Source organism: Dryobates pubescens, chromosome 19 (assembly GCF_014839835.1).
Source record: "Dryobates pubescens isolate bDryPub1 chromosome 19, bDryPub1.pri, whole genome shotgun sequence".
NCBI classification, from domain to species: Eukaryota; Metazoa; Chordata; class Aves; order Piciformes; family Picidae; genus Dryobates; species Dryobates pubescens.
This window is the reverse complement of record NC_071630.1, coordinates 17317565-17580269: the sequence shown is the minus strand read 5'-3', so window position 1 is coordinate 17580269 and position 262705 is coordinate 17317565. Positions and strand designations below refer to the sequence as shown.

Sequence of the window (262705 nt, the reverse complement as noted above, 5' to 3'; positions counted from 1 at the left end):
TATCTTCCCCCATTTTATATGCAGGACTCTAGTTCTACTGCCTGCTTTTACGTAGTTCTTTGTTATGGTAGTACTCTGCAAAATGTCACTGCCAATGAATAGAACTCAGCAATACTTTTTTGCTTGTTAACAGAAGTGGAGCTAAGCTTCCTAAATTTGTTGAAATAGTCTGAAATTTGTATTCTGACTCAAGGGAGAGGGGATGCTTCAGTTCGGTTGTAGTGTAATCCTTTCTCTTACAGCCGTCATCCTCTGGCATAACAAGCATAGGAAAATCAGGTGGTTTCTAAGAGTACTGAGTGGGTGGTAAGGATGCTGGAATTAAATTAAGACTTAAGTATTAGAAGCTGTAGACCAAGTCTTGTTTTGTCTTGCTCTAAAGCACTCTCACTTTTCAAAATCCTTGATAAGACAGCTTGGAAGTTTGTCTGTATCATTGTGTTCCTCCCTTTCCCTCTTCCAGCTAGGGTAAATTGAGCCTGGAATTCCTCTCACCAGGAATACATAAAGCAGCATATAAATTGCTAGTTTTATTGCATGTATGCTTCAACCTACTTAATTTTTTTCCCATAACTTGTTGAAATTGTGAGGAAATGAGAATTAAAAGTTTCTGTCTTTAGGTGAAGTAATTAATGAAAAAGACCGCTGTAAAAAATGCGAAGGGAAGAAGGTGATCAAAGAGGTGAAAATACTTGAAGTCCATGTAGACAAAGGCATGAAAAATGGGCAAAGAATTACATTCAGTGGAGAAGCAGATCAGGCTCCAGGTGTGGAACCAGGCGATATTGTCCTCTTACTCCAAGAAAAGGAGAATGAGGTAATGCTTTGAGTTTCTTTTTAAATGCCTTTTATCCTAGTCATTAATATTTAAGTTGTATAGATGGTTGTTCATTTTTAAGTAATTCATATAATTGCAGCTCTGGGAGAGATGGTGAATAGCTTTTAATATATTTATACCAAATAAAAGAGTCTTCACGGTGAGCCAGGAGAAACTTGCACATCTAGCCAGAGCACATGCAGGTTCTGGTGCTTCCTAATGCTAATAAAAGGTAGCTTTCTCAGGTAAGCTCAGGCTGACTTGGGTACAGTGGACACACATTGAAAAGCTCTTCAGGGTGTTAGGTTTAATTTGCTTTGCTTGTGCCACTAAGGAGATGTCAGGTGTTTGGTTTGTTGGTTTGGTGTGGTGGTTTGTTTTGTTTTTAATGTCTTGTGACATGGCAGGGAATTTCTATTGAAGTCCCCAGATGATGCTTTCTATCTTTGGTGCTGTGGTTGTAGGTATATATCATAGAATGTTGATGTTACTGCTTCATTTAACAAAACAAAGAAACATGATTGTGTTATACTAGTTATAGATTATGCTCCCAGCATTATGCAGTGTATGCATTGCATTTTTTAATTAAACATTGCAATTTATGTTTTTCTGTGCTCATAAAAAGTATTACAGTTTAGGGCCGAGTTGAGGTGACTGTTTCCTTTTTCAATGCTTTTGTTAGGCCAGGTGTTACTATGATGAAATAAGAATGTTTGTGTTATGCTCTGGAAAAAAAATGTTGAATGCAGTGGGTGGGGAGAGGGATTTCTGTTGCAACACGAATTGCACTTATATATTAAGGATAAACAGCATTGCTGCTCTCTAGGCTGTTTTATTGGATATGAACTTTGCACCATAGTGTGATTTGCCTCCTCTTAGATGACACTTCATCAGGCACAAAACTTTTCAAGCACGTTAACTTGATTCTGTTAATTCAAATAGCTTAACTTTGTGTGAAAGCTGTTGCTCTGATATTAAATAATAATTCTATATAATGAGCCTTGTGGAGATAGGATTATAGGACTAGAAAAGATACCTCCTGGTTTTGTTCTTTAGATGTTCCATCGTGATGGGAATGACTTGCATATGACGCACAAGATTGGTCTTGTTGAAGCACTGTGTGGGTTTCAGTTCACATTTAAGCACCTTGATGGACGTCAAATTGTGGTTAAATATCCTCCTGGAAAAGTAATTGAACCAGGTAAGCTTGATCTGAGAAGGATTTCTTTGACACTTATTCCCATTCTTCTTGTCCAGTTAACTGAACCTAGGCTAGCAAAAATGAAGTGAGTTGTGTAGTGAAAGATCTGTTCTGAAGTAGCACTCTCCGTCTTTATTCTCTTTGAATTACAGATTGTGTTCGTGTAGTCAGAGGTGAAGGAATGCCACAGTATCGCAATCCTTTTGAGAAGGGGGATCTTTACATTAGATTTAATGTGCAGTTTCCTGAAAATAACTGGATTAGCCCAGAAAAGCTTTCAGTAAGTAGTTTTTCAAGCATAAATGTGGTGGTGGTATGTATTTGACAGTGTGTGCGGTACCTCGTGTGTTTGCTTTTAGTGCTTAAATGTAGGTGCTAGCACAAGTGCTGGTTTAATGCTATTTATAAGCAACGTGTTACTTGACAATACCCATCAGGATGTGAATTTACAAAACCCATATTTAAGGGCTGTGCAGTTACTGGGCAGAGGAGGGCAGGAGGTAGAATCTTCCTGGTGCTACGTGATAAGTTTTCAGAGTGCAACTGTATTTACTGATTGCAATTTTGGTGGATGATATGCAGGGCTGTTAGTATTCTTGAAGCGTGTCTTCTAGTTGATAAATAGACTTCAGATACTTTTAAATGAGCATGTACATCAGGGTTTACATCAGCTCAGACTTGTAAACCAAAGTTCTGCTTTAAGGTCTTGAAGTTGTGGGAAGTTGCTCACTTCATTTAGCAGTTGTAGATGCAGTACTGAATACCCTTCTTTTTCTTGGGGCAGGAACTTGAAGATCTTCTGCCAGCTAGACCAGAATTTCCCAATGTAATTGGTGATGCAGAAGAGGTAGATCTTCAGGAATTTGATACCACTCGTGGTTCAGGTGGTGGCCAGAGACGTGAAGCTTATAATGATAGTTCTGATGAAGAAAGCAGCCATCATGGACCTGGGGTACAGTGTGCCCATCAGTAAACACTTGTCTAAAAAGTTGCACAAGGATTTTGTTTCAAATTTTGCCTGACTTGTTTTGAACAATCCAACTGGATTGTATAAGTAATCCAGATGAACCAATGGACATCTATTGCTGTATGTGTAACTTTTAAATTGGTCTATAGTATCTACAGAGTGTAATTTAAACTAACCACAAGCTTACATCTTCATTTTTGACTGTGTAGCAGAATAAAGCACTTGAAAGGAAGATGAGACTCCTTTTCACATGGGTTTTAAGTTTGTCCTCATACCTGTGCTTTATTTTTACCAGTTTTGTGTAGATTTTAAGTTCCATATTTTAAAATCAAATTCAACATTGTAAAGTTCGTGTACAATTTGTCCTGAGGCTTGGTATTTGGCTGCACCTGCATAAGCTGCTACAAGTAGAATAAAGAATTTCGTAGCCTGTATCTATCATCTAGATGCATGGTAAATGGGCTTTGCACATAATGGGTTTAAAGCTGACTGGGAACAATGGAAGAGGAAATTAGAAGTGGTTGTAAGTTTTTTCTACCATCTTGTGAACGGTTTCTGAAATTAAATAAAAGCAGTTGGTGTATAAGAGATCATTATTATTTTTTTGCCTTAACTCTCACTTTTCCAGTGGCTTAAACTATTCGGCGTACAAAGAAACTGTGTAGATGGTAGACGTTTTATAAACACAGGGAGGCTGAAGCTGCTTTAAGACTAAGGTTGTAGTTAACTAACAATTGTATCCCGCATGTAAAAGTCATCTCGAAATGAGAGATGACTAAATGGGCATGGGGAAGTCTACAGCCATGTCCCTTTTGTATGAAGAGACCACAGGGATATGTGAGTTCTGTTGGAAGATCAAAACTTTCGAATGGAGATGATTAAATTGCAGAATGGCACCTTTCTGTAAGCCCTTTAAATCCAATTCAAAGCCTAACTTCCCAGAGAAACGTTTCCAGTTTGTAAAGAGTTTAAGGTTAGTACTGTGCTTGACAAAATTTTTTTGATCTGGAAACATACTAAATGGAGATGATTTTGTTACTTTTCCAGTAGTTGGCACTTTAGCTATTAAGGCATTCGGTTTTCCCAGCTTCAGTTCTGGTCCTTTCTGTATGATTTGAATTGGTTAAAAATACCGTAACAAAATGAAAATGTGACCTTACATAACTATCAGGTACAGTTAGCTAAATGTTTTGCTACACCATCAAGGAACTGTGCATGAACTTGGGTTGGTAAGCTGCTTCTTTATAGTAAGGTTTCTTTCCCCTTTGAAGTGAAGTTGTTAAAAGATGCCTCTACTTTTCTTTACAAATCCAAAGTGTGATGTGTTTAATTATTGCTCAGATAGCTGTTGATACTCTACCAATGGGGTTGAAGGGACAAACTCCAAGGGTTTCCATGTGCTTGGGTAGGCATTGGCATTTAAGTGTTGCTGAACATCCTTGCTGTAGATTATAAAACTGAAGCAAGAATAAATACTGTTTGACGTGTATTCCACTATTGATGTCTTATGCTGTGGCATTCTCTAGTGAATCTTTATTTTCACTTATTAAAACAGCAGGTTGCTTTTGGTGAAGCCATGGTTACATACTGATCCTTTTTCCTGATCATTTCTCCAAGCAGTCATTGTAAACCTGTAATGCTTGAACAACTGAAACACCTGTATTCTCCTTTTAGGTAGCAGCTTTAGGATTTTTATGTCCTTGGAAAGTAGAGTATGTTCTCTGAACTTCTCTTTCAAATTGTTCTCTTTGGACAGAGGAAGGGATTCATGATAGCTATAGCATGCTGAAGCAGAGGTCAGGGGAGGTGGGGGAAAGTTAATCACTGCATACAGCATGAGTTGGTCTAGTGACACTTCAGTGTTGAGGTGGCATAAAGTCAGGCTCATGACAGCAGTGCCTTTCAATGAGAGGTGACTTGTTCAGCATTGCCCTTTATGTATATTCTGCTCTACTAGGAGGGTATTCCTTTACAAAGTTGTAGTGTAGAAAGACTTCACATAAGTGTAGACTGAATTTAAGTTTCAATTTTAAGTTGCAAGTAATACACTGCTTTAGTAGTTTACTGATGAAGTTTAATGCTTGAGATATATTGAGGCTTTAATTGGGCCCATGTGACTGTCCTATGAATAATCAAACATTTGTTGAGTGTTCTCAGCAATAAACAGCTGCAACTTAAGTACTTAAGTTAGAGGTGGAACTATGAACAAATGACTATTCAGTCTGTTGGGGTGAGGAAAAAAATGTGACTACTGGAACTGTATTAGAATCATAGAATTATTTTGGTTGGAAAAGACCTTTAAGACCAAGTCCAGCCATTATTTAATACTCTACCACATTTGGTGCTAAACCATGGCCCTTAGCACCACATCTTAGCATCCTTTTAATACCTCTAGGGATTTTTAATGTTTTTTTTTTTTTTAGGTGATGCTTTTTCTGCATCTTTAATAGTGGCCTGAAGAAGCTGAAAGGAAGAAAACTCAGGAAGCTTTGTGCAGCCTATTTTGTGAGATTTATTGCTGCATAGGCTGTGACAAAGTGACCTAAACTTGACTCTTCAGAAAATGTTACCTTACTGCTTAATTCTGTTTAATTTACCAAGGTGGAGAGCAGGCTCTGAAGAGAGTACCTGCAGAGCAGGATAAGGGAATTCTAGTCCATAAACCAGCTTCCATGAACCCCCTACACTAATCAATGGAGCGGGGGGAACAAGCTAGAGCCTTGCTTGTGTCTGCAGGGATATGGTGTCTTTGGCATTACTGAAACATGATGGCATGGCTCCTATGACTGGAATGTGGCAGTAGATGGGTACAAGCTATTCAGGAAAGACAGGCAGGGAAGGAGGGGAAGGGGTGTGGCCCTCCCCATCCAAGATCAAGTGGAGTAGCACAGAGCTCCACTTTAGGGGAGATGAGGTGACAGAGAGCTAAGGGGAAAGGATTAAAGGGAAAGCAATGGACAGTGACACCTTAGCAGGACTCTACTACAGGCCACTGGCCCAAGACAGCCACGTGGATGAGGCCCTTTACAGACTGGAGCAGCTTCACCTCCACAAGCCTGTAATAATGAAAAGCAGATACTTCTTTGATGTGATAATCTAAAGGAAAATATATGTTAATTCAAGTTGAAGTACTGATTAACAGAACTAACTCTTCAATGTTCTGTACACTTCATGTATAATCTCAGTGAGGTTTATTCCTGTAGTTTTTGGTTTCCAAATGAGAGAATGTAGGTTTGATAGTGTTTTAACTGTTCTTTCCCAGGCATGGGAGACAAAACATGTGAAGCTTTTTTCCTTTTTGAAATCTGTCACCTTAGTTTTTGTAAGCCCATGGTGGAAGCAAAACAGAAGGAGAACTAATCTAGACTTCAGTCTTAAACTAAGGTCTTGGTTTGAAGAGTAATAACACCACCCATTAAATATAATTCTGGATTACTGTCTCGTCTCTTGCACCGTAACTCATATCAAAGCACAAGAGTAGAAATGTTTCATTCTTCTCTGATTCACATTTCCCCACCACAAAACGTAAGTTACATGCCTTAAAATGCTATTCACAAATTTAAAAACTAACCCTCCAGCTTACTTCCAGAGTTTGATCCCAGGATACTAGGAAGAATAAATGTGAGTGGTAAACCAGTAATCTGTTCAATTTGTGGCATGCACAGAAGAATGACGGTGAAGAACTTTCTGCATATGAATAGTTAGGTAAAAATATCCAAAGGGTCCTGTTTTGAATGCCAGAGTTAAAGCCTATTTCCTACATACTACCTATTACTATCTTATTTTACTGTGAACTGAAGTTAGATGTTAACAAAGCCTTTCATAAACAAGCTGGAAAAGGAATTTTTGTCTGCTTTTGTATCCTTCACAAATGTAGCATAATACACATCACACTACAAAATATATATAAAAATATACTGAGCAGTATACACCTTTATTAAGACACTACAGACATTCTCTAAACACTTCAAAAGCAGCAAGAGTTGTAGACACAAGACAGTTCCATTAACTTGATTTAGCTGTTGCCTTTCCACACAGTACAGTCAGCTCACTCTAAGGGAGGAAAAAAAGGTTCATTTTAGTTCAAGCTATGCAGTGGAACTTAGAAGAGTTGCTATTGCTGAAGCGAGTACTCCTCTATTCTCTATGTACTACCTCCAGAGGCAGGTCCCTGCTATGAGACATGAACCAGCTTACAGACCTTTAGTTTAACTCATATAGCTACATCAAAATACCTGCAAGACTGTCAGCTGATTTATATCTAGATGAATTTCTAGTGCTTCACCTGAGTTCATTCAGAAGCCCAAGTACCCTTATCTTCAGATTGAGTCAGGCATGATGTGCTACAGCGCTGTTTCTCTGTTCTGCCCTTGGTGAGGCTGTATCTGGAATATTGTGTCCAGGTCTAGGGCCCTTGGTTCAAGGACAGGGAACTGCTTGCAAGAGTCCAGCATAGAGCCACAAAGATGAGTAGGGGAGTGGAACATCTCCCATATGAGGAAAGGCTGAGGGAGCTAGGGCTCTTAAGCTTGGAGAGGAGGAGACTCAGATGTCACCTCCATGTCTATAAATGTGTGAAGCGCAAATACCAGGAGGATGGAGCCAGGCTCTTCTCAGAAATGCTTCATGATAGATAAGGCAATGGGTGCAAGCTGGCACATAGAAGGTTCCATGTGAACATAAAGACAACTTTTTGGTGTGAGGGTGACAGGACACTGGCACAGGCTGCTGCCCAGAGAAGTCATGGTTTCCTCTGGCACCATTCAAAACCCACGTGGATGCATTCCTGTGTCACCTACTCTAGGTGATCCTGCCCTGGCAGGGGTATTGGACTAGATCATTTGAGGTCCCTTCTAATCCCTGCTGTTCATTCTGCTTCAAAATAATTTACTTCCCTGAACCAAAGGTAAGACAGTCAATATTCAGTTGCAGCAGAGAATTAACAGGAGTATAGTTCTTACTCAGCAAGGGACATGGAATAATAGAGAGATTTTAACAATAACTGAAACCTAGTTGAGCTTTGTAAGCCTTTCTGAACATGAGAGAGAACAGCAGTTTGCTCACATGGCAGGAGACCCCAGAGCAATCTAGAAGGAAGAGTTATGCTTCTGTTGTCCCCCCAGGCAATAAGCAAACGTGCCTAAAGTGCATTTACTTTTACATATGTGTGCAGCAGCTCTCCCCTCCCTGTTCCTCCCCTGCCCTATTCCCCCCTCCATTTTATGCCAAGTAGTTTAGACTCTTAACCTCCGAAGAGTCGAAGCATAGAGAATTTACATTCATGACAGTATCTAACATGAGAACCCAAAATCAGGTTCTGAATACTAGCCTGCTAGTTGAAGCTTACCACCAAGTTATGAATATGCTGTACTGTATCTTGATTCAGTAGTTGCACATCAATATAACGGAGGTCTCCACCAGCTGTACAGAGTGTCTAAATGTGAAAAAAGGAAAAGGAAAACACAAAATCCAGTTTCCAGAGTAAATTTTAACTTGCATGACCAGCCTTTCTGAAAATCCTGTGCTTCCCTGCTACACTGCAGAAATTCAGTAACCATTTGCCCTTTTGTGTAGCAGCAAGTAATTAAAGAATATGTAAAAGCTAACACTCTCAGACTATTCACAGTTTAACAGCTAAATTGAAGTAGGGTAGCGTTGTTTTTTAATAGAGAAGATTTGATACCTGTCCATCAGCCAGGGGAATGTTTACAAATGGAACAGTTTTATCTTGGGGTACTGATTTACTTCTTTGTAACAGGCCTTGAACTCTTCCACGGGTAGGTACACTTCTTGAGACAGTCTGTTGTAGTCTAGCGCTACAACATGAAGAAAAAGTTACTCTAAGGTTAACTTCCTGTGCTCTGAAAGAAATTTTCAAGCATGAAGCAAAGACAAGAATTACAAAATATACCTAACAGAAAGGCAGTCATGCCAGAATACAGGAAATAAAACCATCAGCAGCATTTACCCACACCACTAGGTGACATTTTTTTCACCCCAGAACACTGCAGAAACCTCCTAAGCTTGTGTTACAGGCCAGCAAGCAAGCTGACATTTGGACCACTTGGTAACAAGTGTACTTGGGGTCTTTGAGGGTTTGGCTTATTTTATTTTTTAAACACTACAGTATTGGTGACCTTTTAATCAAGCTTGGGCTCCCATAATAAGTTTAAGCAGCAAACTATACCTTTAAACAATAGTAGGTGGGAGTAGAATTTAAATCTCTTTTGCTTGTTTTTAAATCAGCTGAATTATGACTTCACGTTCTTGTGGAGGTACAGGATTTATGTTAATGCCCACAATCAAAGCAAGAGGTGTTGACTGGTTCACATCCCCACTACCAACTTTAGTGACAAATGATGATTTAATCCATCCAGATGGCTGACAATTGATTCATATCTATATTGATATCCATCTGGTCATACAGTGTCCTGTTGTTGTGGGTTTGGGTGGGTTTTTTTAAGAACAAGACAAAAAGCCCTTACCTTTTAGATACCTTTGGCGTGGCTTTTAAATTTGTGGCACTGCAGTCAGAAGCAAGGAACTTAATGGCATCAGTCACACATGCAGAAGAGTGAACAGACCTAAACAAAACCACCAACCAAAACAATAAAAAAGTGGTTATTTGGTTTCTCTCTATTTAATAATTTCCTCATCTACCATAGAATTTTATCTAGGATGAAGATAGACAAATGGTAGATTGGAGAACGTTGAAGTGTTCCATGACAGAGATCCAGTGTGTATATATATGTGAGGAAGCACTCCTGAGGTAGACACCATAGGGGGGGAAAAAAAAGAAGGGTAATTTATGTTAGTAGAAGAGAGGCTGTAATACCAAAATTTGGTATAACTAAGGGTGCATCCATATCTTCCTACTTGAGTCTGCAAAAAGTTGCTTGGGAATTTTCTTTTTCAGCTGGAATTGATTTTTCTAGATTACTTCCCACAGTATTTGTCTTGGGAGGTTGATCTGAATGCAAAGAACAATTTTTTTTCCCCTGGTTTTGAATTTTAACTCAGTTGATAGAAATCCTTCCCCATGTCTCTTTTCCCACACGCATTTTTGAGATACTCCAAGGGCATGTGTTTCTGGATCAGCATTAGTATACTTGAATAAAAGCAAAGTTCAAGGACAAGAAAGTGCGACTTATCCAGGCTAAACAGCCTTTTCTAGTGTGATTTTGTCGAGCCAAAAATTCTACAATCACAATTCAAGAAAGTAATTGAAAAGATTGTTCTAGGCACATTAAACACATCATTTAAATTGCATTTCTCTGAGGACAATTTGAATGTATCAAGTGCTTGTGGATACAAGTCTGCACACTGGAGCTGCAGAATACAGACACCCACAATTTTTTGTTAAATCATAGTTAGACTTGCATTTGGCCCATCATGACTGTAAGTAGCTCTAAGGTTTTACAGTTATGCATTTTTCTATTAGTGACACCTCCCTTTCAGCTATGTATGAGGGCTAAATTTTGACAGAACTCCTGCCTGCAAGCAGAGCAGCAAAGAGATTTCCCTTACACACTTCCATTAAATAGTTTGAAAATCTATATTGATCACAGATTGCACCATTCTGTTGAGTGAGAGCTCCAACTACATCCCTTCATTAGCTAGAGGTGCTTTTGTCTTCAGGGTTCACAATGCATTTGTTTCAGGTTCTAGAAAACACCTTTATCAGATGTATTCCTATAGGCCTAAAATCTCAGCTACTTTATCTGGAAAAGCATTTCATTCAGCATTCACAAATTCAAGTGAGTTAAATAAGCTATCAAAGGTCAGTCTTACCTAGAAAGAGGGTTCAGTTTGCTATTTAAGCCAGAAGCCAATGAAACCAATGACTTAGTTTTGGTAACCTAAAAATGTATATGTAAGAATGCAGTTAAAGCATCATTTTAAGGAAAAAAAAAAATAGCTATTTTCAAGAAACGACACTCTTAAGAATCCCCTGTTGAAAAAGAACAGTTAAACCCCATAGTGGTGCCTTTTCTAGTTCTACATATAAATTGGCAAACATGCATTCCAAAACAAGAGTCTTGTAACACCAAGAAAGTATCTTTTCATGCTCAAGTTCTATATAAACAACCACCTTTCCAATACACACCTATCCAACTTCTAAGCCCACGTATTACCAATACCTGTAACTCTGCATATCATCTTGTTGTCTTTGTTATCTTGCTACATCATTGTGTAAGGCACTGCATTGCACAGATGGACTGAGCTGATAAAATTCATACAACTGTGCTATTTAGAGATGAAGTTGGACAAGCTTCTCTGTATTTGAATGACGTGTGCATTAAAACAGGAAGCTGAGGTTTTTAAAAATGTCTCAACAAAACAGTTTCTCAAGGCACCAAGACTTACTGGCAAGTAAGGAGAGAGAATTAGTCTGCCAGTATTTGCAAGTCTGTGTGGATGAGTTAACATAAGTGCAGATACTATATTTCATTATGAATTTAATTTACTATACACTTCAGCCTTACTTAACTTAAAATATGTTGAATTTAAAAGAATGCTATTTTATTTTCAAATAAGCAGCAGGCCACTGGCCTGCTGAGTCATGAAACTAGCAGGGTTCACAGCAGGTCAGAATTGATCAAACTCCTGCATCGGTTGTTCAGACTGAACACTTACTTTTTTAGATACTTTCTTCGCAGAAATATGCTTGGCATCTTCATATTCAACAATTGTAGTTACCTTAACTACAAATGTACCACAAAGACAAGGAAAACAAAAATCTCATGAAGAGCACAAAACACCACTTCAAACTCATTCATTTAAAGCCCATTTACCCTCCCACAGCCACGTGCAAGTTCTGCTACCCCATGGTCATTGGCCTGGGACACAGTTCAAAACTATGCATGTTCGTCAGAGATGCTGCAATACACAGGACAGTTAATCACCAGATAACCTCCAAGCCCCTAACAAGACAGAATTCCATTTCCAGTGGTAGTGTCCTTTTTATTGCACATTTTGTACTATGGAAAGATACAGTATTTTCCTTACAAACCTTGATGGGCAGGAGGTCAAAGTGGAACAGAGGACAACAGGGGTGACTTTCCTAGCTGTTCTGCTATACTGTAAAGCACAGACAAGTCACTTCAACCTGTCTCTTGCCACTTTCAGTAATAAATTCCAAGGGCAGGAATTCTTATCTTGTGGTTTAAAGTACCTCAACAGTAGCGTAGCGCATGATCCTCCACACTGAATGCCGGAGAAACACGTATATTATACCTTTAGTTACACAATTTGCCCTCTTTGTGTTCTGCAAGCTTAAAAGTCACTTTACAAATGATCAAACAAACAAACAAACAAATCACTCTATTTTCTTGTTGTTTTTAAGAGCCAAACTATATACTAATAGATTGACTTGCCTTTTTTGCTGTTGGTCCTCACCAGTTTGGGATGTGGTATGTCTTCTAGAGAGCAGTCAGTCTGATTTAAAAAAAGAGGGAAAAACAGTTTATGCAAAAAGGGAGTCAGATTTTATCCAGTAAATGCATATTAACCTAAAAAGGCAGTGAACTAAGAGGGCATAAAAGAAAGTGACATAAGTGGGATTGGTAAAACATCTAGATTTCTCCCTGCAGCTGACCCTAAAAGCTTTAGATAATGTTCAAAACTGCATCATAGCTGGCTGTCTAGCCTTTTCATATCATCTTCTGTTTAAACAGGCAGCCAAACAAAATAATTTGTCTGAAATGCTTACAGTGAGAAGAATTCTATTGTGCCTGTTGTGATAAAATTTGAAAACACAGACTTACCACTGCAGCAGCAAGAGCCACTTCCTCCCCTCCTTGCAAATCTGTAACTCAAGAGAAGTGTAACTTGTTTATTTACCATTTCTTGCATATTATTATCTTCAGATTCTTATGGGCTATGAAGCTGAACAAGTAATTCAGGATTACAGTTGCTTAAATACCTGAACTAGCATATATATATATTTTATTTGAACAAGACTGAAGTCTTGTAGGACAGTCACATCTACAAAACAGTGAAAATCTTAGGCCATTTCAGTGTTTAATCTTTGAAAAGATACTAAGTATAGTCATGCAATATGTAACCTAAACTTCACAAAAAAAACCCCTTACATTATGCTGGTGAAAGCTAATTCTTTCAGGCAGAAGTTTTCAAGGACACAAATACATAGCAAAGGCTTACAGTAAACTCAAGCTCTTCAAGAGTTAAGAGTCTTAGGTTTGATCTTTGTGCAGCCCCCGCAATCTCCAGCTGCAAGGCAGACTGCAAAAAATCCCAGTTCTCACCAGAATATACAGCTGATACTGACTGTACACCACAGCTTGAACTGCTGCCTAATGGTGAGGTTAAAATGAAAACTTTCTTGCTCACAATCACAGCTAAACAACTATGTGATAAATGCTATGTAGTACAGGGCTTCCAATTATCACAAAGATAAAATAATCTCTCTGGCTAGGATGAACAGATTGAGATGAGAAGTGCCCAATTTTTACACACAGAAAATACTAGACTTGCAATTATTCCTTGTCCCTTCAGGGTTTAAATCAGATGACTTAAGAGCACACACAAAAGGCGGCTCCAGCTTCTATGCTGTTACCTACTAATTCTGTACCGTGTGACCGTGTGTTACACAGGTCAATACTTGTTGCAGAGCTCTTGTTGGTCATCTGCAGTGTAATACCACTACCATTAACTTAAAATATACAGCAGACAAAGCAAACTTTCATAAAAGTCATCCAGTTTACAGGTTTTCTCATAGTAGCCAAGGGTGCATCACGCTGTAATAACGTCTGCACCCCTCGCAAATGTAAGGCCATGCACACTTACTAAGCAAGTCTTTTCTTTTCATTTTCCTGATGGCATCTGGCATCTTCAGCAGCTCTACTGTAAACGCCTTCTCAGCTGTTTGCAAAAGTGAATCAAGCTCTTTCTTCATTTCTCGGATATTTTCCTTGGCTTTAAAACAAGACAGGCTTTTATTACTATACACATTTCCACGCATAAACACTGGTAGGCAGCATTAAACAACTAAGTCAAACCAGTGTTTTTTCTGGGGTAGTCTGACTTGGGAGTCCAAGCGCCCTAAAGTCACCATCAGGCACTCCTTAAAGTGACAAGAAACGGTGCAGGCAGGTGACTGGATCACAGGACATTAGGAGTTGCAAGGGACCTCCTTATATCATCGGGTTCAACCCGCCTGCCAGAGCAGGGCCCTAGAAGCTAGCACAGGTCACACAGCAACGCATCCATACGGGTCTTGAAAGTTTCCAGAGGAGACGACTCCACAGCCTCTCTGGGCAGCCTGTTCCTGTGCTCTGTGACCCTCACAGTCAAGAAGTTCGTCCTCAGGTGGAAACACCTGTGCTGTAGTTTATATCCATTACTCCTCGTCCTGTCACAGGGTGCAGCTGAGAACAGCCTGTCCCCTCCCTCTTGACACCCAGCCCTGAAGTGGAGAAGATGGGACGGGGCCTGTGGACCCGAGGCGGGCCCGCGATTGAGGGGTGCCCGCGGCTGTCCTGCCGGCGGCTCTGGCGCACTTTCCGCAAGCCGTGCAGGCCCCAGCCCGTCCCGTCCAGGAACAGGCACCTCATGAGAGAAAGTAAACCGTTCCCTTCACCAAGATGCACCCCGGCTCTGGCCCGCCGGCTCTTCTCGCCAAGCAGCCACTGGCCTCCTCCCTACAGTCGAGCAGAAGAGCGCTGGCGGGCGGGCACTATCCGTACTGCCACGGTGCCCGCCGCTAGCGTCCGGCCTCGGCGCCATCCTAGGCAGCTGCCGCACACCGACCCTCGCTGGGAGCCGCCTCAGCACCTGCGAGGTAGCCCTAAGGCCCTCGCTGCACCCCCCGGGCCCTACCCTGCTGGTCGAAGTCGCTGAGAAAGAGGGTGATGCGCTGATCCTTCTTCTCCTGGGAAAGAGCCCCGCGGTCAGACTCCACACCCGAGTCGGTGCTGCGACGCTTGCCTGCGGGCTTCCTCAGGGGCATGCCTGCGAACGCGCCGCTCCTCGCCCGCGAAGCCTTTTTAAGAGAGAAGGCTTCTCTCTCCCCTTCTCCTCCTCCTGGCCTTGCGGACACACCCTCCGGGGCTGTGGGAGTGGGCGGCCCGGGACCCTGTGAGTGACTGCCCGGGAGATTCCTGCCTGAGGGGCTGAGGCGGGAAGGAAAGGTAATCCAGAGGTCGCCGGCGTCTCAGAAAGGGGGTGCGGGGAAGCAACGAGGGTGAGAATCTTGGCGTCCCCCGTGACCAGTGGCGCCTCAGAGGTGGGAGTGGGCACGGCCTGACAGGAACGAAGCCAGGACCCTCGCGTCCTGACAGGGGTTGGGCACCGTGTAGCCACTCGCCCGCGCGATTTGTTTTGGTAGAAAATAAATTAATTGTGCTTTTTAAAAATTACTTTCAAGAGGCTGCTAATCTCGGCACACGAGGAGCTGCGGTAGAGCAATGACCACTTCCATCCCCGGGGTGAGTAGCAGCCCCCTCCCCGTAGAGCGCTGACCCCAGGGCCGGGAGCAGGCTGTGGTTGTGCTGCCAGGGGCGGGACACGGCCTAGGAAACATTTTTGCTGTAGGGGAATGATCTTATTTGACAGCTGAGGTATGGTTTTAGCTATTTTAGTGCTGTACAATGTGCAGAACATGCAGTGCTTTAAAGCTAGCGAAGTGAATAACCCATTCCATCTGATGCAAATGGTTGCAGGCTCTAATCAGATGAAGAGAGTACTTAATAAACATGTAATAATGTGGAACATTATCTCCCTCTCTGGAGAGAGTCAAAACCCACCTAGACATGAGCCTGTGCAGCCAGTTCCAGGTGAACCTGCTTTAGCAGGGAGTTTGGACTAGATGAACTCCAAAGGTCCCTTCCCTACCAAGCTGTGATTAGAAAAGCAGGACTACATGTAGTATTGAATGTATTAAAATAGATCTTTAAACGTAGAATTCCATAAAGAAACTTATTTTCTTACATGCATCCAAATAAAAAATCACACCAGAGGTATGAGTACCTTAGGTTTTGTAGAAATGATCAGACCTCTATTCTTTATTGACCAAGGAACTGTATAAAAAGGAATTTAGTTAATGATTTAAAACACTACTTAAGTTAGTAGCTTTTTATGTATTTTATGTGTCTGGCACAGTATCTTTATCTACTGATCCAGATTGGACAGTTTACATCTCTCAAAAAAAGCTGTAAAAAATCTAATTGATAATTCCTAGTATAACCATTTAATATCAGACCATGTTCTTGTTTGTAAACCATCCGACCTACTCACCCCCCCAAAAAAAACCCAGGTAAATGGTCCAGTTCCAGAGAACACTCAAATAACTGATACAAAGAAAAGAACCGCCTGCTTTTCCTTTCTTTTTCTGTTTTGTTGAAAAATTGTATGTATGTTTAGGAAAGTAGGACTAGTTTCCCTTCTCCTCAACTTCATTTTCTACTGAATTACCAAACATCACTAGTAATCATTCTGAGGTGTCACTGCAAGAAGACATGATTGTGTTGCTCTGCAAATGTAACCTCCTACATGGTTTCAAGGTAATTTTTTTAAACCAACAATACCAAACAAACGTCTCACCAAAGCTTTCAGGCCAGAGTTGGTCAGCTTTAACTAATTGTGATTGATCCTTTCTATGAAGAACGAACTCTGGCTTGCTTAACTCCTGGTTACATGTCTTTACTAATGTAAAAATACATGATTAGTTGTAAGCTAAAATATGTAATTAATTGTGACCTAAGACCATCTTCATGTAGAACTCTGTGATGGTCGGGGATACCTTGGTGGTAATAAGTCTGACAAATTTCATGTCCACAGATTAGACTGGTGCAGAACTTGATGATCTTGTACATGGATTTGAAGTAAACAATAGTTTGAACATGAGGTTAAATGTCTCATGCTGCAGTCTAGCAGTGTTGCTTCAATAGGAAATGGAGAACTACTGCCCTTTTTTTTAACATGTGCTTTATTATTTGGAAGTCTTATACATCTGAAGTATCATTGTAAGGAGCACCTGTAGGAAAATCAAACCTAGAAGCATGCATTTGAAAGTAATGATTGTCTGTTATTGGAATATTTCAAAGAGTTCAAGGATTGTTCAAAAAAAAATGCACATTAACCTTATCACAGTACATACAAATATTGTGGATGTGGAATAGAAATCTCCACCCTTCCATATGAGATGCATCAAGAAAAAATCATTATCCCTTATGTCAGAAACATAAAAGGCACCATAATAGAATGTCTAGAAAAACCTCAGTTTATGCCATTGTATTTTGATTTAAAATTGTAAGAATTGCTGTCCCAACTTCAAACAAAAAGCATTTCACACCTGTAAATTATCACTAGAAACTTGTAAACCTTTACATTATTGTTTTTTTTCAGAAGTATCAGGTGCAAATGCAAGGCAAATATAAAATCTATTGACTTATTAGATTACAAATACTACCCCATGAAAAAGCTGTAATTACAAAAATATAAAAAAATATTCTAACACCCTTTGTTAGATCCCAGCTTCAATCTACACTGCATTACGAGTCCAAAGCCAGATCTGATTTGGACACATTCCCAGAATAGGAAAGTGCTGTTTTGTCTTATTTTTACATCAATATTCTGACCTATGATTTTGCTTCCTGGATTTGTTTTATTAGTGCATATTAAGGACGCCAATGGGGGGTGCTAACAGATAAAAGGTTGTGTTTATCAATGGATAGTAGCAACGTAAGTGTTCTTGGGCTGCTGTCCTCTAGAAAGTCTGCTTCTCCAGGGATGAAAGTTGGGGTTTGGGTTTGGTTTTTTGTTGTTTGTTTGTCTGTTTTTCTCCAAGCCTCCACAGCAACTTCGTGAGGGAGGCAGGGTGGCCTTTTCATTTATGAACCTGTAACCACTGGCAGGTGATTGAGAAGTATTAAATTCTTACAGACTTCAGTAAAGAACTGTGAGAAGTACACCAACTGCTAACGCTATGTCATACACTACTACTGTTGCAAGGACAATATTGGCAACACGCGTAACATGTGTGTTCCATAGTATGTCTTCCACACATAATAGATTGGCACATATTTTATCCCTATGGTGATTCTCTAGCCCTTGGCATTAGTAAACTGTATCACCATATGATGTTGAACCACTTACAAAGGCAGACTAAGAAAGTGCTAGTGTATGTTAAGATGAGGTTACTTCTAAATAACTTTTTTACTAGATGAAATGAGATATTAATGATTAAACTTTGTAAACACTGAGCCTAAGCCTGACAAATGCTAATGCTTTCATGGCTGAATACTGAAAGCTGTTTCTTCAGTCCTTTATCAGTGCCAGCAGAAGGTGTCCAGCTTCCAACTCTAGAGAAGCAGTAGCCTTCTTTCCTTGTGCAAGAAAAGTGACATAGATTAGTAGAGTAATACATCTGCACTTCTAGATAGCAACCTAGGTACCACTCAGGATCATTCAGCCAGCACTATGACTATGGAAGATTTAAGAGAAAGCTGTATTACCATTATCTTTATATTTGGTGCAAGACATTCTCCTTTAAATACTTTTTCTTTGTGTGGCAACTACCCCCGGCATTTTTTCTGGTAGCAACATTTGTCCTTGCCAGTTGAAGCTGGATTTTGTCCAGCTAAGGGGTCTCTCCAAACAACTGTTCTCCATAGATAAAATGACTGGAGTAGTGTAGCATTTTGCACTACTTGAAAAGACTCGCATCTCCTTTGAAACAGTAACTTACTAAGCTCCATGTATACAAAAGATGTGAGTTAACAAGGGTCTGGTGGAGTTGTGAAGAGAGAAATGTTCCAGGCTCTTATGCTGGGATAGCATGTTGAATAGCTTATGAAGAAGAAGCTAATATTCCCCACTATCTTTCAGTTTCATAAAAACAGGCTTCACACAGACACCGTGTTCACTCTTGATCAAAACTGTATATTCCACTCAGATTATGCTGTGATGGCAGGATTTCTTTTTAAAAGAAGTTCAAAGGTATCTGCACCCTTCTGCCAAAGATAACTGTTTTGAGTAAGTAGGGTGTACCTGCATGCTTAGTCCTATTTGGAGAACAATTCATACTTAACGACAACAAATTAAACCGAACAAGACTTGTGATGGAGGCTTTTGCAAATCCTTTTCTCAGTAGATTTTTAAGATGGGAAACATACTTCTAGCTAAACAATTGCTCCTGGCATTTCTGTTTTGTGAAAAAACAAAATCCACACAACAGTAGTAATTCTAATGAGCAACTCTCTTCCCCAACCTGCTGAGTCAAATGTTCACAAATGCAACTTACAATCAAGGCACAAAATCATTTACTTTCTTCTGTTTTCTTCACTTTCCCCCTTAACCTTAAAGAAAATGGTTTAACAATGTCTTCTGTATCAGACATTAAATTTAATAGTCCAGTAAGCTGTAGTAGTATCTGAGATTGGTTCTATCTATTTGGAAATTAGTTAAATTAGATGAATAGCACATTCTGAGCACATCTTTGTTCATTTCCTGGATTCACCTTGAAGAGGTGGGGATGAGGGGGAAATGCCACAGTAGTTTCATGCATATTTTTCAAGAAACTTCATGTGGAAATCTTTCACTTTCTCCAGTAGGATCTTCAGCTTCTCTGCTGGAGGAAGAATGGTCATTCTGGAATACAATATTTAAAGGAAGAAAAACAACCTGTATTATCTTCAAAATAAACTGTGACCTTTGCACAGATCTTGATTAATCTTAGGGTACAGCTAGTAATGTGTTTAATAGTTGTTTTGACATGATTCTATTCTGCATTTATACAATAACTGAACTATACTATGAAACTAGAACCATTTGTTTCAATTGGTTAATATACAGGACTGCAAGAATTGTTATTTTCTGTTGAGTGATCAGTAAGAAATAACAGCAACTCAGTTTTCATTTTTGGGGCAGTTCCTCCAAGTTATACCAATTTTTTGAGCTTTAGAGGTGGGCAGCTACAAGTAAATGTACATTTCTTTTTGAGTTGAAAACTTAATTCATAAGCATTAAAACAATGCAGGATCCCACATCACAGGTTTTAGTGCCTTTTTTTTTTCCCTTCTGCATAATCTGAAAATCAGGTTGAGTCTGTATGCAAGACCTACAGAACAACATGTTTTTCCCATACTGCTGCAGAAATGGGCTCACACTAGCTTTTTTTACTGGAGCTGCATGCACCCAGCTATCAGTGTTGCAGAACCGTCATGGCTAAAGGTACCTTTTGTTATGTTGATGCAGACAGAATGAGACTATATTCCATGATAAATTCTAGCTATTGGTGGCTCAGGGGGAGTAAACTTCTGTTTATTGGAAGCAAAAGCAACAAAGTGTATGTTCACAGTTTTGGGATTAGAAGATTTAGTCCAACATCTTGTTTTGGTAAAGTGAAGAGTTATTCAGGATCCTCAAGGAGTAGATTTATAGGGGAGATAATGCATCTTTCACATAGTTTCTCCATATGGAAACTGCTTAATCACTCCATCCCCCAGAAGCAAGCAGGACAATTTTTGTAATGCCTTAGTCCACTTTAGGATTAGAGTATAGGCTATTATTATTGTTTGTATTTGTGGAGAAGGCATTTCAAATGTATAAAAATAGAATAAAACTATGTAAGCAAGCAGTGAAAACACTGCAAAAACCCAAATAGCTCATCTAGCAGACCAGGTTTTTGACCTAGCTTACAGTCCACAGAAAATATCCAGGAGAAAGCAAGGCAATATAATCTACAATAAAAAGCCTTATGTTTAATCAGAAGAGAAAGTACTGGGTTGGTACAGAACTGTAACACAGCTAGAGTTACAGTTCATTTGATTTTAAGCAAACAGAAATTGTACCTGAAATGGTAGGTTCCTTCTTTTTGGCCAAATCCACTTCCAGGTACAACACATAGTCCAGTCTCTTCCAGAAGTTTCATGCAATAGAACATATCCGGTGCCATTTTATGAGCCTAAAGGAAGAGATGATTTGGAATTATTGAAGTCAAAATGTTCCAAGTACTTAGAATTTCATGACTGCTCCTCTTCCTGAAACCTTATCTTACATTATTAGTTTCTTTTTCTGTTTACTAAAGAAGATGAAGGACAATTCACACTGTGAATTAAGTAACAGTACTTTATGGAGGAACAAGGCTGAAGAACACACAAAAACACTTGCTTCAAATGAACTTTCAGATATTTTTGCTTTTCTCCTTGACTCGCTCTTAACTTTTTTGTCAGAAGTCTCAAAACTACACAAAAATCTAAGCCATTCAACAAGACAAAATTAATTTGAGAGCTGTATGTTCCAATTCCATTGCCAGTTACTATTTTTTTCCCCTGAATTATCTGTGATTAGAAAGTCCCTTGATACAGAAGTTATTAAATACATGCAGGTTATATACCTAATCAAATAATTAGCTAAAAAAGCAGCCCTATTTCTGTCCTTGGGTAATATTCTCAACCTGGAAGCTTTACCACTGTGATGAAATGGTGGAGTCACTGTCTTTAGTTAGTCACGAGATGTTGGGTGATAGGTTGGACTTTATGAACTCTTGAGGTCTTTCAACCTTATTGATTCTATGATTCTATGAAATGCCCTGTTTCATTTTCCCCTCTTAAAATAAAGGTTGTGTTATATTTAAGATACATTGTCAATGAAGTACTGCTTTTGTAACTTCATGAGCTTATTCTATCTGTGAAATAAAAAAAATCAATCTTTAGAAGTGACAGGGACATGTGTATGAAGATTAAAATGGATTGAGGTAAAAGTGACTGACTGACCTTTGCTTCCTCAATGGCTTTGGAAGGGATAAAGATCCGTGGGAAAGCATACATAGCTCCTTGAAGTGGATTGCAGTGAAATCCTGGAACCTCGTTAATCATGTCTTCTGCTATTTTGGCTTTTTTGGCAAGATTGTTCAAAACAGACTCCTTCTCCTGTTAAAAAGGAAGTTCAGTTTGACATATCTGAAGTGGCAATAAAAGTGCCAGAGAAAAACTATGATGCTTCAAGAAGCCCTCCCTGAAGGACTTTGAGGGATGTGCTGAGCTGTTAGAGCAAACAATTTTCTTAATTCCAGTCGTACTCTTAATGACAGCAATGGAAAAGCTCATTAGCAGGGTGAAACTACAAGGTGTTGTAGGTAGGCAGTAACCAGAAGAAGTCTCTATCTGTGTGCCCTCTTCTTACACTCCTCCTTCTGAGCATCCGTGTTTGCCTATCTTTAGAGACTATGTTAGCTGAACCTTTGATCTGACTCAAAACTGTAATTCCTTAAGTCAGACTGAGTTTCATTTTAACAAGTGAGAAACTGTGAGTATACTTTAATAGAGAATACTATGTTGTTCACTATATAGAGGCACTGGATACCTAAGAACAAGGCAGATTTGATAACTGTATTTGAACTTACATTCCTGTTTAGATTGTAGTAAAAGCAATTTAGTATTTAGTAATTATTTTGTCATGATAGGCACAAGAGAAAACTTGAATTTATCAGCAAGAAAGCTGATTTGATAATGCTGCCTTGGGTAGTTTGTTGGGGGTTTTTTTGACTCCTAAACAAAGGAACCGTACAGCAAAAAAATCCAACTTCTAAAAGTTGTAGTAGTGAGTTAATTTAAAATACCCTTCATGGTTCTGTAGATGGGTGCTTTTACAGGATTGTCCAAGAAGAAAGGAAAGAAGTGTGGTCTCTGTGCATATTTTATGTTCACAGGATAGCTTTAGGAAATGCATAAAAGAACAAGCACATTATTGCAAACCTTTATGAACTGTGCATAAGATTCTTCTCCAGGTACTGGAGGATTCACTACAACATCCAGTGCTGCTTGTCCTGAGACTGGAGGACAAAGGCGAACAGAAAGCAGCTTAACAAGCTGTCCTTTAATGTCTGGGTGCAAGTTTAAGACCTCCATGTAGCCTCCTCTGTAGCCACATCTGTGATTAAAGTGAACAGAAAAGATCAGTTAAAAAGTGTATAAATACAGGAAAAGCAATGAAAGTAACTGCAGAAGTGGAAAGGCAATTAAGGAGGATCTTAATATATAGCATACAGGTTGTTGAAGCAGCTGCTATACTGATAATGTTTTCAGATGGAACTAAATGATACGTCATTAAGCCCTAGTATCCCATACTGAGAAAATCATGTCCATGCAGATTCTCTGTTAGACAAGTTAACAATTAACTTGGATTATTTGCTCTTTCAGAACAAGAGCATATGACTGTACCAGCATTCATTTAATCAGAAAATTCTTTTTCCTTCCATCTATTCATCTCCAAACTGATCAAACACCCTAGTGATTCTTGAGCTCTTCCCTTGAATATTGGAGACTGTATTTTTATCACAGGTCTGGCTTAGGACTGTAAGTTTTCATCTTTGTGGAACTGAGGTGTTAGGTGTCTGAAATAAATACACTCAGTACTTTGAAAACCACTGAGCTAATCCATTACTCTGTGCTTTAAATACTTCTTTTTCTTTTCTTAATAGCTTTTAATTGAAATTAATAGAAGAGAGTGGATTACCTTCAGGTCTCTAACATGAAATGGTTGTCTCACCAGATTAATAAGGAAGAAGAAACAAAACAAAAAAACTAAAGCAGACTTACTCGCCCATGTATCCCTTAGAGGTGGAGTGAAAAGAGGCCAGCTCAACATTGTTATAGTACTCGGGTCCCATCTCATACAGAATCTTTTTGAAGGAATGAAACTGGCATCCTTCAGAGTACACATTGTCCTGGTAAACCTGAACAGTCAGAAGACATTAATGTGCTCTGTTCCCCCAACTAAGGATAAAAGATGGCCTTTCAGAGAGCCAGATCTGAACTGAAGGAACAGTGGTAATACTCAAAAGCCGTTAGAAGACACAAGGTTCTTTGTTAAGTAGTAGTTACTGTTTTGATGCATTTTATCTCATGTGCCCATACTTAGTAGTTTAGCCTTTGGAAGGAGAGTGAGCTTATTTGTATAATTTAATCTTTACTTGTATGTTTAAACTGATTTTCTTTCTGTTTCTTTTATTTGAAGTGGACTGAGTATCACATAGGGTTTTAGATCAGTTCCAGCAAGGTTCCTCCTTGTGTCTCCTTGCTTGTGCCCCCTACACTTTCCCTCTTGTTCAAATCCCGATCAAGCCACATCCCATATTAATCTTCTGCTAGTAAGAATCTTCCATGTTTCCTCATATGATAATAAAGAATCTGTTCCCTGTGCTTAAAAAACACCAATACCACACGTGGAACAGAATTACACCTCACGTGTGCTCTCAGCTGTGCTTTTGAGAGAACATAATATTCCATTACCTCATCAGCCAGAAGAAAAAGTTTCTCTTCCCAAGCAAAGTGTATCACATCTTCAATGCACTTTCTGCTTTGCACCTGTCCTATAGTTTGAGTTTTAAAACAAGAAAGAAGTTAGTGGAGCATGTATTTACAAATCTTTTTGCCCAGACCTAGATTACTAGCTTTTCAGTAAGACATCCTTCTTTCTCAGAAAAGTGCTACTGAAATTTAGAATTCAGGTCATTAAATGTGAAATTAAGGAACATTTTGGAAGGAATTGTGGTTCAAGGTAATTTAGTCCAACTTAAGCAAAAAAAGTGTAGTTACAATAATCAGTCAATAACTTACTAATAGTACTCTGTATATAACTGACCATTTGAAATACTCTAATGCTTGATGGTTAAGTGGGAGCTGGTTTGTCACTGATCAAGCTGAACTGCTCAAAATATAAATTGTTCTGAGGGAGACGGTGGTTGCCACTGAACTCAGTGTGTCTGTAGCCATTGCCTCTCAGAGGCCATGTCAGGACAAGATCTTTGATAAAGACCCAGAGTGACTGGAGGTCATTCTACAAGTCTGTGAAAGCTCAGTGGAAGCAGTGGCTTCAAAGGGGATCCAGTGAAATGAACCTGCTCCATCTTCTTCCCAAATCCCTGGAGTTCCATGATACTGGAAATGTTTCTAAAAGTATGACATACTGTCCTACTTAGAGTACTGATCTTCAGACTTCAGCATACAAATATATAATTGAGATGTATTTAGGATTTGCCTACAATGTCAAAGGAATAAAAGGGTGGGGGGGGGGAATAAAAGTAGTCATAGACCACAACCATTAAACAAATTTGGTATAGACCTGTGGGATTTCCAGGGTTGATGATGCAGAGGACTTTTGGATTGCAGTATGACTTAGCTTCATATAAGGAACGGCGAAGTTCATTCACATTTAGAGCCCAGCAATTTTCTTCATCCAAATAGTAGTTCACCTGGATTGCATCTAGATCAGATATGGCTGCTGAATATAAAGGATATTGTGGTATAGGGATCATCACTCCTGTTCTGGACTTTCCACCTCCTGAGACTAAGATCTTTAAGATTGACTGGGGAAGAAGTAGGAATAAGGAGAAAAAAAAAAAGGGAAAAAGGTCATACATCAGAACTAATAATATACTCTAGAATAAATTACTGAGCATCCTTCTTAAAAATATACTCTAGAATAAATTACTGAGCATCCTTCTTAAAAAAAAATCTAGAAGCACACAGAAATTTTCTCATATCAAAGGGCATTTATTTTTTGGAGTTAAGTTACTGGCAGAGCTAGGATGGTCTGCCTCAGCTTAATGGAATTCCTCTGTATGTCATGGTTTCTAAAGATGATGTCTGATCAACTGCAAAACTTAGGAAAGGCATTCTGAGCACAAGGCTAGAGGAAAAGCAGGAGTATCAAGGCTATTCTTTTTCTTCTGTGCCCAGTTGAAGCCTCAGCAAGTTGTTGCTTGTTGCCTCATTTTATCTCATTAAACATAAATGACCACTATATAAACTCAAATTTTAGAACCTGGGTCTCCTTTGCAACAGAGAGACCTATATTAGGTTACAAGCAAATATGGCCAGCTGGAAACAAATCTAGGGACTCACATTATAGTTTCATTTTCAAGTAACAGAAGAGACCAAAAGTGTGCATGTCTTGGGATGGAAATCTAATGCATGTTGTTTGTGCCCAGAAGATACAGACAGAAATGTTATGTTTGTGCTAAGGTCAGTGCAGAGCCTGTACCCAGAGGCTATGTGTTTGTGTATAGGATTTTCCCATGTGAATTAATAAAAGAGTGCACTTGGTGCAGGAAGTGAAGATTCCTTGCCTTTATAATCAAGTACAGGTGCAGAACTCTGAAGTACAAGTGCAATCAAAGCAGGCATCCTGATCAACATGTATTAATAGTGTAAAAACAAAATTAGCTCTTCAGATATGACAGTGCTATCCTTGAAGTTTCTTGTTGGTTTTAGAACAAAATCTGCCTTTCTGTGTCTCTCATCACATACTAACTCAGCTGCCAAGCTAATGATTTGCAATGAACATAATTTTGTACCCACCACTAGTTTAAAAATACTAAACACCCAAAATGTATAATCAGGATCAAATGCAAATTAAACAATCTCTTTTAACATCTTCTGCCCCCCCAAGTTATGAAAGAATAGTAGTTTTATTTTTGGGAGTGCCAAATAATGAGAATCATTGTACTGCTCACTTTTCATTGCTGGTGAAATCAAATGAGCATGATGCAGATTTGATATGCTACACTGCTATTCCTGACAAGATGCCAGTATAATGCTGGGCTTCAGAAACTCTGGAAAGCCAATTCAGTAAAGAGATCTGGAAAAGTGCTCATGTCAGAACATTATCATTCTGAACTCTGCCACTAGATGTCATTTTTAAAGGGAGTTTTACAAAGCAGCTGTATAAGCTCAATGAAAGCAAAGAAGTGCTGGTTGTTGTAGTGTCTGTAAATATGTTTGCATAAAGGAAAAATCTGATTGAGGCAGTTATCATAGAATTATAGAATCAATAAGGTTGGAAAAGACCTCAGAGACCATCAAGTCCAACTTAACACCTGGCACCTCGTGACTAACTAAGCCATGGCTTCAAGTGCCACATCCAATCCTTTTTTGAACACCTCCATGGACGGTGACTCCACCACCACCCTGGGCAGCCCATTCCAATGGCCAATCACTCTTTCTGGGAAGAACTTTCTCCTCACCTCCAGCCTAAACTTCCCCTGGCGCAGCTTGAGACTGTGTCCTCTTGTTTTGGTGCTGGTTGCCTCAGAGAAGAGACCAACCCCCACCTGCCTATAACCTCCTTTCAGGTAGTTGTAGAGAGCAATAAGGTCTCCCCTGAGTCTCCTCTTCTCCTGGCTAAACACCCCCAGCTCCCTCAGCCTCTCCTCGTAGGTCTTGTGCTCGAGGCCTCTCCCCAGCCTCATTGCCCTTCTCTGGACACGTTGGAAGTGTCTCAACATCCTTCTTAAACTGAGGGACCCAGAACTAGACATAGTACTCAAGGTGTGGCCTGACCAGTGCTGCATACAAGGGCAGAATGACTTCCCTGCTCCTGCTGGCCACACTATTTCTGATGCAGGCCAGGATGCCATTGGCCTTCTTGGCCACCTGGGCACACTGCTGGCTCATGTTCAGCCGGCTGTCAACCAGTACCCCCACTTCCCTTTCTGCCTGGCTGCTCTCCAGCCACTCCAACTCCAGCCTGTAGCACTGCATGGGGTTGTTGTGATGAAAGTGCAGCAGGCAGCACTTGGACTTGTTGAACACCACCATGTTGGACTCTGCCCATCTATCCAGCCTGTCAAGGTCCCTCTGGAGAGCCCTTCTACCCTCTAACAGATCAACACCTGCTCCCAACTTGGTGTCGTCTGCAAACTTACTAATGGTGGACTCAATCCCCTCATCTAGATCATCAATAAAGATATTGAACAGGATGGGGCCCAGCACTGATCCCTGGGGGACACCACTAGTGACTGGCTGCCAGCTGGATGTGGCACCATTCACCACCACTCTCTGGGCTCAGCCCTCCAGCCAGTTCCTAACCCAGCACAGAGTGCTGCTGTCCAAGCCATGGGCTGACAGCTTGGCCAGGAGTTTGCTGTGGGGGATGGTGTCAAAGGCCTTGCTGAAGCCCAGATAGAATATATCCACAGCCTTCCCCACATCCACCAGGCAGTCACCTGATCATAGAAGGAGATCAGGCTGGTCAGGCAGGACCTGCCCTTCCTAAATCCATGCTGGCTAGGCCTGATCCCTTGGCTGTCCTGCAGGTGCACTGTGATTGCCCCCAAGATGATCTGTTCCATAATCTTTCCTGGCACTGAGGTGAGATCAGATGTTCAACAGAGAACTGTATTTCCAAAGGTCACTGATAACTATACATATATATAGTTTATACAGGTTTAATTTTAATACTTACAGTAATACCATCACTTGCCCCAGTGGTAAGATATATGTTATCTGGATCTGCAGGAACCCCTCCGTCTCTTCTTTCAATATATGAAGCAACATCTTCACGGATGCAATTTATACCTTGACTGGCAGTGTAAGATCCTGTGAAAAGTAAAGCCTGAGATGAAAATTCAGTACAATGAATATCAGATTTTCTGGTATTTTCCCCAGGACTGTTGGGGGGCTTTCACGTTTCTTTGTTTCTGTTGGGTTTTGTTGTGGGGTTTGGGTGGGTTTTTTTGGGAGATGCTTTGTTCAGGGAGCAAAAGAATCTATTTGGCATTAGAGAAATACACTGAATTGTCACCAAAATAAAAAATAATATACTGGATTGTTAAAAAGTTGGATCTAAAGGCTACTTTGAAAATTGAAATAGCAATCTGGGCAATCTTTTACGATCTCCCAGTTGTTTTCTTTATGTTGAAAACCACTCAGAATGTCAACTGACACCTATTTAATGGGAACAAGGAAAAGAGGTAGCGTGTGCAATAGAAAGGAAAATAACTCCTTCAAATCCATGACAAAAGTAAGATTTCTATTTCACAATGTGAAATCTTAAACTGCACCTCTTTCCTCCCACAGCATCTCCCATAACTGCTTTTCAGTTACTTGTAGCAGAAACATCTAGGATCACGCCAATCTATAAGCCTCGTGCAGTTTACAGAGCACAACTAATAATCTTAAGTAAGATGTTAGATGCCTTTGTGCCTCACTGCTGAGCACGTGCCACAAATAAAGAGTAAAACTAAGCCTAAGCCAAGGTGAGGAGTGGATTCAAGCTATGAAGCCTAGGACTGATGGACAATAAAGTGACAAGTGTACATCTAATTTAGAACACTGTCATGAAGCTGCAGAATCTTTTTGGCTTGTTGGCTGAAGTGGAATAATTGTGCCTGACTTAACTGTCTTCACTCAGTTCTATGCTAGTAGTCTGACTGATAATACTTCTGCAAAAGCATAATTCATAAAGACAAAGAGCCTTTGCAAGAACTGCACAATAACATAGAACAAAATGGTAATTCAGGGCACAAAGTTCCCTCATGTCCTAAACATTTACTTTTGCAGGACTAGAAGTTACATTGGGTCTATACATGGGTCTTGGACCACATTAGGAAACTGCTATTAATTTGAAGAACAAATCTAAGGTGTCATTCTGTCTTGTGCTTCATTGAGAACTAAGCCTCATGGCTCAGTGAGGAGATACAGAAGACCTGAATTCAGTTTTCTGCACTTAATTATGCTCAATTGATAGTTTTGACTAGAACCCATGCCTTTGTACTATGGGATACAAATAAATAACCCCAACCCAAAAAACTTTGTGTGCATACATTAGATATATTTTTATAGAGGAGAGGGGTAAATTTCTCAAATGCCTGGAAAGATATGACAATTATCCCACATGCAAAGTAAGTGATGTCAAAGGAATCCCACAGGTATTTGAACACAACAGAAGTTGAGGACGTATCTGATCCTTCATACATGGTCTGTGAGTAGAAAGGCTCAACACTATGAGTACAGTTTTGCCAGATGAACGTTAATTGAAGTTTGATTATTTTAGTTCATATGCAGAGGTCAAGACATTCATATTGACTTTGCAATTAATACATTTAAATAGACCAGTAGAGATGTGGGTGCAACACTTCAAGTAGCTTGACCATACATAGTGAAGCCACTTCTGTGTTGGACTGACATGTTGTTTGAAAATAAAGTTTTATTAGAACACAACACAACACATAGAGCTACATGGAGGGATCAGGTTTTGACCTTTGCTTTCTCCCAAGAAAGCAGATTTCTCCTTCTTAGCCATGAAAAGACTACCCACAAAGTGATTGCAGTAACTTCTGTTCAGCTGCTTGCCTCTGATGTGTGTTTTTATGGAGTGCTATACAGAGACTGATGAGTAACCAAGGCCAAGAAATATGTCTATGATACATGATGCTGGAGATGGGGAGGGTGAAGAGAAGGCAGAAACCACTAGAGCAGATCAGTAAGGTCTGCAGTGGTTATAGTTTGCAGTGGTTAGTTTTTCTTAGTACATATCACATCAGGAAAAGAAATCATTTAAGACCCCATTAACTTACAGAACTTCAGTTTTCCCACTGAAATGAAAAGGGTGTATTTAGAATTGTCATCGTATTTGAATATTGCAATTGTTTCAGGCCTACTTCCTCAGCATCTACTGAGCTAACACAAATTACTTGAAATATGTGATCTTCTGCTGAGAAGGGACTTTTGTACAGAGTTAACACATTTCTGAAATATTATGTATGCCAGGCTGAATTCATTTCATGCCAGCATGGGGGCAAGACCCAGCATTCTGAGAACTCCTACCATGTCGCTGTATTTGAAAATCGCTACAGAGAAAGGCTGAGGCAAAACTGAAATGTATGCCCAGTGAGTCTTACATGACAGTTAGGACTATGTGGAATCATTGTTCCAAAGTAAGCCAGGAGAGGAATTCACAGAGCTAGAAGAACTTCCCCGTTTTGATAAATGTATTTTTAATGTTCTACATATGGAAACAAAACTAATGCAAAAAAAAAAAGGCTCAAATAAAATACATCCTGTATTAGGCTGTGCTGTTAGGCTGAAATGCTGCTAACATATTTAGGTTTTGTTTATTATCTTTCACAGCACTTACTCTCCAAATACACCAGTGCAAATAGGCACTACAATCACAAAGATTTAGCAATATGCCAACTACTCTAATCTCTACTCTGAAATGTTAGCTTACCTGCAAGAAGGTAATTAAATGTGCCAGATTCTCTGACATACCAACAGATGTAACACTAATAGTACAAATTCTACTGGCATTTCCCAGGTATAAATAGGCAGTACAGCTGCCAGACAATAAAGAATTTGTCTCTTCCATTTCCTCTGTACTACATGTGCCAAGTTTGGGCGTATATTATATTATATGAAGAGCTGAAGAGTTCTGTAGTTCTTTCAAGGGTTATTTTACCTTGGAGAAATTGGGCTTTCACATCTTCAGTGAAAACTATCTTGGCTAAGTAAAAATCTATCACCTTTCAGCTGTGCAGCTTTCCCTTTGCACAGCACTCTCACCTTGATACCTGAGTTTCTGATACCACAGGTCATATCCTGACAAACTTGGACCGGTAATTCAAAATTAAGATACAAGAATATGAACTGGTTTGGCTGAGATGGACATAGATGGTTTGTTGATGCCATCGTTACAAGGACAGTGGACTCCTTGACAGAAAAACGTCTAGAGATGATGAAACTGTAAACAGCCCCATCTACACTCAGCAGGAAAACCAGCTGTCAGAGCTCAGGATTAACACGTGATAAGAACAGTAACAAAGCTTCACTGGTACTCTCTGCCACTTACTTTTCTAATACAAAAAGCTCAGCATTATGTTTTGGGTTATGCCCAGATGTTATTGTGGTGAGGGCTCCACAGCTATAATCCTCATCTTGTCCTCTTCTGCAACAAGTCTCATTAAAAATTTGTACTGTTACTTATTTTTTCTCAGTAAGCCACACTGTGAACTCTCTGCCCATCATTTTGCCCTAGGCCACCTCCCATTTGATATGCAATCATGTGAAACAAGATTAAGAAATTTCAGCACTGTAAATATTGAAGCTAAAATTGTTGATTCTGACATCAACATGAGCAACTGAAATAGAGGCTTACCTAAACTGTTTCCTCCACAGCCCTGCAAGATCCGTCTGGCTCGCTTTTTGGCATCTTCTGGAAAACTTGGGCTGTCCAACAGGTTTGGGTATGTACACAGTGCCACTACCTAGAGTGCCAAGAAAATGTAAATTGGCCACTTCTCAATATTTTAAGTTGGTAATATTACTGTTAACTTTCCTTGGAAATGAAGATCACAAACACTAGCTAATATGTAGCAAAGGTTATGATGAAAAGTTTGGAGTTGTTTTTGAAAGGGTATTGCTTATAAAAGTGAACTCTTACTGGGTTCCAGGTTCCACTGATAAAAATAGTTATAGTATTATTAACTATTTGTATTACAGACAGCAAAGATGACAGTCAAAGTGAGTGATGCACAATGCAAGCACAGTAAAACACAGTTCATTAGTCATGTGTAATCTCTAAACAGCTCTATCCTTCACTCTTTGTATATTACTTGCCCACTTTATTGACAAGAAATCATGAGTTTCAATGTGGAGAATGGAGAAATGTGTCCATATTCTGAACTCCCAGTTCCATGTTCTAATAATCCTTCAAAAAAAATAACTTATAGTTATTACTAACTTCAATTTGTGGGGAATTGTTAATTAAAAAAGAAGTGGCAATACAGAAGATCGTATAAGTAGAAACACGACCTAGTAGAATTCAGTCTGTGAAGGAATGTAAGACACACAGAATCTAGAGGGCTTGCTTGAGATCAGCTTAGTTTCTCCCAGTCTTTCTCTCATTTTTATGCTTAAATGGTGTAATATGACCAGTCTGTTGTCATCATGTGGGATGAGTAAAGAATTAATCCATGTGCACACACAGTCATAGGGAGAAAGGATTTCCCATTTATCCAGTATTTTCTTTAATAACATTGGATTTGAATAATTTGTCAGAAGCTTTGGTCTTCCTAGTTTACTGACAGTTTGCTCTGTAGTTCAATTTTATAATCTCATGACCTGGATCCCCAATTTGACAAGCTTCAGCTTGTCCTAGAACTCTCTGGATTGTTATAGACAAGGGCTTACATTTGTGTGTAAGGGATGTTCAGTACAAGGTGAAATACTGATTTTCAACCTTGCCTGTATTTTAGGATTAATGCACAAATATGGATTCTGTTGTAGTCCTTCCTAAAAGTTAATCAATTAGCTTGCCTAGAGGTAAAATGTGCAAGATGAACAACAGTACAATTGCTCCTAGATGTGTGCAGATCTAAAGGCATAGTGTCAGATAAAAAAGACATTTACTTATTCATTGAAGACAGCCACTTTCTTTTTCAAAGATAGTGAATGTGCTGACTGATAACACAGGAGAAGTGGCAGGAGAAAGTATGGATAGGGAATGACCTGAAAGTAAGGAAAGCTAACTGCGCTGAAAGAGGACACTCAGCAAGCGAGGTATAGGACTTCATCTCAGAAACCACCATTTGTGATTCTTCACAAAAGAACTATTTTAAGTCTAGAGCATGTGGGGAAATCATTCATACCACTATACACATCAGAGAGATTTTAAGATATTCTTGGTAATTTAATAAAACATCAAGAACAGTATTTTGTGATAGTCTTACCTGACGGAGGAAGGTGATCGGCCTTTGTCCCATTGCATGCGCATCTCCAATGTTGGCTTTAATTACTTCAGTGAAAGGTTTTTTGATTCCCTAAAAAGAGACAATTCACAATGTGTTGTTAGGGCTGAAGTAGATGATAAATAGTTTTTGTTACCTGTCATATGGCTGTAACTAAACGGTGCCTAATCTGTCTAATGTAAAACTTAATGCATTTCTTATACAATAGTGCCAGTAAATCTTAAATCCCTTCACAGAAATGATGCTGATTGTGACACATTTGTAAACAATAGGCTGGGTGGTTTTGTTTGGGTTTTTTCCCCTGGTAGCTGCAAGTAAGAGATTGACTTGCCTGGAAACCACATGATGAAGTAGAAAAGATGAAAAAAATGACATTTTGAATGGTCATGAACAGAACAACTTGTTTGATACACCTGCGGGAGGGATAGATCAGTCAAGAAGCTAAAAAGATTTGATAACATTTGAGAAATCCACCAACAAATGAAACCTCAAGACCTTTAGTATATTTTAGAGTAAAAAGTGTAAAGATACTGCTGCTTATTTATTTTCTATTTAGATTAAATATTCATGACCCCACTTTTCCATATACAGACACCTACATGCTTTTTGAACACTTCCAGGACAGTGATTCCACCACTTCTCTGGGCAGCCTATTCCAACGCTTAACCACTATTTTAATGAATAAAATTTTCCAGTCTAAACTTCCCCTGGCACAACTTGAGGCCATTTCTTCTCATCCTGCTTCTTGCTTCAATACCCACCTCACTATAACCTCCTTTGAGGTAGTTGTAGAGAGCTAAGGTTATTTCTCCCCACATGCAGGACTCTACACTCGCCCTTGTTGAACTTCATGAGGTTCACCTCTGTCCAACTCTCCAGCCTGTCCAGGTCTTGCTGAATTGCAGCACATCCTGACAGCCTGACTTAACTTTCACTGCAGAAGAAAAAGCAGTTTGACCATGTCAGCAACATACCTCTGCTGAGACAATTTTAGTCACTGGCAAGCCAAGGAACATACAAAAGGAGCAGAAACTAGGACATTGGGATTGTTTTGCTTTCTTCTAGTGATCGAGAGCTGTCCCCTCCCCACCTCTGTTTCTCTCTTGTATTCTCTCTCTCTCATATTCTGTCTTCTGCATATTGTCTTGCTCTTCTGCATAATCACTTTCTCTCTCTCATACTCTCTCTTATTCTTTCTCTCTTGTATTTTGTCTCTTAGTCTCTCTTATTCTCTCTCATACTCTTTCTCTACATGTATTTTAAATATGGTGTCACTCACAGCCGGTCTTTCACACTATTTTTCATTCTCTCTCTTGGTATGGGGAGGCTGTCAAAGTGTGTTCTAAAGTCTGACTGGATTCTAACTGGCCCCTGCCAGCAGGTGTAGATTTGGAAAAGGGAAGCTTGTAGTACAGGAGCTCTACTAACAAACTCAAGAGCCACATCAAGGAGGGAAACCAATCCCCAGCCCTATGGAACAACCACTGCCTTTGGTGGCACTTCACTGTCCAAAAAAACCCATGATTCATCTTCATCTGGGGAGCAAAGCCAATCTTCTGCCGTTCTTTTGAAATGGTCAGCAAAGGGACTAACTACAGTAGCCATATTTAAAGCTGAGGAAGCCATCCTGCACTTTCAAATTCAGATGTCAAGCAGAAAATACAAAAATGGGGGAGGGTTGGTTGGTTGTTTTGGGGTGGGGCTTTTTTGTTGTTGGTTGGTGATTTTGTTTGGTTTTGGTTTGTTTTTGGTTAGTTGGTTGGTTGGGGTTTTTTAAGTTGCTGCCTTCTTGGCAATGAAAGGATTCTAATGAAATAAAGGAATCTTCCCAGATTTGAAATAAGCTCTTTGCAAATTAGCTCCTTCAGCAGTTACTTTTGTCACTCTTCCAAGAGTAAATGCAGTCTTTTAAGAGACAAGATGAAAAGCCTATGAAATCTAAAGCAAGTCAGATAGGATTATTCTAACTATATTGGTGTTCTAAGTGTCATATGAAGTTGGGAAAAGGGATTTTTGTATGTGATTTTTGTATGTGAACCAGAATTCATTGGTGCAGAGCCAATACAAAATACAAAACCAGATTTGGATAAACTTGCTCTTTCCTATGACATCCCCACAGCCTCAAGAAATACAGAAGTCCAGCAGGTTAGGAGTAGATTATGAGATGATGACTCTCTCAAGGAGAGAGTCACCATGCAAGAAGCGTTGGGAGATTTATTTGATCAAAGAAACAATAGGATGCCATAACACACGCTATCCCAAAGAAGAAACATGAAGGCAATGCGCTGCCAGGAGCTGCTTTAGCTCTGTAGAGTTTTAGTATGCCTGGAGGTTCCCTTCATGATGGTGCCATCTAAGAATGCTGTCAAATTGCAAAATAGCACTGTACCCACAAAAAAGTAAAGAAGTGTGCAAATTGACCTGAATCTGTCTTTGCTAAAGTCTTTGGCAAATTCCAAAGGAAAACTTTCAATCTGTAGAGAGATTTGTGTAATTTGGATTTGGTAATGGCAATAGGAAAGAACTGAAGAAGCTTCCCTTCAGGAGGCCATGAAAATGTGAGTGCTTTTAATTCCAGATGAGCAACATGGTATTTCAACTATTTGTGAATTTTAGAATTTGCCTGCTCTTGGCAGCTCCTTATTGTTCCATTTTCATTGCCGTTGTTTGTGCCTTGCTTTCATGGCTGTGAAACATTGTGCTATTTCTTTAACATAAACCAAGTCTGGTTTTGCTGTGACTTGCACAAATAACCTGCATAATAAGACAGCTGGAAAAAACAAACATTTTAGCACAGTTGAGATCTATGCTGTAGTAGCCAAGTTGCTTGCTTGCTTTGCTTTTCTGTTTCCTTCTCTTAAAGGGCCAAGAAAGCACTACCCAGAGGCCCTTAGCTAATAGGGACTTGAAGGCCTGAATTAGCATTCCAATCTTTTTATTAAAACAGCTCACAGCAGAAAAATAAACCTGACCTGCTTACCACAGAGTAAGGCTTTGAGTTTGTGTTATGCATGTGTAATTCAAGCTGATGTGAACTGTTGTAGGAAAGAAGGAGAAGGTAAATTCTGTATTTTGAGTTGAAACAGCAGTGATTACTTGTGTGCCCCCTAATATCGGAAGAGAAAATGGGTGGATTGACCATTAACTGGCAGTTGTGACTCAGGGATTACAGAACAGGAACTGTCCTCAAGTTACTTGTGCCTTGCACACTGTTCAAAGTGTATTTGCATTCAGAAATTTTGCCTATGCAAATAAAGCCCTAGATTTAAATATGATTGTAAAAGGACATAATTAAAATAACACTCATTAGAAGAAGATTAGGCATTGGGATCCCTCTTAACTTGAAGACCTGTAGGAAAAAGGCTATTTTGGAATAGACCGTCTTCAACTGTGTGGACTGTGTGCTTCTGAACACGTGATTTTAGTAACTGTAGTCTTTCTTTCATCTTCATCTGCTCTAGTTTTTGCCCTGTTAGAAAACATGGGGTTTACCACAGATTCACTTCCAGATGTAACATGTACAGGCAACCAAGGAACAATTCCATCTTAATGACATCACATGGTCTTGCCTGGAAGATACTTTCTTAGTGTGCACACAGACAAATATTCAAAATAGAAAATTATAGGATGGTAATTTAAGCTTAACATCTTTCATTACTGAGTGTACCAGTCAATCTTGTATCTTTTTCTTGGCATGTCAAATTGTTTTCTGCATGTCATTGTCTAAACTCTGTTTTATCTTCCCACAACTCCCAGGGATGCAGTCAATTCACATTTACAACTAAGTCTGCATTCTAAGTCAGAATGGTGGGTTTTTTTCAATTTAAAAGCCTGAAGAATTAGCAAACAAAAAAGGGAAAATCTCTACAGTATTTTTAAAAAGTACTTTAGCAGAAGCCACCTGCATAACTGACTACCTAAGCAAAAGGCATTTTGGTAGTGTTATTATCTAAACAGAAATGTAGGGAGTGAGCCAGTCACTTAAAGAATAAACATGTAACAGGAACCTATTTGCAATAGTTATGCAAATGAAAAACACAGGTACAGGAGATGCGTGTACAACCATCTTACTGCAAAATTAAATCAGGCTACCGTGGCTGCTCAGGATAAAATGGTCTTCAGTGTGTAGAGACTGTATACTGCCATTAAAGGCACCTAGTTCCAGACCCAGTGGTGAAGTATGTAAACCACCTGTGCTGATCTGAAGGAATTTTCTACATGCTACCTATATATCTCTGCATTCCACCCCTCAACCCCTTTCTGCCCTCCAGTTCTCTCTCAGTTACTTGGAAGTTTTGCACAGGACCTAATGTTGTGTGGCCCACACTAAACCAAGCAGTCTCCAGTGTTACAAGAATTGACTTGTGGATCCTAAAATGCAGTTTAATATGCACATGCTTTGTGAGTGTGTGTAAGCCAACTTAACCTGACATTATGTAAAACCTAAGCAAGAAATGGGGAAAAAGGAAAATGTAAGTGGAGATAGAGGCCAGAGTGTTACAGATAACAGGTATGAAGGGACTGTCCATAGCATGATCACTCAAAATTAACATGAAAGCAAAGTAACAAATCAGGTGTGTGTGCTGCCTACGTAAAGATAGAGCTTGCTTCTTAAGTAAAGAGGGGGCTGTCCAGAGATTACATTATTCTTGCACCGAATTCTTCTTTAAGATAACGTTTCTAGTCTGAAATGTAATTAATACAGGGGTCATACACTTGATACAGGGGTCATATGTTAACAGTCTAAAACAAGGGGATTAAAAAAAAACTTATTTTTTTTTAGTTCTATTGAGAGTATAATAATTTATTAAAATATGCCTGCTCTAGCTTGCTTTCCAGAAACACCAAGGAAAATGACTGAGGTCACTTCTTTCTCCCAGCATCACCTTAATAAGACACAGAATCACAGAATGGTAGGGGTTAGAAGGGACCTCTAGAGATTGTCCAGTCCAACCCTCATGCCCAGGTGGGTCAGGATAAGATGATTATTATCATTAGCAAAGGGGAAGAGAAATCAAGTTTTCACTTTTGGAGCATAATGGAATTTTTAAATTATAAAAACAATATTCAGAGAAGTGATTCAAGTAAATAATTTTGTATAACTATTTCCATCTGGAGAGACTTAATGTAGATCAAAACCTTCATTTTCCACCTAGATGAAGAAAGACACTGAGGTGCTGGATCATGTCCAGAGAAGGGCTACAAAGCTGGTGAAGGGTCTAGAGAACGTCTTAGGAGGAGTGGCTGAAGGAACTGAGAGTGTTTTGTCTGGGGGAGGCTGAGGGGAGATGTGAAAGGCGGTTGTAGTGAGGTGAGTGTCCACCTCTTCTTTCTAGTAATGAGTGAAAGGACAACAGAAAATGGTCTCAAGTTGCACCAGGGGAGGTAGATAGGCTATTAGAATTTTTTTTTCTCAAACTCTAGAACAGGCTCTCCAAGGAGGTGGCTGAATCACCATCTCTTGAGTTGATTAAAAGACACAGAGATGTGGGGCTTAGGGACACGGTTTAGCATCACACTTAGTAGAATTAGATAATGGTTGGACTCCATGATCCTTAAGGTCTTTTCCAACCATAGTGATTCTAAGAGTCTATGAATACAGGTCACATGCTAACAGAAGTTATGAAGTGCAAGTACAACATGCCCCATTTGTAATCCTGAGTAATTAATCTTACTAAACTTTAAGAGTATTCTAACACTTCCATTGTCTTAATTGTGAACACTTTAGCTGAAACTAATGCCTCATTTTTATTTACTTTTTTAAAGAACTGGCTCTTCAATTGCCTAGTTGGAGAGTTCTCAAGTAGCATTTTAGTCTTTATTTCTATGTGCATTGTGGAGTTACAGCTCCTGTTGTAATCCCTTGCTGTTAATAAACAAAAGCAAGTGCAAGATAGAACAGAGAACCTGCTGTTCAGAATCTGAGACAGCAGAACAAAAGTCAGAGAAAATTCAAGCTTCCACTGTGCAAACAGCTTCAGGTAGCTATTTTATAGTCTGCACATCAAGCTGTGTAAGTTACACAAATATGAAGTCTAACTGAACCGAACCAAGTTTAAAGAGGGAAAGCCTCTATTTCATCTCATTAGACAATGACTGCATTTAAGATGCATTTGTTTAGAAACAAATGACCCAAAGGCATCTGAGCAGAACAGGACAAAGGCAGATTTACTAGCAGGTATATAATTGTTTCACTTCTGCCTGCTCTTGCTACCACCAGCCAATGCAGTGCTTCCCTATCACACTGTGGAATTCACACTTTCATGCCTGCACAAAGCTCCTTCCCCATCATATGTAGTATAGTTGCTACAGGACAACCCTTTTGCTGTCAAAGCATAGTAATAATGAAATCTAGAAATGCTGTATGGCATCACCTTTCTCAGGCAATTGCTTCAGCCTTTCAGGTACTTCCTTCATTTGATTAGTGTTCTCTGTAGACACATTGTCTCAGGTTTTACAGTAATGCTGTCCTCCTTCCCTGCCAACAGGGAGGTTTTTGTTTGCTTTAGTCACCTTAGAGCATAGTCACATGTCTATGAATGTTAGTAGCTATTGATAGTATTCCATGAGAGACTAGTTCAACAAAAAGGGGAAAAAAACCCAACAACTATATAATGGAAACTGCCATTCAAGCTGGCACAAACCTGCCATAACAATAAACTGACTAGAAAATACTTGCTCTTACTTTTAAAAAGTGCACAGAAGATTTTTCTCTCAGCCAGTGACTCAGCTGGTAATTGAAGTAAGCAGGGGAGTTGGGAGGAGTTAGTGAAGATCATATTATATTTGTTTTGTCAAGTAATACCTCCTGCCCCATGATGTTAGCTTGAAAACAAGCGTACTCTGGGAGAACACTGTAAGGTTATACTCTGGAAAACACAGCCACTAGAGAACCTAGTTGCATAAAGTCAGTGACGCCTTTATAAACAAGTTTTGAGGCAAAAAAAAATCAAAACAAATATTCTGACATTACATCTCCATCACCACTCTCCAGGTTTAAGTAGAATTATAAAAGAGAAGCCGCTTTTAATAATTATGGAATTAAACATAAGTAGCTGATAAATATAATAGACAGTGAGCTGAAAACATGCTTCACCTTATAAAACATGGAGAACCACCACAGAGACCAAAGAAATAAAATCATGTGTTCTGGGTAGCATCGTTATGGCAAATCAAATTGGTCTTGCAGTACTTGCTAACATGTGAGCAAGCCTTTCTGTGGCAGAGAACGGTATTTGAAATTACAGAAAAATAAGTATGCCAGATGCTTTATTCAAAACAAAGAGAGAGCCCTCAGACTGAGAGGAGAAGCTGTGATGTGAACAGTACTTACAAAAAGCCATGCCTGAATTGCCAAGGGTTGGGCTTTTTTCAGTGCTGTCTTAATATAAGAAAAGAAATAAGAAAAAGAAAAAAAAAAACAACCAACAAACAAGAACAAAATATAAGCACTGACTGATTTGAATGCCTTCGTTAGTACATTTTAGCCCAGACCTTCAGGAATATCTTGCATCAGGCTTTATTGCCCAATCCTCCCAAAAACTCTAGCCACTCAAAACTTTGGGCAGCATTTCCGAGTGTTTGTGCTCTGAAAGCTTGTCCTCAAACACTTCCACTTGTGCAGCTGAAAAAAAAGAGAAGCACAATATCGGTGGTCGCCCAAGAAAACATTAATCTTCCCGGCTTTGGAAGACCAGAAGGCAGGGGAGCATTGGACGGGCTGCAGAGCAGTGACTGGAAACACCGAATTTATCCCTCACGTCCGGAGACCGCCGGGGCCAAAGGTGCCTTTCTGCCTGGCCGAGGCACTATCTCCGAGACTCTCCTCAAGGCCTTAAACGCCCTATCTGTGTGATGAAAGCTGGTCAGTCACCCTCTTGTATAACATAGAGGGCATGGGATTGCAGCAAACGGTCAAGGTGGATGAAGAGGTGTAAACACGGGATATAACCGACTGGCCTTACGCAATCGGTGGCACACGGTAGCCGGAGATCGGGGGCGAGGGGGGCATCTTTGGAGCCTATCCTGCCTCCCGTGCGGACGAGTGCGAGTGTGAGGGGGATCCCGCCGTAGAGCCAGGGCGAGCTGGGCAGGGCAGGCTCTGGGCAAAGCCACCCAGCCACGGACAGCAGGGCAGCAACAGAGCAGGAGGAAGAGCTGCTCCTCGGCTGTGAGTGTTAAAAACTCAGTACCAGGCACTGCACTACCACTCGCAGCACCGCCGTGACAGACCCTGCTGCCTGCTTTCCCGAGGCTTCGACAGGGTCGCTGACCCGCCCCGCGCGATGTCAGCCACCCTACCGCCTGCCACGTCGGCCCCACAGCCGGCCGCGGCCCTGCCGAGCCCCCCGACGTCCCAATCAGGAGCGGCGGCGGCGAAGGAGTGCCCTGGGGGCAGGGCCAGTAGGGGCGGCGGCAGCGGGCACGCCAAAGGAGCAGACGGCGTGGAGCAGGGTTGAGCGAAGCGGCGTGGAGCCCTCCCTGCCCTGTACCCACGGCCACTCCTGCCTCACCTTCCGCAACTCCTTCTCGATCTCGCCGGCTTTAAGGACAATGGGGCCCCGCACTGCATATTCCAGCGCCTTCACTAGCGGGTTCATGGACTCCAGCGTCAGAATCTTTTCCCTGCTCGCCTTCTCATTCATCTTCACCGCGGAGGCCTTGGCAGCGCTGCTCCAGCGCACCGTCCCCTCCCGCGCCGGCCGCAGGAGCCGGGGACACCGTGGCTGCCGCTCGGCCGCCAGCGAAGCGACGCAGCGCAAAGCCATGTCTCTCCTTCCGCTTCGGAAGACCCCTGATCCCTGGCAGCCCAGGCTTGTCGCAGTTTGCTTGGCAACCAAGGCAAAACGATGCATGCTCCTCCAGGTGGTTCCCAAAGCAAGGTTAAGGATACTAGTGCTGTAGCTTGTAATCACACTGGAAGCAAGTAAGACGCACACGAGCAATAAATACAATCAGAAGTGCCGATAAGCTGTCACAGTTACACGTACATGCTCGATCTTCTCATGTCCAGATCTCGCAAACTTAATTGCAATGGACACAACCGATCTTGCAGCGGTGGGATGCCATCAGAGGAGCAATAGAGTCCACCATTGCATCAGAACAGCGTTGCAGACCACTCTCCCCGGCAGAAGTGTCCGCTCTAGTGCTCTGTCAAGGTCCCGAGCAAACCCATCCTTCCCCAGGCAGCGCCCGCAGCAGCCCTACCACCGCTCACCCCGCCGGAGCGTGCGAAGGTGTGGATTGCACCAGCCCGACTGCTCAGCGCGCTGCCTGCCGGATTTTGTAGTTCCTGCAGCCCTGGGCTGCGCCTGCCCACAGCATCAGTTGATGGGCAGGGAACTACCACACCCACAGGCCTCCCCGTCCGTCCGCCCAACCCCTGGTCCCGCATTGTCTGGCAGGGCGCGCTCCCGGGGCTGGCGATGCGGGGGAACCGGGGAGGGGACGAACACAGGGGCGTTTCCTAAAGTGATGGCGAAGCCAAGCGTTCTTGATGCAATCCTCAGAGTAGGGCTAGGGCAGCGGGGAGCGGAGGCGCAGCCCCAGTGGGCGGGCGGCACGTCGGTGCCGCTCCCGCTGCGCGGGCGGTGGCGGGTTCCACCGTGCCGCCGCATGCCGCCGCCTGCCTTTGTCTGGGTGTGCTGTTCTGCTCTGCGGCGTAGGAAATGCAGTCGTACCCCCAGTCCTCCTCTGTCCGCTGGGCAGAGAAGCCGCCTGCGCTCATTCCCCAGCTGCGCGGCGGCGTTAGAAATGTAGCGTAAGGTACGGTGTGAGCGGTGGGGCTGCAGATGGGTCACCTGTTGCGGGCTGCTGGAGAGCGAGTCCGGCAGAGATCAGGCAGCGAGGCTGAGCGCCAGCAGATTCATCCCTCACGTTGTCACTCTGCCAGTGGAGCATTTTCTTCTGATCCTTCCCTCCTGCGGGAACAAGTCGGGCTTCTTTCACAGTTTCCTCATTGTTTCCAGATGATGAAAATGTTTTTATCTCTCGGGTTTAGTTCAGCTTCCAGAGCAAATAACTGGGGATCTGCCATGAAATACAACAGCAGCAGAATTCTGCAGGGGAGAGAGGTAGATGCTCTCTCCTTTTTGCTGCCCATGAGGAGGAGGAAGCCTTGGGTTCCCAGAAGAGACTCCTTGTTTGTGCTGTGAAAATGAAATAAGGGATTATTCACTCAGGAATATTCCTATGACCTAATGTTACCTCCTTGAGTGAGAGCCCAGGCTGTAAACCAGGATTATTTACGAATTGTTTTTTGTAGAACCTTCTTGTTACTTTCACATCCCCCACTGACTTAGAATATAGTAAAACAGATTCCTATTTTAGACACCTAAATTAGATGGTTTGAGTCTTGGGTTCTGTTCTGTGTTTTGGTATCATGCAAGCTGCTTTTGCTGTGTTTGATTTTATCATGCCCCATACAATTGTATCTTGAGTCTTTTCCCTGTCTTTTTCTACTATTTCTTATTTCTAACGAGCCTCTGCTTGCCATAGCATTCAGTTTCATGAGTAATTTATTCCAGTTCTTTTATTTTTTTTCAAGTGCAGTATTTTAGCTCTTCCTCTGTGCTAATTAAAAAAAAATAAAAAACTGCTACTTGAGAATTTTGGTCAGTTCATATTTAACAAAATAGCAGAAATGGGGTGGGGTTTTGTGCTGACAAGACTGTCTTGAGGTGGTGCAGAAAACTTACTTGTTTTGCCCAGGAATTTTGTACATTTCCAGTCATTGTACAGATTTTACTGAAAGCTATTTCTTGTTTACCGCTCTGAGTGGAGTATGTCTGGCTCTGCTTATCCTTTCTCTCAATGGCCCAAATGGAGCACTGTATGTTAGAAATTCAAAGAAGGACATTTTTGTTTATTTGCAGCTTTGGTAACTATTTAAAGACATTGTTCTCTTTCAAACTGTTGGTTTTTTGGGGGGTTGTTTTTGTTTCTGAGTGGTTTTGGTGTTTTTTTTTCCCCCTCTGCATTTTAAACCTTATTTAAATTTTGAAACTTCAAATTTTGGTCCCTACATATTTTGACACTTTTCCTTTAAAGTTGTCCTTGGTGGAGCACCCGGAAAGCTGTTAGCTAATCTTGCTTTTTGAGTGATGATTAACAAGCAGTGTCATGGTGGGTTTTAACCAGGGTTGATAAGATTTCAAGCTATGGTAAGACTCATCAAGGTCAAAATTACCACAGAAACAAAACCAGAACTGATTTTGCAGTAGCCTTAAATCAGATCATCTGAAATGTTCAACTTATGTTAAAATCTAATCTTTACATTCAGTAGATTCAAGTAGACATTCCAGACATACTGATTTGAGTGTGACCATTTCAGGGTTTATTAGAAGTCAAGGTAGAAATGCAACTCAGCATATTAAAAATTGAAGTTCCAATACTTTTGCCAGAAGAATGACACAAAATAACCTTTGGTCTTGGTCCACACATTACTGTTCCAACCCCAATCTGCCCCCCAGAAACAGCTGGCATAGCAGAAAGTTTCCAGCCAGCACTGCCACAGTATCTCTGAGTGACCCTCCATAAAGGAAAGGAACAGACTAGACTGCCTGACAGCCCCGTTTCTGTTCCTAGCTGACAAGCAAGACCTCAGACCTGGTTTGCAAATTCTGTAATGCTGCTTGGTAGTATGTGGCATAACATGGCAGCACTGGAGTGAGGCTCACAATCTTAAAATGCATGTTGCACAAGCCGAAGCGCATATTTTTAGGAAAACATTTGAACGAATGTATATGCATTTGAGATTCAGTAATCTGATTAATTTTCTAAGCTTAGAAATGCACGCAGGAAATAAATAGGATGAAAAAAAGAAGCCTTTTCATGTTCAGTGCAATACGAAGTAGTGTTTCTGTGTTACAGAAAAAGCATTTGTTGCTTTAATTATGATAAATATATCTCCAAACATTTTAATGCAGCTACCTTCAGGAGCGCAAATAGCGCATGATAAACTTAGGATATTGAGGCAAAATTATGTCTATCATCTTGCTCTTTTAAAATCAGCAGCAAAGCTCCTGGTGGCTTGAGGAGAGTCAGCATTTCACTGCAATGCCAATGTGACTGTGGTTTTGTGCATGCCACGTTGACTTGCTGTGGTTTGGCATATCTACATACCATATGACAAAAACAACACTTACCTCCTGAGCTGTAAAACTAGTTAAAGAGTGTTTGTAAAACTCTTGTGCAATGACCTATTAAGGATAAGATATCTTCTTGTGTTGACTCGCTGAAATCTTCCTTTCTCTTTGCCTCCGTCCCCCTCACTTGAACTACATACAGCACACGATTACAGGCTCCTACTATGCCTTTCAGAGAAGAATGAAGCTTCTGCAGTTTGGCCTGTGGTGATCAACTGGCCTGATCAACAGATAGTTTATGTATCCTATACAAATCATATGAATGCAAGTTTCAGACAAGCCAGACAAATAAGGTGGCAAGTACTGCTTATCAAGGACAGTTCCTTGATCACCATGTTGCATTCCATTTTTAGTCATGAAGACATGGGATAATTTTCTTGGAGTCATAAAAAGCTAAAATAATGAATTTCATGTTGATTGTAAGGAGTTGGAGATACAGAACATCAGCAAATGCATAAATGCATTGAAAAGTAGATAGGCAGTTGAAAAAAACCTTGATTAAACAGCTGATGTCATGTTTCCATTTTGACACAACTTCAGCAAGATTCTTTGTTATGAATAGTTGCATAGTTTAAACCCTGTTGTTACACATGGCACATGGTGACTAAGCATTTTTCTTCTGTTTTATTTAAATAAAGGCATTGGATAGAAAACTACTATTAATAGCTCAGAATGGATAAGTGTTGTTAATGATATTTAGAAATCTTTATGGACACTAAGTAAATGGAAACTACATTATAAAAACTATGGGGCTTTAGGCAAAAAGAGCAAAACTTTTCTGTATTCTGTGTTGTACAAGTATGGAAGATGGTTGTTTCCTATGGAATACTGCTGATGGAAGCAGTTCAGAATATAAGGAGCATCTTGAGGGAAATTACTGTACGTACTGTTCTTTAAGCAGAACATAAACATTTAAGATCTGATCCACAGTTTGTTGCAGTCAGTGCAAAAAGTGTTGGTTGAGTGACGTCCTATCTTAACATTTACTAGCTCTCATCCTCTCATCATAAACAAAAAGAACCCAAACAAGTCCAGGGTGAAATGTGTAAAATAGCCTCCTGAATTCCCTTACTAAGAACTGAAAATGTGGTCTATGAAAATAACATCATTTATAGAAAAGCATTTTTTGTACTCACTCTTGATCTGGGCCATAAGACTCATTTTGTAGGTTATCCTTCAGCTTGATTAGAGCTTCTCATCACATTTTTAGCCCTGAAGGGTTTCAGTGACGTAGAATTCATTGTTATAAAATATATGGACAAGGTCACTGTACTAGACACATTTGTTCTAAGCAGCAAGTAAAATCAAGCAGTTGAAAGGAAATGTTAACGAATTTTTTTCCCCCCCGTTACTAAAATACAGGAGCCACTGTCTGGGAACTGGTGCCCAGCCAGTCTGAGCAGTGGCCCCTGGCCAACTTTCCCCCTGGATGTTGTACAGTATGGAATATCCCTTTGGCTAGTTGGGGTCAGCTGTCCTGGTTGGATTCCTTCCCAGCATCTTGTGCACCCCCAGCCTGTTTGCTGGTGGGGGTGGTGAGACGAGCAGAAGAGGCCTTGACTGCTGAGCAGTAACTAAAACATGCCTGAATTATCAATCTGTTTTCCAGCATAAACCCAAAACACAGCCCCATACTAGCTATTGTGAAGGAAATTAACTCTATCCCAGCCCAAACCAGCACAGCAATGAGGTACTGTACCCTGTAAAAGTTTGGTGGTCATTTTGGTTTTGGTTTGTTTGTTTGTTTTGTCAGTGCTGGATTAAACTTTTGAAATGATGCAAAAGAAATAGTCTTGGACTTTCAGAACTCAAACCTAATGTGTTAATAAAATAACAGAAAACGTATGCCTGTTTGGTAAATCTTAATAAATAGCTGCCTAAATATGAATACTATCTCGTTTGCATTCAATAAGGACAATGCATTTGTTTGTATTAGAATAGTTGAACAGCTGTTACTGCCTAATTTATTTGCTCTATGAAGAAAGGCAGATAATTGTAATAGTTAATTGTAATAGTTGTTAGTTCTCTTGTATACTCATTAACTACTTTACAAGACACTGTTACTAGGCACAGCAGAGCCCTCTGCTGTTACAAATACCCTCTGAAATACCAGGGAGTCTTTTTGTGGTTTACTGTATCTGGACCTTCTCAGCTAAGATGAAAAATAAAAACCCCAAAGTAGTCACAAGGATTGGTTGTGTGGATCTGGTTTTGGTTCAGGAATGAAATCTGGATGTCCTGCCTACATAGAACACATTAGTGCTTTTCACAGCAGTCACAGTTTATATGAAAATAAATCTGTCTTGTCTTTGTGTATCTCTGCAGGAAGACCTCTGCTGGTAATGGATTGGTATAGACTGAAAACAATATACAGAGAGAAAAAGGAAACAAAACCCACTCACTGGGACAACTTAAATACTAAGGAGAAAAGGAAAAGGGCAAATCAGCCAATTCAGTAACTCTGTACTCATGCAGAAACCACAACACACACACTGGGGAGCCCAGGGTGCGCCCAAAAACATAGAAGAGTATGTTCTCATGCCTTGTGTGGGAACTGGGCTCAAGGTAGAGACTCGTGGAGAAGGAAGGATAGATAAAAATCAACAGGTTGTACTGCCACAGAAAAGTATATTGCAAATGATGTTTGACTCTTTATTCATCATACAGTGTTAGCAGTAAGGATGGGAAGGGCTGGCAAGACAAATTTGGAATCTGAAGGATACTATCTAGGGCATAAATGTAATTTACTTCTCAGACATTCAGGCCCTGCTGAGATAGCAGAAATCTGGTACTTTTCCTGTTGCTCTGGTCCCAGGAGTAGCATGGTTAAGGTTAGGCCATTAGGGTTAGGGTTAGGTTTAGGGCTAAGCCATTAGGATTAGGGTTAGGCCATTAGGGTTAGTGTTAGGATTAGGCCAGTGCTCTCTGAAGACATTGCAGTTTTCAGGGATGGAAATTTGTGTGTGTGACTGCAGTAAGGATGGCTTTATACTGGAGGCATTTAGTATATGCTTAAAACATTTCTAATTATATTTTGACCATATATAGTTTATGTTTTAATTGAAAGCATTGCACTTAAAGTCTAATTAAATGTGTTCCGGAATAGTTTAATAGGCATCCATCCTCTTTTGTTTTATGTAATTTATAGTGGAAGTGTTTAGATTATTGTTTTTACTTTTTACTCTGGCAAAAATATAAAGCTATCTGGAGCAATTACCTCCATCGGCATTTGTTTTACCACCCAAAATCAAATTACTTTGTGTTGGAGTAATGGGAAAGCTTCCACTTCAGCCAGTTGTGATACACAGGGTTTCTAATGGAAAACAGGTAGAAAACCCATCTACCAAACAGATCTTTGTGGTCATTTAAATCTCACAAATTTTACATTAAATCTCTTAATTAAGAAGAGGGCAAAACAACAACAAAGACACAGTACAGCTAGTCTATCGCTGGAATAGATTCTTTTCAGTGTCTTCAATTAATTTACATATACTAATAAACACACAAAGTTACAGGTATTTACATGAAAGACTTGTGAAATCAAGTACAGTGATAAGTACAAGAGTACAGTAATTGTACAAATACAAATAATAATCTTCATTTAGGGGGCTGTCTTCAAGGACTCTCAGTTCATTACAAGGTATGCCATGGTCTTCTATGATGTTTTGAGATGGCTTCTTCTTCAGGGTGACTGCTCGAGAAAGGGTGGTAAGATGCCCTTCTGGACTAGATGGGAAACGTGGAGCCTAAGCAGATTCTAAGTGATTAAAACCCTAGCATTTCACAGATTCATAGATTGCATCAGGTTGGAAGTGAGTAGGGACACCTCGAACTAGATCTGGCTGCCCAGGGACGCATCAAGTTTGATCTCAAAATCCAGTTTGTATTTGAAAAATAGCATAGTCCAGAGTTCTGTTATTCTGTTTTATCCAGGCCCTCCCATTGGAGATCAGTCCCTGTTAATCATAGAGATGTCAACAAGGGAAGATATTAAATGACTTCGAATTACTGCGCTTGGAGGCAGAACTGCAACCTCCTACTTCGAAAGGCAAATGCGAGAAACCTACTCTGATATTTGGTTTGAAAACTTAGAAAAGGAAGACTTTCCCCTAAAGTTGTCACCAGTGGACTTTGTCATATGAGAAGATTATAAAAATTACTAAGAGAAACCACATTTCACATTATTAAGGTGAGAATGTACCTCTTTACTGTTGTTTATTGTATCACACAGCTTTCTTGTGTTATCTTCTAACTGTTCAGATTTTCCTGGTTGCTAGTCTATCTCGCCTTTCAGAAGATGTTTCAGTTTTCACACTCTGCATTTTAGTGTGCACAGCAGTCACATCACGTAGACATCTGTAACAAAAACATATTGCTTACTTAGAGAATGTGTAGTCATTTATGAATTTGGAACTACATTTTCAAGTTTCACAGAACCCATAATAAATCAGCCTCAACAATTAAGCAGAATAAATCAAGCACTAGTGAGACTCAGACAAGCTTACTTGGAAACAGGATACCATGAGCTCTCTGATCTGTAGGGAAGGTCAACAAGATGCAGAAAAGTAAGACCTCAGAGCATTCATCTGTAGGGAGAATTTTACTCTATGACAAGTGCTAGTCTTTCTCTGCCTGAAGGAAGAATTGTCTGTTTAATCTAGGAAAAATTATTTGGGCTGTCCTGGCAGATTAATGAATACTCTCTCTAAATTCCTGTCCACGAAGAACTGACCAAATTAATCAAAGTAACTCAGTACTGAGCTAGTAGACAGTGTTAACATCTAAAGAATTGTAAAAGTCAGTTTAAAAAAGTTTATTGCAAACTCTTTTTAGGTGAATTTCCCCAAAAGAGATGTATAGACTAAAATCTTTAAGTCTTAAATCTGCCTCTCCTCTAATGTTTATTCTCTCAGTACTTTGGTGCAGCAAACTGCGTTCATCACTAAGCTACAGACATAAAAATTCTGTTATATCAGGCACAGAGCCAGCCTCCCAGATACACTCATTGCTACTCATGTGAAAGCATTACAGTTCTAGTACCATTCTTTAGCTTTTTCTTTTTTTTTTGGCAGATGTACTTCAGGCTATTTTAAACAGTAATTTTCAAACACAATTTCCTGGTCAGACTTTGCCTCACTTTCCTCCCGCAGGAAAAAAAAAAGAACGACAGAAAGACACGCAAACGTCTGTTAATAGCAGCAGCCTGATTGTCACTTCTTTTTATAAAACTCTGAATGATTCAGATATAAACATTTATTTTATTATTTATTTTTACAAACAGAAAGCTTTTACATGCCGTTTAAAGTTCCAGCTGAAGAGCCACACCTTGAAGGAAGTTTGGAGTTGAAATGAGTATTTCTATCTGCTGTATTTATTTAAAAATGCATTTTATGAGGAACAGAAAAGTGCACTACGTTTACGTTAAACTGTTTTAGGTGAGATAGAGAGAAAAATTAACATAGAAAAATTAAATTTCCTAATGGAAAACCATCAAATCTGCAATCGTAACAACTCTTCGTGACGATGCTAACCGCAGAAACACCAGGCTCCTAAACATAAAGAAGCAGCAGGCAATAAGCGCCCCCTCAGCTTCAGCCCTTTTCTGAATTGAGATGCAGACCGAGCGAGCCGGATTTAACACTTCTGCCTGCTTCTGCCTGCTAGTGTAACCTCGTCCGGCTGCTTGCGGGGCACAAGTAGCAGATAGGCAATGGCGCTGTCCTGTCATCGCCTCAAATTAAACATGACCTTGAAAATATGCGAACCAAGAAGCAATTCAGTTTGTGCCCAGCTTTTAACCACACCGAAAACACCCGAGAGGAGCGATGACGCTCGAGTCCCGGCAACGCTGAGCCGTCTGAGGCGATGACGGCGAGAAGTTAGGCTCGGGACGGGTCCCACAGCCCAGGGACCCCAGCCCAAATTAGGCTCGAGGAGGGTTCCACACGCCGGGGACTCCGCCGCCGACTATCCCCCGATCTTCCCTGGGCACCCAAAGCACAGAGAACAACGGCCTGACCGCCCACGCGCCCGCTCACACAGCCGCGCGCACGCGCCCCACCCCAGCTCTGCCGTGGGCGGAGCCTATACGGCGGCGGCAGCGACTCCTTTGTCGGAGGCCGCGCCGGCGGCGGGTGGCGTTTGCTGAGGTTCTTGCAGGCTCCGAGCCCTGCCCTCTCCTCCCGCCCTTCGCAGCAGCCACGGGGCGGAGCAGAGCGGCGTGGCGCGGCAGGGGCAACAGCAGAAGCAGCAGCAACGAGTATGTCCTCGAGTAGGGCCAAGAAAGTGAAGATGGCCACCAAGTCCTGCCCGGAGTGTGACCAGCAGGTGAGGTGTTTGGCGGGCCCGCGCCTCTCCAGGCCCGTCCTTGTCGGGAAGGGGATTAGTGACAGCGGCGCTTGTTGAGGGGTTGGAGCGCTGGCTTCTCTGCTTCTGCCCATCCCGAAGCAGGGCGCGGAGCCCGCTTCGCCAAGCTGGCTGCTCTTGGCTGGCAGGCGGGGTGGGCGCCCTGGGCCAGAAGGGTTCGACAACTACTTCGTCGAGGACAGGTGCTCGTGCCGTTGGGGCTCTGGTGGAGGGATGAGAACCGTGGGCGGAGCACGGGCAGTAGGCTTCAGCCACCTTGGATAGGGTTCGAACCCCCTCGGCTGCGGCCGGTGGCGGGACTGCGGGACACGCTTCCTCTACGCTGCTCTGCTGCTCCGCGCCCTGAGCCACGGTCTCTCTCTGACAGCATCTCCTGGGGAGCGGCACTGCCGACTCCGCTTTGGCCTGTTCTGCTGGGGCACGGAAGGTGTGCGCTGTGCCTCTCTGCCCTTTCGCCCAGCCGGGTGGAGTTAGGAGACTGCTTGCAGCCGGTGTCGCCGCCGGGCTGTGCCGTGCCGACAGGCTGCCGCGTTAGCACACGTTGCCTCGTTTCCTGTTTTCTTTCTGTCGGCTGTGGTTGCTCCTTGATAGCTACTGCTGCAGATTGTGCGTTTGCAACATCGGTGCGAGAAGCTGTCGACTGAGCTCCCTGCTTTTGAGGGAGAAGGGGCGGGGGGTGGGAATTGAAGTGTCTCCGTGCCGCTGGGAAGCGGTGTTTATGTGGGGTAAATAATGGTTGCCTTTGCAAGTCTCTGCTTGGAATGTGGATTAAATATCCTGCTCCTCTTACAGGGTGGCGTAATAGGTACGTTATGCTGAAGGATTTGTGTGTGCCGTGCAGGATTGTTTTTGTGCTTATTGTTTAGTAACTATGCAATTTATTAAAAATTAACTTTATCAAATGCAGTTTGGCCTTCGGATGACTAATGTGCCTGAGGCAAGCTGAGAGAGCGTTCAGTTGTGTTGTTTTCTCATGGAGTAGTTTAGAAATCGCAAAATTGAGACCTCTGATGCAATTTCTGTCATGCAGTCCAAGTGTATAGGTGAATTGTTTGTCTCGCTGCAGTTTTGTGTACAAAATGGAGTACTTAAACAGTAATAACAGCTGATTTCACTACTGCTGTATCACGAGCCTGTCTTCATTTAGGCTTTTTACTGGTAATGATGTTGCTATTAAAAAATAGGGCGGTTTGTTCCAGCAGTGCTTTTCTGCTGGAACAATAGCACTGCATAAGCAGCTGTGGGGCTCAGGGTAGGGGCAGAGGCTCTTGCATGTAATCATGGGAGACGTGTTTCTGCTGTTCGACCCTGAAGCCTGACTGGTATACACTGTGGTACTTTAAAATACTTTCAAAAGTACTCTCATATAATTTTTCTTTACTTGGAGAGACTTCAAAAAAAGAGTCCTCTTATTTGTTCTGACTTGCTTACTTTTTATGGTGTTTCCACTCATCCTGGAACATTTTGGAACGTTAAGCTGTGGGGGGGCGTCTTTTCGTGTTTTGAGCAATAGCCGAGCCACTGCAAATGCTCACATATTAAACACGTCACTGGAGTACTGTTTCTCAGGAAAGATGTTGCAAGTTCGGGTTATTCAGTTCGCGAAAGGAGAAACTAAAATGAGTGACAAGTTGAATATGAGTGGTTGAGGGGTTTTTTGGGGTTCAGTTGTGTGTTCTGTTTTTTGAGTTGTTAAAATGAATGCAGTCAGTGTTAAACCACCAGCAATAGCGAGAGTGGATAAAAAACCCAGGCTTTTTAAGCTGACGCTGAAACTTTCACTTTGTGTGCTTTAAAACTAAAACACATGATCTGCATATGTGAGTGTAGTTTTTCTGTTAGCAGCTCCCCTGTGGCTAGCGTGGAATTAACATGCGTACGTGCCCTGCCTTGGCGCAAGCATTGCCCGTAGGACCTTGTTTGCCAGTTTCAGATGTTTGGGAGGGCAAGAAACTAAAACCTAGAGTACAAGTCAACCCTTTAGAGAGTGTGGGGAAGCTCTTGTGTGACTCTTAAGTGGTTGTGTCCTGTACTAGCCTTTCTTAAATTCTTCCATAAACAAGAACTTTGCATTTGTTTCTGATTTCTTTACAAGACGTGGCATGCATGGAAATATTTAGACAGCTACAAACATCGGAACATAGCATTAAGTAATTCCTCTTAGGCTTGGTAACACTTCTGTTATTATTTAGATAATCTGTGATTGCTCTTTAGATGTTTTTAGAATTAAAACCGTTTCAATTATGTTTTCGCAAACAAAGCAGGGTCAGATTAAACTAAGGAGCCTGAAGTATTTGCAGTCTATCAGAAGACTTAATTATCAATTCTTAATTTAGCTTCAGCTAAACTTTCTTGTGAGAGAAGCTCAATTTCTTTTTGGTTAGGAAAATGTAAAGCAAAGTAAAATAGTGTTTGTAGGATTATGTTGTTTAATTGTTACAGGATGTTATCAATGTAGGTCTTCAAAGGATAACTGATACGTTTCAATGAATAAGCCCCTTCCAACACACCTACATGCCAATCCTGTAGGACTAGAACAATATTTTTCTCTCAAACACAGTTAAATCAATGAAAAAATGTTGGGTCTGTGCCAAGCCCCTTGGGTGGGTTTTCCCAAAATTGTTTTTTTTTGGACTGAGCCTGGGATAATAATTTCTTTGGAGTGACCCAAATGTTCCAAAATGGCTTTAAATGAAACTTCTGTATCACCTTGACAATACAGGCAAAGTTTCTGCTGGACAGTGGGCTTTGTACTCTTACACTGACATATGAACAGAGAGATAAGTGTGCACACAAGTCTACTAAATTCTGGGATTTAAGGTTCAGTAAACCTCCATTGCAATCGTTCTTTTGATGTCACTCACAGAATTTGAAAGTCTGCGGTTGTGTAAAACTTGCATCAGAAGTCTACCTCTAAGCCATTCGTAGGGTGAAGTATGCGAATTAAGATGTGCTTCAGAAACCAAAATTATTTGTTCCAAGTAGCAGGTAAATCCTGCTTTACAAATTCATGTGCTAATTTGACAGGTTTTTCCTAGTCAGTAGAATGCTGGAACTTGGTTCTCCTGCCTGTGGTAAAGTTGGGCAGCAGTCGTGGTTCTCTACCCCTGTTTGCTTCAATGGGTACTGGTAGACTTGTAGAGACACGTTTTAACTACATTTGAGACATTACCTTCTGCTTTTTTTTTCCCCCCTATGTTATGCTTCAACATGACTTAATTTTAATGTGTTGTGTAAATCTCTTCCAGATCTCTGTTTAAACCTGCTTTGATTTGTGTTTTCAGTTTTAAACCTAGTCAAGTATGGTGTATGTCTTACTACTTTAAAAGATCCTAGAAGATCTTGGCTTTAAATGATGGTAATGAGGTTTATAATCTATCAGCATCACTTTAATTGCTCTGAGAAAGATCTTTTGTTTGGTTGGTTTTCTTCTTAGTTTTTCATGCAAGTGTGGCATTTTTAGATTCTTCTCACCTTAAGCTGTGTTACACTGGGGGAATTTACTGCTCCTGACTGTTCAGCTGATCAGGAGGAGCCCTGTAGTCTCTGACTCCTCAGACGGCAGTCAGCTTTTGACTAGCTGTGGTAGGTTATTTGCATTTTGAATTAACAACGTCTTTCCATAACTACTCGGACTTGTCTGTGGCGTTGTTGCAGTGTGGTACAAATACATCTGTTTTGCTTCGGGTTCTGTTGTGCCTCGTGTTTCAAACTGCTGCTGCTTTCCATAGGAGTCCTTTCAAATGCACCTCGAAGTAAATGTGTTCAGAACTTACTGACAGTTTTAACTCATACTTTTCCTTCTCTTTTGTTGAAGTAAATGCAGGAAGCAAAACTGGGAATGCCTGACTGATTTGACTGGGGATATTTGAGAACTCAGAAGAGCACTTGTATTTCTGTTCTAATTTATCCTTGCTTTGCCACTGTCGATTTTCCCTCACTCCCTTTCTTACAGTCTGGGGATAAGGGTGCAACAACTGTGCATTTCAAGCTTGATTTCTAACAACTGCATAAAGAAAAGTTTTGGTGGGTGATTCACAACACAACGTGGTTTTAGTGCTTTTAAATACAATTGTAAAGAGGTGCAGGCTGTAGTTTGCAACACAGACAGTGTAAAGAGGCATCTCTGAGGACAAAATGTGGGTTACTATTATTTTTTTCCTAAATTTGACAGGAATTTTGTCATAATTTGAAGTTACCTGAAATATCTGTCATTTGTTTTTCCAGGTCCCTGTTGCATGTAAATCGTGTCCCTGTGGCTACATATTTATTAGCCGAAAACTCCTACATGCTAAACGTGCTGAGAGATCACCACCCATCACAGGTAATACTTGGAGATGAAAGAAGGGGACAGCAGTTCTTACCCCTTATCTTTCGGAGGCAAAGCATTGGGTATTTTACTACTTTGTGTACGCTGACTGTTGTAATTGCACTTTACCTTGAATTTGTGGATGGTGGACTTTGAATATGTTACTTTTTGTGGAATTTTGAGGGTGGAAGAAGCTGGTGTTTTCAGTCGTGAACTTGTGATGTTGATGTTTATTCTGTGTATTTTCTTGCTGTGCACATCGGTCGCTATGCGAAATAGCTCAGGACAGAATGCTTTCTGTTAATGCTATTTGAAGCTAAATGTCTGGAGGTGCCAAAGGGATCAGATTTCAGAGTCCATGCTGATGTAAACTATTTTTTCTGAAAAATAAATTGGTCATCTGTTTAATCTAAAAGCAGCTGAGTCTTCTCTCTGCATGTGTTAAATTTAAAAATAGTGTCTTTTTTGTGTGTGGTATCTTCTGTTATTCATGGGCATAGTAAGAAGTTGGTTGAATGTACATTCTGGCATGATTAACATTCTTGTGCTCGTTTTTATCACTCCCTGCAATAGTAGTAGGAGTTACTCAGAACCAGCACTTGTCAGAGAAGACTTAAAAAACAAAAAAAAAGACAGAAAAGTACCTGATCTGTTATGTTTGCTTCTTAAAATTATCCATCAGGCCTATGGAATGGAGGCTTAAGTATTTCAGCTTTTCAATCACTATTTTGAAGGGTGCTCGTAGTTTTACTGTCTGGTAGGAATAATAGGATGTTAAGCTAGATAACTGAACTTCAGAGGTGGGGGGAGGTTGAGCAATGTCTGTGACAGCTTGGAAGTGTTGGTCGATTCTCTTTCTGCTTCCCCAGTTTTTGGTTGGTAATTAAGAAATGAAGCTGGTGGTTATAACCCAGTAGAGCAGAGCTCTTGTATAATTCAGCTTTGTATGCTCGAAATGAAATAGGGGAAGGAGAGCCCCACACAGAAATACATGCTGGGGACCACTGTACTGGAAGGCAGCTTTGCAGGAGAGGAGCTAGGGTCCTTGTGAACAGCAGGTTGTACATGAGACTGTGGTGTGTTCTTACGGCAAAGGAAGCTTATGATGTTCTAAGGGAGGAGATACTCCTCTACTTGATGCCAGTGAGGCCACACTTTGAGTGCGGTCTGGTTCTGGGCTGTCCAGTACAAGGATACTTGGACAAACTGGAGAGAGTCCAGTGAAGGATCACAAAGACGGTGAAGGGACTATAGCATCTTTCTTTTGTGGAAAGTCTGAGAGATCAGCCTGGAGGAGAGAAGGCTCAGGGGAATCCTGTCAGCATGTATAAATACTTGAAGGATGAGTGTAAAGATGGAGCCTGAGTCCAGTGGTGCCCAGTGATGGGATGAGGTAATGGGCATAAACTGAAAACACCACCTGTTCGCACTGAATATCAGGAAACATTTTGTTACTGTGAGGATGATAGAGCACTAGCTCTGTTTTTCCAGAGATTATGTAGATTCTTCATACTTGGCCACCTGGCTATGACTCTGGGCAACTGGCTTTTTGTCCAACCTTTCTGCTCAAGCAGAGCCGCAGGTTGGTCTTCAGAGGTCTTGTGTTGCGAAATGCATTTGAATTAAAGGGTTGATCCTTGTAATTGACAAGTGAATTGTTGTTCTGGATCTGACACCTGAATTTCTGCATGCATGTCATGCAGGTATGATTGTTCTGTCAAGATGTAGACATCTAATCTTTTTTTTTTTTTTTTCCCCCTAAGAATTTTAAAGAAAAAAGCTGATTGGGTTGGATAAGTATTATGAGTAAGTTAAGAGCAAAGATGAGAGCAACCCTAGATCATACCGTCTCTATTCATTTGCACAGAAAACAAGAGTGAGGCCAAAAGGAGACGGACAGAGAGAGTTAAGCGAGAGAAGATAAATTCTGCAGTAAATAAAGACTTAGAAAACCGAAAAAGATCCAGGTCTAACAGCCATTCAGATCATAGCAGACGAGGAAGAGGAAGACCTAAGAGTGCGTCAGCCAAAAAGCACGAGGAAGAAAGAGGTATGAAAACTGGAGAAATATGTTAATTGGGTTTTCTTTCTGTGTAAAGACATTTTTATATCAATAAACCTTTATGCTATCCAAACCGTTTAAGTAACTAGACCAGTTCAGCCAGTACCCAGTATCTTCATATGTGGAAGAGACTGTTTCACAAGTTCAGAGGCCTCTGGTTTTGTTTCAGTGTCTGGAGCGAACTATGAAGAACTAGTCTGCGTTTTAGCTACCATATCAAGTTTCAGTATGTAGGCTGAAAGCCATTGGACTGTGGTGCTTAGTAGTTGTTTGTGGTGGTGTGTTTTTTCTTTTCTTTCTTTCTTGTTTTGTTATTTGTTGTGGTGGTGCTTGGGTTTTTTTGTTGTTTGTTACTGCTGCCCTTCATCGTAAGGACAAACAATATAATGATGCGTGTTGTCAAGAGTGGTTGTAACTGGATGGCTTAAAAGGTACTTGAAACCTTTTGGAGGGTCAAAGTAAAAAAGGGCATCTTGAGTCACTACTAGGACCTGAATTTTTATCCCATGATTCTGGAGAGTACTCCTCTAGAGGAAAGAATTTCTCCCTGACTGTTAAGGTTTCTTGGTGACTTGCTGTTCTTAATCTTTAGACAATAAAGAGACACTGACATGCATTAGAGTAATTTTGGAGCCCTTCAAGTATGTGACTGTCATTTAGGGTTCCTGCTTTTAAGAGTCTGTTGACACTACATTTGCTATCACGGGTTTCTGAGACCCTAATTTTAGGCCTGAATAATCAATACAAAACATACCATGAACTTCAAAAGGCTACAAGGTAGGTAGGAGGGGCAAGAACAAGACTTGATAGAAATATTTACATCATGTTCTTAAAACTACTGAAACCTGCAAGCAAACCTTCTGGCACACCTCAGGAATCTAATTGTTTTTTTCCCCTGCCACCTTATTTGTTAACAACAAATGGGTGTTAATCCATGTTGCAAAGGGAGTTCCTTTACCTTCTAATTTAGCAAACCCAATTTTGTTGTCTCTGCTCTTTAATGTAAATCTTTCTTAAAGTTTCTTTCCTTTAAAATCAAAGTATAAAATGGAATTTATTATTGGTTTGGTGCTTTGCCTATGGAAAGGGAAGATGTAATTTGATTTCTGCATGGCAACTGCTTTACTGTAATAGCAATACTCATATATCTAATCTCTTCACTGCTGCATGTGACCTACTGGTATATGTTGCTAGACAGAACTTCACCATTTGTAATTTATCCAAGCTAAACTCTATTTAGCACCTATGGGATAATTTGTAGGGGTTTTACTGCCAGTCTAGTTCATACACAGTATTGTTTTGAATATTCCTGCAAGCCAATTGGGTTGCCCTCTACAAGTAAATCTTCTTTCCTGCCCCTTAAAAAAAAAACAAAGAGGAAAACCATCTAAGCAATCAAAAGAAAAGATCCATTCTCTTAATGTGTGTTTTATAGTCTCCAAAAAGCAAGAATTTGAAACCATGAGGGGTATTTGAGAATGTTTTCCCATCCCCAGGCTGAACGCTGTTGACCTCCTGCTGCATGCTCCAAAGTGTGACAATATGGCAATGCTCTGAAGCAGAAGCCTAGAAATCTGGATTCAGTGAGATGTTTGTGTAAGCGTGTGTATGATGGCTGTTCTGCCATTCAGTGGGACCTGGACAGGCTGGAGAGTTGGGCAGGGAGAAATTTAATGAAATACAGCAAGGGCAAGTGTAGAATCTTGTATCTGAGAAAGAACCACCCCATGTATTAGTATAGGTTGGGGACTGACCTGTTAGCAGTGCAGAGGAGAGGAACCTGGGGGTCCAGGTGCATCTAAGGGTGATTGTGAGCCAGCAGTGTGCCCTTGTGGCCAAGACGGCCAGAGGAATCCTGGGGTGTATTAGAAGAGGTGTGGTTAGTAGTTTGAAAGAGGTTTTCTTCCCCTTCTACTTTCCCCTGGTGAGGCTGTATCTGGAATATTGTGTCTAGTTCTGGACCCCTCAGTTCAAGGACAGGGAACTGCTTGAAGGAGTCCAGCGGAGAGCCACAAGATTATTAAGGGAGTGAAACACCGTTTTTACAATCAAGGCTGGGTCTCTAGATTGGAGAGGAGGAGACTGAGAAGTGAGCTCATTAGTGTTTATCAGTATGTTAAAGGAGAGTGTCAGGAGGATGGACCCAGGCTCTTCTCAGTGTCCAATGATAGGACACGGGGCAATGCTGGAGGATGGGAGGTTCCACATGAACAAAAGGAAAAGCTTTTTTCATTGTGAGGGTGACAACACTGGAATGGACTGCCTAGAGAGGTTGTTGAGTCTCCTCTCAAGACATTCAAAATTCACCTGGACACATTCATGTGTGACCTCCTCCAGATGATCCTCCTTTGGCATGGAAGTTGGGCTGGATCTTTCAAAGTCCTTTCCAGTCTCTAATGTTCTGTGATTCTGTGTTTTTGTGGTGTTTGGTGGTTTTTTGGTGGTGTTCCCCCCCCCCCTCCCCCAAGCTGAATTTCACTTGAGAAGATTACCTTCATCTTCTTTTCCTGTCCTACCATTGTCTTTACTTAGCATTGTGACTACTGCTGTTTTCTTCCTCAGCCTCTTCTGTGGAGTTGATAGAGAGCTTGGGTTCACACCCATTTGTAATTATCTTTGCTCCTCCCCAGTACAGCACACCTCAAGGTTTAGGATTCAGTGGGTCTAGGATATTTTCTTTCTTCTGACTTATTTCTGATTATGTTGGACTGTAACATTTGGCAATTATTTGTCAGATTTCAAAACAAAGTTGATATATGTGGTTGTCATGACAGTAAAAATTCAGTGGAGAACCCATCATCTTGTAATTACTATAAAAGGGACAATGCTAACTTGTTTTAAAGTAACTTACAAAATTGGCTTATGTGCAGTATAATTAGTGGATATTTCAGAAATATCCCTTTACCAAAGCTGCTGCTTGGTAGTGCTGTTTGCATAAAAGCATGGTAAGCAACTCTAATTCTACAGTCAAGGAGGTTTTTATGTGACTCACTGCTATTCCTTGTATCAATCTGTATAGTGTTCAAAGTCAGCTCTGAGGTGGCTCTTAGTGTTATATTGTAAGTATCTTATTTCATTGCCTGTTCTGTATTTCTGGGATATTTGGGTACATGTGACTTGGTGATAGGCATTGTGCTGTTCCTTCTGCAAAAGACTTGAAAAGAGGCCTGCTGCTTCTAAAACTTAAATATTTGGTGCCTCTTAGACTTCTGCAATGCTTAATTCAATGGTAGAGGAAAACCAGGAAAACAGAAAATACCTGAATGATGATAATGTCATCTGGCCATGTGAGGGCCACTCAGTTGTGAAAATTATCTTCCTGAGAACACCCATGACATCTGTAGCTTTGCTACCTAGCTTGTCATGCTCTTTGCACACCTATCATGCTTGTTGTCAGTTAGGTCTGTGCCTTTGACTAGCTCTTTTGTATCCTCCTTGACTGCATTATGTTAAAGCAATAAGCTGCAGGATTCAGCAACAGTTAAGAAAAATAGGAGAAGCCAAGGGCTGTTTTCCCTGCAGATTTAGTAAGAAGGAATGAGGAGTGAGGAAAGAGGAAGCTTATGTAGGCTAAGGGGGTATGGCAGAATGCTGGGACACACAATGTTTCAGAGCCACAGGGTGACCTTGGAAAATAGGAACTTCCTGCGGGTTTGTGTTGTCAAAATAGCCATTTTATTCTCTGGGAGAAATGCTTGAAGAAATTTTGCTATTAGAAATGTGTGATAATTTGAGATTTTTGTGGTGGTGGTGATGTTTTTTTGTTTTTCTGTGTTGGACTGTGATGCACAGTCAGACTGTTTCCCAGCCTGCCTTGTTACCTAGGTATGCTGGAGGAGATATAAGGATATGTACATTTCAGTATCCTGACAAAACTTAAGCTGATTTAAATGTCTTGACCCAAGTTTTCATTTCCAGCAATTTCCACCTGTATTTCTTGTACATTTGCTTGTCTGATGTGTACATCTGAAGGGACTTTTTATCTTCAGTAGTGCAACTCAGAACTTTGAGTTTAGAACTTGTAGAAAAATTTAGGGGGAAGGATCCATATTTGATTTATATGTAATAACAGTTTTAAGGGCTGTGGGTCTGGTGGGTTGCAGGATATCTGCAGTTGTGAGAGGCATGCACCAGAGACTGAATATTTTTGCCTAAATGGCCTCCTAGTTGTATGTCAAGAGACATAGTATCTTTCATACCTTACCAAAATGGTATTGTGATTTTGTAAGACAGTCTGCTAACAAGTGAGTCAAAACTACTTTCAGGTAAGACTGAAAACAAAGTTTTAGTGTCTGTAGGAACCACAGTATCTTATGAAGAGTGTATGATAAAATGTCATGCACAGGTGTGAGCTCTCTGTTACTGATAACTGTGTCTGGTTTAGGGGTGCATAAAGCTTGAAAGGCTGTCTTAATCCCTGATACTATATTTGCTAACAAGATGTAATTTTTTGCAAGCTGAAATCTCAGAACAAGCCAGTGCTTTGGGAGAATAAGGGGAAGAGGAAATGAGAATTCTTTTTGCTAAGAGCTCTACTGTCTGATAACAGTAACAAGGGGGGGGGAAAAAAGGCATAAATTTTGCTGAGTGCTGACATGCTCAGGTGGTGGCTGTATGTGTTTGGATCAGGAAGTTTGAAATAAAAAGGAGAGGTTTAGATATGGACAATAGAAAAAATTAGATGTGGAATAACCAGTGTGTGTAGTGTGTATGTTCAGAACAACTCCCAGCATTGTTAACTTGTAGATGGTGGAGGGAGGAACTGGAGCAACCTAAGCTGAGCATGCATATAGAAACTGATTGGTTGTAAACTACAGGGTAGGTCTTGCAGTGAAGCTCAGTTCCTTAGATTTCATTTCAGACTCAATACACTAAAGAATATTGTCTTCATGTGGCCAGGGAGCTGGCAGAAATTACTGACATTCCAAGTATCAAACATGCTTTGATTTGTCTTCCTTTGCTAAGCAAGGTGCTTGTGTTTAGATAAGTAACTGATGACATAATTGTGTGTCCAGGCTCCTCACGAAGCAATTTTACTTGCAGGGAAGGGTGAGTTTGTGCATGACAAAGTTGTCTAGAAGTCTTCAATATATCAATAGTAAATCAGAATACAGTGGTAAAGAATTTTTCAGTTTCTCCCCCTTAGTTGTGCAGTGCAAACACTTGACTTCATGTGGAAGGCAGTCTGTTGGAAAATGTCTGTACCTGTAACACAGATGTGAAGCCAAATCTATTAATGTTGTTATGAATGTGAACCCATTGAAGGAGTAACTGTGGGTAGGTGGAGATGCGAGGTACTGGGCTCTTTTTCCACATGGTGCTTTCTGTTTTTCTCCAATGCAATTTTGTCTTTCACTGACTCATTGTTGATTTAGATTTCATGGTGAGCGGCCTACCAGAGTGTGCTGTGGACAAAAATAGGTGCGTGTGTGTTAATGAGACAGAGGGGTCTGTCAGGCAGGCATTGTGTTACAATTGTAAGTTAGTCCAGGCCACTGCAGAACTTTGGTTTAGAAATGGAGTTCCACAGCTGGACGCTGAACTTAAAGCTCTATATGTAGTCCTCTCTTTTTTTGTGTCTACAAGCCGGTCATCTGCTGACAAAGCTGGGGTTTCGTTTGTGTTTTGTTATTTTTCCTTGATTATTTTCTTTTTCTCCTTTTTTTCTTTCTTAATGGGTTGTGTCAGCTACCCATAGGATAGAAATAGTCATCATCTGGAATAAGTGGTATTTCTGAAATTATTCTGACTTTTTTATATGCTACAATGTAATTTGGTACACCAGAGGACTGCAGTGTGCTAGCTTTGTGATGGCTTGCTGTTGTGTGTCTGTAGTGTTGGAAAAGCCAACATTAACAGAAGGAATTCAGAGGCTTTCACTTGCTCATCACGTCTTTAGCATTGTTCTGTATCTGGGATGAGATTGAAAGTCTGCAGTATAGGAACTCCTGTAGTGTTCATGTTGACAAATTTGGATCCTGGATTCTACCATGTACCTGCTCTTCGGATGCTGTAATGTAACTCTTGGATTTCGGTTACTTAAACTAAAATAGGGACACACACACACACAATTATGTTTAATGAGGATATTGAATTTTTTTCTTCCTCACCCCCTGTGAATATCTCTAAGTAAAAACAAAGCAAACCGCCCCCCCCAAACCCCAAAACACCAACACCCAAAACACCACCAACACAACAAAATAACCAACAATGAAAAGACCAAAGCATGTATAAAACCCACAACCCAACCAACTCCACTCCTCCCTACCCCCGTGCCCTAAAAACATATAAGTATAATGCTAATGACTTACTCTTCCTACATCATTAAAGAGAATTCAGTCATAATTTTGGGTGACTAACTTTGTGACTCCTTCAGCATCTTCATTCCTTCCTCCTCTCTTTCAATCCCTCCCTGCGTAGGAGATGATTGTTTAATTTCTTTTCGATTCAGTACTCCATTCCACGTAATTTATTAACTTCTGTGTAATGTGCATTAACTTCAGGTAATGGAAAAAACATCTAATAGTGACTTTTCTTTCTTCTACAGAGAAACAAGAAAAAGAAGTTGACATGTATGCTAACCTTTCAGATGAGAAGGCCTTCGTATTTTCAGTGGCCTTGGCGGAAATAAACAGAAAAATTATCAATCAAAGACTTATTCTGTAACTTGTAAGCACAATCTGCTGCATTTCCATGCAGAATGGCTAGCTTATTTCCAAGGTGTCATGGACTCTCAGAAAGTGTGTTGTCTGCACCAACAAGGACCATAGTATTTCTTGTTAAAATTCTGCTGCTGTTCTTGGAAATGAATTGTTTCTACAAGTCAGAGAAAAAGTGTTCACGAGACTGTGCTATGAAAAAAAAAAATAATCAGAAAGCAGATATGTTTGACGGCTCGAAGACAAATGATAGACAAATGCACAGAGAGACTGCACCCATTCCAGAGCACTTCTTTTAAATTTGCTGCCAGAAATGCAATATTTTAAATATTTTCCAGAAATAAATGATTTTCCTTTCAAAGTATATATTTCAGATTTTTTCAGCTATATTGCAGTTTACATATGTACAGTTCACATAACTTTTTAATAAATTGATATGCCAATATTTTATTGAAGTGGGGTTTAAGTACATTTGTGTTTGCTTTAATCCTCTTAGGAATCTGGTGTTCATCTTAGGGATGACTATGAATTTGTGGGTTTGGGTTGTTTTTGGGTTGGTTTTTTTTTTTAATATGTGGGATAGAATTCTGATAGGAAGAAAATTAAAGCAGTTTCATTTGGGGGTTTATTCTGCTTGACAACTTCCTATCGTTGATGAATTTTTCTCTAGACAATTACTTCCTGCTACATAGTGTTTCAAAACTCATGTATACTTTTCGGGGTCAGACTCCTGAAGTTTGAGAGTTAAGCACTTGTTTTGTAACAGCCATTTGCTGGGTGTTTGCCTTGTCCAGTTGGTAAGTATTTCTCCCATACTCTTTCTTGGCTCATCATTTACTGAAGAAGGACAGTAGCAGGCATCAGAGAGAGATCTGCAGCTCTCATTTTCTTGGTATTTCCAAAAGATGAGGATGTACTAGTTTTTCTTACCAGCCATACATTTTTGCTTGTCTTTTAAAAGTGTAATTCTTAGCAGTATTGTCTTCAGAATGTTGACAATAAACACCAAAGAAAAAGTCTACCTGTGTGCACAAATTAGCTGCTTTGGTGAAAAATAGGTGCAGGGAAGATAATCAGCAAAGGAGTCTTTGTTAAAGCGATACAGTGCAATTCGAGCCAAAACTCTTACTTTAGTAATTATATGGAGGTTTTTTCTTTCCAAGGAAGAAAAAGTTAATGCCCTGTAAAATCCAGAGGAAAGAGGTGTAGGAGGTAATTGCATTCTTAAAACCTGCCATACTAGGTTTTTGCCAACTTCCATTCAATTTTCTAAGAGGAGGAATTGCAACTAAATGTCTTAGCTGTTCTTCAGTATTACTCATGCTTTTCAATGGCACTTGAATAGTGAGAATTACCTAATGAGATTCTGCTACAGAACTGATCTGTGTGGGAGCAGAGATTTTTATTTATAAAGCTATGCTCTGAAACACAGTTTATCAGTTACTGCTTAAAAGAAGGAGATGTGATAATTTTGAGTTCTGCCAAAGGGACTGATCAGATGCCAACTTTGTAAGCAGAAGCAGGAAATACAGAAAGTGATTTTTGATTTTTATCTCCTGAAGAGTGATAGGTGACCTTTTTATCACTGGATGAGAGGGATGGCTGTGGAAATGCACTTAAACTGCTAATACACATTTGTCTTTATTCCAGTAAATGAGGAATTGTGAGCACAAGGCCTACTTCCCTACATGGTGTAGACTTCTGCTTTCCAGAATGTGTAGCCTGTCACAGATACCAGTAGTAAGGACAGATGAGTAACTCTTCAGGATAGAGGATATGTTTGCATGGTAAGTTAAGTCAGAGTGACTAAAGGGAAATTCTGATTTTGAAAGGTGAAGGATAAGATCAGGCTTGTGTTGCTTCTTTTGTTACAATGATTAGGAGGACTAAAGGGGAATACTATTACAGGCTGTCCAGTGTGACAAAATTTAACTTTAGGTGTTTTCTCTGACAAGTATGGAAAATAATGTTCATACCTCTCAAAAGCACAAGACTGTTTTTTTTCTGCTTTCGTGGTACAGAGTGGTTGAGTTCTATTTCTGTACTACTTCCCTTTGTCTTCACCACATCTCTGCTGTCAGTTCTTTTCCACTTGTCATGCTTTTCTTCTTTTGCTGCTGAGAAAGCTGTGATGGAAGTAGATGGCCTTAAAAATATCCTAGGGAGAGAGTGGGGCTTTGTAGCTAGTGAATCTCTCAAAACTTTTTCTTCCCACTAACCAGAAACAAACCTCTGCTGTATAGACAGGACACTTCAACATCTTCCAAAAGCCCTGGTAACTCTGGCTGTGGTGTGTGCTATGACACTGATTTCTTGGAATATATTCAGTGACTGAACTGGAAATTGCCTGCACTGTGCGAAATAGGCATCGACCTCTTGGTGTTTCAAGATCTCTTTGTGCGCTACAAATGATCAGTGGGTGAAACACTGGCAAGTAAGTGTAGATTATAGCTGCAAAATGTATTGGCTTTTGATCTATGAAACCAAAATAAAGCCAGTGACAGCTAAATGATGAGAGAGTAAAATTCTGTGTACTGCAGCGCTCACATACTTGGAAACTGCATAGCTTCCAAGAAGCGAGAATAAATATGGTAACACTTCAGGAAGTTGCTTATGCACATTGGCTTTTTTTGCTGACTCTATAGATCAATGTAAAATTTTGGGCCCTGCATTTGAAGGCCTTTCACTCTGACTTAATAGCTTTCATTGTATTTTGTAGAATGAGGTCTCAAATAGAAAACCAGGTGCTTTGTGGATGGGTGGATGGGTTGGTTGGTTTGTTTTTTTTCCCCTTAAAAAGTGAATTAGGCTGCAGGGTTTTTAACTACCTTGGGGGAAAAAAAAATCAAAAAATATCATCACCACAGATGATTATCACCACTGTACTGCTTCTATGTCTTTGCTTACCTGACTAGGTAAACTGTATGGTTTGAACTGAATGATGTAGGATTGCATTAGAGAACTGCCTATTTATAAACCACCATCTCGCAAGTTGTTTCCTGACACTTTCCCCTTCCCCCGCCAACCCCTTTGTCCTGTAGAAGTGTGCTTCCAGTGTTTATAGCTCTTTGTGATAGAATGTCAGATCATCAAGCAGGTTCACAATTCACTTTGAGATTTCTGTGCATTTACTCTATTGTGCTACTAGGTGGCAGCCTTATTCTAAAGACAGCTACTGTCTATTCAGGGAAGAGCGTAGTATTCTGTTTTAGTGAAAGCACACTGAAAGGTTATTGTTTTTCTTCAGAATATCATTCATTTCGACCTAATGTGATCTTAAAATCCTGCTAATGGGTATTATTTGCTGTCTTCACTGAAAGTAGTGTGGGATATTAGCTCTTGAGTCGTGAAAAATGGTAGAGATTACTAATTTCTCAAGGTTAAGGAACTCTGAAACTTAAATTGGCAATTCAATAAAAAAAAGTTTAAGGCCTCTTTTTCACTTGCCTTGGAAGTCTTGGATATGTTAAGTATTCTTCAGTCAAATTTTACAAACATCTTTCATTTCCCTGTTATTTTCATTCTCATACTCTTACGCTGATTAAAAATTTGAAATGGGACAAGGTATTGGGGAAGACTTCACAGATTATCATTACCCTGTGGCTGAAAAGCAGATTTTACAGAGAGGGAGACTAGAATGGAGATATTTGCCTCAAATATCAGATCCCAAACAAGGGCTTTGGGTTGGTTTTATTTAGTGCTTTTAATTATTTTTTTTTTTTCAACTTCTAATTTATGTTTTTCTAGGTTTTAGAGGTGTTTTTTTTTTTTGGTTGAGTGTTTGGTGGAGTGAAAAAGTAACACATCTCTCTTCTTTAGGACAGACTAATTTTAAAGAAAGAAAAATGCTGCGTTCAGTTGTGAAACACTGAAGGCATTGAGATAATACTGAGCCTTGGCCAAGAATTGATTGAGAATCCAAAGCCTGTAGTTTTGCTGCTTTATTCTGTGGGGAAAAAAGAGATGAAATCTTAGGATTTGGAGATGGGCATTAGAATCATAGAATTGTTAGACCTGATTGAGGATTATTTCTTTTTTTTTTTTTTGGCAAGAACAGGTCTTGCTAGCAAATGAAAGGTTTTCAAGGAGTTGTTGTTAAAACAATGACTGAATGATTAAAAATTTTACATAAGGTCATTCTAAACACTCCTGTAGAGGAGTGTTTTTAAAATAGTACCTCAAAGTGGTGAATATTGGGCTGCATGGGAAATGGAGAAAGAAGCCCAATTTAGATAAATACTAAAAGCTGCATTTTGAAGAATAGCTGAAATGTCTTGATAGGGAACAAAGTGTCTCCCAGTGTGTAGGATTACTCATGAGTCTAGTCACTTCTCAGTGTGTTTTTCTTTCATTGTTGCTCATGTCCATTTTAAGAAGATTGAGAGTCATCTGAAATATTTAGCTTACATTTGTTGGCACTTACTAAATTACAAACCTGGCAACTTGTGTGATGTTGCTTACAACATTCACAGTGCTATCTGCTGGCCCACAGTTACTTAGCAACAGTGCAGCTCACGTTTACTTACAGCTCGTGCGTATGCATCTAAATGTAGTTCTGGGGGAAAAAAAAGGTTAAAGGAGTACAGAGTTTGGAAGAGAAAATGGATAGTGTTCAGCAATTTTGACTTTGAGACAGATGGCAACAGTACATGGGAAGATAGGCCTCAAAATGATTAGTCTTTTAAAAAAAAATTCATTTATGCATTACAAGACCTTGAAAGCAAAATGAAGGGAACCATTCTTCTGTCAACTACAGGAAGACCAAAAATTGAAGTACAGCAAATGGAAAACAGGGGTCACACTCTGTTTGGAGTACCTGTGCTACAAATGCATTCATGGGAAACAAGAAAATTATTTGAACATGGGGAATCTGAGACAGTCACAATATAATATATATATATATTTTTTTTTTCTGTGAGACTAACAGGTGGAGATTAAACATTCCTGTGGTTGGTGTTTGCTGCTTGTCAATTTGTTACTGTTTCTTGCTGATCCAACCTTCATATCTTAAGGGGGTTTTGATAGCTTGCAGTCTTTGAGTGGAATAATACCCAAAAGCACAATAACTTGAAAAGCCACTGGCAGACTGCTATGATTACATCCATCTCAATTTTTGGGATTTCAGGCATGCAGTTCTCCTTATTAGCCAGTGTTGTAGCTGCAGTAGAGTTTCCTTATATAGCAAAGAGAGGAAGATAATTGCAGCTCACTGCGGACATGAGAAAGAGGCAGGGAGCAGTGTGACCAAGCTAGGAATTATGAGTAGAAAAAAAGAAAGTCTAGATGTAATAGATAATGCAGAAGGATATAATAAGGGTAATTAAAGATGAGTATATGAAGGCTACTGAAGAGAGACGTGAGGACCTTATGTAGAATGTCATGGCAGAGAGAGCATTGCATGTGTTTTGGATTTCTGGAGATGCGTGGAGGAGCAGGGCAATTTGGAGAGCAAAGGAGAGATGACTGGAAAGGTGCTTCATTTGTAGGAGGAGTAAGGATATTGTTACTCAAGCTGTCCTCGAATTGAGCTGTTCCCTTTTGCTTAAAAATTCAGTGGTTTGAGAGGCTAATTCTCCAGGGATGGTATTGTTTTCCTCTGCTTGTGCTTCCCCATCTGTATCCTTATTTGAGTTTATTGGGCTTTTCTTGGGGGGAACTAATTCAGACACAGTGTGAACAAGATACTGCACCGTCACTAGGGAGTGGGATTGACAGTGCAATAAGGTTTTTAAGGACTAGAATGAGCCTAGTTACTTGATACTCATAGAAAGAGTGTGTAAGTCAGCAATCCATACAGCCAGAGTGAAAATACATCTGAAAAGACTTACCTCTGAGTTTCGAAGTCAGATATAAAAGATCTTATATATGTGTTTTCCACCCATTTGTTCATTGGACATGCAGTTTTGGTGCTGCATGCATACTTCTGGGGCTTACAGAACTGATGTCCTCTCCAGTTTGTGGACCATTGAAATGAGAGGTAATTACCTGCCATATTTTGTGGCTGCCTCAGAGTGGGCAAGATGGTATGAGTCAGTGGTTTTTATAAAGTACAGAATTGTGTGTGTGAAGTAGAGGCTTGACAGAAATCTACCATCCAATGCAACTAACAGCCTGCTCATCCCAACTCCTGGAAATGTGCTTGGTCTGCTCTTCTCAGACCTTCTTGCTCTCTACAGCTTCCTGAAAGGAGGCTGTAGCCAGGTGGAGGTTGGTATCTTCTCCCAGGCAATCAGCACCAGAACAAGAGGACACAGTCTCAAACTGCATCAGGATAAGTTTAGGCTTGAGGTGAGGAGGAAGCTCTTCAAAGAGACAGTTGTTAGCCATTGGAATGGGCTGCCCAGGGATGTGGTGGAGTCACTGTCCCTGGAGGTGTTCAAAAAGGAATTGGATGTGGCACTTTGAGATCTTTTCCAACCTTATTGATTCTATTATTCTATGATTCTCACTACTGTAGGCTTTTTGGAGGGAAGGTGGAACGATGGTGTCAGATACTTTTGGTTTCGGTTTTTTGTGAACCGTGTTTTGTGTTGAAAAGTAACAGGCTTTCTACCAACAAATCTCTGTTAAAACCAGTTCTTGGCAAGGTAAAACTAGAAAAGTTCATCTTGCTTTTTCCTTTTGCTGTCCCTGTAGTAGTGGAGACAAATAGGGTATGGGTGTTATCTGCATCAGCATCCCAGGCTTCTTGTCTGCTGCCTGTAGTGTTGATCTGTGTGATACAGAAGCAAAAAAATGAGGTGCACATCCTTACAGGGAAGGCTTGAATGTGTTCTCTGTGTTCTCTTTTCCTAGAACCATTGAAAATGGGTTTGCTGTGTAATGTGGTAAGCTTTGAATGCAAAATCATCTACGTGCTTGCCAGGAGACAAAGTAGATACAGAATCAGTTGGGTCCTGTAATTTGCTTTTATGGTGGCTGTAGCTATTTTTGAAGTGTTAGCTAGGCAGGTTGCCTTTCCTGAGTTTATTCAGCTGCAAATGTTATACCCATCTGCTTTGGCAGCTGAAACAAAAGGAGAATAATGAAAGAATGAAGATTTGTTGATAGCTAGGTTTGTGCAATTAGTCTTAGTGTCTTTGTGGGCTAATGAAGTTAAAGCAGGGCTTTAGATTCTATTTTCTTAAACAAGAGCAGCCTGCCTAAAGCTGTCTCTGCTGATGTTTTCCTTCTGAAACAATGAGAGTGAATACTGCAGGTTTAAAAATGGAGCGTAGTTTGAGGCTCCTAGCCTTGGGGATGAGTTCTTGTGTCAATGGGATTTTAAATATAAAATGAATATTAATGAGATGGGGAGGCTTTCAGACCTGGCCTTTAGTACTAAGCCATTGTGAGCGGAGCAGCTCTGGAAATGTGCTGATACTGGCACAGAGACAACCAGGAATTGACTGCTCTTGGAAAATGCCTCATCAGTCAGTCTTCACAGGCTCCTGAATGCTTGTCCTGATCAGATACAGAAGGGGACTTGGATGTTTCTAATATCACTACTCTGCCTGCTGATTTCTGTGTACGTCTCCCTGGGAACGTTCCTGTATGTTGGTATTCACTTCTAGCTTGTTGCATGGATGGAAGCGTAATGAAGGGGTAAGTTGTTGGTACATTTTGGCAGTCCTGTTTGGAAAAGAGCTCTGAACCTTCAATTAGGTGTTTTGGGTATAGTCACAAGAAGTCCAACTGGGTGTTAGTGTTAGTAGCTCCCTGCCTCTGATTATTAATGACAGCAAGCCTCTGAAATACTGAAGTACAAGTCCTCAGTGTGTAAAAGAAATGTGCCAAGGGTCTGAAGCTTCTCCTTACTTATTTTCACGAAGCAAGATACCTGTATTAACTGCCATGATAACAGTTCCAGCTAATGAATGCTGTTTGGATTATAATTTTTCTGTAAGTAGGGTGGTTTTGTGAGACAATGCACTTCCTCCTGGAGGCTGATTATGGGAGATGAAAGGTCACCTCAGAAATGCTAAGCCACTTCATTTTGCTCTGTAGTTAGTGCATCTGGCTGGGGAAGCTTGTAATAGTTGATACCCTCTTGATATTACCTTCTTCCTTTTCTTGGTGTTTGCTCCAAATGCACTGCTTTAGCTGTCAAACATCACGTCTCTGGCTTTGAAAGAGAAGTTCTGGAGACTAAGGTTAGCAGCTGCGAAGAGTTGCTCTAAAAGCTGAAGTACTAACCTTGAGCTTGGTTTAATTTGTTGTGTGCTACTTGTGTGTTTTCTGGAAAAGCTTTGCATTTCTTCTGTTCCCTAGTACTAAAGAATGTGCAGTCCTGTGTCCATTGCCTGTTTTGTCTACCTTTAGGTAAAGTGGACTCTTTTCTTCTTGTGGATTGAATGTGACATTACTGCTACTGATTTGTTACTGTAATACTCTTCTGAAAACAGTCTAGAATTGACGTCATAGGACCTGAAATGAAAACGTGGGAGAGAAAAGCTCCAAATTTATTCTTTTCAGGAGCTAGAATGGACAAAAAGGCAGTGAAGCTCATCATCACAATTATATTCTTAGTATTAATTAAAATACTGCAGGAAGGTGTTGGTTTACACCACAGTTCTGTATTTAGATCTGCTAATAGAAGGTTGCAGGCTGAGCCTCTCTTGTTCTGGAGTGTTTGCCAAATTTCCTAAAGGATTTGTTTGTCATGCAAGCTTTGCCCTGTGGCATGGCACTTACATGCTATACGTGCCTCTGCTGCCACATTAAGTAATAGCTTCTCTTTATTAAATCTGGAGTAGGAACATGATTATTTGTGCTATTGGACTAAGTCATAAATGTGTTAAAAATGCTTTTTTTTCCCTGCCCTGGCTCTAGGGGTCTCCCAGTTTATCTCCTAAGTGCTGTGCCTTTTGAATAGCTGTAGTATTTATTGTTTTCTTAGGATCCACAGTAGGGGTTTTTAATTCCATATTATCAGTTACATGTCAGTGAAGAAGCTTAAGGCTGTGTTCAAGAGCTTGATACCCATGTGGATAGTCTCCTCTTCCACTGAGAGTGGCTGGGTAATGTTCCTTGTCAAATGCCTGGAATACTGCTTAGAGTGCTGCCACAAAGTGTGCAACAATCTAGCTGTATCCAGGCAAAATGGCTCAGCAGCATTCTCAGTGCTTACAACTCAGAAGGCACCAGTTTTTCTGTGCTGCTGTGGGGAGATAGCTGATGCATCTCAATTTTTGAGATGGTTCTGACCTACGATTTATGAGTTGGTTTTACCTTTTAAAGGGAGGAATAGTGATAATGGATTCTAAAGCTCTGAAGATATTTTGTAAGCTAGGAGGAGTTTTATAGGTGGAAAAGCCAAGGCACAGAGACAGAGTTAGAAATTACTCCGAAGTCTGGCAGTTGAGACTGACCTGGCTTTTCTGGAGGCCCTAGTCCAGTATCTCAGGCAGTCTCATATTGCTTATGTTCCTTTACCAGGATGTTAGAGTACTAAACTCTTGGTACAACTATCCCATCTCTGAGCTGTGGTCAAATCATCCTGTCCCCCAGGCAGCCCCTTGCTTTTTTGCTTGTTTGAATGACCTGAAAAACGTTTCCTGGCAGGCAGTAAGATTCTTGCAGCACAGCAAGCATGGCCTCCTCCTCCCTAGCTTATGTCCTGCAAGAGTTCCTCATTCAGCTTAATTCAGTCATTTTGTCTGCGTTCACATTGGTTTTATTTTGTTTTTTAACAGCATATTGGTTATCTTGATGTACAAACCCAAGTGGAAATGAAGCACTTGTTTTTGCTGTGAGAGGGGTAGCCAGATCTATACCCACACTTCTGGACCTGTCATCTCTTAGATAGTAATGATAAAGGTACAGTATCTTGTCCCCTTTGCTTGATTGGTTATTTTAGGGGAGAGTGCCTGTGTGCTCAGCCTAAGGTAAAACACACTTGTATTGTAATTTCAAATGGTGAAGACATGGCTCATGCTAAGCCCAGATACTGCTGGCTGAGATACCTGCCTGTCTGCTCAGGGATGGCTGATCCATACTGAGTGGCTATCATTTTGTATACCCGTGCTTGATGGGATTTAGGTTAATGTTAGATCACTTGTAGCTAATAATTGGAGCTAATTTTTCTGTAGGTAGAGTGGGGAAGGAAGGGACAGCACAGATGATAACTGAAAACAGATTTCCTTCTATTTCTCCAGAAGTTTGTTTCTTAGGTCATTCAACATCTTGATATCTATTGTCTTTGTATATTTGTACTCTACTGACACAGTATTACATGTAAGAACTCATTAGGGGGGGAAAAGAGTGCATTTTACACAGGGCAAAATAAAAAGGTCTTTGTTAGCTGAGGATTAGATGCATGAGGAGGAACGTCATTTGGGTTCATCATGACTATGTAGGTAGGGGAAAAAGATTCTAAATCTGGGGGTTCATAAATATTTCTACATGGACTTCAAAACAATGTACATTTGAGTGAGTACTTTTGTATGGCTGTAAGCTATTTTATAGACTGAAGTGAATAGTTATGCATCACATCAGATTGCAGAGATGGTGCTTGAAGGCCTAAGTTGGTCTGTGAATTTTGGAGTGTGAATTTTTGGAGTGTGAATTTTGATGGAGTATGAATATTTGTCCTTTTTTTTAATTCCTTCTGTTCCTATGCTTAAGAAATGGGGAATAAACTAAATGTCTACATGTATAATAGTCATAGCAAATAAGCTGCAGCAATGATCAGTCTTGCTGTAGGGGAAAAAAAAGAGCAGCAGTCAGATAAATGGCAGTCTTGTCACTGCTTGGCTGAAACAAATAAGTTACAGCTGAAGAAAAGTTCAGTTGGTAAAAAATACACAAAATAACAGAGAAATGCCAAGAAAGGACCCTAGTGACTCAAGAGTTTTGTCTGTTGTCTTCTGTTTCTGTGCCTTACAGTAGCTGTTATCAGTAATTCAGGAAGTGAGCTGCTGGGATACGGATAGAACTTAGTACTGCTGATAAGGAAGTGAAATGATTGAAATGCCTGGTGTAGTGTTAGATAAGATGAAATGCCTTGTTTATCACACAAGCAGAATTCTAGTCAGATCCAGGGAGCCAGTACAGCGTTCCTCAGTAAAAGGCTGCAGGCTACCTGGGCAACCACCACAGCAGCCAAACAGGATGGGAACTTTGTATCAAGAAACATCCCTGCACAGATCCCTTCGTTTGAGCATGGGAGGATTTTGTGTTTCTGATTACATAAAGAGATTCACGGTAAGGGGTTCCTTACTGGTTTATTTTGAGCCTAGCTTTAAAGTAAGGACTTCCTAGATGGTGCAGTATTGGTTTTGGTGCTTGTTGTAAAGTGCTGTTAGTTTGGTGTTCTTGGCCAGGTTGTGCAGTCTGTTGGCTTGCAGAACAACTGCCGATGTCAAGGAGGTGTTTCTTAAATGATGAGGGCAGGCTTCACCTTTTGTAAATACTTTTATTTTTCATGAGAGCCTTGGCACATTTGAAACTTTCATTCTAAGCAATGTATTTGGAGTTCAGGATGCCAAACTGCCATTCAAATCACATGGACATTGGTTGTTACCACTTGTCATTTGAGTTGTCTGATGGCTTAAAGACAATCTGTTGAGCAGGCTTGTGCTGGAATGATCTTGTGAGGAGCCAGATTCTGCAGGAACCCATTTACCTGTGGTAAAAGCAGTGGTTTTGTGTGCTCTGTAGGAATACTGAAAAATTGTGAGATCTGAACCCCATTATATCTGAGGAAATAGAGTGAAAGAAAGTCTGACTCTGAAGGCTGAACCACTCATCCACAGACCACAAACCCTGCAAGAGGAGATAAATATAGATGAGTCAGTGGTGGAAAAGGGAGTAGGAATCTGTTTTTCAACCAGTGTAAGCTCTTCCTAAACCACAGTGTGTCTTAAACATATCCCTGGAGTTCAGTTTCAGTTGCTTCAGTGGTACTGTTTCTGTTTTCTTCAGTTTATTTGCTTTTGCAGTGTGCATATAATAATGTTCAAGTAATTTAAAAAAGTGTAGGAGTTGCATTTTAAAGGAGAATGGATCAGATAATTGTGGTTAAGACCAGTAAATTCCAGAATTTTGAAGAAATAATTTCCTTGTGTTTCATTCAAAAATAGCTTTAATGGGCTTTCAGAAACGGTTTATTTTCATCTCCATTCTTTAAAGAGCCTATGGAGTAAATTAACTCAAACATTAATAAGCCAAATTCTGACCCAGTTGAAGATAAGGACCAAATTCCTGATTTCAGCAACTAGGATATTGTTCTGAAGCCTTAAATGAATGTAGTGTGGTGTAGTGAATTTAATGTGGCCATGAGTACAATGTAATTTCATTTATTACATAAGAAACAGAATGGCTCAGAGGACTAGATATATTTGATACCCCTGTGGCCACATGATTTCTTGTCTATGGAAACAAAGCAGGAAAACATTTTTGTCTGTTAATTTGAATATACTGTTCAACTGTTCTTCATGCTGAACAGATAATGATGTGTTTAAATGGTTCATGTCCAGTTTTTTGTTAAAGAAACAAAGATTAAGCCTGGAATATGTGCCAGTTTTCTGCCAGTTCTCTTTTACCTGTTGCTGGAGGAGTGCAAATGAGAAATCTTTCCAAAAGGACTACAAGAATGTGGCTTTATAACCATCAAAGCAAATGATGAGAGGTTTTTTGAACTAGTTCTGGGGGGGAAGTCAGTACTGCAGTTGTCTTTCTACATTATTGTCTGTGACTTGGCTCTGTGTAGATCAGAGTACTTCTGTAATAATATGAAGGCTATAATGAGATTCAGAATATCTTGTTTCTTAATAATTGATCTGTTCTGTGACTGTTATGTGACTGACTAGCTCTTTACTATTCATTGCTTCAATTTTCCTTTCTATAAAAATAATGATAATGGTACTTCTGAAAGCATGTTAAGCTCCACAGGTAAAAGCTATGTTAGGTTTAGTTTGATTTATTGGTTTCCTAGTCCTTTGTGAGATAAGAATCAAAAATAACTGTTTTGGATGTCTTGCATTGGATCACGTTACTCTGACTGCTTTACTGAACTCATTATTGTTATCTCTTGGAAAATCATTCTTTGTTCACAAAGCTAGCCCTTAAATTCACAGAAGTGAGGAACGTGTTGTTTGTACGTTTGTTGATGGTGGTCTTTCTGGTGTAGTACTTGTTGATCTGCCTGCTTATACTCAAGTAAGTGGCTGTCTCAGCTGATCCTGGTGTTATGGAAGGGCTCATAACACCAGGTAGCTCTGTAAACAGTGGCCTGAGTGTGTTTACAGACTGTTTGGAAACTTCTGTCACAGTTCAGGTACGATGGAGTGTATAGTTCATGCTCAAGCAGCAAGATGGGGCATTTTGTGTTCCATGAACGGATTGGGCTCTTTGTTGGGACAGGCAGTGATAGGAGTATTTGAATGCGTGCTTGAAGACCAAGTTGCCTCTGCTTCCTTCAAGCTTTTCTTTCCCATGAGCTGAACAATGTCATTCAGCTGCATTAACCCTTTTAACCTTAGTGGTGCTGCTTGCTTTCCTCTGCTGATTTGCTGGAGTTGACTCTTACTTTAGGACATGGCCACTTACTGAGATATTTGAAGTCATCGTGGCCTTCACATATGATAATCTTGATACTCCTCTCCTATTTCATTTGTGGTAGATCATGTGCATTCCACTCTTTTTTGGGTGTGGGGGGCAGCATCATGCTAGTTTTGCTACTCAGACTTACTTCTAGGAGTCCTGTGTTAGTGTTGTTTGGAACTAGTTAGGTGCTCTTGGTTCACATCCCGTCCTTCATGTTTTTGGTTTTGTGTCTTGCACTGCACATAATGACCTTTTAGTCTTTCTTTGAACAGTTGTCTCTTGTTATATTTTAGTTATTAGATGCTTGGATTACAGAGTTGCTGGGATAGACCTGATAGAGACCAGGCCTTAATACCTGCAATTCAGATTCCTGTTGACCTGGGGTGTCATTCCTCTACTCAGCAGATGGATCTGGGATCCCAGGCTGTGTACTGCCATTCTTGGGTCCAGTATTGGCAGGCTATATGCAGGCAGTGATGGAGAATTAGGAAAGAGGTGGACAGACTGAAAAAAATAAATCAGCAGCAGTAGTAAGCCATTTTGAAGGACTGGAATTCTTACAGAGACATATGGTTTGGGGAATTTGAGTATCTCAGTTGTTGACACTATCTTCCTAGGCTTTGTGGGAACTCAAGAGAGATATTATGCTGCAATTTAAATTTTGCACCAGTGTATAGTGGTTTGCAGTCTAAATGTATTCTACTGAGTATCATTTTCTGGAATATGAACTAGAGTAGTGAGCTATATATAGTCTCTGATGCTACAAAACAGCTTTGTTTTCACCATTCATGGCTGAATTAAGATCGCAGGAGCCAGCAGTGTTCTTCCTGCTGTTGTCTTCTGTATTTCCCAGTATCATAGAATCAATAAGGTTGGAAGAGACCTCAAAGATCATCAAGTCCAGCCTGAATTTGTGGCTTGCCTTTCACTCTTTCCTTTGTGTCCTTGTTTTGGTGTTCAGGCTTGAGCAGTACATGTGTTTCCTGGCTCATCCAACTTATTTGGAGTTCTTACTCATGCCTCCCAACCTCAGGTATGTACTGTCCTGTCTGCTTCTTTTCAGAAACTAAATCCCTTCCAGCACTGCTGTTGCATACTCATTGGTACTGTATGGGGCTGGGTAGAATGGCAAATAAATGCCTTTCTTCTATAAATAGTTCTGTTCTGCATATTTTCTTGCTGGGTTCCTGTTTCCAGTTTCTGATTAAGGCCCCCAGAAGGCCCAGCATGGGGAATTTCAAGGTCTTGGTTGTTTCTCAGCACTTCAGGAATTGACCCAAGTTGAATTGCATCTTCTTTGACCTCTCTTGCCATAAAAGGAAAATTGTGTACTACAGATTTCTTGATTGACTTCTTCGTTTCTGGGCTTGCTTTGTACAGAATTATCAGTCTTAGGGCCAGGAAAGAGTTTTCAGATGGCTGCCTGGGTCATTGTGCTCCATGAAGCAGTTCTTACAATGGCTGTCAGTGATTGTCCTGGTAAGCCAGCTAGATAGCTTCCAGTCATTGCTGTGGAGTACTACACTTGACTGATGGGAATTCTCCTAGTGTTGCAGTCAGTGGAACATTTCATAACATCTACTCTTCATTAGATTCAGTTTAGAGAAACTTCAGCAAATTTTTTCTGTACCTCCTTTTGTGGCTAAGCAAGAGTGAGGGACCTCTGTTTCACTATTTCCATGGACTGTGTGTAGAGTCTCTTGGCAAGTGTAACATGTGACCTCCCTGCAGAGTTACTGCAGTCTTTTCAAGCATCCAGCCCAGTGTTTTGCCTACTCTCCTAATTTCTTGCACTAGAAGATCTCCATGTAGTGTTACTGGATCTGTGGCTGGCACTGTCTTACTACACTTCAGTGACAAATAGTCTCAATATTGGACTCGGTGATCTTAGAGGTCTTTTCCAACCGAATCAATACTATGATATGAACTAATATGAAGTCTGAACCATTTGTATCCTGGATCTTGTATCAGCAGTGTTATTTACTTTCCTCAGAGTGATTTTTGCTTGATGCTGTATTTTTTAATTGTGTTGACAGTCTGTGCATCTGAGTCTACACTACAGCTGTCTCTGCAATGCATCTAGAGGTTAATTTGTCACTAATCTGATAGAACTGCTAAATCGATGGTTTAGTATAGTAGTGTTAATTCAAGAACTTCTTGTGAGTGCAGAGAAGAACCTTCTGTGTTGTTGCTTAAAATTAATACTCTTGCTTGTTTGCTGTTGATTTAAGGCAGCAAGGTGATTCAGAAGCAAAACTTCTTGAGTTCTATTAGAAGTCTTGCAGAGAAGCCCTAGGAGGTACTTACTGTTACATGAATGGAAATGGCTGTACCAAATGTGCTTTGGTTGTCTGTTTTGACTAGATCCTTGTACTGACATACCAGGTTCAGACAGAAGACTGGATCACTGTCCTCAGGCATGCCACTGGGGGCCTGTGGTGGGTTGAAGTTTCCCCCCAGCATTAAGTTTGCCAGACCAACTCGGTTAGAAGCAAATGAAGCTGTATTTGCAAGAAAAATCTACGCTCTACAATGGAATGCAATGAGTATGTACAAAATAGACAGTATTTACAATATTATACAGGTACTGACAATTAGCAAACAGCACAAAACGCCCCCCTGGTCAGAGACCAGGTAAGCTATTCCACTGCCCTGCCCTTACCCTCCTGCCTCAAGAGAGAAAAGGAGCAGAGAGAAAAAGCAGTGGGTTAGACTTAGCCAAGTCCAGCCAAGGCGCATTAATCTCTCCTGAGCCAAGCAAACCAGCAGAGATCAGAAGAGAAAGAATTGTTATGGTACAACTAGTCTTATTCTAGATATCTATCCAATGGATTTGTTTAGAATAATCTTTTCCTTTTTATACCCAATAGTGATTCATTTATATTTTTTCTACTTCTCTGCTCAAAATCTGTAACTAAATTTTAAAGGCATAACCTAAAGCCACCACAGGCCCTACCTCAGAGTTTTCAACTCACATTCAAGTGTTCTTAAACTGTCTGCTGTAGTGACATAAAATGACAAGTCTTTTCATTCTCTTCTCTGAGAAGCTGGATGTTCATTCTTAGGTGTTTTAGTCAATTCCACTGGCTTGCATTGTGATTTTCTTTCAGACAAGCAAGCTTTTCTGAGGATGAAATTATTTCTTGTTTCCCATGTCGTTCTTCCAACTGGATGAGAACCATTACAATTTTAGCTGGAGGTGTTTTGCCCATCTGAAATGGATGCAGTTTTCTGTGATTTTTGCCAGTTGTTCAAACATTCACCTAAAGGACTATGAGTGGCTTCTCTGCGAGCATGTGCTCATTGAGAAGAGCTTGCAAAGCCACCAACTTTTGTGCACAAAATCTTTTACTCAGAATCCTTTTTCAAGCAGAGTTTGTGTTGAGACTAAGGCTGAGTTGATAAAGTTTTACTTTGTGTTTAGGTGATGTCAAATCAAAATGTCAGTGAGATCTAGATCAGCAGGTGAATGTAGCACATAGGAGACTTTATTATAAGGACTGATGACTACCTGGCCTAGAATTTCCATAACCTGGTGTTATGATTTTTAGTGGGGAAGAGCAATGCCAGTTAGTGTTCTTACATAAAAAAATGTAAGTATTGTCCCATCCATGAGGTTCCTGTGAAGAAACTTGCTTGCAAGCAACAGTGGACACAGCGCTTGCTGTTGTATCGTGGTTGCAACTGTCAGATAGAAATATGGAGGAGAGGAAAAACAAATCAATAACCAAGACTCTAGTTTGCACAAGGCTTGAAATGATGGCAGTAACTGCTTTTGCAAGTTTGGTGTTTGGTTTGTTGTTTGTTTTTTCCTTCAAGTTTTGAAGTGTGTATGTCCCTAGCCAAAGCATGTTTGAGTGTAGTCAAATGGTTTGTGAGTGACTGGAAGTTGCCCCTTGTGTGTATCTGTCTGTGACCTATTTGCTTGATTCCAGTGCAGTCCGAGTGCAGTTTGGTTTACCTTTAAACCAGTGCAATGGAAAATTGTGCTTGGAGTGATCACAATTCAGCCAATACATGCAAAGGGTAGAAGCTGGGGGAAGAGCCTTTTAACCCTGCAAGTGTAAGTGGAGGAGCAAAGAAAAAAGTCAAAATGTGTTCTTACAGTAATTGTCGGTGGTGGTATTGAGAAAGGTGAGGTTGGCAACAGTGGTTACAGGTGAGCAAGTTAATACAACTCTGTGTGCAGATTTTTGTAGTACGTCTCAGACTTGAAGCTGAAAAGATCTTTTAAAGTGGGAAGGAAAGAAGAAAACGCAAAGTGCAGTGCAATTTGGCAATTTTCATCTTAAACAAAAGCGTGCTGCTGGCAAAGCAGAGACTTTGCTGAGGAATTTGATGCCAGACAAATTTCAAGTTAGCAAGAACGATTGTGTTGATTTCATTGTGTTTTAGAGCAAACTCTGGATTATCTAAGTATTGGGTTTGGGATTTTTTATAAGAGAAGTTGATTTTTTCTAGAAATAACCCTTGATGTGTGTTTGTACTGAGAGATCTATTGCATCACTTCAGTAACAAGAGTTTGCTTTTACTCCTTTTGTTCCTATTGATATTAATTGTAGAGCCAAGGCTACTCTTCTACATTATGGTGGATCCCTACTGACTTTGTACCTGAGCAAACTGCCATGACAGAAGAGCTTTTAGCAGCTAAAAACGGTGCCTTAGGAGTTTTCTTCTGAGTTCCTAGTAGTAGTGAGAACACATCTTGTAGTTGAGAGGCTCCTTGAATCCAAGAGCTGCTTTTATGGCTGACTGTTAAAATCAGCAGGCTTTATGAGGAACTGACTGCATTAGATGTAAAATCAATAGAATTTTGGGAAAGCAGAACAAGCAGCAGGACTTTTCTGTTCAGTTTCTAGGGGAGAGTTTTGTTGGAGAGTGTGGTGGAGGGGAATGGTGAATCCTTACCACTACACCAGGGACTGTCACTCTTCTGTTCCAAGGTGGTAAAATAGTTTAGTAGCTGTTTGGGTTTAAAAAAAGAAAGGTATTTTGAAAGAAGAAAAATTAATGGTAATGAGACAGCTTCTTAATGTAATTAGTTTCTGTGGCTAGCAGACTTAATGGTGAGGATAAGCTCTGGGGTCAAGTGAGTGAGTATGGATGGGCAACAGGTGCTCTCTTGTCCTTCTGAGAGGCAAAGTAACCTGGAGGAAGGACTTAAAAGTTCTAGTTAAGCCATGTGGGCAAATGGTAAACAATGTTATCTAGAAATCTCATTACTTTGATGTAAATGAAATGTTGTAATTGATCTGTTCAGCTATCAGCTGTCAGCTGCTTGACAGGAGATGCATTGCAGTTCTATACATGGTCTCAGATTCTGTAACCTATCCTTAGTTGTGCCACTGCCTGGGAGTATTCTTAGATTGAATTTGAAAAAGAATAAAATGGAAGGGGAGATAGAAATCAGGACTTGCAAGATTGTTAACATAGTAGGTTATGAAACAGATTTGCATCATTAAATGTTATACTATTATGAGCTGGGCAGTATGGAAATGGGTCATACCAGGGTCACTGGGAGGTAGTGCTTTATAGACCCTTTTACTGTACAAGTGGATGTCAACCAATAGCCTACATAAGTGATGTGTTAAATGTCACGTTCTTGGCCTTCTAAAGCAGGTGTGGGCCAGTTCCCAGTATGATCTTACCTCAGCAGGAAACCCAGCTATTGGACTGGATAGACTTATCCAGACTGTATGGCAGATCTTGCTGTTGGAAGTTACTTCTCTAAATTACAGCCAATGCCCATTTCAGTGCTTGCCATTTGTCATGAGAATTGGTTTGTTGCCGCACCATTAGTCTGTGGACATGATTTACTACCTTTCATGTGTCTAGGATGCTGTTCATGAGAAACTACTTGCCGGTGTAGGGCTTAGTTTTACGACAGTTTAGGCGCTGTAAAAATGTTCAGTTACCCTTTCGTTTGCTGAAGGAAATACTCAGAAGGGTGTGTTGATAAGATGCAGCAACTGGATGTGGATTAAGTAGATTTTTTTCAGTGTAACTTGAAAAAGTTGACAACTGCTTTCTAAATATGCAAAAGATACTTAATAGTATTTTGTGCATTTCTTTTGTACTTCCATGGTTCCCTGACTTGTGGGGGCTTCCTAAATTCTGAATATGCAACTGTGGATGAGTTTCTGCGGCTAGGTTTCCTTAAAATATTTGCTGCAAGTTGTCTCATTTCACATATAACAATCTAATGATATTACCTTTTTTTTCCCTGTCCCAAGAGGGCAATATTCAACTGGTATTCTTGATTTAGTTAACATGATGTCTGTTTTGGTTACTTGCCATCAAGCATGTTTGTGGGCTTGAGGGAATTATGTAAAGGTGTTTGGCTGACAACTCTAATTCTTTAAACGAGTAATGGAGTTGCAAAGCTTTTATTGCTGATGGCCTTTACATTCAAGACAGAGCTGCATATTTTACTACTGCATTGTATGCTTGATTTCTATTTTTTTTTTTTTTATTTAATAAGATTGTGGGATACTGTAAAACTTAGACCACTTTCTTCCCATATGCCCCTTCCTTAAACTGAGGATAGGGTTGGAGGTAGAGATGCTCAGTGTCCCCAAGCATATGGCTTAAACGTGCTTCCATTATTCAGTAGCACCGGGACTCCTGCAGCCACAGGATTTCCCTGCTGCTTCCCCTGGCATGTTCTAGATACAGGCAGCCCTAGTGAAAAAGGATCTGGAAGAAACAGACAATTGTTTAACACAGCGACATGTCTGGCATGGGACAGTGTGCTTTATGTCTTGATGCTGCAGTTCATCCTCTGGGAAGAGGACTGACTTGCTCTGTGCTGTATTCTAAGGACATACCATTCATTAATGTTTGCAAAGCATTAAGTGAGTATCTTTGTTCTCCAGTGACTAATTTTTTTGTAGTGTATGTGCTGGGCTTCAGAAATGAATGCTTGTCAGTAACAAATCCTTTCAATAAGACTTAGGATTTTATAGTTTTGTTGCTCAAGATTTATTCTGCTGTGCCTTCATGAAGATACTTTCTGGTTTTGGTGTGTTTTGATGTTTGTTTTGTTTGACTCAATTCATTTTCATAGCCTGGGAGAAAGATTTAATTTTAGAAGTTCAGTTGACAAAGACATGCTGGTGCTAGATATGTATATCAGATCCTTGTCATTGTACTCTATTTTTAAATCCAAGTGCCAGCCAACCTAAAGAGCACACTCTGTGTCTGTGCTGGGTACTCTGCCTCTGTGCTGCAAAGCTGAGTTCTTCTAAGCCTTAGCACAAGGCCATCAAATTTACTTCTATGTTTTTCTGACTTAATGAAGAGAAATGCTCAAACAAGTTCTTTTCATTATCACAGAGATTAAACCGTTCATAAATATGATCCCTTTCTCTCCAGAGGTCTGCTCAGGCATTGGCAATTGATAAGATGCTTGCCTATCAACAGCCACTTGACAAAGAATTTTAAATGGTTTTGTGACGTCAAGGAGGCCCAAGGAAATATACTCTGGTGCCAAATTCCCTCCATCATGGAAAGCACACAGTAAGAAATAGATAACACAGAAATAAATCTTTTGTGCAATAGCTCTCTCATGATATGCTCTAGCGACTCCAGTCAGTGAGGTCGTCTGGTGTAGGAGTCGCTGAAGATGAACTTTCAGACCCTTATTTTCTAATTTATGATTAATGAAAAGCCAGCCTGATCTCTCTGACATCCGTCCTACTGTCTGCACAGAATGTCTGTGGGTAGCTTGGACCTTGCAGAAGGAAATGCCCTGACAAAGTTACAGTCTGCAAAAGTGAGCAGTTTAAGTACGATGGACAAAAAACTGTATCTCTTGAACGAAAAGATGGACAAACTGTTGCACTTCCAAGAAGATCTGACAGGCAAACTGCAGCGAGTTAACAAAGGCATTGATGATGTAGAAAAAGGCATTAACAAGCTAACAGTGTCCCGAGCAGCTCCTGATGAGACAGATGCAATGATAAAAGGCCTAAAGGTTTCGGACAGTGCTCACCAGACTGATATCCAGAGCATATGCTCAGAAGTGTTGAAATTGATGAAGGCTGCCCAGCTAGATGCCTCGAAGCATAAGGAGAGGCTGGCAAAGATAGAGAAAAGGGTTGATACACTGGATAATGTTATTACATTTGTGGGAGAAGTATTAAAAAATTCTAAAGTAGTGGATTTTATTCTCAAAGGCATTGTGCCATGGAAGAAGGGGAGTCTTCTGGAAATCCTTGTTGAGGTTGGTTTTGGTTTTCTATTCTTCATATTTTACTTTATGACCTAGCAGACCTTTTGGCTCTTCTGCTGATTTCTTGAATTATGTGTAATTCAGGTTTTCCTCTCAGTATTGCTCTTACAGGTTACTGCTGTGACATTTGAATTGCAAGGCTTCTCAGGTAGAGACCAAAACTCAAAATTTGCCCTGCAGTCTTATGTCTGAGGTTCCTGAGGTGTGCCAAGCAATTCTGTAACAAGTATGAGGAGTGATTTGTTCTTCTAAAGGAAAATTCAGCTTTTACCAGTGCTCTAAGATCAGCAATGTCATTCAAATTAGTGACTGAATTGATGCCTTAGTTGAAAGTATGAGCAACATCCTGAATGCATCTTTTGTTGGAAGAAGCATTTGTTTTCTTGATTGTGAATCCTGAACACAGTGCCCATTATAACCCCCCTGCTGCCTTATGGTCATATTTTTGAGCAGATTTATGTCTGTAGATATGTAGGTTGTCTTAGATACATCTTCTTAATGGAACAGTGACTTTACCAACTCGACTGCATTCACTCCTCACATCAAATAGTGTTTGGGTTTGCAAGTCCATAGACATCACTTTCTAAGCTGTTTTTTTAATGAGGAAATTGAGAGATGAACAGGTAAAATATGAGTACATGGTTGATTCCAGCACCTTATTCTTTAACCTTGTTTGTAAAAGTTACAGGCATCTGAAATTAGTTTCAGCTAATGGGAGTTTTCAGTTTTCACTGTGGTTTCTGCCCTTCTGTGGTAGGGGCGAAGGTGGGGGAAACTGGAAGAGTTGAAATATGTATATTTGTTCCAAAAAATCACTTTGTATTTAAAGGTGTGATTACAGTAAGTAGAACTTGGCTTAAATGCAAGTATCTGTTTATTTCTTAATCCAAATGATTTTCACCAAAACTGCACAATGTTTTGGTGGAAGCTACTTTTACAAGCAGGGGACCATGCTAGATGCTAGCATACTGTTTCAGGCTTTCTGAGTGCTCTCCTGGTCTTCTTTCCTCACTGCAAGAGGATAAGCGAGCTAGATGAATTTATAAAGAGTTTCCATTATATTGAGAACAATGAATTCTCTGCACAGAGATGAAGCTTGTACTTGCTTGCAGCTCCAATTTAAGCTCTGTAGATTTCTGGAGAAATAGAAAAGCTTGATACCTTTGGGTTAAAGCTGCATTGTTACAAGTTGCTGTTGCAGTCACTGCGAAGTGCCAGAAGACATCTACTTGCAGGATTTACGCCCTGAACTGATGATGGCCTGATGGAGATTGATGTCAAGATGATAAACTAATTTAATTTCCTGATTGCCATTTTATGAGTGAAAAGAGCAGTAAGGAGGGATGCAAATAACAAGTGGTGACATGAGGGGTTTCATGTGGACTCCTAGCAAACTGTTGGGATTTGATGTCAGCTAGCCACTATGCACTGCCTCCACAGTAGTGTTCACAAAAAGAGATTGAAGGAGGTCAGAACATTATCCAAGCAATATGGATAGGCAGACGGAGTCTGAGAGGCAAAATGTCTTGCTATTGGTGACCTGAAGGACTAAGATGGGGTAGAGGTCTGTGTCCCAGGCTCTAACTGCTACCTTGGTTGTAGAACAGGCAGTATTTATTGGAGAAATGGAGTTCTACAGCTAACTTTCTAACTCACATTTTGCAATATGACCATCGTTCTTTTTTGTCCTGCTCATGAACAGATTTTTTGATTGGAGCATAAGGTCAGTTATAAGACCTTAAGGTATATCTAGATTTTGGCCACAAGCTGCTAATTCATATCTGAACCAGGCTTGTATTAGTGAGGTAGATTGTGTGTGACCTAGCTGGAGAAATGTGGAGCAAAGCAAGCAGTGATTTAAAAACAAATTGCTTGTGCTGAGCCATGTGCTAACTTAGGTCTTGGGTTTGCAGCCTGTTTTGTGATAGCAGTATAGACACGTCTGAAGAGCTCTACAGTTGTACAGGAGTTGCACACAGAACTTCCTACGTGCTTTTTTCCAGCCTTTGCTGTTTTGCAATGGCATGCTGCTTATCGTGGAGCTGGCTTAGTGCAAGGTTACACAGTGCGGGGATGGGAGTGGGGAGGTCCTGTTTTCATTTCTGGGTGAAGCTGTTGGTTGATGGTGTGACAGCATACCAGGGATGCCATGGGAATGCTTATGGAATAAGTACTGTGGGGTCAGACTCACATTAATAAAAGGCTATGAATTGAGCTTCATAGGACCCATACCTCTAACTCAAAAAAAACCCAAACTAGCCAGCAGAACCAGCAGGCAGAAACCCCACCGGCATTAAGCCGTCACTTATCCAAGGCTTGCTTTGCAATCTAGGATTTTGCAAGAATAATGTGCCCCCTGATCATTGTTGCAGGTTTGCTTAGAGCTATAATAAAAATGGTAATGATTTTTAAAATATTTTTACTCTTTGGTTGTGTTGTTTTTAGGGAAGAGGGTAGGGGGGCGGAGTATCTCTATGTAATCTGTGGGACTGGAGCATGAAATCCTTAACCACTTCTACTAACGGGCGAAGGGACTGGTTTGCAGCAATCTTGTAATCACAGGTTCTCTGCAGAAATATTGTACATGTTGCTTATTTGCCTGTACAGATAAGGTTAGGAGGCTGCTCATCACTCGATTTTACCTACACACTAATATGTTATGCCTTTTCCTGGTTTTGTGCAATCCTTTTTGCTAAATGTTAGTCAGTCAGCTTTAATTTGATTTCTATATATTGCAGTGTGAAGTGTTTACTGTTGATACTACAAATTCTTTTTCCTCTGTGCTTTCTTAATTGGAAGAAGAAATTAGCTTTAAACCAGAAAGCTGCTTCTGAAAGACAATAGATCTGTTTTTTAATGTGCCAAAGGTGACACGTAATGCCAAGTACTTAGGAGTTACCACAAGGCTCTCACCTCTGTCATAGCTCAAATGAGGAATTTTTAGATGCCTTGAGGCAAATGTATTAACAGTACCCTCAGACGCTGCTTTTGGTCACCAACCCAAAAGCAATAGAAATAGTCTCATTTCTTATGTGTCATAGTTTCTAATCAATTTGAGTAAAGATGGCAGGAGGCAAAACCTCTGCCAGGCAAAATAATGGAAAGCAGTGAGCTAACGTATAGCGCTATGTCACCCTGCCGTAGAAGTATGCCTGTCCGCAACAGCAGGAAGAGATTGCAGGAAGGGAGTAAACACAGCGTTAAGATTCAGAGGATCAGAGGTGTTAGTATCCATCTTACAGTCTGAATATCTACACAGTTGGAGAAATAAATGTTCTTGGACATCATTGTTATTTTTTGTGTGTGTGTTCTTATGTCATTTTTAGGCCAAAGATAAGCCCGAGGAGAGTGGTGCAAAACCTAAGCATGTGCTTAGTAACAGAGGAACTCAGACTGAAAGCAAGAAGTCTCTGGAAGGTATGTATCACTCTAGGCATGCTGCAAGGTCTAGCTCTAGAATGTGTTGCAGACAAACTGGAAATTAATAGCCTGCTGTTTCCTACTACCTGAATTACTCAAATGTAACTGAGTAACTTTGTCCACCAGTACAGGGAAAATAGAGTTCTCATCTCCTGTAAGGTGACCTGTCTTCCCAGAAAAAACCCACAAAATGTTAGGAGATCAAGAAACTCAAAGGTGCAGCTTTGTTTGTCTGCACGGTTTGGTGGTGGCTTCTCTTTTCTTGTTGTTTTCCTTTGGAATTAGTGAGCTGCATTAGGAGAGTAGTCCTTGTTTCGGCACTATGAAGGTGGTGGAAATATATAGCAAGCTGAATAAATTATTTTCCCTTAACACATCTGAAACAGCCCTCCCTCCTTCCCCTTTCTGAAAAAGGATATGTTGACATTGGGATTTTTTTTTATTTTTTTAACTCAGAAAGTTTCATTGCCATGTCTGGGCTAGATTCCTAGTTAGGATCCATCTGCCAGAGCATTGCCTGTTTGCATCCATTATTAATGCCTGTGGCGTTGCAGCAATGTGAGTGTGATGTTGAGCAGGCCTTGTCATCCCATTGTCTTCACAAATTGTTAGTGAATCCTTGAAATACAAGCAGTCCCCTTTTTTGCTTCATCCTTTAGGAAGTGACAAAAACGAAGCAGATGGTTACAGTTCTAACTCAAAGCTACAGAGAGTTGTGAACTGACACTGATTGCCAGTGACCTGTGTGTGTTGAATCCTGAAAGAAGGTGCCCTAGAAATTTTCACTGTTAATATTCACCACTGTTATTATGAGAAGGTGCTGAGGAACTTTCTTGTCCTTCTGTTAAAAATGCAAGACATACTGTCTCAAAGTGGTATGTCTGTTGGAGTCTTGCTTAGTGCACCTCTGTCCTTCCAATCAGGTAGAAGGTGGATCAGGTTCAGGAAAAGCCTGGATGGGTCTGCAGTGCCTGAAGGACCTGCTCTGTTGGCTCACAGAGTAATTTCAGATTTTTGGACGCAGGGAGCTTGAGCCTTGCAGTTCTCTTTGTTTTGTGGAAATGCAGGTTCAATCTGTAATGCTGCTGCTGGCAAGCCTGGAGAGCAATTAAACCCCTGGTAAGCTATGGGCATCAATAATGGCTGTCTCAAGCCTGCTGGTGTAAGGATTTTATAACTTTATGGGGGGTTCTTGCTGCATTTCCAGATGTACATGGCCACGTAGGTTACTTTGAATGGCATGTTAATTTTTTCCCTCCCTGTTTTTTTGTCCCTGTTGTCAAGGATAGTTTATTAATGGCTTGTTTTGTTCAGAGACAGAAAGCAGGAAAAGGCTGGATGAAAACAAGGGAGCATGTGAGGAGGTGAATGCTTCGAGTGCTGTAGCTCGCAAAGCTGACTCCAAACCCCAAGATAAAGAGAGGACAGTGCAGCAACAAGTAGTAGAAGGTGCTGGCAAAACACACAGCTCTGAGAACTGTCAACAACAAAAGGACACCGGTGTCAAAGCTTTGGATCAACACAACGGTCTTCCCTCTGTAAATCAAGATTGTGTAGGCAACCAAAATGTTCCTGCTGAAGCGCACGATATGGACAGAGCCCCACACCTAGAGGACTGCCACAGGCAGCTTGTTCATCAGAAACTTGGGGAGAATCAAAACAAACCTCAATTGTTAAGTGTGGCATCCCAGGAAGCTGTGCCCTCCACATCTCAGGCTGTATCTGACACAGGGTGTGAAGTGACACATACCAGGTAATGGCCCCATTGGGAGCTTTTTGTGATCTGAAACCGTTTCTTGGGTTTGAAAGAAAAAAGGAAAACCAAAAAAGGTCATTGAAGGAGTTAGCTCCTGCTTAGGCATGATCCAGGGGAAAGGCAAAAACTCCAAGTGGCAAAGACCTTGTGTACATTTCTCTGAAGCCAAAGAGTCAGGGGGCTAGGTATATGTGAGGCTTTTTATTTGATTTGGGCTTCTCTGTGTTAGAGGTGGAAAGGTGACTGCCATAGTGTAGCTCAAGTAGTTGGACACTTAGAAACTGCTCACTCCTTTTGACTCCTGTTTCTATAACCTCGGGGGTGAAAGGATTTTGAGGCATTTACTAGTATATGACAGAACCAAACATCTTGTTGCACTTCCTCTCCTCAGTATTCTTGGTCATGTAAATGACCATATTGTTCAGTTATTAATCTCCATTGGCCTGATCTTTTCCACATACAGATCTCATGTGTTACATCTTTCATAAGCATTTCCTTTTGGAATTAGATATTTAGGGGTTTAGTTCCATTTATTTAAATTAAAGGCGGGGGGGAAACAACAGACAGTGAAAAACAACATCCCACAACTAAAACACCCCTACCAGCTAAAACCTGGTAGATAGAAAATCTCTGGCAAATTTTAACTGCTATTCCTCCTGGCTGGGCTGGTGGATATAACGTTATTTATATATGTGCTTGCATACATATGCACATGTGTATGGTACTTTGTGTGGAATTTCCCCATTGTCCATGTCTACAAATCAGTGCCTGAAGCCCAGACAAGAACATGGCATTATTTTTTGTGTACTTAAATTTGATAACTTGCAATTTGTCATGGTACTTGTGAATATGTAGGGTGGTCACTTAAATCTTCAGTGCAATGGGTAAATGTCTACTGGGATTAGCAAAATAAAAGGAAGTTCTCCTGATCTCAGCATGTTGGCTTCACAAGGGAAAAGGCTCATTGCAAAGGCTGGCACCCTGGGATATTGTTCTCCTGAGTCTGAGTGAAAGGATGCAGTATGAGACAGAAGCAGCTTTGACGACTGTAGCCTTTTTCCATGCATTCAGGAACAGCTTTGCATACAGTTTATAGATATTGCTATAGACTGAGAGAACTGGTGATGTTTGGCCTTGAGAAGAGAAGGCTGAGAGGGGATCTTATCAAAGTCTATAAATATCTGAGGGGCGGGTGTCAAGATGAAGGTGCCAGTCTTTTTTTGGTGGTGCCCACTGGTAGGACAAGAACAACAGTGCAAGCTGAAGCTAGAACCCAGGAAGTTCCACCTCAGCACAAGGAGAGGCTTACTTACAGTGAGGGTGATGAAGCACTGAAACAGGCTGCTCGGAGAGATTGTGGAGTCTCCTTCTCTGGAGACTTTCAAAACCTGCCTGGACACGTTCCTGGGTGGCCTGCCCTGGCTAATCCTGCGTTGATGGGGGAGTTGAACTTGATCTTTGAGGTCAATTCCAACCCCTAACATTCTGTGGTTTTGTGATTTTTACTCCCATACTTGTTGCTGTAATATCACTAAATCCAGAGAGTCCTCCCTGCATTTTCCCTGTGGGATTTAGGCTCAGGCTGATGAGCTGTGGTCTGTGCTTCAACAGCTGGAGTGAGTCTGTCCCAGCTCACTGCTGGAGTGCTGCCTTGAGGCTCTGCCTGTACAAGGTATTTGTGAAACACGAAAGGAACAGTTGCTGTTTACCCCTTGGAAGTCACTGCTAGTTATTCATGATGTGCCAAGTAGTGACCTTGGAAGATAGGCAGCATCTTCTGATGGGTTTGGACAGATACTCAGAGCCCCAAAGAGTGGTTTGGAGAGGAGGGAGGCCAACAGGTAACTGGAAGGCAGAACCTAGAGGAAGCTGTAGCCTTCTTGTGCAGGGCACCTATTGTGTGTGAAGTCACGTGAGGGTGGTAAATGCCCCTCTAAAATGAATACAACTTTTAATGAAGTCGCTAAGCCCACGCAGAAACATCAAAAGGACTTTGTGTTCTCCTGCTTGGAGAAATGCCCAAGAGTCCTGCCAAGTTCAGGCTTGTCTAGAGATAGTAGAAGTGTTTGCTCAGAGCTGTGTTCAGCTGCTCAGTTAGCTCAGTCTGGTACCACTTAGATCTATAACACAATGCCAGGGTGTTAAATGTGCTGAAAATCATACAATCTCAGAATGCACTGGGTTGGAAGTGACCTCTGGAGGTGATCTAGTCTAACCCTCTTTCAGTAAACAAGGACATCCCCAACTAGATCAGGTTGCTTGGAGCCCATCAAGCCTGATCTTGAATCTGTCCAGGGATGGGGCCTCCACCACCACCCTGGGCAACCTGTTCCAGTGTTCTACTACCCTCACAGTAAAGAGCTACTTTCTCATGTCCCTTCTCTAGTTTAAAACCATTGCCCCTTGTTCCATTGCTACAGGCCTTTGTAAACAATTCTTCCCTAGCTTTCCTGTAGGCCTGCTTTAGTTGCTGGAAGGCCTCTCTGGAGCTCTCTGAACAGCTCCAACTTTTGGCCTGTCTTTGTAGGAGAGGTGCTCCAATGCTCTGACCACTGTTGTGGCCCTCCCCTGGACCTGCTCCATCAAGTCCATGTCCTCCTTGTGTTGAGGGTCCCAGAGACAGTACTCTAGGTGAGGTCTCACCAGAGCAGAGTGGCAGAGTCACTCTGTCTGTTGACCATGCTTCTCTTGATGCAATCCAGGATGAGATTTGCCTTCTGAGCTGCAAGTTCCCACTGTCTGCTCATGTCCTGTTTTTCATCTACCATTACCAAGTCTTTTTCCACAGGTCTGTTTCCTATCACTGCATCCTCCAGCCTGTACTGATAATTGTTCCGACCCAGGTGCAGGACGTTGCACTTGGCCTTGTTGAACCTCATGAAGTTCAGCTGGGCCCACAATGAGAAATTTCAGCCTCTTATTATGCAATAGCAGAAACATTTTTCTTATTATAATATCTTTAGTGATAAGGTTGCTTCACTGAAAGAGGCATTAACTTTTGCAAAAATGAAGTACATTCTCTCCTAGACACAAGAAATTGTCTTCGTTTGCTGCTGTATAAAATCTGCTTTACAACTGCTTCACAAGTTTAAGTTAAGCCTTACTGAAATCTTTGTGCTTATGACAGTTGGAGCAGTAACAGCTGACTCCAAAAATTACCACACAAGTATCTTAAATGGATTTTAGGAGCACAGAGGATTTTTTTTTAACTCCTATTCTTTTTAGGCAACAGAAGAGGAAAAAAAGTTACTAAACTTTTCTAGTCATTAGAATGCCAAGGAAAATAGTATTGGAGTGGAAAGTTTATTGAAGTTAAATTCTTAGCACTTCCAGAGCTTTCTGCTATCCCATTAGAGGGCAAACACAGATGTTTGAGTGTGCAAGTCAGCCAGCTGGAAGAGGACTGGAATAGATGCAAAGCTCTGGAGTTGTAGAGCTGTATTAGCAGTCAGCCATTCAGGTAATCAGCCTGTAATTTGTGGAAGCAATCGCTCTGCCCCGATGAATGGTGTTTTGTTAGACCAACTGTAATAATTGCAAAAAGTGAATAAGCTTTCAAATGTGGAATTGACACTTTGTAGTGTAAGACATTTTGTGTTCAGCAGCAGGCAGGCACGTTTGCAGGTGAGGACATGGAAAAAGCATCAGCATACTTTCTGGTGCTTTTCCTTTAGTATAGTGAGTATTTCTTAAGAGGATTTCCTAAGAGGGTTGGTCTGGTTAGATTTTTTTACTACTGTAGCTCAAAGATTCTTTACTTTGGAAACTTGCAGATTTTCTGTCCTCCATAAAGTTAACAAAAGCAAGGTTAGTCTTGTGCATAAAATGTCAACTGTTTGCTCTACAGAATATCCATCAATGTACATATGACTGAAAAGAAAGGAAGGATTGGAGTGACCAGGGAAGGAAACTTAAATGATATCAGAGGTAAAAGTCCCAAAGTAAAATCCTCATCCTCCACACCAGCAGAAGTAGAAGTTGAACAGCTTCCTGACAAATTAGAAGTTCAACAGAGTACAAAAAACACTGAGCCAAATCAAGAAGTTGAAGGGGACAGTAAACATGATGAACTTGCACCTCAAACAGGGAAGCAGCAGCTGTTACTGAACAAACTCCAATCAGCTAAAAAGGATGAAGAGCAACCAGAAATAAAATGCAAGCCCACAACCTTGAAGAATACCTTAGCAAAGGAGCCTATGAAAAATGTTGGGGCCAAAGTGAAAATCCATACAGAAGCAGAAAAAGCAAAAGAATCCCTGACAGATACCAGCTCTGAGAGGAGAGAATCTGAATCTGCATCTCCTGGGAGAAGGGAAAATTACGTTCACCAGTGTACAGGAGTGGCACCAGAGGAGCCAAAGTCATTGGGAGTTGGGGAAGAGCTTCCCACACAGGATGAGATAATAATTGGTAAGTTGCCCTCAGTTTCTGTGGGAAACTCTCTGTATATGATAATAGCTGGAGCAGTGCTCAGGAGATCACCTGTATCTTACAGTTCAAGAACATTTTGCCATAGGTATCTCTGACTATTTAAGCAACAGGTGAATTAACATTTGTACAAATTCTTTCAATAGGAATTTTCCTTTTAAAGCATGTTTTGGGAAAGAGGAATTCCTTTAAAATGACATTGGATGAAGTACGTGTTAGAAGTAGGAGTCATTTCTGTGCTTGAAGTCATCCCAATTCAGCCAATACATGCAAAGGGTAGAAGCTGTTAAAAACCCAGGGTTTAGATTCAGGGGCTAGGATCCTGTTCTCAGTTTTGTGTCTCTATTCCTCATCTATAAAAGGGTGTTAACAGTAAAAGTCCTTCACTTGAAATGCAGAGAGGTTTTGGGTATTTTCAGCACCTCCCTTCTTAGGTTGGCTGCAAATGCAACAGTTATTTTACTTGCATGCCGCTCTAAAAGTAGTGAAGGAATCGCATGCTGAATCCTACCCAGATACTGCAGCGCTTGTCTCAATTCCAGTAGAGGAAAGAACGATGGCATGGTTGAAGAACACAATGCAAAGAGAAAACATGGAAGAGAGGGCAGTGCACTTCATACTAAAGTTCTGATGGAGGCTGGCTTGCCTGTGTTTGTGTCAGCCTGCAGTGCTTTTGCTGTAGAGCCCTAATGCCACAGAATTGACGTGCACCCAGCAATGCCTGTCTGAGGAACTGAGTTTATTCCTGCAGGAACAGTGACAGCAAAGGTGGTGCACGAGTATGGTTTTGTGGAGCTGTGGATACTGGGAGTTGAGAAGCCAGTTAATACTTTTCATTACACTTAGCAAACACAGCAAGGTAGTGTGCATGTCCTGGTGAAGTCATTGGTGCCAGGGAGATTAATGTAGTGCAGTGATGTGTGTAGAAACAGCTTGATGACCAGCTTGTTTACTCTTCAGATGACAGCCCTTCTCCTCCAGCTCCTTTTGAGCATCGCATAGTGAGTGTCAAGCAAACAGAGGTGACTACATGCTACTCAGTGTGCCATCATGAGGTACTGGGGGGGTAAGTATTCCTCTTCCTAATGCTGTACTGCTGTTGGTAGCTAAGACATGCAGAAATGGAGTTAGCTGGAGAGCTAGAGCTGTTGTCTTCAGATGGTCCCAAAGCGTGCATGGGTGAGGAACATACAAGCACACTGCAGCCGGAGTGAGCAGGTTCATCCTTGAGACCTTTTTTGGCTATCATAGCTGCTAGACTCCTTATATCAACCTTCTGTTGATTTGGGGGGCTGTGTGTGGGGTGTCCAATAGATGACTGGTTTCTGCCCCTGACACGTTTTCAGATACCTGGCTGTGATCTGGCATGACTGGTTTTAGCATTTGTTATAATAATAATCCTGGCCACAGCAGGTGTCATGAGAAAACCTCTACCCTTCCAGTAGGCAGGTTCAGAGCATTTGAAGCTAGCAAGTTGATTAAGTCAGGCAGCTCCCAAAATCTTTTTTCCGTGCTGAAGTGCACGTTAAAGAAAGTGGAGAGAGAAGTTTATAATTATTTTGACCTTAAGCTTAGTTTTTGCTTATAGGAAGTCTGCAGCTGCTTCAGCCTTTGTATTCATCTGTCTTATCTGACAAGAAGGTTTGATTTACAGGTTGATCCAAGTACAAATATGGATTAAAAAGTATAAGCAACATGATGCAATAGCAGAGAGGATGGTGTTTAGAAATCATCCCAAGGGGCATTAACGTGTCTGGGTGACATGGGGAAGAATTTACAGCACGCAAGAAATGCAGTCTGTGGTGTGGGTACAGTTACTAGTCTTGTAGTCATTTAAAAAGTTATGAGATCAGGACAGAAATATCCTTGCTAATATACCCACCAGCACATTACTGAAGGACAGCAGGCGGGTACAGTTACAGAGCCAAAAAAGAATATCGTCAGGTCATCATACCGCAGTGAAACGTAGTTATCTGTAGAGGGCATAGTATTTTAGTGTAAGCGTAGAACAACTGGCTGGAAAGATAAAACTAATCCTTCATAAGCTGAGAGAAAGAAGAGATTCATGCTGCTGGCCACCTGATTCTGTTCACTTTGTACCATGCTATTTTTGATCAATTGTAAGAATAGCTGTATGAAAAGCGTGAGCTGTGCTAAGCCGGTTCCCCATCTTTTCCTTGCTCTCGACAGGGGGCGTTTTGGGCAAGTCCACAAGTGCACGGAAATATCAACTGGTCTCAACCTGGCAGCCAAGATCATCAAAGTAAAAGGAGCAAAAGAAAGGGTAACTATCTTGCTGTGAGCCCAAGTGAGCACACTCTAAATCTGGCCTTATTGAAAGCACCTTAACACCATTCCCCTGAATCAGCCCGTATGACACAACTTGTCTTTGGGCAGTATCAAATACTGTAAATCTATCTTAGTAAGGAGCAGCTCATACTTTTATATGACTGTTTATCATTTTTCATGTTTGTGATTAAACCTTCTGTGCACATGAGACTTGCATGTCTGTTACTGGGGTTTACAAGCAGTTGAATGCATTGGAATTTAAGGAACTTGTTTTGCTCATTTTTTGTCATTGGTATGTGTTTTTTTCAGGAGGAAGTAAAAAATGAAATTAATGTCATGAACCAATTAAATCATGTGAATCTGATCCAGCTGTATGATGCTTTTGAAGCCAAAAATAATATCACTTTGATCATGGAATAGTAAGTTTAAAATTATTTCAGTTTGTCAGATGCTTGGGTTTTCTCAGGTTGCTAGAAGAAATAGGGGATGATAATTCTGAGGTCTGAAAATGACTTGAGTCATTTCCCAGCCTGGGAAAGCTGATTGCACATGAGTTGTCTGCTTGTGTAAAATCCCTTTCAGTGAGAAGTTTCCTCAGTAAATTATATAGGTTGAAAATGTACTTTCCTCTAGACTAATGAGCAAATAATAGTATTTTGGTGCTCCTGTAAGTTCTTTGTGTTCCCATTGGATCACCAGGTCATGTGGGTTTGGATATGACATCCCCCCCCAGATGTTAGTGACCAATTCACCTTTTGATTTTAGATCAATACTTAATTTCAGTCAGAAAAGAAGTTTCCTCAAGTCATTGAGACTACTCATATGTTGTTGGGACCCTTGCTAAATTGAGGCCCTAAATTCCAAAATTGGAAATAAATTGAGCTAATAAAGATTTTGAGTTTTTAACATTCTCTTTTTTGGTGAAAATTTTAGTCTTGATGGTGGTGAATTATTTGACCGGATCACAGATGAAAGCTGCACTCTGACTGAGTTGGATGCAATCCTGTTTACCAAACAGATTTGTGAAGGAGTCCAGTACTTGCACCAGCATTATATTCTCCATTTAGATTTGAAGGTCAGTAGTTCATACTTTCTGCTCTTGAGTGATGCTGTAGTTTGGCCCACCACAGAGACTAGAAGTACAAGAGTAATTTCTCATCTCACAGACTTGGGTCATAAAGGAATAGACTTACTTAATTCAATAGCCACAGTAAATGGAGCTCTACAGATTACTGACTACTTTTTTTTTTTGGCAATCCGTTTGGTAGCTTGCTTAGAAATGAAATAGGATTCTGTGGTTTTGCCACTCTTAAATCAGAAGCTTTTCATTCTTTTGTGGAATTAAACAATGCTCTTTTGTCATCAGCGAAAAAACCGCACCCAGATACCCCTTTGGCTAGAACTGCCTGAAGTCTTCCTTCCACTTCCTCCTACCTCCTTGTAATTATGTTAAAATACCTATTCCATCATCATCTTATTGTTTGTACCTTTTACTATCTGGAACTGAACTGCAGTGAACTGACAACATTTTCTTAATGGCCGCTTAAGTGATCTTTTGGAGCAGAAATACTAACTGCCTTGTTTATACAGTGCCATACACAAATGATACTACACCTAGATGACCTGTAGACAGTTCTGCAGTTGCAATAAGTTTGGACAACTGTCATCCTCCACATCCCCACCTTGAAAAATATTCCCACTGGAGAAATAAAGACCTTTTTTACCTTTGGGAACAAACCAAAGGATGCATTTGATGTCCATTTGTCATGGAGGCATGACAAGGAGTAAGATCAGGAGTAAGCTTCATCTGTCAGACCAACTCTACCATTTTACACAGAGGGGGCCTTTCTGTTTCAAAATATATTTTTCATCTGTGGTGAAGTACAAGAATGTTGTACAGGAGCAGAAACTAAACTTCATGGGAAGTCCAAATCCAAACCTTTCACGAACTCGGTATGCCAGTTAAATCCTCCTCTCCCATAATAGAAATGGAAGGCCAAGTATTATAGCAAAAAAGCCCCACATTTTTTGGTATATATCTCTTTCAGACATTTGCTATGTCTGTCTCATGTGTTTAACTGGAAATTCCCTCTTCTCTTTTTGTAGCCTGAAAATATACTGTGTGTAAATCGCACAGGGAACCAGATTAAAATTATCGACTTTGGATTAGCAAGGAGGTAAGAGAGGTCTGTTACTCATCTAGCTTTTAAAAAACACTGCCAAAGAAACTGTGGCAATCAGAGCAGTAAGTGGTGTGAGCAATCTGGCAATATAAACTTAGAGCCTGCCATGGTGGTAGGCCATGCTTAGCATAAGTGCCTTATAAGTTCCCTTAATAAAGGAACAATACTGGATCATACTGGTCGTTCGTGTTGATTCCGTTCTCTGCTGTCGACAAGACACAACACCCCTTGCCCCCAGACCAAAACCAAACAAATGAAAAAAAGAATCCATACAACCTCTGAACATATTTTTGGTAACTCTTGAGAGGTGTGGGTTTTTTATGCGTTTTGGTGGCCCTGAAGTAATTCTATGTGAATGCACTAAGCCATATACTGCTGCGGGATGAGTTTTTTTGGCTGTGTGCATTAGCTATCTAATTACTTTTTCAAATAACATTTCTGTTAGACAAAGCTATACTACATTCTAATTATCATCACATTATTTCCAATGTAGAGCTTTTGTACTGTGGGCACTCCATGAAGGCTCTCGGTCTTCTTGACTCCTGGGTTTTAATGTTGTGACTGTTTGAGGCTGTGCCTTTAAGGAAGGGGCACACCACAGATGTGCCGGTGCTAGTTGTGGAAATTCTCTGTTAAATTCTTCTGAATAGATAAATTGATTGAAAGGGGGTAAAAAAGCATGTTTGAGCCATCACATGTGAAACAGGAAACCCACAGAGCAAGGCAGACTTCATTCCTTTACTTACATGAGTTTAAGGAAAGCTGTGAGAGCGTCAGTCACTCCCCCTAGAATAAGGAATGATTTCTGTTACTGTAACAGTAAGAACAACACTTGCCTATTTCTTTTCTAAACCCTCTGAGGCTTTTCTTAAGATCAAACCTGGCACATCCACACACGTGTGTGCCTCCACAAGTGAGTCTGTGCAACAACTTTTTCTTGCAGAACTAATTTACAAAAATGGCATTGGATACATTGAGGGTTTGGTTTTAGTTGTCTTGTTCTTTGTTTTGTGGTTTGCTTTTCGTTTTTCAAATCGGGAGGGTAAAGATAAAAATTTCTACTACAGCAGTTTTCAAAACAAGATCTTACACAGAACACAGATGCAAAAGTAATGCTCTAATATTGTGTTCCATCTGTTCATGGATGTAATTCCAGCTGCCATCAGTAACAGTTATAACTGGTTCAGTTTTGTAACCTTTCCCATTTAAGTAATATAACAGAATGACTTTTCTCCCTGCAAAGGGAGTAGCTCTTGGTATATTCACCTGAATCAGAGAATAACAGGTTGGAAGGGAGTTTAAGGGCTGTCTAGGTAAGATGACGTAGTACCTGAAGTCACAGTAAAATTCACCAACTTCTTTGAAGACGTTAATGCTGTCCTGATTGCATGGGGAGCCTGCTGTGCTTGCTCTCTGCCATGCTTGGATGCCATGTTCAGAGGACCATGCCTTGATTTTTACAAACGTCAGATGTTCTCCAGCATGCTCTTAACACTGATACCTCTCTCTTTCTGGTAAAGGTACAAACCTCGTGAGAAACTGAAGGTTAACTTTGGAACTCCAGAGTTCTTGGCTCCCGAAGTGGTGAACTATGACTTTGTTTCCTACCCAACAGACATGTGGAGTGTAGGCGTCATCACATATATGTTGTGAGTAACCCTGTGAGAGGTTGTGGTGGTGGCATCAAAGGCTCTGCAAGAGCGCATCAGTGGATTGTATCTACAGAACAGGAATGCAGTGGCTGCTGACCCCATCTGTCTGTGACTCCTCCTAATTAATTCTGTTAAAAAACCAAGCCTTTAATGCAAAGGCACTTCACTGTGTACCAAGTCTCTCAACAACAAATAATCCTTTTTATAAACATGTAAATGTTCATCTCCCTTACCACCTTATTTGGCAAGGTAAAATAAGCCAGGTCTTTCTGTGCTTGGAAAAGTTGCCCAAAGCACATCAGAATTTTCATTCTGATTGCACTCTTGAGGACTTGAATTAATTTTCCAATCTCATTGTTTTAGTAGCTTGGACTTGGTGTGCATCTGCACAGAGGAATTGGGTGTTATTCATGGGTTTGAAAAATGCTGCCACAAATAGGGCTGAAATGTCTGATTATTTGGGTGGCAGCCAGGCACTGCTTTTCTGTCCAAAGTCTCTGCCTTTTGATGAGCTGACTTCACATCCTAGAATCTTTTATAGGTGGTTTCTGTGAACTGGTTTAAATTTGTATATTAGCCAAAACTTGAATTACTGATGTTATAAATGACCAAAGTGATAATTCTGGGCTTTATAAACTAATAGGGGAAAAAAGGTAATTGAAGCCCATTACAGATAGGAACCTTGATTTAGGAAATCTCTCAAGCCCCTCTAGATTTCCTAGCCAAGAAAGCACTGACATACATATGTAGATTCCCCCCTGAATCTGTTTTCCTTCCTCACTGGGGTAGCTGAGTGAACTGCTAGAGAGTAACACTACACACTTACTACTCCAAACTGGTGGCTTGGCAGGGACTGAAAAGTGGAACCCCCCACCCCTCATAGCTGAGACTTTCCTTTCCATAAGCTAACAACGGTTATAAACCAGAGGATTCATAGAAGGAAAAATGCATTGTGCATATATTAGCTATTCAGCTCCCTTCCATTCTTTTGTGTTGTGTGTGTGTGTTTTTAGGCTTAGTGGCTTGTCCCCATTCCTAGGAGAAACTGATGCAGAGACAATGAATTATGTAGTCAATTGCAGCTGGGACTTTGATGCAGAAGCCTTTGAACAGCTATCGGAAGAAGCTAAAGATTTTATTTCCAGACTACTTGTGAAGGAAAAAAGGTACCTTTTTGTCTGGTCATGAGGACACCAGCAGCCAGGACAGAGGGAATCTCAGAGGATTTGCTGTATCGGAACCCATCTTCAGTGTTCTTTCTCTGAGCAAAAGCAGTTTCTGTTGTTACTTTATATTCTCACAAGCCCTGACACAAACTGCAGAAATGTCTCTTGAATGCTGTAGAGGATAAATGGAAGCTGCCACTGTGAAAATGAGCCTTGTTCTCTTCTAAAGTGGCTTACATGCATTTGGGAAAAATTAAGGAGTGTCTGGGACTTAACTCTGCCTCTGGCTTCTCAGTTTTGTCTGCACTGAAATACAAAGTGATAGCACACAAGAAACAGCAGTAGAGAATGAGGATGATATTGATGGCAGAGTATGGCTGTGGGGTTGGGTGAGCAGAGAAATTGTTCTCTTGCCAAGTACTGATACAAAACTAATCAAAATGGAAATGATGCATACAGTAAAATAGATTGTATTCAAGGGGAATTCAAGGGAGTGCTTAGAGTGTGAACATCTTCCAGATCATTACCTAAAGCAGATAAATAAGTTCTAGTACTAATTACATTTTGAACAATGAGTCTTGTGAAAAGCTAAGAATAAATGGAACTTGAGCATGTTGCCAGCAGGAGACAACAAAGGGTCTTTCCTCAATGTAGTGATGATTTGCTGTGAGACTGTAAACCTTGCTTTGGAGAATTCCATTTTTGCTGTGCCATAGGAACAGGGACACCTGCAAAAATCTGGCTAGCAGCTGTGAATGAAAGGACTATGCAAGAAAGTGCTACCAGTGAGGTGTGAAGTGGGCCTGGTTGTTCAAAAGGTATATGGACAGCCTCTGCTCTCCTGCAGATGAGGCACTTTTGCCATGCTCAAACAGTGGGTCTGGTCTTGTGCAAGATCTGCACCTACCTCTGCTGATAACTGAAATTGGCTGTGAGCAGGCAGGAGTCATCTTCCTGTCATCTTCTCAGTGACAGCTAAGACAAAGCTCAGGAATTAGGCTTTTGTTTTGAAGAGAGGCAAATTTTTTTTCCTCAACAGCTCTACCTCAAGATTTCCTCCCTTACTCTATCTTTCTAAGAGCTTTTTGGATAGACCCTCACATTTGGGCCTATTGTTGAATGTCAGGATATAATGTATGCTTAGCTTGATCCAAGTTCAGGGTGATAAGACAATGGTATGAGGCACAGAATAAGCCTGCAGTATCAGGACAGAGAGAACACACCACCAGTGTTGCTTTTCTGTATGCACTGGTTCTCTTGCTAAAGTTCTCGTTTACATACATAAACTGATGAACCTGTACAGCTGCTTCTTCAAAGAAAACCAAACCACCACCAACAACCCCCCCCCCAAACAACAGCAAAAAGAACAAACAAAACAAAAACCCCAATGCATCCCAAACCTTAAAAAGGCAACATGCTGCAGACCCACCAACAGCTTATCACCACTTGCCCCTTACCCTGGAGAGTGCAGGAGAGGTGGTTAGGAGCCTGTGCACTGGGGTGAATAGCATCTCAGAAGGCATCTCCACTCACTTTTTCATTTCAGGAAGTTCTCTTTATCAGTAATGTTGAGGAGCACAGGGCACTGAGAAAATGGCAGTGAGGGTAGCTAGTTTTACATGACAGATTTCTTCTGCAGCTGCCGGATGAGTGCAACACAGTGTCTGAAGCATGAGTGGTTAAACAACCTACCTGCCAAGGCCATGAAGTGCAAGCTTCGCCTCAAGTCCCAGTTGCTGCTGCAGAGGTACATGGCTCACAGAAAATGGAAGGTAAATAAAGTCTGGCCAATCTCCTTCCAGAGGGAAAATCAGCTCAATGCAGGCTCAATTCCCTTCTTGTAGTAATCACTTTTGCCCACAGGCTTCTGTCCTGTAAATAATGAGCTTGGGGAGCCTACTTTGAGATGTACATTAAGGGGGTTTTGCTTCTACTTTTAGCAAGTTTGGGTTTATTTTTCACTCCTCCTGATTCTTGCTCAGGAGTTCTACATGGTTGGTTATTGTTTTTTTCTTCTGTACAAGTTCAGAGACCTCACAAGCTACTTAGCTTATTTTAAATGTTCTTTCTCCTCATATTGGAGAGGGTTTTTTGTATTGACAAGTTGTACTGCTCTGTTGTCACAGTGGAGTAAGCATACAACATACAGCAGTTTTGTGCCTCTCACTGAGCAGGGGGAGGAAAATGTGTCTTAAACCCATCCAGAGAACTCTTCAGGACCTTCCTGATAACCCATGCTCCTTCAGAACTAAATTTTGTAAGAAGAAATTATAGGAATTTCTATTGATGAATTCTACTGGATTGTACTCAGTCCTGGAAGGTGAACAGAGTGATCTTGTTACAAAGATAGCTGTGGCAATGAGGAAGACTCAGCAAGGACCATTTCCTCTTGTCACTGGAGAGTTGTAATTCCTTGCTAAGGAGTTAAACCAGAGGCTTATACTTTTACCCCTCCTGTATTCCAGTCATTCGGTTGCATGCTACGGCACTTGCATCTTCAAAAATACCTGATCTAAGGGTGTGTCACTGTACAATTCATAATAATGCTGCAGGAATTCTCAGTACCAGCAGTCTGTTCTGCAGCAATCAGTGGTTCCCCAGCACAAAGCAGTCCTGCACTGCAATCCACCAAGGTGTAGGGTCACGAGGTAAGTGACTGAGAAAAATCCCTGTCAGCCACAGAAAGTGCTTTACCCTTGTTGCACTGACACTTGGACTGTTCTGTTTTGTTCACAGAAACATTTTCATGTGGTGGCTGCTGCTAACAGGCTGAAGAGATTTCAGAGTGTGCCTGCAAAGCTTGCATAAGCTTTTATGAAGCGTTTACCACTCTGAGATGAATGGGTGCCACTCTGAGATGGATGTACACCCATGGAAGAAGGACTTAGTATCCTCAATTTCCTACCCTTTTGTTTTATAAGAGTCTGGTTCTGTCCTCTTCAAATGTTGTGTGTTAGTGCTAAGGTTCCAGAAGGGCCTCAAGGAAGAAGCACTGAAATAGTTTCTAGAAGCAAAAGTTACCTTGCTTGCTTTTACAAGTTTTCAGTTGTACATAGTGATGGGAGAATACAGATATTATTGGGGCTGACTTCTTGCTGAAGGCTTGGATTCTGCAGAGCATTGTTGGTGGGTTTATCCCAGGAAGCACCTTACCACTTTGCTGTTTTCGCACACGAAGTATGAGATCTTTGGACTCCATTCACAACTGATGCATGTGATGAAATTTAGAGCACTGCTCCAACAGTGGCACAATTCTTCCCTTGGGTGTTCTTTTGAACAAAAGATACAGGATATTATTTTCTTGTGTAATTAAAAAAATCCCCCAAACATGCTGCTGCTGCTGCAGTACAACTCTCAGTTGAATAGTTTTGGATTATTGGGTTTTGGTGTGTTTTGTTGTGTTTTGTTCTGGTCTCCTCTTAAAAAAAAATAAGCCACTGTGTAGATAGAAAAGAGGAATTGTAGTTTGAAGCAACCTGAGTCAGTTGGTCCATTGCAGCTCTTTCTTATGGTGAGCTAAATTGAGCTGAATCAGTTGAACTTTTTCAAGGAAATGGGTCAAAGTGCCACAAATGAAAATAGCCTAATGACCTTTAGGTCACTGCAAAAAGATCTCATGTTGCCCAGGACAGAGATTTCCAGACATTGTTTTATATGTATATGAAACTTCTGCTTCTCATTGGCTGTGACTGCAGCCCTTCATCTTGCAAGTTTTAGTTTGATTACTTTTTTTTCCCCTCTGAAGTCTGAGAAGCTGATATGGTACCATATGCAAAATAGATTTTATTGGTGTCAGGGAATCTGTGTTGTCAGACTCTGCCTTTAGCCCAGTTAGGAGGCTGAAGCCCATTTTCCCCTCATTTTGTTCTTGAACATTAAATGTGTTTTTTTCACAGTACTAACTTACTTTGGATTTTAGATGTTTTCCTTATGTAGAGTTGAAGCCTCTTAGTCTCTCAGCTAAAAGTATAACATTATTTATTAAACCTGTGATTTCCTTTATTTCTGTTCTAGATTCTGCACAGCTTTTTATGAGCTGGATGGGCTCTTAAGGAAAACAGAAGCTAACACTACTAAAACTAGCTTTCTAGCAAAGGCATCAAACCACTCTAAGACTCCCTCTAAGATCATGGACTTTCATACCCCTTGAATTAGCAGAAATTTTGGTTGCTAATACAGAGGTTTGTAAAACTGACTTACCCTAGTCTAGTTGTCTTTTGCACTCTAGTACTTCTCCCTGTGCATAGTCCTGAATTTTGGATTTCTGCAGCATTTCCAGAGTTGAGACAGATTAAGATCAAGTGAAATAACCTTGACGATATAACACCTTCTGTGAAGGTCCACTTCTGTTCATGCTTTCCTTCCACAGTGGTTCTGCCTGCTGAATGTGATTATATTAATTTGTCTGTATATTTCTGAATTAGTACAAATAAATTCAGTTGGAGTGGAAGAAGTCTATTCCTCAGTTTTGGTTTAAACACATACTCCCTTCTCCCCCAAGAAAACCTGGTGGTAGTAATACCAATATACTAGGGTGGATTCTCGCCCATCCTGAGGACCTGCTGCTACCTACTCAATCAGACTTCAAAGGACAGTTTGTTACAGCCTTTACTCAAGATAGCTCAATTACATAGTATTTTCAGGCATTTAGTTGGAGTCCATTCCTCAGTAGTTGTGTTTCAGAACTGTCTGACATGAAATTAGCTCTTGCTGATCACAGTTGGCTTCAAGTGATTTCTCTTTATGCATTGGGAGGAGAAGGGAAAGTTCTAATTTTCAGAGTGCTTTTTCCTCTCTTTTTTAAGATGGTGGCACAGAGGTTCTCTCTGCTATCTTGTATGTGTTTCCTCCCCATATTCTATTAAAAGAATGTGCATCTGGAAGCGGTGTTTCAAATGTAAATGCTCAGACATGGACACTTGGGGCTTTTCTGGGCTGTTCTGAAGTGAGTGTTTATGAAAGCTAATTTCTCTTACATGTGTTCTGCATGGGAAATGCAAATAGAAATGGGCCGAAGATTTGGGCTTACTTTTATTAGAGTTAACACCAGTCCTGTACTGCTGAGAGTTGTGATTTTCCTTCAAACAGCAGTTAACACAAATTGTGGTTTCAGGAGCTAGGATGGAAGTGTAGGACCACAGAAGTTGCCTTCAGAACTACACAGCAAGGCATTCTCTCCTCCTCACTAAACTTGTGCCTGAAATGCAGAAAGCCTGCATTACCCAAACAAGGTCTTTGTCCCCCAGATATCTTCCTTCTTAAAGCTCAGACATCTCCTTTATGTCTTCCCCCCCCTTATCTCCCTCCGTGTGTGTGCTGTAAAGGGCATAGATATGACAAGTGAAAAAAGTGAATGGTATAATATAAAGCTTTTCCTTCTGCTATCTTTATTGGTTCTTAGAATTTTGAGTCCCATGTAGACCATAAAAATAAGTACAATTCAGTAACTATAGAATATTTCTTCAACAGTAAAAAACCCAAACAAACAACCCCCCCACGAAAAATACCACTGTGCTACTTCCTCTGCTGGCTTTGGAGTTTTACAAGGCACTGTTTGTCCCCTCCCCATTTTGTTCACTGACTACTTCCAGCCAGGGTACAGTGGCATGCAACTTACACTTAACACAGCATTAGCATGCTGCCTGCTTCTTGCAGCAAGAGAAATGAAGCTATTCTATCACCTAATGCCATAGCGGCTCAGGTACCAGCCTGGCAAATAATCACGTGGCTTCTGGTAAAGTCACCTCTGGCTACCAGCCAGCGTCACTCCTGCTACTGTAACTCTTCTTAGAGCAGAGTTAAAATTACAACCAAGCAGCTGTAATGTTATTAGGTGGCACTTACAGAGGCAGAATTCCTACTTGTCTCTTGTGCCTTAGCAGCATTTTCCAGGATTTTCTTTTTCCATTCTTCATAGTCCTGCTTTGTTTCAGCCTTTGGCCGTTTACATGGCACTTCCTCATCGTCTTCGCATGCTACAGGAGAAAATCCACGACAGGTCATCACGGGCACTATGCTGCTGGTAATACCCACAGCAGTACAGACACAAGCACAGGGCCTGTCACTGTGTTATCCTCTCCTGTGGTTTGCTGCTCCCCTCACCTGCTGTAACAGTCAGCTCTCTGCCTCTGCATCTGAATGGAAGAGTTGTCCTTAATTTTACTAGGACTGCCGAGAATAAACATCATTGTCCTTATGCTAGATTCTCTTTGTCCTTTTACCAGCCAGTGGTTTGCAGAACAGAATAAGCTGCTGTGAACTGAATACGATGGCATATTACAGAACTGAAGTATAGGACTCCAAGAAAGTGAGACACTGTGTCAGGAGAACTTCAGATAGAACATTAGGGAAAGGTTCTTCACTGAGAGGGTGGTCAGCCACTGAAACAGGCTCCCCAATGAAGTGGGGAGCATCTGGATGATGTTCTTACATGATTTAATTTTAGGCAGTACTGGTGAGGAGCACAGAACTGCACTTGATCCAACTTGAGATATTCTGATTTTATGACAAAGTATTATTAAGCAGTAATAAAGCTCAGGCCTGCTTCGGTGAACTGGTTTTGAGTTGAACACAACTTACCAACTTCCTTCTCACCGTGCTCCAGGTTGGTGTTCAAATTTTCAGCTGTCTCTGCCAACAGTGGATCATCTTCTTCTAAAAAAGAAGTAAGTTTCTTTACTTCTGAACAGTGTTTGGGACCTGAAAGGTGGTCTACGTGCCATTCTTTGACAGCAGTACCAACTCCCAAAAGTATTGATTCCCAGTCAGAACAGTTCCCTGGTCCAGACTGACACCCAAGCTATATGTGCAGAGAGGTGCCAGCACATCTCAAGGGTTGCACAGACTGGTTGTGAGTGCTTTAACTAGTACTGCTGCTCCAGCTGTGACCACCATGACCCACCATGTTCCTACTTCAAAGCCACACTGCTACCCTTGGTTACTCGGGCAGGACTGCCGGTTTTTTCTTCCCCTTCTATCCTATTTCCACACTGTGTTACAGATGCCCATAACACAGGGGCCGATGTGCATGTGTACAGATGCACACTTTTCCCTGAAACCTGCCCAGAGCTCCCTTGGTGGGGTAGGGTTTGGGATTTTATCAGATGGTAGTGCACTGTGGGAAGGACCCTGCGAGGCAGAAAGCAGCAGCTTTTGGTTTGGACTGGGGCAGCACAGTTGAGAAAACATGATCGAAGTGTGAGGACAGGGTGAAGCAGGCATACTGGTGGTAGGAGAGTAAGAATGAAGACCTGGGAAAGGAAAAAAGGATTTAAGTAGAAAGGAGCAGAGATACAAGAACAGGAAGACATACAGTGCATTTTTATCTTCCTCCTGCATAATAAAGAAGGGGAGTGAGTTACAGGTTCAACAATGGTTAATAAAAATACCTCGTGTCTGTCCAGGCTTGAGGAGGGATGGTGTCAGGTAATAGCAAGGCTAAGGCTTGTAAATTCTGCAGGGGGTGCGGTAAGGGGGGAAGGAAAACACAGAAGTCAGCCAGTCAAAGCAACAGAGGTAGCAAGATTAGTGTGTGTCAGACTGCCATGTTAACAGGGTACAGAAAGAAAGCAAGAAGGAGGAATGCAAGATAGGCCATCTAGTATGGGAGAAGCAGGGAATAAATTGCTGCAGCAAAGGAATATATCTTGTTTTGGCCTTGCTCCATGCTAAGCAGTTGTGACCTCCCCAAAAGCAATTACTTCAACTGGGAACTGAGCTGAAGGAAATGTTGGAATGGATGGACAGGTCTGGCTGACAGGTAACAGCTGAAAGTGATCAGAAGGACATCACTAGTGGAAAAGGGTGGGGCACTGTGAGGCCAGGTGATGGCTATGTTGTGTTCCAGGGATGAAACCAATAAAACTTACTGCTGAGTTGCTGGCTGATCTTCTCCATCTGACTGCACAGCCGGTCAAATATTGCTTTTTTCACTCCAGATGCAGCCAAGATTTTACTTTTGTCCACTTTTAGCTTCAAACACCTACAAGAGAAAGTTGTTAGCTCTGTATAAAGCAGCACTTCAGCCACATTCCCTCAGGTGAGGTGATAGTGCCTGTGAGAATGAGGAAGGTAGGACTGCATGAGGAGGTTTGTCCTGCATAAACCTTGTCTCAATCAGAAACAAACTTGCTCAAAGAACAGACCTCTACGCTATGCAGTACAGGTCAGAAACTGACACCCAGGGTTAGTTTAAGTTACCTGAGGAAACGAATTTTCAGATTTTGAGGGAACTAGGACAAAATCCCACTACTGAAAAAAGCTGAATGGGAGCCCTCTGTCAAGAGAACATGTGTCAGGAGCTGCGCAAGTACACAGCACCTGAATTGCTTCATGAGACTGTTACAAGGTAACAGCAAGAGGGACAATGCTTTCATGCAAGTGAACTCTTACACAGGGCTAGCTGAGTCAGGTGCTCCTGACACCTGTCTTCCAAGCTGCTGTAGGCCTACAGCTATTGGATCCATCTCCCAAAAGATTTTCCTTCTTCCCAGTGGCTATTTCTTGGTGCTTAGAAGAAAACTTGCAGCCATTCTTGCACCTTGAGCAGTATCTCACCAAAGGCCGCTTTTTGTTTTGTGCCCAGCTAAGACCATCCTGACAAGGGAGAAAGCTTCTGAAAATGTTAGTAAGGAGTTGTAATGCTTGTTAGATTGAGGAAGGACTGCAAAACAGTAACAAAAGTTATTCAGCTGCTGTCATGGATGTATCCTAACGGAACTACCTCCAGCATCCACTCCCCCACCAAGAAAGACTATTTTAGTATATCTAACTCAAGAGCCTTGACTGTACACTTGATATAATAGTTCTGCTTTCTCTGAAGGCAAATGCAGTATAGATTGCAGACCTGGTTGTAAGAAAAGGGCTGGTTTATTACAGCTGTATCCATTTCCAGGAGCAGGGCAGCAGGCCACACTAAGCAGGACTCCTCAGACATGCTGAATTAATCAGCTGCTTATGCTGCAAGCGCTGGGTTGGGTGTCCCTCGAGCTGTACTCACCTGCATGCAGTGAATAGTGCAGCTGTTAGGAAAAGTGGCTTTGAGAAATCAAGATCCATTCGCTGGGCTTCGGAGAGGCTGGATTCGTATCTAAAGAACAAGAGAGCTAATTGCACAGTGCATTTGCTGCCAGTGAAGCTGTTGAAATGAATTTGTCACATGGTACTCGGCAATTGAACAGGTCTCCTGTTAGATCACTTCCTCCTTTGCAACCCAGTCAAGCAGCAACAGCTGCTAGTGGCTGAGATGAACTAAGGACACTAAGGGGAAGAAGGGCATTAGGATCACCTCCTCTTTTTAAATTGAAGGTATTTCGAATTGGGGATCTGCATCAAGGGAGGTCAGTAAAATCTATTTCATGTGCTCTTCATCCACACAGCAGTTTTTATCTCTACATTACACATATAAGATACTTTGTGTATCCCATAGTAGAATGCAGAATAAGTTTTTGATTCCTCTGATATGTCTGTTACAGAGATGAATGCTCACATGTAGAGAATGACATGAAAGCATTTAATTTCTCACTGTCCACCTGTCCTCAGGCTGTGTTTTTCAGTTTGTACTAAGTACCAACAAGCATACATAGCCTTTGTTCACTGACTTGCAGCTCACAATGTTCTAAATCCCTAACAGCATCTAAATATGTACTATCAGGGTGACAGCACTCTGGAACAGAACTCTTCAATGATGGCTCTTGTTAAGTAGATATATTTGTGCAAAATTTTAGTTCAATCTGCTGCATCTCCATTTAAGTGTTCTACCCATTGGTTTTGCAGGCAGAAGTCTGCATTTTAAGAGATCTGTTTCTCTAGAAGGGAGGATTTGTTTCTACTGAGCATTATTTCTGGACTGTGACCTAATCAGCAGTTAAATGGAAGACCGTGGGAAACTATGGACAAATACAAGGACTGAGAGTCCTGTATTCTTCATGTTATTTGTATCTTACATTGTACTTAAGACTTGGGACTTGGACAATGACATACTGTGACTCACAGGCTCAGTCCTTCTAATGTAGTCGAAGAAGTGATCTCAGTGAAAGGCTGGAGGGTCAGTGCTAAGAACTCACCTCACCACTCCAAGTGGAGATACTTGGCCCTTCAGCCCATCAAGTTCTTCACATAGCTAACAAACACAGAATCTTACTAGCAGTTACTGGTGTGCTCCTGAGAGCATCCTTACCTCTGCAGTACTTTTGAAGCGGTGTTTACTGCCTCTGTGCAGTAGAATTGCACAGCCAGGTCTCGCATTCCCAGTCTGGGGTTCACCTCTAGCAAACACTCCAAAGACTTCATGGAGCTCTGGTAGGTCATCTTGTTCAAGCCAGAAAGTTTAACAAAATAGCTCTTTTAAGAAGACAAAGACAAACCCCAAGAATTAGCAAGATTCCTCCTCAACATCTTATCCAGGCAATCAAAACAGATTCAGAAGAAACAAGACAGCACCATACAATGAAGTCCAATTGCTATCTTCAGTTTTGGCTGCACACAGAATGGTTACCCAGGACTGTCACAGCAAGGACCGATCTTATTTAAAATCCTTGCTTGTAGATCATTTGTTACTGAAAGAGATGAAACTAAACAAAGCAGGCATAACTTAGGAAGTGACTACAACACTGATCTAAATTTGCCCAGTTTCCCATTGTGAGTAGTGAGAGCTCTAAATGTCAATTACTAGTCTCTCTCACCTCCTCCCAATATACACTACACAGAACCATGATTTCAGTGCACTTGTAAAGAATGCACCAGCCAGTACAGGTGATGTATGGTAGCTTACTTTGTCAACTGGTTGTTTCATGAAACTGGCTGCTAGGTCCAGGCACATCACAGCGCTGCTTGTGGCAGTCATTTGAGTCATTAATCCTGTACATTTCACTTGGGACAGCCGCAGATACTCCTCAGCTTTTCTGCAGAACACCCACCACACGAAGCCCTCGTTAAGAGAACCACGGTTACGGGACAGCAAAGGTGGCAGGGCAGGAACTGATCCCACGTTTACCGAGACCAGCACCCCGGCTCCAGCCGTGGCTGCAGCACACGTTTTGGGACAGGGGTGCCGAAGAAGGCGGCCAATAGCGGAACACAGCCCGCCCTGACAAAGCGCAGCAGCACCTTTGCATTGCATAGCCCAAATGCGTTCCTGCGTTAACCGCGCTCACCTATGGACGTGTGGATTTTTTCATGTCGTCCAGAACCAAAGCAAATCGCAAGGTCGTAAGGCAGCTTGGCTGCCTCTCCTGTGCCAGGAGAGCTCCCGACGCCTTATGCCCCCAGGGGCGAGCCCGGGCAGGTCCAGCAGCTGGAGAGGAGTGGGCCAGCTTAGAATGGCAGGGCGGGACCCGCTTATTCGGCCGGGAACAACACTCCAAAGACAGGACAAGTGGCTTGAGCTGGCGTGCAGCGGCCAGGAGGACTGCGTGTCCCGTGGGCTCTCTATGGTATGAGGTGAAGGCATCGGCTCCCGGGAGCTACCATCCCCACCCCGAAATAACGACTGCCGCAGGAAGACATCGCTCTCGGAGCACCTGTCCCGTGTTCCCGTTCGCCCACCCAAGCAGCCTACAGTACCTGATAACCCCGGGATCGGCGAGGCCCAGCCGGGCGGCGAGACCCCTCACCGCGCCCTGCTCCATGTCGCCTCCCGACACCGCGCGCCCCCGCGACGTGGAGGCAGGTTCCACAGGCGATTGGCCGGCCCCGCCGCCAATCGCCGCCCCTAACACCAATCGGTCCGCAGCGGGACACTTCCTCGGCAGGGACCAATGGGAAAGTGCGCAGCGCGGCGGTGGGGCGGCACCTCCCGGACGGCGCAGTCACATGACGGTGCGCGGCGCTGCGGGGTGCTGCTGGCGGGGGCGGCTTCTGGTGGCAGCGCGACCATGGTGAGGGGCTGTGGGGGACTGGGCCGGGCTGGGGGTGGTTGGCGGGTGCTGCTGGGTGCGACTCAGGTCCGCTTGTGAGAGCTGATGCTGCTCTCGCCGTTGCTTTGTGTGCAGGTGGGAGGGGTTCAGCCCGCGCTCGCCGGTGGCCGAGGGGCAGGCCCAGCCTGCCTGGGGCCGGCCTGGGCCCATGGGCTTCTGCTCGGTGCCGTTTGGAAGTGTCGCCAGCGTTTGCGCTCGGTTGGTGGTGGAGGCGGGCCTGGCCTAGGCAGGGGGGCTGTAGCCGGGCCCAGAGGCCACCGCCTGGCCCGGGCGGGGCTGGGGTAAGGGCTAGGCCCCTTGTGTCCACCGTAACGGCTGGCTCTGTGGTGAAGCTGCTCGTAATCCCTGTTTTACTGTTTTTCACCGAGTTTAGATGAAGGAGCGCAGGGGAAGTAGGCCCTTTTGTTAGGGAACCGCTGGTGCACTTGCGGTCAGAGTGTAATTGTGTTTTGTCTTGCTGTACCTGTCATAAACCCCAGGTTGTGCCGTTTCTAGCGTTGTGCATATGTGCTCTTGTCCGTGTTGCAGTGCTGTTCAAGTTGTTCCTGATCCTCCAGGAACAACTTCCAGACTTCCACTTCCTGCAGAAAAAGTGGTTTTACACTGATGGGTCTGGTTCGATAGAGCTGTTTTGAAACAAATGGTGGTCTTCAGTAGAAATTTCAACAAAGAAATAGCTCTTAGTGAGAAATGGTTTACAGTTTTCAATAAAAATAAGGGGGTAATCAAACTTCCTTGTAAAACCAAAAAGTACCTGTTATAACCATCATGGTGTGTTAATTAGCTTAAGTGTGGTGTATAAAGCGTACTACCAGTGGGGTAAAACCTATCTGAATGCTTTATAAAGTAGGGGCTGCACAGTTCTTAGGTTTTTGAGACAGGCTGTTGGTATCAGTTTAATACTGTTTTCTGCAGAGATGTGTGTAGGGGCAAAGCCTGTAATGTTGTTTGAAGCATGAATGGAAAGTACTTAGTTGGGTGATGAGAAATGCTAACTACACAGCTAACAGTCTCTGTCCTCCGTGTGCTTTGTCGTGGTCATTAATTCAAAGATGACACACCTTTCCTATGCCTGTCCCGTCCATGGGAACTGGCCTGGGACTTGTCTGGCCTCCTGTCTCCTCTCTAAGAATAACTGATATCAGATGGTTCTGAAAAAATAAACTTGTAGGTGTTAAACTGAATTAAGCTCCACTGCCTTTCCCTATGGTCATGCTTGCTTTAAACATTGAGGGTGAAGGCTTTAGCACCTTTACCAAGACTGATTTTAAGAGGGCTTTGGCTGGTTTTGATCATTCCATGATTAAGTAGTCTAGTTAATTGATTCTTGTTAATGTCTTGTGGCCTTCTGTGGCCATAAGTATCAGTTTAAATGTGAAAAATGTGTTTGTCTTGCTGGTTCCTATATGGTATGAAATCCTTATGCAATTTTTGTTAGTTCCAAGCAGCTCAGTGCATTGTGTGCACCTGGGCTTCATCTGTAGGCTGCCATTTGTCCCAGTCTGCTTCTGTAGCTAGCCCATCTGCTCTCTTGGGTAGCACTCCCTTTAGATCTCTCAGTGGTGAATGGTTGTAGGTATTCCAAAGAAAATTCATTTGGAAGGAGGCAGCAAAACTAGCTTGGCTGAATGTTGTTTATTGGGCTGCTAAACACAAGCATGTGAACAAGCAGAATGAAAAGTCATGCATGGAACAGGGTTTAAGCACATCAGTTACCTGAAGAGAAGTATTTCATTGAGAAATCAGGTGAAAATGCACTTTAGAATGAAACAGAAACAAAACTTTCTACTTTGTTGTTTATACTCTGCATCCAGATTAAGGCCCAGTATTGCCAGAATATAAGCTATTTGGCAGTCTCTGGAAGCTTGCCTTGAATCCTCCTCTATTTCAATGCTAAGAAAGTCTTTCTTTTCAGTACTGCAAGTTACCAGACATAAGTGGAATCAGCATCCCAACTAGTCAACACATCAATCCAGAATGATAACCATACTCAGAGCAGTGAAATGTCAAATATGAAATAACATGGATCTTAGGAAGTCATCTTGTGGAACTGAGCATTATAAAATAAGTGAATTATACACAACAGATGTAGCATGCACTCTGTATCCTCAAGAATAGTTTCTATTACGAGGATAAGCGTGGTCCAGAAAACATTTGCTGCTGCAATAGTATGCTTTTCTAGTTGTCATTTGTGAGGAAACTTGTTACCTACTCTGATCAGCCAGGCAGTAGGCTTCTTCCAAGCTAGTTTGAGGTTTAATTAAAAAAATCCTTGTTCTCCAAGGCAGTTTACAGCTCAGGAGTCTTTATTTATAAATCAAAGCAACAAAACTGAAACACAAAACCCCACACCAAATGCCCACTCTCCACACCCTCGTGCTGAATTCAGCCGCTGCCTGTTGTGATTTCTGTAACTTACATGTGGTAACTTCTGATAGTCCTTTCTTCAAAGCTAGGAAAAGGCCATGGTCTGTTGTGCAGAAACTGATAGTGCAACTCAAAGGGGTGGTTCTCTGTCCATTCTCCAGTGCTCACTTGCTTCCTTGTGGCTTCAGAGGGAAAAAAGGTAGGGAACAAGTGAAGCAGAAAGCTGTGTTCACACCAGCTTCTCTGTTTTCTTCGACATTCGCAGCATATCTAATTGGTGAATGGCTCAGGAATTTCTGAAATCTAACTGGCTGCATAATTGCTTATCCTGTATTTGTGCAGGCATTTATACCTTATTGTACAGGTGGTTGACAAGGCAGGACGTTCTGTGCCTTGATTATAGAGTACTACTTTTCTTGCAGTGTCTAAGTATCTTGCACTTTAAACGCTTGTGCTCAGGATTGTTGTTTGTAGATTGGCATAGGACTTCACAGCACAGTTGCCTCTCTTTCTTTTTTTTTTTTTTGCTAAACTAACACTTGAAAATTCATTCTAATGTGAAGTGGAAGATGCTGAGCATTAGCAGCTGTATTCAATATTGTGTCTGACAGCAGACCTGGCTTCTAGTGTGGTCTGTGCCCTTCTAGTTTGTTGCTGACTGGCTTTTGCTGCATGTTCTCTTTGCTTGAGATTTTGAGGTTATTTTCTACAACTTCAGCAAATTTTAGGCAGATGCATCATAGAATCAGTAAGGTTGAAAAAGAACTCAAGGATCATCAAGTCCAACCTCCTGTCACCCAAGACCTCCTGACTACTAAACCATGGCGCCAAGTTCCACATCCAGTCCCCTCTTGAACACCTCCAGGGATGGTGACTCCACCACCTCCCTGGGCAGCACATTCCAACGGTTAACAACTCTCTGAAGAACTTTCTCCTCACGTTGAGCTTAAACCTCCCCTGGTGAGCTTGAGACTGTGTCCTCTTGTTCTGGTCCTGATTGCCTGGGAGAAGAGACCAACCCCCTCCTGGCTACAACCTCCCTTCAGGCTCTGTGCATCTTAATGTGTCCTTGTGTATGACGTGATAATAACCAGGTTGTGTGGAAACTTACATAGTTCTGAAGGTGAAAATAGAAAAGTAAGCTGATAAATATTCAGACTTGGAAAACTGAAACGTAGGGGAGAGTTGGAACTTGTTCAGTGGTACTGCTGTGAAGATATTTTCCCTTTGTATAGCAGTAAAGCTGCTACAAACAATTCCTTATGCTGCTTCCTTGTATGCTTGTGACAGCATAGGTGATCTCACTACCTGTGACTACAATGCTGAGATTGTATTTTCTTTAGATTAAATGCAATACCTGTGTAGTAAAGACTTCTTTGTCTAGACCAGTCACCTTCTTAGTTTTCAAAGCAGACCAGGGCAGAATATAACTTTACTCTTGATCTTCAAGAAATACAGAAGGAAAAGTTGAATCTCTTGTGGTGACATGGAAATGTTTGTGTTAATGAATTCAGTCATGTACTTAGTACAGTCCCAGTGCTGAATACAGTGTGGGACCTTGCTGCTCATACTTAGAGCAGGAGTGGAAATACCATTCATGTCTTTTATTAATGCAGATGAAAGTTGTTATAAAGCTGGTGCTGGTTCATTGTAAATGGGAAAGCTAGGTCTGACAGAGCAAGGCTCTGGAACTCCATTATTTCCCCAGTTGCTGTTAAAAGATAATGTTTAAAGTTGCATAATAAAGTGTATGCCTCAATGAGATGCTTCTGGTGAGATCATTATGAGTATGGTGTAAAGCATAGTCTCAGAGTGAGAGCAGCCATTATGCTGTAACTGGTGTTTTTACAGCAAATGTAGGGGGAGTGGTGCTTATGCACTCTTGTCAACCACTTCTTGGGGCTGTAACAAATTGTTGTTCCAGTAAATGTTGTAAGTTGCTGTTAGAAGGCCTTCTTTTCACAGCCCTACCTGCAGTGTTCTATGTGGTTGTAGGGTGAACTGGATGAATGGAAAATTATTTATCAGCAGGACTAGTCTAGCTTACTTGATGCTTTACAGCCTAAACAACTTTCCCATCACTGCAGTGTGAACAACTGGAGATGGAAGAGCAGGACTAGTAGCTCTGTAAGCTTAGTGCCCATTAGGAGAAAGGGGGGTTAGGAGGTTGCGGTTAGCGTTAACCTTTATGCACTGTTTTTTGCTCTTCTTTGATACAAAGAGATCTGATGTGGTTGGAGCATATGGTGTTCAGCTCAGTAGTGATATCTTCTCTAAAGCACCAGTATGGGTTCAGGGGACTGTAGTGTGACAAACGTTCTGGCATAGGCATAACTCGGCAAGTCTGTTGCGTGATGTTTTGATTGTTGCACGCTCGCCTCAGTGCTGTCATTTGCTGTTCCTTGAAAGTCTGATCTGTCACGGCATAAATAAAGCTTAGCAATTACAGAGAAGTTGCTGGCAGAACATGTTTGCTTCACATGGTGGTTTTTCTGGGGTTTATAATGGTGATTGAAAACCTTCATGGGCAGAGTTTCATCGACTATTTGGGTGTGATCAAGGCAGGAACACGGCGCTGTTTGTTTTCTGTATGTGGAAAAGGGTATTTGTGAGAACAAGGGGGTGATCATGTCTGTGACTTTTTAGGGAGATTCTAATTGCAGAACAAGAACCCAATCAAATATGGGAGAAAATCAGGGTGTGCCAAGGCTGCAATGCTCTGTAGCTATTAAGTTGGTGTTAAATGAAAACCTCTCTGTTTTAATGAATACCTCAATTTTAATCTGTCCTCAACAGATACCTGGGGGGACTCCAGGCATGGGGGTGTGTAGGAGGAGTTGGTATTGAAGATGCTGTTTTAAAAGACATTGGGATGATGTAATTCATGGCCTGCTACTTTGTTGGTGGTATTTAATCAAAAGAGACCAGGAACCTTCTGAACACAGTTGATGGGGGCAGCAAGTATAAATTGCAAGCTGAGAATTTACTGATGCTGTAGGCTGTGTGAATCGCTGTGTACATGGTATCTGTCAAGACTGGAGAAGATGTGATTGGGACACAACACGAGCACTTTTATCTCTCTCTATATTTTGGAGAGGCCATCTGAAAGCTGCAAGATAGAGGCTGGAAAGCTCTACTGAGTTGCTGAAGACTAGACCTAAATAGGTGGATGCTGGTGGGTGTTTTTTAAGGTATTAGGAGGAAGGCTGGTTGCAGGTAGGGAGAGCATTAGGAGTTGTGCTCCAAGTAAGCGTAGACATCTTGGAGGATAACTTTAAGATGCTCATAGAAAATCATCTCATCAATCTGGTAGAGGACAGGAAGCAGCTGCAGTAAGAAAAGGCCTATTAGAGCTAGGTTGGAAAGAAATCTAAGCCTGTTACCAGTGGATTTAATAAGAGAATGCAGCATGATCCTTGAAAAGGCTAAAGTTGTTGACAGTTCAACACCTGAAACGTGCCTCTCAGAGGAGAGGTAAGAGGGTCACTGGGACAAGTGGGGACATGAAAGGTTGTTGCTCCTCTTCAGGTTTTCTTTTTTTATTGCCCTCTGCAAATTGCTTCAACTGTACTTTATCCTTTGCTTATCTGAAACTTGTCCTTTAATGGAGTTGTGTGGCTCAGCAGTTGCGAACTCGTGAGTACAGGAGAGCATATAAACGGTTGCAGTGTTTGCCGTCTGCGTATTGCTTTGAAGCCCTGTGGAAAGAACTGACGATGCTTTCAGCAGAGCAGTGGCTTTACATTCTTTTAAAGATTTTTATTACTGGATTGTTGACCTCTAAATATTAGGAGGGAAGAGTTGACCCTGTTTTGTCCCCATGGCTTTATGCTCCCAAGAATGACTGGTGCTCACAGGCTGCCCATAACCTAGCTCCTCCCTGCCCTCGTTTTTTTGCTGAGTACTAATGTGGTAGTTTTAGGCTGCACCGCTTAAATTTTCCACAGATCTTGACCACAAAGTGGTATAATGTAAATAAATCACTATTGGGTGTAAAAGAGAAAACAATTGTTAAGTTCTAAACAATCCCATTGGACAGATAACAGACATAAAACTTAGATACATAAACTTTCTTTTGGCTTCCTTGCTCTGGGCGAGACTAACTTGCTTCTGCTTGACCTTGGTTGTGTTCTTTCTTTTGGCCGAGTATCCTAACAAAATAACTTGCTGCTCTTTTCTCTTGTTCCTTTGTGTCCAGAGGGTAAGGAGGAGGGCAGGGAGTGGGAAGCTATTAGCAGATCTGGATTTTGGCCAGGGGGGTTCTTGTGCTGTTTGTAAATTGTAAATACCCGTGCATTTGTCAATACTGTGTATTTTGTACATATGCATTATATTTCTGTGAAGATTGTAGTTTTGCTGAAAATACAGCTTAATTTGCTTCCAACCTGAGCTGGTCTGGCAACATAATGTTGGGGGGGAATTTTCAACCCACCACAACTAGGAGCTGTCTCCCTTACATATCACATAGCTATTTCTGTGAACTCCTGAGTGGTTGTGCCGTGGTGTCACTTGCGCTGTTCTAAAATACACTTTGAATCAGGTCATTAACAGCTTCATCATAATTGAGTTCTGGGGTTTTGTTGTTTGTTTTTCTCTTCTAACTTCCAGCCAACAACACAGCAGTCTCCTCAGGATGAGCAGGAAAAACTCCTGGATGAAGCCATTCAGGCTGTGAAGGTGCAGTCTTTCCAGATGAAGAGATGCTTGGTAAGAATGTAACGTTAAAAACGCAGTGAAGCTTGGTGTCTGCTAGAAGTAAACACATACTAATCTCTAGTGCTGCGGGGGAAATTAACCCTTTGTGCATCTTTCTGGCAAAAGCTTTTAAAGTACATGAAACAGCTGCTTAATGGGTGAGCCTTGAATATTCTCTGATTGTATCTTCCTGATTTTGCTCCAGTATTTGACAAGTAAAACTATAAGGATGTAACTTTGATTTATATACTTTCATTTAAGTGAACCTAAACTGAGAACAAGTCTGCTATTTGATGTCAGAATGTTACTGCTCAAATGCATGTTATGTGGAACTATATGATGAGAAACTAATTATGTTCAGCATACTGTTATGTTTCCCATGTAGTCTTTTCTTGGCATTGACCGCAGACAGTGAGGCAAATGATGAATTACCTGCTGCCCAGGATACATCTTGTAGTGATTAACTGTAGACTGAGGCATGAATTCCTCTGTGTTGGGAAAACACCATTGGTTAGGTTGTGCTTTATCTGCAATTTGTAGCCAGTGCAGGCAGGTGATGTCACCTTGCATAGCTTTCTCAGATTTCTGGTTTTATTTAAAGTGCTGAAAGTTGCAATGACAGCTTAAATATTCCCACACATTTTTGTGTGGTTAGGAAAATTAACTTTGCAGCTCAGTGACAGTAGCAAGAAAGGTATCACCTCTTGCAGCTTTATACTCTTGAATGCTTTTGAAATCTTTGAAGTAGCTGAGCTTTTCACTGCTGTCTGTGAATGACTAACTATATATAAATTTTTAAAGAGAACTAGCAATTCCTATAGTTCTCCCCCAAAACTTAATGCTGCTTTGTACAGCTGCTTGAACAGTTATGTATGGGTAGTAGAGCAGAAGTTTGTGATGGCATCTTGTGATGCAGCCTGATCAACTATGGCTTTTAGTAAGGTGCCATTCTTGGGTGAGAAATAGGGGAAGAAGAGTCTGGTTATAGCAATGGCCTGCTGACAGTGCACATCCTCTCTGCTAGAGGTTTCTTCATGAAATCTGAACAAAATAAGAGATGAGAGTGGGTGTGGGGGGAAGGGGAAATGTGTTCTAGTTTGCTTGTTGGATAGAATCTGAGTGGTGGATAGAGATACCTGCATAAGCAAAATCTTTTGTTGTTTTTTTGGGTGCTTTTTGGTATTGCAGTTTACTACTGTGTCTCTGTCTCTTTGTTTTCATGTGTGTCATCTTGCCACTTTCAAGCATAATGTTCCACTTAAATAGGATGGGCAGCATAGGACAAGCTGGATACTAAATCACTTGAGTGTATTAGAATTACTGCTTTTCCTGATGGTTACTTAATCTTTGTATGCTTTTTAAAAAAGCTAAACATGTAGTTTTTTTAGTATTATTTCTTACAGACTGTTCTCTCTTTCTTCCTCTAAAGGACAAAAACAAACTCATGGATGCTCTGAAACATGCTTCCAATATGCTTGGTGAGCTGCGGACTTCTATGTTATCTCCAAAGAGCTACTATGAGCTCTGTATCCTTTGAAGGGGAAACAGTTGTTCTGAATCTGGAATGAAATGTTCATATGTTTGGTACAAAAATGTGTCTTGATCTTGGGTATCTACTTGCATTCTCTTCTCAATATTTAGTTGTCTGTATACGGTGTAGGAGAATATACTCTTTGCTCACTGTTTAAGTTCACCTTTTCCCTTTGGTATAAACCAGGTCTTTTGTGGCTTTTATACTGTCTTTTGAGACATTTCAGGAGACTAGTTCTATACAAGTATCAGCTCTAAATAAGCTCTGCTTGCAGTTTGCTGCCTCAAAATCTGTAAAACCAACTTACTTTCTACACTTTGCTGTTATGTTAGCTTCCAAGCATAAGTCAGCACCTTGATGTATTTACATGTGCAGACTGTACTATCTGAAGCAAGAGAATCTTTTCATGAGACTGGGGAATAGAATGTGGACATATGCAAATACTGCTTTCTCAGTGTGTGGATGATATTCTTCTGTGAGACATAACTGTTCAATCATTCATGTACTCACTGGTTTGATTTAGAATTGGTTTCTTTTACTGATATGTTAAAAATGGTCATTGAAGGCTTGGGGTTGATATTGCACATTTATTCCCGTAGTGGTGATCGTTTTGGAAGTACTACCTACCTGGGCATGGTTGTGTTTAGTACAGCACCTTTCCTCCTTAATATCAATGAGCAGATGGCTCTGTAACTCTGTCTAACTTAAAATCCTTAACTGTGATTAAAAGACATGGCGATTTCTGATGAACTGCACTACTTGGAAGTCTACCTGACAGATGAATTTGCCAAAGGAAGGAAAGTGGCAGACCTTTATGAACTTGTCCAGTACGCTGGAAATATTATTCCAAGACTGTAAGTGTCTGTATGTCAGTGTGTGCTGCTTGCTTTGGTTTTTCTTAAAACTGGTGCATAGTGGCCAAACTCTGTGTGCTTGCTTGGTAGCAAGAATTCCATTTGCACTGGTGAATAGTGTTTCTGAGTATTTTAAGAATGGATTGCTATCGGACTTCTGAGATTAAGGGCAAGATTTAGGCCATCTGTGTAAATTAAAGCTTTGTGTTTCTGCATATGTTGTGGAGGGGTTATTTTGGCTATGTGTTAGCATGCTTGGGATGATACTGGAAGGCTTATCTTTAAATGTGTGACCATTGGACTGGGGAACATCTGGATATTCAGACTTAGGACTCAGATTTTGAATGATACTGCGGTTTTTAATTCTTGACCTTATGTTCATGACAGGAAGTCTGTGAAGACAGCAAGCTGCTTCTTCATGCAGTTTCTAATAACTAGCACAATGTTTTTACCCCTCTGCACAATCATTTGTGTTGTCTGCTTGATGTAAATTTGAATTCTCCCTGTTGGGCCCTTCTGATGCTTACATGAAGGTTTTGTGAATATCCATGTACGAGGCAAAGATGCATGCAGAAAGCATTGAGGTCTCTGAGTGTTACATGTTTCTTTTCTTAATCTGAAGGCGAGTCCAGGTGTACTGGAGCACCAGTCCTTTCTATCTTGCATGTTCCTTCTACCCATTGTTTAGTAGAGAGATTCTGAAGGAATGAATACAGGATTTCTGAAGAGTGTAGCACTTTGGCTTCAAGATCACTGTGAAAGAGACTTAATTGCCTCACCATATTAGATTACGTATCTGTATGTTGCAGAGCTTGTTTGCCAGCTTAGTGGGGTGCTGGAAGTATAGAGGAGCTAGTCTGAGAGCATTCACAACTTGATACATACTAAACATTTATACATGCGATATACAAAACATGGTAATGAAGTTGAGTGGCTGTTCACATTTGCTGTGCTCTCTAGAAGAGGAGAATAAGAGTTGGAAGTTGACTATCCAAAGTTCTGGGATCTAGATGATACCTTATTGCATATTCTGCCTTGGTAATACTGGCAGGAAGGAAGAAATGTATTGTTGCCTTTGAGTGACTTTACAGTTTGTTTCTGTGCCTCTTGCAGGTATCTCCTCATAACAGTAGGTGTTGTCTACGTCAAGTCATTTCCACAGTCCAGGAAAGATATTTTGAAAGACCTAGTGGAGATGTGCCGTGGTGTACAGCATCCTCTCAGAGGCCTTTTTCTTCGAAACTATCTCCTGCAGTGTACCAGGAATATCTTGCCAGATGAAGGCGAGCAAGCAGAGTAAGAATGATGGGCTGTAGCTTTGTTCTGTTAAAACCAGTAATTAAAACACAAATTGTGTGACTTGCTTCAGATTTGAGAGAAGTATACATGTTAGAACTCCACAAACTTGGCAGGTATTTTCTGCTTTAAGAATCCCCTTCTAGAACTAAGGTTTGTCACAACTAAGGGTATGATCCTTTCTTATGAACCCAGATATTCCACTACAGACTTCCCTACTCCTACCTACTGAAAAATTTGGTATTCACCTGTGGATGGAAGAATGAACCCCTCTGACAAGCTTTTCCTGTTCCTGACCCATTTTCAATTTCAGTGAAGAAACCACTGGAGACATCAGTGATTCAATGGATTTTGTGCTGCTGAACTTTGCTGAGATGAACAAACTTTGGGTGCGAATGCAACACCAGGGCCATAGTCGGGACAGAGAAAAGAGGGAGCGAGAAAGGCAGGAGCTGAGGATCCTAGTAGGAACGAACCTGGTTCGCCTCAGTCAGTTGGAAGGTGTGAATGTGGAGCGATATAAGCAGGTGAGGTCTCTTTCCATTCTTTTTGACTTGTATTACTACTTGTAAATGAAACCAGTTAGGCTGTTCAAATGAGCAGCTTCAAGTGTTGGAGCTGTGGTAAAAGTTCAGTAATCCAGGTGCTTCTTGAACTCGTGACATGAGAAGTTCTGAATGCTAATGAAGCTGTGTGGCTAAGGACATGACTTGTGCATTTTTCTTACCAGCTTGTCTGTCACATTGACAACAAGTTTTAAAACACCTTCCTGTTTCCCATGTTACTTAAGAGTGAGTTGATGTAGAGAGTATGTACATGAAGTGTTCTGTGATAGCCTTTACAAAAGTTCAATGAGGCTGTGTTTCATAAAGTATTGAACTTGTATGAAATTGTAGTCAGCCAAATACATCATTTATGCCTATCACTTGTAAGTTCTACCATGTAGCTGCTGAAAATTATTTTTGAGCAGTACTGCTGAGACCTTGAGTAGTGATGTGCCAGCAAAGCACGAAGCACAGGCTTACACAACCTGCAAGCTTTGGTTTAGTAATGTACACAAGGGACAGATGTCTGAGACCAGTAGGTGGTTGTTGGTTTTTTGGTTGGTTTGGTGGTTTTCTTTTTGAAGAGTGGAACTGCTGAAAAATGGGACTTTTTATCAGACAGCCTTTATGGAAAGAATGAGCTGAGAGACGTTATAAATATTGTTCTGGACTGAATGCTTGTGTGTGAATATAAGCTTAGAAAGTAATAGTGAAATCACTGCAAGACTCCTTTTTTTTTTTTCCCCCCTATTGCAGATTGTTCTGCCTGGAATATTGGAGCAAGTTGTAAACTGTAGAGATGCTTTAGCTCAGGAGTACCTCATGGAATGCATCATACAGGTGAGCTGCTTCAATTCAGTTGCAGTGGTGGGACATAGGGACACTTATTTCTGTAGTTTTAGTGAGATTGAGGCTGCTTTTGCATCTTTCTCATGAATTGGGGAACTTAATCACTGGAACTCCTACACAGTGCCTTGTCCCATGTTTTTTAACCATATGGGCGTAATGGAGACAAATCTATTTTGTCCTCCTTCTGTTACAAAAGCTTGTAAGTATCTGAGCCAGCAGTGCCTGCAGTATGAATCATAATAGATAGCTGGGCCCTCAAGTTGCTTGGTTGTCTTGCATCATACATTTACCTAGTAAAGGCTAGCTTGGGGAACCCTAATGCATTTGTAGCCCAAACCATGTTTACTGTGTGGTTGTCTGTGTTTTAGAATTAGTGTTGCATTTTACTGCTGGATAACAATGGGCAAATTCAGTTTATGACTCGATTTATCTAAAACTTCAGGTTTTCCCAGATGAATTTCACCTCCAAACCCTGAACCCATTTCTCAGAGCCTGTGCTGAGCTGCACCAAAATGTGAATGTGAAAAATATAATTATTGCTTTAATTGACAGGTGAGTGACCAAGGGGGTGGGAATTGGCTCAATTAAGTTTATGCACAAGCAGATAATTCTAGTATTTGAAAGCTTTCCATTTTTGTTTCTGTGTCTTTCTATCAGCTGTGATTAAAGGAGTGAAGAGTATATTTCTATAGCTGCTTTTGCAGCTTCCAGTGAAACCTGCTTTAAAGACTGATTGAAACTTGTAAACGGATTAATCCAGGAAGCAACCATTTGGTGTTGACCAGTTCCATGTTTCTGAATCAAAATGGCTGCAGTGTTCTGCTTTGAGAGTCATGCTAGTTATAGGAGCCTTTTGAAAGTCTGAAGACCCAAATGGCTACTTTACCTTTCAGTTTTCATCAGAGAACCCAATATGCCTCTTCAGAAAAGAGGCAGTAGGGAATGGAACTGCATGTACCAGTGTATGGCCTTCTGTTACCACAAGGATCTTGAGTCCCGCTAGCATACAGCAATGAGTAGATTTGTTGTGGTTTTGCTTCTTTATCTTTAAGGCCTGGTGGTGGACCATTTGCATTAAACATAACTGGTGTCATTTAGGATTTTGAAGGTTTTACTTAGTCTATAGTTTGTTTTCTCTAGGTCACATCAGATCTACTTGTTCAGGACTTTGGTCTTACCAGCATATCATTACTTGTGCATTTTGTGGGGAAGTAGCTCTGCCTTTATCTGAGATTTTTCATAATTGTGTTAGCTTTGAAAGAACACAACTCCAAAATCCCAATGCCTACAGCAAGCTAATTTCTGAGACCTATAAGGAAGACATTGTCCCTGGTCTTGGACTTCAGTTGTTAGCTGTTGTTAGCTGTTTCAGTATTGTGTAGGTAAGATGTGAATCTGTGCCATGCAGGTAGCACCTGTTGGCATTTATCTTTATTTCAGCTGGCATGGGATAACTGAAGTGGAACTCCAGCGACTGCTGAGGAAGTTTGTGAAGCTGTAGTCCCTATTCTCCTAGGACTTTCTTGTTAAAGGAGTCTTTCTGCAAATAGTCTTGCTGCTTGGGGATCTTTCTTGCCTTACTAAACAATTCATAGCTTGTAATTATGCAGCCATCTGCCTACAACTTACTCATACTTTGGAGCGTGCTGGCCTTACCCTCTGAGCTGCTGCCAAGAAAAGCTGGCTTGTCCCTTTGAGAAAAGGGAATGATTGTTTTGGCTTTAGAAAGTCTGCTTGCTGTGACCCTAAGGAAATACAAGAGTAGTTCAATGTCTGTTTGTCCTGGCACTTGACCTTTTTCTTACCTGCCGTTTTGTTTCAAACCCAAAGTCAATTCAGAATCGAAGGTTAGAAACCCTATGCCAATAAACTAAGAATTTAATCACGTGCCTTTTCCTACATATCTTTGTAGGTCTTCCTCTATTTCAGAGTAGAATAAGCCCTTAACAGTAAAAAGCAAAGATGGCAATACTTACCTTTTAAGCTGCAGCTTTGGTAAGGTGCTAGCCTTCCTACAAGTGATTCCTTTTATCTTGTATCTGACTTCTGCAGAAATGGGGATTGCCATGACTTTCTTCTGTTACAGAAACAGCTCTGGTGCACCTTTGGGGTGCTTGCTGGATAGCAATCTCTTGCCTTTTTTTTCCCTTTCCCAAACAGTATTCTTCTCCACTTCAAATTCACTTTGTATTTTGATCATTTCAAACAGTGCAAGACCAAAACATGTTAATCTGTCTCTGGAGGCCAAGCCTGCTTAAGGCAGCATATTTATTCTGGTTTTGCTCTGGAAACTGCTTTTCAGAGAATGGTACTGGATGTCTGACTTCACCAATACCACTGAACAGATGCAGGATACTTGCTCTTCCATCAGCCTACTTTGTAGCTCTTTCTCTGCTGGAAAGAACCAAGAACTTGCTGCGAGCTGAAGAACATGAATTATGAAACGTCCTTCTTGCTCTTTATCTTGCCATCACTGTCAACCCTTTTTCTCAGGAATTTTACCAGGCTTAGTTGCTCTAAGGCTTCTGACTTTTAATTTCCTTTTAACTTGTAATAAAACTTCTGAGTATACCTAAAGGACTTGCTTTTTCTGCTGTTATCTTTTTCTGGCCTGTATCAAAGGGGTGGGAAAACCATGCTGACTAAGCTGCTTTCCTTTATTTGTTACCAGGTTAGCTTTATTTGCACATCGTGAAGATGGACCTGGTATCCCAGCAGATATCAAATTGTTTGACATCTTTTCACAGCAGGTTGCTACTGTTATACAGGTATGCTGGGTATCCCTGCATGCAGGTTTGTGGTGCTTTTAGCAGTTACATGCTGTTCTTTTTATCAACTCAGTGCTGTCTTGAATTTCAGTCTCGCCAGGACATGCCCTCAGAGGATGTAGTATCTTTGCAAGTTTCTCTCATTAACTTGGCTATGAAGTGCTACCCAGACAGAGTTGACTACGTTGATAAGGTGTTGGAGACAACTGTGGAAATATTCAATAAACTTAATCTAGAACAGTAAGTACATCTTGCATTCTCTCTGGAGTGTAATTAATACTCTAAAATCTTGACTTCTCCATTTCCCCATGTCTGGCAAGATAGCAAAGAGATGTGTTTCACATGTGTAAGATCACTGCTTTGGGCCCAAGCTGTAGAGGATCATGGTAAAACTACTAACCAGTACTTGCTCATCTGTGCATAAATCCTGCTGCATAGCTGTACAGCTACACAGTGTGTATTGCAAGCTGTGCATAGTCATCTATTCATCCCTTACAGCACTTCAGAACGTTCCTCTTGCTGATTTTGCAGCCACAGTCTGTTTCTGCTAATATTAACTTAAAAGGTGCAGTTTCCACTGTACATCCTAAAGAGAAAGGTGATCTGTTTGGTACTTTACTTTTATTTCCTTTTTCCCTAGCATTAAGTTGCTTAGATGTTGTTTACATCAGAACTGATACTGAGGCAGACTTTCAATCCTGTCAACATGTGTGAACTATTGATTAATTGTGCATTTTGCATGTGTTTTCTTGTAGTATTGCAACAAGCAGTGCTGTTTCGAAGGAGCTGACTAGACTTTTGAAAATCCCTGTTGATACTTACAACAATATCCTGACAGTTCTGAAACTAAAACATTTTCACCCACTCTTTGAATACTTTGATTACGAGTCCAGGAAGAGCATGAGTTGTTATGTGCTTAGCAATGTATTGGATTATAACACAGAAATTGTGTCCCAAGAACAGGTATGACACAAGTGAAGTGAAATCCTAGGTATTTAAGCTACTGTTTGAAGGCTTGATCACAAATGCTCAGTGGCTTCAGGCAGGGCACATGCTGTCTCTCAGCCTTCGTCCCCCTGCATGCTCCCACCTCTCTGTCATAGTAGCATGAGCTTTATTCTACTTGATAATTCTTCCACCCATGTTCTTAAATATCTTGTCTTTGTGCCTGTTACCTGACCTCATCCTGGAGACCACTTCTGAAGGTTTGGACAAAGACCCTGAATTGCCTTAAAAGTAGTCCTGTTACCTAGAGAATGCTGAATAGTGCTTTTAAAATTTTAATTTCTTATGTACTGTGCTTTCATGCTTGTGCTGAGAGAGACACTTCTTCAGGGAGTGAGGAAAATACATCTTAAAGCATCCCCAGCTAATAGATTCTCTTTGTGCTTTGTCAGCACTGTATATAGTAATAATAATGGTAAAGATGGTCTCAGTTGCTGTCAGCTTCTGCTTATAGACTATTCCAGTTAAAACAGAGCTCATGTTGCCTTTAACAGGTTGATGCTATTATGAATTTGGTATCCACACTGATCCAAGATCAACCAGATCAGCCTGCTGAAGATCCTGACCCTGAGGACTTTGCTGATGAGCAGAGTCTAGTGGGACGATTTATTCATCTCCTGCGCTCAGATGACCCTGACCAACAGTATCTGGTATGATCAATGCTTCTGAATGCTTGTGCTGTCTGAACTGTCAGCTCTTGCATTATTTACTAGCTGAGTTTAGTGCAGCTGGGAGCTGGAGCATCATTGAGAAACATTTGTAAATTTAAACTTCCTGTCCCGTGGGTTGGCAGTTTGCATGCAACTATATTAATTTGTGGGAACTGTTAGTTAATGTTCTGACCCCTTCATGTAACCATCTGTCTAAAATGCCACAGGTTAATGGCACTGTGCCCCAGATTTAATTTCTCTTCTGATACTTGGAATTCTTGCTATTTTTGATAATTAGAATTTTGACAATGCATGACTATCAATAGGCAGAAGTAATCCCAAAGCAGGAGTGGGGCAGAAGCTTAGCAGTACAAAAAAGTACAGTTCCTTTGTCCCTTTCTACAGGTTTAGAACAAGGGTGATAGGCAGGAAAGTATCACATTCATGTTGTATGTGCTTAGAACTAAGAAAGGCAGCAAAAGAAGCTGTCATGGATGAGCATAATGAGAAACTAAGGATGGGAGAAATGGCAGGAGTTGTAGGTGTGACTGCCAGCATGTGGCTCTGTAGTCTGTTTCAGAGTATAAAAAGATCTACTGACTTGTGTTTAGTTTCATGAAACTTGGCTTCTTTTTCTTGCTTACAAGTTACTGTAAGAGAGAATAATCCTTGTTTTCACTTTCATTCAGTTGAGGAGAGACTGTATCCTGTGTCATTATTAAGTGCAAGCTCAGGCAACTTCTTTCTCGCTGCACAAACCAAAATGTATCTGCAGTTAATGTAGTGCATCAAGTGTTGCCTAACGCTTATTAAGCAGGTGTAGGAAAAGTCTGGGCATATGCCCTAAGAAAAAGCTACAGAGATTGCACTTGACTGAAATCAACTTGTGCCTAGCACCCCTGAAATACTGTAACTTATCTGATGCTTTCCATGTCTTTCTGCTGCTCTCGTTCTGTGAAGTGCAGATTGAGTTACAGATGCAAATAACACCTCTTCCAAGAATTCTGTAAGCTTATGGTGCTTCTGTTTTAGATCCTGAACACTGCCCGGAAACACTTTGGTGCAGGTGGGAACCAGCGTATTCGTTTTACGCTGCCACCCTTGGTTTTTGCTGCATATCAGCTCGCTTTTCGCTACAAAGAGAATTCCAAAGTGGTAAGTTGGCCTCTAGGTAACTCTTGTATACTTGCATCTTTTTGGCTTTCTCAAATATGCATTTGGGCTGGCTGCAGTATGCTGACACTTGATACAGAATGCTAAATTAGTTGCTAATTTTTTTTTTCTCGAGTCAGATGTTTATTTGAGGTGTCAGTGCTTTCTGATTTAAGAAGGATTTTTTAGCAATTCATATTCAGTTGCCTCACCACTTGAGGAATGGTGAAGGAGAAGTTTAGTCGTGAAAGTGACCACTGTGTGTTTTCACATGGAGAACGGAGAACCACGATGCTGCAAGTGATGGCATGAAACTCATTTAAATCCAGATATCAGATTTCATCAACTTCTAAATCTGTAGCTGCAGTATTTAATGTTTCTAAAAGCAAGTGCTTCTTTGTAGGTTCCCATACAGTGCTTGAAAAAAATACACAGTAAAATAATAGTGGTTTGTTTTGGCTCTTTTAATGCTTTCTGTTTGGGATAGCTTGCACGTATAATTTTGTGGGGGGTATATTGTTGGGAAATGAGTAAAATGCTGTTTGTTAAAACACTCCTCAATTTTTAAAAATTCTTTTCTACTTCTGATTGCTTCAGACTGAACAGAGGTTATTTCCACTTAACTAACAGGGCTTCTGCTAGGTTATATTCCAGGCATAGCTGTGGTACCTGCAATCCTGCGTAGACTTCCTCAGAAGGCTTCTGAGCTAGTAGGAAGAATGGGTGTGAACCTTTTTTGTAAACAAAAGAAATACTTTGACCCACTGAGGTGAACACTGTACTGCTAGGGCATTCACTACTGCTTCACTAAATGAGTGGCTTTGAGAGGCATGCAGAAGACAAGAGAATAGAGCACTGAAAGATCTTACCACAATTTAGCTTGCCTTTTCCTTATGGCAATAGTCTTGTTCAAGCTTTGTCTTGTGTTGCTTCTTCAGGATGACAAATGGGAAAAGAAGTGCCAGAAGATCTTCTCATTTGCTCATCAGACCATCAGTGCTCTGATCAAAGCAGAACTGGCAGAGCTGCCTCTCCGTCTTTTCCTGCAAGGAGCACTGGCTGCGGGAGAAATTGGCTTTGAGAATCATGAAACTGTGGCCTATGAGTTTATGTCCCAGGTGAGTGTCCAAATAAATAGTACAGTCACTGTCCTGTCCTACCTTAAATTTGGCTTTGGTAGGTTTCCTGAACACCAAACCATCCAGCAAGACTTAAACATTTAGAACAATTGACAGCTAATGCTGCTAGGTAAAAACTCCTCATCTTTATTCTTGCTTCCCCAGCTGCTGTGGAACTAAGCTTCATTGTGCTGCTGATTTGAATACTCAGTTTGACATATGTTGTGTGGCAGTGCCTCTTAACTTGCATAGTTGGTTTGCTGGAGGAGTGTAGCTTTCTCAGTACCACGTGTTCCTTTACTGCTTTGAAGACTGTCTCCCAGCTCCTGTTACCTCACTGATGTTGACCTGACCACAGGCACTCTGGAAGTTCTCTACAATTTGCAGTGTTCCAACTGCCATGCTGGGCTTTGCTAATAAAAATCCTTGTAGTGAAACCTATTATAAACTGCTCTGAAAATCCCCTTAAACCTGTTATTTGATCTTAAGCCTGCCTTGTTGCAAAAAAAACCTTCCCCATGAGATAAAGAGCTGATGTATTTCATGTTATTTGTGTTGCAAGCTTTGCCCTAATCTTTCCCTAATACTGCTACTAATGCATGCTCTGCAACTGAGTGGCTGATAACCTCAGCCTTTCCTTTGTCTTGTATCAGTTACCATTGTAGCACAGGGTGAGAGCAGCATGACATTTATGTACCTTCTCTTAGAGATATGGCTCAAGACTTTTAGTCTCGTGTTCTCTCTCCAGGCTCTTCTTCTATGTAGCAGTGGCACAAATTCTTCTTCACCTACTCTGTGGTTACTGACCTACCATTTAACCTGTGCTCTACTGTTTTGTCTTTCAAATAACCAAAGGCTCTTTAGGGACTATTTCTGCTACTGAAGTTCTGTATTTCAACAGAAGCTTGAACTGAATTAAAGCTCCATCTGTGGATTATATGTACATTATATTTGTTTACTAGGACTGCTGAAGTATTCCAGTTTGGATTTACCTTGATTTCAGCATTGTCAAGAAGGAAGGCCTTTTTTTTCCTGCCTGAATCTTTTAACAAATGTGTAACTGTTTGTTTTCCTACCATGTCACTAGCAGGTTTGATTTGGCTTTTTTAATGATGTTTTACAACGGTGATTAAGATTCTTGCTGTCTCCCCTGGCTAGGCCTTCTCTTTATATGAAGATGAAATCAGTGATTCAAAAGCACAGCTGGCTGCAATCACCTTGATAATTGGGACATTTGAGAGGATGAAGTGCTTCAGTGAGGAGAACCACGAGCCTTTGAGGACTCAGTGTGCACTGGCAGCCTCTAAGCTTCTTAAGAAGCCAGACCAGTGCCGGGCTGTGAGCACTTGTGCCCATCTCTTTTGGTCTGGCCGGAATACCGACAAGAATGGAGAGGAGGCAAGTACAAAGTGACAGCAGCTTAACACGTCCTGTCTCGGTAACATGGTTCTGCCTTTCTTCTGAAGGCCATTCTAAAGCAGATGTATCACTTAGTGTTGCAGATTTGGTTGGAAGGTATTCTAATATACGAGTTTTCTAAATCTCACTGAAATTTAAGGTGCATAAATACAATAGTAAAGATAACTCAGATGTAAGGGTGGAAGTACTGTGCAAGATTTTGAGTGTCAACTAATCCAAGACTGGTTAAGTCCAGCCTGCATTTTACATATATTTATAGTAACTGTGTTTGCACATGAACTACTGAGTTTCCAAATGAATCATACAAGTTGTTGAAGTTAAAAGTGGTGGCGGGGAGGGGAGGGAATAAAATACTACAGAAGCAGTCAGAATTCTAAAGAACAGTGTTTGGAATCTGTTTTGCAGTGTGCATTAGTGTGCATATTACAGAATTGACTGTAATTGATCTTACAATCCAAGGCTTTCAGTAACTGTTTGTTCTATTGTCTGACCACTTGAAAATGGTGATAGGCAGGGTAAGCCTTCAATGACAGCTTGTTCTGCACAGTTTGTATAGTTTTGTTTCTGTGGTAGACAACTGGGAAATGCCAAGGGAGGAGATATTGAGACTCCCTAAGGGTCTTTATTTCTTCAACTTTTGTGGTTTTCCTTCTAGCTTCATGGAGGAAAGAGAGTGATGGAATGTCTAAAGAAGGCTCTGAAGATTGCAAATCAGTGCATGGACCCTTCTCTGCAAGTCCAGCTTTTCATAGAAATTCTGAATAGATATATCTATTTTTATGAAAAGGAAAATGAGGCGGTGAGTGGAAATGCACTCTCTGTTGCATCTCTTTTGAAGAGTGTTTCTTTAAGCTCTTCATTCACACTTACACTCCAGATCATGTCCCTTCAGTTTGCTCTGTAGTCTCACAGAAGGCATAACTTCTGGTAATAGCAGAGTACCAGTTCTTGATACACCAGTGGAATAGTGGATAAAACTTCATTCTTCTTACATGGGGGAAACCACCAAATGTTTGCAGTTGAGTTACCTGAAGTATTTACTGGATCAAAACTTAGTAAGTCTTAGAATGTTACAGGTTTTTTCTCATCTAACTTTAGAGACACCTAACTTAATATGTGCAAAAGAGCAAGAAGATTGTTACAGCTGCTCAAGGTCACTGCTGAATGTGCTGCAAGTAGTTGCTCTAAGCTCTAATTTCAAGAGATAAGACATCTCATGTATCAGCTTAAATTCTGCATCTGCAGTATGAGGTACTTACCTCATATTTATTAATATTTAGCAGATTACTAGTAGACTTTTACCCACTTGAGATCAACATCTGTCTGATGTCTTCCTTTGATCAAGAGCAAACAATACTCTCTAGTTCTGAGAGGATAAATGGAGTTTTAGGGATTTGCTGACTTTTTGACAACTGAATTGGCTTCCTGCTATAGTGGTGCACTATATAGTGTTAGAGGGAAAAATTAAACTGATTTTCAAAGCACTTGGCAGACGTAAAAATAGCCTCTGGATACGGTGATTGTCTGTGTGGCCTATCTAGTGCTTGACAGCATAGGCAGTTGTACCTTCCAAGGCAACAACTCTGTCACTAAGAGTAACTTAAAAATCTGTTGTTATCATCCTGATGTCTACTGCTAGAGTGCACATACAATCTGATTGTTCTCTAATTGACTGAAGCTTTAAAATTTTCTATTGAATAAACTAGAGAGAGATTGTGGTAATGATTACAAAGCTATCAGGTTCAGTACTTAAGTTCTTAATTTGCTGCAGTGGGGGGAATTTCCACAGCTTGGAAATTGAAGGTGCCCTATGAGGAGCAAGAGAAAGCAGTCTCGAACAGTTTGTCTGCATACAGCCTTATAAGTATTTCTAAGGACTGTCCAAACCCCCATTGTTTAATGTCTATGTGCTTATAATGTCTATGTGCTTATACACAGGTCTTGTTGATGACTCCTGTTTGTGTTCTCCTTTAGGTGACAATTCAGGTTTTGAATCAGCTTATACAAAAGATAAGAGAAGATCTCCCAAACCTTGAGTCTACTGAAGAAACAGAACAAATTAACAAACACTTTCACAACACACTGGAGCACTTGCGTCTGAGGAGGGAATCACCAGAATCTGAGGGGCCAATTTATGAAGGTCTTGTTCTTTAGGAAGATACCCACTGTACTTACTTCCTTTCATTTACATACCCTGTGTTTTTTTTAAGATAGATTCATAGGTTGTGCCTTTCAGAAACATCAAGTTAAGTTAGCATTCATGTGTTCAGTCTGGCACTTCAAACACTTGTGTTAAGTACTCTAACAAATTGGGAAGCTTGGACCAGCAACTACAGGATTCATCAGTTAGCATGGCTGAAACTTTCTATGAAATCCACGTGACATTGCTAGGGCTCTTCAGTTCTGATTTCTCTTGTCTATTCACTGTTGCTTCTGTAGCACTAGACTTCTAAACTGGCAGTGACTGTCATCTGAAACTGTGTCTGATCCTTACAGAGCATCAGATTGTTGGAATTATTGTATGTCAGATTCTGCTTGTGCTTTTCTTTTAATGCAGGTTAAAACTAAGTGTAATATTTTTCCCTAAAACCTAGAATATATTAATGCATGTTTGGAGAGTTTTAAAGTACATGTTCAAAAACAGAAGTTATATTTTGCATATTAAGGCTCTGTGACATTCAGTGAGGGCCAGTACTGTGCACAGGGCATATTTATCAAGATAATTTTGTTCGAAATAGTATTAAAATAGAGAAATTGCAATCTATATAGATATGTATAACCTTAATTACTGTAAATTTAGGGGAAAATGCATTACACAAGTTTATTCAATATCACAATTTTGCACCAGTGAAACAATAAAGTTGCTATTAACACCTGTTGTTTCATGTCTCTTCAGAGCCCACTAGTGCTAACGTTGAACCTTCTGATAAGAGCAAAATATCTTTTGTAGGGACTTTAAAAACAAAAAAGGCAGTTAACCTGGACAAGCTGAGAGGCTGCTAGCCTTTCTCATGTAATAAATTATGATTTGGACTAGTATTTTTCCAAATGATGCTGCAACAATGCATGTTCACATTTCAGAATGCTTTTATGACACATCCTGAGAGCTGTGGAGGATCCTACTGGATTGTAGGTCTTTGGGAGACAGATAAGTGGCAATTAAATGACAAAGCTGTAGGAAACTGAACAGCAGAACAATTGCCAATGTCAGCTCCTATGAAAACTAGTTTAGTCTGTAGGTTAATGCCAGCTGCTGAAAGCTGTGGAATGTCTGTTTCACTGAATGTAGTATTCTAAAGTTGATCAACTTCCTTACTCTTTTGAGTTGCCCACTGTAGTGAAAAATTGCCCTGCCTTCACTGGATAGTGATGAGACCTTTGTGGGAGCGTTCAGTAATTTAGTGCTGTTTTTTGCGAAAGGCAAACATGACCCTAGGGAACAAGACATTAGTATATTAATGTGTAAGTCTGGACTTGGAGTGGAGGAGGAGTAGGGAGATAATCTGATGGCTTTACTTGAAGAGTGGTTTAATTAATGTCATTCAGAACTCTTACTGTTGCTTTGTATCCATTTATACTGTTTCTCCTAAGACAACCAAGCTGATTGTTCTGTTAGCAAACATGATGATCATACTTACGTAGATGTATTCACATAGTAGGAATATGCCCTCCTAGTCTACAGTATTTGCTGTTTGTTTAATCCTCATTGTCAGTCCTTGTAATTTAAGAGATGTCTTTGAACAATGGTTTTGCAGCTTCAGCTGCAGTTACCCCCCTGTTTTAGGCTAGTGCTTTTTTCCATGTACTCTCTAAGGCTACAAAGTTATGACTCCCCCACAGTTCTTAATTAATTTTATTGCAGTTTTACACATTAAAAATATTCAAAATACTGTCTGTAAACTTTAAGATCAACTGTACTGACACGCATTTGGCTGTGGCATGAAGAACTGTAGCTGTTCAGTAGCTATTGCTCCTGTTAAGCAATGTAGAAAATGCTTGCAATGGTAGAAACAAACTTGTACCAGTAGTGATGTTCAAATCAGTATCTCTTATGGGACAAACTTAGCCAAAACACAGGATACAGCTGTGCAAGCTTCACTTGTGGCAGAAGCAGAATGGCAGAGACTGTATGTAGTTGTTTATATTCTGTTTTTCCCACTCATGGTCAAGAGTAAGGCTGTGAATTTTAAGACTTTGAGTCGTTATTCATGACACATGACTTAAATACCTGAAATCGTTAAGTAATACCTTTTTGTTGACCACTGATGATGTGATGGACAGATCTAATGGGTATGGTAGAAGTAGAGAATGTTCTTCTATTCCTTACAGAACTAGTACAAGTCTAACTGCAAATGTTTTTAAAATGACTTGAAGGGAAGTTTACCTGCAACTTGTCTACAGCAAGATCCACCAGTGATCTTACAGACTAATTATGCTTCCTCTGTACTTTGAGCAAAAGATGGAGTAATATCTGTCAAGCCTGTGAGCAGAGGTTTTACTCATGTCAGTTCTTGCCCCTCCAGTCCTCTGGCAAGGAGCAGGAAGACACAGCTGAGGGAGGAAACTCATGGTGAAACTTCCACGTATATAAATTCTCAGTTCTCATGTCTCTTAGGACAGAGCTTTCAAAAGCCTTTACTATTCCTGTTCCTGAGTTTAATTCTTCTAAAAAATTCTACTTCCATTTCTTAATCACCTTTCCCATGTAAATCAGTGATCCCTTACCTGCTTACAACTGTTTGTTTCTTTGGTAACCTGACTGTTCTGTTGCCTCCTCTCCTGTGCTTTTACTGGATACCAGTAGTTACTTTTTGGTTTTGCGTGATCTTGTCCAGCTTGCCACTGCGTGGGTTGAAGGGAAAGCATACTACACTTAACAGTGGAGACCACTGATGTCTTAAGGATGGATTTGGGGTTAAAATAGAACAGGCCTAATATTACAACTTCATGAAATCTCGTATAAGCATTTTTACAGTTAAAGGTGAGAGAGCCTGAACTCTTAATTACTGGCCATGAAAGCTGTATTCCCTTATCAGCACTTTTAGCACTAGTGCACCATTACCAGAAAGTATACTGTTGGCATAATTTCCCTAAGTCCTTTGAGAAATTGCCTTTCTCCTCATTGCTGTGGTTTCTCCAGCTACATTGATGACTGTACTTCTATACATTCATAAATATCTACACTTGTATCTACTTACCAGTATTGCATAAACTATGCAGTGCTCATTGCACTTGGTAGTTGCAGGTAAATATTAGCCAGTTTCTTGCCACTGAGAACAAGGTCTACTTGTCAGCCTTCATGCTACTTTTGACATAGAAAATGAGGGTGAATTTTGGCTTTTCCTGGACACAGGAGTTTTATAAAGGCTTTTCTAAAGCTCATGTGACACAGTGGATATAGAACAGGATTAATGGCCGAATTCACCCACAGAAGCCAAAACGAAGTCTCATAGAGTGAACGCTGCACACAGTGCCCATGGCAAGCGGCTCTGATGATCATCAAAAGTGTATATGGAGCCCAACACAAGCCAAACACACAGACAATAATTGCTAAAGACTTTGCTACTCTTCTATCCCGGGAAAGCCTGAATCTATTTGCCATACTGTTAGCCATGTCCACTTTATTGGTGCTGTTGCAAATGCTCTCTGTAGTTCTGTAGAAACCATTCCTGTGAGGCTTGACCTCCACTTCTACCTGAAGTGGTGGAAGGTCTTGATTGACATGCAAATTTGACTGATTGTCAAATTTATGCAAGCTGAGCCTTGAAGCCTTTTTTGAGGGAGAAAGGCTGCTTGCTTTCTTCTTTTCATGTTCATGTCTGTTAACAGGCTTTACAAAAAACAGAGTGTGTTCCCTTTTTTCCCTCTGGAAACTCATTTCACAGTCCTTTTGACCAGGTGATGATAGGCTTTCATTTCTGAGGGATGTGCGTTTTCTGATGTTGAGGTAAATACTTAAGTTGAAGTATGTAACAGTGATGAAAGGTGTAAAGAATTCAATAGTAGAGGCAATTGTGAGGAAATACCAGTTGTAGAAGAATTCTGCATGACATTCTCCTTCAGGGAGGATGCTTTTCTGGGCAATGTGCTCCCAACTGAGAATGGCTGGACCATACAGAAGAAAAGCAGCAATCCATACAGCGATCATCTTCAGTATTGCATTTCTGGTCATCCCTTGCTGAGCTCTGTAACTGACCTGAGAAAGGAAAATCACATACCTTACTAGTATCTGAAACAGTTACAAGGCTATGTAGGACGATCCTGTCACTTGAGAGGGTTGATAATATATTGGTGTAGATACGAGGGTTACACCAAGCTTACTGGAACTGCAAAAAAGCTATTTCTGATATACCCATTTCAACAACAGGTGACTGGATGTGTTCTGAGAACACATATCAGATCTTAAAAGCAAGAAAATTGAGGCACTTCCAAAATGAATAACCACTGCTCTTTGTTGAATGGGTTGAAATGCAACTGCATTACTTGAGACGCCAGTTTACAAATGTCTAAAAATACAGCACTTCAAAAGTTACTTCTATTGCAAGTCACTCATTTAGAATTTTTAAGTAGTTTAAAATACAAAAATGATCTGAATTCATAGAACACCCAAGCAAGCTCTTTCTCGTGGCATTGTAGAGTGGTAGCACTGGGAAAATCACATCAGACAATTTTAATGAGTAACAGCTTTTACTATCTCTTTGACATCCTTCATTTAATTCTTCCATGAGTACTTGCAGAACTCTTGCCTGCAGTGGAGAGGCATAGATAGAGCATTGCCATCTGCAAAGTGCTTTACAGGAAGACTGATTTTTCTTATTTAGAAAATAGGGAAGCTAAGGTGTAAAAAGTCCCAGTATGTCAGTAAACTATATCAAAAATAGAATTCAGTGCGATCTTAAAATCACCTCCTTCTCAGTATTATTCCCTAGTCTATTGGACAATATTAATATAATTAATTGGAAATGTTCCAAAGGTTTTTTAGAATGTTAAGTCCTCAAGCCTGAATTCTGTATGAGTCATGATTTACTGCCCCGACCTGTGGATCGTGATCTACAAAGCCACTGCTGCTCTGGTAAAATACCTGCACAGCTGAGGAATCTTGAGTTTGTCAGGATTAGGTCTGATTTTGCAGTCCTTGACAAAGCTGCTAATGATTTCAGCAGCAGTCTTGTATGAAGATTACCATCTTCATTGAGATGGAGAAGAATTTTGAACTTCATGTATTCCTGTTCATTTATTCTTATGCTGTCCTAACCCAACAGGCAGCTTCTCTACCCTTGCTTGGGGAAGGATTTTTATATGGAGGATTAATGTGAAGTATTTTCAATTGTTGGGGGGTTTTGTTTGTTTTTCATTTATTATGAGTAGTTTTCTGTTCCTGAAACCATCCACTCTATATATTTATACTCCGTGTATAGTCATGAGTTTGGTTTATGAAAGCAAAATTAATGGCTAATTCAGAACCTAGAAAATAAAGGAATTGTGAGTGTTGACTATTCAAGAATTAATCTGTTCATTTCTCTCATTTCAAACAAGTTGTTAAAGCACATATAAGCTGTTAAAGTGACCTTGCAGCCTCTCTTAGTAGTGTTTGGAAAAAGGTGTCCTTGCCTCTTAGTGCGATGGGGAATGAGCAATGAAGCTAAATTAATGCTTTGAGGAAATAGGAATGCAACAGGGGGGAGGAAGAATAACCAAGAAGCACGTTTGTAAGAGTGAAATCTGTTATTTTGGTACCATCCCGAATACATGGAGGCAGAATGTCCTAGTTGAAAACAAAGTTAGCATTAGATTTTTCCAAAGTCTAGTCTTACTCTTTTATTCAGTAACTGACATGCTGTGACTGAGGCATGGCTCTCGCTATTGATGTGGCTGCTAGAGTGAAATAATATTTGCATCCTTTGGAGGATGTTAGTTACCTTATATTTTGCCACCTTTGAACCATAAACAGCTGTAAACATCGAATTGTCCCTGAGAACTGGGTACCTGTCTGCCTTGTGGCTGCAGCTGGGATGCGGCTAGGCTGCCTTAGGCTATCAGTTGTCAATGTGTGCATTGCTGTGGTTTGAGGGAGATGGTCTGTTTCAGCTGGACAGTACTTTATAAGTTTATCTAAGGTATGGCTGGGGAGGAAATAAGCACACCTTGTCCCTCCTGCCCTTCGATCTGAAAAAGCAGCATATACAAACTGCCTGTCTCTAAACCAGATTTTACAGTGGTAATGGTAAATGCCATTTTTTTTGCCAAAGCTCATTGCTCCCAGAAGTATTTTCAGGACCAAGGGGTGCCCACATCTGCTTGCCTCCTGTGAAATGCAATGGAGTTGAGAGACAGATGCCCTAAGTAAACCACCCTGCAGAAGAGGGCAACTTTGGAGCCCCTCCAGTCCACCTGCAAGACCACTTGTGCAGCCCTTACCGCTTTGGTGACACAGATGAACCTGTCGAAGCTGATGAGGACGATGTTGAAGACGGAGGCGGTGCACACTAGGTAGTCTACCACCAGCCACAACTTGCACAAGCCCCTGCCGAGCCTCCACTCGCCCGTCAGCACGTAGGGGATGTAGAGGGGGATGCAGAAGCCGCCTGCGGACAGAGCTCGGAGGTAACAGGTGCAGCGCCAAGGACCGCAGCCCTCCGCCCTTCCCGCGCACCAGAACTCACCCACTAGAAGGTCGGCGATGGCCAAATTGAGAAAGAAGAAGTGGCCCTGTGTGCGGAGGCTCCGGTCCACCACGAACGCCAGAATGACCAGGGCATTGCCCAATACCGTGGCCAGTACCAGCAGCCCCATCAGCGCCGCCAGCAGCGCGGCAGTGTCGGCAGAGAAGGGTCCGTCGCGCTGCCCGGCCGCCGCACAAGCGTTGCCCGCCGCCCGCGGACTGGCGGAGTGGTTGAGCCTCGGCCAGCCCTGGTCCATGGCTCCCGGCGGGCGACCCGCTGTGCCCCGCGCGGCCCCGGCGCCTGCCGCGCTCTGCTGCTGGCGCCGCCCCTTCCCCGCCACAGCCCCCACAGGGCGGAGCGAGGGGCTGGCTGCGGTGAGCTGAGGCGGGGGCTCGGTGCTGCCCGCAACTAGGCCGCCTGTCGAGCTTTTGCTGACACCGCGCAGGTGTGGTGAAACTTTTCCGGAGTGGTATCGCGGAGCTGCTGGGGCTGCGGGCGGGAGAGCCCCGCTGCCACAAGCCCGTTCTGTGGCTCTCCAGTGCCGCCCGCGCCCCGGCAGCACCCCCAGTTTACTCTTCATTTGCTGTTCCTGGCGGGGTAGTTTCAGATGTCTGCTTTGTTTCTATTACTCACTGTCCTACGTCGTATCTACAGCTCTTTCCTGCGACACGTTGGGGCCTCAATAGGCTGCTCAGGGTGGTGGTGGAATCACCATCCCTGGAGATGTTCAGAGACTTGCGTAGACATGGCACTTCAGGACATGATTTAGTGGACACGATGGTGTTGGATTCATGGTTGGACTTCATCTATTCAACCTTACTGACTCTAAATGATCTCTGCTTTTTGCCGCATGTGTTTGACTTTGTGCTCCCGTTCCGCCGGGCGTCGGCTGGCCCAGCAGAGCTGGTGTCACACTGATGCGCTGGGCAGCCATCTTGTGCCTCTGGCCGAGCTCGCTGCCTCACGGTGCAGATGAGGCCGAGGCCACCTCAGCCTTTCCATCTGTGGGACCACTAAAAGGGTCTCAGTGCTCATTTTCACAAAACTTGAGGGAACACAGTGTTTCTGCAACCTCTCTTTTCAAAACTGGCAATGGATTTACACAGCATTATAAAGGGCATTGCGTCGATGTTGGAGAGGCAGCTTTATCACAGAAGGCAGACCTAGTCTAAAAACCAAACGTGAGCGGCCAGGAAAGGGCTGAGTCTTCTTTCACTTTCTGGTAAGATGTTTATCTTGGTACTGGGGAGGAGGAGCGAGACAGTGACTCCTGAATAAGCTGCAGAGGCTGCTGAAGTCTGTCAAAACTGAAGAGTAATTTAGAGAGGAAATGCAGCTTATCTTTGCTCACAGGATTCATCCTACTGTCATCAAAGGATGAGAGGAAATGACCTCAGGTTGCACCAAGGGAGGTTTAGATTGGATGTTGGAAAAAAACGTCTTCATTGAAAGGGTTCTCAAACACTGGAACAGGCTTCCCAGGGAAGTGGCTGAATCCCCATCCTTGGAGGTGTTACAAAGCACCACACTTTGTAGAGTTAAACAAAGTTTGGACTGAATAATCTTAAAGGCCTTTTCTAACAAAGATGATCATCTGCCTTAAATTATGTGGCCATTAACAGGCTTTGCTTTCCTTTCTGTGAGAGTTTCCTAGAGATTGCAAGGAGTTTGTAACTTGCTGCCTTCAGTACAGCCCTTTTGTTATTAAAAGAAAACGGAACTTGTTCAAAACCAGTCACTGGATGTGCATAATCTTCACTTAATTCAGCCAGTGCTTCACATGTGGTAAACTCTTCTTTTATAAAAGATCTATGTAAATCCACAGTTTGAAATAACCAATTTAGAAGTAGTTGCTGCTTTCTAAAAGCCTGTTCAGATGGATACCAGGTATGACAAACAAGAACAGCTTAGTAACTTGCCTATTTTTGTCTGAGGTTGAGCATGTATTCTCAGGGTAGACTGGGCTTTTCCCTAGAGGAAAGTATCAAGCCTTTTTCAAGGCTGGAAATATAAATTCCAGGCCAGGTAATGCCTATAAATCAGTAGCTCCACAGAGGAGATTTTGCTGTTTACACTGCTTATCATATGGCCTCTCTATTTGTGTCAGTCTAGGGACAGAAATGGCAGCTGTGTGTCTAATGTGTATGAGCAAAACATACCTCTGTATCATTACCTCCCTAAAGCAAACAAGTAAAGCCACACAAAGCACTGAATCCTTTTAGCTTATTACCATAGTAATTATCATTAGTGTCTAATGTGGGGACTCATTTTTCACTTCCCTTTGAGCCCAGTTGGCAGTTTTCCATTAACTTTAGTTTGAGCAGGATAAAACTTGTTCATAATTATTGCTGTCTGATTGTGCTGTGGAGTATAAAAGGTAAAAGAGACAGCTGAGAGACAAAAGAAGAAGAAAAAAGAGCATCTCAGTCACCAGGAAAACGTGGGAGAATTAATTTATTCTTTCAGTAATAATTACTATATTCCTTAATGCCTTTAATGTAAGGCAATTTTACTGCTCATTGAGTTTCCAACATGAACACTTCTGTACTGTATTTGAAGTAGCTTTTGCAATGTATTATTTCTTGGCAGATTTTAAGATTCTCAGCTCCATAATAGCCACCTTTGCTGTTTTCTGATGCTCCTTTATTACTGCTGCTTTGGCACAGCATGATGACTGCAACTCTTAACACAATTCTGCTGCTAAAAGCATGAACTGTTAGTCCCCGACTCTGCTCTTCTGGGGATTTATTGCTGAAGACTGTACTAGTGCTGGCTGAAGATCCTTGCAGACAGCAAATCCAAATGTGCACCTGATGGCCAGCACTCTTGGAACAGCAGGGTTTAAAAATCCAGACTTTGAGCATTTTCTTTTTCCTAAAAAAAGAGGATTTATTTTTTTTCATATCCATGAGTTGCTATCTTTTTTACTGACCCATATTGATTTTCTTTTAAGAACACTAACTCTTGCAAGAGGAGCTTCACTGCATGTCATAACGTACGTTATGGTGATGCAGATACATTCACACACTGGAAAAAGAAAACTAAACCAAGGAGAGAGCTGTACCTTATCAGCTCCTTTGTCCAAGCAGTCTGTCCTGAATGGAGAACACTCTGCTTAATGGATCCTGCTAGGATGAAGTGAAAAAATAAATAAATCAATAACTCTTTATAAAGTGTCTTTGTGTAAGACTGAATTGTAGACTTCTGCACACACTTTGTTTCTGTTCTTTAATCCTTGGAACGGAAGACAGAATTGATTAGAACTGGTAAAGAGGAATGACAGCAGCCCAAGAAGATAATGAAAAATGCAACGGTTTTCAAGGCATATCAATGCTGTCCTGGTCTGAAATGTTGATTTTTGTTTCCTGAGATTTCTTTAGTTGTACTTGTTTTCTTTTCTATAAAGCTTCCTTCAGTAATTTTTGAAATAGGGAGTTGTCTGAATCATGCCATTTCCCATGACTCTTGTGTATGTGGGTGAGTGGCTCTGCAGGAATGATAGAAAAACAGAATGTTTTTTCACACACCACAGACAGATGACACTTTCAATGGAACAGGCCAAATTCAGCTTCCAAATAGACTTAGGGAACCATGTAGAGAGGGGCTAGAATCCAGCTGGGTGTATAGCCTCTGGTGCAGAAGATGCAGAAGGCTCTCTCAGCTGCTATCTTCTTTTAAGTACAATTAAGTAAAGCAGTAAGCACACTTACCTTGAGCCTGAACTCAAAGCTAAATTGTGTCTTTTACCAAATAAGATATTGCACATAATGTTTCTTCCTCTGCTTGTGCCTTTTAACCATACTAAGAATTAGTTATTGGATGTCACATACAGGATAACTCCTCCTTTGTATGTCAAAGGCTGTCTGGTACTTAAGCTGTGTTCCCTACTGAACTGGAGGGCAATTGTTCAGTGAAGGAAATGGAAGCATACCATAACTGGAACCTTCACTTACATAAAGCAAACTATACAGTAGTAGTTTTCCAAATTTCTGACAAAATATTTAGTTGCTAACAGCTCTATTTAATATTCATAGGTTGTTGTCAACTCTCCTCTGACTATGAGTGATTGGTATTTGGCAGAGAAAAAGGTTCCTAGGCCAGGAAATGAGGAATGATTTTTAGTCTTAGAGGATGTATACATGGCTTTATCAACCAATAAATCAAATTCTGATGTCAGACAGACTTGATCCTAATTAAATGGAGAAAACTAAACTCTGCTAAGATCATTTCCTATGAACTTTAAAGCCTTTGCCAGTCAGGATTTTACTTTCATACTGATTCCCTTCATTTTTCTAATGCTCTGTACATATCTCCATGCATATGACACAACTAATATTTTAAAATAATTCTTGTTCCTGCATGTGTAGAGAACAAATGCCTCTCTGATCTGTGCCAGGGGAAAGGCATCTACTTCAGAGTACACAGCATTACCTACCATTTACTGATTATGCATTTTCTCTCCTTTTTTTTCCATTAAAGCAACATTCAGTCTTGTCAATAATGAGGCTTGTAGGATTGCAGAGTTTGGTGTAGGTATCAGCACCAACAGCTATCTATAGTTATTGCAACTTTTTTTAAGGCACTTGTAAAGGCATGGCTACAGCTTAAAGGTGATGTACTTCTTTCTTAATAGTATAAAGAAAGCAGACTGCTATCCCCTTAGTTCTTGATGAGCTCCCTGTTCAGCTATCAACAAACTGGTTTCCATCTGCTTCAGCTGTGATTTGCTGTTTGATCAAGTCCTGTTGCACATGGATATAAGAATGTGGTGTCAGAGAGATAAGAGGGGCTAGGTCAGGATGATTCAGTTCTGCACTTCAGGTGATGTCATGATTGCCATGTCACTCTATATGAATTCATCCAAATATCATGAGCCTGAGAGCCCCTCTAGATCTGGCTTTATTCTTTTAGAAGAAGGAAGATTTGTGGTTTTGATTAATATAGATGAGAGATTTGAAACGTGGTTTAAATAAAGGACTTAGATGATGAGACTCGCAATAAGGTACCAGAAGTAGTTATTCCCTAGGCAATTGCCATAAAGTTACATCAAAATTATATTAGCATTAAGAAGCACTGTGAATAGTTTGATTTAGGACATGGACCTAATGAGTCCAGAGGAAGAGCACAAAACTGATCAGGGGGCTTGAGCACCTCCCTCACAAGGACAGGCTGAGGGCACTGGGTTTGTTCAGACTGGAGAAGACAAGGCTCCAGGTTAGGGTTAGGGTCTCTAACCAAGACAAACCATCCCATGATTCTATATATTACACATTCATGTAGTAGGTAGTAAAATTACTGTGATTACACACAAATTGCTAAGCAGATTGCAGAGCACAGGAAAACAAGTCAACAGGAGAAAAACAACTACAAAAGGATAGTGTGTTGGATTTACAATGCCCAAAATGAACTCTCTGCATGTCCCTGTTCTAGCAGTCGAAGTTCAGATAGTTCCAGCCTTTCAAATTTCCATCTGTTAAGACATATTCATAAGCCCACTGACAAGTGTTTGTCATATATCACTTCATGCTAATTAATCTCATTTCCAACACACTTGAATAGCTGATTTTTAAGACTAGAGCCATCATCACTACACATTAGTTGTCAAGTTGATGATATATCCATTTTTTGGGGAAAAAAAGACCTTAAAGTACTTGAACAAAATTATATGAGAATTGGTTTTGAACAGCCATATTCAAATTTTAACTGAAACAAAAGGAAGCGCTGAGCAAAGCAACATAACCCATCACCAGCAGCTGCATTCTTTTGCCTCACCAGTACATTCAAGTTTGTTTCCATTACAGTGAATGAAGAGATCCCAGGATCACAGGATGTTAGGGGTTGGGAGGGACCTCTGGAGATGCAATGACCGTGTGTAATCACTAGTATTCCATTCTTACAGACTCTATGCAACTCACACCTAAAACAAAGGAATTTGGAGACAAGCTCTGTTCTTCAGTTTATAACCTGGAATATTTCACTTTGAGTGCTGCTTGAAAAACAAAGGGCTCTGGTTCAAAATGGCATATGTCTTGATCCAGTTGCTGCAGAACAAGTGATAGCCCTGAATTCTCTGTGCCTCTCTTACAGTCTCCTTGCAGCTTATGAATAAAACAAAGGAATTAAGGGCTAGGCTCTTTATGTTACATTATAACCTGGAATGTGTCTCTTTCTATGCTATTTGGCTGAGAAAGTGCTCTGGTTCAAAACTGTATATATGTTGCTCCAGCTCCTGTAGAGAAAGTGGTAACCTTGAATTCTCCAGTACATTCTTACAGACTCCTTGCAACTCACCCATCATACAAAGGAATTTTGATATATGATGATAACATGGAATGTTTCACTTTGTGTGTTATTTGGCCACAAAAGGCCTCTGGTTCAAAACTACCTATGTCTTGCTCTGGCTCCTGCAGAGAAAGAGCTAGCTGAGAATTTTCTGTTCTTGTTCTTACAGACTCCTTGCAACTCACCCATAGAACAAAGGAATTTGTGGCTAAGCTCTGTGCTTTTGCTTTTAACCTGGAATGTTTCATTTTTGTGTACTATTCAGCAAAGAAGGGGCTCTGTGTAAAAACTGTGTATGTCTTGGTTCAGCTTCTGCCAGATAAAGTGGTAGCCCAGAAATCTCTCTTACATTTGTTGCATGTGGTGTTAGGATCTTTAGCTTATAACCTGGAATAGTGGCAGCTCACCCATTTGAACCAGGAGCTGGGCAAGACATGAAGTTTTGAACCAGAGCTCTTTCTTGGCTGAATAGCAAACAAAGTGAAACATTCTGGGTTATAAGCTACTCTTTTGTTCTACGGGTGACTTGCAAGGGGACCGTAAGAACAGAATAGAGAATTCAGGGCTACCACTTGTTCTCAGCAACTGGAGCAACACATACGTGGTTTTGAATCAGAGCCCTTTCACAGCCAGATAGCACACAACATAAAAACATTCCAGGTTATAGGAAAGAGCCTTCATTTGAGTATGTCTTCTTCATGACTTAATTATGTCTGCTGATCTGTTATGTTCTCCATCTGCAGTAATCATGATTGCATCCCTGTCTTTAATGATCTTGAAGGTCTCTTCCAACCTGGTTTATTCTATTCTATTCTAATCACTGCATCTTTGCTCTTCTTTCAAATGTGTGGTCTGTAGCACTAGAGGGGTAGAAATTTAATGGGCTGGTGATGGCAATGGTGCCTATTCTTACTAATGGCAATGAAAATTTTGACAGAAATAGGGCACAATACAGCACTCATTTTGCTATGCTATGTTAAATGCCTGATCAATAAATGTCACAGTGTTAGTCGTAAAGCTGAAGCCTGTTTACAATTTCCACTTTTGCCCAAAGTCCCTATTTGTTCCCACTTGCACTCAATTTCAATTGTAACATCTGTTGGAAAAGTTGTCTGTCTATTGCTTGTCTCCAAAGAAAGAAACGCCCTGCGGGGGGGGGCAAAGCACTCGCAAGCCCTCCACCCTGTTTTCAGGATGGGCATTAGCCCACCACAAAGAAGTCATTTATCAAGCAATCTGCACAGAACTGAATTTTCCATTGTAATGTAGATTCCTTCTCTAAGTCAATATATAAACTGAACTATTCATCCACAGATATGAAAGTGATTTGCAAATTAATTAATAAACAGTAAGAAATTCTATCTGCATTTTTATAGTAAGCAAATGGAGGTCTAGAGACTAAAGTAATTGCCATGGCTACAGAGAAAATGTCAAGATGAGGAAAAGTACACAGAATTGTCTTTTCCTGCCTTACATAGCAGCCTCTTTTTAGTTTTTTTTTACTGTCTTCTGTGCATAGCTGTTGTTTCTTTCCCATCACTATCACATCTCTGCTAGCTTGTCTCCACTGCTAATTCCACACATTTGATAGACATTTTCTGATTTGCAAGCCTTACTAGCAAGTTTTTTCATTGTGTGTAATAAAATAATCCTTTGATCCTATTGGAATATTAAGGTTGCCTTGTAATGAGACATGACAAAGAAGATACTATGTTAAAACATCTTAAAACAGAGAGATCCTGTGCTCTTAACTGAGATATGGATGTCCACAAAAGAGAAATAATATAAAGGCCTTTGTCTTCCAGCAGTGAATCAGAACCTGGTTGTTTTCTTTCTATAAGAATGTTGGGTAAAACACTGCTATTTTTCTTTCAGGTTTTAAGTTTGGAATCAAGTTTGTGTTTGGCCTGAACATCCATTATTCCAGTGAATTTAGTGGCACATAATGAATTTTGGTTCAGAATAACCAAGTAAGTTTGTTATTCTACATATATTTCTGTAGATGGGTGGTTTTTCCTCCTAAGTCCACATATAAAAGGAAGGGCTATCCTGAGCTGTGAACTGCATGCTCTTATCTTCAGTAACTGGCAGTCACCAAACTTGCACTATGGAGAGCAGAAGCAACAGCTCAGCATAGCTTTACATATCAATGATTTTTCACTGCATGTCAATCTGGCTCCACATGCAATTATAGTCTGACTTGCATATGTCAGCTTCAGCAGCCCTTCTGGCTCGTTGCTTTGTTTAGCCAGGGCTGTGGGTTACAACCAGGCTTTGAGCCAGCACAGTTTTATTGATTTCTATGTTGCACCTGCATTGGAGCTACTGCAGTTCAGCTGCTTGTGACATGCATGTTGTCAGGACACCCAGACTGGGCAAATACCACATGTGGGATCTGTTTTGTGTTCTTTTAGTGAAACACTAAAAGAAAATTATCTTTTAGTACCAAGACTGTAGTGCTTTATGCATTTCCTTAGGTTTATGTGGCTACATTTGCATCAATGTCTGTAAAGCCTTCTGTTATTTACAAATTGTATTTGTCATGCCCTGTTTTTGAGTGAAGCTCTATTTCAGATTTCAAATGTCAGAGTTCTTTGCAAACTTGCACTCTTCACTGTTTCAGTCTTTCAAAGAAAAAGCATCTGAGCAAATATATTTGGGGCTTAGGGTAGGGCTAGAGGTTTTAGAGTGACTGAAATGCACACATCTCATTGACAGGAGTAATAGCAGTAAGATTTAATTCAAAAGTGTGAGAGCAGAATACACAGTCTGAGGGCAACTACTTTCTCTTCCTCCTTTCAAATTCAGGAGCATTAATGTTCTATGTAAAGTCTTGCCAATCCTCTGCACTTCACACAAACCTGGAATAAGAACTCTAAGTACGAACACCTTCCTGGACTATGTGTCCAGTTCTGGGCCCCTCAGTTTAGGAAGGATGTTGAGTTGCTGGAACGTGTCCAGAGAAGGGCAACAAAGTTGGTGAGGGGTTTGGAACACAAGCCCTATGAGGAGAGACTGAGGGAGCTGGGGTTGCTTAGCCTGGAGAGGAGGAGGCTCAGAGGAGACCTTATTGCTCTCTACAACTACCTGAAGGGAGGTTGTAGACAGGCGGATGTTGGTCTCTTCTCCCAGGCAACCACCCACAGAACAAGAGGACACAGTCTCAAGCTGCACCAGGGGAGGTTTAGGCTGGAGGTTAGGAAGAAATTCTACACAGAGTGATTGCCCATTGGAATGGGCTGCCTGGGGAGGTGGTGGAGTCACCATCATTGGAGGTGTTTAGGAGGAGACTTGATAGGGTGCTTGGTTGCATGGTTTAGTTGATTAGGTGGTGTTGAGTGATAGGTTGGACACGATGATCTCGAAGGTCTCTTCCAACCTGGTTTATTCCATTCTAAACAATAAAACAGCTCTGTTGCAAGGATTTTGGATAATTAACATTGTAGCTGAGTTCCTGAATTCATTGTAGTATCTAGAGAAAAAGTAATCTAAGCATTTAAATAATATGGGAACCTATGTATCCATAACTTCACAATTCTAAGTTAAACTATACATAAAGTTATATGTACAGGCAAGACTGTGGGCCCAAGGCTTATAAATAAATACGTAAAGGTGTAACAGCAGTTATCTAGGCTATCTTTGGCATTCTGCTTTTCCTGTTACTTAGCCTTTTTTCTTTTTTCCTCTTTCTTCTGGGGTTATGAAAAGCAAGGGTTGATTTCAGTGGACCTACAGCAACTGAGACTGGTGTAATGCCAGGATGAATAGGGCTGTGGGTTTATTCTAAATATCCATACTGCTGTAGGCATTGCACTGCTGCTGCAAAAGCAACTAGTATTTGGCAAACGAAGATGAAGAAACTTCGACCTGGCAGTTGTTTAATCGTGCTGTTAGAAATCTAAGGCAGCCCCCTCGTGGCCATTGATGTTTTGAAGCAATTGTTTCAAAACCCGTTTGAAAACAGCCGTTGTGTGGAGGAGAAATGAGTGCTTCCTGATTTAACATTTCTGCTATAACAATTGTTAAAGGTGCTGATAACATCAACGGCCTGTGGTGACAATACAGGTCAAAACCAGGTTTGGGTGAAAGTGATCTCAAGTGGTTGAATTGCCAGGAGCAGCTCTCTTAAGGCTTGGCCTACAGCTGGAATCGTAAATCCCTGGCTCCAGCGCTGGTGTTACATGAGCAGACTCTACTGTCCCAAATCAGTTTTCTGTCATAGGACTCTGATCCCGGTTCTTTGAACTGCTTTGGGCCGCACGCTCTTCTCCTTTGGGGAGATTGTTGGTTGTCCACTTCATGTTTCTGCGGCTGTGCGTGACTGCTCCTTCTCTTAGTGCGCTGAGGAGTCCCCTCTTCGTAGGGGCAGAAACACCGCTGGATGCAAAGCCCCATTGTGGAGAGATGCTGCCCTTCCTCGCCGGCGCTTCGGTGTTTTGTTCTGCGAGAACGGGCCGGATGTGTCGCTTTGGTTATGACTGACAGGTGGAGGTTTTGAAGCATTCCGTTCTGTTTCAATCTCTCCGGCTGACACCCGGTTCCAGAAGGGGCGCAACCATCCACAATGATCTCTGCTGCCGGGCGCGGCAGCGGGTAACGAGCACGTCCCACCCCAGGCCCGCCCAGCCCGCCCCAAGGCAGTCCCAACGGCCCTGGCACCGCCGCCCGCCCGCGGCTGCCGCTAGCCAATCGCAGCGGCCGCTGCCGGTGACGTTGCAGCGGCGAAGGGCCGGGGAAGTTTGAAATTTCCGCGGGCGGAGGCGCACGGGTCGGCGGTAGCATGGCTGAGTCGGGGGCGCTGCCGGCACAGAGCAGCGCCGATCTGCAGCGGTGCGCTGACGAGACGAAGGCAGGTAAGGGTTCCCTGTCCCAGGCGGCTGGGAGCCACCAACGGCCAGCTGCGTCCAGGCGCTGTCGCCTGTTTCCCCGCCGGCGGCGGGGGCGGTAGAGCGGCGTCGAGGGGCCGGGGCCGGGGCTGGGGTATGCCTACGCAGCCACATATCCCACCTGGCAAAGGGAGAGGCGAGTCGCGGGAGGGTCGCTGGCGCTGCCCGTCTCGCTTTAGGGCTGTTCAGGGCTGCATTGGCTGGGGCTCGGATAATTCTACAGAGAGAGACTGCTCGGCCTCCCCTGTCCTGCTGCTTGCCCTGTGTAGCTGCGGTGCCCAAGGCTAGCCTTATGCTGTGGCTCGCCTTTCCCCGGGCTCCAAGACTGCTGGTGCGTGCCGTAGGGACTAGAAAATAGTGCCTTGCGAGGGAACGGAGGATGTTCTGGGATACAAAACCACTTTACGAATCTATGAAATAACCAAGTAAGACACCCTTCACCAAGGATAATTTAAGATGTGTTGTAGAAAGTAGGTTCGTGACATAACTGGGACTGAACAGAAATTCTTTGGTAATAGAGGAGTGAGTGATGATAGCATTGAACTGACTGTGGGGTTTGCTTTGTTCCCACTCTTCTTCCCAGATCTGCTCCAGGAAGATGATTTCTGCAGTGATTATGGCAGTCATGACAAACCAGGGACTGCTTTAGGAAGGACTGTGCCTGATAGGAATGTGCTTTTTCCAGACACTTTTCATACTGATCATCTTTTGTTTTATGAGCGCTTTAAAGCTTACCAGGATTACATCTTAGGTAAGTAATTTCTTAGTAGAAAAGAACATGCAGTCAGGTTTCCTGTGACTGTTTAGATGATCCACTTTGAATGGACTCAATTTTGTATTAAATAGCATGAGATGCTCTTAATAACAGGAACTCGAAAAGGTGTAGTGAGCTACTGTAACTTATGCTGTAACCTTAGCTGCTCTAGCTGGTGGCCTGAGGGGCAATAGTTTTAATATCAGTAAATAAAAAGGTGCTAATAGTGGATTCTGGGCCTTCATTTAACTAGTCTTGCTAAATATTTTTCTGTATGTTGTAAGAGTGTTTAAGCTAAGGCACAGATCACAGATACTTAACACCAATGGCACTTAAGCCTTCAGTATTGGAAAGGCTGAGTACTGGACTTCTTTCAGAAAAGAACAAATGAGATGACTCTTCTGCTCTCTGAGTATGGAGAGACAGCAGAAATACTGATAGTTACGAGCAAGACAGAATGAAGTCCAACTTTAGATGTGGCAGAGGAACTTCTCAGCTATGGCAACTGTTGTCTTCCAGTGACCTGGATGCCTTTTTTTATTTATTTCCTTGCATAAAAGTACTGTCTTCAATTTCTTTTTAGCTGACTGCAAAGCTTCTGAAGTGAAAGACTTTACAGCTGAGTACCTGGAGAAGGTCATTGAACCATCTGGATGGCAGGCAGTCTGGCGCACTAATGTGTTTGAGGTCCTTGTTGAGGTAAATGGAATGCAATTGCTCAGGCATTTGTCTCCAATTAACACGATTTACCTCTCTAACAGATCATTTATCTCAAAGCTTATGAGCTGATAGACAATAGTAATGTTTTTATATCTAATTGCTAGTGATGGCTAGAGCCATTGGAGTTTTTTCAGAGTGCTCATTTCTTGAAAATGGAAGGAGGAACACTGAGCTGTGAGGTAGAGCTATTTGTACACAGAGTTGGGCCAGAGCTGGCTGTTGTAATGTGTTTTAAATTTTAAGGCTCTAATAATTTGCCATGTTTTTTTATCAGTATAATTTCCCTTTTAACCCACCTTGGTATTGACAATAGCTCTTCTCCATTGCACACTTCTGTCATAGACCCACTAAGGGTTTCTGGTTTGGTATACTTTTTCTAGGTCTGTCAGTGTCCAAGTCAAATATCTTTGTGCAATCCTTGGATGTTCAATTTTTAGCTCAGCTAGTGACAAATGGCTTTCACTGGCCCAAGCTAACTCTTTGGATTGTTTGTTTATTGTGGACACTTGGCAAAATGAACTCCCAAAGAGTCCCAAAGAACTGTAAGGTATTGATTTGTCTGAGTTTGAGGGTGCTGTTTTCCACCTGTTTTAAAAAAAAGAATGAAAAAACCCCAAATTGATATGCAGCTTAGTAGCCTTGTATGAGTATTATGAGGGATTTGAACAGAGTTTTAAATGTGGGAAAGTCTCTAGATCTGTGGTCTGGAAAAAAAATTCCAGGGTCATCAGTTCAGCTGTAAAGATTCTTTGCTGCAATGTACCTTGGTTTGTGTGGGTCATCAGGCAGTGTGGCCTGCTGACTTACGCACTCCGTGTTAGGCATTCTTCAGCTGTATGGTTCTGAGAACTGTTTTTTCCAACAGGTTGTTGATGTGGAGTACTCTGCTCTGAAAGCAGTTGTGCGACTCAGTGAGCCTTTCCTGTGTGAATCACAGGATAGCACCTTTACCTTTGAGTGCGTGCAGAAGCTGCTGGAGCTGAAGGAGCGTCAGATACCACTGCAGGAGCTGTGGGTTGTGTATGATGAGTCAGGAGAGTTTGACCAGACAGCACTAGCTGTAGAGCATGTCAGGTATGAAAATGCTCAACATTAATTTTTTTTTCTTGAACAATTGCACTCTGGGTGATGCCCTGAGTTCTTGTGGTAATGCTGGCAGCTCCACAAGCCATGCTTTGTGAAGTTCAGTCTAATGATGGGTTTTCCAAGGAGACTACTCACAAAGATAATCTCTGTCCTCTACAGCTACAGAACTACAAGGTATGTTTAGCTGCAGCTTATTGTCACTGTCACACTTCTGTGCCAAAGGAGAGGAAAAAAAATCATTGTGTTGCTTTCCTCCTTCACTCCAGATTTCCTTGAACTGTATCAGTTTCAGGTTCTAGTGTAGTGTTCCTTTCCCTTCTACAACATTTGTTTTTGTTTTTTTTTTCTTCTGTTTTTCTGCATTTTGCCTTCTTCCCCAAGTTTGTTTTTTATTCTTCAGGTGCTTGTTCACATATTACTTGTTCTATTTTCTTTATGATCTTTCTTTCTCTTTCAACCTCCCTTGCTTTTGTATAACCATGCTGTTTGAAAGTTGTCTACAAGTAGCCAGTAGAACTGGATGAAAAAACAAAAGTAGGAGGAATGGTTTTTCTGTCCAGAAGCATGTGAGTTTCAGAAGTGGTGAGTGCAGGAGGAAAAGGAGAGACACATTCTGTTGAGAATACTTCTCAGTAGTAGAGATCTAAGATTGGGTGAGAGAGGTAGTACTCATTGTCATAAAGAAAGCTTAGCTGAAGAATTTCTGACCAAAACCAACACACAAAAAGCCTCAAGATCATAAGAGTGTAAGTCTAGTGTTCAAATCCGTCTTTTAGAGTTCACTATCATTTGTTTTATTAAAGTGGGACTCTGCTATTATGAATTTCCAGCTTCTATACACAAGAAAACCTTGATGCAGGTGAAGGACAAGAAAGATAATTGCTCTGTATGCTAATAGTTTACAGGGCAGTAACATGGAACTGGAGAGAGGTAATGCTTTGTGATAAATTATCAAATTGGTTATAGTCGTGTTTCCAGTACAGTTGTCTCAGCATAGGCAAATGTGGCCCCCTTTGTGTGATTAAATACTTACTTTACTTCAAAAGGTTCTTCTACCAGTGCATCTGGAGGACCTGGGATGAGGAGGAGGAGGATGATTTTGATTACTTTGTGCGATGCGTTGAGCCTCGACTGAGACTGTAAGTGGAACACCTTTTGATGTTATTAGAGTAGAACCACAGGAATGTTGGAGTTGTGACACAGAATGAGGTTTAAAAACCCTTACTTGTTCACTAGTAAGTGAAAGTGAGTTTGTTCTAACAGCCTTCATTATCTGATAGTCAAAATTTTGTAAGTAAAGAAGGTACTGCGGAAGTTGCCTCACGATTTCTGAACCCTCTTTTCCCCAGTAATCCTTAACCTTCCATCAGATGGCACTCCAAACCCAGCTAGAGTCGTCTTTGAAGCACAGGCGTTCCAATTGTAATCCTAATTAAAGTTACTGTGGGATGCTCTGCTACCTCTGGGCATAGAATAAAACCCAGAATGGAACCGAATGTAAACAAAACCCTGTAAATTGGTCATGCTGAAGGAGGAATGTGTGTGTTTCTTTCCCTAGTGGGATTAGTCTGCGTTAGGTTTTCCGAAGGTGAGTTTTTAAGGCTGTTCTGCCATATGGAACTGAGGCAGTGCACAAGGACACAATCTGCTTATATTTTTGAGTGCTAGATAAACAAAGCACACCAGAAAACATACCTTGAACAAATAGTTGAAAAGTCATTCTTGCTGCAGGTTTTCCTCTGAGATTTGACATATTGTTCATGAGAGTTACTTTTGAGTTCCTTCCCTTGTAACTTAAACTTTCAGATATTCATGATGCTGTGTTATGCAGATCCAGGTTTGATGCTGGGGAGCTACATAAACAGAATGTACTTTCAGCATGTTTGCTGTTGATACAAAGTGTGTGTGGGGGTTGGAACAAGATTATCTTGAAGGTCCCTTCCAACCTAAACCATTCTGTTGATCTATAAAACTGTGAGGAGTGGCTCGCACATCATCACACTCTGCTGCCATTCAGCAAAACCTGGACAGGCTGGAGAGTCGGGCACTGGTGAACCTCTTGAAGTTTAACAAGGGCAAGAGTCCTGCACCTGGGGAGTAATAACCCCATACACTAGTCCAAGCATGGGGTTGACCTGCTGGAAAGCAGCTCTGCAGAAAAGAACCAGAGTGTAATGGTGGATAAGAAGTCTACCCTGGGTAGCAATGTGCCCTTGTGGCCAAAATGGCCAATGGTCTTCTGGGGTGTTTTAAGAAGAATGTGGCTGGCAGGTCGTGGGAAGCTTTCCTCCCCCTCTACTCTGCCTTGGTGAGGCTGCACCTGCAGTATTGTGTCTAGTTCTGGGCTCTCCAGTTCAAGAGGGAGAGGGAAATACTGGAGAGAGTCTGACGGAAGGGCCAGGGGGACGATCCAATGATTAGCAGCATTGATAGGTATCTAACAGGTGGAGGTCATGAGGATGGGGCTGGGCTCTTTTTAGTGGTTCTCAGTGATAGGACAAGGGGAAATGGCAATAGACTAGAATACAGGAGGTTTTCCTTGAACTTAAGGGAAAACATCTTTACTTTGAAGGTGATGGAGGCCTGGTACACACTGCCCAGAGAGGTTGGGGAGTCACCTTCTCTGGAGACTTTCAAAACGCACCTGGACACCTTCCTGTGAAACCTCATCTAGGTGAACCTGTGTTAGTAGAGGGGTTAGATTAGATGATCTCCAGAGGGCACTTCCAACCCCTATCATTATGTAATTAGAGAATGTTTGTAACCTCCCCTGAAATGCTCTTTCCAGTGTGGCATTACATAAGCTAGAATATAGCATGTGCTTTACAAACAAAAATTTGTATAATTACCCAGACTATGAAAGTGGCTGTGGGCCTCTCTGAATTTCAGACAGCACACAATGTGACATATGAGGACTCAGATTTGCCTGTATTTTTCTGAGATCACACAAATTAAAGCAGAAGTGTAATATATGGAAATTGTATGCCTTTCCACAGTGTTTACTCCAGAAAATAGCTACTCTGTCGAGTTTTTGGAGTCTTGTGGAGACTGTGGGGAAGGAAACCAGAATGCAGTGATGTGCCATGGAATAATGTCTTCAGTTTTTTCAAAAAACTTACAGCCATTTTTGCAAGCATGCAGAACACTTAAAATGTGTCTTTTAGAAGAAAAGTAAATGTTATCCTTTCTTATATTTCCATATCATACTTGATATCAAGGCTATCCTCCAAGCTACACTGATGTTGGTGCTATCCTATGTTGAGATCTAAGCACTGATGTATCAGTGCAGAAATTAATGCATGGCAACATAGAATTTTCAGATCTCTGAGCACTATTAATGAGAACAGTATCATTACACTGCACATCAGGTTGTACTAGTCTTCTGAGGCAAGTAAAGTTGTGTGAATTGTTGAACTAAAGCTTGAAAAAACAAGGTAGCTTTAGGCACTTTCATATTGACCAGCTTTCAACTGTTATAGCTGAATATTTACAACATAGTTTACTTCAGGTATTTTATACTTCTCTATCACTATAAACTCTGCTGTTAATCATGCTCCACTGTGTTACTCTGTCTCTGATAATCCTGTTGCCAAAATTTTATGAAGCTCTTTGTTTCTGCTCACCCTGTTTATTGGAATTGTATAGGTATTGACTGCTATGATTATAAATTCTCTTTTAAAGAACCTCTGAAAGTTGAGGGAGTGTCTTGGCTGGTATTTCATGTAGCCTCTTGAATAGCCTCTTGTTCAGCTGGTTCCCTACAAAAATTGTGAGAGATAATTAAATCTTGTTTGCATCATTAATTGCTGTCCAGTTTTCTTGTAGTGACCATGATTGGTCCTACATGATTTGCCCTTGAGTTCTTGGCACTGTCTAGCTGGCAGATGTCCTTATCTTTCTGACTTTGGCAATACAGCTTTGGGCTGGCATTTTCTGGTCTGCTCTTTCATTTGTAGAGAATACTCTTGAGATACTGCAAAAATCTACTATGCAGTGCCTTCAGATTCTCAGTTTCTGTCTTGCTTATTCTGCATTTTGGGTTTTTTTCTTTGTCCATGTAGTTGTTTAGATTGTTGCTGATGGAGACTTCATTGTTCTGTTTCAGACATCATGTTTTCAGCTTTTCCAATAAATGCTTAAAGCTAGACCAATTTTTGTATCTAATTACTTCCTCAATTCTTACTGCTTGGCTTTTTTTGTTTTGGTCTTTTATAGTTATGCCTTTGTTTTAGAGTGAGCTTTGGTAACTGTTCAAGATGGATGGACAACTACATAAATGAACGGCTGTATCTGTTCAGAGTTTTGGTTCTGTTGCTTTCAAAAAAGAATGAGCAGCACTGATGTAGACTGCAGAGAATCTTGACTGAAGTACTGGTGCAGAACTGCTCAGATTCTCCAGGTTTATATTTGATCTTTCAAAACTGTAAATGTGGAATATACTGACCCCTTGCTTGAATTGCAGGCATTATGACATTCTTGAACACCGTGTGCCTTCTGGGCTTGTAGCTGATTACCAGAACTTGTTGTCTCAATGTGAAGAGCTTTACAGGAAGTTTTTAAATGTGAGGAGCAGCATATCAAGCAGTGATGTGGATTCGGAAATAGAAAATGTCTCCATGGTGGAAGGACTAAAATTGTATGAGAAAATAGAGCACTTAAAACAGAAGCTAAAGATAATTGAGAATCCTCTGCTGAGGTAATTGGTGGGTTTGTGCAAGGAGGGCCATATGGGAAGCTACCCACAGATGCTCTTTGCAGAAGAAAACTGATGGCTTTGCTCTTTTTTAGGTATGTGTTTGGCTACCAAAAATACAGTGGTCTCCAAGCTAAAGGACTGAGACCAATGGGTACCAAGATCACTCATGTTGTATCATCAACCATGATGGCAAGTCTGCTGCAGTCCTTGATGAGGGACAAACTCTGCCCTACATCTTGTGGTGAAGAACTAGAAATACAGGTACAGGAACTGTCTGCTAATACTGTTTCTCAAGAAACAGTATGGAAGAATAAGTTCCCTTTTTCAGTTCAAAAAAGCACTGTAATTTAAACAGTAAATGGTAAGACTGGAGGGTACAAATGATTTAATTTGTCTGCTGAGTACTCTATACAAGCAGTTTCCTTCCTGTGTGTAGGAAATGAGATACCATGTTCCACTATAGAATTATTAGAGGTGAAGATGTAATGCTTACATTGCTTTTCAAAATACCGATGTCTTTTGATACCACTGATAGTTATCCAGACTTTGCTGAAAAATGTTGTTCTGTGGTTCCAGTTCTGCGTAGGAGACACAATTACAGTTAGGTTTAGTTTCAGTGAATTGAGGCAGGACTTAGAACTTCAGCAGTTAAGAACAGTCTGGACTCCTTGGGCCCAAATGAAATTATTTGTTACATTCTGGTCAAGTTCATGAATTACAGATAACCTGAATGGAGCCATGTGGAAGGTCCTGGATTAACTTTGGGGCTACGAATTAGATTCTCTGGTTCAGCAATTGAAAAATGCTCTCGCTATATTTATCCTGGAGCAGTAAATGTGCAGTGTTTCTGTACACTTGTTTATCCTTCAGTGCAGAATTCCCCATCAATGATTGTGAAGGATATTGGCCTGCCCTCTTTGTATGAGAAAAAGGATTATGTGGACCTGGTGTTTGCCATTCACATCCAAACTCAGTTTTGGGGTGACTTGCAGCCCAGCAAAGAGTTATGTCAGTGCTCAGACCAGCTTGTCGGTTGTTTTCTTTACCTTCTGCCATCAATTTCTTCAGTAATTCATAGCAAGGCTCAGTTCAAATGTTGGCCTAGATCCAAGGCCATATTGAGGTTTGCTTTCTGCTGCATGTGCTCTTAAATCTTTGTTTCTGCCCTAGTTTTCTCATGGGGGAATGGTCATGACATAAACCAAAGGAATGGGGTTCCTTGAGCTAAAAGCAGAAATTACACATTATTGATGCCATTAGAAAGGGTTGCTTTGAAGTAAAAGTGACAAGATTTAATTGAAAGGCAAGATTTTAGGGCATAAATACATCTAGTTTTATAGCATTCTCCAGAAGCTGAATGTATTATTTGTCTTTTGCAGTTTCACAATGATCCACTGACAGCTATAAATGCCTGTTATGAAGGAGACAAAGTCATCATCTGTCCTGGTCATTATGTGGTAGATGGCGTGTTCTGCATTGCTGATTCAGTTCAACTGGAAGGTAGAAAGTTCGCTAGCACAGAGATTTTTAAAACCGTGATCTGAATGTCTTAAGCTGGCTCTGCATACAAGGGTTGACTTTTTGCAGAGTTTGGCAACAGCATTTGCTTTTTTCTTGAAACTGTTCCCCATTCTTCTTGTAAACTGTGTCTGATGCAGGATGCAGTAAGCTGTTTCATCAGCCATGAATTACTTCTGCAGACTTTCCTGAATGTTTAATAAATTCATCATTCCCCCTCCATTTGTCAGGATAAATCCTGATTATATAGATGGAGAGGATTCAAGAGATACATGGCAGACTTAATCTACTGTTTATTTGTTTTTAAATCTAGGAACTGCAAAAGTGATTCTGAGAGCCTTCAGTTTTTAGGATCATTAACTTTAAAGTACTCGAGAGACGTCCTTGTTCTTTGCATGTCTTAATCTGCTTCAGAGGTTTATTCAGACTCACTGCCAGTGTAGCACAGTTGAATACAGAGGGAAAGAGCCAAGTGTAACTGGAACTTAGTTTATGGCACTTACTGCATGTCTGTTATGTGTGTGTGGGCTACCAACGTGGATCTGCATGACGTGAAGCATGTGGGTAGAAAAGGAGCTGTAGATTTAGTGTGCATCTTTTCTAGAAGTAGAAACAGCATGCCACTGCATTGTTCTTGCAAAGCATTTGTTCTAAATACTTTTGCCTTGTCTAGGATATGGTGCTGTCTCTTCCTGCAATTCTCCGTGTAATTCCTCTGCTTTGGATTGCAACAGTGTGCATGTCTAATAATCTGTGTATCACTGGGGTTTCTGCAGCTGTTCAGATGCTTATTTAGCTGTGTTATCTTGTCAAAACTTCTTAATGAGAGTTTAATTTCCTGCTGTTATTTTCTTGTCCTCCTGTTAGTATTGTTTTCTTTCTTGTCCTTCTCATGTATGTTTGATTTATACAGATATGCAGGCTGATAGATACTATACCTGTAGGATAAAAGACCTCAGAGTGCTTTATCTGCAAGAATGACATTGTTCTCAAATTGTGTGGGGTGATATTTATCGCTTTTTCAGCTTTGGGGAAACAGTAATATAAATGGTGCAATAGAAGATTTATTAAAGATGAGCTGCTCTTTAAGGAGCAAGGCACTTAGATAGGTATCTTCAGCATGACCCAATCTGAGTAATGAGTACATGTCAGGGTATTTAATCTTCTTACATGGACTCTTGTTAGAGAAGTTCTTATAGCAACAGTATCAGCTGAAAAACATTTGAAGTAGGAGCATCAAGAAAAAAATTGCTGGCACTAATCTGAACAGCTGGCTGTTTTAGTGGTTTTCTTGGGATGAAGGAGTGACTCATCAGATATAATGTCACTTTGGTTAGCAGAGCTTTTATTTTTCTCCAGCTACTGTGCAAGTCAGTACTAAAGTTGAAAGTATGAGGATTAGTAAATCAGGCATAAATTAAAACCTACCAGAACTAAATAAGGGTAAAGCAGTAGCAGCTGCAGGAAATTATGGAAAGGCTAACTTCTAACACTTGACAAAAATATGTAGCAAAGGCACCCAGGAACTTCCCTTCTGATTGTGCACTAGTTGCTCAAGCTGGGTAGCCACCTGTAGCATCTGCCTCTCTATCTGTGACTGGTGTTACTGGATGCCAATTGCCTTTAGCTCCAGTGGAGTCACTTAGCTTACAGTTAAGTGTACAGCTACAGTGATGTTGTGCATTGAACACCACTTGACAGCAGGTGACTCTGGCTTGTTACCACTTCCTTCTTAACTACTTGAGCTGATGCTTCAGAGGTGAAGTATAAAGCAAGCTAAAAGAATGGCTAGAAGATCTGAGAGTAGTCTGTAGGACAGTTATGCCTAAAACTCTGGCCTTGGATGTTGACGTCTCTCTGTAGTGGTGTGAAGTGAAACAAGATGTGCAATCTGCTGTCCTGTGGTGTTCTGTTACATACTGGAAGTGAACTGCATGTCACCCCCTCCCTAGGGCTGACCTTAAATTGGTAGCAGAGGGAAAAGATTTCTAGATGTTAGAGTGCAAGTCACTTAACTTTGCATTTAGTCTGCTGTCTTAAATGTTTTGCCAAGTCTTGTTCAAAGGTTGGTTGTTTGGGTTTCTTTAGTGTGGCTTGTTTGTTTGTTTTAATCTTTTGACTTGCACATTACAGTATTTATTTATGTACTTGCTTAAAAGCTAACATCCTGCTCAGGCACTTCTTATCTGAGCTTGCGTGTGGTTTCAGAAAATGATAGGACTCATGCTGCTTTAATAGATGTTGCATTATTGCTTTCCTTATCATGATTCTTGTCACTGACAAGCAATAAAAAGTTTACATGCTCATAAATTTCCTTGTAAGTAGTTGAATGCTGACAACTGTAGATGGCTTAGTAAATCAATGTTGGCATGTGGTTGTGAAAGTTTCTTTCTAATCTGAATCAGTCTGGAAGCAACACAGGAACATTGCCCAAGCTTCATTTAAATGTGGAAGCTGAGTGAAGCTTACTAACAATGTCAAGTCCTTTCTACTTGCTTTCTTGTGCTGTGGTGGCAACTGCCTTTTCCATTGTGCTCTTTAGACGTTCTGCCTGCCTTAGTGAACTTCTGTACTTTGCAAGCAGACTGCGTGTGCCTGTCTGTCTGTGGTTACTGCAGCTCCCTGGTCTGTTGTAACTTTTGGGACTGAGAATGTCAACTTTGGCAAATGTGAGGTGTTACCTTTTTGTTCAGCTGTCTCAAATAACTTTGCATTTTATTGTATGTTATCAAGGTAACTCTGAAGTTTGGTTTAGGGTGCCTGTGCCTCGTTAGAGAGGGGATGTAAGGTGTAGTCTGACTGCTGGATGGAAAAAATCTCTTCAAGATTTGAGTTTCATGTGTTCTGTACCGATTAACTGGCTGCTAACATTTATTCATCAAACTTACATCTTTCATCTCTCCTGTAAGGCTATGGCCTGCCAGATGACATCGTGATAGAAAAACAGGGAAAAGGTGACAACTTTATTGACTGCACAGGAGCTGATATAAGGATCTCTAGTTTGAAATTAGTACAACATGATGCTGTGGAGGGGATTTTAAGTAAGTATAAAAACATCTTGACTTTGCTAGTTAATACTTTGTCTCAACAGGCATTTTAAACATGCTAACATGTTGAAGATGTTAACATGTACACAGGTGTTAACACATTTAATATCTTACTAATTAAAAAGTCTCTTAGGAATGCAATGACAAAAATAGTCACTATCACTTTTTAAAAATCAAAAGCTCCACAACCTCTGAGACAGATCTGGTGCTCCCTTGCAGCAGTGTTTCTACTCACACTAGATTAATAGCATGAGCTCAAAGCATGCATCAACAAATTATTAACATTTACCTGAAGTCTATTGTTTCAAAATAGTCATTTATTCACACTGCAAAAATACCAGCAGCTCATCTGTTCATAGGAGTGGTTAACCTTTCCATAACTGATTAATTTAACAGTGTTTGTTTTCTGTTTATGTAGATGTCCATCAAGGGAAGACCACCCTGGAGAATTGTGTGTTACAATGTGAAACTACAGGCATAACAGTAAGAACATCAGCTGAACTACTAGTGCAGAAGTCAGATCTGTATGGTGCCAAGGTACAAATTCTTAATGCTGGCTTATTGCCTAGATTAAAATAAAGGTTTTTGCTTGGAAATAATACAGTTGGTAATGGGGTGACTTCTGTTGTTCATGGAAGAACCTTTACAAATTCATTTTGGATAGCCACATGTTACTAAGCTTAAGAGATTGGTCTCAGTGTAGACTCCAATAGCATCTAGAATGAGGTGTCTCATGCGGATCTGTGTGTGATGTGAAAATGATGTAGTACTGGGAGATCTTTGAAGTAATCATTACTATGTTGCTGGATTGATTAATTTTAAAATTCTTGCTGCACATCACTTTCAGTTTTCTCTGCTCATAATTTATTTTTTTTCATGAAAACTTGGATTTGTTCTGCAAATGATTGACCTTTTTGGACAGCTTGTCCATTAATTCTTACAGAAGGATGATAGATGCAGCATTGAACTTTAATTAGGATAATCTGAAGAGTGTTGGGATCTTTGGGTGTTGAGGTGGATGACTAAAGAACAAGAAAGCAATGTTGATGCAGTGCAGTTACTCTTTTAAAGCTTTTAGGAATTGGTGACAATATTATGGATGAGGCCTCTTACCTTCAATGTGGCTGCTCAAGTTGGTTAAGGCTGTCAAGCTGGAATGATAGAATTTTGCATTGCACAAACTGGTAGATGAACACAAAGATCTGCTACGGAGTTGTCAAGTTAAACTGGAAATGTGATGGAACTATCTGTGAACTGCTATCAATTTTATCTTGCAGGGTGCTGGTGTGGAAATATATCCAGGTAGTACGTGCACCCTGCTAGACAATGGCATACACCACTGCAAGGAGGGAATACTTATAAAGGTCAGTTCAAGGCAGAATGTTCTTGCTTTTCAAAAGTTTTTAGCTACTATAATTAATGCAGATAATTGCATTTAAGTTAGCTTTATAGCCTTGCTGCCTTATGGTAGAACTCCTGTGTCACATAGTCCCTGGAGTTGTTTAAGACCAGGCTGGATGAGGCTCTGGCCAGCCTGATACAGCGTAGGGTGTCTCTGCCCATGGCAGGGGGGTTGGAACTAGATGATTCCTGTGGTCCCTTCCAACCCTGACTGATACTATGATACTATGAAAATGGGGCAATTGGAGCAGGGAAAGGAGTTGGAAAGGTTGGATGCGATGATCTTTGAGGTCTCTTCCAACCTTGGTGATACTGTGATAGGATGGCGATGGTACTTGTTTGCCTGGTATTGGTCCACCATAGCAATATACTTATTTAACTTCTTATCTGCAAGGAAGAAAATGCCTTTTGCAATGTCACTTGCATAGGCAAAGAATAATGTTCTAGCAAATACTTATAAATTCTCCTGCAAACTGGAAGATTTTCCATCCCTTCAGCTGAAAGTAATGTACTGGATTTCCATTTCTTTGCTGTAGAACTTTTTGGATGAACACAATAACGTTCCCAAGATAACCATGGTCAATAATATGATCCATAATAATGAAGGATATGGTGTAGTCCTGGTTAGACCAGCAATGTCCTGTGATGTAAAGAATGCTTCTGCAGAGACAACAAAAGGTAATTTTTTTTTCCACTTCTTAAAAGGAGGTCCTCTAACTAGTAAATCTAGTACACCCAGGTTTTTTGATTGCATCATTCATAATCGAGTCTCTTAAATGTTTTGATAATGTCTAAATAGATTTAGCAGAAATAATTCTTTGTAGCTTTCAGAACACTGGAATTTTCAAAAGGGTGAACTTGTTGCAGAGAGATACTGTGCTATGTGATGTGTGTGCACTTCCACTGTTAAGTCCTTAAGTGTCTGACCTGTGTTCCCTACGCTAAGCAGAGCCTGTGTGACTGCTGGCCTCCTTAGGTCATAGAGAAGCCAGCAGGAGAGCAAGTACAGCTTCTCTTGTAGCTTTTCTGCTTTGTTACTTTTCCCCTCAGTTTTTCTTTCATGGGTTGCAGCTGGGCTCTGCTCCTAGCACAATTATTTTATTTTTATAAATAAGTAATAAATAATGTGACAACTATTTCTCCTATGTCAAGCACTGTCACTAAAAGCAATGTGTAAATCCTCTGTAATTTTGTATTATTACTACTGCTTGGCAACTTGAAAAAGGTGCTTTAAGATGACTTCATCTTGCGCGGTCTTTGGAATATGGGACTGTCACTGAGTTGTTAACCCCAAAAGTGGGTGGGATGAGGTGAAAACAGTAAGACTAAAGAAAATATAATTCCAGGAGTTTTAAATGGTTTTGTGTGATTGATGACATTGTTATTGCTTCCTGACTTAGGGAATACACCCCCTACCCAGTCAGGTGCTGGGCCAGCCTGTGTAGGTGGCTTCAGACAAGAACAACTCTCTGAATGTGTAACTGAGTTGGAGCTTTATGAGCAAGCTGAAATTTCTGAAGAAACTGAAGGCAATTATGAAATTGCAAATGAACTTGGGACTGCTTCTGCAAAGAAGAACCAGATGCACAAGAAAAGACTGAGTGAACTGGGTATCACAGAAGCTGATGACAACTTAATGTCGCAGGAAGTGTTTGTTTCTATTGTGGGCAATCAGTTCAAATGGAATGGGAAGGGAAGTTTTGGTACCTTTCTTTTCTGACAGATCTGACTCATAATAGCATTGCAATAAGATATTTGCACAAGCCATTTTCCCTGCAGCTTTCCAAGGAGTTAACCTGTGCCATTAGCCTTGCATAATGTCAATAAAATGTGACAAATATTTATTTATAGTGTATATATTGCATGTGGAAATTTCGCTGCATTGCTGCAAGTATGGATAACATGGTAGAAAACAACCCTCACAGGGAAATTGTGTGTGTGTTCTACTAATCAGCGTGCTACTTCTTTCCTAGCTCTCCAGTGTTGTTTTTTTATCCCCCACAATGAGAGTAATAAAAAAAGGAAATCTTCAAAGGAAGAACACACAGACTTCATCATGGAAGAGTGGACAACAAGTGTTCAGCAACTTGTGGTACATCTTTCTCCATAGTTTTTAGTGTCATTCACCCGCAACTCACTGCTATTAAACATTGACATACTTTCAATGTTTGGGTTTTTTTTTACATTAAATAGAAACTAATGAAATGCTCTTCCTTAATGTAGTGCTTGGCTGCCATGTTTCATACTTGGGATTTCTAAAAATACAGCATTTGGAAGGGTAGCATAATTCAGCCTTCTGTGCTTTTCTTTGCCTAGCTGTTTATTTCTAAGAGCTATCAGTGCCTGTGCACCTTTTCCTGAGGGAGGACAGCATCTAGCTAAATCCCATTAATCTGAATAAAGAGAAATCAAAATAATGTCTTTATTAGTGGTATTCAGACTGTGCTTTTCAGTCCATTATTGTAAAGCTTTTAAAACCGTATGCCATTTGTAGCAGCTGCGGGTTTGGAAATGAATGGAAAATTAAAATTGCTTTCTCAACTGCAATCTTCTCCACCCACAGCTGTGAACATTCAGTGGCTCACTTGCACGGTGCATTAGTTTTCACTTGAGGGAAGGACTGTCTGATGGAGGACTCTTCAATTACAAATCTAGAAGCTGCCCTTAAATTTTTGTACTGTGTTCAAGAGCCAGCTTTTGAACTGGTATGTGAAATGTCTGTAGGAAAACACTAACTCTTAGAGTGATTCAGTATGTCTTATGAAACAATCATACATGGTGTGAAAAAGAGCACATTGCCAGTGAAATGACTTTGGAATAATTTCTGAAAGCAGCCTAGCAGGCATATGCCTTCACCAGAAATGAATGTGTTGCCTAGAAGCGGATGTAATTAGGCTGCAGATTTTTCACTCTAGCCATTTTTAAAGTGAGATGACAATCAAAATTCACTCACTCTAGTGAATAGCTGGTAGAAAGGAAGAGAAAGATGTAATTTACAAGCCTTTACACACACACACACACACACGCACATTATGCAAACCACAGTATTCATTGCAGCCCACTGCTTCTGTTTTTATTCTGCTCAGGTCATTTAACATCAGAACTAAACTTTGCATTTTGATGAATGTAAATGCCATTGCAGTATCTCAACGTGCACAAACCCACAAACGTTTGCCACTTGGTGACTTTAAAGAAATACTTGAGTGAAGTGAAAGCCTAATGTTAATACTGGCAGTATTTTCATAGCTTAAGCTATTCATTAGGTCATGTGCCATGTTTCATGCTTTGATGTTGTCCCTTTATTTTCCAAGTGTAATCCTTAAAAGACTGGGGCTAAAAACTAATTTTGTGGTTCTTTCATCTTTTCAAAACTAATTCTCAGTGAGCTGCCTTCTTGATGTATAGGTAGCATTTCTTTCCCTTGTACTTCATGTTAAGCCTGGTTTATCTCTTGACAGCCTCTTAGCTCCATTTCTTTTAAAAAACAGCTTTACATTTATGAACTTAACAATAAAAATGTGACTCTTCTGCTTTCAGTGCTAGCAGAGTTTTTCCTTTCCTGTGCCACATGCCAGTTGTGACTCTGTTGTGCAGGTCAAGTAACAAGTAACAATGTGAAAAGATGTGAAAAGCCACTTCCTTTGTGAGAACTGTACGATGAAATTGAAGTGAAATTTTAAGTCCCTTGGGGCTCAAGTGTCATTAAGCTTTGAATGGAGCCATCTCCATCTCAAGAGTTCTGTCCTTCCAATTGCTTATGTCACCAATAAATAGAAGTTTCTTTTTTTGCAGCTTTAATTCCCTTTTGGAGTACAGAAAGAGAAATGCATAAAGGGAAAGAACTCACACAAGGTTTGTACACTCAGCTTTGAGTGATGCATTTTGTTAGTGTATTGTACATTTGAAATTAGAAAATCACTTTCTCTTCTGTAAAGTTCTCTTTTTTTTGTCTTGCATTTTAAAATTTTCTTAAGTTTCTTAATTTCTTTTTCTTCAAAGGTATTTGATGTTACAGCAATGACTAATGATCTGCACCTCTCTGTCAGTATTCCCTGTCTCTTAAATGAGATACTAATTCCAGACTCTAGCTGTTAGAAAAGGTGGAGAAAGTACTTAGTGTCAATAAATTTTTATGCATCTGCAAAATAGCTCTCCCAGCATGAGATCTCCTCATCCTATGTATCTAGTTGGTTTTGGACTTACTACATTTGACACTTAATAAATGCGCAATTAAGTTTAGCTCCTGGTTTCCCTAGTTGGTCTTGGCCTCATTTTATTGTTTGTCTGGCTTTTCCCATTATTTATTCCTTTCTTAAATCTGGGCAAACTTGAGCTTTGTCTTAACCTTTTCTCTGTGCCTTTGTATCTTTACTGAGTAGATAAATTATTGCCACACAAATATTTCCAGGAGGAATAAGATCCATGCATCATTCTTGTCCTATCTTATCACACCTGAACCCTGACAGTGTATGACAGGTTGTATTAATCTCATTTTTCTGGCAGAAAACTTCATCTATATTCCTGCTTTCTGAATATCCTTTTCCCAAAGGATTCCTAGGCAATACAGATTCTGGTAATTAAGCACTGATATTTACATGTCTTCATCTAAGCTAGTAAAAATGATACATTTTAGACAAGATTTTACAACTGTAGTGTAAGCCTAGAGTATATGAAACAGCTTTTGGGGCAAATCTGTTGAGTTGGAGCTTCTAGTCTAAAACTCAGTAAATGATTAATTAGACAAAGCAAAATTAATAACTAGCTGTATATTTTCAAATACATGGAAAGTAAGGCTGAAGTGCTGCAAGGTTTGTCATAATGTTTAGCTCACCACCATGTTGTGGTTTTGTGGTTGGTGGTTGTCTGTTTTTGTTTTTTAATATATATTACCTATGTTCAACTAAAAGGTGCTACAGTATAAATGTTGTTGGGATGAACTTGATTAGTGTAAGGGAAGATATGCCAGGCTGCATCAATGGAGGAAAGAGACCCCATAAGCAGCAGAGCAATTGACAATATTCTTGGCAGTCACAGCAGTCTTTCCCATGCTTTCTCTCTGGGAATGTTGGCTCCATGCTCCACTCCTGTACTTTCCAGATGGGAATACATTGTTGCGGTACGTGTAGTCATAGGGCTGTTGTACCTTATGTAAGAAGGTCACAGTGTCTGGGCTTTAGCTGTGCGTTTCGCCTTCCTGTTGCAGTGCTCTGGCACCTTGCATAGGTGCAACAGGTGGTTCTGTGACTGCAGCCCCACTGGCATTGCCTTGGAAGGCCCAGGGACCTGGGTGCTTTGGCTGGGCTGTTGTGGACTTGTGGTGAGCAAGCTTTTGCCTTAATGACTTGATTATATGCAGATGCTTGTAGTCAGGCCAGAAGGTGAAAACACTGGAGACAGGGAGGTTGTGTCTTGAAGTGCCATCTTGAAGAGCGATAGTGTTATGTAGCAGCTAGGTTGTTTGCCAGGTCATTCCCTAAAAAAACCCAACAAAGTATTACTCCATTGGTTTTCAGCAGTGTTATTCTAATTTTATTCTTCTTTTGGTAGTACAGCAGGCTGCAGACACAGCTGAGGTAGCCCTCTTCTTCCTCACATGAGGCAGTGAAGAGTTACAGCAGGAGGAAACCCCTCCTCCTGAACTGGGGGATACAAAGCCAAGTCTAAAATAAGGACCTTTTTTCCCTGTGATTAATTGATGTGCCCCTTGTATCACTTCAGATAATTAGGTGAACTTCAGAGCTTTAAAAAAGCTCTACACTTCAGATAACCTTACTGCTTTTACTTTTCACGGGTGAGGCTGATTTCAAAAACATCAGGAGTTACCTGGCCTGCTGTTGCACAGATCTCTATCATCCTGGTCTAAGGAATACCTGGAGATTTCTGTGCTTGGAGTGGTAGAGAACTTTATTTTTTAATGCAAACAACCTTAGCCTATTACCTTCATATTCACAGAGGGATTGATTTGGTTTTTTTTTGTTTTATCTGTGCTTTACAGCAGTCACATTTTCCTGTGGACAATGTGGTGATTAAATCACAGCCCTGTTTTAATAAACCTGAAGTATAAAATTAAACAGACTACTTCTCAAATGGTCCAAACAGTGGTTATTACAGTTGCCTGTTTCTAAAATTAAGGAGGGTTGAAAGAAGCCTAGCCTCTGTCCTTCAATATGTGAGGCTGGATAATATGATGCCTGTATGTTGTCAAAGTGATAAGCTGGTCCTACACTGCAACAGGCTTGCCAGCAGCAGGATGTTACTGTGTGTCAGAGAAGATTTTTATCCAGTGCAAAGGAATTTTTGTCAGCTAGCTGGAGGAGGTTTTAGAATAATGCTTTTCCTTCTACTTGTTGTAGCCTTTTATTTGCAAGCATAGATTTCTGTGGTTAGTATGCAAAACTGAGGGTTAAAACAGGAACCAAAATGAAACTACCAGGTTTTCCTATGTTCTAGTCTGGATGTAGTGCAATTTGAAGGAATATGATGCAATTTATTTATTTTGCTCAATCTAATTACTACTAAAATGATTTACAGAATTGCTGAGAATGAAAAATTGTTCAATGTGTTTGCTTTGAAACTGTTGCTGGCTAAAAAGCTTTTCAGTAGTAATGTAAATCATTGTATTTACCATGCTGGTAAGCAAATGGAGTTGAGAGATTGGTGTTTTGCCGTGTTAAATTTTGAAGCTAATGTTCTGGATGATTTAGCTGTTTTCTAAGAGGAGAGCTGCCTTGCTTTCAAGGGTGGATTATGGCTTCTCAAATGTTTTGGTGTATCTGGAAGTCCCCCTTTTTAGAGTCATAACTGAACTAGTTAGAGCAGGATAAGGACAAATACAGCAAGGTATTGATTAACGCCTCCAGGAAGATAAGGAGGCTAAGAGTTAGCTGAGCTCCTTTTTATACCACTTAATAGTAGTTTGTCTTCTACTGTTACAAAGCTAGCAGTATATCCCATGTTATAATTTCTGATTGAGGTGCATTTGTGGTAGTGTGAGAAGACATTTTCTACTCTGCAATTGCTATTGCAAAGACTGAAAACCTGGCAGTCTGAGCAGAGAGATGAAGAACTGGCCTAGGGAATTGTCTGTGATCCCTGGGAGCTTGGCCATCACTGCAAGCAGAAACTGCTGACAACCCAGACATAGGCAGGTTCCTTAGCTGATGACTGTGCACAATCAAATGTGCAATTATAGCTCCTGGTGGACTGGCTGATAGAGCTTTACTTTTACTTTCTTACTTACCTTCAGGCTGCAGCAGTGTAGCTGTTACTAACTGCTTCAATTCCCAGTACCCTAGACTCCTCTTGTTCGGCCACATGGCTGCACTGATACAGGTGTCTGAGTCAGCAGTTCTAAAGCTGTGGATGGGCTCTGTGGGAAGATGCCAAAGTGTTACAGGCTGTAAATGGAGGTATTTGTGCCATTAAATGTGAATGTTGTGGCTGAAGATCTGAGCTGTTTCTAGACAGACCTCTGCTTAGGTAGGATCTGCAAAAATTTAAGCACTGTATTGATCCATTATTGGAAATAAAAGGAAGTAAATGGAACTTAATGTATATGTTCATATAATTTTCATGGAGCTCTTAACATCACTGTCCAGATACTTGTAATGTTAAGAATACCTTGGAAGACAAAGCTCACGTCACTGAAATGCACAGTCCAGATCTTTATAAAGACTAAGGTGGCTCAACAATGTCCTTTTCAATGCCATGCGTGCAGGGTAATAGGCTGGAGTTGCTGGACTTTTCAGTACTCAGCAGAGTGAGAGAAACTTCTCAACAAACTCCTTGGCCCAGAGTTCCTCCTTATTCCCACAGGTAGGAAGATTTTTATTTACTTAGTGAACTGATAATCCAGTTCTAGCAGGAAGAGTTACATTTCCCTCCTTTTCACAAACACTTTCATCCCTGTGGCTCACAGACAGCAGTGTTCCAACTAATTTCAGCTGCTCCACCATGCTTGTTTCTAATTGAGCTCCTGTGAGCAGTAACTGCTGTGATTGCTGCACTGTGTAGGTCCACCGGCACATTTCATAGCCTGCAGGCTGCAGTTTTCGAATCCCTCACACTGTATGATGCACTCCTGTAATTTTTGGTAAATGACTGGGTTGCCTTAACCCACTTTAAAGCAGTGGCATAATAGAAAGTACTGCTTTACTAGAAAGTCCTCAAAGAGTCTTTCAGATCTTTACCTCAAAGGCTTATTTTAAACCATGCCGTTTTGTTCAAACGGTTTTCTCCAGGGTTTGGAGTGCTTGTTTAAGTGTGAAGCATGTTTTTCACAGGTATTTATCACATTAGCACATTCTTAGTCCTCACAAAGTCACTCTGTGCAGCCGTTTATAAAGGAAGTGCTATTCACTGATGTCTACTGCAGTTTGGGAGGGAACTGTGGGTTAATGTTTGGCTGTACCTCTTCTCTCTCAATGCTTCTAAGGCTTTCCAATCCCACCCCCCCTTTTTTCAATTCTGAAACAAATCAGAGCATGACTGGAATATTGGTTATTTAAGCCACCAATAGTGTTTCATGACTTTAGGAAGGCGTTTCCAATACTTGAGTCTATTTTAACTCCCATCTACAACTCAGTCAAAGTCAATTTGTGCATAACTCTCTGTCAGTCTGTGCCTTGTCTTAGCTCTTTGCAGCCCACAAATGCTTTTCCTTTTTGCTCCATGATGCAATATTGTAATATTGGTGCCTTCTTCATCTGTTCAAAGATGAGTCTCAGTTTATCCTAGTTTCTACACTTCATAATAATAGCTGGCAATAATTCTTATTGTCAGTAGGGCCTTGGAGCAGATTGTGTAAGCCCAGAAATTAGTATTTGAAAGTGCAATGCACTTACATAAAAAGGAAACTTGATACACTTCCCCTCATCTCTTTCTATGTGTGGTGCACCACTGTCATCTCTACTTCTCCTGCAGCTAGTATTCCTCTGTTTATAAGCTCCTGGATTTTTTGGACTTGGTTGTTTTAAGAAGTCCTTCTAGAAATACTTCCTAAAATGAGATTCAGGTTCTGTTTTCTCTTCAGGATATCTCAAACACTTTCTTTGTGCTCATCTGCAGCTGATGTTTGCTACTGTTTGTACCAAGTAAATATTCTAAATGGGAGCCAAAATACTTCATGCTTCATTTACATTTTCTGTCTATAAACATAAAAGAATTTAATGTGAAAATGTGGGTGATTTAATTGAAGTTATGATGATGACACATGACTTGCTTCTTGTTTAAGTTCCCTGAGGGGCTGTACCTGTGGTTGTGTAAGTCTTTAGTGCTGTTCACAAATTTTGATAGCTTACAAACTCATGTTCATGCATCCCTGGGTTTCATGACTGACCTCATGTATTATGTTTCACTGTTTTGAATTGGAAAAGGCTTATGCTCATGGTGATACTAGACACAACAAGCAAGGTGGGAAAGGGAGGACATGCAGAAAAAGTCAGATGTTGCAAGACTGGATCTTGAATTATGAAGCAGCCTGGGCCAGTGTGCCGCTCTTTCCCTGTTTCTGTGCTGACATTTGACTCTGAGGCCAGACAGAACTCCTGATTTTCTCTCTCTTTTTTTGTTTTGTTTATTTGTCTGTTTTACTCGTGTCTCATTGTTTTTCTGCTCTTTAGAATGTGTTCTTTGTGCTACCAGATTTAAGTGGAAATGATCTGTAAACCAAGTATATAGCATTGGACTATGCCTTATATCCAGTTTCTGTTCTTGGGGATGTTTTAGAGACACTCATTTGTTTTCTTTTTGATGTTGTATCCTTCTCAGTTGCAAAGCCTTGCATTTACTTTTGGATATGTACAGCTGAATTGACCAAGTTTAGGTTGTCATTTCAGTCCATCCATTTATGCATAGACATTCTGTTTTTATTCTGTCTCTCTGGCCATATACACCAGGCTTACTCTTGCTGCTTGTTGAATAGTAGTTAAGCGATACAGTAAATTAATCTCTTTGATGGCTTAAATTGCAATTTCTTCCAGATCAATAAGGAATTTGCCAAAAGAACCCACACAGATGAATATTGATTTTGTTTTTGCCCATTAGTTATTTGAAGCACTTGTATTTTTGCTCCTAATGACAAATCAATTTCAACATTTCAATGCAAGGTAACTTTGATAATTCCTCCCATTTCAGGATGATACTTTCCTGTTTTCAGTTAAACATCATCTGTATTTATCTTTTTTCCCTGACTGAGAGTAATTTGAACAAACCAATAATTATTTTGTTAGTGCTGTATAGTATTGTCTTTGTCTTTATTGCTGTATTAGTGGGAAACTTGACTAGTCTAATGGTGTGGGGTAATTATAGTAAAAGCATAGAAGAAATTATTTTTTCACTGTGATAAATGCATACTATAGTACATAAAATGTTGCAATAGGAACCTTGATGAGACCAATAATATGTATAAAGTCTCTTTGTATGGTTCAAGTTTTTCTTTCCAGCCCAGTTCCAGAAACAGCTAATGAGGAAAGCATTCTCAAAATCCACCTTGTGTTATGTTTCGGGCGATGTTTGGATCCTTCTTAGACTAGAATTTCATTATAGAATGGATAGTCAACTTAATTTAAGATGTATCTTGGAACAAGAAAACATACTCTTAGTTTTGCAACTGTAGTAATGACTTTTCTCCAAAATTTTGTTTATAATTGCTAATTCTGGGTGTTGTGGTTTCGGTGGTGTGGTTTTGTTTGTGTGTTTTTTTCCCCTCTATACATTTGTTGTTGGTTATTATAAGAAACAGCAGTGTGGCCTTACTTCATCATATGGCATTTTCAAATGCTGCAGTAGAGTTAAGTGCCTGAATTATTTAGGAGCACGGGAATCAAGTAAAGCCAGTATGGTGTTTCAAGAGTTACATCTGAAGTGTAGAGTGAATGACTATTTTAGTTTTATGTCAACAAATAATAGTGATAAACCTCATTCAGTGACAAAGATTTTGGAGAATGTTTTCACAGTTAATGTTCTTGCTAACCAAAGCAGCAAGACAATTTCTTGACCTTGGTCCAATTTATAAAAACCAAAGTAAAAGTAATTAAATTAGAAATTAAATGATTAACAAGCTTCTGACATGGAAAATGTGTAGGCAAGTGGGGTGAAAAACCAAGCAGCAGAAGGAAAGCCATAGAAACAAAGTTATACCACCAGATGTGCAGAGAATTAAAACAGGAGGGTGAACTGTCTCAAAAGCAAAGTTTCATAAGAGCTCCATCCAAATTTAGACTAAACCCATTACTGTATTGCCAAATTATGTCAAGAATTAAAAAAGGAACTTTAGCCTCACTATTCTAGGTTTTATTCTGAAGTGCTTCAGCCAAAAGTAGGAAATAATGAATACTGAAATACTTTGAGAGATCTTACCAAATGCTTTTTCTCTGTGCTATACATGCATATCTTTTGTGAGACTGTATTTTCTGATGAGTTAGTAAGGTGCTTAGCATTTATACAGACTAAAATCATAACTTCTATTAAATGTTTTCAAATCTGTAAGAAAATAGTGTTTGGAACTATATTAGTCACATCTTGGGTGTAAAGTGGTGACAGGCTTTGCTTTTCTGTAATTAAGGCTCCTGTGTTTAATTTTGTAATGTGTATAGTTTTAAATCTCTTACAATGCTGAAAACATGCTAAAACTGCATTTCAGTTGTAGAGAACCAGCTATAACTTTCCTATTTCACATCTTAGATTTAAGTAGCAGGGTTTAGAGCTTTTGAATATATCCCTACACACAGTCCAGTTTTTTTAGAGTGGAAACAAAGTATCTGCAGGGAACTTGAGATTTCAGCTTCTCCCCAGAGTCACAACAGTGGTATCTGACTCCCATATATCCTGAGGACATTCACTCCAGACTGTAACTGTCCCTCTCATAGGGTTTTTATTTTTGTAAACTCGATTATATAAAAAACATTTGTACTTTTGGTAAATATTTACTGCGTAAGAGAAACAGTCTAGATGTTGTCCAGGTGAATGTAATGCTGGCAGGCATGCTTGACTGGCAGCCCTAAAGACAGAATGCTGAATTTCGTGTCCTAGAACAGATACATCATAGAATAATGATGTGCCATAAATGTTAAAAAAGCACAGTAAAAAAAAATCAGTGTCTTTATTCGTATCAGGGTCACATATTACATCTGTTCTGCTAATGCAGCCAGTAAAACATACATTTCTCCTGTGAGACAATGACTTCTTTTTATTAAGGCAGAAATCTGTCTGCCTATAAAATATGATTATATAAACAATTCATATAGCCTGTGCCTGAAATTTCTACAAAGTTCTTCCTGAAGCTAGTTACTATAGCAACAGACAAAGGAAGCTGGTTTAAATTTGTTAGTTCACTATTAGAGAGGCTTTCAATTCTGTTGCATTTTGCCTCAGATGAGGAACATGCTGGTGTAACAACTGCACACAAACAATTTAAACCTCATGTAAACCAGCCAACTGTGTAGTGCAGCACGTTTTCCTTAACTGTGTGAGTACTCTGCTGTAACACTTAATTCCTCCAAGTTAGCTTTTGCATGTAAGACTGTAATAATATAGTCATAATAATAACGCCATAAGCACTAGCACTGTATTTGTCCTCCTTGCCTCCTGTAACAGATCTTAAAACTATGTTTTTTAAAAAGTGCACCCTATTGAGGTGAAAACATAGTCATCTGTAAAGCTAGATAGTTTTATACATGAAGACACAGACACAGAAGAGAGAGCCATACCCAGCATACTGCACTGAGCGCTGAATTAGTATATTTAGTGAAAAACAGAATGAATATAAAGTATAGGGAAAGGAATAAAGATGAGTGAAGGATAGCTATAGCCATTGCAGATTTGCACTGAGCCTTCTTCCTTGGAAAATACTTAGCTACTGCAAAATGGCAGTTCACAGCAAGAGAAACAATTTTACAACTGACTTTGCGAAGCTGCCGGGAGACTTCCAGCAAACTCATGGACAGGTACATGGGGTGGTCTTTGTAGCCTGAACAGTTCCTACAAACTATGGGAGAGCATGATGAATGCAGGTGTTTTTCATGTGTGTAAGTAAGCTTCAAATAAGGACCCACATGTCTGTGGTCCAATGACCTAAAGTCTCTTTGGGAAAGGATTTAATAGTAACAGCAGAACTGAACCAGCCATACTTTCTTTGTTCTGTATAATTCTGCAGTTCACCTGCTAGAAGTGACCATCCTAGACAACCTGGTAAATACTGCCCAAAATGACAGTGCTTTTAGATCTCTCATCTGCATGCAAAGCAATTTATAGTTATGTAATGAAAAGCTACATTTACTGTACAGAATGTCAAATTTGATCTTTCTGATATTCCAGGAGTCTGTGGAAAATTTCAGTTTCTTCCTATCTCTAATATAGCCATCCTTTTGGGCCTACAACAGGGAATGGCTGCTGCAGAAGCCTTGAGGTCAGTGTGGTCTTAGCTTAATTTCCCCCTTCCTTTAATCATTGTATTTAATCATAGCATAGATGGATTTAATTATTTTTTTTTTATCACAGCTATCTGGTGTCAAAACCAAAATGTTTCATGATGGCAACACAGACTGTTAACACAAAGATTATTCTGCAGTATTTGTTCTGATGTTTCTCGGGCCAGTGCTGCAATCGGTACAAAGAACAGGGATTACAGCTTTCATGCAGAAATGTGCATGGAAAGTTGTTGTTTTTTTTTTCATTTTATTTAAAAAAAACAAGTGGCTTGCAGGATTCAAACAAATCCAACTATGATTCAGAAGACCAACAGGTGAAATATGCCTCTTGGATGACCTTGCTCATTCACAGAAAGAACAGGACGAATTTTCTTCAAAAGAAAATCTAGTGCTTGCCTAAAGTAAGCTGTGCTTACCTGAGCATTTCCATTATTCAGGAGATAAATTATACCAATCTATGACAGAATTTTTACAGGCTACAAGCTTGCCAATAATTAGACATGTTAGCCATGGCAATGAGAGAAAGCTTGCCAGAATCTCTTCAGCAGTAGTGACCTCATTCCATATCACAGTCCATATTCTCCCTCAAATTGCCTAAGAAAAGAGTACTGTATAGAATTTTGAGGCATTACTGTTACTCTTTAGCCATACTGACAGTAAACCAATTATTGCTTCTTTATTTCTATCCCCTGGATAATTTGTTTTTAAGCTAGTATTTTGATTTTTTATCATATGGATATTTGGGGTTTCTCACAGAATTTTGTTGAACTCTGTCAAAGGCCTTTTGTGATACTGAACAGATCCTGCCAGCTGGTTTTGGTGTAGTCACTCTGATAAAGTTCACGTAGCTGATGGTGGCCTGCAGGGAGCATGGCTCATCCCTGCTGCTGTCTGTCAGCAAATAGTTGTCATAATTTTGGTTTTAGGTTTTAAGCTAGATAAGTGAGGTCTATGATATTTCTCAAAATAGTAGAAATAGCACAAACATGCTAGCATATCCTCCATGATAGCATGTAAGAAACTATTTGAGCCAGTGACTCAATCTTTTGTTTCTGTCTAAGTGAAGTACTGTCATCTTCTAGTTACTGTTGTACCATCTTCCTTGTTGGAAAAGAGTAAGTTAGGATTGCATGGGTTTTTGTTACTTTTTTGTAAGCTGATGTCAGTTTTTCATAGCCTTAATTATTCCACTATTCTGTGAGCTCTGGAATCATAAAACTGTCTCAAATTTCATTCACCATGTCACTCTCTATGAAAATGTATTTTGGTCTGAGGGATGTTCTGCAGATTCTTTCATGAATGTTAAAGCAACTAAGTTATTCAGGCCTCCAGTACCATCAGCTTCATCTGTCACTACAGTGTATTCATGTTCCTTAATGATAATTTTGACTTTTTTCCCTCTGGCTGCTTGCTTATTTTTAATGTTTCTTTTTATTAATTTTGAAAAATGTAATTTAAATCCTTAAGTTCCCACTTGGTTAGATAGGAACTTTTTGGTATGAAGACGTGACATGAGTGGTTCTTATCTATGACCATAAAGAACTAACAAATAACTTTGGTAACTTTAGTGATAAGTTTCCTTGTCTCTTTCAACTGGATTCAGGTTTGCCAGCAAAAGTGCATGGATATCTCAGTACTCTTTAAGTGGATTAGTTATCTAAAGCATTTGCCTGTATCAAAACCACAATATCTACCAATTACACTACTTTAACCCATCTTTCCAGTGCACCAGTTTGGTTCCAGGCCTCTTAATTCTATTCTAGCACATGAAGATAACTTGTAAACTGTCCCTTTGTTTCTTTCCCAAATGGAAATTTAAAGCTTTCATCAGAAAAGAGAAACAAAGTCATGTAGAAAACTACTACTCCTTTTTTGAGTAACATTACTACCAACTTTCCACTTTAATGCATGTTAAACTTGCTTCAACTGGAATATAGTGAATGGATTTTGAAGTTTTATCAGGTTTACTGCTTTGTCAATCCAATTACTGCAATAAATCATGCTGGCTATCACAATCCTTTCTCTCAGCAGGGACTCCTTGCCAGTTCTAATGTTAGAAACTCTAAACCATTAGCATGAAGAAGAGTATTATTGTTGGATGTTTTCTTGCTCATCCAGAAGGTTGTTAAGGAAATTTGTTGTTACTCTTTTTTTGGCAGGGTGAGTGGTTATATGATTTTAAATTTGGATAGAAATCTTTCTAAGCATATCAGATGTGCATAATAATCTTTGATGTGTTCTTGACTCTGGACTGCTGCTGTGGTTTGTCATAGTAAAATGTGTCCTGAAGAACAATTGCTGGCTTGCTTGTACTTGCTGCTCAGAACTCCTTGCCACTTGTACTTCTTGAAAATGATACTCATGCAATACAGGGGAATTAAATCACAGTACCAAGTGTACAGTGTGGCATGTGTGCTCTACAGTAGAAGATGATATGGTTTAGTAGTGACTGTAATCTTCACAAGTCACTGAATACTGTTGTGTGCTAGAGTACTTTCTTGAAGGAGGTAGGTTGCTGTCACAATGCTTTGTCGACTGTTTTAGGAGAATGTCGAAGTCTTCACTCCAAAATCATTACATTGCTGTAATATAATTTCTGCTGCCATAGGATAATTTACCTGGGCAAATTCCATGTGAGATAAAATGTCATAAGACCTAAATCTTCCACGTACAACCAGTTTGAAAAAAGTGTTTCTTTCTAGTTCAGCATCAGCATGAGCTGTATTACTAATGTAATGGCTGTCAGAGTTGCTCTTACAAGTTGGCTAAATTTAGCCATGGCATTAATTTTCATGCATTCTTGCCACACTCCTGTTCCCAGTCAAATTAAATACTTATATTTCTTCAGAATTATTCATCAAGGAGCCTTTTTCTTGAAGCTGTGGTTGCAAAACACTTTTTAAAGACACATTTTGTGCAGCTGTAAAAGATAGTCGTCTTTATCTACCAAAATGTATGAAGTATATCAAGAATGAGAGTATTGGAAAATGAGAATCTTTCCCAAAACAAAGCCAGTCTTCATCCAGAAATTGAATTATGGTTATGTGAGTACATTTCTTACTGAAGCACTGACAAACTTCTGCTTAATTTTGCTTAAATAAACATTCTGTGATGTTTCAGTAATTCTTGAGTACTCATCTCTGGGAACAGTAAGAATCAAAACATGCTCCTTTTCACCTGACATTGGATTGATTGATGCCTTTCATGCTGGTATACAGAAATATCTTTGGAGGGCTTAAACAGCTATAGTCTAGGCTCTGTGACTCACTGGAGGAGAAATGGATACAAGTAAACAAATACTGAAAAAAATCTTCTATCAGCATTGGTTTGTGAGTTGTATAAATTCCACAGGCATTTATTGTTGTCTTCAACAGCTAGTGAGATACTCATTGGTATGTTCTGTAAGGACTGATACCAGTGAAGCAAAGTTACTCTTTAAGTATCCCATGAATCAGTCCTTTGCATCCATCTGCTGCTCATGTAAACAGCTTGCCTTATACAAACCTGGAGTTCGTTATATAGTAAGCTGTAAGAATCCTATTAATTTGCTCATCTATGCTGGAAATAATTTCCTTAACCATGAGTTTTCTGTCACAGCAGACTAAACCTCTTGCTCAAAATGAAGAAATGTATTTTTGAAAGTTTTCTGGTTTAATTTATGCCTGCTCATTATTTGGGGCTTTTCTCTTGGAATGTAGTTGTGAAAAATGTTATGCTCTGCCTTTTTTGTGTCTCAAGGGTTGTTGTAATATCCAAATGCATTAAAATGAAAGATGGGGAATATGTTTAAAAACAAAATTAAGATTGGAAAGAATTTAAGAAATTAAAAATGTATGGCTTTGTGGACAGCCCAATTTTTCAGTAGATACATCTGTGTTCATTTTTAGAGAGGACCCTCAAGGATGACTTCTTGCTGTAGGTGGAACTGCTGTTTAGTGAGACAGCATACATAAAATGCAAGTAAGAGAGTTAAAACAAGTATTTTTTGCATGAAAATGTCTTTATTTCCTAATTTTTATTATAATTTCTAACAGCATAAAACATTAAACAATGATGTTGATACATGGTAATGCTACTCCTAAAATTTAATATGAGTGGATACCTAAAGCATCTTCCTATGGACAGTTAATCTGCATTAGTTCTACTTAAGAAAAGAGGATCAGTCAAAGAACTGTCTATTTTAATTGTAATCAATTTAGTAAAGCTTAAAGCACCATATGGAGGCAGGGCTCCATCATAATCTGAACTGCACACAGACAAAGGAAAGACAAGTGAACACCAGAAAGTGAGACAGAAATGTCCTTTTCCACAGAGGAATATAATGTAAGCATGATTTAGAAAGAACAGTCTTGGGTTAAAGCTCTGATATCCAGCCAGGCTCAGTGCATGACCAAGAGATTTATTGGAGGACTAGCACCATGTTGTCTTTTGCATATTTTCGGTTTTGTGGTACAGTTACAGTGGCAAACATTTCCACCTCCTCTTCTGGGGCTCTTGAAGTTTTGTTTCAGTCATTGAGACCACCTGCATATCTTTCTGTATTGGCACTGTAATATGCCAATGATGGTAGAGGAGGAATTTGTACCCTTACCACTGTAACGTACTAAAGGAGGGAGTATGTTACAGGAGTGTGGTAGTACCCTCTACTGCCTTGGACTCTTGGAAAATCTTTTCCCTTTCCTTGACAGACAAACATGTATGTATTGCTATAATCCTGATCTATGCCAAGAAGTGGATCTAGCTCCTTCAAGACATGGTTTGTGAAAGAAAAAAAGATCAGTTCCTCCCTCCTCTGTGACAAAGTGCTGATCCCTGGACTCCATTGTACCTCTGGTTCCTGGCCCAGCATCAGCAACTCTGAGTTACAAACATTTTGGTAGCTGTCATTTCCAGCTGGTAGGGCTGTAAGGAAGTTGACTAAGCTAGCAAATCAGTGCCAAGAACATCTGGGGTGAAATGACTGCACAAACAGTCTTTTCTGTTTGTAAAACCACCTCACTCCTGGCAAACTGGAAATATTCATCTGCTTGAATAATGCAATCTGTTAATTCTTGTCCTATTTTCCCAGTGTATTCTAAATATTCAATTACATAGAGACCATGACAAAAAGTTGAGGTATAATTGTGTCATACAAATTGTTTGGTGTGGAAGAAATCTGGGGTGTTAAATAGCTGTGTTTATGGTCTGCTGAAGCTTCAGCTGTCTTAGATGGCAGCATTAATTGCTGAAAGAGTATTTTACAGATGCCAGAGTAGTGAAGTGACAAAATAGCTAATGCTGATCATAAACAGTCATCATTCATCCTCAGTCTTCCTGCTCTTGAAGAAATGTATGAAGTCTTGTAAAATATCCTATTCACTTCACATGGTATCAATACTTATTTCATATTGATTTTTAAAAACAAACAGAACAATGAGACAATGCCCTGTAGAGTAAGAGCTATTGAACAATGAATTATACCAGGTTTTAATAGTGGTGTGTTCTGCATGCATGGAATTTACCCACAGTGGTTCTGGTCCAGGGTGGGTAAAGTTGCAGGAAGGTTGATTTCCACTCAATGTTCTTGTGCATTAGTTGAGGAATATCCCCTTTAAAAAGCCTTTCTGCTTTGAAAGGGTTTCCTTAGGGAAGCACTGGTGCTTTCTTTTTGAAAGACAGTCCCCTTTTACAGCAGTCTGTTTGTTCTCACTATAGGTTTTCCACAAATGTAGTGAAGTTCACAGTGTATTTGCACCAGTCTTTGAGAGACATACCCATCACTCCCATATTAGAACAGTGAACCTAACAAAATAACCTTGCCAGCTTGGAATCTGGAACTATGTGTCTACATTTGAGAGAGCAAAAGTAAATCACTGAGCTGCATTTCCTCTATGGAAATAGACATATCTCTATTCTACTCTGTATTGCTTAGCTGAGGAACAACCCAAGCAAAGGGGGCTGCTGGGCACCTTGTTTGGCAAGGCTGCCTGTTTTTAAGCATCGTTACTGCTAGGTTTTTGTTCTGTGACATCTGTGGAATAATGTGTAATGTGTAAGGTAGGAGTTAGCTTCACTCTACTGAGAAACTACTTTACCCTGTGGTAATGTGATGTTAATTACTGAAGACACAGATGAATACTTTGTATGCGCAGAGGACCGTGAAAGCGTGAATAAATAACATCCCTAGTTCAGCTGACAGAATAGCAAATACGTTGGTGTTACACTGAACAGATGGATTCTCTGCCAGTTGTGATGACTTTTGCAGTAAAAGGGTCAGATGTGGTTTAGACAATTTTCTTACCCAGGCATGTCTTCCTGCTTCCCTCAGTAGTGAATAACAAGCAGAGCGATTCTGACAATGTCTCTGTCCTGCATTCCTGGGCTTTGAGAACTGAGCAAAATTATATTACTGTTGGGGTTGATTAAAGGTTAAAGGTTGTGAAATCTTACACAGGAGGGAAAAAAAAGACTAAAATTCCTCTCAAAGTAAAACAGAAAAGCTGTGTGGATAGACATCTTGTAATCTCAAAAACCTATTTGAAGGGCACTTTACACAAAATGTGCTAAACCACAGTGTCCTTAGGAGTGCTGTGTTCCTTCTAAAAACAGCAATAACTGACAACGTGAAGGGATTAGCAAAAATCTCTCTGTGCCAGTTGCTTCTCTTGGAGTTTGTTTACCTTGGTTTTTACTTCTGTAACACTTGATAAATAGCTGCACTGATAAAATTGAAAGAGGCTTTTCCAGAGTGGTCTAACTGCAGGAGTGCCTGATGATGGGGAATGTATATGTAGCTTGTTTTTAAGTTCTCACTTTCTCTTTTCATGGAGCATGAACAACCAACTGTATCTAATTGTGTTTGTTTCCTGTCACAACAGGAAACAGCTGTGGTCAGCTCTCTGACATACAGGTCCATTGAGATAAGCTGCAATCAGGAATTTACAACTAAAAATATTGTACTTCACCTCTGTTGCTGATTATTCTGGGTGCCTCTATGTCAGTCTGTCACAGTATCTGGAAATCTCTAGGGAATCACTACCCGTAGCCTTGAATAAGGAAACTTTGAGCAATGTATTTTATGGAAAGCAGAGAAAACCATACTGTAGAATAACAGATCTGAAATTGGTTTAGAAAAAACGTGGTATCTTGTGCTCCCACAGATAAATGGTTTAGACCTATTGTGGGAAATTACAATTTGCATGATTCAGTCATGGGAAAAGGGCACAATGAGCTCTGCTGCACAGCAGGCTGCTAGGAAGAAGGCTCTCTGGACCCATAGCATCAGCTACCCATTATTCCTGTGTGACCTACTCCAGAAGATACTGGTCTGGTGGGGAGGTTGGACTGGATGATCTTTTGAGGTCCTTTCCACCCCCTAACATTCTGTGATTATTTGTAAGAGGATGGGCCAACCAATGGACTCAGGCATGCTGTCCTTGATCTGTAACTCACATCTAAATGATACCCAGAAACCATTTGTATTTTGTATGAGGTCTTAATAAGAAATAATGGGAGATGAGAATTTGCTCTTATTTAGGGCTTTCTCTGGCTTGTTCACACTGCTGAAAGGAGTTGCATTGGATTTTGCCCTGCCTCTCTTTTAATAAGAAGAGTTTGAGGAGTGCAGGACAGAGCCAGTACTTGCACAACACAAATCCAAGTCAAAGCCATCTAAGTTATAACAGTTGTGGTACTTGACTACTTACATGTAAAACTATTGTTGCTTCCTTTTTTTCACCCTTTCCCACTTTTCCAGTATGGAACAGACATTCATGGAACTGGGGTGCAATTTGGGTATTTTTTATTAAAAGCCAGTATCAACAGCGTTCATTCCTGCCCCGTGAGGAGCATCTGTTTCCAAGGTCAAAAGCAAATATGAGCAAACAAGCAGTATTAACAATGCAGGAATTTACATTCTAGCAAATTTCCTTTAATATCCAAGTGTGTATCTTCTTGTGTGTTGGAAGACCTTTTCAAAAATGAGACTTTGCATGTCCTGCTCAACATCTTCTCTATATGCAAATCCAAACATTTAGGCCATTAATATGTATGTTCCCAAACCAAAAATATATATATATCTTTGTAAGTAGAATTTCACAGAATCACCCTGCCTTGTCTCATATCATGATTTTGCACTCTGCCCCAGTATTATTTACCTGTTGATAATGTTGATTATCTTTTGTATACTTAAAATAAAAACTTGAATATTCATGAGAGCCTTTTTTTTATGACTTTCTCTTTCATATGGCATCTGCTTTCATTTTCTGTCACTAGTTCTCTGTAATATAAATTAATTTAACACTTCCCATAGGCCAAATTCTAGTTTTACATATGCTGAAACCTTGCTGAATCAATATTATGAATCTGTTCTTGCAAAATCTTACTTACCTAAGTAGTAATTTGTAGATAATGGACTTATGTGAACTCCTATTTTAATATCCAAAGGAAAGAAGAGTATCTTAGAAGCTTTCATAATGACTATGCTACTTCTTAAGGCTAAAAACTTCTTTTCTGATGACTATATATGACTTTTCTTGCATTGTCAAATAGTGTTTACAAAATACGGTACAGAAGCTTATGTGCCTGTGTTAGGAAACATTCTGCAGGAGCTAAATGCTTAGGGTTTTGTTTTACTTTCTGGTTGTGAGTAGAATGAGAATTTCCTGTAGCTGGTTGCTGCTTTCAGATTTCACCATAAATAACAGGATTGTGAAGGGATAAGGGAATCACAAAGGGTATCTGACACTATAGCAAGAATTCCATAGCCTTTACATCTCCCTTTCAAGTACATGTAATATTTTTATTATTTTTTAAAAGAAGAAAGTAGACATTTGAAAGAAAAAAAAGCAGAGCTATTTATCTTTTTGGTTTAGAAAAGAAGTTTTAGAGTCTTCTCTTTATCTATCCTGGAAAGAAACAGATTAAAAAACCCCTCTTGTATTAGAGGGCAATTTCCAGTTTTCTGTGGTGGAAACAATAGCTGCCAGAACTGTAAACTTCTTATCCTGGTCCATGTCTCTGTGAGTGTGCTAATCAATGCATCACAACAGTCATTCAGGCTCATTTTAGATTGGGTGCTCATTTGATTCACAGTGTTCCTGAGCTTTTCTCATAGAACCAAGGAGAAAATTGACACTGAATGATTAGGCAACTTTATTTGTAACCCTGTTTTTGTTGGTTATCAGTGGCCTCTATCAAAATTTAGCGTTTTGAAGTGGTATGGGAAACTGTTGGGAGGCTGTTGGAGGAGGTTTTTACAGAAAGCTACTACATTGACAGATAGATGTTATGGAGCCAAATAATCACTTGATATACAAAGACAGGAAAGAACATCGGGCTAAATTCACTTCTAGTTTAAATCCATCAAGTACCAGAAACCCATTGGTAGCAAATTTGGTCTACTGCCATGAAATATTTTTAAAGGTGCCTTGTCATAAATTATACTTAGTGGTTTGTGAAGTAGCTTTTTAAAATAAACATACACTTATTTCAAATAAGCATATGCTTAAAATAATTGGATATTTACAGAGCTCGAGATGTTCGTATGATTATGTCCCAGTAAAGTGAAGCATCTTTGTGTGTGATGAGTGTGAAACTGGCATCAACACTTGGAAAAATGTAAAATTATTTTTCTATAGTTCTGTAGTATGTACATAGATCTGTACTGATATGCTAATAGCATCCCAGTTTGTGTGATTTTTTGACCCATGTTTTTAGTAACTTGACAGAATATGACTAAATTTAACTGATTTCACACTAAGCTGCAAATCCTTTGTAAAAGGAACAGACAGATCATATTTGCTTTCAGATTAAATTTTTAGAGATTACAGACAAGTATATTACTGCTGGTAGAAACTTATGGTAAAGAGAAAAAACAAAGTAACCAACCAGTTTTCTGAGTTCTCTTAATAGATCTGTTGGGAAGTTTCCAAAGAACGTTCTAATCAGCATATTTTGGGACTTAGTGACAGTTGAGTAGCAAAACTGTCATTTAGTATACAGACAGCACATGAATCAAATTAGAAAGAATACTACAAATCCTACCTGGTCTAGTTAAAGAAACACAGAGGCATAATAGTATCACAAAGTAGAAGATGAAACATTCTGTAAGACAGGACGGAGTGTTTTATTTTGTAGCTTCAATGCCTGTTGAGAGTCCTGCTTTTACTAATGTCAAGTGTCTCTAAGGGCTGGCGTATCATAAAAGCTTATGTTGGTTTAACCCTTTTTCAAATGCAAATGTAATTCTAAATAACACTGACTAATTTTGTCCTAGACCTAGTAGTGTTTGTTGGAAATCCTCCCTATAATAACAAGGATGATGAAAACTAAGGTAAGAATACAGAAACCAGGATATTATTATGGCTCCTATGTAGCAAAGGTTACTCTAAAAGGTTAGTCCTTCTGGAAATACAATCTCCCACTGTTTCAAGTTTGCACTAGAGGGACAAATACTGTTTTAAGTACAACACACTCCTATTCAGTAGGTAATCTACATTTGTGTTATATGGTTTTGTGTCTAGGCTACTCTATTATCACCTTTTACTAATCCTAATTATCTTACTGCTGAATGTAACTACAAGCCTGTTAAAGCTACTACCACCATTTTTCTTCAATTCAAATGTAGCAAAGGAGATAATAGTCTCCAGTAAGATTTAAGCTTGCTCTTTAAAGTTAAGTATTCTACTAAACTGCTGTCTACCTGATAGCAATCAGAAATGGATGTTCATTCCATCGATTCATTGCCAGCAGCAGCATGAGTTTTTGTTCATTTTAGAGGGAAGACTATTTATGAAACAGTTTAATAGATGATGGTGATAAAGAGCAAAACCATAAAACTGAGATTTCATCAGTTACTTTTAGTAAAGCAGGCCAACACTGCATTCTTTCCATTTTAACTAACTTAAAAGTTAGCTAAATAATAATAATATTCTCTGTATTGATTTAGATTTAAGAAGTGCACATACCACCTAGTCCAGTATCTTTGGAGAGTTCCTTCAGCTGAAGCAATGCTGTTCCTCTCCACTGAAGCGCTGAAAAGACAGAATTTATTTGTGCTAGCAAAATATTTGCCAAATCCACACACTGTCTAGTTGAAACTTTCCCACTTAGTTAAATATTGTTTATATTTCCATAATTACAGATAGTTCTGCATTTTAAAATAATTGATTTCTGTGTTGTATACCACTTGATTGTGTCCTTCAGTATAAACAAACAGTCTGCTGCTGTTGTTGTTGATGGGAGTCAGCTTATTAAACCACTGGAAGTGCTATCCACAAATGTGGGGCAGATGAAAAATTTTGTTACATTTTGTCAATAATTTTTTTGCAGAACCATCTGCAGGAATTTCTGGTTTGTTAAAGTAGAAACATTTTGCATGAATGGAATCTTCTCAAAACCAAACCCTTATGAATACTAGCTATCTGAAAATTAAAAGAAATTCAGATCACTCGAATAAAATGGCATTTGGCAATGATTTCCTCTTGCTCACTGCATTCTTTTAGTATGGACCATTTCCATCCTTAGTTAATACTTCCCCCCCCTTTCCCTCATTAATAAAAATTAAACAAATGCACATTCTGGGTGGCTAAGAAAAGGCCTTCCTCCTCCTGCCACTTCAATGTTCTGCTTGTGTAACTGCCCTGCATTTATGAGGATTGTCCTAGCCTATGTCTGTGCTGCAGCCTTACTCCTCACTGCTCTGCCATTTCTTGCTCATCCATGCAGGAGGCTCTTCCAGCCAAGAGCATGTGTTACTCTTAGGCAAAGTGTGTTTTCCCCTTCTCATTCCTGACAATTTCTTATCACTCCTAGGACAGCAAGGCAAACCATCAATCTGTATGACCTCTTTTTGAAGAAAATAATGTAATTTGCACTGACTGTGCAAAAGCAACAGGAAAGGATGCTGACTTTCACATCTCTATCATAAAGCAAAAAGCCAAAAGAACCAAAATGCATCCTTCAGAAAAATCACTTGTGTGTGAAAATCAATCTCTCAATTTCCAAGTTTTGAATACTTCAGTTGCTGATGACTGGCATTGTCTCTGTACTAACAGATACAGATCAACTCTGAACAGGTGCTTTTACTGGTTGTTTTCTGCATTTTGGGCATTTGAAACGTTCCAGCAGCAGAAGAGTATAATGATGACTCAGCAAAAGTCCTGTGTTTGAAACAAATCAGAAAATGTCTGGCTTTGAAATGAAATGTTCCTGAAATATTACTACGTTCTTCAAGCAATCTGTCACAATACATCCTTGTTCTTGTATGTTCCACCATTACGTTTACCTGTTGTAAGCATGAAAAACAAGGTGTTGAACAGAACCAAATCTCAAAAGTATGCTGAAGGCATGTTTGTTAGAAAATAACTCCCAGTCTTGAGAGATCTCAATAAAAAGGTGTCTTCACTGGCATTAGAATGCATCAACAGTGAAAAAGACTGAATTTATGAAGTGTCTCTTGATGATCTACATACAGCCTGTTAAGGAATTAGTAGTTCAACAAATAGCTGACCCATATGCAGTTTGCAGAATGCAATGGATCCACTCTAGCTGTTTCTAGGTTAGAGAGTAAGAGCTCTCAAGGGGATAAGAAAGATCAAAAAAGACAGACTTCTGAGTCTAGTGCAGAACCTTCAGGAAAAGCTACAAGTCAGCTTGCCTTGTTCAACTATATGCTACCAGTGAGGTGGTGAGAATACAGCAGTTCAAACCTGCCAGTTTTAAGGAGGTCACCTCCTGCCCATCTTTCTTTCATCAGAAAGTTGTAAGAAGTCTGTTTTAGAAATGGTGTTATATACAACCATTCATGTTCACCGCTGAAGAACTGCTTTCACATGCATAGCTGATACTGGATACTGTTCCTTTACATAAGAAATGCATATTAATATATATTATAAATACAATGAGAGAAAGAGGAGAAACTGAACCCGGATTAGAGGATTATTCCTTTGCTACTGAAGTGCTGGCTCAAATGTTTACATGGTCAACATCCTGGTATCATTCCTCTACCTAGAAGGGCCATGTAACCACCAGCACATAGATTACTGTGGGGGAGTTAGAAGGCAATTCTCCTCAAGAACAGAGTGGATTGGAGAGAATGGAATTGCAGATATGTTTATACATTAGAAATTTTCCCTCAGTTAGTACACTAATCAAATGTAATCTGAAACTGTTATTACAATATACACAGAAATACATGTCAGAAAGGGATGTAAGAATATTTATATGCTGAAGACCTCTTACATTTAGGAATTCACTAAAAAAGTGTTTTTAGAGGAGGGAGGACTCGTGGAGAAGGCATGGGGTGATAAAAACAGTTCAGCTTCTGCAAGAAGATATTGCTGAGGCCCAGGCCGATCCACACAAGTATTCCAGAAGTATATGGCAGTAGAAGACCTGACCTGGCTTCAGTATGCTGAGCTAGACTGCAATTGTGAAAGATTCTTTAAAGGATAGGATGACTGCACTTCATTTCTGATGCTTTATTGAGGTTATTGTGTTCTATCATCTTTTCAGTTCTGAGAAGAATACAGGCAAGTCCCACAGGCCTTACTTTGCCATGGGGCAGGCTACCTGTTTCATTATGCTACTGAGCTGACAGAAGAGCATTTACCTTTGGCAATTTATTTGCCTGACAGCTCTTAAGAAGCTATGTATGTAGCTAACTAGTTTATGTGACTACTTTGGTTAAAAGTCTTTACTGAAAACAGTGAGGATGCTACATACACTGATTACATAAGATTCCAGTTTCCATGGCTTTTAATTTTGCACGTATGCATTAGCCTCATTGGTGTAAATGGAGTTCTGTGAGTGTGCAGGTCGCTGAGGCATCAGGTTCATACAGAGAGAGCCTGTACAAAGGCTGTGTTGAACTGCTTGAAATGCCGTGCAGCAGAGCACACCAGTGATTTATTGCAGCCTTTGGGCTGTGGTGAGATGACATGGTCTCTCCACTGCCAGGCTACACGCAGTGCTGTGTTCGTCAGGAGCTGGAGGTAAATCCCTGAGCGGCCCTCCCTGCCTGTGGTTCGCAGGGAGCAAGTCCTGCTGACAAGCGAGGTTTGAGCCGCATCAGCAGCACAAGAGAGCGGCAGTAGAGGCACCTGAGCTCTGCATCCTCGGCGTGATGGCACACCAGCAGTGGCCGCGTTAGAACGCCGCCGGCTGCCCCCGGGGCTGTCACGAGGCCGGGGTTGTGCGGGGATTCCCGCGCCGGGTGGTCGCGAGCACCAGCGCGCTGGAGGCAGGAGCGAGGGGGCGCGCGCCGGGGCTAACGGTTGGCTCGCGGCCGTCTCCTACTACCGTTAGGGCGGTCCCGCGCAGCCCGCGGCTTCCAGAAGGTTCCCGGGCGCTGGTGCGCGGCTGAAGCGCGCCTTGCAGCTTGTCACAGTATCACAGTATAACTAAGGTTGGAAGAGACCTCGAGGGTCATCGAGTCCAACCTCTCACCACAGACCTCATGACCCTGCGTGCTGCGGCCGTGGGCTGCCCAGAGTGCGCGCCTGGGCATGCCGTGGGGCTCCGGATAACCACTGCCTGAGGGCACCGCGCTGTGCTGAGGTGGGTGTGGTGTGCTCGTCAGGGACGTGCTGAGGAGCATGCAGTAGTGGTGACCCCAGATAGGAAACAAACTCCTTTGTTTGGACTTGTAGGTTTGCTTACAGGTCACCTGAAGGCACTCCAGCAGAACGCACACAGTTGGTGTTTGTGATTATCGGGTTTTGTCTACATACACAGTTTCCTAAATTACTAGGGGGGTTTGTCATGCTTGGCAGCAAATGTAAATAAGCTAATTTAGAGAATTTAGTGAGAGCAATAGATTCTCTGGTATAAGCTGTCCTGATTGACAAGTCTTCACTGAGAACTATGGGAGCAACAATGTTTACTTTGAACTTAAATAAGGTAAATACCAGTGATGTGTTTGTGATGGCTTGGATGCTAGTCATGGAAGTGATTTTGGAAAGTAAATTGTTCCTCTGTGGTTTATAGAAATTAATTTTCAATTGGCTTTGAGTCCTCCTTAATTTTTATTAATGTAACCTGTATTTGAATGGAGCCCTCTTCCTAGATTTTCTGTAGCCATTAAGCATCTCTTCTGAAACACATATGAAACATTCAAGTGCATTCAGCATCAGTTTGGTGCATAACCTCTTGATTTTCCTTGGATACAACACAATTTCCCAGGAGCTTTTATGCTCTGGTCTGTTTCACTTCCAGAAATGAAAAAGCTATTTGAAGAAGTGACTTCAATGCAGTATAATGCTGGTGAGCTAGCCCAGAGGTTAGATGAAGATGCACAAGTCTCTGTGAGCAGACAGTTCCCTTCCATTCCTCATACCTTCCCTCACCCTTACATTTCTTCCCATAACATTTCAAGCTAGAGGGTTGTTCCAAAGCCTACCGCCATTAGTGAAGGTACATTAAACACAGCAGTTGAGGATCTACACCTGCAGTTTATATATAACTTAATGCAAAGTCTTTGCAAAACACTTCACAGGTAAGGTTGATAGGCTGAGAAAAATGCAACCATCCCTGAACAATCTCACCATTTCTTTTCCACTTTTCCTGACAGTTTTGTGTCTCAGGATTTCTACTTGCGACTGTGGTGTTTATTTGGAGTGTTTACTTTCGTAAACTCTTAAGGACTGTTTCTGAGGTTCATAGTGCTTGATATGCTTGAGAAGGGTGTTACAAAAGTAGTTTTTTGGCCCTTTTTTTCTGTGCTCGTTCTGTAGTCTGATCCAAGTATTACAGTCTGGACTTGGTTACAAACTGCAGCATCAAACCATGGTCTGCAGCTGTTCCCTAATGATTAGCTCCTCTTTGTTGGAGCCAACAGTATCCATTCGCTGCTTCATACTTCCTTTTATATGGAAGCACCTAAACAAACATGAGTTTAGACGGATGTTTAGATAACACAAACTAGCTCTTATTATGTGTAACTTGCCAGCATGTTTCTATTTTCTGATCTAAGAAAGAAAATTATGTGGTGGGGCTCAATATGGCATGGCTCTGTTAGATGTTAAGCACTCTAATGATAGACTGACTGAAAGCTGCTGAGCAGATCCAGGCAAAAACTTACATGTCTTTTATTCTTTTTAAATGGTTTGCCATCACATAAACTTTTGATATGAGAACGATATGGTTAAATATAATTCTGATAAATACTGCTTAAGAGGATTGTTCAGTGAAATGAACTAACAGTATTGTTATTTTTTAACCACCTGACATAAACCTGCAATCCAGGTCAAGTGTATTCCCAAAGCTGAACGGTATCTTTGTTGTCCTGTTTTTCCCCCCTCTTGCTTCATTTGGTAAAGAATATCTTTTCATTCCTAAATTATGCTTCTGTTTTTCTAAACATCATTGCCAGGGAAAACTGTGCTTCTGACATGCAACAAATATTTCAAATAAAATATTTATAACCATATTTTTGTGTTGATTAATTTACTGAATAATTATTTAGTAAATGTTAGGATTTCTATTTCAAGTGGAGGTTTGTAGCTCCTTTACCACTAGAAGGCACTCTGGTATAAAACTTCCTCTAGCAGCTTGCAAAACCAGCGTCTAAGGACAAGAGGCAAACACGACTGACTCCCAAGGAATTTCCTTGTAAAGACAGCTATGTTCACTCCAATGTGAGATGATAACCTTCAAATCATTCAAACAAATCATTGTTTGTCCATCAGAACTTACACTCAAATGCACACATCCTGCAAGCATGTTTATGCCTAGTAATCAGTGTGTTGACTATTCCTGTTTCATCAGGTAGCATATAGAAACCAGAAGGAAGTTGAGTTGCCTCGTGTTGTGTGGTTCATACATGTGTATACTAAATACATTGTTGATGTGTTAGCAGGTGGATTTTGTCGCCTGCCAGGCTCTGCTTTCAGTACTGAGTCTGTTGGCTTCTGTGAGAATGATGTTACTTCACCACTATGTATTTGTGTGAAAGAACATGCATGCACTGTTAAGATTCAGTCTAGAAATAGGAGTATGTTGCTATAGTAACACTAAACTGTTTTGTATGCCATTGTTGGGCTTGGAAATTGTTTCAGTTTTTTGAGGTTATGAGATGTTTCCAGTTTAATGAGTAGTTTGGAAAACAATAGGTTTCAAGTGAAAACACTATGAGAAATAACTGATACAGTATATAATACTTTTTTTTTTCCATGCATAGTTGACTAATTTTCTATTTCCGTACATGGCAGTGTTGTATATTGAGTTTAAAACCCCCAGACCTCTGAAATTCCATATTGGATCACCAAGTCTCAACATTTTTGAAAGGTGCAGGTATACTTGCTGCAGGTATGCCAGCCAAAACTGACTTAAGTCAGAGTGCTTTGACCTATGTGCTCAAAACCAGACTCTGTTATAGGTGACTCAGTGTGTGTGAACCCACTAACTCCAGGAGGGTCCAGCCAGGCTCTGGTCTATTTAAGCGCTGTTGTAGGAACAGATATTGTTAAACAGATATGTGCAGTAAGAGTTGCAGTTCTGTTAAAGCTCAAAGCCAAACCATGCAATTTGTTTGCATTGCCAGGTATTCAAACATGCCGTTCCGCTGCTCTGGCCACTTTATACTCCACCTCTTGAGAAGGGAAAAATAGCTGATAGCTAGAAATCCGTGTAACAGATTTCTCCAAATCTGTACTGTAAGTGCAGCTGGCCTTAGTGATAATGCCTGAGTTTTCATCTTTCAGAAAACCAGATCCTTTTTCTAAGTGCATGAATATTTTAAAAAATTTGCCTGGATTCCTTCATCTCCCTGGTCTATACTTGCAGGAATGCTAAAGACTGACTTTAAGTGATGTTTTTCATGGAATGTCCATAATCTGTAAATTTAGTAATGTTTTGACTTTGAGCAATATTATCTGCTCCCTGCTGTAACTATATGAAATAATTTACATGAAGACCCTCATTGTTGTGTAAGAATTTGCATCTTGCTATATCTAATTTTGTGTGGAAAGTTCCAGCCAAAGCTTGTGCTATAACACTTGGCCTTATGCTGGGTACAGTACTAACCCAAATCCCGGCTCTTACTATGGTTTTACAAAAGTCTCTGCTATCTTCAGGAAAACCTCATCTTTCCAACCTACTGAAAACATTGTATGAATGTTTGGATTGTTGTTCTTCATAACTGGTTTCCAGATATTGAAAACCAAGAAAATGTCAAAAGAACAATGAAAAACAATCAAACTTTTGTTGCAGTTATGGTCCTGGGAAGGAATATGAACATTCTTTAATTTTGAAGACAAACTTTTGAGTTACTGTGCTTCCAGTTAGACACAATCTTTGCACAAAACAGTGTGGTAATAGATGTTGATATGAGCCACTGGAGGTAGGAATGCATACTTGCTTCTATTAATTGTTTCTTCCAATTAATGATCATGTTCTTTGATTCTACTTTTCATTAGTTTAGGACAGAGATGTTTTTAAAAACCCTTTTATCTTTGCAGGGATGTTGCATGATTTTCAGCATAACACAGTGGTGAAAAAGACTTATTTTTTATATATATGTAATCTAAGTCTTATTCAGACCTGCTGACAAGGCAAAATACAACTGTTGTCTCTTGCCAAGTGTACCTGAATTCAAATTCTTCACTCAAAAAGGGGATGGATATATATGTGTGTGTATGCATATATTGTGAATGCAAATTTGAATATATGTGTATAACACACATACTCTGATGTCACAGTAACTGTGAATATATGGAATTACCTTTTGCTTCTAGGCTTAGCAAAATGCTAGTAAAAGTTTTTAAGACACTTATATGAATATGCATATGTAATACTATTTAAAACTGTAATGACTGAGGAGAAGTACAAACTCTGCTGGAATTTGTTTCTGAGATAAGGCAGCAGAGAGAGCTCAGGAGTGTTAAAATTATATCTCCCCAGGGCGAATATGAAATAAAAGCCTGTTAAAGTCCACAAATTGGAGAGTCTTAACTAAAATATCAAATCTTGCTTTCATATGAAATGTCAATTGCTAGAAAATAAAATAAAATAGGCCGCCTTTGGATTAGCAGAAAATTGGTTCTCAAAGACCTTCAGATTTATGGCCCATGTAAAAAGGAGAAAACAACTAATGTGCTAACACATCTGCTCACAGAGAGCCCCCTCCCCATTTCACTCACAATGAGATTGAGACATGGATGAGCTTGCCCAACAGTTCAATATTGCTAAAAATATTTACAATAAAAAGAAGGAACAATAGAAAAGACAGGGAAATATTGAGAGAGAGAGGAGGGCCACCACTGTGAGTCAGTTCCGCTGAGGCAGGCATCTGAGAGGACCAGCTAGGGCATGGCCCAGCTAGACCACTTCTAGGCAGGGGTGAGCGTCCTGGAGTGCACATCTCTCCATCCTGTAGTCTCAGTATCGTCTCTCCTATCTCTCACTCCTATGTTTTTGTCCCATCTTTCTCCCTTCCATTCTCTCTGTAGGACCTTACCCTATTAATCCTGGCAGGCACCTGTCCGTCACTGGGCTCCACTGTGCTTGTGCACTCCAGGACGCTCACCCCTGCCTAGAAGTGGTCTAGCTGGGCCATGCCCCAGCTGGTCCTCTCAGATGCCTGCCTCAGTTTTATGTTCCACCCCACCAGTTTTTTTTTCCCCATGGTAGTGATACGAATGAGAGATAAGGAGAGCAGAAAAGTTTCTAGCAAGAGATTAACTAACTCGGCAACCATAACAATCATTATTAATAATGTCTAACTAATATAATCATAGCAACTAATACAACTGTTTTAAACGCTTAATATCTAACTAGTGTAACTTCAACAACCATCTTGAACTATTAAGAATCATCTTAACAGCTTATTAATAAAGTATTATGGCTCTGGAGGATCAGGAGAAGCAGAAGCCAGGAGACCAGGAGAAGATGATCAATTACAGGGACAACTACAATTACAAGGGTGACAAACAGCTGTTATAAAAAACCACCCCCATCAAATATAGTATCTCCATTATTTTTTTTTTCTTCATGATTCCCAGCAGCAATGGCACAGAGTTGTTTGTGGCTGTTGATGGAAGCCCTTGTGGTTCGTGCTAGAGCTGGCAATTGTGTGGTCTGAGGTTCCTGCTTTGAAGTAGCCAGATGAATTATGGCCTCAACAATGGGGCAAAAATAGAACCCAATGACTCTCCTGAACTGGCTGAAGTGGTAGCCATGGGAAAAGATAGTACAATTCTGATCACGAGGCCTGGGCAAGAAAAGTGGGAATATGTCCCTGCCACTAAATGTTCTTTATGAAAATAAATAGGTCCTGCATGACTAAATTTGCCTATCACAATAGTGCGTTTGCAAAAGGACCCTGCACTGTTGACCACAACCCTCTATGCTTTGTCATTCAGCCAGTTCTCAGTCCACCCCACTGTCTGCTCATCTAACCCACACTTCCTAAGCTTACCTATGAGGATGAGGATGTTCTGCCACTTTAGTTATGATGTTATGATACTGTAGTAAGAGAAACTATAATAAATACTCGGAAACTTACAGCATAGACTACAGAGAGCAGATTCATTAGATGTCAGCTTGCACATGTGAAGCTGCCAGTATAGCTCACACTTGATCTGTGGCATACTGCCGTGGTTTTAAGTTTTGGCCTTCTGAGCACGGGCTAGTGATTGTGCCAGATGTAATGGTGACAAAGCAGGAAGGCAAGCATGTCTAAGTGACCATGTTCAGATAATGCCTTTTTTTAACTACATCTAAGTTCTGCTTTCCTAAGAAATAAGAACTTTCTCACTGAAGTCTCTTGGCTATGTGCATGAAAATACCCAGCTAAGTACCTCTCAATTGTCTCTTTCTTCTGCCATGGCTCTTATTTTTTAACTTATTGATTGTTTTATTTTTAAAGGCTGTTTACACAGAAGGGTAACTACAGTTTCTTCCTCTTGGTACATACTTCTCTTTACTGCTAAGAGGTCAAGCCTTGCAGAAGAATAATTGCCATCTGAACCATCTCATTGACCTCTAGACCAAACTGAACTCCCTCATACAATTATTCTGTTATATTGATGGACAGTCGTGGTTGCAAGTAGAAGATGCCTATCATCTCTTGAGTTTCCTGGCAGAGAAAATGACTCATATTACTGGGATAATGAACCATTTAATAACTTATGTGTTGATTTATCAGATCATGCTGGAAAGGCCAATTTAAAAATATAAAGCCATAAGTCATAGTATTGCTGTGTATGGCCCAGTGAGGCTGCCATCAATTGCTGTGTTAACCTGTTAATCAAGATGTCATTAGGATTTGCAAGCAGTGAAATGTTTATATGCAACACCTTTTCATTCTGCTGTGGCATTTACTCAGAATTCATTACTTTTTTCAGGTTTAAAAATAATGTAACCTAATAAAGTCAACATTTCTGTCTTTCATAGTGAGTTTCATCCTGAGCTAAGGAAATGTATGAAAAGTGGTCACAGGAGTAGACTGTAAAACATAATAATTTATCTGGTAAACTGGCATTATGTTCAACTGGCTCCTCAGTGCAAGACCAATAATGTTTTGTACCTTGGCTTCTGTACTTAAATAAGAAATGCATGCATTTTAGCAAGCAAAAATTATAGCAATGACCAATATAAGAAAGAAATTGTTAGTACCTTCATTAAAGTAGCTTTAGTTTCCTTTTCCAAACCATAGTTCTCTATCCTCTCTTCCCTTTGGAAGGGGGAAAGGCTTAATAGAGAATGTTTGTGACTTGTTCAGTAGGAGGCCTAGCCCTTAACCTTGAGAGATTTGTTGGTGTCCAGTGTGGTGCATCAACCCACAACACTGGAATTAAAGTCCTATGTTCTACTGATGGAGCTAGTCGAGGAGTATGACATATTCATTTTTTTTTAATTTTAAATATAGAATGCTAAGGGTTTTTTATTTTAAAAACAGGATGTTAAGGGTTGGAAGGGACTTCAAAAGATCATCTAGTTCAATGCCCTTGCCAGAGCAGGTCACACAGGAAAGCATGCAGGTGGGTTTTGAATGTCTCCAGAGAAGAAGACTTCATAACCTCTCTGGGAAGTCTGTTCTAGCATTGTTACCTTCACAGTGAAAAAGTTTCTTTATGCTGCTGTGGAACCAATTTTAAAATATAAAGTCCTTCTATGTGCTTTTCTTGCCATCTGCTTTTTATGTATTTTTTTGTCTGAAGAAGGCTTCCCTGTAATAAATGCCGAGTTCCTGAAAATACTGATCCTGTTCAGACTTAGAATTTCTATGACACAGCTGCTTGACTCTGAACAATGTTTGCCAGAAGAGTATAACTCTAGGCCTCCCAATGAAACTCTTCAGCACTTCTGAATAAACTCTTTCCCCTTGCCAAGGGAAGCAATTCCACATATTTACTTTTTTCCTTGCACTATTTACCTGCTGATCAAAAGCTAGTGTACCTTATAGTTTTAAGCCCTTCCACAGTGCTGAGGCATCTTTCTGAGTTTTGTTAGCTGACAGGCTGTATCTTTTCCAGAGTTTAAATTAAGCTTCTCACTGATTTGAAAAACAATTATGCTTAGGAAGTGGTACTAGTTGTGACCAAACACCTTTGCGTGAAAAGTGGAGAAAGCTGCAGGCTCCAAAGTAAGGTGCAGTTGTTTGCTATCAGGCTATACTACTTATTTATGTGCATATTAGTTTTCTTGCACTCACCCAGCACGTTCTGTTCATTAGAGTACTAATTTGTAATTTTTTTTTTCTCTTGCAAAATGGTAAAATATTCACTAGAGTTAGATAAAATAGCAAGAACAACCACATAAAAGCCTGTTAAATAAATGGAAAGAGAGTAAAAGAGCAATTTCCCCCCCATCCTTAGTCACCTCTAGAGATCAGTATAACTGAATGTTTCAAGTGCAGCTAAACATGCAGACCCATGCTTAAGTGCTAGAACATAATCACTAGGCAGCAGATGAAAACTACTGTGTTTGTTTTAAAAAATCTGAAGTAATAGATGCTTCAGAGTGTCAGTGATGACAGTTATTTTCTGGCAGGTAAAAATTCTTCAGAAAAGAGGCTTTCAAAGAAATTTTGCAAGAGTGATATATTAATCTCAGGATTTGGCTATGGTGATTAACTATTTTCTGCACCCTACCAATGTAACTGACCCATTCCATTTTGTCCTGTGAGTGATTACATCAAATTATTCATTCATCAAATGCAGTCAGTGTAATACACAATACTGTCAGATCTGTGCAGTGAAATCCCACAGCCTAGTTTTGTTGTTTGGTACTCATGCTAGTCCTGCACTTTGTTATCACATGCTTTATTTTAAATACATAACAGTTAATTTGTTTTCATTTTGGTACTTCATTGATTCATTTTTCTTTCCTTGTCCAGTTTTTCAGCGAATGGCTCTGGTTAGAGGATGGCTAATATAACTCAGCAACCTTTATACATCTCTTATGTACCTATAAATTACATTTACTGGTCTCTAGCAAGGGGTTCTTCAAGTTAGAATCTGAAAAATATTTTGGTAAAATTAACAAGTTATACTAACTCAGAGTAGGACAGAACTGATGATCTGTGTTTGCATGATGTCACGGTGTGTAAACATGTGGCTGCGCAGATGACTCCCAGTTTTCACTCATTATTGCTGTTTCCTAGAGTTTGAAGAAGCAGTCCAAGTAATGTAATGTGTGTTAGTTCAAAATGAATGTCAGGTCCTTTTTGGTTATCCTTATCAACATTTCAGTTCATTGTGCTGTATTATTTCCAGCAGATTGACATTGTTTGTCCATGCTATGAAATTTCATTTAACTTCTACTGACGGTTTGTGGGTTTTGATTCCCTCACCAGGGTGTGTGTTTATGCTATTTAGCAGATTGGATGGGTTCTTTGAACTATCAGAACCTCAGTGATGAGCTCTTTGTGCACAAAGGAAAGGAATTTTGTAGACACTGTGGTTCCGAGAGACTGAGACTGCAGTGTATACACAGATTGCCTTTGGCACCAAAAAACCCACCCCAAAGCAGTTGTCAGAATGAATTCTGTGAAAGGGAAATTCGCTTTAATTAGTAATATTGTATTGGGTTCTAGTTACACGAGTCTCAGAATTATGACTGTAATGGCAGCTTAAATTGAAGGGATGAGTAGTATTGAACCTGATGAGTGACGTTTTCCAGGAGGCGAATTGAAATTGTTATTGCTTTCTCCTAAGATCCAGGAAGTCCTTGGAATTTCAGTTAAATATGCAAAAGAAAAAATATAGAACAGTGCTTAGAATTGCTATTTACTGCATAGTATATGCAAATTGTGGATAATTAATTTCATTAGAAGGGCAGCATGTCCTTTTGCCCCCAAACACTATTTCTTTTCAGCTAATCTTCCTGCAAAGAACGTAATGGTGAGAATACAAATGGACTCCGCTCCAGCGTCTGCATGCACAGTAACACGCAGGCATGAACATATGCGTGTTTTGTGTTCCTTGCTCACTGTAAATAGTGTACTAAGAACATAATCCATCAGATATGGTTGCTGATTACTGTTCAGTCTGTTTGGCAAAATCACACTGCACTAGATTTCCTGGCTGAGGTCAGATTAAAGGTATTAATAACAAGTACAACCTGATTGTAGAGGATTTGTAGCAAGCAGCTTTGAAGTCAAATGGTATCAAGGGTACTGCCTATGACAAACTGTAGATGTGATGTGAATCCTAACATGCAGCTCATACAAAACATTGAAATTCTGAAGTGGGCACACTCCCATGCACAGAAGCTTGCAGCATCCAATCAGTATAAGAGATATTGCACAAATATACTATTCCTCATATAGAAAGGATTGCTATATTACAGACAGTAAAGGTTTTCAGTTGCAGTGTTTTATGGTTTGAGTAATAAAATACCTTGTTTCAATCTTTATCATAGGACTGCCAGCCTTTCTAACTACAGTATTCAAGTGTAGAAATGCATGATAATCTAATGAGAATAGCTCCTATTTGAGCAGTGCTGACATTGTTATTAATATTCTGAGGAACATTCCTAGTGTCTTGATCTATAAAACTCAACTTTCAAAGCTACAAGTGATGAATGTGATTCAGTTGCCTCCCTTACATGCTATAAATACATCAGATTCTGTAGCAGGTTAAACATTTTGAGGATTAAATGGTTATGGAGAATCCCTGGTATAAGCTAAAATGATCTTGGAAACATGTCAGCCATTTGAAAAAGATGTGATACATGGTTTACTAGAAAGAATAAGAACAGGTTTGGAACTGAGCACAGCAATGTAAGATGGTTGTTACTTTGAGACATTTTATTTCAATGTAGTACCTCAGAACTCAAAAGTATTTAGGAGGAATTTGATCAAGTTCAGTATTTCAATCTTAATTAAAAATCTTACCCCTTTTAACCTTACATTATTCACATTGTTTTCACAAATTAAACTCTTTTTGAAGTACCTATGAAGATGTTTGTTATAAATACAAGGAAGACACCTTATTCTTTAATTGAATCTTGTTCTGTCCTGTGTTTGTCTAACTAGTGAGTACTTCTTTTTCTGGTCCTCAAAATGTATCGCTTCTGTCAGTGTTGGGACATATGCTGTGCATAGCTACTGTGGGGTTTTCCACTTTTCTTTTGTTTCCCCTTTTTTCTCCTCTCCTACTTCAGTTCATCTCAGAATTATAGAGCCCACAATTCAGTAAATCATCATGATTGTTTGAAAAGACTTTGGAATCCCTCTGAACCTCAAGAGTGAACAAAAGCTCAGTTTGAGAGAATCACAATGAATTATTTGTGCCAAATTTTAGCAATAAAATCCACCATTCTACTAAAGTTTTATTTCTTGTGATCTTTATTTTTCTGTGTCATATCCAATATGTAAAGCTTTCACTAAAGCATCTGGGATTTGTTCACCTGGAGTAAATATTCATTATTTAAGTGACACATCATGTGTCAGACAATTTTGCCGCCTTAATACTATAAAATAGGAAGCGACCTTTCATTAAAATACCCTCAAAATGACCTCCCCAAAATAGCACATCACAAATATCATAATTAGCTTGTTGAATGCTGAGACATCAATGACACAAATTTCTGTTAGAAATCCTTATGTTAATTCTGCCCTCATGTAACATATGGGTGATGAAAGAATAAAGGGTTGTACGTAAGGCCAGAACTGAGTCCATTGTGAATTAGATGGAAATCGATTGCCAGTGACAGTAGAAAGTATCCTGGTTATGGATCATTGAACTGACTCTAATTAAAGAGACTGACAGGTTCTGGATAAAAGAGCTGCTTCACTCAGCTAGCAGCAGAAAGTAAATGCAATTCTGTAGCTGATGTTTGGAAGTTTAGAAGACAGCTTTAGGCATTTAAGCAATACCTGTTGTTGTTGTTGTTCATCTACATTGCCTTTGGTCTGCACAAATTTCATATAGTTTTCAATTTAAAACTATTTCTTGCATTAAAGGCTGTACAGTTATATCTAGGAAGATGTGAAATGAGTTACTCTGCACTTGACTTAGTTCCAAGCAAGAAGGCTAGTATTAAATTAAATGCTTTGCTGTAAGTCAAGTGAAAGAATGGCCCAGATGTACTTTGCTGTTTATGAATTTGTGCATATGAAGAAAACAGAACTTTTTGAATGGGTCTGTCAGTGTAAACTGAGGCAGCTGTGGGGTACTTAGGTACTCAGTATCTTGACTGTAAGGATAGTCAGGACTTTTTGAGGGTATATGGAAACTTGCGTAAGTAATATTGAATGTTAAAATACAATTCCATTTCCTGACTTGAAAATTTGTAAGTACTTCAAAAGGAAAAATCTGCAAGATGAAAATTCATTTTCAAATATTCTTCCAGATTTGATGCAGTCGAGATAGAACATTACTGTGTTCACAGGAAAAGATTTGTGAGTTCTGACCAAACCAGTAGTATAAAATATACCAGTTTAGTAAGAATGGGTATCTTTAGCAGAGGTAGCTGTGATGATGAAAAAATCATGAAATAAACATTTTACCTTGAAGCTGGAAAGATTTACCAAAGAAGTTGCCTTACTGGAATGTAAGGAAATACTTCCACTCCAAAATTGAAACTTCCCAGACTTTCTTAACAGATTATCAAATACAGACTTCTTTTGGAGTTAAAAGCTTTGACATAGTACAGGGTAGTGTAAGAGGACCAAACCGCTTTATATTTTACATTTTAGTACAAAGATGTTAACCTTTGTCTTTCAAATTTCAGAAGCAATTACTTTGATCTGGATCCTACCTGGCTGTAGCAGTGCAGGCTTGGGCTGGAAAGGAATGACTGCATTCCATCAAATGATACTTAGATGTATCAGGCCTGAAATTAAAAAGTGTTGAAGTGAATAAAATCACAATCTTAATGTATTTGGCCTTGTGACCAAGTAAGATCTAAACTACAGTTTCAAATACATAATAAAATATTGGTTATGTGCACTGAAGAAGTACTTAAAAATATTTGAAAAACATTTCAAACCCAGTATAAATAGAGAGGAGATTCAATACCAAAAGGCATAAAACTAGATTTTTTTGATGGCAAATAAACATTATGCAGTTTATAATTATTATTTTTAAATAGACAAAGCTTTATTGTTTATCTACCTTTTAGACAGTTGATGGGTGTATTCAGATATCACAGTATCACTAAGGTTGGAAGAGACCTCAAAGATCACGGAGTCCAACCTGTTACCACAGACCTCATGACTAGACCATGGCACCAAGTGCCATGTCCAATCCCCTCTTGAACACCTCCAGGGACGGTGACTCTACCACCTCCCTGGGCAGCCCATTCCAACAAATGACTCTCTTGGTGAAGAACTTTCTTCTCACCTTGAGCCTAAACTTCCCCTGGTGCCGCTTGAGACTGTGTCCCCTTGTTCTGGTGCTGGTTGCTAGAGAGAAGAGACCAACCCCTTCCTGGCTACAACCACCCTTTCAGGCAGTTGTAGAGAGCAATGAGGTCACCCCTGAGCCTCTTCTTCTCCAGGCTAAACAATTCAGTTCTTTAAATGACTGTTCCTTGAAAATACTCAACATTATCATAGCTAAGGTGAACCTAATAACTGTTTTCACCTTTCCAGATGTCAAAAGATTTTTAAATCTTCTGAAATGTGAACATCACTACTGGGTAAATGGACTAGGTGTTCTTCTTTCCTTATTTTTTTTCTTTGTGTGTGTGTGTGTGTTTGTTTGTTTTGTTAGTTAAGGAAAAAGAACATCACCATAATGGACAGACAAATAGTGGAAGATGTGCTTAATCTCCATTTCAGTACGTTTAATTGCTGTTGTTGCCTCAGCACAAGTACTGGTACTAAATTAAATGCATGCAGAAGTATCATGCTCTTCAGCAGTCTAGTGTGACATGGTAATTGAGCTATATTTTTGGTAAATGTGAATTAGTGATGGTTGTATGCTTCATTTTATACTAGTAAGCAAATAACTTCTTTTTTTTATATATGTTTTGTCCTCTTCTGCCCTTGAAAATATTTGAGCCTTAAGGACTGAAAGCTAACAACAGAAAGAGGGATGAATACCCAGGGAGCTAAGGGTAACATAGCAATCTGATATAAAAATTTAATGAGCTTTCTTTTGACACTGTAATTTGTTTTAGCAAAATTTTCTAGTGAACAAGGCCAGAAGCCGTATGTAAATGAGCTTTTCTTGTGACTTGTGCTTGCCAGACTGCTGCAGCTGCAGGGAGTGTTGGGGTGATGAAATGATATTGCACATAATGGGGTTAATGAAGATTACAAGTTACTTCCTTAGGGGAAGAGTGCTGTTAGTTTTTTTGTTTTGTTTTAAGCAAGCTTATACTGGAAGTTGGAAGTTCAAGCCTGTGTTTAAAGTCGTGTGAAATCTAAGTGGCGATTGAGGCAAGGTGTCACAAATTGCAGGTGGCTAATTAGTTTTGTGATCTTTTGTGATTGGTCGTACTTCTTTGAGTGTGCAGTTTTCACTTCAGAAACTAACACCTTATGAGCAGGTCTGCAGCTTCCTTTATAAATGCTTCTTGTGAGTCAACTAATGAAAATTATTGAAGAAGCTTATGCTTATGCATACAACACACTATTTGGAAAAGACAATAAAAGCTCACAGATTTCTGGTGCTTAGACATTTTCTGAAAATTTTCCATGTATTGTGATCTGAATCTTTATATTAATGAGTAGCTGTAGATAAACCTGTGATCTGCCTATTTACTCAGAAATGGGGTAAACAGACTTCAGAAAAGCCTGCTTTTGTCTAAGTGTAAGCTGCCAGGACATGGTACACTTCATGTACTTCCCATCAGTGAAGCCTTAAAAAGTTGTTACCTCATGGAAAATATTCTAGACACCTCTCTGTCATGCTCTGAAGTTACATTTTTGAGAAGAGCCAAAGACAGAGATCGTCAGTGCTTTATAGAAATTTTAAAGGAAAAGTGGGAGGCAGTGTTATATGTGTGTTTGCCATCCTGGGAGAATTGTGCTCTGGATTTTCAGTCTTCCAAGTGCTTGAGTCCAGATTGGTTTTCATTTTAGTTAATGTGTTAGGGAAGGGGAAGAGTTGCTTGCTTATTTTGCAGAAAAATGTATCTGTCTGTTGTCACCAAGCCTTATGCATCACTGCCTTCTGAGATACGCTCCAAAGAGCTGCTCCTGTTTTCCTTTTCACTTGTATTGTCACCTATTGAAACTATCCTTACTTTTTCTTGTTTTATTTACTTGTTAGTCAATAAATAATTGAATGTGAGTAACTCATGTTCTTACATTAGGAGATTTTAAAGAAGTTGCTTGTTCTATTTTTTGAAGAGTTTTCCGCATTTGCATTTTTCTTCACAGTTCAAATTTTAGTCAAGTTTGGTGAGTGATAGATATTCCCCTGGTAAAAAAATCCTTGTGTAGATTTTTACCTTTTGGTGAAGAGGTCTGATTTCTTATCTTTCACAGCCAGGGTGAGGCAAGATGCAATGGTTTGCACAAGTCAGTGCCTATTTTAACCCATAATTACCTTTCCATTAAGTTAAACTAATTTTTGTGTCTGGTAAGCACTTCAGGAAACTGGTTTTATTAAGCAGCTCTTCCAGTAGATGCTCTAGAGAGGAGACTTTGTAGGACAGTTTTGAGACTCTTGTTGATTTGGGGGCTTTTATGCCTCATGTACTGTAGTGTCTGCTAAGATGGTGCCTACAAGAGCAACATTATTTGTTGTTATTTATAGACATGTTTATTGTATGGAAAAGATTATACTGAAATGTCTACTTAAAGCAAATCAAACATGACTGCAAGTGTGTCCCAAATGCTGCTTGGTTTTAATTCCTTAAATTACTAATCTCATACTGCTGTCCTTATGTAGGTTGTTTAGGGAAACAGATGACTTATGTTGTAGTACTTAACAAGCTGAAATAGAGCCAGAATAAAGACAGAAGATGTTTGTTTAGTATTAAGTGAAGCAGTCTATGAAATGACTTACCACAGTGAAAAAGGATCACAAATATTGCATGCTTTGTAGTCAGTGGCCTAAAGACTAAATCAAGTTAGCAATGCCCAAGTGAAACAAAAAATAAATAAATTACTTGGCTCAACCTTTATCCTTCAAGATAAAGAATACTTCTAATCACTCTTGACAAAGGCTAGCAAAATAGTTTCCTTTTAAAACACTGGCATGTTGTGAGTCCTTCTTAGTGCATACTCTTGCCAGCTAGGTCACAAAAGAAAGGAGAAAAACTTCAAGTGCATAATCTGTGACTTGCCCAAGTTACGTTTACTGGAAGGGTACATTTTGCTCCAGATAAAACCCTGAGCTCAGGTCTCAGATACAATCTGAGACAGAATTAGTATGACGTGAATAGCTAATTAATTCCAGGGGAGGTTTTGGCTAGGTATTAGGAGATATTACTTAACTGAAAGGCTTATCAAACATTGAAATGGTCTGCCCAGGGCTGTGGTGGAGTCACCATTCCTGAGGGTTTTCAAGTGGTGTGTGGACCTGGTGCTTAGGCATGTGGTTTAGTGTCTACCCTTCAGCACTGGATTAAGGGTTGAACTCAATGATCTTCGAGGTCTCTTCCAACCAGATATATTCTGTTATTCTGTGATAGATACCTTGTGGGACTGCCTTCTGTTCTGAACATTGTGACTGGCAAAAGTTGTATGTCAGAATACATGTTGCACTGTAAGATACCCCTCTACCCCTCACTTGTCCTAAAGAACTGAAATTACACTCTGTACAGTTTTCACTCCTACCAGTTAATCCCAGAAACTATAAAGATTTAATGTTAACTGTTTTGTATTGTATAGAATTCTTTAAAAAACTGTACACTGTGTAATGTTAGGGAAGGAAACCATGGATTCTTTGATAAGTAAGTGGAAGAGACTATAAATGCTGTTACACATAGTTTAAGATGACATGATAAATATAATACATGTCTTTAATTTTGTTTCTAATTCACTTAACCACTCACTCCATATTTACAAGAAAACATTTGTCCTTTAGGTTACCATTTAAAAGTTATTATATACTGTAACACACCTCCAGGAAATGACCTTTCTTCACTTGAAATACTCTAAAATTAACTTTTCATAGACTGTAAGCAGCACTCCAGAGACCAGTTCTTTAATGTACTGGATATTGCTTTCAAAGTACTCTTAATTGCCTAAATTAATAATGGCTTTATTCCCCCCCCCCATTTGATTCTTATACAGGAGAAATGGATTTGAATCACTCTCTAAAGAATTGCATCACTCGCTATCTTTTTCTGATTACTTTTTGCATTCATTATGATTGAAAAAAAAAAGAACAGCAAGGTCACCTTCAGCATTTTTTTGGGTGGTTTTTTATTGTTGTTGTTGGTGGTGGTGGTGGTGTGGTTTGGTTTGTTGGTTTGTTTGTGAGAAAAGCAAAGTGACACTAGTTCCATACAGCCAGTTCTCCAGTTCTTAGGGAAGAACAGGAACTGCAAAAATTGAGGGACTTAGATGAGCTTTAGTTGGCATATTTATATATAAAAGCAATATGATAGCTTCTGACTTGTTTAATGAAAGATCTATTTTTATTGATCTTAAAATACTGATATATGAGTATTGTTGTCTGAACAAAGGCCAATACAAAGAGATTTCTCACCTAACCTGAAAACTAGAGGAAAGGATGAGCCTGATTTGTGAGTCTTTTTTGTGGTTTTTTTTAGGAATTTTTTTTTCCTCTAACTGTAAATTTTATTCATTAATGTGAAAATCTGCATTATGGGATGTACATGAGTTTTCTGTCTTCCATCTGGCAGTTCAGAAGTGACAGAAAATTAGTTGGAAACTTTATTAATCACTGGGGGATCAGCTAAGTATGTAATTAGCCTAGAACAGCTTTTAAAAATGTTGCATATAAGGTATGGTAAATAAATTCCAGCTCAATAAATCAGGCTTGTTTGCAAGCTTGAGATTCCAAAAGTACATTCTGTTTGCCAGTGTAACAGCTTTTTGCTAGAAAGCTCATTACTGCTGTGTACTAGTGTCTTGGGTCCTTAGTGGTAGCATTAGAATTAAAAAGGGAAATTAAAAGATTGAGAAATTGCAGTTTAGATAGCCTCAAGTGCTAGTGACAGTCTTTTAGGAAAGCAGTTTATGGGCGTCCAGGTATGTGGTCTTTCATAGTTCAAGGATGTGCTTTTTCAGACTGTGTCTGCTAATTAGAGAAAAAGTATGAAAATATCTCATGCCCTGTGTTATTTGTGACCACTAGAGTATTAACGTAGTGAATCACATGGAGCAGATGAAAGTAAAATAAGTACCTATGGTAATTTCATGTAAGGGTATCTTTAATAATCTCCCCTGCCCTCTACTGTATTACAGCTGCTATTTTGATACTAAAATTAAATATTTCTCTTAAACCAGATGCATTCTTTAATTATTATTTCAAGGAATATTAACTGAGAGAGCAGGAAGACTGTAAAATTTGGTGGCCTGTTTCAGTTCTTTCAGTTTGCTGTGTAATATAAATGTATAATATATTGTAAAGATGACAGCTGCACTATGAAGTTTTTGTTTAGAGGGGAATTCAACTTCATTTTATGTGGAGTTTTCCCTAGCAGAATGCAAGACTTGATATTTTAATGCTACTGTTCCTCTAGCTATGTATTTTGATTTTTTTAAATCCTGACCAGCAATTTCACCAGTCCCAGCAGAGTGTATTTTCATGAGACATGGATACACTGGTTTGTTCTGTTGGGGTGTTTTATGGGTTGTTTGGTTTTTTTTTTTCCTTTCTCTTAGAGGCCATTTAATCATTCTAATTTCAAGTTAACCATGGCAAGAATACTGTAAGCAATTATGGCAAACATCTACTGTGGGAAAGCTCAAGGTATCCAGCTAAAAGGAAGCTTACATTATGCAAAGGCTTACTGAATTTATTACTCAGCAAAAGTAATATTACAAGATTGTTGTATGTAGAGATACTTTTTAATTGCTTAAATTTTAACATGATGTATTTGAGGCTATCTTGAAATGTCTAGATAAGGGGAAGTGAAAATTCTGTTCTAGCATGGCAGAATACATATCCTTAAGCTCCGTGACTTAGTGTTTTGTGTTTCCACGAGTAGAAGACAAATCTTATTCTTAAGGATGCTACAAATGGTACAAACATTCAGATAAGGCTGGGTCTTCAGTGGGGTTTCAGTAGCTTGTGTTATTTTACATGCTTTTAACCAGTATGTATATGCCAAAGCCTTAACAAAGGTGTAGGCTTTGCATTGACATCTTAACGTGCATACCTACATACATAGAGGTGAGACTGGTAGGTCTAGTGTGGAAAGATCTCATCATCTGCATATACAATTAAAGTTTATCAGCACTTCGTAGTGGTTATTAGTATATCTGACTACATATAACCAGAATTGTGTGTGCAGTCCTAGACCTGTGTGGGTGAAAATGAGGCTCTTTCTGTGCAAGTCATGGGTTGATGAAAGGAAACAAAGATGTATTGCGCATAGAAAAACAATTCTAGTGAATACCAACTGGATTCTTTTTGTTTTATTATTTGTGTGTCAGTGTTGTATAGAACAGGATGAGGAGATTCACAAATACTGTGTATTTCAATACCTGGCACAACAAACTAGGTCAAAGATCATTTTAGTTCTGTATGTCTTATTCTTCTGAATATTTGGCCTCATGGTATCATAGTAGAGGCAACTGTCTGCAATTGGAAAATGTAAAGCCTAAAGTGGCATTTTATTTCTGCAATGATTACCAAAACCAGAATGTATTTTAATAGGAGGGGAGATTTTTTAAATGCTTTAGAAAATTAATCTCACTTTGAATAGAAAATATATCTATTATCATAAAGTATGAAACATGCTGTCACATCTAGGACTCTTAATAATTGCTCAGTTTGTTTAAGTGTTTAGTTTTGCTTTTATAATTGAGACCTATTACTGATAGTGGGAATTAACCCCAAAAAAGGCTGGTAGTCTCCTGTAGTTCTGAATACTCATAGGAATGTAATTACTGTAAAAGCAGCAGAGAGTTGTAGAAAATGGATTCTTGTGAATTGCTGGGATTTGACTAGTAGAACACATGTAGTTCTATATTGTTCAGTAGGCAGCTGATAGCTAACATAACTTCATTTGTTTTGATGGTGTTTGTTAATCTTTGATAAAGGTCAGGTATTCAGGAATTATAATACAGTGTGTTAGAGAGCTCATTACATGAAAGTTAAGTTATGCAACAACTAAACTAGGAACCTCTACTAGGTCTTGTTTGTCTGTCTCCGCCCCCCCCCCCCATGGCATTGTCATATGATGTTTGGTCTTGGACATATTGTTATAAATGTAATAAAACTGCCTTTTAAAATTATCTTGTAAGACACAAAAGCAAAACACCGTATTACAAGGAAACATTGGACTTGCTGGAAAGGACCCTTCTAGGTCTATTGAGCACATGGCAGAGCTTAGCAAATGGCACCTATAGAACAGTTGCTGCTCATGGAAGCTACACAATAATCATAAGCCATTTTTGTGGTTCATTAGCAGTTAGAGACTATTTTTGAAGTGATGTGTGCAATATACAATATTTTCTCAGAAGCCTATAAAAAAAAATCTGATTAAAACAGTATCAGCGAAAGCACTGAGATGTGCTGTTATGACTTGAAATCTCATTAGACTATAACAAGTTAAAGGTAGGGCAAATTTTATGCTTCAGCAAGTTATGAGGGTCTCTCTGACATTTTCAACCATAAATAATTAGTTTGTGGTAATGATACTTCAGTTAGTTTCTTCTCTTGCAGCACGGTATATTGAAGCAGAGCAATCTGGTGGATCCAGATAAGCATTTACTGAAAGTCATTATAAGGTAATAGGAAATTGTTCAGAGACCTCCACTAAAGCTGAAACTGAATAACTACAGGAGAAACCCCTACATACTAATGGTCCAATTACATTCACAACAACTTACACTTAATTATTATTTAGCAATTTATAACTAAGAAAGATTATATGATGGTGTGTTTGACTGCTTGTTTACAGATTTGAAGTAAACTGTGGAGTAAATTGAGGAGTGTGCTCTTTTTCTTAGGCTCTTTTTCCATAGGCTCAAACTGGTATGGCAAATGGCATTATCTTCCACCCAGTTTGGAAGCATGTTGATTTAGGTTGTTTAGGTTTATTTAAGTTAATGACAAATACACTAAATGTTACAAACATTTTCATTTGTTTCGGCACAACACAGGAAATTATCTTGCTTCCTTGCTATGTTGATAAGGTTGTTTGATGAGGTATTGGACTATTTGTTAGTTTAACACCAGTATGCTTCAGTTTTCTTTCTTTTTTTTTTTTTTTAAGAAAAAGGCCTCATAGGCAAAATAAAAATGCTAACATTTAATGGAAACCTACACAATATTACATTTCTTCTTTTACGGAGTAAGCCAGTGCTGTAAAGGGCTTTTGCACCTCTTTAGGTACTGTACATTACACTTCTCAAATGAAATAGTTTCAACAGAATTTCAGAGTTACTTGCTGGCAGAAGAAATTAACCTCTGAGGTCCTAAAAAGCTACCATGTGAGCCTAAAGGTGAGTGTGCTGATGTAGTCCTTTCCTGAAAGTAAAGAAGCCTTGTTGTTTTCTGCAAAAGACTTTTCACCTTGGTGAAAACATTTTCACTAGTTGTCTGTTCTGATTTCTATTCTGAGTCTACTAGTTGGTCAAAAGCCAGAATGAGACAAGGCTGGGAAAGAGGCTTAATAATAGGATATTTCAGAGAGGTGAGGATTCCTGAGAGGTTATGATATCTGGAGGGAATAGCTTATATCAGAGCATTTGTCTGTTCTCTGGAAGCAAATCTGTTTGAGTCTGGGATATTCAACAATGTAATGACATTGAATACTTTAAAAAATAACCAAACCGAATAAATAATTCCCCCCCTTAAACTGGGGCAACAGTACAATTTGTAAAGTCTCAGAGAATAAAGTAAGCCTTTTCTTTTTGTTCTTACAGATCTTTTTCAGCAGAAATCCATTGTAAGTGATTTGTGATTTGTGTTTTGCTGGTATCAGTCAGTGGAATGTTAGGCAAAAAGAATACTTTTCAGATAATTCTTTTCGCTTTGCATTATCCATACGCAGAGCTGTATTTCTGCAGGTTTACATGGCAACTGAAGGTTGTGCTTTTATGGCTCCTCTATTTTAGCTGAGCAGAATGAGAGACTATGTGCTATTTTTTTACATTGTCGTTCAAACTTACTGTTATATTATGGAGAAATTTCAAACCTAAGATTAATACAATATCAGCAAAGCTCATGAAGGAAATTTAGAAGTTTTTGATGCTCTACCAGGATTCACAGTAATGCTAAACTTCTTAATTCCCCTTCTTTATTCATATATGCTTTTTCCCAGCCTGTTCAAACCCAGTAACAATTAGTGGGCATTTATAGGATAATTTGGAAAATCCAAACAACTCTGAAGACTTTGGCTTTATGTTGAAACAGGTCAAGTGATGCTTCTGAAAATGTTAACTAAGAAAGTGTTAGGAACAATAGATTTGATGATGCCAACATTCAATTGAGATAGGCTGAATTCTAAGATTTTATTTATGTCTGTATTTGAATATTATTAGATACAAAATTTATTATAAGCTGCTTTTTTTTTTTTAAGAAACAGATGTTATTACAAAATGTGAAGGTCAGCTGAGATATAAGTTTGTAGGATTCATTTGAAAAGAAATAATTTGTTATAATTCCTCAACTGATCAGTCACAATTTCCCTTTCCTCTCCATAGCCTTACTTATTAAAAAGCCAGTGTTAAATTTTAATGATCAGTTTTGTTTGACCTACCAATATATAAAGGCAAAAGACAGTGTAGTAATACTCAATATTACTCCATTAACCTTCAAGAGTTTGTATTCACAACTAGATTTAAGATTTTATTAGCAAAGACAGTTCATTACAGGCTAATGCCATTATGTGTAATACTCCCTCTAACATATCCTTAATTTATGGCATTAATCATCAATTACAACAATTTTAACCTTTTATGGCCTCCTTTAAATTGATGAAAATTAAGCCTCACAGGATGTCAGATTACATGGATTACTGCTATTGATGGCCAGTCTGTCAAATAAAGGAATGTGACTCTCTCTTATTGTTTCTTTTGTGAGGAAATTCTGTGAAAATCAGGGAAATCAGTAGAGTAAATTCTTCCAATTCCTCAAATTTCCTTGGGAACTAAATGCTGGCATTTCAATCAGATTTATGAAATAAAACCTTGTTCATCATCTTTTGCTATCCAAGGAGTTGCTCTTAAATTACTTACATCAATTTTAAGGACAAAAAGATATAACAAGATCAGGAAAGGTTTTTTGGTTTTGTTTTCCACCAGATTTATTGACTTTTTTTTTTTTTTTTTGGATGTGAATGTAATTATCCCAATGTATATGATGGTAGAGTAGACCTTTCTCTCAAAATTGTTCAAGGGACAATCTAGAAATGCATTAAAATTTTAGATTGCCTCAGTCTCATAGAGATTATATTAACAAGCTTTTTGATAAGAAAAGTCCTCTGTTTGTTCTGTTTTCCACTTCGTTTCCCACTACTTACACCTGCAGTGTGCGACACGGGATTTTTATATTGTGCTTGTCCACTGCTGATGGTTATTTTTACCTCTGAAAATTTCTTCTCTTCAAGAAGAAAATTAATTTGTTGTGGTAGAAGTCATTCAGGGGTCAAAATAAAGGGTTAGCGTGACTCCAGGTGGGGAACAGGCATTAGGAACTAATATCAACTCTTAGGAAACCGAAGTCCTGAAAGTCCAATGAGCCTTTGGCTCGCAAAAGGAAAAATCTTCTGAGCTATTTGAACTGCTTCTTATTCTAAGCAAAATATAGCTTACTCTCCCTACCTCCTCCCGACAATGCTTTTGATACAAATATCCTTCTGATTGTACAATGAAATTTTTGTGTCTTTTATGAAGACACAGGAATCTCAGGCTTAGGCTGCCTGCAACAATGACAGAATTAGGTTTATAATAAACACTGTAAAGCTAGAAAGAATGATCAGAAAGTGGTAACAGGATTATAGATAGCAGTGGACACATTTTTTCTTAAATGTAGTATGCAAATGCTGGTCTTTATTGCAGTTAGTTAGAAAACAGAATTGTGGATTCTATAAAAAGGTGGAATTTTAAAGATTTTTTTGTTTTGTTGTCTTTTAGACTGTTAATGGCTGCTGTTTGGAGGAAATGCCAATGTCATAAATATTTTGTTGCAATTTCTGTAATGCTTTTAAAAAGAACCTTACAAAAAGAAGTTCACTTCTTTTATTTGAAAGTTGTGTCTCTTTCACTGGGTGAGAAATTTCAAACACTGTTTGAATGTTTACAATCATAAAAATCAAGACGTGTTTGTAGGGGATGTATGAGATGATGCAGTATGTACTAGAGATAAATTTCAGCTAAAAATATGAGTATTCTCATGTAAAAAATGAGGGACAGAATTGTTTAAAAGACAGATAAAACTCTGTAACACACTGGAGCAGCCACAAATGCTATGTTTGCAACTGCTTACTTTTGGCTGCATTTGGTAACTAAGATACTTTTGTACTCTCTGGAGATCAGAACAAACAATGAATTTGTGATATTTTGACTTAAGAATCAATTATTTTTACATCTCTCTGCCTTTTATTTGCATGTACTTTGTCAGTATAGTTGATAGAACTTTTATGATACAGGTATGGCTGAAAAGTGGGTTCCTTCTAACTCCTGCTGCCTGATTATTTGTGAAGAAGCATACTATTGCTGCCTTCATTCTACTTACAATATGGGCCAGGGTAAAGCTACAGATACAGTGTTCCTGTGGCTTGAATTAGCAACCAAAGTATGCACCTAACATCTCAAGAGAAGGCTGTTTGCTAGCACATGTTAAAGCCCATGTTTTTTTCATTGTACTAATCAGGTTAAACTGACACTGGAATGCACTGTGATCACATCTAGCATTCCCAGTATAGATGTACTGAGAGCTAGTGTGGGTGTATGGAGAAAAGACTCTCAGTTTTATTCTAACTTTAATATCTTTAATATCTGATGAATTTGTTTGGTAATAGCCTAATTAAATATAATTACCTTGCAGGAAGAAAGGTTCTTCACTGATAGTTTGTGAGACTTCCTGTGTGTCATTTCACTATCCTCTAATGTGAAATGAGATATTGCAGTAGAATTCACAACCCAGTCTGTGTGCACAGGGCAGGATTAGTAGGACCTGGGTCATACCCAAGAGACTTTATGCTAGAAGTTTCACAAATGATGAATGTGCTTGTCTTAAAAACTGCTTCGTTGATGCTGTCTGTTCAGTCATTGTTTGTGGATATTAGGCAGTCCTGACTAGCATGTGGAAATAGTCTGTTCTGTAAGTTACAAGAAAAATTAGTATGTCTGCTTTTCTGTGAATACAGATGAAGCTGATGAATATGGGAGATGAAGCTGATGAATATGGGACTTGAAGCTGATGCTGCCTCACTTTAAAAGTTATAGATAGATTTCTGTGAGGTTGACAGCAGATATGCAGCTCTAATGAGAGTACTTTTTAGAATACCAATTTTGGACCAGAAAAAAATTATTTGCTGTTGGGAATCTTTGGATTTTAGTGATTACGAGAGAGTAAGGCAACATGATCTGAATTGGGTTGAATTTCCAGGAAAGAAATGGGTTTGTCATTGTGTCTGATTTGGAATTTTATAGTGTCCTGTTATCTTCTAAGAAACAAAGGCTGATGTAATGAAAAAGAAAAATACCTAAATTGTGATTTCTGAAGACCTATATCATGGCCATGCAGCAAAAGATACTTTCTATCTCTAGAAACCTTGGCTTGCACACCTTTTTCACCTGAGGTGTGTATTACAAGTTTTACAGCATCCAGACCTTTCAGTAGACAGCATGCTGCTTGTTTAGGTTTATAGATGTTAGTCCTTAAAGGAACCTGTTCTCAGCAGCACATGTACCAGAACAATAGCCTGTCTTGCATCAATGATCTAGTACTAATCGAGTGAGTGGGGAAAAAATCACATAAAGATAACAGAATGAAGTGCCTGGACAAAGTGTTTTGTGCCAACCCCTTCATACTATGTCATATGTATTTAGCTGAGGCTGAGAGATTTTTGCTTAACTGCTTTCTGTACAGGAATGCACACAGCTCACACAGCTTACAAAGCTTTTATGTGGAAGTCAGAGAACTGTATGAGATGAATCATAGAAACATTAAAACCTTGACATTTAGTAAAGCTGATGAGCTGCTAGGAATACATGACAGCAGTGAAAGGAAACACTTCCATGGAGGATTTGAAATAATGATGATAAAGAAGATACTTACCTTTGTCTGCTAAGCTAATGACAAATGATGATAGTAATTTCTTGAAATACTTAGGAATCAGATTCATAGGAGAAAGAAGGAATTCTTTTGTTTGAAAAAAATGAAAGCTGTCTTTACCCAAACTTTATCTTCCTTAATGTGTGGGTTTTTTTTTTTTTTTTCTTATTTTTTTTTTTAACAAGTAAACCATTGAAACAAATGTTGCATTACAGTATTCTGAAGTCCAGCATGCCTGACTCTTTTTTCAGTTGAAATATTATGGTGGTTTGGCCCTCGCTGGGAGCCAGGTACCCACCAAAGCCAGCCTATCACTCCCCTTCTTAAATGGACAGGGAAAATACAACCAAAGGCCTGTGAGTCAAGATAGAAGCAGTTTAACAGGATGAAAAGTAAAAGCAAAGGCTGAGTGCAGAAGCAAGAGTAAACAAAGATACTATTCTCTACTCTCCATCAGCAGACCATGTTTGGTCACTCCTGGGAAGCAGGGCTTCAGTATGTGTAGTGGTTGCTCCAGTGGACAGACACCATCAACAAATGCCCCTACACTTCCTTCTTTCACTTAGCTTTTATATCTGAGCTGATGTTATATGGTATGCAATACCCCTTTGGTTTAGCTGGCCCAGCTGTGTCACCTCCTAAGATTTTGCCTATCCCTCTGCTTACTGTTAGGGGGGGGAATGTTGGAAAAGCACAACCTTGGTGCTTGGCTCAGCTGTTGCCAAAACTCTGGTGTGTTATCAACACCCAGCTACAGCACTGCCAAACGCAGCACTAGAAAGATGCTCTGGGGAGAATTAACTCCAGCTTAGCCAAACCCAATACAAATACCAAAACATCAGCATGACACTTTGCTTTATATACTGGTAAAGGTGACAGAAAAGTGTTGAGGATCCTTGCTGCCTGCTCATCTTCAACAAATTATCTTTTGCTGGTATAAGAAGGCCCATGTGAGTTGAAGTTGCATTATTATGCTGGTTTAACACAATCTGCTTCCTCCCAACACCGAAGTGAGGGAAACTAACACAATAAAACCCCTCCTTGTTGGGATAAAGTGTTTACTATAAATGAGATAATATATTGCACAATTATTTTAGCCTGCTGTGCAGCAAAATGCAGAAACTGCAGCAGAAGCCAGTGATCTTTCCCCTACTGCCCAACCCACACCAGCCCAGCAGAAAAGCACAACACCCCAAACTCAGAAAATTGGAAGCAGCAACTGGAACAGGAAGCCTTTTGTGTTATAGTCTGAACTTCAAGCCCCATAATATTTTGCTCCAGCCAGCACTTTCATTTTGAAGCTGTCATGACACAGCACGGTATGAATATCAGCAGCAGATTCAGCTCAACCCACGACAGTTGAAGTAAATAACAAAAACCAAACAAATTGTCTGTAACTCAGCAGCAAGTCAACACAGATTGGCCCTGAGGTTTCTACACAGTGTGGAGCTGGCTATTCTTCCTAGTTGTCCTTGCCTTACACACATTAGTTGCAGCAGAGAAGTGTGTTGCCTTGTTCAAAGAAACAGATTTTAATCAGAAGATAAAAGGCACTCAGACATGGTAGCTAGGGCAAGGGAGCCTTTTGGGTGACAAGAAAAATATAGAGCTTTTCTAAATATTAATGTTTCTGCTTCTTCCATCAACTTGCCTCTAACACTGGGAATTAACAACTTACTGAGCTCAGCTCTCATTGTTCTGAATTAAAGTAAAATTTAATAACCCATAAACCAAAGGAAGTTTTATTTGTAACTTGGTGAGGTGCATGGTTTTTCTCCCTCAAATATTGAATTCTGTTGATATTAATGAGATTAACTGTTAATACTTTTTAATAAAAAATATTTGGCATTTGAAAAAATCAATTGGAATGCAAACTGGAGTAGTGACTCCATTAAAATAAAAATGGTTATAGGCCTACAAACTTCTCTTGCACTTGTTGTCTATGGAAAACAGTTATTGAAACAAAACTTTTCATCATGGAAACAATAATGGTGAGTAAAAAGGCTTTTAACAGCAACAACATTGGTCATACCATCCTTTAGGGACTCACTGGAATGCCTCTTTCTGTAAGGACATCTGCAGCTTTGAAAGCTTTGCTTGTGATACTCTTGGCATTTTTTTGCAAAGCCTGTGAGAAGGGTCATTCTTTTATCCTGTTCCCTCCAGATATGCACCTCAATGAAAAGGTATTCACCCTGTATGAAGGAGCATCAGAGAAACTGCTTGCATTTCATTTTATAGCTATGCTGTTCTAAGCCTTTCTTCTCGATGTGGCACATCTTTGTGTTACAGAAACCTGTCACAAGAGCAGGGAGAACTGAAGTCACAAGTGCAAAGCAGGAAGGAAATAAAACATTAATGAATCAGACCATAGGTTTAAATTTTCATTGTTCTGTCAGCTTCAGCACAAGTTTAGGAAACACAAAGCCAATAATATATTTATATTATGGAGAGGTGGGCTTATTTTCTTAGAGACAAAGTCTGTGTGTCTGGACAGTACTAGTTTTGTAGTTGAGTATCTGTTGAACAAGGTAGTAGCAAATAAATGTCAAAACAGAACTATGTAGCTGAGTCTTTTAAACTCATACTCACTGAGGGAAGTGCTTTGCTGCTGAACTCCCATAGCATCTTGAGCAGTCTTTGAACTCAGGAACTGGGTATTTTGAGTTTCAGGTGAGGCATGGTACAACTAATGGGATTTCTGTGCCATGTACCAATTAACAAAGAAATGGTTGAACAAGAAGCGCAAGTGCCTTTCCTCCCCCCCTGCCCCTTTTTTCTTGTGACTGGATGGTGCACCAGATAACAGATCTCATTGAATTTTATGCTTGTAAAATGGCTACAGCAATATTCTTTTTAAAAAGGATTAATATTATTTTCATTCTAGTGCCACATAAATAAAAATGTAATCTTTGTATTTTAGGGTTTTAGTCTTTGGCTTTGTATACACACGGGTGGGTTTTTTAGGGTGTGTGTGTGTTCCCTTCACTGGCCCTAACTGATGAGGGACAAAGGGACATTAGGTAAAAATAATCCCTTGTTTCTGAAGTTGGAATATACCCTTGTGGCCAAGAGGGCCAATGGCATCCTGGGATGCATTAAAAAAAGTGTCTTCAGCAGTTCTAGAGAGGTCTTGAGAAGAGAAGGCTGAGTGGGGTGGGTGTTAAAATGAAGGTGCCAGTCTCTTTTTCGGGGTGCTCAGTGTTATGACAAGGATCAGCAGATGCAAGCTAGAACACAGGAGGTTCCATCTCAACAGGAGAAGACATTTTTTTATAGTGAGGGTGATGGAGTACTGGAACAGGCTGTCCAGAGAGGTTGTGGAGTCACTTCTGGAGACTTCTAAAACCTGCCTAGATGCATTCCTGCGCCACCTGCCCTAGGTGTTCCCTGCTTTAGCAGGGAAGTTGGACTCAATGACCTCTAACATTATGTGATTATACTATCCAAGAAGTAAAAACAGAATCACAGGAAATGATCATCAGACCACATGCTAGCTGAAGTCTAAAGAGTGGAAAACTCAATCTAGAGGGGAAACTGGTGTGACAACTTGGTCATAGGACATTTTAGAGGTCGAAAATCAAAGATAACATTCATATGGACATCTCTAGCTCCTAAATACAACAAAGTAGCTTTTAGTGCAAAAGATAGAGATGGTAGCAACATGTAATTTCTTGTCTTCCTGCCTAACTTCTCTCCCCTTTTGAAAGACAGTGTGGGAACTTTTTTTTCCATAATAACTCTACCATCAGTGGAAGTGGTCTATGTCTCATTGTATTTGGGTTGGCCAATTAACTGTATATAAAGGTCATTGCTAACAAATGTTGGATGTACCAAGCACATTCTTTGGCAGAAGCAAAGTCACCTGCTCCATATGTTTGCTTTCATTGTTAATAACTTGCACTTTTTTTTTTCTGAGTGTTAAGCTAAATGAACGTAATTATGTGTGACAGCTAATTTTCTGAGTGATAGAGAAGTGTTTAGGGAGAGTAGATTTTTAATATCATGAAGGATCATCTATAAATTGAGAATTGCAGCCTGGTAAATAGGTCTACTGGTGAGGAGAGCTCACCAAACAAGTTAGCTGAGGAGAAAAAAATGATTAATTAAAGTCTTGAGATATGAGGATACCTAAAAAGTAATTTAGGGCCCTGGAGGAAATGGGAACTGCTATTTTGGGTTTGTCTTGTTTTTCTAAAGAAAGAAACAGAGATTAACTGTTATAGAGAAAGTGCAACCTGGTTGGCATTTTAACTTTTCATTGTCAGCCCCTACAGATGTGGGATGGGATTTTCATGTTTCCGTAATGCAGCTCTTACTGAAATAATTTGGATTCTACCACTAGGAAGCATTATCAAGAAGTAACACCAAGACTGACTGTAAAGATGTTTCTGCATCTCAACAAAACTGAAAATTTACAAAGAAATACATGGTTCTTTTCCAAAGTGACATGGAAAAAAAGTGTACGTGCTAAAATCCCCCAGGGACATGATTGGGCAAAAAAGTATTTTCTAACTCTTCTCTGTCTTTAAGGATGTGTCTTGTCCATGCCTGCCTGAAAGAATAATTGTGTTACATGGTCATTGAGATGTTGTTTGCTATACTACAAATAAATGAACATAAATACAGTAAAGAAGTATTTTGATGTCTTTGACAAAGAAATCCTATTTAAATGTAACAGGAAACACAGACTCAGTTTCTGCTTGAAAATTTGGACATTACTTCATGATAATCAAGGAAGAAAAAAACTTCATCCTAAATTACAGTGCTTTAGGTATCAAGGAGAAAACTGCATGTTCCTTTCAAGTCCCCTTTTAATTTAGATGTTGGCCACCTCTCTTCTGAGAGAGAGGAGATTTACAGTAGTATTTTTTTTTCAATCCATGGTTCTGATTTAGCAGTGTGATCTAGAGTTTGAGGGAAAATAAAATTCAGTTAGCTGCTGGCTGTAGTTTAGCTGTGGGAAAGGAGAATATTCAGCATCTGATACAGTTTAGACTGTCTTCAGTTTCACTTCAAGTTTCAGTGACTTGACAGGGCTCTTTAAAAAGAATGTTGATTTTTCTGGGCTCTTCATCGCTTCCCCCACTACCCAAATGCTACTGATTTTCTAAGTGAAATAGATTTCAGAAGTGATGCACTCTCAGTATATCTGGTCTTACTTGGTGCAGTAATGTTGCGATTGCGCTTTTAAAGTGTTTTAATGAAACGCTCTTTTTTCTAAGGCTTGGAATGTCAACAGTATACCTTGTAGTCATGCAGTTAGGAAAGCACTACTATGGGCAGATATTTATGTTTTAAGCAAAGTAATGTATACTTATTCAGTAGTTTGTGACATCCAATATAAACATTTTAGAAGCTGTGTAGTCAGAAGCAAGTGGTAATTAGAGAGCTGTTAGCTAAACATATATAATTTGGAACACACTGACAGGCTATTCCAAACAGCAGGCTATTTATAACTCCATGCTGTTTTTAAATTATACTTTGTTTAATAGACTTTGGACAATGCATAAGAGGAGAGTTTTGTGACTTGATCTGCACTTTAATTTCTTTAAATAAAATGAAACATTGCAAATCTGAGTGCCACACAGACTAGCTGTGATAATGAAAAGGTATTATTAACTAGATGACTTTCTAGCTGTGCCATTTTCTAATTTCTTTAGGAGTGTGGACTCCCTGAAGAGAGTTATAAATTCAAGCATTACTTAATTATGTTTTTAACAATAAAGGGCACTTTAATCAGGAACCTCTCAAAAGCCCTTGTCTTGTAGTCATTTATTCAAACGGTGAAAAAGTCGAGAGATTATGAAGTCTTCTGAAAGTACAATGTACCTGTTCACAGGCACTAATTTAACTTGTAGCTTTTCCTATGGACAGTTGCCCCTCAATATCAACATAATATCAATAGTCTTTTAACTATTTTCAGCTAACTGAGTTGTGATATGCTAAAAGGAATTTCCCCCCTTCATTTTAAAGGGTATCATGATCATGCCTATGGATAGGAGTGAGTATGTGAATTCTTATAATTGTCCACTAAAGAATGTGTAATAGAATAGAATAGACCAGGTTTCTGTTTCAGAAGATGGGAAAACTGAATGTACCCTGGAAACAATTTTAAAGTTGAATGAGAATTTTAATCTGCATTTTTGAGGGAGAAGTGTGTCAGTATTTTTTAGGGTAGCTTTTCTCTGAAAGCTAGAAGAAAAAAGCTGATTAGGGTACTGGAATCAGTCCTGTGAGACTGGTAGCATGCTGGTGGGTGTTAGGAAGTGCATGCTACTTGTATAGGCTCAGCTCAGGCCCTAGCAGGGACTGTGGAGGATGAAGTAGCCTGTAATAGATTTTAAAAGTTGCATGGAACTTTCCATGTATAGAGAAGAATCACCTGTACAGTGAAGAAAACTTTCTAAGTTCCAAAGGAGGAAAGCACTCCTTTGCTTAAGTGCAGTCAGCTCACTCATGCAATAATGCCACCTTGGAACAGCAGCCCAGTAGGTTGCTTTTTATTCCAAAATGTAGTCTTACAGATAAATCCTTTGGAAGAAGAATGTTTTCCTCCTTTAGGTCTTGGAAAGTACTCTTCTCTGTACAGGTGATTCTTCCCTGTATGTGGAGAGTTTCCAACTGGAAATAGGTGTAGGCTGAGATTTCACAAAATGTGATTTTTAATGTTTGGGTTTTTTTGTTTTTTTTTTTTTTAATGTGGTAAGTCACTTTCTGTCCTTTGGATATCTTGAAGAGTTTTGACCAAAATTGCAGCTTTCCTCATTGAACACGTGACTTTTCACAAATATGTGTGAATACATAATGCTCAGCATTGAGTAGTGGCTTCCAGTTGAAAATTTAGAAAAGGAAAATTGGAGGGAGAGTTGATGATCTTTCCTGACTGTTTTGACTGTTTGTTTTTAAATTCATGGTCTAAAATTTCTCATTCTAGGCTCATGGATTATCTGAGCTTTGCTTATTTCTATTACTTACCTAAAGGTTTAGTGATTAACAAACAACTATGTTGTTTTTTGTTTGTTTGTTTCTTTGTTTTTAATGATTAGAAACCACATTGGACATGAATAGTCGAGGTGAGGAGAAAGTTCTTCACTGAGAGAGTTGTTCACTGAGCTCTTCACTGAGAGAGTTGGAATGGGCTGCCCAGGGATGTGGTAGAGTCACCATCCCTGGAGGTGTTCAAGAGGGGATTGGACATAGCGCTTGGTGCCATGGTTTACTCATGAGGTCTGTGGTGACAGGTTGGACTTGATGATCTTTGAGGTCTCTTCCAACGTTGGTGATTCTGTAATTTGCCATTTCTAGAGAAGGAAGTTTAAATGTGCTAACAATAAACTCTATGGCTAAATCAGCAGAATTGTTTGTGAAATGCAATTTGCATTTCTTAGACTATGCTAGCCTTCTGACATTTTTCTGCTGCATTATAAAAGTAAACCTTATTAACTTTTTCACAAGCAATTAATTATGAAAGCAGTGGGAGTAATAAGACTTGGTTTCCAATTCATGGTTGTACTCTCTTATCTAAAAAGGCAAATCAGCAAACACTGATTAATTTTTTTTCCTATGCTTGGGATGTTCATAACCTTCCTCTGGTGTATAATATGAGTTGAGTTCATATTGCAGCCTTTATTAAAACTTACAAGTATGCAGCTACTGTAATACTTTCAGAGATGCCAGGAGCACAGGTGAACAGATGTGCATACATGAAGAAATGCACATGCTCTCAAAATTTTCTCATTTTCCTAGTTTATTTAATCTTGGGCTAAAGACAAACTGCAAGACAGACACAAAACAACAAGCAGTAATCTGAGTAAGCAGTCATTTGCTGTATGAAATACTAATTATTAGAAATGATTCAATATACACATTTTAAATTAGGCTTCTTCCATAAGTTCTTGAAAGAGGTCTGTGCTGGAGTTAGTGTGTACGTTTACTAATCTGAAAATCTTTCCAAAGAGCTTCCTGCAAAGTCTTCAGTTTCAATAAATTGTATTTGTTTTGTATTGAAAAATGTTTTCCATAGTCTTTAAAAGTGGATCCAAATGGATTCATTTGGGCTAGACAAGCACTTTTGACCATCTAAAAGATGACTTGGCTATTTAATAAAGAGGTAAAAAGCACAAATACAGTGTTTCATCTGAATAAGCATATGATAAAGGAAAAGGCTGTAATTACTAATGAAAGGGAAGCTTTGCCATATGAGTCAGGAGTTAGTTGGCATCATTTGTTCTCTCTTCAGATACATATTTCTTTTTTGAATCACCTCTCTTCATTCCTGATTTTTGATGTATGTCTTGTCTTCATCTATCCATTAACATATCCCTCTTCACACATTAAGCATAATTTTGTGTATGTAGTCTTGGAATTCTACCTGAGATGGCTTATTAAGCATTGTAATTAATCATGACACCGTTAATAAGCCTGAACAAGACAATTACGATACATCTGTGAGCAGTAATTAGCTCTAGAAATGCAGATATTAGAAACAAAATATATTAAACATTTTACAGATTAGTTTCTTCATATGGCATGCAAGGGAAGGAAGGGTTTTGTTTAACTGTTGGGAATTTGGTTTAGTCTGGATTTTGCCTTCTCCAATAGAGAAGGTTCTGATATGAATTCTGTGGCCAAGTATTGAGAAAAATTCAGGAATTTAAACAGTCTTCATCTATTTTAAGAGAAATTTTCTAAATGAAATTGGTAATAACTAATACTAACTAGGATGTAATGCAAACAGGAGTCTATTGTGTTGATCAAGATTGTATATTCTTGTTCTGTATGCTTATTTCTGTTATTGGAGAAGTTTAAAGCTTATTTTAAGTTGCTGCCTGCTTATTGTTTTGATCCAGCTGGACTCAGGAGACTTCCTGTTATATACCTTTATTGCTTGCTTATTATTGTATTTCTTTATGCTGTTACATTTCTTACATGTTAGTAAGGGCCTGTTGCAGTGACCAATGTACTAAAGTCTTAGTTGATGACAGCTTTACAAAATTCAGATAACTTCCTTATTCTGAAAACTTTCTGAAAATAGATCATACTTACTTTCAGCTAATAGAAATTACCTGATTATTCTCAGTCCTATTCTCAGGTACCTTTTTTGAGTGTAATTTTTCACATACAATTGTGGTTGGGTTTTGGCTACACAAATTGAAACATGGTAGAGAGATCTGATTTCTGCAAGACAAATCTTTGTTTGGGCTGAGTGAATGCACAAAGGTGTGGTGTTATGTCAGTGAGATATATTCATAGTTCATTTGGAACTGAGTGAAGATTTACTGTTAGAAAAAGCAAAGCCAGAAATAGTCCACTCACTTATCCCTTATCTCTATTGTACCTTTGATTCAAACTTCTCAAAACAAAATAAAATGTTTGACTGCTTATTTGAAGACACTATTTTAATTAGAAATTGAATTAAATTCACTTACACATAACAGGCTGCTCAAATATTAAAAGTAAGGTGACCTGAATGAAAGCCTTTTATTTCTTTTTTTTTTTTTTAGGTCAGTTACCTTGAAGTGAATTTTTCATAGTCCTTGTTTGATTTTCTTTTTTAAAATGTAATCTGAAAAAGAAATGATTTGTGCAGTTCTTTCACCTCTTTCTACTAAAATCCATGTTTCACTAAGGTGTGTAAAGCTGGGTAGTCTTAAACATAATCATAAACCTCTCACTTCCCATGCTATTCTGTTTCTCATTTATTCACTTAAATATTCATGAACATAGAACCTATTGCAAACTTTAGCATTTGGAGTGAGAGTCTTGGTACTTAATATATTAACAGAATTTGCTATTAAAATGAAAATGTATGCTAATATTTTTTCCTAATGGTTCTAATATTTCACCTTAAAACCTCAGCTGAAGGAAACACATGGGTCACAAGAAGACTGTCCATATCAATGCTTTTCTAACTAAGGAAAAGTTAAGTGTTTGCAGGTGCTTCAAATTAGATTTTGTAATTATTGCAGACAAGGAGGTGTAAATGCTTGTTCTGGTAAACAGGAATTTGCTTCAAAACATTTCTAATCCCTGTGTGCTATTTCATCCATTTCCATTTAAAAATAGTTTTAATTCAAGGAAGTGTCTTTTGTATTTAAGGAAGGTTTAATGTGTGCTAAGATTTCCTTGATTTGTCTTTAGAACCAACAGAAATAAGCAAAAAACCCCCCAAAACTAGTATAAAATACAGTCTTACTTTTTTCTCAAACATCAAGTAGTCAAAGGCTCAGCTAAGGATTTTCTTGAGTTAAGTGTCCTATGTTTATAGTTTAGTGATCTGTCTGTGTAGTTTGATGCTAGAAGATACTGACAGACCTTAAATTAGTTCTATATTTCATAATTCATGAAAGTAACAGAAGATCATAGTCTAGAGGGAGATGTGTATTTACTTTTGGGAGGGTGATGAGCTCGATTGCTGTACAGGGCAGGTAAACATTAAGAATTCACAGGCTTGCCATAGCTCTTAAAGTACAAAATACTAGTAGTTCCTCCCAAGCATCTACACAGTAAATTTCTCACTGTGGTAATCTCCAAATTGTTGAATAGCCTGGTATTCAAGACTTGGGTCTATAGATTTTTATTAATTATTAATACTTTCCATGTTTATGCTAAATAATGATTCAAGGTTGTTGCATATGAGATTGCTATGAGATTACTGGAACCCAAAATGGAAGGGGGTGGTGATTGAGTACTGTGTCCAGTTCTGGGCCCCTCAGTTTAGGAAAGATGTTGAGTTGCTGGAATTTGTCCAGAGAAGGGCAACAAAGCTGGGGAGGGGTTTGGAGCACAAGGCCTATGAGGAGAGGCTGAGGGAGCTGGGGTTGCTTAGCCTGGAGAAGAGGAGACTCAGGGGAGACCTTATTGCTGTTTACCATTTCCTGAAGGGAGGTTGTAGCCAGGTGGGGATTGGTCTCTTCTCCCAGGCAACCAGCACCAGAACAAGAGGACACAGTCTCAAGCTGAACCAGGGGAGGTTTAGGCTGGATGTTAGGAAGAAGTTCTTCATAGAAAGAGTGATTTGCCATTGGAATGGGCTGCCCAGGGAGGTGGTGGAGTCACCGTTGCTGGAGGTGTTTAAGAGGGGACTGGATGAGGCACTTGATGGCATGGTTTAGTTGATTAGATGGTGTTGGGTGATAAGTTGAACTTGAGGATCTCAAAGTTCTTTTCCAACCTGGTTAATTCTAATTTTGCTGAAAAAAAAATCTAAAGAGTTGAATAAAAAAGGCAACTATGCAAAATAAGGTGCTATCCAATATAATTTTTACATAGAGTACCTAACTATGTTGGTCTGACATTTTTAAAGCAAAGTAACAAGTTGTTTGGAAGTTTCCAAGAAATGTGTATAGATGAGGAACTGCTCAGTTGGGGATGCAAGGAAATACTGGAACAACAATATATTTAAAATAGGGTCTTAGACTATTTTATTCTGTCTAGTATAAAACATACCATAGGGACACTGCAAGATGACTGTATTTCCTAATAATTGTACTAATTAAGTTTAGATGCTGAGTATTCGCTGGGTTTTGCAAGGAAAAGTTACTTTTAAAATTTGTTACATTTATTTTTTAAAGCAAAAAAGGAATCAGTGGTGAAATGCACTTAACACCACCCTTTCAGATATATACATATACCTGGAAAAAACCCAAACAAAGCTAACACCTGAATACCAAAAAAGCCTTTGAGATGCACAGGCTCTTTGGTATTTAGGTGAGAAGAAACCAAACTGGAATTAGCATTAAATGTAATAGTATTAATTAACTCTAATAGTGTTATAGTGATTTAATATAATTAAAACATCTTCTTTGATCAGAATGGCAATTTTATAGATAAGGTAAAGATATCAGGTTGTTAGAATGGTTTTTACTCCTCAAAATATTCATTTAACGTGAAAACAATTTCTAGTGACTTCAGTAGCCAAATATTTAATTTATAAATAATCATGCCTCTCTTCTTCTATCTGGAAAGGTTTAACTGCATAGCTATTTCTCTTTATTAGAAAAAAAATATAGTTGAAAAGATTGTTCAGTTTTTCATGGGAGCTATTCGTAACGGTGGGGTTGTAACTCTAATGTGACCTACTGTAAACTGCAGTTTGATTTAAGCAAATAGAATGCTTTCACAATTAACTGCCAATTTCAATTCAAATAATGGGATTTTGTGTCTCTCATACAGCTTCAGCTGAATTTGCTCCTGGAATTTGTCTTGCTAAATGTTTGTAAGTTTGCCGTTAACTAGTGCCTTAAAAACTTTTTGGAGTAATCTGCTGTGCATTTCATTTAACAGGCCTAACTAATTGGAATGTTATACCAAAGGGCACAGTTAGCCTGCGTCGAAAATTCCTGACATTAAGCTGTGTTTCATTGAAAATGAGTGTGCTTTGGATTCTCTTACCACCTGCTGGTAGGAGGATTTATTTGAATAATTAAGCTGTCCATATTTTTAGTGGGATTTTTGGTGTCCTAAATTTTGCAATATGCTTGAAGAATAATTTACTAAATCCACAAAAAGCTTTGGGATGCTTTCATGTAACTCAAGCTTTATTTAGCAATGCTGGTTTCTCTCTTGAGCCTTGATATACTTGCAGTGCAACATACAGTGCTGAATATTCTGTGAAACTGAATTATTACTCTCTTTACTTTAAATTAATGATGAAATTTCTTCAAGGTGCATGCAGACTGAGTGAATCACATTTATGGTGTGATTGCCTGGTGCAGTGATCTCCACATGTTTTCATCATGTACCACATCAACAAAAATGTTTTTACACCCCCAATATACGTATTTTCATTTATAAATTATAGACTTGTACCACTGTGTTATTATGCACATTAAAAACCAGGCTAAACCCCAGAAACTAAAAAAAGATGCAAAAAAATTGAAATAAGAATGTTTAAAAATAACTTTATTATTGTATTGTATTTATTTTAATATTCATTAAAACAATAAGGAATGTCTTTAATGGGAGTGAAATAGTAAATAACATGGATTCAAATTAGAATAAAAATATAATAGTTTAAAAATATTTTAGTAATATAACATTTTTAGGGAGAGCAGTATGGTTGAATGTGCTGCATTACTTTTGAAAAATCTCAATGTAACACTTTGTGATGCAGTTATTCAAAGGTCTGATTCTGAGCGTGCTTTACTTTGATACCTGGTTTTTAAATGGCTGTGATATTCGAAAAAGGCACTTTGCAAAGATACATAGAGCTAAATGGAAATGCATCTTTGGCCACACTTACTGAATCAAAATACTATTTTTTTTTGGAATGCAATTATGTGAAGGTTTTGGTTGAAGTTTGGATAATAAATGCCAACTTTCCCTGGTGTGAATCAGTTATTCTCACAAACCAATTGGAAAATGTTGCATTTTGATAGTTTTAATCAATGGATTAAAACCTCACTGAAACTTGTCTCTTGGAAGATTCTGAATGGGATAGAAAGTGCCCTTTCTGCACTTCTGACCCAATTTTCTTTACTGCAATAGTGCTTTTATGAAGAATGCAATGAATAAATTTAATGTGTGATACTGTGTCTTGAACCTTACCACAGAATCAATTTTTTATTCCAGTTAATGCAAGCACTTCATCACTTACAAAAATTTACATAAAACATTGTTTTTATTGAAGTCTTTTATTGTTAAGAATGTATCTTCTCTGGCACATCTTTCCTGTAGAGACTCAGGAAAAAACAATGTATTTTGTTATTGAAACAAAATCGAGCAAATAACGTGAAGATGTGTTAAAATTATCTGTACTTTCATCTGGTTTTATAGCAAGCATTCCACATCGTGTAACTTCTTCTAATTCTTCTTTCTTCGTATGTTCAGCAATGTTTTCTGTTCTCTGAGTCTTACAACAGTGTTGCTTGCAAGAAAATGTATTTTAGTTTGTCACCATAGTGTTTGTGTGTAGTATTTAATTCTTTAAAAGTTGTAGAGGCTTGTTCTGAATGCCTTAATGTCTTGCTAATAGTGATGGCTTCATGCTGTCATTGGCTGATGTGTCAAGGCGTGATGCACACTCAGAGCAAAGGTCATTGTCATCTTGACAATTCTGATTTGCATTTTTTTTGGCCACCTTCTTGTCAGATCTGATTACCTCATGTTTAGTTTTTACCTCACAATGTGGCTGATGAAGAGCTCACAGCAGGAGTAAGAGAACTGTTAGCTCTGCCTTTTTCATGTTAGCTTGTACTTGCTTTATTTGTGCTGTCTTCAATTCGTGGTTTCTTTGAAGCAATCTAAGCCACTTGTCTGTCTTGTGAGAGGTTTTTGTTAAGACTAGAGTCTAATTCTACTTAATAGGCATATGTAAACTGCAGTATGCCACAATATGCTGAAAGTGGGTGAACAAGTGTGGATGCCACCATCAAGCCCTCCATGCTGTGGAACATTCATGATTCTCCGAGGACACCAGATGTCTCATATACTGTGACGAATGACTGCCTGACATATGGTCTGAATGAGGACACTAATATTAAGCCATATATTAAGTATTAGTGAAACTTAATTTCATTTTTTTTTGAGATAAAATCTAAATAGAACTTCTAATATTTTCTTCCCACAACTCAGTAGATCCTCTTGCACGTTCTAAAGAACAAATGGGTGGAAAGAGAGAATGGGATTCCAAGGAAGAAGTTGCATACTGCTTCAGCATGATCATGCAGAAAAGAAAGTATTAGTCTCTGTTGTTTCTATAGGAGTAAGGTTGGAGCATGTGAAAATAAGGACAGATGATTATTGTCCTTGAATTTAATACAGCAAATTTAATTTGATACAGCAAATCAGCGCAGACTCTTTATTAAATATATTTGTAGTTTTTCACTGTAATTATGGGTAATAATAAATCTATGATTCTGTTAAGAAAACATCTTCCAGTCAAGTAAAAATGAAAGAGTTTTGAGCAATCATTGTTAGCACTTACTGTGGCAAATCAATACTAGAAGATTCATAGTATGTCTGGGAAACAAACATTTCCTTAGCTTTCTTTCTGCCAGCAGTTCATGGTATGTATCTTTTCCAAATAATGCCTTGATTCATGGTTACTATATTACAGTTATTAGAAATAGCAGCTGAAGGAACTGCAGAAGTCCTGCTATAATTCACTGAGAAACCTGAGTTTAGTAAATTAGATGTTTTTCATTGAAATTAAGATTCTGCATGTGAGGAGGGAATAAGCACACTAGTCTTCTCTAATTGCAGCAATCTTGACCAAGTGATTAACATATGAGTTCTGCAGTGCAATTATGACACGTTCAGGTGATCCATAGCTGCACCACTATCCTTTTGTTATGTAACATGCTGAGATTTCTTGTGCTTACTTCTGGCACTCATATGGCATTTAGTGTGCTCTAAAATTCTGCTTTAATTTCCATTGTCCATTCTCACCAGGAAGAACACTGCTTTAATCCGCCTGTTCAGTTCTTACCATGCTCTCTCTTAGTGTTGCTCCTTGGCACACCATAGTCTGCTGTCCCCATGTAGTTGCTCTGAAGTAATTCAGATGTTATGTGCTGATCAAAATCCCTTTGAAGTTGTCACATTTTGCTAAAAAATGAGGTAATAAGGCAAAAAGCTCAGATATTTATAACTAGGCTTTAATAATTGGCAGGCTTGTAGTGTAACACATTGTGGCTGAGAAATTAAAAACCAGAGGAAGGTAACTGATAAAATCAAACTTAAGATGGAAATAGAAATGGTAGCTAAAAAGAATATTTTAATTATACTTTGCTACTGCTCTGACTTTTTTTAAAATATTACATTCTAACTTCTATTTCTTGCATGATTAACCCTGTTCCTGATTAATTTGAAATACTATGGCTGTACTGCTCCCACGTATTACTCCTGGAGGGATAATGTGCTTCAGGGACAAATGTTAACTGAATGTGCTGCATTATCTTTTCTTGGCATAGCAAACAAAGAGGGGAAATTTATTTCCAGCTTCAGAAAGCAGCCTAAGGGGATCACACTGGCAGTGCTTTGAATTCAGTTAAGTGATTGTGGTAGCTTTTCCTTATTTTTACCAGCAGAGTGATGACACTCTTACTCCATTAGTAGACTTGGAAACATAAAACTTCAGTGGAATCTGTTCAAGCTGAAGTAGCAACCCACTTTATCATCTATGCAACATAAGGTCTTGTTCTCCCCTCTTTACTCTTCATTCCAGAAAATGAATATATTGATGGACTAACTGAACAATTATAGATAGTTCTAGACTTTGAAAGCATAAAAAAATCTGACATTAGATGTGCAATGATATATTTGAATGACATTTTTAGTGAGCTGAGCACTGCTATAGGAACATGATATAGATGAAAGGTATTAAATTACTCTTCTGCTTTAAGTCCCTGGGAATATGTCTGATGAGTGATAGCAGAGATGGATATAAAGGAGAAAAGAGGAAGTATGCAAGGCAGTTGACTTTTAAAGAGATCAGGAGACAATTGAAATGTTATTAAGATCCAGATATGACTGTATGTTAATATGTGCCTTGCCGTGTGTATTATATATATAAAAATAGGTTCACTGTGAATTGATATGGGTAGATTTCCCCATAAAACTATATACAGAAGTGCCTTAAAAAGAGCTACATGCAGCATAACAGATACAGTCAAGATTTCTAGATGGGATATTTTGTTATAGACCAGAATTATTCTTTTCTTGTGATTTCCAAATTAATAACTGTTTGGGGTTTTTTGCTGTTGGATCTTTCTGTATTTTCTTGAAAACCTGTAGATAAAGTGTTTATTTAAATAAGGGAATTCATCTTTTGTACCATATCTACTGTATAGTATGTGCTGTCTATACTTAAGTTGGTCTTAAGTACAATTCTGACCAATGCTTTATAACTGCATAGAGCTGCATAGAATGTTTGCTTCTGGTTTAGGGAAAAAGTACTATTCAACCTTATCCAAGAGTATTTTGCCTTGCATATGCATATCCTTGATTTTTTTGGCAATGTACCCAGCTGACTTTCAGTTCTGTGAATGCTCTCACAGTTAGGATGAATTGATGGGTCCTTTTCATGAAAGGTTTATTCTGAATGAATGGGTCTTGGGTAGTTCCTTTGTGTTGGCTGGTATATAAGGGCATTAATTTGCTATGCCGGCTTCTACCTGTTTTAACTGAACAGGAGATAGCATTTTTAGGAATACAACCAATACAAAATAAGGCAATTTTACCTGTTTTTAACTTGTTGATAGTCATGCTATTGTCTGCAGTGTTCCAGATTAGTACAAGGTATGTTCTGTCCTGTCCTGTCCTGTCTGTGTTTCTTATGACTAGAAGACTAGTTTTCACTCTGGTGTATGTATGTATATAACTACTGTGAGATTACTTCAGTGTTATATTGGCTAACTAAGCAAAAAATGTAACTATCTCAACTGGCTTAAATAGAATACTCCTGTGCAGATAAGACAGTTCATTCTTATTAATACTGCCTAGAAATATAGAGGGAATGTATAACATGTGACACCTGTGAATTCATACAGATACAAAAGCTATTTACTGTTTGTTGCGGTTGATGTTTCTTTTGTTTGCTTTATTATTTTTTGATGTATTTATTCATTTTTCCCGGGGTGGTCTTCTGCTTGCTACCATTTTTATGTGTGTTGTGAAAAATAGGATTTTTGCATAAATGATTGAGTGAACTAGCTAATTTTTGGTTATAAGAGTCACAGGTTTTTTCTGCCCTTATATTCTGGTAAGAAATGCAAGTCAATTTCCCCAGCAGAGGACACTCTGCTTCTGCAGTTGGCTTTGTAGTTTTTTTATTTTGCTGAAGCCCCATGTAAATAAATCAAGTAAGATATGATTTTGTACTTGGTATGCTGTATGGATGCCATGAGTGACATTGCAATTATAAGTTTTTTTTGCATTGTTTATACTTCTCCAAAAGCATATCTGAGTGCTCTGAACCAGGGGCTAAAAAGATCTGTACTAGGGATTATTACAGTATATAACTGTGCTTATCTGTTAAGGCCTCCAAGTATATTTGTGATTTTCATAGCTCTAACATGGTTTGCTTTAGTTATAAATAAATAAATAAATAATCTTCAAATACTTTTTTTTTTTGCTGAAGAATGTGATTTAGCATAGTTTTTGAACATCTGTGTGAAACTACTCTGTGCTGTACATGTTTGTATTTCTTGGTTTTCAAAGGGCATGGCTTGATATTCCCCCTTCTCATTGTTCAGGTAAAACAAATTTCATACAGAACAAAATTGTACCTGTGATATAAAATTGTGTTTCTATATGTTATTACTAGCTTCCTTGATTCTGGCCTCCACAGTCTATAAAAATCATAAGACTATATATTTCCCAGTGTATTTTATGGGAGGACATTTGGATTAGAGAGTATCAGGAACAAATGACTATTTTGAAACTATGTAGACTATTTTTTTTCAGTGGTGGAAATGAATCTTTCTCTATTGATTTAATGGAAGATTAGATATTTTATATCAGCTGAGTATCTATATATTAACTGAAAGCTTTCATTAAGGAAGTGCCAGCAGTATTGTTTTAAAAATACACAGGTATGGCATAAGAGGATTTACTGAGTAGAATTATTAAAATGTAACAGATGGGATAAAGAGAAATAATCTAAAAATGCTGCTTGTCAATTTGTCTTTCTTTGCAATGCTTTTGCAACATTTAAAAAAATCATAGAATCATAGATTCTATGAAATAATCTAAAAATGCTGCTTGTCAATTTGTCTTTCTTTGCAATGCTTTTGCAACATTTACAAAGAAGCATTTAAGATTTCATAATCACAAATGTTTGGAACTGCTTGCTGCAGTCATAGGATAATTTAAGAAAGCCAGTTAGAAGTCTAACAAAGGAATGTATGATAAGATATTTAGTTGCAAGGCAAATATAAAACTGCCAATTGTGTCCATGGAGTACCTTGAAATATTGAAAAAATCCCCGAACTCACCACCACTTCATTCCCCGCCCCCCACCAGACTGCAGTTCATAGTTAGATCTCCAGTATACTACAAACTAACTCAGTTTCTCAACTTAAAAGACTTTGTTCTTGTGTACAGAGAAGTGTACAACTATACTATCTTTCAGCTGGTTTACCAGTTTAACTCTCTGGAAAAATTTCAGGGCAGAAGAACCCAATCTGGAAGGAGACAGTCAATAGGGAGTACTTGGCAGTTAAGATTACTTTCTCTTCTTTTCTATGATTCTGCATGCTATGGAGACACTAAGGCAAGGATGGACATTGTGTTTTCCTCCAGGAGCTGGGCCCTTTTGTGGCAAAGCTATACAGCATCACACTTGTCACTGCTTGTACTGTCTCTGAATTATCTGTATCACCTGCAAATATCAGACAAGCAAAGGAAATTCTTGTGTATGAGCTACCTGTATTAAACTGGAATTTGCTGTAACTTATGAGAGGGTATGATTTCTGCACATTTTAGTGCACATCCTAGGTAGGTGTAATGTATTGGATCTAAGGAAGGAACAGTTCAAGTAGGTACCAAGGAATAGAGCAAGTAGATATAATACTTAATAACAGTCTGGTCAAATTTGATGTGTGAGATAATGGACATGTTTTGTATTCAACACATTTCTAAGGATTACTATACCATTTATTTGCAAATATGTATCATATTAGGACATAAAATTTGTCTTCAGACATTATTTCCTGAAGTTGAAATGATTTTAATTTTTCAGTATTGACATTTATTTTAAAGAAAGTCCATTTATTCCAATATTGTTAGAATCTTGTTAACTGCTGATAGATTGTCGCATACTTATTGTTGTGACTGAAATTTGTAAGTACATTAATAATTTCCCTAGGCAGTTGGAATAATCTAATCTACTAAGGAAAATATTTTTCTGGCTATTATTTTTTGTAGTAAATTATTTTTTAAGGATGGTCACTCAGATGTGAGATATAGCTGTGATTTACTTAAATCTGAGTTGCACTTTGGGAGCCAGCCATTTGTATTCTGTGCAGTTATTCTATGTGTTTTGGTTGATTGGTTTTAGATTAGTCATTTAATGAGAATGGATTGTGTTTGGAGAGCTGTAATACTGCTGTCAGTTTATAAAGGCTGTGCAGTTGTGGAATGAAACCAGTCTGTGAGGTCTTTTAACAGGAATTGTATTGCTAAAATCACTATTTCTTCAGGTAAAGAAAAAAAAGAGTTGCATTTCAAATAAAAATATGCTATTATGCCCACCTAGCAATTGATGCATGGGTCTTCATCTAAACATATTAGTTACTTCCAAATAAACCTCCAAAAACCCAGCCAATAACTTTAAAGAACTTCGAGGTATTTTGAAAAAATGTTAACTGGTGCTTCTGAGGAAGTTGCTGGGCTGATGAAATGAACTTGTGATGAGGCAAAAGTGCTTTTGTTTATTTTTTTTTCCTTGAGTAAAGACCTCACAGTGTAAGAGTGTCACAAAAGGATATGTGTGGAGATCTTTTATATGCTTTTTTGTTGCTTTCTTTTTGTTAAATGTAAGTAATATTTAACCACAGTTTGAGGAAAGTGGCATGAAGACTATGACTGTCCAAATTAGCACACATAGATATTTAAATAATCAGGTTTTGATGTATTGTTCTCTGGAGAAATAATTATTCGTTTGAGTTCTCTGTAACTAGTGGCATTATTTATGTGTGATTTTAAGATCATAATGACAGCTGCTTGGACATATGGCCTACATATGGCTCAGCTGTTGGTCTGAATGCTTTACTCTGTCATCAGAGGACGCAGATAGAATGGTGACCATCAGTGGATAATAGAATCTACTCAGTAATGGCCTTTCATTAAGCAAGGCAGACACATATAGTCGAAGGAAGTCATAAAGACAGAAAACATGCCAAGATACTGCACCAGGGGAGGTTTCGGTTGGATATTAAGTAAAATTTATTGACTGAAAGACAGAGTGATCAACTGGATGCAGTCCACAGTCTGAGAGTGGGATCAACCTTAGCATTGCTAAAGTAATAGGTGAAACTACAACAGGATTTAATATGAGTAAGCATCTGCTGGTTGTTTTCATATACTCTGCCAAACTTCTGTGAGTTGTGATGTATGTATGCATGGCCTAGTGCTTATCATCCTGTGACATACCTGGTCTGTATTGGTCACCAGAGTGAGCAGGCCAGCTACAGAACTTTCATTCAGATTGTGTTTAAAGATATACTTGAAACAGCATGGCTGTTACCCTCAGTATTGTGCTGTAATTTTCTTTTTTCAACTCATTGCAAAGACCAGTTCAGTCCCAAAGAGAAGATTGTTGCACCAGGTCATACTGTGTAGATTTTCCTTGACCTAAATACGCGACTTCTGTGTAGCTGACCTACTTCTACTAGATAATTCATTTTTGCTTTTTTCTTAATACTCACTTAGAAATTCTGATCATTACTTTATATATAAGGTTTTATTTGTTCTACAGGAAAGCTAAATAAATAAATAGAGAAAACCATCATGATGACAAAACCTAAATTTAAAATGATTTTCTGAATTAAAGTAATTGCATCAAGTAAATAAAATACATTCTGCCCATTTCGTATAGATGTTCTGTCACCAAGATAAATGGACAAGCTATTATAAATATCTGTGTGGCTGAAATGCATAACAACATAATTACTTTACCAGCAAAATGCTAACCGGCTTTAATCATTCTGTTCACAGAATAATGTAAAGTGATTTAGTGGGTAGAATGAATCCACTTACAAATTGGTTTATGGTCATAATGCAGTCCCTTTGTAGAATGTAAATTGAGGAGGATAATTTTATGGGCAAACGATTTTTCAATTAAAATGTCTTTTCACAGACAAAATGGGAATGTTACAAACTGTTCCAAATAATTGTATATCAGAGTGAAAGGCATACAGGGCTGTCAATGTATCAACCAGAGCTTTAGCCAAAAGAACCCCTGTGTTAAAGATGTGATTTATTTTCATAAAGTTTGTAGTTTCCTTCTATAGCACATTCAAAGTGCCCTTATTTGGTCCCATTGGCATAGTAAGCAGCATGAGGATTTGCCATATAAACATTAGCAACTAACATTTCTCTTGTCCTGTTTAACTGACTCTTATTGATTAATAACTTACATTTTGGTAATTATTTTCAGTTAACTACACCCTGTTATCTTTATTACCATAATTACAACGTCTGTGTGGATCAGAATAAATCACTGCAGTAGAGTCATATTTAATTTTAAAACTGTGACATGGAAAGGAACTATATTGCTCAGCCTAATTAGAGGAACTCCTTGTCAGCATGGGAGTGTACTCAGGTTATTGCTACACCATTATTATATTCTAAGCTGTTTATATGGCACTTGTGTCATTTTATTAAGTAAAAATTACTTCAGTTTGTGATAGTTTCTGCTACTGCACATCAGTGTTTGGTTGTTTGTTTTTTGTTTTCTTTCACAGTGATGGGTCAGCTATGAAATACTTGTGGCGTAACAACTTTAAAGAGCTATTAACTGGGAGATCAGTAAAGTGTTATCAAACAAGTCTAAATGGTGTACATAATATCTTATTTAAGTAACTCTATTTTTGACCCAGAAATCAATTTTTTCCCTCTTGATGCAGCTAAGTGATTTTTGATTAAAAAAAATTAAACAAAAATTTAAAAAACCCCTAACTTATAAAACTGAAATGAGTGGCTTCCTCAGTGCACAGAAAGCAGTGACATTTATGACTTCATTGAAGTCATACTTCCATCAACAAAGTATTTGTCTACTTCATCTTGCTACTGATAATCCAGTCTCAGAGTTTTTCCCCTACTGTTTTATTATTCATTTTTGCATTCATAAAACATGTATTTTTGAGGAAGACACACTTTTAAAGAAGCTGGGTGAGGCATGTACTTTTTTCTCCTTTATAAAAGTGTAATCACAATTCATACATAAATTTACCAGAAGTGCAGGACTTCGTTTTTCTTGCACTGAGACAAGAATTCTATATGCAGAGTAACGTCATTTGGGACACATGAGTGAAAATGTTTACATAATGGCCTTTTGTAAACTAGGTTAGCTTTTCAGTACTGATTTTAATCTGGTTCAGAGTTGTCCAGAAGTTGAAGTTCTGAAAATTAACTAGTTTCGCCTCTGCTCAAGGCTTTGTGGATCAAAATAGAGGTCAACATAATTTTTGTGTCAATTCTGAGTGTTAAGACATACCCCTTTTCACATGGTCATCATATTGTAATACAAATTTACATTAAAAAAATATCCATTAAAAATGGAAATGTTTTAGCAGCTCTTATTTCCAGTGTGCCCTCAAAGTACTTTCTGAGTTTTCCTCCGAAGTTCTTTCATTCTACATGGCAGTGTAATTAGCCATTTCACATAATTTTTAGAGGTGGTACTGAATCTCCTCCATGAAAATTCCAAGAATGTAATGAAGAGATCTTACAAATTACTATCAGAAAATGAGTAGCAATCAAAGGAAACGTCCACTGAAATCACTAGCATATTAAAAAAATGTCAGACGTTTAGGTTTTCCTGTCCTGATGTATTATTCACATTGCAGCTTCAAGGAAAAGATGGGAGAGGGAAAAAAGGCATCTAATTTCATTATTCTCATCTCCTTTCATTTTATAGATTCCAGAAAATATAATCTTAAGGGTATCCCATTTGCTGTCTGACTATTGAGGTTAGACAAAATACGAATGAATGATACAGCGCTAAGTGGTGATGGTCATTTGATGGTTTGAGAGGTTTCTGGCCAAATTGAGGGCCTGGGCTTAGGCTGACTTGTGTGGATGCTTCAAACCTAGAAGCTATCCAACTGTACAAAATTAATTTAAAAAGCTATCCACACTAAAATGGAAATAGAAAAGTGATCCTCTGGAAGTATTTCCTTCCGACCACATTATTCTGGTGTGTGGGAGCGGTTGTGTAATTCGCATTGGTGTTTTGCAGTCACAAACAGGGAATGTCCTCTGTTAGAATGGGTGATAGCTGCAAAGAGTTAGAAAGCAGAATAGAGTTTGGTTCAGTTATTTAAAGTCTCCAAGTTCAAAAGTGTCTAAGATGCTTGCATCAGAATATCAGTACTGAGTATTGTATTCACAGTGCTGTTTGGTCTCACAGAACATCTCCTGAAGTTTAAGACTGCGAAGTCTTGTTTCTAACTTGTTTATTTTTTTCCTGTTTGCCTACAGATTGCTTATTATGTTAAAGACTGTTTACTAGTCTCTTGCCTTTCAATTAGTATTTTACAGTTTCTTCATTTCAGTTTTCAAGCCTTTCATATGGTTTAATGAGATAACTTTTACAGTGAAACTAGGCAATGATGGAACTACAGTTGTGATACATGTACAATAATGTTTCAGTTTTGATCAGGTCTTTCTTGATATTCCCTATTTACTGAATTTGAGATTGTCCAAACTGAATGAATTTCAGGTGAAACTGCAACAGAATATTTATTTCAAGAGCATACCTAATATACTGTCTCCACTAAGGGAATGTTGATCTATTAACATCAGACCATAGCTTGTATGAAGTAAGACCCTACACTTGCGTGCTTGTGTGCCACACTATAGAATGGAAACATCAGTTGCTTAGTTCTAAAGCTCACTAATTGTAAAAGGTATTATGTATTAGTGTATGCATAGACATAGACCTTCTCTAAAGTTTCCACTTTAAGATAGAAGTATTATCTGCAGTAGTAACTACTGCTGGTATGGAACTAAGCTATAATGTTGGATAAGCCTGAAATAATGATTATGTTAATCTCACATGGAGTTAATTTGCTTGACCTTTATATATTTGATTGCATTTCAATTCTTCCATGTGCATTGTTTTGCACATTTAACAAATACTCATCTCTTACACCCATTTAATAGAACAGAGCTTCAAAATTTGAAATTATATTATGCTACCTCTTTAAATGGCTCAGAAGAGCTTCATAGAGATATTTAGGGAAGAGAGTGAGAAATGAAATGATCTGAAGTAGAAATTATTCCAAACTCAAATCAGGTTAAGTAAATTAAAATAAGACAAACTGAAAAGAAAAAAAAAATAATAGGAGAGGAGAAATAATTAAACCAGTTTTGTTTAAAGTTGCTTAAAGAATTCCAGAGGACCTCAACTCACCCTTCATGCCTAATTTAGTTGTACATTTTTATACAGCCTTAGATGTTGTCAATCAAGTTCATCTTCTCTCTGTCTTGCTAATTGGCGTTAAATGGCTAGGTTTGATTTCGTGTTGTCCTGCATCAAAAGAATTGGGTCAAATATTGAATGCTGGGGGGAGAACAGAAACTTAATTTCTATGGTTTTCTCCTGTTTTGTAGTGGAGTTTTTTTTTGTGGAAAATGTTAGAGAGTCTTCTAAGAAGTATGAGAGTTCCAGATAATTTTTTACTAGGCTGCTCTGAAGCTTTGATACACTGTTAATGGCTATAAATTTTACAGTTTCCTTAGCAAACTTACACAGTAGCTTGCCCTTGATAGCTAATGTCAAGCCGGGAAGCTCAAATGGCACAGTAAGAGGCAATGCACAGTAGTGCTACTTACGTAAATAGCATCAAACAGTTCTGTTGATTGCAATTCGGAAATTTTTGATGAGGATCATAAATATTTACTGGTTGAAGAGATAAATACCTGTTACAAGAATTCTACCTTGCAAGTGCAGTATAATGAAGGATAAAAATAGAGATAGTTGTGTGATATGTTCAGTCTAAAATCACACCCTGAATGCAGATTTGTAGTTTTTGAAGCTGTAGTAAAGGAGGTACCAGAAAAATGAAGTGTGTGAAGCAATGTATGTATGTTTGTGTAATGGACCAGGTCTATATAGAAAAATCTCTTAGCAGCCTCTTCTCTATTTAGACTTATATTTTTTTCTTGTAGGCTTTTCTTGCCCCATTTCTCTTCTGCATGAGCTTTGAGGTAGGTATAATGACCCTTCTGTATCTCAGTTCAGTCTTCTGTTTCAAGCTCCACATGTAGTGTTTAAGCTTTCCAAACTCTTATCTGTAATCTGATTGTTTTTTACACCAAGCAGCAGTAATTTTCTCTCAGACCATTCCTCCTGTCCTTTTTCTGTCTTCAGTTTCTTATGAAACACTGCTGTTAATAGTACTTTCCTGGGTCACTGCTCTGACTGTCACACCCTCATTAAAGTTGCTTATTAAAAACAAACTTCCTGTTCTTGCTTTTCATGATTGCTGCTGCTCTTTTTCTAATCTGATCTGTAATGTGAGAGTCTCTCTTCTATTCTCATTTCAAGGTATTAGGATAGATTGTTCAATTCCTTAGTTCTGTCACTAGTCCATTCACGTTCTACAATACTCCTTCTAAGATGAGAAGGCCTTAATTTACAGAGCCAGTATGTGCTGTCCATGCATTCTGGTTACAATAAGGCATGTGGCAAGCTATATATTTATTGCTGATGGGCTAAAAACTGTACTTATTTATTATCTGATCTCTGCCACCCATTATCTTGGTGAACTTTTGATTCAAGTGCCTGTTCTGTCCTTGTATTGCAATATACACTTCTGTGGCAGTGGTCAATCTTACTGTGTGTGATGGAGGCCTGAGATGATGGTTGGGTATGCCTACAGTAATAAATGTAGAAGCAAATAACTTATAATCCTTTAATGATCAACTAAGTATTTATTTCCCCCCCAGTTTCTTGTTCCTTTTTCTTGCAGAATTCTAAAAAGTGAAGATGAGTTGGATGACATGTTGGACTTGATGATCTTGAAGGTCTTTTCCAACCTGGTCTATTCTATTCTATTGTATTCTATTCTATTCTATTCTAAAATGAGAGATTAGTTCTACAGGCAAACCCTTGTGCTGTACATCATGTCATGGTGGAGTCTCTTGCTAACCAAGTTTCCTGTACAGTAGTTGGTAGGACAGGTTCTATTTGCTGTGGAAACAAATGATGACATAAACCAGTTTGGAGGGCAATATCCAATAAATACAGACATCAGAGGTGGGGAAACAATTTTTCAAGGATTTTATCAAACTAACAAATTGTTCATTCTGATGTTGAGACAATATGGGGAGAAAAACTGATTCTGTGAAAAAAGGTGGAAGAAAATCTTTTCAGTTGAGTAGCAGAGTTGAACAAGTGTAGGGGGAAAGAAACAGAAAAATAATTGGAGAAATGATGACATCGCAGGCAGGAGACCTCTTGTAAATGTCTAGCAGTCTTGATTTTACATAGTGTCTCTCTTAAATCCTTTAGGAATTCATCTGCTTTGATGACTACAGCCCTGTTGCTTTTGTTTTTAAATGAGCAAAGAAAGCAAAAATCTAATCTCTTGACTTTAGCAAACAGCAGCTTCTATTGTTAAAATGAGATAATTTTTATGTGATTTATAGCATAGAAGGATTTTTAAAGTGAAAATAAGAAAAAACCCCAACCAAACAACAACTCAACCCAAAAGAAAAGAAAAGAAAAAAAGTGGAAAAAAAAGGAAAAAAAAAAAAAAGAAAAGGAAAACAAATTCTTTCTTTTTCCTAATACTTTGCAACTAAATGTTACTCTGTGGCTGTGTCATGGTCATGCGTCTTCCTGGGGAAAAAAAAAAGGTCTATATTTCTTACAAGACAATCCCAGGTATATATTTTTAATGAATAGACAGGTATTTGCTACAGGATTAAACTAAGGATTTACAGGCCTTCAAAACTTTCAAACACTTTTAGGGATTTAAAATTAATTTTCATTCTTTCTTTCTGATAAATAACTGTAGCTTAGTAAATATCTTCACTCTCAAACTATTTCTGTCCTTTTTTATTTTAACTAAAAATGATTTGTCTTCATTTCTGCATCAGCAGCCATGGATCACTTTGGTAGTATCTCTCTCATAGTATTTTTACAATGGGAATGGTAGCTGGAACTCTAACAAGAATAGCAATTTGTTACAGTTTGAGAAATGTCTATAAATCCTTAGGACTTTCTCATACGAGAAAGAATTTAGCTGAATGTTATGGGCAGGAAAGATGCAGAATCAATGATAAAAAATAAATAAGACCCAGTGGGTGATCTAAATTGATACTGACGAGCCAACAATACAAGCTATTACTGATTACATTGATTATAACTCTATATGGACTCTGATGCAAACTAACAGTTTTGTCATGTTCTGATCATTTTGAAGGGTATCATCTCTGGCTATCTTGTGTATTAGTTTCTTTTGTGAGTGTTGGATGGAGAATTTATATCCCAGAAGCTATAATTCATACTTTACCTGCAGATCTTTTCAACATACAATTTTTTTTGTCCAAAAACCAGAAGCAAGGAGTGCAGATAAAACTGTGCTATAATTTTAATGTACTTAATATCAGCCATAAACCCCCCACCAACCCAAACCAAAATGTAACAACATGTAATTTGAAACATGACAAATACATGTTTTCCTCTTTATTTTTTTTTTGTGGTTCTTTTTTTAAGAAGAAAGTCTATGAAGGCATCCAAGGCAGAAGCACAGAGGGTAACATAGTATTACAACATGACAATATATTAGGAATATATGTAAAAACCTATTAAAATAAATTGTTAGTCATCTTTGTTATTTCACTGGAGCTGGTTAATTTTTACATAACTTCATGAGCATTGGCTTATTGTTTCCATGTTGGCAGGCACAGGACTAATTGAGTAATTGAGTGGGAACTGTATTTTTTTAATAAGCAAGTTCTTACAGCTTTGTATACTTACCTGGGAATACATCTGCTACAGAGGGATGTGATATATGTTATTCATTAAGTATTTGGAAAGTATATTCTTTTATAAATGCTTTTGCTGATGCAATTTGATTCTAATGAACAAAGTCTCCATAGGTAACTTTTCAGGGTCTTGGATATCTCCAAGTTCTAGCTGTCAGTTGTTCCAATTTTCAGAGAGAAAATGAATGGCATTGGGGTTCATATAATTCTTAAACACTGGAAAGATTTGCTATAATTTTAAAGATTAGCAGAAATGTAAAACAGGACTTTGCTTTGTAACAACTGTGCAATAACTATATAACACCCCCGCCCCCAGCTTTATACAAATGGGGTGACAATTCTTTTTGACATTTACTTCTAGCAAAGATTCTCTGTGGTTCTTTGTGTGGCAGTATAAATTGAAAAAAAATTTCCTAGGTTGAGAACAATATAAATCATACCCTCTTTAAAAAAGTGGCAGTAGAGTGTTTCTGTTAACATCTTGCATTGGAGGATTCACTACTGGTATGATGTCTTGGCAGAAAACATCCTCTCTTCGCATTCTCTTGTACTTTCTTTCCAAGAGATATGATTCAATGGAACAGAAGCAAGACATTTCTGCACGTCTTGCTGTCTTTATTCAAACTGTTGGCCATTTGCTGATAGAATTGAGGTGTCTTTCTTCTGTACAGAGTCAGGACGACTGCCTTTTTCCTTTCTGTGGTCAGTACATATTCTTCAAATCAGGACTCTCTTGATTACCTCCAGACAAATGACAACCCCAATTTACAGCCTGTATGTAACAGAAAAAGGGGATGCTTCTCCCCTATTCTAGTAAACTAGTGGCATGGAGTAATAGTGCTATTGTTTATGCCATTAGATAGATTATACTGATGAAAAAAGCATATTTATTTATTTGGTAACATCTTTTATCAATTGCTATAGTATTTTTGCAAGATAATAGAGATTTCCAAGTAGATATTTCTATCTAAAAACATCAGAGTCACAAAGAATTTGCTGGAGGAGATGGTAGAAAGGAGTAGCCTGAGCTAACACACCTTCTTTGTGTCTTGTTTAGATGCACCAAAAATGTCCAGCTAGCTGAAAACCTGTTAAGAGGCATAATTACAGCAGCACAAAATGTACTGTTCGGACTCTTGTGGCCTTCTCAAGTGAGCGCTACTCCAAATGGGTCTAGTGCTGTCTGTGCATGAGCCTGTACTTATTCTTCAATATCCTTTAACTCCTAAAGTCTGAATCTTGGCTTGCATGAAAGAATGTTCTTGTTAAAAGAGGGACTCTGCAATGAACAGCTACTTGAAGTAGTGTGGATGTTGAAAGGGGAAAAAAAGAGCAAGTGGTCTTAAAATAGATGTTGATGAGTTCAGGAGTTTTGGGAGAAGGTTATGTGATGTGGTTGTCTGTAGCAGGGAACTAGAATTAGTGTCTCAGTCCTTTCCTTTTCAGTGTTCATTAAGGAAATTGAATATTCTTCACTAAGCATAAGAAATTACAGTGTCAAGAAGATCTGGGATGATTAGAGTAATGTGATGGGCTCAGTTCTGCAGACAGTTACCTGGGGTCTATCTTTCATGCAGAACATGTGTTGTGTGAACCTTAAGCAGTCTGTATTTAAATAATTCTTCCAAATATACTGAGATTACTTAAAGAGAATGTCTTTGTTTCTCCAGGTGAAGTGATAGTGATTAAGTTCTTGGTTCTTTGTATGGCATGAGGAAAAGCTATCTTAAAAGATGTGGTTTTATATGCCTTATTCAATAGCCCAATGGGACTGATGGTTTTTAACATAGAGCCAGTCTCTTCTTAAAGGAGCAAATAGGCAACAGATTGTCTGTTGAGGCAACAGATGCATGATGAGACAAGGGAAATTCTTATTGGATAGAATGTTCACAAAGAGACTAGGTAAGCTATTGGATAGAATGTTCACAAAGAGACTAGGTAAGCACTGGAAAAGGATTGTTGTACCCTGAGAGGTTTGTATTCAAGGTACCTCCATCACTACCTTTCAGCTGTGCCAGAGTGATTTCCATGGAGGCAATGCAAGCAGGTAAATAGTTGACTATTTGGACCCAGAGGCTGTGTTATGGACTTTACACAGCACCGTTCATGCAACCTGTGAAATGGCTTTTATTCAGATTCTTCACTGTTGTAGATCACAGCTGGAATGGTTCAGTGATGTTTGTTGTTGCTATTATGTTCAGATGGCTCAGCTCTAACAGCTTTACAGGCTAAAATAGTGCCCTAGGCCACCATTAACATGTCCATGCTGTTAGTGAAAATAAGTTAACTGGGAGCTTTCTAAGTGACACAGATGAAATTCATACTTGAAGAATGTGAAATAATCCATGGGGAAAAACAATTCTAAATTTACAAACTCAACAGTGAGCTTCAGACAAGCTATAGCCATTCAGAAAAAGAGATCTTGGAGCTAATCACAATAATGCAAAAGGTTTTAAAAATATTTCTGGTCAGTGCTAAGTAGTGTCCTGAGCCCAAATACAACATTAGGAACTAGTAGGAAAGAGTGAGAGAACAAAAGAGAAAATGTTCTTTTGTTGTTAGAAAGCCATTGATTTTTTTTTGTTTAAATTCTGTATATGCTTCTTGTTTGTTTGAAGAATATTTAAGTGAATTACAATGGATAGCAGAAAGCAACAAGAGTGTGGAAAGGAACAGAATGGTTACCATATGAAAAATGGTTAAATGGGCTAGAACTCTTCAGTTTGGAAAAGAAATGGCAGAGGGGGATATGGGAAAGGTCAGTGATATCATAAGTATTATAGGGAAGGTGGAAAGGGAATGATTGTTCCTTGTCTCATATAATATGGCAGCTGGCTGCATCAAAACGAAATTATCCAGAGCGTGTTCAAAACAAATAAAAGGAATACTTCTTCACACAGCAAGTAACAAAGTTTTACAGCTAACCGTGACAGGATGTTGTGGCTCCATGAGGGGCAGTTAAACACAGATAAAATTTCTGACTCACTCTAGAAGCTTTTGAACTCTGAATTGCTGGAGAATGTCAAGAGTGTATAGAAGACAGTACAGAGTAGAAGGAATAAAGGAAGGTCAGGGGGCCATCATATATTAGGGTGTGACAGAAAAACTGTAAACAGCTGTGGATGTTCTTTGATATTAAACTGGACTGACTTACCAGCATCCCTGGTTGACACTCTTCTATGCAAATATTTCTTTCCCAAATTATGAAAAATGGACAAGAAAATACCATCTAATTGAATTTCTTTGTGTTATGTAAAGCATGGTCAGTCCAATACAGGTTAGGGAAAGGGATGGCTCCACTTGTTTTCCATTTTACTTCTTGGCAACAATACTATTCAAATGTTTTCTGCGTTAGAACATATTGCCACAGACACTCATAAAAATATCTTTTTGGAGACATATTGAATGAGTTACTATGTAACTTCATAAATCCTAACAACTCACTGTGGCAAATATTTATTTATTTTAAATTCAGGCATAGATAAAATATCTGGAGTAATCTTTTGGTATTTCAATTATAAATCTACTACTCCCTTGAGATGTAGTTTCCATATTATATAAAATCCTTCTGGCCCTTGTAAATGGGTGCCACATTTACTAGCCTCCAATCATCTGGGACCTCCCTGGTTAGCCAGAACTATTGACAAATAATGGTGAGTATCTTGGTGAGCACATCTGCCAGCTCCTTAAGTACCCTTGGGTGGATTCCATCTGGTCCCATAGACTAGTGCACATCTAGTTGTCACTATAGGTCATTGATCATTTCTTCCTGGATTCTGGGGGCTGCTTTCTGCTCCCCATCTCTGTCTTCTAGTTCCAGGGCCTGAACCTGTATAGAGCAACTGGTTTCCCTGACAAATACTGAGGCAAAATTCAGCAGCTCAGCCTTTTCCTTGTCTTTGGTCATCAGGTTGCCTCCGACATCCAGTAGCGGGTGGAAATGAGCTTGAACTGACAGCATGAAGACTGTTACACTGTCTTAACAAAAAGCATGACTGCTTTGATTGAAATTTTAGCTTTTTCATATTAAAACAAATAGACTTTTGGAGGAGAATCTTTGCAAGGGATTAATTTATATATGTTAATGGAAACATCAGATTATTTGTTGGTAAGAAAAATGCTGCCCATGTTAATGTCATTGGACCAAATGCCATTGTGCATGTTGACCAAAATAATGTTTCTGATGAAACTGATACTGATTCACAGATACTCTTGCAGGTATCTGTACTGCTGAAAAATGGATGAAATCTAAAAGTTACTGATATTAAAGAAAGGAAAGGTAGGTAATTGCTGTTGTTTCAATACATGAGTAGGGTATTCTTTACATAAGTTTGATTTGTTAAATAATTTTTCCCAGAGCAGCAGGCAATGATGTGGCTTACATCCCTGTACATGCATTAGTTTGCATTTCAGAATATTATCTGGTACCACATTCGGTTTTATATTCTGATAACTCTGTTGCATTTTGGTTATCTTTGGTACTACATCTTTTTGAAATGATTTTTTCACTGTTAATTGTTACTTTGTAGTCTCAGATAAAAATTCTCTGTGAAGTGCCAGGATCCATTTTTGGAATGGCAACAGACTATGATTTTGAGCATTTTAAATGAAAGGACTAGCTTTACAAGTCAACAGGAGGAGGATTCTAGTGTCTAGTTAACTAAGAGCTTTTAATAGAGACAGTTTTTGCTAAGCTCTTATTCTTATTTTGAAAGGGGGATTACCAGGACCTTTCTGGCTTTTTTTTGATTCTGTGTAAACTGTTTATATATTTCTAAGTTGGTAATAGAACAGTTTTAATTAAAATGAAAAAAATAATTAGAAATATTTTGAGATGGAAAGTGTTTGATGTGCTTAATAATCTAAAGAAACTTTGCTTTGCAAGTGGATGAGCTAGCTAATTCTATGCTCTCATTAACTGCACAATGAAACCTGGGAATCAGTGAGGTGGATCAGGATAATCTTTCCTTGTAATGGCAGGTGTGCCATTGTGCCAGTACACCAGAGAGCATAGCTGGTTCAATCTGAGTGGTATATGGACCTTCAAAACAGTAAGAATGTGGTCTTTGTGTTCATTTCCTTTCTTGTACTGCTTCCATGAGGGTGCACTGTTTGTTACTACATGTGCAGGTCATTTGAGAAAGCAACAATCTAGTCCAAAAGTGTGTGGCTTATCTACACTGAAACAAAAGTAGGATGGTGCTTGTTTAGAAAGTATTGCACAGACATTAGAAGACACACATGTCACTGATATTAGTTCTGGTTATGGTTTTCGCAGATTCTGCCAGTGTTTAATAGCATCACACATCTTAGTGTCAAGTTTCCTAATCCTATATTTCTGGTGCACTGAAAGTTACAGATAAAACAGCAGTAGCAAGCAGGACAGAAACAGCAGCAACTCAAATAGAAAGAATGAAGGGATTTGTTGCTGTCTGACTAGTCTGTGCTTGTAGAGGGAGAGTAATCAACCCAAATGTCAACATTTATTAATGCTGTTCACATCAAAGGCTGTCAGATGAGCACTGCATGAGAATCCCTGGCTTGAAAAAAGAAATATTGATTGAAATAAACTGCAGTTTGAGTTTCAGCATCCTCGCTCAATACATATATAGCTTCATATTCTGTAACAAAGTCTCTAAAGGCTGGCAAAGTCAGTAAAGTACTTACAGAAATGTCAAATCATGATCTTCAGTTGGTGAACACTTCTGTCTGATTCCCTCCATTTAGTGTTGGACTTGAGGGAGTAACAACTGCAAATGGAAAAACTACTACAATCCCAAGCTCACACTCACGCATAGGTACAAACTACTTCATATCGCCGCTGTGTATTTATGTGCACCTATAATGCATGTATTATTATATATAACTTCCAGTGAAATTATATGATGGGGTCAAAATATGAAATTGCTATAAAGTGGTGTGAAACAACCCCCCAGATTTTTAAACATTGGAAGAAGCTTAAATGTGTAATTTAAAAAATAAAGTGATAAAATTAATTTTAAAGTAAGATAGTGGACTCGAGGATGATTACATGGTTCCACCTTTAGCAGGGCTTTTGTGATCAAGTTATGTTGTTAGCTGAGAGAGGCCAGTGCCTTAGGAAACATATTTGTGTTTGAGAGTATAGAAATGCCATAAACCAGCAAGCTTTTAGACTTGTGCATGGAACACTTAGATTGCGTACCGTGCATCAGCCAGTACACTGCTCAGCCTTTCCTCTTTTCTTCCTCTATTGGTTCTGGGTTACCTGTTCGGATCAGGCTGTCTTGACATGTCTGCTTTGCCAACTAGAAGGGGCCCATGATCTTTACAAAAGCCTCAAATGCAGTGAAGATAAAACTAACTATTGTGGAGTAGTAAATACTTGAAGAATATTATTGCCAGCAATGAAACATTAAAAAGTTTGATTCACATAATTGTCAGGATTGGAAGGGACTGCAGGAATCATCTGGTTCCAACCCCCCTCCCATGGGCAGGGACACCTCACGCTAGATCAGGTTGCTGAGAGCCACATCCAACCTGGCCTTAAATACCTCAGGCATAAGACTTCCCCAACTCAGCCTTTTCCAGTGTCTCACCACCCTCATGGTGAAGAACTTCCTAACGTCCAATCAGAATCTACCCATTTCTGGTTTTCCTCCATTCCTACTAGTCTTATCAGTACCTGACATCCTAAAAAGTCCCACCCCAGCTTTCTTGTAGGCCCTCTTCAGATACTGGAAGGCCACAATTAGGTCTCCTCGGAACCTTCTCTTCTCCAGACTGAACAGCCCCAATTCCCTCAGTCTGTCTCCATAGGAGAGGTGATCCAGCCCTCTGCTCATCCTTGTGGCTATACTCATCTTTCCTGCCAAGTTAGAGGGATAAAACCATCTAATAAGTTATTCTCTGGCTCCATTATTGTAGAAACCAAGTGTCTCATCTTTCCTGTGTGATTAAGAAAATTGGTTCTCTCTAATATGCAGATGCAGAAATAAAGGTCTGTGTGGCTGAACAAGAACTTGGATTTATGTATCTGGCATTTGTTTTCCTCTTTGCAGTAGGTTGGTTAAGGCACCTTATTTTTTTCTGACAGCTTGAACAAGGTAGAAGACCTTGAGCAATCTTTGAGAGAGAATTGTCAGCAGCCATTCTTAATGGGCTTTACAAATCCAAGCCAGTTACTTCCAAACGGTGCCAATATGGCACAGGACAAGCGAATTGCATTGCCTTGAGTGAGCCAAAACATCTAGCTTTCTCTTTTACAGCCTGAAAGTACTGTGAAGCAAATGTCTCAAAGACATAATTTAATTTGTAGTGAAGGACTTCAACACTATTTTTCCTTAGCCTCCTACTGAGTATAGGGAGGGGATTGTCAGCCCTCCTCCTCTGTATTCAGTATCTCATAGTACAGTCTCACAATACAAGAGGGAAATTAGTTGCTGAGGTTGAAAATACTGTTGCTTTTTACAGCCTATTTTCCATTCAACTTTTTATTCTTTTGCTGTAACATAAACAACTTTGTATTGAAATGTTGAGGCTTGCAGTTTTAATTAAGCTCTCTAGCTGTTTATTTATTTATATATTTCTGTAGCAGGGAGGCATCTGTGCAGGTTTTACTATGACCAGGATCATCAGAAGCACCAGTTTTATATCTTGCAGTTGAAAAGATGAAAGGAAAAGCCCAGAAGATTTGCCATTAAACCACTGCTAAATTTACAGCATTTCCCAATGAGTATTGATTAGAACTAAGTGACTGTATTGTTTTGTTTTAATTTTTTTGGTTGGTGTTTTAGAAACCATGTAACATCTACACTTGAAAATAAGGAAAATGGTAGTTTTGTGGCTTTTTGTGTTAGCTTTAGGGTTGTCATGGTAAGTGATGCATCAGATACAATAAATGTGAAATTTTGGACTAAAATATCTAGGAGTTCTTATGTGAATCAAAAAGAAAAAATCAGTAGGTGAACCTTTGAAATTAATTCAAGAAGCATGAATATAGCAAGCAGATAGTGCAGGTCCTTGTTTCACTAGCTTGTTTATTTCTATCTGACAATTCTTGTCCTCAGTATTACCAAATACTTGAGTTTTAGAATCAATATGTTTCAGATAACTAATGTTAAAGCACTTGTGTAGTACTTCTGTAGTACTTGCATTGTAATGATGTTTGAGACATCTGGGTAGAGATACCTGTACTTCAGACATAATTTTAGGAATGACCAACAAAAACTTATGAAACAATGATCATCAAAAGTATGCAATACTAGTTTAGTAGCTAAGTCATGGCTGTTCAGGGAACTCAGGACTGTTAAGGGAGCATTTATGTCAGTACATTAGTTACCAGACCAGGATCCTTAGGGCTTGTTAGTGTCTTTATTATTATAAACTTTTACTCTTCAGTCTGGGTTATGCTATATTTAAAACAGACATAACTAAAAGATGTAGTGTACATTTCATGGTTTTGTTCTGTCAGGAAGTCAGGGAAGAGTGAAAGCCAGAGAAATGAACGGGGAATTGTATGGTGCTTTAAGGGGGGGGGGAGCAGACAACATGACAAGGTTAGAGAATCCCTTTTAGAGAGTGTGCAGTGAAGGGGCAAATTTGAAAACCATTGAATTACTATTAGTGTAATCTTCACTGTGTAATCTTAAATATATCTGTATTGCTCATGACATTTTCTAATCCTAGAACTGTATTATAGAATATATCCAACTCATACATAACTGAACAGAAAGCTCACATACATCTATATAACAACTGGACAGTTTACTGTCAGGCAGTCACTGAAATGGAGATTGTACTCCTGATCCTGGGACAGCAAATCCAATACACAAGCAATTCATTCTAATCCAGTGATGCCTTCAAAAGTTGCTGTATGCATGAAGTGTGCTAGTGCAATTAGTCTAGGAAAATTGAAATATCATAGAGGTGAACCAAATAGCAGTTTGCGTTGTAGTGGCAAAAAAATATTCACTTAATTGAGAGTAAGAAACAAAGTGTGTACTGTGTGAACAGGCATGCAATTTTAGTACCTATGGATGAATGTTAGTGTGGGCATCACTGCATTCATACATCATACTGTTCTCTGCATCTGAACATTTATCCTCAGGGTGTAGATCTGGTTCCTCTCCCTTGGTAGGAATTTTAGGTTGAGCAAAAAAAGCAGAATCATATATTTTGAAGCAGATCCACTCCTGGTTTGCATTTGCTTGTGTTGATGTGCTTCAGTGGAGCCATGTCAATTCATGCTACCTGAGGGTGGAAGAATTGATTTTTGTATTACATGATTGTGACACCTCATTGGAAACTCATGTTTAAATAAAATACAGCCTCCCATAACAGGATCAGATACAAATAAAAACCAGTCATGTGAAATGCGTGCTAGTGACCACCAATAAGGTTGTTGATTTAAGCTTCAATAAATACAGTCAGTGAAACAAGGGCAATCATCTCAGTGGTTCTTCTGGGTTTCTGAAATAAGAAAGCAAATCTGGAACTGTATTTCACCAGGAGTTTATTTTCTAGTATTGTTACTGAGCTGTTGGGATTTGTTCTCTTTTTGCATCAATATATGAGAATTAAAATGTTGGACTGAGGTGAAACTGGTTATATTCTTGGATGTGGCACAACATCCAATAGTAAACAACATTTTTAAGCGACAGCAAAGGTTAGCTAAGATGTGAATTTGACATCGCATCCACTTGTCACAAAGTTTTCCTCTGACACTCTTAAATGAGATAGTTTCCTTACTGGGTTATGTTGGGAAACAAAATGTCATGTGCATGTTTGTCACAATTAATTATTTCTCAGTCTCTTCTTTCACAAGCCAATAAAATGTTTTGTTAATAAAGCTATAGGATGAGTTACTGAGTTTCTGGTTTAGCACTGTGCCAAGCTGGATCTCTATTTCAATTTGTTACATTCACGTAATACAATGGAAGGATATTTTGGCGGTTTATGTAGACAAATATGCATTGAAGAGCAGTAGTGATCAAGCAACCTGTCTTAGTACTGGAATTATGTTTTCCTTGTGCTGAACAGATGCAGATCAACTGTTGTCTTTGTGATTCTATGATGGAAAGGTGAAAGATGTGGTGGATAGACTTCCTTGCAGAATCAGAATGTAAGAATTAAAACTACCTTTAGTCTTATCCAAAGATCAGACTTTATGATTTTATTCAAGAAGATCCCAACTGATGGTAGCATTCTGCCCTTTTTGTATAAGAGCTGCTCCAAGGTTTCACAAGACACTGCTTATGAAAACACTCTCGCTAGAAAATGCTAGAGACTAAAGCTTCCCCCACTGGTTCTAAAACTGTTAGCAACTGTTTGTTATAAACAACCTGAGAACAAACTGCTTTCAATAAAAAGAGTCAGTAAGTTCAGGCAGGACTGCCCCTATCATACTGTCTTTCTAGTGACATTCTTTCAGAAAATTCTTTTAAGTGACCCTGTAAAATCTTCATTGTTAGGACACTGTACATCTGTGCATGAAATGTTATGGATTTCCTTATTTTTAATTCTGAAAATTTGAAACCTTCTAGTTCTGCTATGTGTTTATTTAGCAAAATCATTTAATATGTATAACTATACTGATTATGGTGTAGGGAAGGTCAGGACGAAGGCAGAAACATTTGCCCCCCTGCTCCTTCCTATGTTTGTATCTATCAGAGGCTTGACACTGAATTGCTAGGCTGGTGTGGATTGGATATCACTTCTGTTTATATTCCAATTTGCCTTGAGAAAATGGTATTGTTTCAAAGACCAAGCACAAGGGTGTGTTTAGCAGGAAGAGACAACTGATTACAAGTGTGATTTTGGGGAGTGATTCTCTGACACTGATGTACAGTGCCAGAGGCCCTGCTCTTACCAGAATCTCGTGAGAAGTGCAGCAAACTGTTTTCTGTAATAGAACATTTGGTAGTATTGTCTACTTATAGTTGAGCTCTAAATACCATATAATTTGTTGAATTGAGCAAAAATCAGAGTGTC

The 262705-nt window shown here is 39.6% G+C and overlaps 9 protein-coding genes across 10 annotated transcripts in view; 5 read left to right on the top strand and 4 right to left on the bottom strand.

The window, feature by feature from the left end:
* DNAJA2 (DnaJ heat shock protein family (Hsp40) member A2) overlaps nucleotides 1–4502 on the top strand; it is a 12614-nt gene extending 8112 nt beyond the window's left edge. The window contains exons 6-9 of the mRNA XM_054169964.1: nucleotides 621–817; nucleotides 1874–2018; nucleotides 2171–2298; nucleotides 2803–4502. Coding sequence (XP_054025939.1) covers nucleotides 621–817; nucleotides 1874–2018; nucleotides 2171–2298; nucleotides 2803–2991 — 659 coding nt within the window. The 3' untranslated portion in view covers nucleotides 2992–4502. The remainder of the gene's footprint in view (nucleotides 1–620; nucleotides 818–1873; nucleotides 2019–2170; nucleotides 2299–2802) is intronic.
* A 3806-nt stretch (nucleotides 4503–8308) lies between these two features.
* Nucleotides 8309–14965, bottom strand: LOC104305783 (borealin-2). The gene is made up of 9 exons (XM_009906689.2): nucleotides 14827–14965; nucleotides 13795–13923; nucleotides 12753–12793; nucleotides 12363–12423; nucleotides 11623–11690; nucleotides 10777–10844; nucleotides 9471–9569; nucleotides 8669–8801; nucleotides 8309–8419 (listed from the first exon to the last, which is right to left on the bottom strand). Exons 1-9 carry the CDS (start codon nucleotides 14954–14956, stop codon nucleotides 8318–8320), a joined length of 831 nt encoding a protein of 276 aa, XP_009904991.2. The 5' UTR covers nucleotides 14957–14965; the 3' UTR covers nucleotides 8309–8317.
* Nucleotides 14966–19168: 4203 nt separating this feature from the next.
* GPT2 (glutamic--pyruvic transaminase 2) lies at nucleotides 19169–42677 on the bottom strand. The gene is made up of 11 exons (XM_009906690.2): nucleotides 41989–42677; nucleotides 33458–33547; nucleotides 31885–31993; nucleotides 28195–28328; nucleotides 25072–25315; nucleotides 24240–24319; nucleotides 23547–23683; nucleotides 22704–22878; nucleotides 21723–21878; nucleotides 20799–20911; nucleotides 19169–19596 (listed from the first exon to the last, which is right to left on the bottom strand). Exons 1-11 carry the CDS (start codon nucleotides 42328–42330, stop codon nucleotides 19506–19508), a joined length of 1671 nt encoding a protein of 556 aa, XP_009904992.2. The 5' UTR covers nucleotides 42331–42677; the 3' UTR covers nucleotides 19169–19505.
* Nucleotides 42678–51731: 9054 nt separating this feature from the next.
* On the top strand, nucleotides 51732–65218 carry C19H16orf87 (chromosome 19 C16orf87 homolog). Of its 2 annotated transcripts, XM_009906692.2 has the most exons (4): nucleotides 51734–51948; nucleotides 56215–56311; nucleotides 58164–58346; nucleotides 64906–65218. In XM_009906692.2, exons 1-4 carry the CDS (start codon nucleotides 51883–51885, stop codon nucleotides 65022–65024), a joined length of 465 nt encoding a protein of 154 aa, XP_009904994.1. In that variant the 5' UTR covers nucleotides 51734–51882; the 3' UTR covers nucleotides 65025–65218. The 2 variants fall into 2 exon arrangements, with proteins under 2 accessions (XP_054026060.1, XP_009904994.1); XM_054170085.1 differs by lacking the exon at nucleotides 58164–58346 and having other exon boundaries at nucleotides 51732–51948.
* A 9480-nt stretch (nucleotides 65219–74698) lies between these two features.
* MYLK3 (myosin light chain kinase 3) lies at nucleotides 74699–106510 on the top strand. Its single transcript, XM_054170086.1, has 13 exons — nucleotides 74699–74815; nucleotides 90104–90194; nucleotides 91512–91950; nucleotides 95801–96363; nucleotides 97342–97447; nucleotides 98572–98665; nucleotides 98980–99089; nucleotides 99604–99745; nucleotides 100777–100847; nucleotides 102374–102502; nucleotides 103519–103671; nucleotides 105311–105443; nucleotides 106408–106510. Exons 1-13 carry the CDS (start codon nucleotides 74807–74809, stop codon nucleotides 106477–106479), a joined length of 2112 nt encoding a protein of 703 aa, XP_054026061.1. The 5' UTR covers nucleotides 74699–74806; the 3' UTR covers nucleotides 106480–106510.
* A 2690-nt stretch (nucleotides 106511–109200) lies between these two features.
* Nucleotides 109201–115314, bottom strand: ORC6 (origin recognition complex subunit 6). The gene is given in 8 exon segments (XM_009906696.2): nucleotides 109201–109511; nucleotides 109513–109646; nucleotides 110251–110325; nucleotides 111540–111652; nucleotides 112670–112759; nucleotides 113849–114012; nucleotides 114443–114572; nucleotides 115234–115314. Coding segments are annotated over 8 exon segments (807 nt in total). The 5' UTR covers nucleotides 115299–115314; the 3' UTR covers nucleotides 109201–109475.
* A 161-nt stretch (nucleotides 115315–115475) lies between these two features.
* On the top strand, nucleotides 115476–138733 carry VPS35 (VPS35 retromer complex component). Its single transcript, XM_054170021.1, has 17 exons — nucleotides 115476–115547; nucleotides 122562–122660; nucleotides 124078–124174; nucleotides 124910–125033; nucleotides 126147–126329; nucleotides 126643–126856; nucleotides 127631–127714; nucleotides 128166–128275; nucleotides 130395–130491; nucleotides 130583–130731; nucleotides 131247–131454; nucleotides 131991–132146; nucleotides 133179–133301; nucleotides 134237–134416; nucleotides 135575–135814; nucleotides 136491–136634; nucleotides 137810–138733. Exons 1-17 carry the CDS (start codon nucleotides 115545–115547, stop codon nucleotides 137987–137989), a joined length of 2391 nt encoding a protein of 796 aa, XP_054025996.1. The 5' UTR covers nucleotides 115476–115544; the 3' UTR covers nucleotides 137990–138733.
* A 1309-nt stretch (nucleotides 138734–140042) lies between these two features.
* LOC128898143 (histamine H3 receptor-like) lies at nucleotides 140043–145078 on the bottom strand. The gene is made up of 3 exons (XM_054169984.1): nucleotides 144499–145078; nucleotides 144254–144420; nucleotides 140043–142031 (listed from the first exon to the last, which is right to left on the bottom strand). Exons 1-3 carry the CDS (start codon nucleotides 145076–145078, stop codon nucleotides 141138–141140), a joined length of 1641 nt encoding a protein of 546 aa, XP_054025959.1. The 3' UTR covers nucleotides 140043–141137.
* A 10880-nt stretch (nucleotides 145079–155958) lies between these two features.
* Nucleotides 155959–170893, top strand: SHCBP1 (SHC binding and spindle associated 1). The gene is made up of 13 exons (XM_054169983.1): nucleotides 155959–155997; nucleotides 156168–156417; nucleotides 157004–157119; nucleotides 158006–158214; nucleotides 159273–159365; nucleotides 162689–162922; nucleotides 163015–163183; nucleotides 164302–164422; nucleotides 167350–167481; nucleotides 167906–168024; nucleotides 168765–168851; nucleotides 169425–169566; nucleotides 170289–170893. Exons 1-13 carry the CDS (start codon nucleotides 155959–155961, stop codon nucleotides 170606–170608), a joined length of 2031 nt encoding a protein of 676 aa, XP_054025958.1. The 3' UTR covers nucleotides 170609–170893.
* Nucleotides 170894–262705: the final 91812 nt, after the last annotated feature.

Excerpts from the sequence above, each read along its gene's own strand:
- LOC104305783 (XM_009906689.2), bottom strand. The coding sequence starts at position 14,956 with ATGCCCCTGAGGAAGCCCGCAGGCAAGCGTCGCAGCACCGACTCGGGT. Across the intron at positions 13,924-14,826 it reads CAGCGACTTCGACCAGCAGG|CCAAGGAAAATATCCGAGAA; the intron begins GTAGGGCCCGGG and ends CTTGTTTTAAAG. Across the intron at positions 11,691-12,362 it reads GAGGACCAACAGCAAAAAAG|TTAAGGTAACTACAATTGTT; the intron begins GCAAGTCAATCT and ends GTACATTTGTAG.
- GPT2 (XM_009906690.2), bottom strand. The coding sequence starts at position 42,330 with ATGCATCGTTTTGCCTTGGTTGCCAAGCAAACTGCGACAAGCCTGGGC. Across the intron at positions 28,329-31,884 it reads CTGTGGAGGAAACAGTTTAG|GATCTTACACTGCCAGTCAA; the intron begins GTAAGCCTCTAT and ends TACTTTTCACAG. Across the intron at positions 20,912-21,722 it reads AAGCCATTGAGGAAGCAAAG|GCTCATAAAATGGCACCGGA; the intron begins GTCAGTCAGTCA and ends CTCTTCCTTTAG.
- C19H16orf87 (XM_009906692.2), top strand. The coding sequence starts at position 51,883 with ATGTCCTCGAGTAGGGCCAAGAAAGTGAAGATGGCCACCAAGTCCTGC. Across the intron at positions 51,949-56,214 it reads GCCCGGAGTGTGACCAGCAG|GTCCCTGTTGCATGTAAATC; the intron begins GTGAGGTGTTTG and ends TTGTTTTTCCAG. Across the intron at positions 56,312-58,163 it reads GAGATCACCACCCATCACAG|AAAACAAGAGTGAGGCCAAA; the intron begins GTAATACTTGGA and ends TCATTTGCACAG.
- MYLK3 (XM_054170086.1), top strand. Across the intron at positions 98,666-98,979 it reads TAAAAGGAGCAAAAGAAAGG|GAGGAAGTAAAAAATGAAAT; the intron begins GTAACTATCTTG and ends TGTTTTTTTCAG. Across the intron at positions 105,444-106,407 it reads TGGCTCACAGAAAATGGAAG|AAACATTTTCATGTGGTGGC; the intron begins GTAAATAAAGTC and ends TTTTGTTCACAG.
- VPS35 (XM_054170021.1), top strand. Across the intron at positions 127,715-128,165 it reads TCATGGAATGCATCATACAG|GTTTTCCCAGATGAATTTCA; the intron begins GTGAGCTGCTTC and ends CTAAAACTTCAG. Across the intron at positions 128,276-130,394 it reads ATTATTGCTTTAATTGACAG|GTTAGCTTTATTTGCACATC; the intron begins GTGAGTGACCAA and ends ATTTGTTACCAG.
- LOC128898143 (XM_054169984.1), bottom strand. The coding sequence starts at position 145,078 with ATGAAGAGTAAACTGGGGGTGCTGCCGGGGCGCGGGCGGCACTGGAGA. Across the intron at positions 144,421-144,498 it reads CATCGCCGACCTTCTAGTGG|GCGGCTTCTGCATCCCCCTC; the intron begins GTGAGTTCTGGT and ends CTCTGTCCGCAG. Across the intron at positions 142,032-144,253 it reads TCATCTGTGTCACCAAAGCG|GTCAGTTACAGAGCTCAGCA; the intron begins GTAAGGGCTGCA and ends TTCCTTTCTCAG.
- SHCBP1 (XM_054169983.1), top strand. The coding sequence starts at position 155,959 with ATGCTGTGGCTCGCCTTTCCCCGGGCTCCAAGACTGCTG. Across the intron at positions 155,998-156,167 it reads CCCGGGCTCCAAGACTGCTG|AAATTCTTTGGTAATAGAGG; the intron begins GTGCGTGCCGTA and ends GGGACTGAACAG. Across the intron at positions 169,567-170,288 it reads TTCTGCAGAGACAACAAAAG|GGAATACACCCCCTACCCAG; the intron begins GTAATTTTTTTT and ends TTCCTGACTTAG.